This window comes from Glandiceps talaboti, chromosome 8 (assembly GCF_964340395.1).
Source record: "Glandiceps talaboti chromosome 8, keGlaTala1.1, whole genome shotgun sequence".
NCBI lineage: Eukaryota > Metazoa > Hemichordata > Enteropneusta > Spengelidae > Glandiceps > Glandiceps talaboti.
The window spans coordinates 24,880,223-25,132,722 of record NC_135556.1 but is presented as its reverse complement, the minus strand read 5'-3'; the positions used below and the strand labels follow the sequence as shown (position 1 = coordinate 25,132,722).

Sequence of the window (252,500 nt, the reverse complement as noted above, 5' to 3'; positions counted from 1 at the left end):
ATAAAACAAACCTATTTGATGTAATATTTACAGTATATAGACAGGGGCATCTCATGCCATTTTAAATTACTCTTTTGTCATATTGCGACAATTACATAAATGGCACAGATGCCACGCACGCATGCACGCACGCACACACACACACACACACACATACATACACATACAGGACATGCCAATATTAACCTTTCATACTTGTGGGTTGATAGTCAAGCAATTTCAACACCTGTTTTTGAAACACTGGACTTTTAGCCCTACTTATAGCAAACCAGAGTAACTTGACCATAATAGTAGTAGTCTTACACATCTTATCCATGATGTATTTCCATGAAACAAATCACACTGCCTTATCCAAAATCTGAAGACATCAGCCTCCAACAACAGGAAATAGATTTTGACATTCCTTTGGACAACACATGTCTGGTTATCCAAATACACAATTTTGGCAAGGAGAAAACACTGTATTTGACAATCAAACTCTGTTCCTACACACATCCGGTAAACTCTACAATAATCTGTCAAGCAATAGGCATGAACAAATGTTGTTTTTGCAATACTATTTTCACCCTATGTCTGCCTTTAAAACAAAAATGCCAATATCATGACAACCAGATCCCCGCAAGTGATTCATTGTTTTGTTTTCTTTTACATTAAATTAGAAACAATTATGGCTTCAAATTATAACTCCAGCTTTAATTGCAAACAAACGAGATGCAGAGATGTATTCTTTCTTAAAAATTTGTTACAAATTCTGTGGCTTCAAACTTTTCAAGACAAACAAGTTCACAAACTTACACACACACACACACACACACACAGCAAATACATATAACTACCCTAACTCCCAGGTCTATTTAAACCTGTCTACTAACACTTTTGTTGAGATGACTGCTATATATAAATATAGGTACAACCTGACCTTGCTTGACAACACTGTTATGTTCAGTTATAAATAAATACACAAAATATTCATCCAAATAGTCAAAGACAGTGAAATCGACATGAAAACGTAATTTACACTTTGCACAAGATGCATGAAGAATATCCCCATTTCAGCTTATTCTCTGCACAGAAACACCTTTTTAAAAGAATTGTTGGCCACTGCATATTTGTCAGAATCGACACTGAGGGTGCTCTTGAGCAAGCTCTGTATCTCAACCACTAATGAGGGGAGTCATTTAAAGCTTGGTGAGCTAGTACAGCAATTGTTTGTACCCTGCTGCACACCCCTATCATCCCTCAAACAAATGGTATGATCCTCAGTAACCCGCCATTTTAACTATAAGGTGAACTGGGTATAGCCATTCAGCAGAAAGGATAATCAACTTGTTGAAGATACTTGTATCCAATGCTGCTCACAGTACACATCTCCTCATAGCCTTGCCATCGTTGTATACAAGCAACTAAAATTTGCATTTTTTTTCCATCAAAAGATAAAACATTGCAAAACCATAATGGCATAAAGCAGTTATATATGTATATTTAAGTTCCGTTATGTGTATATAAAAATGATCAAGCAGTGAGGGAATTGTCAAGTTTCCATTTGGTCGATACTGTTATATCTCTTGATATTTCATATCTAAGAAGTAACTCAAACTCAAAAAATTGTCAGCCCGTACCAAGTGACATCAGCTGATAAAAAGAATACTAATGCTTGTATACAACCATGGCACACAAAATGTTCTCTTTCATCCCTTCCCTGTACACTTGATCAAGTTGCCATTTTACCTATAACACACTTCCAACTTACAATTTTGTCATGGACATATAACATTTCCAAATGAGTACAATTTTTATAACTGACCATATAATGAAATGTTGGAAGTAATTTGCCATATCACAATCAAACTTGAAAAAAAGTTATAAAGCTATTCCTGTATGATATAAAGTTTTTGAAAATGTATATATATTTTTTTTAAAAAACTCATTATATATAAATAAACATGATACCAAATAAATACTGGTTGAACTTTCAAAAATTGGTGGCTGATCAAGAGACGGGAAAGATGACTGCAAGATAGACCTAAACATCTTATTGTGAGGAGGTGTGCTAGGTTTGGCAGCTGAAAACCAATCTAACTCTACTGTGTCTGCATTGTAAGGTGTTGCATTGACTGTAACACACTGTCTACAGTACATTATGTACTTGTCATCTATCAGAAGAATATTTGCAGCTCTGCACTGACCTCTGACCTTTCCTTGATGACTTGTTACTACACTACTACAATAATTGGCAGAGTTGGAGGAAAGAAACAACAGAGAAGCAAACTGCTTTTCCTTTTTTGTTACATAAACAATGGCTTAAACGAAATTCATCATGACAATACAATAAGTATACAAACTTTAAGAAAAATGTTTTTTTGCGACTTTTTTCTTCTTTCAGAATAAATTTTCACTATAAATTTCCCTGATGTCGGGTATGTCACAAAACAGAAGGGACAAAGCAGAAAGCTTAGCTCTGCAGTAAAAATACCATTAAATAATAGAAAATGAGAAAATTCCCAGAGACTTAGTTTGATGAAAAGGACTGAAATGTTTACCATCAAAAATAACAGTCAGCTGCAAAAATGGACATGACGAACAAACAAACAAACAAATGCTGGGAAACCAACAATTCTCTTTTATACAATTTATAATAATAAAACAAATATAGATATTTGCACTGATAAAGAACTTTTTGCTATGAAATGATATTTTTTCATGAAACAAATATTCCCGGTGTGGAAGTTAACTCTTGAGGTTTTGAAAATTGTGGATGAACTAACTCAACAGTTACGGCTTCATGTTTTACTTCCACTGTTCCCGTTGTACTTATTATTTCCTCAGCTTGCACTTCAGCAATAGGACCTTGTACAATACCATCTGGTTCAACATTTTCTGTATCGCCTTCACTCATGTCGCTGTCGCTATCACAGCAAATTTTATCATTGTCTTCTGGGGTAGGGGTTTCTTTTGCGCCTTCTAAATGCTTGATGGCTTGGACGATGGCGTCAAGATTTTGCCTCGCTGTGTTTGTTGCTGTGATGACTGGGGGAGCTTGCACTACTGTCACAGGGTGAGGCTGGACTAGTTGAATTTGTTTCACTGCTTGAATCTCGCGAAGCCTTTGTGCTTCAAGCAACTTCTGTTGCTCTTGAATCTGTACCTATACACGAAATTATTAGAAAGAGATACTTTAGATCTTAACTAAATACAAAATATATCTAACAAAGTGTTAAATCTCAGTGAATACATTGGAGCCATACACAACTTCAAGCTTTCTATGTATGAAATAACACTCACTTGTTTTGCAATCTCTCGTAACTTTTCTGGATACAACTGGGCTTCCAGGCTGCGGTTCTGTTCTTCCAATAACATTCGTAGTCGCCTTTCACGGTCTAATTGTTGTCGTAGCTCCAACATTTCTTTTTGCATTTCTTCCACCTTTCAAAATAAACAGAAGAAATGGTCAAACAACATTCTATTACATCCATGCCACATTTTTTTAAAAATATTTTCTTTCCTTTCTTTCTAGTACTACCTGGACATTTTATTTCAGTTTTCTTTGTTTTTCCAAAAAGTACAAAATACAGAATTATTCATTGCCAAAATAACAAAAGTACAAAGAAGATTTTTGGAAAAATTCAAAGATGGATTTAGACTATGGAATCTTGATTTGCTTCCAAAGACTAACTTGACAAGCACCACTGTTTCACTACACTAAACTTACATATCTGGGCTACCACACAACACCACTCTGATATATATGTTAACTAAACTAAACTAAACTCACAGACATGTCTTCCACCATATCTGGACTACCAATGCCTTCATCAGATGATATGCTGTCATCATTCTTCCTCCGTTTTGGTGGTGACTCCTTTGGTTCAGTTGGTCTTTTGCTGTTCAGCAGTGTCTTCATTTGTGTGTTTTGTTGCATTAACCTCGTCTTTTCTTGCTCCAGATTATAGATGTAATCTGATGTTTGTTGCAAAATGGCAGCCTGTGTGTCAAGAAAGAAACGTTGGTTTATTTTTGTTAGGATGGGATGGCTTCATTTCCACATTAAGATATTCTCACAATAGGAATCACATTACTTCATGCATACCCAACAAGACATTAGTTCCACTGCTGTAACTTGTACCAAGGTGATAAATTTAGCTCACCCAAAAGAACAAAACTGCTGTAATTGCCACTAGGGGGCAGTAAATATTATTCTTTGAACAGCTGTCTTTCAACTACTAACCCTATCTGCCTTTCAAAACAAACCCTGACATGTCTATTGTTTGGCAAGAACCCTCTCAGAGGTCATTGCTGGTTATTGGCCAGATCATATTATAAACAACAACATAGGGAGGTCAGCAGCCATGGTAGAGGTCACTGACATCTAGGTCATCACATGATGACCTCACTGTTTGGAATACATAAATATAGATAAGTACCCCTATAATGATTACATTTGCATCTGATTAATGTTCTTTCTCACTATTTTTATCACTCAATAGTTACTGTTACAATAACTGAATACAGGTCATAGAAACTATCCATTGAAAGAAACAGGAAGTGCACAGAAAGGTTAATTACATGAAATCAGTTGGCACTCTATTGCATAATATACTACAAAGTTAAATTGGACATTCATAGATGTAGTAACAGTTGCATGAAAACCCATCATGTATGTGCCAAAAACTCTTCCATGTACACATATATCATTAATTCATTATTTCAAATACAGACTGATTGTTATGCAAACACACCCCAACTTTGAATGCAAATGCTAATAATCCTATATATATATATATATATATATATATATATATATATATATATATATATATATTTATGATGTCCATATGTCCCAGATAGCCTTTTGTTTACCATACTTAGACATGACTGGCCAGTCTTTTCCAGGAAATAATGCTTTCCTAATAATAGACTTCCGTATTTACCTTGCTCATTTTCTCTCCATCTGAATGGGGCAGCAGCGTCCTCAAAGACTGGAATCCAGAGTTGATACTCTGCATACGACGGCGCTCGTTGCTATTGGCGATTTCACGACGAATTTTTCGTTCTTGTTCACGCTGGGTATTGGGAGACATCCTCCCTAGACTGTAAGTGAAAACAGATCGAATCTAATCAATGTCTGAATGGTAGCCTCAAAAGAAATCAAAGTAGAGCAGTAAACACAAAGGGCTTTATCCTTCTGGCAGCTGGAACTTAATCATCCTCGCAATCTTGACAATAAATACATCTTTAATGACATTTTTCATGAGCATTTTTTTCCATTTATTTTTTCTTATTTTCATTTCCTTCAACCGAGGTTTAAAATTAAAGCTACCTCTTGTCCATGATAGTACCTTATTGAGAAAGTAACACCCTACCTTTCTAAGAATACCAACAATACAACATATGTATTCATTTTTCTCAAACCAATATGAATACCTCATTTTTTTAAATATCACATTATGTTTTATCATTTATCAACGTCTCCTCATCTCACAGATAAATTGATGAAGAAATATTCACATTACATATTTTTTTTGATTTTCACTTTTGAAAATTAATGTTTTTTAAATTTTCACAAAAAGAGATTCCACCAGGAGAATTCAAAACCATTTCATATCATTTGCCTGACAATTTCAAACAAAAGTTCACACCAAGACGTTATGTAACAACTGTCTGGATTTTATTTCCCTTTTGGTAACAATAGTAATACCACTTGAAAAACAAATTCACTTTAAAAGCCTCTAAATTTAAATGAAACTTTGAAAGGAACATTTTAACATATTCCATGAATTCTATACCAACAACAATACACAATAAATGGATTATCAAACAGCCATTTTCAACCTGTGCAAATCATGAATATTTCATAACTAATTTATGCGATAAAAAAATTCAACCTCTCATTAATCCCTACTGTGATAATTTCTCCCATAATATTTTATCACTTTCTAAATTTATATTTTTGTTTTGCTTTTATTTTATATTTCTTCGAAAAACCTGCAGTATATTTTAAGGACCGTTATTCATGTTGCATAAGTGACAGTATATATCAGTTCACTTGACGTACAATTGTCTAAATCAAGGTAACTGGAAATTGCTTAATTTGTCCTCAGTCTGGGAGACAAAATAAACAATGATATAATTTCCCTTTCATTAAATGTGGTTTAATTTCTCTAAAATTATCGTGTAAAAAATATAAATTTTGTGCAAAATTTAAAAAAAACTGAGCTTAGCGTTTTTAAATTGCCTTATGAAAGGTTGTGGAAAATATATTCACCTGGGAAAAATAATCTAGACTTCACCCACACAATTGGCACACTGCCAAGTCAATGAAACAGCTGCCTCCATGATAAATATTCTCTGCATTTAATATGAATAACATTTGAATGTCTAAGTAGGCAGTGATTATTTTCCTGCCATCTGTATAGCCCATACAAGGTGATGTCATCATAAACATTAAAACTTGGCACTGTGCCAACCCTACACCTGTCATGCATAACCAGCTCTTTTATCATGCAAATTAATCGGTACTCCATTCTTACTACTATCAGAGGGGGTAACAGGTCAAACTGCGTGGAGGGGAGGGCAATGCACTGACCCAATTCTCCCTTGACCCAAAACTGACTCCCATAAACCACACTATATTCAAATGAAGCTGTCTGTTTTGTCTAGTTATGGGATGTGCATACATGGTAATGTTTTACGAACTACAATACAGACTTATTGAAAATAATTTCTTTACCTCTCACATTATATATTCTTAAAATGGATATTTACAGCTATATTTCTGGATTTCAAAATTCCACAGAAATTAACAAAACATTCTTTTCATGTAGACTTTCATATTCAAAGACACTTCTTTGAGATCTTTACTATGTATGACCTACTGTATCTGGCCCTACCCAAGTTTTTGTTTACAAACACAGCTGACAATCTCTGTGCTATCTATTTACTTTTGACACATTTTCACATGACTGAACTCTGTACACTCCATGTAAACATGTCTGAAAAACCCAAACAATGATAGTTGACCTTTGACCAAAACAACAAACCACAACATACACTGGCGATGTTTTTGTATGACTTGCACAAATCAAACATGCCCTGCATTTAATCAGATTGACCCAGTAATCATCGAAGTCACATCAGTAATTAACTAGTCAAAGTTCAACTCCAAATATAGTCAATTTATTTTGGTCTTTCAATCAAGACGGAGAAATGGTTGGTTAGCAAAAAAGAACTCTACTGGGTTTACTTTCATATTTAAAAAAAGAAACAAAATTATATTCTCCTTTTCAAATGTCGTATCTTTTAGTGGCCCCCTATCATGATGCAAGAGTTAGACAGGCCATGTGACTTACATATCTTTATCAAATACCAATCTTTATAAGTACAAATATATGCCACACCTTAAATACACCAAACCAGCACTCTGTCCACATTTTTTTCTTCTCATCTCCCTTGTCAGTCTTTTCAATCATAGCAGTCAGTTTCAAAAATCAAAATATATTTGGTGACTTGAAAGAAAATTCTTCACTTCATATTTTCTTTGTTGGTAAACTTTAATTACAAATTGTGACATATGCCAATATGCAGGTAGTTTCCACAGTACAATGTAATACAATTATTTTTTTCATGTTATAGAGACATGCTTGTGAAAGTTGTCCATTGATCAAACTACTAGGCGGAAACATTTCCTAGAGCATACAAAACATCCAGTTTTGAAGCTCTTATAACTCCCATTGACTGAAATACAAAACCGCAAGTTTCATGACACTACTCCAATGGTGACTCATTAGGAGTAAGTTGGCACAATGCCAATATTTATGATACTCTTGTTAATATTTCCATTCACTTCAGTTGCCTAACAATCAAGGTTATGGGTTACTTTTGTTTTACAAGTTGATTTAATACTGGCCAGCTGGGAGAGAATAGACAGTATTTTTGGAATTCTAAGTATGAATATAACTGTATGCTTCATGAATAATGCATTCATATTTTATTCCATTATCATCACTCAGTTACCTTATTTCAAGACTTTTTATACTTTACTGGCGTGTAACCATTATGAAAATAAATGACTGTATCAAATTTATGTTAATTTGTAAATGTTCTGGAGTAATATGAAGATTTTATCTGGTTACTGAAGCAAGCCCCGCGGAGTGCCCCTCACAGTTTTATCTAACATACCCACCCATCAACCAACGTAGCACGTTCCATCGCATATAGCAATGCGATTTTGGCATGATGCCAACTTTCAGTGAGGTCCGTCGATCTCTTCCGTTTTCGAATACAGAAACATAAAATGAAATTAGACAGCGAAGGGTAATTTATTTACCAATTTTGCACTAACAAAACTATCAACGAAAATATGACGTTTAGAATTAAACACAGGAAGGCATTTTAGCTAACTTTTTCTCGATTTGCGTTCAATGTTTCGTCCCACTTGCAGTGTCAGACACGCATTTCAGCGAGTGTGAAGTGGATCGACTATCTGGCAAAATTTCAAAATCTACAACAAGGTGGGCTACACATACGCAGGTAGCTGTATTTATCTAAATATTTTGCGCACTCAAAATAATCTCCTGCACAAAACAACTGATTTTTCTTTAACTTGCAATATGTCCTATGTATAACAGCACAGCTGATCAACAAAACACTATCTCATTTGCATACGCCTCATATCATTCATAACAAAAGGCTACAGCCGCCTGCCAAAATGATCTGTATTTAAAATATAAAATCTGCAAAAATACACACTTGAATTTTCATATCCGAAATTCGTATGGCTCATATTTTGGACAAATTCAGTTCTCTTTACAAAACACCCCTTTCGAAAAGAATACTTTGCAAAAACATGCTTGTTCTAAATTTTACGGCTATCCAGTCAATGAAGCCATGCGTACGTGAAACGCCCAGGTGGAAAATGTAAATAAAAATTATTAAAAAATAGTAAACGACAATTTTAGGAAATAATATTCTCTACAGTTGATCTTACTATGAAAACACTTCATTGTACATTGGAATAACTCCCTATATGCGTTGTTTGAGTCGATTATGAGGCAAAATTATTGCCATACATAATGTCAACACAGGCCATGTGATCGCGTTTTCAAAACATGCAGTCTGAATTTTCTCATCTTTTTCGCCGGTATTATTCTTCGTCAGATTGAACAAAATTATCAAAACACACGACGAAATTATTTTTTACAAGCGCAAACAAGTATATTCTGCCTTGCAGAATGCTAAGATGACACATAAATATCGCAGAATTAATAAATAAAAAAAATACTAGAAAATACTACGCCTCGAACAGCTGACATGGCTGCTTTTAAAAACCCTTACCTGCACAGACCACCGACAGCATCGTGTTGTACGCGATAATCATGCAAACCTTTGGCCTTTTCCGGATTTCTAACCTGAAATGCCATATTTTTCAAATAACAAGTAACACTGTGACGCAAATACGCAAATTCTCACTAATTCGAATATCCCAAAATTTAGGTCTTCGTTACCGGCTTCAAGAAGGGTGCGTAAATGGTGTGTCTTTCTGGCGGGAAACAGCTGGGCCGGCACTCAGCTGAAAAGACGTTTTACCGCTTTATCACTCCGCATACTACAACGTCTGACAACAATGTCGTGCACAAAATATAACTGAAAATTCAGAGTTATGTATTTTTCGATTAGAATTACGAATGCCATGTGACCATAGCCACTTTTGTCAATACAAGGGAAACAGAAAATATTTTTGACGTTTATCATTTCTAGGACTAGTTTCAGCGGATGAATGTTTTTTATGACTAACATATGCTCGTTGGCTGGATCAGCTGACAGTTGGCATGGCGCGGGAAACAAGCAAATAATGTCAACAGCTGTATAAAATTCCATTCAGTGAAAGGTTGGGAGAATATAGAAACGGTTTGCTCATTACGCTGATTAATATAGTCGATAAGTTGTTTCAAAAATATGATTAAAAACACTACTTTTCCAAATCATGTATCATAACATAGTTATGTACTGATCTAGTGTATTTTTTGTCATTTCAAACAAAAAGTATATCTGCTAATAATCTATATAATATTGTTTACAATACAACTCTCCCCCGCTTTCCAGGTCAATGACATCAATGAATGGAATGCCCTAACAGCCAATCAGAGTGCTGTCATTTGACAACCTTGTAATTATTTCTAAAAATATCCCCGTACATCAATTTCGACCCGAAAGCTGATTGGATATCACAAATTCCGCGGGTTTTCACCACGCGGTCAGCTGTTGTTTATTTACATCAGCTGTTACAACTAAATGACCGCCTTCCCTCTGCTAGTTGTTTCTGTGTTCCTATCGCAGACAAGGCCATGGGAACGCTGCCACTGTAAACACTACATGCCCAGTTGACGTTTCATGTTATTGGTGCCGTCGTCAGCACTGTGGGACTGAATGAAGTTGCAATTTATTCATGATGTGTGACCCTAGAGTTAGTGAATGTGAGGAAGGGGAAACGTTGCACTTAGGAAAACGGTCCGATTCCTTCATTTGGGGTTAAACTAGTGCTAGCGCTTAGTGAGGCGAGGCGCGGCGGCTCGTCAATGAACATAAAACACGTGGTCTCCATGATGAGATTGCAAATGAGTGGCAGTCGGGCTAGGAGTGACTCGCTTCCAAACGATATAATAACATTTACAATAAATCATTGATATTTATATAGTACGGTATATTATGTAAAATGCAATCATATTCTTTCTTACCCACCCCCTTGAAAAAGGGTGGGCCTACACACGTACACATTGGACAGTACAGTAATAGTGCTTTTGAGTAAAGTACAGTGTATTATACCAAGGCAGCCCATAGCCCTAGCATGTAGTATTATACATTTTGATACAATTATTGTATCACATGACCTGGCTGTGTAACACCATGTATATGCAACATTGGCTATAAATCGAACCCGTATACAATGTATTTCGGAACTTCCATGCACAGCATTTTTACACTCTTGTATTACAATTTGAACCTCGAATTGGGCAGAAGGTGCCTGCAAAGGCCAATACTACCGACCCTAGTTTAAATCCCCGACCCCGTAAACATTTTTTGGGGCAAAAAGGTAAAATGGTAACAACTTACTTCTATATTCGTGTACAGCTTCAAGCCTTTGAGTCATCTCTGGTCACTTTAAAAAAAATCATATTCCATAGAGAAACCAAGGTTTTTTTTTTAGACTATAGCACTATAAAGCTTACAATCTGCAGAACGGGTTCGTCTATACTTATTATAGTTGTCTTCATTTTACACCTCTACAACTTTACACAAAGTATCGGGAGTAGTGTGACCGACGAAAATTTTATCTTGGGGTCGAAGCAATTAAAAAAAAAGTAAAATAAAATAAATTAAAATTACGACTTACCTACTCAATTTTCTGAAGTCGTGTTATTGGAAACAAACATATCAATATTTTTTTCTTTGAACGAAAAGTAAATTCTGCACGATCTTGATGGCACTTTAATTCAGATATCTTTGATCTCGCACAATAACAGTGAGAAATGGGCCCTTTCGTTTTTTGTCATTTAATGATTTCCAATTTAAAAAAATAATTTAATGGTAATTTCTGATGGTACACTTGAACTAATTGTAAAATTTATTTCGAATATTAAACAGATAAATGTTACACCTATGTAAGCTTACATACAGTCCATCTCTCTTACTCTAAGCTTATGATACATGTAATTTGAAATGAAAATATTGCTGTTTTGGTTGTTTTCCTTTTCAGCAGAACCATCGCCGTCTTCTTCATCTCACAATTATAATAAAATCAGTTTAGTATTACATGTAAAAGCTTCTTGTGGGGTACATGGTACACGTGTAGGGTACGTATACGGTTCAATGAAGTATTGAAGAGTGAAGGATATGAATGTATGCTGTAGTAATTACATATGGTTTGGAAAGTAGGCTGACCGTTGGCACAGAATATCACTCCTGATAGCACTTCAAGTTCCAATATATCTGTTTCACTAGATACAAAAATAAAATATGTACATCATATGTAAAAAAAGAAGAAGACATTTTAGGCCCTGATCATGATGATAGATCTTGCGATGGCCACAGAAACAGTTTGACCTGAACTAGTCTTGCCTGAGTCTAGTCTAGTCTGTGACCCTGAAACTTGATAAATATATAATTAGAAATAACTACAAGTGTTAAACGTTACCCTATTACAGCAAATAATACCAAGAGTATAGTGACATGATGATATAATATGAGATAATGTATGATACAAGATTTATATTGAATCAATGGGTTACACCTCCGGGTTTTTTACTTTCTTAGCGAATGTGATAAAGCGTTACATCATAATTTTGAAGGTTTGGTTATCTCGTTCAAAACTTACACTTTACATGTGAAAATACTGGAAAATAATAATTGTTATCCAAGGTTTTAGACATGTATTTTTTATCATCAAAATATCAAAAGTGTAAGAAAATAAAAATCCAAATTAGATCAGAAGGTGCTACTTATATAAAGTTGTTTTGAATATTCTTATTTTAATTTTTACGGCACGCTATGATCGTTATAATTAAATCACAATAAGTCACGCACTAGAGCTGGGCTTCCTAAACTTGCAAGCCTCGTCGCATGCGACGAATTGCTTCATGAGTTGCATCGTGTAAAGTTAAGATAACAATAGGTCATGCATAATTATGAGCGTCGTGGAAATGAAACAAAGGACACTATAAACTTGAACTCAGTGAATGACATCTCCAGACATACGATATTAGTGTACCTATTGTCTTGACACCCATGTGAGTTACTGCAATCACAGACAAGAATAGTTGTCTGTGCTGCAATCAAATATATTCATTTCTTTAACTAGGTGTTTGGCGACATGTATAAACAGCCTAGTCTCATGTCTGAACGCAGACAGTAATTACAAATTCATGACAGTATGTTCTATGGATATGTAGCTATATTTCAATGTACTGCAAACACAAGTTGTAAGTTTACTTCACATGAACAACATGTACAAATATATTTCATATTGGCTATCGTCCTTGTGATATCGGAATCCTAATATATGTCACATACATCGATGACCTATTGGCATCACGTGCCAAATCCCATGAAGATCATTCTGGCGGATTGCTTGCATGGATTCCCACGATTTAAAGTATTCGACTTTCGACAGTCACCTTAGCAACTATCAACCTGTTAGTTTTTTTCGCTTTGAAGAGTCGTAGTCGATCGAGACTTTGTGACTACGAGTGGATCTGTTTAAATCAGAAATCAATATCTCTAATTTCGTTATTAAGTAAACCGTCTTTTTCCTCAGACTCACATGCCATGCAAATGTAATATGTCCGGGGTTGAGATTAACTTGTAAAGGACTATAGGTGAAAAGTACGTGGGTACACGCTCATTCATGGTATTGGTGGTTTCGTATGATACAAAGAGAAAATATGACATCGTCGCCACGAACACACTGGTTGTCCAGCTATTATACCTTTCGTCTTATAAGGCGTGACACAAATATCGTTATCGAAATACATTTTATTCTGAATAGGATAACAACGCGCAATCGGAACTTTCGAAATGTTACAAACTACTTTGGAGAGAACCTTTGAAATTATCATAGTGTATGTGATAATTAAGTTTCAGAGAAAAACTATAGGCCCTAAACCTTGTCAGATTGTGTATACTATTTTTAGCATACAGGTAGTCAGACTTCTTGCCTTAAAGATGAACGGGAAAAGAAGCTAGACGCCGCAGGTATATATGGCTTTCAAGTTGTAGTCCGGTATTAAATCTTTAATATACTATATTTATGCACACACGTCAGGTGTCTGCGAATACATGCATTATGTAAAGGACACTGTGATTGGGAATTTAACAACCATATTACTAGTAACACTGAACACGTTACTCTTCAAATACCAAAAGTTTACATATAATAATGATAATAAATAATATTAAATAATAACTAATAATTTATTTATATATATAGCGTCAGTATCCAGACAAACAGGTGATCAAAGATGCTTATCAACAAGTATACATGACACTAAAACATTGCGGAAATTGGTCAAAAGCTACAATAACATATTTTGAAAAAAATGAAAAAAGGCGAGTTTAATAATATGTTCAAGTTGAGACTTAAAAATTGACCGACTTGGCGTAGTGTGTATCGCACTTGAAGTTGATGGTAGGTCTTAAAAAATCGAAGTTTCCGCATACCTTGCTTAGGCTTCTTCCCAGGAGTGGAATGAAGACGTGTCGAGCGCATATCACTGAATTTCAAGAGTTACCCAGCTAAGGATATATCGACATTATGCAATATGTATATTATGCATATAATGTTAATACGTTGATCACAAACGCCTCGTCGACCAGACACAGACCACAGGATCAAAAATGACAAATGTATTGGTTTTACTATTTTTTATTTTTATAATTTCTACGTTTAGCCACTGGACTTCTAAAAACAAAGTGACCATTTGAAAAGCTGATAATTTGTGTGTTTTATAATTTTTCTGTTGGTTTTAATATTGATAACTTTGTCATAAAGCAATCTCAATAAAACATAGCTCTGGATATGCGCTTCTATAATTCCGACACATCTCCGCTCGTTTCGGAGTGGGTTGAAGACGTGTCTGAAACCCGGGCTGAAACCTCGAAGCGTATATTTACAGAGCTGAATTAATAATAGTGTATCATAAATGGAGAGAATGCTCTTGCCGCTGACGTCATGCATATTAATGTATTCTACTGAACACCCTCAAGCACCAAGCATCGTCTGGATGCACCTGTAACATTACTGACATTGCAGTGCATTGGTGTCCATACGTACAAGTAACCATGGACAGTGGAGGGACTCTGTCTGAGGTAACACTGATGACGGATCGCGACACATCCCCAAAGTTCACCGGCTGAGGGCGCAAATATAACGCCTTCAGGTGCACATCAGAATATTGATACTTTGGTTAAAAATACTAGTATATTGACGAGATTGATAGTCACAATGTCTGGAGATCTCATTTAAGGAGATAATTATTTATTATTTGTTGAATAATATTCAACAAAAAATAAATAATTATAAAGGGAAAACATTTACTTCCAGATGTTTACTGTCATCATAAAGTATATAGTACACCTTGTGGTTACGAAAGAAAAAGTATACATAATAATCATAAACAAAAAAATATATAACATTGGGTGTCTTCGTTTTCATTGATAGTGCGCTGTACTTTCGCACCCCTGCAGAGACTTGGTCAAGACTGCAAATGTGGATGACATCCCCATGACACAACAGAGGCCAACCAACCAATCAAAGCTATGTTTGGCATGTTGGGGGTCTTAATTGAACTGCGCAAGCGCTGTATGTGCGGCTCCATGCTGTCATCTTCCGAGACGATTTTTCCTGTGGGTTTTTAGAAAATTTTGGAAAATTCGAACGTTTTGTCTTTTGCAGTGATATTACCGTTAACAAAACAGGAGATAACGTCTTTCGAGACAACATAGAAGAATTTGGGCTCCACGTTTGGAAAGGTTTGTTTTGTTTTCATTCTAATTTTAAGGGTTCCTTTTGTTGGCTAGCAGCAACAACATTCCAATGTCTCTGAACGATCATTGGAGTGATCTAGCGGCAAAGACACTCTCTTTTAGAGGCTTGGCGTGGCTTCAAATATTCCGGCGACAATCGAGTTTACTTCTCAACATTGCTTTACTTCCATCTGACGCTATGATATCTTCTATCCAAATGATTCTTTGCATGTCATATGGTTCACCTTATGCGAACCAGCAATGTTTATACCGACACTAAACAATATTATGAATTTGACCCGAGGAAGAGGGCATGATCAGCCGGTGTGGCTATGGTCAGCCGGAAGCTAACAAATGACGGATGACAGGTGTAGACAGATGTTGGCTTACGTGATTGGTGTCCAATTTCGTATCCCCAGGGTTAATGCTATGTGTCATTACAAACAACATCTTGAAAAGTGCGACAGTAGATATATGGTTATCAAATATCATGACTGTAGTTCAAACAATATAATGAACTACCTGTAATATTGGTAGAGCTGATCAGGATAGAAAACCTATCGTAATACAAAATAAGGTGCCCCCCTCCCCCAGTTAAATTGTCAGGACAGCCATCATTTCTAGACATATGTTTTTATTGTATCAAATTACAAATAACAAATATTAATAACCATAACTATGACATTATTGTTGTTCAATACTTAGTGTCATTTCAACCCTTGGCAAAAAACGGATATTAGAAATTATACAATATAAAATGTTTTTTTTGACATTTCAAACTCTAAACATAATTCACATCAGTGTGAGAAGGTCAGGGGTCAATGCTTTTTAAGTAGTCTGGCACCTCTGACACTACCATGATAGAAATATATGTATTCAGTAGACAAAATTTGTTTACATTAGAGGGTAGGTTGTATTAAAATACCAATTAATCACTTAATGGTAATAGCCCTGAAAAACAATATGAATGGCAGCCAGTATTTCATTTGATAATAATGTGTTTGAAATTAATATATGTAATCTGTACTTTGACCACAAATTACTTTCATATAAACTTACAGACAATAATTCATTCTCTCTCCCTCTCTCTCTCTCTCTCTCTCTCTCTCTCTCTCTCTCTCTCTCTCTCTCTCTCTCTCTCTCTCTCTCTCTCTCTCTCTCTCTCTCTCTCTCTCTCTCTCTCTCTCTCTCTCTCTCTCTCTCTCTCTCTCTCTCTCGCTCTCTCTCTCTCTCTCTCTCTCTCTCTTACTTACTCTCTCTCTCTCTCTCTCTCTCTCTCTCTCTCTCTCTCTCTCTCTCTCTCTCTCTCTCTCTCTTACTCTCTCTCGTTTGACACTTGATGACAGGTGATTGTAACACTTCGATATAATCTCAAAACATATAAATGTTTTTTTCATTTTTAGGGCACTAGAGATTAAGCAGTTATTCTCTTTTCTGCAAACTTGCCATCATGCGAGCCTTTCAAATCATAGCCATTGAAGAGAGCTCCAACATCTATATACAAATGAAAAAATTATAATTGTTAATTTTGAAATTATTTCCCTGCCTGAAAATTCACCAGCATGTCTCTTGAATTTTGTATGTTGAGGTTGTTTTATTTGTTCAAATCAGATGTGTGTTCACAGTTTGATGTTGAATATTGCAATGTTCTTTATCAACTTAAAGTTTGTACTATTTATAATAACCAAGACATGTTACATGGGCCTTGCAAGAAATGAATTTGTAGAGACAGCCTTTCACATCTCATTAACAGTTTTATTGCAGTAAATGTACAAATAACAGTGGTTGCCCACATGGTTTGCACTATTGTACTGCATACATGTCACTCGCAGAGTCTGTGTCAGCTGGGCTTGCCTCCTAAAGCTTATTGTACTGTGTATCTCAGAGTCAGGGCGGGCCTGCTCCCATGGTTTTCTTCACTGCATACCTATTAGGTCACAACAAGAATGTGACCCTCCCACATACAACTTGTATATATCTCAAAGTAGGTAGTGTTACAAGCGGAAGGGTGGGACATTATACTCACCCATGGAAACCTGTACAATATGATAATCAACAATGTTGCCTGCATGGTTTTCATCATAGTCTACAGTTTGGCCTACTTTTGAAGACATGTCTGTAGATTAATTCACAAGCATTAACATACATCATGATCTTGATATCATTCATTTAATTTAACTGCTCTCATATGCTGATAGGAATTGCTTTTTCATTCAGAGCCTTTATTTGTTGAAGTTTATGTGTTAAAATGTGACACCCAACGATCTATTTCTTGCCAAGTTTTGATCTACCAAATAATATGCTATCTGTACAGGGTCATTCCAGGTGACTGATCATCACAACACTTGACTATCATATGTTTACTTATTTCTAAAATCCATGTACATGTACATGCATAGTACTTCTGTTGTAAATCTGTATAGCAGGAAACCAATGGAACTACACTGATAAAAAGATGGTACTGCACTTCACTGTAACAGTTCTGACTCTAATTCATATGTAGTGTGTGTACAGCCAGAATAAGGTGCTAAAATCTTGAAACTTTTAAATTTTTTTTACAAAGAATTGAGAAAATTTTCAAATGGCAACAGAAAAGTGTGTAGTCGCTTATCGCTAACATACCTTAAAATAGCGCAACTAAGTTGAAGGCACTATAACCATACATATTACCATAGCATTCGATATATCAAATAAAATAAATACAAGAATGAGAGTTTCACTAATAGTGAAACTAGTACTAATGGGTTGACTGTTATGTTCAACCCATATCATACAGTGTCTTTGCTAAGGGTTGGGAACGCTGCTAACGGGAATCTGGTAACAGGGGGAATCTGGTAACAGGGGGAATCTGGTAACAGTGACATAGTTATCCATACACTGTACCATAATTTTAGTGGGGAACCCCAATAAACTGACAGGGAAATACAGTTACATGTATATTTTACCTACATACCAATACCACCCTTCTGAAATTACAAGAAGGAAACTTCAACAAAAGTTTAAATGTATACATGTATGTAGTATGCACAGTGGTTTGGTTGAACTTTGTGTTTCACATATTTCCTTGATTTTAAAGATGTGGTATATGTGTGAAATATATACCGGTGTATTGTTTGCCATAGTTTGATACATGTCATCAATGGTAAACCTAAGCTTGTGAAAAGAACTTGAGGGACACAGCAATGGAAAGTGAAACTTACATGTACATATATTCATATTCATTTTATTGACGAATTCTTTCTTTAAAAAGAACATTGCCAAAACAAAGAAACATAAGCACAGTTAAATAAATACATGATTAACTTCACTTTACAAACAACCAACAGAAAGTAATATTACTTACAGCTGAAAGTACTAAAATAAAATACAAAAGAGGAATAGGAATTGAGGGACATAGCAATGGAAAAAGAATGTAGCATTCTCGCAAACGAGAGTTATTATTTCTACCACTACATTTCCTGTGGGAGGCTTGTTAAGAACGTTGTCGTAAAACAGGCCATGGTTTGTGATGATAGAATATAGGAAGTATTGCCATCCTTGTCATAACTGCATACCTGAGTGTCTGCTTGTTTTACTGTAAATGATTTAATTGTTACAAGACTTGGTGTAAGGTTTGAAAGTAATTGACAATTGTTTTAAATGTATGCCTGTATCAGTATACAGACATCATAGAAGTATAAATGTTTGGGGATTGTCAGTGTGTGTGGACAGTGGTCACTAGTAGGCAAGAAACATTGCTGTTGTGGTGGCCAAAATAAAAGTTTAATTTAGGGTCAAAGTCCTAAAGTTCCCACACCCTGAAAATCAAATACTTTACCCCTAACCAGTACAAACCTTGGCCAGCCAAAGCAAGCACCAGGTGACTAGTAAATGAATTATTACTGTATAATCCTTTCTAAACCACAAGTACAGGAAACTGCATTGGAACTTTCCCAGTACAGTCTACATTATACCGTGCTCAAGCCAAGTTGAACAAAAAATATGGAATATTTACTCTGGTCGTTCTACATCACGACAGCACGCGTCTACATGTATGTCGACAACACCTGTCTACATCACAGGTTCTGCTGTGTTCGAAATATGAATCAGAAAGTTCAAAGTTGCTAGAATTTTCCCTGATTTTTCTTTGATATAACTGGTGCTGGTATAATTATGTTACTCTCCAATTTTTTTTCTTCAATCAGTCAGAAAATACTTGTGACCTAAGGGTTGTCAGTACGCATCACTAGAGTAACGTAGTGACATAGGCCCCTCAGGTCACTTGTATTTTCTTTGGCTGAAAAAAGATAAATATTGGGGACTAACATCTAATAGTATATTTTATTTGACACAAAAACAATAAAATACACAATGGTGTTACAGTACACTGTTTTAAAGTCAATACAACAACTGTGAAAACAATGAAAAAAAACCTGTACATTTTATCCCTAATCCTGTCATAGCCACTGTCTTTTATATCACATAGGATTTTCCCTGGCTGCCTGGTAGGTTTGGGAAATATTGAAGGGCAACACACAAAGTGTGTAATTATTCAAAGGAGCCTAAGTTACAAAGATACATAGTAAACAAAGATGTTGACTTCACAAATGAAAAGTGTGAAAAGAAATTGATGTGAGAATTAAGACACACCAACTGATACATACATGTCATTTACATGTCTCGGACATCAAATTTACATTTATTTATGAATCCACAGGGTATCCAGACAAGACTTTGTGATTTACAAAGACGAGTACATATGACCTTCTCATGTCTCTCAGATCATTATACTGCTGCAAAGGTTATTCTCTTCAAACTGATGACACAATGATATCCATGGTAACCAAATGAGATGCCACATTTAGCATCATGATGTTTTGGTTCAAATATATTATGTAACAAGTAAAATGATGTTCTTATTGTCAGTTGTTTTGTTGACAGGATCATCATCATGTGTGAAGAATTGAGTTTTCTGTCTCAAGAAAACAGCTGACAGTGAAAATAATAGTTTATATGTCATCTTACTGTTGCATACGCAGTCAAACAATGATGAACTCATGATTTACCAAACATTATGGCATTCATTCAAATATCAGTAAATACTATGGCATTCATTCAAATATCAGCAAATGTACTATGGCATTCATTCAAATATCAGTAAATACTATGGCATTTCTGCTAAATATCAGCAAATACCAGAGCATTCATGCTAAATATCAGTACATACTATGGCATTCATTCAAATATCAGCAAATATACTATGGCATTCACACTAAATATCAGCAAATATACTATGGCATTCATGCTAAAATACTAGCAAACACTGGCATTCACACTCATGTCAGCAAATATACTATGACATTCACACTAAATATCAGCAAATATACTATGGCATTCACACTAAATATCAGCAAATACTATGACATTTATGCTAAATACTAGTAAATTAATGAATTTCATATTATACCACATTTAATGCATTAAACAAAAATATGATATTTTATACCGTGGTTGTTCTAAACATGACAACATTTTCTGTGTCATTAATTCTGAGGTGCTTGAAATATGAATCAAAATATTAAATCTCACCATTAATATAGTCTTACTTTCACAGATTTGATTATTGTATTTCCCAATATTTGTCTTCATTCAGCTAGAAAGCATTTGTGACCTAAGACACAAACTCTTTTTGTCACAATCCATCGTTGACTCAAAGTGACAAGACCCCTTAAGGTACATGTACTTGTATTAGCCACAACTGAATGAAGGAAAATATTGTGAAATAATATCTTACAGTCATGTAAGTTATCAGTACTAGAGGGTCAGGGATAAAGTATATTTCTTGACAACAAGCCAATGTCAAATAAATGAAGCCATTTTAATTAGTATTATGTCCTTCTTGCAAAGACAACATAGAACACAATGGTCCATTGTATATCTCATTACATTGTTCAGTGCTGCATAAATCAAGCAAGGCAAGAAGAGACAGTAGTTTTCATTGACAAAGAGTAAACAACAATTACTACTACACAGGTGATTACACTTGAAGTTTTGAACATAAAGAGAGTTTGTAATAGTGTAGTGGTAGTTACTTGTGTGTGGTCCTTGGCTGGCCATCTGGTTTGATAGATTTTCTAACTTGTATAGCAAAATTTCTATACCTATCCATAAAATCAGACTACAACACATAGTTGTGTATGTCTCACATTAGAGAATACTGCATCACTAGCATGTGTATTCTTGTAGCTCAGAAGTATAATAAAATAAAATAATCTTTATTTATACTGGATAGTTCTTTAAGCATTTAAACACTTGTCTCCCAAGAAGTCCAGTGAGGGCCATCCCTCATGGGTTCAGTGTTAATGCAGGAGGAAATTAAGTACCTCCATGTCGCCTTTTATGCAATGTTTTGTTGTGTATTGTTGTGGCATTCAATAAAAATTATGTACTATGTTGCTTTTTACTAAATCCTTCTTTTCAGGCTTGTACAGTTTGGAGAATATATTGTGCATGGTTCCAAGAATCAATAATAGGACAGTGAAATACTTTGGAACAGTAAATTTGAAATGAACACAATATGTCAATGTTCCGTCTATCTACTCAGCATTGTGATGACACACTTTAATTTATTTGGTGGTAAACATGTCTTGACATGACATATCTGATAGTTTTCAGTTGGGATTTCCCAATAGATGATGTACTTTGTTTTTTTATATGGGCCAACTTTAGACAATATTTTACCTACTAGTCAATGAATACTCAGTACATAAACACTATCAAGTATAATTCACAGTAGTTGTTTATGTGTGTATTGAAATGAGTATACATCTCGATATGTAACATTAGTAAGTTTATGGTTGCATATTTCTCTACTTCACATCAACAGCAATATTTGGGTGCATCCAAAACTTACAATGTACATCAAAGCTTAGCTTATTTGATTTGTTTCTAAAGGCTAGTAGGCAATTTGGTAAGCAGTGTGTTACATGTAATGAAACTAACAACTACAGCTAAGTGTATTTGGCAATGTGAAAAGCAACTTGTGATAAATTGCAGAAAATATGACATGTTGTATAACTTGTATTCCTTGTGACACACCTGGTGATATACATGTACCAAAGCCCTGCAATTATGTATACAAAGCAATGAGTTTGTGGATCATGGCCACCTTATATCATGGCCTTCTTCTTCTTCCATAACTGGTCACATTCAACATGTTGAAGATTTTTGCCAGTGAGTGCACAACAGAAATGAGGATGAAAATCAGCAAATTAAATCAAATAATTAAATAAAGAAAGAAATGGTATGCCATAGATGTAAGTTCATAATATATTATAATATGTAATTATCTGTACGAAGCAAAAATAAAACTGAAAAACAGTCAAATCTAGTAATGAGTAAATATATTTTATATTTCCTGGACTGTATATATATGTGAGCACAGATGTAACATGTTATTGTATTGACAATCATTTTTACATGACTTACAGATGGAGTCTGAACTCAGAACAACAAAAGATTCAGATGTCCACCAACAGATCAGTAAATTCAAAGAACAACCTTTAGACTGTACTTTAAAACAAGAAGCTGAGAAAGCAGAAGACATTGAAATACAAGCTGGGCCAGAAAACACAGCAGTGATGGAGGGGCAGCAGGTATTAACTGACACAGGTAGGATATAGTTTGCAAGTTATTTTAGATATGAATTTGAACAATTTAGAAACAGCAAAATACGGATTTTAATAAAACTAGATTTTTTTCAGTACGTTGATGTGTATTACCATACTCTGTGGTTTGATGTGTATTACCATACTCTGTGGTTTGAATGCTGACACAGCCATGCTTGAAAACGTCTCTTGTAACTATTACTTCAGGGGCTGTTTCACTGTGTGTATTCGGCAGTTGTTGTGTAGTAGTTACTAGTAGTATACACAGTGTTGTGCTTTAAATACTGACACATGCTAAACAATCATTTGCAATTGACAGAACTCAAAGCTGATGTGAAATATACATTTTGTAACTTATATATGATTTGATGATATCATTTAATATACGTATGGAAACTGTTACGGAAATCCTTACATTGCAACTGTGTTAACAATGCTGTAAGATAATTGTAATGTCATAGAAATGATGTACTGACTTTAACATTTCTACTAGAATAGTTTAAGATTTATGTATTTTCATTTGAGTAAAAACTTGTAAACTCAGCTTGTGCCACTTTAACCAAATCTACATCAGTTTGGCCAATAGAGGGGGCTAGTCAAAGTTATTTGTAGGTATTTTCGCTTGAGTAAAAAACTTGTAAACTTTGCCACTTTTAAAAACTTGTTTATCTTCTCAGGTATCCTTATACAGTGTGATGGTGAGCACGATACTGACGCACATAATTTATTGAGTGGAGAAAATACCATAACAGCATCTGGTTTATCACGGCCTCTTAATCTGTCTACCACTGGTTTGATGGACTCGGCTGTTGTTCCAGCCGTATTAGGACCTCATGGTTTGCTGACCAGTAATTTAACAGATTCTACAGTGAGCGATCACAGTGCTACTGATGGTTTGAATGTAGATGATGCAGTCATGCAGGTGAGGAGAATCTGTATTTTTGTGAAGGGTGTAGGTAAAATCTTCCGAAGTTTTCCCACCAAATTATGGCTCAATATATGGGGAAACTATGCTAGTTTTATCAGGCTTTGAATTCCCCCTCATGTTACTGAAGTTTCCAACACTTAGCTAAAACACTGAGAACAATAGGAGCATAGAGCAGGTGGACAGACATTACAATTTGATATTATACCACCTGCAAGCCCAAGTTGTGTGCATTCTGACAGAAAAACATTATATTCTGTACGTTATACACATCTATGTCAGTGGTAGTGCAGTGTTATAGATATGTTTGACCATTTTGCATTCATGGGAACACTGAAGACCAGCTCCTGAATACACATATCCCTCATTCGACCAGCTTTACGTATGGTGCCCAAGTTCACACTGGGAATAACTTTGTCTCTGTGCAGAGAATATACATGATATAAAGCCCTTTTCCCTAAGTGACGGCTGACGTCTTGCAAATACGCCAAATTCAACAACATGCTGGTTAGACTGTAAGATACATCATGATGTTTCGCCCTCACCAGCCTCCTCTCAGTGTTAGGGGTTGCCTGATGTTTGAGGGTGCCCCGCCATGGCGTACCTTACAGACTACCTGCTGGTTAAATTGGGATAGATATGGGCATACATGAATTGACTATAAAAAGTGTGACCACTAGCACATGATGACCCCTGAACTTTAAAATAGTTCCTGCTAGTAGACCTATGTGAAACGAATAATAAAATATGTGAACAGGCAAATATGCCATGGTCTTCATCATTTAAAGCTATTCTGCATTTTCTATATCTACATTGACTCAGATACCTACTTTCTTTCAAATTTTTGAAAAAAAATATAGGATTGTCATAAAAGGTACAGATATTTGTATAATATTTATTCTGTTTTTTGTGTCTGTATGTTTTTCTATTTTTATGGGACATTTTGATGGCCTGAAATGAAGAAAATGAATTTCTTTTTCTCTATACATGTACTAGTTTCCTACTACTACTCAAGAAGACCAGAGTTCATCTCCCATCACACAGTCACCTCAACCTATTTATGCTAAAACAATATTTCACACTGATGGACATAGTATAGCTTTAGATGACAAATCACCAGATAGTCTAACAATTGATACTCAACAGCAACAACAACAACAGCAGCAGCAGCAGCAGCAACAACAACAACAACTACAACAACAGATGGAACAGCAAGAACTCCCTGAACTACTCGAATGTAAATGGCTGAAATGTTTCCAGAAATTTACTCTTCTTGAAGACCTTGTCAATCATGTAAATGATTACCATATACGACCTGAAAAGGATGTTGAGTATTGTTGTCGTTGGGAAGGTTGTCCAAGGAAGGGTAAAGGATTTAATGCAAGGTGAGACACTATCGTGCGAAATGAGGACAAGAAATATAGGTCTCCATGAATCTTAATTGGCTGATTTGCATATTTTGATATACACTATGAATTCAGAGTATCTAATCTACATATTTGGCATGCCATGTATCTTACAAAGAAATAATGTTCTCTAGGCATCTTAAGTGGCTGATTTGCATATCTTGTATGCACTATAAATATGCAGAGTAGCTAATCTGCATATTTTGTATAGTTCATTTGTCTTCTTGTATTGTTGTATCGCAAATATCATGGTACAAAGGTATCAAGTTTAATAATGAATGAACACAGATATACACTTATTAATGCTTTGCATGTACCTAAAGAGATATACATTTGTTATAGACTTGTTAGATTCCTGAGTGTATTATCAGAGCAGTTACAGTTTTATAATTGTCCAGTGAAATAAAGGACAGGGAGATATCGCAATGTTATAAACACCATGATTACATACATTAAGCATTTATTTTTTACCTCCAGAGTTACAGCATAGGCTTGGTGGAGGGTCTATGGTTACAGATAAAAGTTGAGGTGATGAATATATGTAAAGAGAAACAAAGATAGGACATTTTATTTGATGTATTCTATCATGCCTGTGAGTCTGAGTCAAGACATATTATTAATAACATGTCTATCACTATGTTTTATTTACAGGTATAAAATGTTAATTCATGTACGAACACATACAAACGAAAAACCTCATCGATGTCCAGAGTGTAATAAATGTTTTTCTAGGCTAGAAAATTTGAAAATTCATACCCGCTCACACACAGGTGGGTGCCTTAATGATATTTTAATAATTACTTGGTGCAGCATTATTTAGTATTTACTGAAGCACAGTCATTGCTCAGCAGTTATTTTGATTTCTTTTAAACCTGCACTGGTTGTAACTGGGCTATTATTTTTGATCAGAAAACCACAATATATTCACTGAATATTGTTAAAATACCAATAATTAGACATTGTACATGTCAATTAGTGGTCTGTTTATCTATATAAGTATTGATAAATTGAAATTATGATTCATTGGTACTGATTTTTGGTTGAGGACCCAAAAATTGATTTGATTGGATACATTGCATCATACTATGTGTACTACTACTACTACTACTACTACTACTACTACTACTACTACTACTACTACTACTACTACTACTACACAAAAATGTTTACACACAGGTGATTCAATACTGTTCTGAATGTACAAATTTATTTACAAACAATTCATTCAGCTAACAAACAGTTTATAAAAAATGTTCGAGTTGAAGCTGGTGTAGCTTTGAATAGTGACTTCATATTCTTGTCACTGAAACATACTCTAAGTTTCACTGTAATTTGGAGATCTATAGCATCACATATAGGCAGATTAGAGAGTGTTTAGATGATATGATTTGGGTGCACTGAAATTTAGGAATGTAGAAAAACAACACATACGTAAAAGTGTCATAAATATGATATAATATATACATGCATTACCTTCATTTATTTTCAAAGTAGTTACCTTGAAAATGAAAATCTTAAAATTGTTATTGTTATTTTGTTCAAGAAACCTCAAACCCATTCTCCATTAAAAGTCAGTAAAAAACAATCATTTTAGAATCCAACTTAGCTGCTGAATACAGGTCAAAATTATATCATTTTAGAATCCAACATGGCTGCTGAATACAGGTCAAAATTGTGTCATTTTAGAATCCAACATGGCTGCTGAATACAGGTCAAAATTGTGTCATTTTAGAATCCAATATGGCTGCTGAATACAGGTCAAAATTATATCATTTTAGAATCCAACATGGCTGCTGAATACAGGTCAATGTTATATCATTGTAGAATCCAATATGGCTGCTGAATACAGGTCAAAATTGTGTCATTTTAGAATCCAACATGGCTGCTGAATACAGGTCAAAATTGTGTCATTTTAGAATCCAATATGGCTGCTGAATACAGGTCAAAATTGTGTCATTTTAGAATCCAATATGGCTGCTGAATACAGGTCAAAATTGTGTCATTTTAGAATCCAACATGGCTGCTGAATACAGGTCAAAATTGTGTCATTTTAGAATCCAACATGGCTGCTGAATACAGGTCAAAATTATGTCATTTTAGAATCCAACATGGCTGCTGAATACAGGTCAAAATTGTGTCATTTTAGAATCCAATATGGCTGCTGAATACAGGTCAAAATTGTGTCATTTTAGAATCCAACATGGCTGCTGAATACAGGTCAAAATTGTGTCATTTTAGAATCCAACATGGCTGCTGAATACAGGTCAAAATTGTGTCATTTTAGAATCCAACATGGCTGCTGAATACAGGTCAAAATTATGTCATTTTAGAATCCAACATGGCTGCTGAATACAGGTCAAAATTGTGTCATTTTAGAATCCAATATGGCTGCTGAATACAGGTCAAAATTGTGTCATTTTAGAATCCAACATGGCTGCTGAATACAGGTCAAAATTGTGTCATTTTAGAATCCAACATGGCTGCTGAATACAGGTCAAAATTATATCATTTTAGAATCCAATATGGCTGCTGAATACAGGTCAAAATTGTGTCATTTTAGAATCCAACATGGCTGCTGAATACAGGTCAAAATTGTGTCATTTTAGAATCCAACATGGCTGCTGAATACAGGTCAAAATTGTGTCATTTTAGAATCCAACATGGCTGCTGAATACAGGTCAAAATTATGTCATTTTAGAATCCAACATGGCTGCTGAATACAGGTCAATGTTATATCATTTTAGAATCCAACATGGCTGCTGAATACAGGTCAAAATTATATCATTTTAGAATCCAATATGGCTGCTGAGTACAGGTCAAAGTTATGTTATTTTAGAATCCAATATAAAAGATTGACAATTTCCTTGAAAACAAGATGATGAACACCAAAAGTTCAGAAGGACCAGGAATAAGCTTTCACATGGCAAAGTTTGAAGAAATGTTCATTTTTCAGGAAAAATGATCCCAAGGTGTGTTTCACCTTGAATAGAGCTGTTTATTACTTCTTCCTTATTTGTTCTGATTTGTGACATCTGATTCATTCTTTTCAGGTGAGAAGCCTTATATTTGTCCAGTAGAAGGATGTGGCAAGAGATATTCTAATTCTAGTGATCGTTTTAAACATACAAGGACTCACTTTGTAGAGAAACCGTACTACTGCAAAGTTGTTGGTTGCAATAAAAGGTATACAGATCCTAGCTCTCTCAGAAAACATATAAAAACACATGGACATTATGTGAGTCGAGATCAACAACAACAACAACAACAGCCTCCACAAGAACTCCAACAGCAACTACAACAACAAAGTGAACTGCAACAAAAACCAACATCTGTTGTTACCACACAAGTTGCAAGCTCATCACATGGAGTTATCACTGGTACAAGTACTGCAGCTGTGACTACAAACACTGCAGCACTTACTTTACCCACTACCCTATCAACTGCACTGCAACCAAATGCAGTCACTGCATCATTCACAGATGGCGTGGCAGTGTATCCAGTAATAGGTGCACCAGGTGGAGTGATGATACTTCAAGCTGTGCCAACAAGCCTGCAAGCACCTATTTTGCCAATTCATCTAGCATCAAACCCCCTCCTGTCATCAACAATAGTGACTGCTCCGATTACAACAACAAGTATACCCACATGTACAGATAGCATCATCACGACATCTGCCATCACTAGCAAAGTTATTATTACAGACAATAAATCAGAGAATTCAACAGACCTATCACTGCCAACCATGACAGTCACATCGGATCAAATAGTTTCAGAAACCATGGCAACTGCGGGAGATAGTGGCAGTGTGGCTACACATAGTTGAAGTCATTTTTAAGATTTTCTATAACTATTGATAAAAGATGTACAAATATAATATAATTGTCCACTTATCCTATAAAAATAGAGAAGTGAATTGTATGAGTCACTACATAACTTTGTTTGCTTAGATATGTGGCATTACTAATTGAAATACAGCTAAATATTAAGCTGTATTTTTTGCATATAATTTGCATATTCTTAGCTGATATAAATAAGTAACGCTACAACATGTATTCTTTCTGTGTATGAAGCATGTACGGATTGATGATCAGCACCCAGTGCAGATATTGGAAGGGGGGGGGGGGGTAACCTGTCTACAGACAACTCTGGTATACATATCACTGTATACATGATATCAATTAGTGTTGGGGAACAGTTTTATTGAAGGTAATAAGCACTTAGGAGTCAAAACAAAAAACAGCTTGAATCTTTGACTGCTAAATGGAAAGCCAAGGCAGGAAGTAAACTTTAAGACATTTTTGTAAACTTTGGGTTGTGGAGAGTCATTCCATGATTATACATCGCTTACATTACACAAAACACCGAGTTGAAACTTATTCATTGTTCAGTTCAGGTTCTTTCCATGGACAAGCATTGTATAATTATCCATGAAAGATTTATTTTATTTGGAGTTAATAAGCGCTTACAAGTCATGATTATTTATTGGCAGGTGGTGTTCCCCTTTAATAAAGTTTCCATACAAGTACCGGATTTAATTGAATTCAACAATCTAATATCAAAAACTAAATGTTGAATATTTGCACATGACTAGTATATACATAATTATATTATTTACTTTACAGCTTCCAGCAGCACCAGTGTGTACTTCATAGGAGAATAGATAGCATTCTAAAATATACCTCTAATTTTCATTAAAGCAATCCCTTAATGTTTTCATGTGAACATGCCTCAATATGTCAGTACATGACTTTCCTGTGTTTATTGGGATTTCATACTGGAATAATTGTCAAACAGACCATTCCCCATTTTCTGCCACCACATTTTAGGTGCTAATGTTAAATTATTTGAATACTTATTGATGTAATCATTTGTACAGGAAATTGCCTCAAAACTGTTCGACACATTCTTCAGATATTGGATATAAACTTTTACTTCAGAGACAGGAGAATACGAAAGTTTAGAAATGGTAGATTCTCATTTATTGTCATATGTACCATAACTCTGTTTCTTTCAATAAGACTGTTGAAATACACGAACTTAAAGTGGCACAAGTGTAGTTTTAAACGTTTTGGTCAGTGTGAAAATACATACATACTACCTTGATTGCACTATTCTAGTATTAATGTTAAAGGGACAATAGCTGCAACTAGAGTATTATTTTTTCAGGCAGTTAACATTCACATTCACTAAAAATTTGTTATATGTATAATAAATTACGTCATCGGATCGTTTATAAGTTATATCTTTATATCTGTTTTGTGTTCACTTAATTGCAAGTAGTGGCCAAGTACACTTCATGAAATAGATAGTCTAGTTCCAATACGATCCATGCTACGATTTACTTTATGTTTATCTTCACACATCACGTCTAGTCTAAATGTCATTACTCTAGCACAGAAATCTGTGCTTCCCTGACAGCGTTCATGTAAACATGATGTTTTCGCGTCCCCATGTGATTTTAGAGTATTATTGAGCAATTGTTTGAATTACAACAGCCTGTCAATTTGTAATGGATTGCTACTGACATAACGCTTTACGCTTGACTCAGCATGGGGTCTAGCCACATTTAACAGCTTCGACATTCACTAGATGTGTGAAGATAAATGTAGTGTAAATCATAACGCGGATCATATTGGAACTAGACTATGAAATAGAATACCATTTAGTTGTGCAGCAAACATTACACCCAAGACATACAAACTCAGCTTGTGCCACTTTAACTTTTTCTTTGAGAGACTGATGAAGAGAACAAAATTTTAGAAATGCTATGTTCTCCTTTATTGATACAGTATAGATTCTATATATGGAATAGATTCTACATATTACATAATATACTTATATTGTTAAAAATCGATGTATCATAACTTCACATCTTTCATTAACTTTTACAAAAACTGAAAATGCTCCTTGTCCAATGCAATTTTATGTTGATATAAAAAAGTCCAAGACTGTGCAAAAAGAGAAATAAGTTTATTTAAAAACAGTGTTTTGTTGTTTTGTTCTTTTAGATTTTACTTTGTCAACGATTGCCAATTATATGACTGGATTAAGAAAGATGAAGAGATATTGTTGCCCTTTTGAAGGGAGAACTTATAAATTTTTTGTCAGTGTATATATATTATATTGTATGTTACAGCAAACCATTGCGTACACTAATCAGGTGATCAAAAATCGTGGTTTACTAAGATAGACACAAACTGAAACACATTGTTGTCTGATGTGGTAGATTTCACAAGTGGGTGATAGTAATACCTCAAGATAGTGTAAATATTGGAAGTGCCCCAAAAAATGTACACTGCAAGATCATAACAGAAACACCACCCTCCTGTGAATATAATTATTAAAACTAACATCCATTCAATGGCTTATATCAACTTTAGTTTTAGTGTGTGCCTATCTTAGTAAAACGAAGCTTTGATTGCCAGAGTGGTAATAAATATACCTTTAAACAGTTTGTGCTAAGTGATTATTGATAAAGAAAGCATTATTTTTTAACTCATGTTCACTCCAGAATATTTGATTTCTTTTGTATACAGCAGATTCTGTTATATTCCATAGGAGTACTGTCGTGCTTTATTGTATCAAAAAATTATTTTGATTTCATACAATGAGGAATTATATTTTTACCCAAAAGCAGCCTATGAATATTAACATGTTGTAATTGTGTTGTGCCAAAATATTGAAGTTTTTGTGTTAAATGTTTTATTTTGTTTTTGATTCAAGTGAAGAAAAAATAAGAAAAAAAACTATATTTATCTTAATCATAGTATATATGTATTCGTAGGGTTTTGTCTTCAACAATGTTTTATGTGTGTATGTGTGACTGAGTTTGTTTTAATGAAATTGAAACATTAATTGTCATATTTCAATAACTATATTGATTACAATATGCCTAGATTATATTTACTGTTATGATATTGATATTACTGTACAGTGCAATTTTGTACACTTTTGTTATCCAGCATATTTTCCCTGCAGTCAAGTAGAAATTAATATCTACACCTTTCATAGTCTTTGTATAATCAGACATCTCGCCTGGAAGCCAATATGCCATTTCCAGGGTAGGATTGTATTTTTTTGTACTAGCTTTCATAAACTCTCCAGGATGGAACATGTTATATATGGTTGTACATGGATGCAGGGCACTGAACTTGATAGCAGCATGGTCATGGCCAATTCACAATCATACAATGAGCTATAATCAAAGAGAACTCTTTATGAACCCTGACATGAAATGAAATGAAAGTTAGTTTGAATTTACCACTAATCTAGACATTATGTTTTAGTAGAATTGCAATATAACTCAGCTATACAGTATAGGACTCAGTATTTCAACAGTTGATACTTAGTATCTAGTAAGTAACAATAGTTACTTTTGTAATATCAATATTTATCCTTGCAAACTTTACATCTGCCTGTACTACACCTCAGTGGGCTTTTTCAAAAAGTCTGAACTAAGTATGGGCTGTGTTTCATTGCTCTTTTGCTTGGGTGAAAATATGTTCACAAAACTTTGAGTACGTAACTTTTCTAGTACTGGTAAAATGTTAATGTCAATACCTAATATTATTAATCTTTACGGCTAGGATATGGGTTTTGTGGACTGAGATTATACAGTGGAAGGGCCTATAGGAGGGCCCATAAGCAATACTACTGAGGGCCGCAAACCCCATATCTGGGCCATAAAGGTTTTATCATATACCCTTTGTAGTGGCACGGAAACATCATTTGAAGCCCATAATCACATAAATTGGCAGTGATATATGATTTTATTCACAGAAACGTCATAATAGTGAAGAAATTAACAAAACCAAATCACTGAGTGAATGGATATCAATGAGCATGCCATTTGCCATAATTGGGCAAAGTGTGCCAGGCTGTGATGCAGGAAATTATTGCCAGGGTTCAATGCACGTGCTCTCCATTGAATACATTGGAATACTGGGTATTAAATAAGACCTAGTATGGCACTATAGATTGTCTTCTTGCACTGTAAGGACAGATACTGATATAACAAGGGTTAATCTCATTACCATTTTGATATATATATATATATTCTAATTTGTTTTCATAAAATCATTTGTGTCATGCTTAAATGCTTTCAGTAAATGTGATGTACATGTTACCTCTTAATATGTAACAAAATTTATCCCCTAAAATGTAGAGACACAGCTTATGCCCTAGCTGTTAATAACTAAACTTAATAGTCTATGAGTTGACCAACATGTTAACAAACCTCTGCGGTAAGAAGCGTTATGTTGAACACAGATTTCCAGTTTGAGTGTATTGACAGCATGGACTTCAGGGTAGGGAGGTACATTCTGTATGGACAGCATGGACTTCAGGGTAGGGAGGTACATTCTGTATGGACAGCATGGACTTCAAGGTAGGGAGGTACATTCTGTATGGACAGCATGGACTTCAGGGTAGGGAGGTAAATTCTGTATGGACAGCATGGACTTCAGGGTAGGGAGGTACATTCTGTATGGACAGCATGGACTTCAGGGTGGGGAGGTACATTCTGTATTGACAGCATGGACTTCTGGGTAGGGAGGTACATTCTGTATTGACAGCATGGACTTCAGGGTAGGGAGGTACATTCTGTATGGACAGCGTGGACTTCAGGGTAGGGAGGTACATTCTGTATTGACTATATATTGCTAGGTTAGCCACAGGGCCATGCAAGCATGTTAGTGATAATTTGATTTGACTAATTTGATTTAATTTGATTGTACACCTAATAAATATGTGATTACATGTTTATTTGGTGTGATAATCTCCCAAAATTTGAGGCTGAAGGTAAATTGTTAGTGTGACTGACGCCTTGATGAATTTTTATTATTTAGTCAAATTCTTTCAAAACTAGCAATTTCTTTAGTTTTTGGTTGGACTTTCCAAGAAATGTCTTCATAAGAAATAATACAAGATTTTGTAAAGTAATGTAATTTTGGTCAAAAAGCTCTCCTTTGAAAACTTGTGTGATATTCCATACCAACTATAATATCGGCCATACCAACAATAAAGTAACTTTGACTCAGTAGTCAGTAGTGCCACAGTGTTATTTATGATATTGCGGTGGTGCTAATATCACTAAGCATGTTCTTAGAGATAGTATAGAAATCAATCAAGCAAAGGTCCAAAATTATTATTATTCAATCAGCATTGTTCACAAGTTCAATCCTGGAATGTTTAAGTATGTCTAACTAAGGCTAATTCTTGTCAAGCAGACACAGTAGTTGAACTGTTGTATAGTATCAATTACTGAATTTCAGAAGAAAACTTTGAAATTTGCTGGTTTAATACGTTGTGATTCTTATATTTTCCTTTCCTGTAGGAAATTTATTGGTCAGATAAATGTAGGCCTATTACTGAGACAGTTAAAGCCTTGTAAACTGTTGTAAATGACAACAGAAAACAATTACAAACATTTGTTATGTTTAGACTTCTGAAAAAGTGTAAGAAGTATCATTGACAGTGCTCATTAGTTTGTGTGTGGGGATCATACTCAGTTCTCCAATGAAATGAATTTTGTGTAAATTTTTTGTTGAATGTATGAAAAAAAGAACAAGCCAATAAGTATACATTAATAAATCATTATTTACACTGAACCTTTCTACTTTGTAGTAAGTTGTATGTCAAATGGTAGTAATGAATGAAATATGGTTTGATATAATGAACACGACACACACACACACCCACACACATGACACACACCACACACACACACATACATACATATACATACATACATACATATACATACATACATACACACACACATACATACACACACACATACATACACACACACATACATACATACATACATACATACACCCCCCACCACACACACACACATACATACATACATACACACACATACATACATACATACATACACCCCCCCACCACACATACACACACACATATACATACATACATACACACCCCCCCCCCCCCACCACACACACACACACACACACACACTGGTCTAGATATGAAATCCAGACTTAGTATAAATTGAACATAAACTTTATTGTTTATTTATTCATTTTCTTACTAAAAACACACCTTGTTGTACAATACATGTATATACAACACAAATACCTGTTGTATTATTGACACTGCTTTAACACTGGAGATGGAATGCACTGTAGACAGGCTATACACACCTATAGTGAAAGTTGTTATTCACTTGGGATACGTATTCAAAACATGTATTTTTTCTCTCCTAAATGAAATCCTACTGTAAATGTATATTAAACGATGATATTTCAACTGAATTAGGTCCAATAGAACAGTCTCAGCAGTTTTCAACATATATGAAGTTCCTTGAAGATTTGTCTAAAAGTATTCAAGAATTTATGCATGCTAATTATCCGTGAACACATACACTCTGAATGCTAATTATCCGTGAACAAACACTCTGAATGTTGTAGATATGAACATAACAAATTTCCATATTGCAACTAACAAAAAATGGAAACGACCAATCTGAGAAATTCACTACAACCACACTATTTTATTCTGTAATGTAACATGGTCATTATCTACATTACATATTTATAGGTGGTATTAATATTGTACATGTGCAATAATGTTGTCTGGAGTTGTTCCAATGTTCACAATTTCACACACACACACACACACACACACACACCCCCCCCCCCACCCTGAAATATTCACAAGTATCACACACTTTGATATTATAAATATAGGGAAGGATAGCCATACAGTTTGTTAATGTTATTCATACAATGTGACCTAATAGAAGTAAGAGACTATGAAAATCACATGACCTAATCACATGGCCAAGTCACATGACCCAATCACATGACTTAATGAAATAAGAAACAGGAAATTATTGCTCTTTGGTGTTGAGTCCTATATTCTTGTTCATCAAAGCTGTATTTGTATGCCTAAACTTAGTTTCAATATTTTTTCTTTCATTCCCCTTGCCAATAAGCCATAATTATTTTGCATGACAAAAACATATTCTTAATAAAATATACCCATTGAAATGTACAAATAATATCATATATGTTGTCATGACTTGGATTCTGTCTCTGACTTTTCTTGTTCTCCTTCTTTGATTGCTCTTTTTAACTTGATTTCTTCCCTGTTCTTGAATTCTTCATCAATTCTTTCTTTGGCTCTGACAACCTGGACAACACAAAGACAACATAAAAGTTAAAGGCCGGGTCTTCATTAAGGATTACACTCTCAGTGTGATGTCTAGTAACTCTATAGAAAAAGTTGGTTCACAACAAAGAATGATTCCATGTAATCGTATTGGCTCCACTAATGAGACTATACTAATGTGGGAACCTGGGATTGAAACTCTGGCCTTCAAATGATGTACAATATTCCATACTCTGGAGGTTATGGCACGTTCAGTGAATTTCTCATTGTCTTGAATGACTGCATATACCCACATCATTATACAGCTTCAGTTACAGCTAAATCTTCATGTCAATATTTTCATACTGAAAACTACAAATCATTAATCAAGAAAAAAATTGACAACTTTGATTTGTTAGAGTAATCATTGACTTTAGGCTCTACAAACAGTCAAGAGTTGTGCTAAGATACCTCTCAAGATAGGATAGAAGTGGTGTATACTTGTATGTATAATTATAACATAAACACTGGAGTTGCTGAAGTACTTGTGACTACCTACAAGCTAGACTATATTTAAAGTCTACCAGTGACCAACACCATTACAGATTGGGGTGGGATGGGGGTGGGGGTGGACAGGTATCTTTCAGACAAAAGCTAAAACTCACTTTGGTCAACACCATTACAGATTGTGGGGGTGGACAGGTATGAGACAAAAGCTAAAACTCACTTTGGTCAACACCATTACAGATTGTGGGGGGTGGACAGGTATCATTCAGACAGCTAAAACTCACTTTGGTCAACACCATTACAGATTGGAGGTGGGGTGGGGGTGGACAGGTATCATTCAGACAAAATCTAAAACTCACTTTGGTCAACACCATTACAGATTGTGGGGTGGACAGGTATCATTCAGACAAAAGCTAAAACTCACCTTAGACTGAATATAAAATGACCCTCCTTTAGACTTTTCATTGACTTTAAATAAATGATCATAGTTGCTATTAACTTCCTCCACTTTTAATTCTGGTGATATATTCAAAATTTGTTGTGCTTCCTGTTGGGGCAAAATTTCATTGTTAATGACAACGATAATAATATCTGAAATATTATGACCGTTCTAAATCTACACATAATATGTTGTTACTGATGTCATGTGCATAATTACAGTTACCATAGTAACTGTGCATGTGTGATGATATGGACATCTTGGTTGATATTAATACATGTAATGGTCTATAAATATTTTTCATTTGGCACTTTTCTTGTGAAAAACCAACAATGTGAGGTAGTTTCTATACCTGGACTTTGACAAGCAGTAATTTATCAACTCAAAAGTCATTCTTTGGAAAATATTTCCTCCTTTAGCTCATAGACAGCCTGCTGCATGAAGTGCAAAACAGTCAAATAATCTGTTTGTGAGGCAGTAATGTGTAATACTACACTTTCAGATAAAGTTAATTCTAAGGGATGACATGCACATGTACATCCTGATTTGTAATACATATATGTAAAAATCTCATAAATCTAAGATTAGGCTACTCACCTGTAATGTCATACCCATGATGCTATCTGTTGCAGCAGCTTTTTTACCTTGTTGACCACCCCCTGCTCTCTTAGCAGCTGCTTGACTGGCTGTAATGTTAGATACATATAAATAATGTCAACCATTTCACATCTAATCTTATGTCCAAAATCCATCCCATTATTAAAGGTATAATAGAGATGTTTACGAAGACTTTCAGTATCACTTTAGTCCTGCTTGTAGATGGAGAGTTCATTCTGATTCCAAGTTCTGATTGTTGTCCTGTTAACAGTCAGAATGGAGTCCTGTGATCAATTTGTAAGCTTTATCATTTATGTGTTGTTGTTGTTTTCGCTCAGTGTGATTTCTGTTTGTGTTCTTACCTGCCACTTCTTGTTTGACAGCTCTGGCAAATGCTCTAGCCACAACCTGTCCTCCCAGTACTACTATCTGTGCTATGTACTTTGCCTGCAAACAAATAATAGAAATTAATTTTTCTTTGAAGTTTTTCTATAGAAACCTTGTAAGTTTGTATATAACAGGTACATACAAAGTTACCCCATTCCCTTCCAAAGAAATTTTTGCTGAAATTTTTTTCACGTTTTCAAATCTTAATGATTTGCTTGACAACAAAAATCATTTTATGCAAAAATTATACTAGTAATTTATAACCACTTTCTGCTGAATGTTGTATTGAACTATCAAAGTATTAGAAGGACATTATCCAATGGATTCAATATATATATTAACACACAATAATCATTTATATTTTTCAATTGCAATTATAAATTTATATGCAAACTACAGTACAGTAAGATTAGATCGGTTCTTACTTTGTTACAACATTCCTGGATTGACATTACATTTTTCGATGGAATTTGACTTTCTAGGTTCATTTTTTGGACAAACAACACTACATATGATTAGTAGCATAAAGATCCTTTCATTGAAGAAAGTTTGTACAAATACATTATAAGAAATACGATAATGATATTGAAGTTTGCAGTACAAACTGAACAGTTGTGTGAACTTGTACAAAGACATAGAAGATAGCCAAATTGTTTAGTATTCACAGCTGAGTGAGGATTTTGACTTCAAAATTTACTACTACAAGCAGCATATGTCTCCCCAAATACATCCATGATTATAATATATACAATAACCCCTATGACGATATACATGTGTTATGTTATATACATTGGGGTCATGTATGCACTACTGTAGTGTAGTAATAGTAATGTACAATCGATACGACAAATTGTGATAAAGTTTATCGTGCAGTCCATCGTGAATAAATCGCGATCGCGACACAATAAACATGGTCTACGTTTACCCTGACCATCGGCATGTGTGTACTCTGACTTCTCAAGCCTTACCATGACAAAAGTTTTTTCCCTTTCTTTATCCGTTGACGAAATATATTTAGCCGGCTACGTGAGTGTCGACTGCATGCTCATACACAATATGGCTTCATGATTACATCAGCGTCTGAACACCAATGTACATAAGACACATTTTGATTGGTCAGACAGCTTGACGAACGGCAGTATTTGCAAATATAAACCAATCAGCATTCGTTTTACGATGCAGACCGTACCATTAATTTGGTGCATCTGATTGTGAACTAAAGGGATAAAAGGAAATTAAGTGATAATCTGATTGTGTATAACATTAGCATTTTGGAACTAAAATTAATACCAAACGATAAAGTATACAACTTGTAATATGTAGCCCGTTCACGACCCCCTGCATACCAAATAAAACGATAACCGCACCCGTAACACTTAATCGCTTCGTCTCAAGACCCGTGTCAAGGGTCATACATTGAGAAGGCGGAAGTAAACGACACGTTGTCCACTCATATCGCATATTGAATTTGAAATTTTGGTTCTCGGAGACACTGCACTATACAAGATTCAGCCATCGCGATGCCTTCGAAGGAGCAGTCGTTGAAGGACAGGCTTGATGGAAATGAACTTGACCTTAGCATGAGTAGTCTGACAAAGGTTCCTGTCAAAGATCTGGTAAATCACCGTAGCTGATATCGTGTTCAGTTGTAGCCATATTTTGTGTGAAGCCCTTCAATATATACCACTGTTTCATTTAGATTTTCGTATAGGTCTCGTTATATCAACTGTAAATCATGACCACCTAGCGTCATGTTCGTTTCATGTATCGAAAAGAAGAGAAGGACTTTCTGCTTAATTTTTCACAAAATCACACCATACTGTTGCAAATATATACAGTAGTTATTTGACCAGTCATCAGTTTTGCTACTAAAACCTATCACTTATTAGATATAAACTCCCATTACATGACTTGGTGTCATGTATTTGTGTCACATTTGAGTAGAAATAAGGATGTAAGGACAAGACAGAAACGTGACTATAAGTGCTAAATTTTGGTTTAATTAGAGAAAATCGCAGCCCACAAGACACTGGTTCAGTTACATGTACAAGTTTTAAGTATGCACATATGTATATTACAGTTGATGGTGCAACAGTTACCTAGTCACTGGGAATGATACTTTGACCCAGTGTTATCTTAGAGATTCCTATCTATTCTGTATACTATTCACCAATGAGAATGCAATATGTTTAGTTGCAATTTCAGAGAAATCTAGTTTACTTTACAACTTTGTTACCTTTTACCTTTCACACCTGGGTTAGATCTCACTTCTCCTTTCACTTTGATTTCATTCTCTGACATCCCAGAAAAGATATTGTTAGCTGCTATAATTGTAGTTTTGTTTTTTCTTCTGAGTCTAACTTTTATTGTTCTTGGGAATTGCACTCAACTTTTGTAGTGAAATGCCTGGAATAATGAAAAGTTCAAAAACAAAGAATATTGTGACAATTATTGAAGCTCACCTAGGAGGTTATATGTCTGTGAAAGTTTATACACATTTATCAACAGTTCTAGACCATTTTACTCACACACTGTAAGAGAATGAATGAGTTGCTCATTTAGATGGAGAAAGCGCAAAAATAAATATTGTGTTGGAGTGACTTCAAATATAGTAGGAGAATAGATGATGCAACTCTGAAAGGATGAATAAATAACATATTTTGTTTTTTCCAATAGGCTGCATTACCAAAGGCAACAGTGGTAGATTTATCATGTAATGAACTTACCAGTCTACCTGTAAGTATCATTTTAATATTATACGTGATATGTAAATAGATTGGAAATCATCCATAGGAAAATATTCTTGATTTTCAACCTTGTTGCATGACTTCGAAGTAATTGTAAATTTGTTTGCCAGACTTCATCCTTGACATTTTGTAACAATAAAATCATGAAGTTTTGATGGTGTACGAGTAACTGTTATTCCTGAATGCATCTCATTCTTCAATTCAAAGTATATACATATTTAGACCAATAGATTTATTTTTGCATCAAATGTTCACTGTCACATCGTCTTGTTAGAGACATCTTGAATCTTGTCATGTGACCAGTGTCAGCCAATAGTAATTAATAGACATCTTGAATCTTGTCATGTGACCAGTGTCAGCCAAAAGTAATTAATAGACATCTTGAATCTTGTCATGTGACCAGTGTCAGCCAATAGTAATTAATAGACATCTTGAATCTTGTCATGTGACCAGTGTCAGCCAATAGCAATTAATATTTTTGTTTCATTTCTATAATATACAGGATACTTTCTGTACACTGAAACACCTTGTAAAGATTGATCTCAGCAAGAATAATTTGACAGAACTTCCTCAGAAAATTGGAAATATGGAAAAAATTCAGCACCTGGATCTCCTTGGCAACCAGATTCAAACTCTTCCCATTAGTTTTGCCAGGTTAAAAAACTTGAAATGGCTTGATTTGAAGGATAATCCATTGAACGATCAACTGAAGAAAATTGCTGGAGACTGTCTTGATGATAAGCAATGCAAGGAATGTGCTAAACGGGTACATGTACTTTTTTGTTTTCAAGAATTACAAAGAAAGTGCAAAAGGACAGCAATCAAAGTGTTCAGTGTGTTGCAAGGTTAAGGGAACTATGTGTTGTAGTTTAGACAGAATATATATGATAGCATAATAGCAATATGTCTTTAATACTGTGTCTGTTCTCTGGAGAACTTCATGTACTAACAATTATTGAATTTGAATGATAAATGAATAAGATGACTGATGAAGAAAAAAAATGTTGATTGGACACTATTTGGTGTAAATTAGCAATATTTCAGTGGTTGTAAAATCCATTGTACACTTCATCTGATCTTTTATTGCAGGTTGTAAGTTACATGAAAGCAGTGCAGTCAGAACAGGAACGACAAAAACAGCAACGATTGAAAGTAGAGAGAGGTCAGTAGTGCAGTATCTTGGATAGACCTACCTAATGAACACTGCCCTCTTGTGGTTAACTTTATACAGTGAAATTCTAAAGGATGATGCAACTTGCAACATTTGTATCTCTTGCAGAAACAATACAGTATCTTGAGATGTTTGCTTCATTACAGTTATACACTGAATTACACAACATTAACTTTTCTTAATTACTGTCTTTGTTTAGAAGCACTGACAGGATACTCACTATTAAATCTTGATATTATTTTCAAAGTCACATTCAAGTGTGTGCACAAATTTATTTTATTTGGTCATTCTCACTCAAATGACACTACATTGTGTACAACAAATTACAAGTAGAAAAATGTTATAGTGCGATAATAATTTGAAACATTTTACAATGTAAATTGAATTTTGTTTTATAGAGAAGGAAGCAGCTATAGCAGCAGAAGAGAGTAAACAACGAGAGTTGAAAAAGAAACAAAAACAAGCAGAAAAAGACAGGAAAAGGAAAGAATATGAAGCCAGACAGGCCGCCATACAACAAGAAGACTTAAACGATTCACCAAATACACAAGAAGAGGAAGGTAAGTTGTACTTTCAGAGTTTTCAATCAATACAACGATTTGGTGATTTCAATCAATTCAGTGATTCAGTTCAGAAATTACCAGTCTTTAAAAATCTGTTAAACTTTGTTTAGAATTTCATACTTTGGTTGTCCCATTATTTTTGGTGGGAACCCTGGTAAAACAGCTATGGAACTCACTGACAGGTAGAAGTTACTTACTTACTACCCTGTACAAAAACACCAATATTTGTTTTTAAATCCATAGTTACTGTATTTTTGGAGAACCTGGTATAGGTAGGTAAAATCTACCTGAATTCCCAAGATGTTTTACTGGGTTCCACATTACCAGGTTCCCCATCTAAATGTATGGTACAAAGAAAGTTATGAAAATCTATACAAGACCTTTATATTATCAGGTTCTCATACATAGTAAAATACATAGACATGTCAGACAATCTTAGGCTACCATAAAAATAATTGGACATTACATATTTTAAGTTCCACTCTTAGATACACAATATTGAAACAATGGAGTTGTCAAAACCAATGAAAAAAATCAACAAAAACGTGTAAAATAAGAAGGCTTCTGTCATCACTTTTAATTGACTCCTAAAACTTGACCATGGACATCCTTGAGATACCAGACATTATGTACACATAGGTCAATCAAGGTCATAGGTCAACATAGGTCAGGCTGTTTGATTGAATGTAAAGCTAAAACAGGATGTATTCACCAGAAGACTATACATAAAAATATACATTTAATGATCAAGGCTGGTTTTTTGAAGCTGAGGTTGTTGTTTTTACTTGCTAATACTGAACACAGTGGGAATGTTGTTGAATAATAATAACATAAATAATGTGGATTTATAATGCGCTTTTTCTCATGAGAGCCCAAGGCGCTCACAATTTTTACCACTAGCATGGATTTATAGCAACACAACAGCCCTTTACATTGTCAATTCCCTGGGGAGCATACAAGAATAACTTATGGTTTTGTTCAAATTAATCAACTTTGTACTCTCCCCCTCAATATCAATCATGCTGTCTTCAGCAGTAATACAGTGCTGTTATCTTTCAAGTAAAACACACCCAACAGTCATGCTGTCTTCAGCAGTTATACAGTGCTGTTATCTTTCTAGTAAAACACACTCAACAATCATGCTGTCTTCAGCAGTTATACAGTGCTGTTATCTTTCAAGTAAAACACACTCAACAATCATGCTGTCTTCAGCAGTAATACAGTGCTGTTATCTTTCAAGTAAAACACACCCAACAATCATGCTGTCTTCAGCAGTAATACAGTGCTGTTATCTTTCAAGTAAAACACACTCAACAATCATGCTGTCTTCAGCAGTAATACAGTGATGTTATCTTTCTAGTAAAACACACTCAACAATCATGCTGTCTTCAGCAGTAATACAGTGCTGTTATCTTTCAAGTAAAACACACCCAACAGTCATGCTGTCTTCAGCAGTTATACAGTGCTGTTATCTTTCTAGTAAAACACACTCAACAATCATGCTGTCTTCAGCAGTTATACAGTGCTGTTATCTTTCAAGTAAAACACACTCAACAATCATGCTGTCTTCAGCAGTAATACAGTGCTGTTATCTTTCAAGTAAAACACACCCAACAATCATGCTGTCTTCAGCAGTAATACAGTGCTGTTATCTTTCAAGTAAAACACACTCAACAATCATGCTGTCTTCAGCAGTAATACAGTGATGTTATCTTTCTAGTAAAACACACTCAACAATCATGCTGTCTTCAGCAGTAATACAGTGCTGTTATCTTTCAAGTAAAACACACCCAACAGTCATGCTGTCTTCAGCAGTTATACAGTGCTGTTATCTTTCTAGTAAAACACACTCAACAATCATGCTGTCTTCAGCAGTTATACAGTGCTGTTATCTTTCTAGTAAAACACACTCAACAATCATGCTGTCTTCAGCAGTAATACAGTGCTGTTATCTTTCAAGTAAAACACACCCAACAATCATGCTGTCTTCAGCAGTAATACAGTGCTGTTATCTTTCAAGTAAAACACACTCAACAATCATGCTGTCTTCAGCAGTAATACAGTGATGTTATCTTTCTAGTAAAACACACTCAACAATCATGCTGTCTTCAGCAGTAATACAGTGCTGTTATCTTTCAAGTAAAACACACCCAACAGTCATGCTGTCTTCAGCAGTTATACAGTGCTGTTATCTTTCTAGTAAAACACACTCAACAATCATGCTGTCTTCAGCAGTAATACAGTGCTGTTATCTTTCAAGTAAAACACACTCAACAGTCATGCTGTCTTCAGCAGTAATACAGTGCTGTTATCTTTCTAGTAAAACACACTCAACAATCATGCTGTCTTCAGCAGTTATACAGTGCTGTTATCTTTCTAGTAAAACACACTCAACTTGAAGAATTGACATTGATCATGTTTATAGTTTTCTGGTGAACATTACCTGTTTTGGCTGTAATATGTAAAGCACTGATAACATACTGCATCATGTTTATAGTTTTCTGGTGAACATTACCTGTTTTGGCTGTAATATGTAAAGCACTGATAACATACTGCATCATGTTTATAGTTTTCTGGTGAACATTACCTGTTTTGGTTGTAATATGTAAAGCTCTGAAGCATATTGCACCATCAATTGGGACATCGTTAGTTTTGCTCAGTTACTTCTTGATTTCAATTTTTCTCAAATTGATGCATTTTCAAGGTTTCTGAGTACAAAAACTTACAAAATGTCAGAGGTTAGGAATCTAAAAAGGGCATGTAACTTGCATAGTTGTATGAAATAGCAAGAAAAATGGAGATATTCCTGTTTATGAACCTCCATTGTCTTGTTTGAACACCCATGCTGTACTAGTACTTTAAGAAGAAACCATATCAATAGAATACAGTATATTATAATTCCTTTGTTCTTTTTTACATTCATTATGCTATTTCTCTCTCTCCGTATTTCAGAAGTCCAGAAACTAAATGGTTATCAAACAGAACACATGAAACCTTTATCAGGTAAATAATATTCTGTTTTTTTATATTCGTATTCTACTTACGACACGACTAGGATCATTTTCCAGTTTACCAGCTGTATACAATGCGTTTGTAAAGTTGCTAACAAAGCTATGTTTATTTGATTACAAGAAACTCTTTGTATTGCTTCAACCTTGAAAGAAAACAAAATGGTTTCATGTTCTTTTAAACAGAAAGATATGAAGACATTCTGAATAAACAATAATTTTTGCTGTTTTTGTTGTCAGTGTATCACTAAACTACAGATTATGGCAAGAGTCCATTGTCTATAATGAATTGAATTGTTTGACTGCAAACATTGGGAAGCAGCCAGGATTTACATAATAATATAGAAATTTCATCTGAAAATTTTCATTTTATTTTACTTATGTGCATTGCTTATAGGTATAACAATATGAAATTTCAACAAAGCTTTAAGAACAGACTGATGTATTATCTTTTTTCCACAACACATCTCATCATATACAAAGACTAGACGTGACAGAGTTGTTGTTGCCGTAGTGACCTTGTAGCTATGGGAAAAGAGGCTAAGGTTTTGACAACATGTTTCTTTGTTGCCGTGGCTATTAGACACTTAGTTACGACCTTGTAGTAGTACAATAGGTCCGGTTTCTCTTATGTGAATATTTTCAAGGATGTTTAGTGTTGTATATATGGCCTTGTCTGGCAGGCACTGCCAAAATTTAGCTGGGCTCCAGTGGTGATGCAAGATTTTTTGACATCTTGATTTTTGCAATTTAAGTTAATAACAAATTAGGAATCATCGAAAGACAAATTTGATTCATTTCAATAAACTAATTTATATCGACTCAAAAATGCTAGTGTACTGCAGCAATTTCTTTCACCATAGTGTGTTTATCCTAAAAATGAAATTTCTATTCTTTAAAATTGTATTTGCTGTGAGCCATTTGCATGATGGGAGTCATCAAAAATAATATATTCAAGGTTGTGTAATGAATATTCATGACTCCTGAGAGCTTATCCCCTTCACTGGAAAATCTGAATATTCATTGTGCAACTATGAATATATTATATCTGCCATCAAGGACTACCATGGTAGACATTACAACTAATTACAATGACCTACTGTCTCTTTTATTGCAGCAACCTGTGCTGTATTTGATATTTTCAAACACATAAAAAGCACACAAAAAAAGTATCTGAAAATGACAAGTACTTTGCTTTGGACCGATATCAGTAGTGTGTACTATTAGATGATAATGTTAGTTTATAGTAAATTATAGGAGATTGTAGGGTTTCATAGTATACCTTCTATTAGACTACTACTAATACTATCAAAATTGATAGCAGAGAAACCTTGCAAAACTCTTTTATGCAATATATTTTCTGTCTTGTTTTATCCACAGTGTCACCTTGCTACATCATGTTTCTGTTTACCTTCATGGTTGGCATAGTAGCAGTGTTGTTTGGCGTATTTTTCTACTGTCAACACCATGGCAACAATCCAGCATGTCGAGATATCGTCTTCAGAGTGCAACAAATGACAAGAACTGTCACCAGTCTCTTTCCAAAGTAACCAATTTGTGCAATGTGTTCAAGATATCATGTATGAAGTCTATGATTTCGTATTCAAGTATTCTATCTTTAACAAAACAGATGGGATGTGGGTATTTGCAACACCACATTAATTAATCAAAATGTTGAAATGTTTGTCTTTGTTCTTGCCTTTCACATTGATATTTTAATTTCCTAGATTGACTAAGATAGCATAGATGTATAGATGATGAAGTCAGCTAACAACCTTGATTTTAAAAGCCTTACTTCTGAAGGCATAGAGAGTTCATTTGTTGTGTTGTGTTGTGTTTATGAAAGCATTTCACAGTTGTAAGTTGTCAGAGTAAAAAAATTAAATAACAGGAAGTGATGTCACAATCAGCATACATCTATCTACAGGAAGTGACATCACAACCAGCATGCATCTATCTGTCCCAAGTTCCTATGCAGGGCTACTGTATAAAAGCCCCACTCACTGAATGCAGCAATGTACTGTAAACCTGGAAATTTTCACTGAGATTTATTTTCACTTATTTCACTGAAAACAAAAATAAGTAGTGACTATAACATGCCTCCTTGTATAAATACAATGTACCAGCCTGGTAATTAGTAAAATTTAGTCTTTGTTGAAGACTGTGAAATTGCAAGATTTTCTCGTAGTGAATATATTTAGGTACGCAGTATAGTATTGATGCGTCAGAGAGTGTGCTATCTGTCCCTCACAACTGTTTGTACAGATACCAATTTATGGCAGTAGTGTCTCACCACAAGCTATACTAATGTATCTAATGTCATCCTCCGTGAGAACACGGTAATGTCATTGCATAGAAACCATGTTGTTTTATATGATGGTATATTTCTATAGATTCTGTTATAGGTGTGAAAATAAACAAGCTCAAGTTTCTGAAAAATCTTTTCCAATTCCCTTAAGTCTTGTTTCCGTGTACAACAACAGGTGATTGTTTTGATATTGTAGCTAGACTGATACTTGTTTGTTTTACAAACTCTTCTTCTATAGTCTAGATCAATGGAAACTGTCAGATACATCATATGCCATTGTGCCTTTGGATTAACCCTTTCTGCAAGTAAAGTGGTACCTGATAGGATGACACAATACGTTGCATCGTAGTCTAAATTCAATGCTTCCAGATACATTTGCATTTGATGTCAAAATCTAGATACTAGATAGGCTGTGATATGATATTGGGTTCAATCCTGTTGTACTCTGGTAACTTCCTAAACATTACTTTTGAACAAAATGAAATGAAACAAGCGTATATCCTCTTTATCAACATGTACAGATTTAACTTTTGTTGATTCCATTTATTCTTTTTTGAGAATTGTCACACAGTATTGTTTCCATGGTAACACAGGGTCAAAGGTTGAAAAACAAGCTGACTCGATACTTGAAGTATGTTTTCATAGATATTGGCCGTTATGACTTTTTAATCCCAATTTACAATGGAATCTTCGTCCTTAATTCAAACATATCATATGAAGTTAATTAAGAAAGTTTGACTAAATACTGATGCTTATTTCAATGTTTTAATAATTTGAATAGTACTAAGTGTTATGTTTTCATCAACTTTGTTTTGATTAGAATTAGAAAATAATGGTAAGAAAACTAAATATTTAAAATTTTTAGATCAATAAGTATGGAAGAAATACTAGCGCCATAATGAATAGTTTTAACATCAACCTCTTCATCTACTTGTTACTGTCAAGGTTATAATATCTCACAAACAAGATGTTTTCCTCATACGGTATATTTTTACTTTCTTTTAAAGTACCTTGCTTTGTATTTATAGAATAGTGTATTTACTTTCCTGAACTTTGATCGCTTCAACAAATTTTAGAAATTAGGCTTTTGCCAGTACATTCTAGTGGCGTAGGGAAATAAAACAAAAGAACTTGATCGGCATGGTCTCACCTAAAGAGGGCGGTATATAGAAATTGTGCGTGACAGTCAGATGGACACTTATGTTTGAACATAGACCTTTAACCCAGTTCATTTCAGGATCTGTGGTTTGAATAAATATCTTTAAAAGTTTAAAAAGTCAGTCTTAAAAGTACTGCAAATTCATAAATATAAGACCTTCTAAATAATGGATTGAATGGAATATTTCATTGATCTTTGTACTTGTATTTTTCAATGAACTTTTTACTGTGATTTGAGGAAAGCAATAAATTGTCAACAAAAATCATACTAGAAATGTTGTACTTTATTCTGAAAGCATTTTTTGTCATTCCACGCTAAATCCAATGCCCAATCCCACCCCATCAACACACACACACACACACACACACACACACACATAGACACGCACATACATACACACACACACACGCACACACACATGCACGCACACACACCAAGACACGCACACACACACACACACACACACACACACAGTATGTACAATTACTTTTAATGTTCAAGGTGACTTATAAGCCCGATGGGCTGGGAGGTATTTTATTACCTCATGTCACTATAATAAAATTACTCTAATTATTTCACAGAAGCTAAGTATACGACCTGAAGAACTCGCATTGAATACTAGCCCACCACACCTGGAACAAAATAACTTGTACAATAACATATATTTATGATAAAACAATTGATTTATTGATATTGTCTACAGATATAAAGCTGGTTTACAATTATCTCATGAGGTAAAAGGTAAGGAAGGTGTGTACATATAATTGCTAGGTTTAGATATACATACCAGTAAATAAACCAATTAAAACAAGCAATCTCCTTTTTGTAAATCTGTTCACCTCAATAGAACCAATCAATGTCAAAGTCACTGAAACTATCAAAAACAAATTCATAATCCTACAATTATTTCTAATTATTATAAATATAATTACTTCATATTTTGCTATCAATTTCGTGAAATAATAAATTCAAAATAAATCATGACAGCATATAATAATTTAGTCATACATCTATAATTAATATAGTTTTGGTATGTCTCAAAAACTTGAACAAAATTTCATTGGAGACACATCCTGAAAAAACAGTAAACTTATAAATTTTTACCCATGACAGTTTGCCCTCAACTGTCTATACTTCAAGTAACTATTCTTGTTCCAGTTAAACATTTACTATTAAAGTGGCTCCCGAATAAAACATTTTAGTTTGTGGCATTCAAAAAAAAGAGAGTGAAATTGACATCAAAAAATCTACCAGCGTCAAATGCTTAACTTCATAACATTTGAATTTTCTAGACACTTAATTATTTAGAATACAGAAATGATTTGTACCTGAATGACAGTTATTTCATGAATTTGTTTACATTTGAAGTCATTTAATGGGGAGTTTGTGCTGTGTTTCAGTGACATGTAGATTTATTGTGGAATGGAAGAGAGTAAAAAATAAATCAAATGTTTGTCTCAGTCTATTATATAAACATATTACAACTTTCTGTCATAGTTTGTCTGAATGATAATTTATGCTGTATTTGTCACAACTCATTTACCATTCCTACAATATGAAACATATATTTAAATATCCAATCTTGAGTACTCAGTCAAACCATTCCCTGATATCCTGATAATGTAAATATGTATAATTCTATCAACTTGATATTGCACCAATGTTAACATGTGGAAGGAATGTGGCAGCAAGGTAAGGATAATCTTGGAATGGATTTGACAAAAATGTTCTATGTAAACTACTGTTTTCTATACTAATGAGCACATGTGGTGAGATGAGATATATAGTCAAGTATAAGTCTTTGTGGCTAGTCAACAAACTTCTTTTCATAGTTTAGTTTTTACATCTATTTGAGACTTTAACTGGAGATACATATCACATATATCACTAATGTATGTGCATCAGTGAAGAGGTTGGACTAGGATTCAGCTTTGAAAGCTTTTAACACACATTGAATAGCAAGTATGGGAGTTGGGGTTAGGCAAATCTAACTCTGCTGTAGTTAGGGATTTAAGTCCAATATCATACTATGTAGTCAGGTAAGTCCACCATTGTACTGTATAGTTAGGCAAGTCCAACATTGTACTGTATAGTTAGGCAAGTCTAACATTGGACTGTACGGTTTAGTTTGATAATCCTGTATAGTTAGGCAAGTCTAACATTGGACTGTACAGTATACTGTAGTTTGGTAGTCCAATATTGACTGTATAGTTAGGCAAGTCCAACATTGGACTGTACAGTATAGTTAGGTAGTCCAATATTGCACTGTGTAGTTAGGCAAGTCCAACATTGGACTGTACAGTATAGTTAGATAGTCCAATATTGCACTGTGTAGTTAGGCAAGTCCAACATTGGACTGTACAGTATAGTTAGGTAGTCCAATATTGCACTGTGTAGTTAGGCAAGTCCAACATTGGACTGTACAGCATAGTTAGGTAGTCCAATATTGCACTGTATAGTTAAGGAAGTCCAATATTGTACTTTGTTGCACCAACTTGAATTGGACTGCAGGGCTATAGACAAAATATGAACATGCAATGTAAGCAGGGAGGGACTTATACTCAGAAATAACGTAACAAAGGTATACAACGACAATTTTTGAAACAATATTATTTTTGTTATTCATAGAATATGTGATGTGTGATATACTGCCATCCCTATCAACTATCTTGACTATGTGGTACAAATGATAATTAAGATACATTTATAGTAAGTGAGAAATGAACATATCATAATAGTTTAAAAATTGCAAGATATAACAAGGTATATATCATAGCATATAGAAAAGAATATTTAATATGGTAATATTTACAATTTTAACAAATTTGTAAAAAAATACCTCCAAGATATAATGTAGCAAAAGCAGAATATTTATTGATAATGAAACCAAAACAAACAATAAAACACAGATACAAATTTACTATCACAAGGCAGTCTGATTGACTTGAACTCAAATACTGGACTACAAAATTAATTTACCATAAATATTGTCAAGTTGAGCTATCCAATTCTATGAGTTTATTTGGACAAGCAAAATTCATTTTTATCTACAAATTTGGTTTCCAATTCATGAGTAAACCAACAATCATTTGACTTTTTACATAATTTAATGACATAATGTATTAATAAGAACATTTTGCACCAGGTCCATCAATCAAATGTTCATTTTCATTAATTTTTTTTTCATCATTTTGTTATGTACAAACCCTGGCATTAGTTACTGTTTTGTTCAGTGTGGTAATTAACATCAAACACCCAAAACAAAACTATGGCATAATCATAGAAAACTGGAAATTTTGCTACAAACAGGTCTCCTTATCTTTGTTTGAAAACCTTACCAAAATATACTAAGATGTTATTGTGTGATTGATTGCCCACTCAGCTTCATCTTCAAATATCATAGAACTAAACAGCTTAAATAGTGAAACTTTACTTCCAAACATTGCACACAAGTACTTAGTATACAAACTGTATGGCTCATTTCAAATGTTGTCATTGCCATGTATGTAAATAGTGTGCCCTCTAAGCCAATTGAAGCACCACTGACGCACACAATTTCTAGTGACACACCAAAATTTGATGTTCCCTTATCTCTTACTATGTGGTGACTCACAAGAAATGACAGTTTCTATCATTTTGACCCAGAACAACAAAATATGGCTATCATTAGAGGGCATATGATGTAAATGTATGTCTAAAAGACCAGATGTAAAATCCTGTCACATCATTGAGACAAGATATGATGAAGGCAAACGAGTTGACAGGAACATTAGCAGACAATATTTGATGTCAAATTATCCAAACACACCTGACAGCACAAACTGCAGATTTGCTTAGATATAATTATAAACACTGACAATTATGAAGAATCAGAGATATATCATCTGATAGTACATCTACAATATCACATGACAGTAACCATGACAACATCAATCTTGTTTTGGCAGACTGCAATTTTATCATACACATCATTTTAGTGAAATATTCATGATTGGCATTTTCCCAACTCACAAACTGACACATTACATTCAGACACAATCAAATATTTTGATATGAACACCAACATGTCTTCATTTCTAGTCTCATCTATAGAGGTCTTTCAGTATGTAACCCATAGATATCCTGTGTTAGTAACGGAAGATGACGTTGTCCTGGTCCCCACGTATCTAGATCTGACTGGTATGACATTCTGTGGCTGATACGATGAACAATTTTGAATCCACTGCCTTCAAGCTGAGTCAGCACATTGAGAACTTGTCTGTAAAATAACAGTACTAAAATTCAGTTTCCTAAAAATGACAATGAAACAGCACTTGACATATCTGAAGTTCTCACATGACTTGTTTTCAAGATCTGACAAGATCTGACCCTTGACTGTGCCTTAGTCAACCCAGCTGTATAATTGGGGACCTGGTAGGATATAGGTTGCAATGTGAATGCTGTAATCCTGGGTACTTATGGAGGCTACCATGTACAGTATTTTCCCCAGGGAGTTGAGAAAGTATAAAAGGCCAATGAGCCATTACAGATCAATGCCATGGGTATTAAATGTAAAGTGCTTGGAGCACAGTGTGGGAAAGCAATATATAAAACGCTACCATTACTATTTTGTGCTGATTGATATGACAATCATGTGCCAAATGAAAAGACTATCAAGTCCTGATCATAAGATAGTCAGGTGCTAGTCATATTCTCATCATGAGCTATATGTCCTGATCATGTGATTGTCATGTGACTAACCTGCGCAATGGTGGCACACTGTCTGTTGTGACCAGACATCCCCTGGTAGAGACCACATTAAAGCTATTGGTGCAATCACATTTGATATGTAAGTATCTGTCAGGATAACGGTTTTCTACCACCACAATCAGACCAGCCCAACCATGGTCTAAGTAGTAACATGTAACGCCTTCACGACCCTGTAAGACAATCAAATTAAAATATGAACACATCACATACTTTGTATTCATAGTGATATTTTGTGGTGTACTTCATAGTTATGCTTAATATACATCATTACTCTGATGACGTCTGAGTCATTCGGACGAAAGCTACGTAGATGCTCAAAAACTAGATTCCAATAAGGTAACTTTATTATTACTAATACTTTATGCTGTTCAAAATTTCATGGGTTCTAGTAATGTTATCATATTTTCCCTACTCTTTCTTCTTCAGTTCTCCATTTTTCTGTTTACACAGTTGTTAGAAAAACTTTGAAAACATTTTAAAGCATTTAAAGACATCTTTATTTCAATTGTTTCCTAAAGTCTAGCTGTACTTACCTCATGTTGTTTGCCTTGATGTATAGCTAACTGTATAACAGCATCAGCTAAGAAAGTCATAGAGGGCGCTATTTGTTCTACAATTACAGCTTTAGAACTATGCATGGTCAGGGTGTACATGGGTAAGCTGTCTTTCCGCACAGGACTTCTTACTCCTGTTAAAAAACAGATATCATTTATTCAATCTTTTCTTGGGAATTGTTCTCAAATACTCAATCTGTTCTACAATCACAAGATTTATTTCACTTTTTAGTACTCTGATATATATAGTCAATAGAAAGACTTTCATACCTACATTACAATTGTTTTCATTGAAATCTCTTGTTACGGCATACTTCATGACAAACATGACATTGAACAATGTACAGCTATAGTACATGCTTCAAATTACAATGATACAACAATGTTTTTTTTAAATTCTTGTGACAATGAAAGCTCTGACAACTAAAAATTACAGCTTCTTTACAATGTATTGTGTGCTATTTATAACTTGTGCACTTACCTGTCATGTACATGTTTACACCAGTTGTCCAATGATTAAATGCTGTACAAGCCACCACATATAGACCAGGTTCTAACATCTCTCTACACTTACCTGTCATGTCCACACCAGTTGTCCAATGATTAAACGCCGTACATGCCACCACATATAGACCAGATTCTAACATCTCTCTACACTTACCTGTCATGTCTACACCAGTTGTCCAATGATTAAATGCTGTACAAGCCACCACATATAGACCAGGTTCTAACATCTCTCTACACTTACCTGTCATGTCTACACCAGTTGTCCAATGATTAAATGCCATACATACCACCACATAGTTCTAACATCTCTCTACACTTACCTGTCATGTCCACACCAGTTGTCCAATGATTAAATGCTGTACATGCCACCACATATAGACCAGGTTCTAACATCTCTCTACACTTACCTGTCATGTCTACACCAGTTGTCCAATGATTAAATGTTGTACAAGCCACCACATATAGACCAGGTTCTAACATCTCTCTACACTTACCTGTCATGTCTACACCAGTTGTCCAATGATTAAATGTTGTACAAGCCACCACATATAGACCAGGTTCTAACATCTCTCTACACTTACCTGTCATGTTTACACCAGTTGTCCAATGATTAAATGTTGTACAAGCCACCACATATAGACCAGGTTCTAACATCTCTCTACACTTACCTGTCATGTTTACACCAGTTGTCCAATGATTAAATGTTGTACAAGCCACCACATATAGACCAGGTTCTAACATCTCTCTACACTTACCTGTCATGTCTACACCAGTTGTCCAATGATTAAATGTTGTACAAGCCACTACATATAGACCAGGTTCTAACATCTCTCTACACTTACCTGTCATGTCTACACCAGTTGTCCAATGATTAAATGTTGTACAAGCCACCACATATAGACCAGGTTCTAACATCTCTCTACACTTACCTGTCATGTTTACACCAGTTGTCCAATGATTAAATGTTGTACAAGCCACCACATATAGACCAGGTTCTAACATCTCTCTACACTTACCTGTCATGTTTACACCAGTTGTCCAATGATTAAATGTTGTACAAGCCACCACATATAGACCAGGTTCTAACATCTCTCTACACTTACCTGTCATGTCTACACCAGTTGTCCAATGATTAAATGTTGTACATGCCACCACATATAGACCAGGTTCTAACATCTCTCTACACTTACCTGTCATGTCTACACCAGTTGTCCAATGATTAAACGCCGTACATGCCACCACATATAGACCAGGTTCTAACATCTCTCTACAACCAACAAATGCCTTGACTTGTCTTCTACAGAATGTTCCCAACTTGTACATACCAGTTGTACTCATACCACTTGTCCTCAAAACAACAATACCTAAATCTAGAAGACTTCGTTTACTTTTCTGTTCATTTCTGTAAATTAGGGAATATAAGAAATCATATAATTTGTATGTATCACAATCTGGGGGTCATGCAAAACCAGAATCTGTTTTGCCTTTCATTGCTACAACTGATTCTATCAAATGATGTATATAAAGTAAAGAAATGAAACAGGTGCTTCAACATGGCTATACAGACACAAACACGCGCATGCATGCATGCACAAATGCACGCATGTACACACACACACACACACACACACACACACACACACACACACACACACACACACACACACACACACACACACAGACACACACAAACTGCATATTAGTTTGATAATTTCATCTAGGCATACCGATCAGCTTCCTGAAACAGTCCAAATTCCACTTCTGTTGGTTCTGTGACTGTTAACATGGTGACTTGCATTGATTGGCCTGCATGATTTGGAAACACCCCACTTAGTCTGGCTTCTGACCAATCAGAGTTAACCTTACATACATCAACAGTATCAAAGTACCTATAACAGAATAGAGATTGGTATGTTTTAATTAATCCTATCCTATGCAACATCCTGAACAGACACACAAGAAAGTACTCACGGATTGAGGACAGAATTAGCGATAGGACGAAAGTACTAAGTACTAGTTTACTGAGTTCTCACACCATTAATTGATAATTATACTAACTGATCAAATGTGTATTCCATGAAATAGATAATTACATAGAATAAATTGACTTCTGTCATCATAATTACTAAATTATTCTCCATACCACTGCATATTAATCCTGTGTTGCTCAACTTGAAGTAGAAATTATGATGCACTGTGTCACTGTGTGAAAGAGGTTGACCAATGTGTGAGGGCACCCCATCATGTCGCACCTTACAGACTAAACTTGAAGCAATTTGTTGTGTACAAACAAATACCACCCCACCTCACCCCTAACCCCAAGAGAGAGGATTCAGCAATGTGTAATATATGGTTTTGTATATGATAGAATAATAATAGTCACTTGGCCACACTACAAATATTCTCTAATCCAAGGTTCAGTCAGTCTTCGCAAGTTCTTTAAGTGTTACTTACTGGAGCATATCATCTAATGACATCCAGAAGACACCTTCAGATGCACCATGTACCATTAATACTTCCCTAAGATCACTGGTCCATAGTGGAGACTCGTCAGACCAATCACCTTTCCAGGAATATGTACCCCATGGATTACGTAAACGTATTAATCTAAATAGAACAACAGAGATATGTATTATTGCCATAGCAATATGACCAGGAAACAGGAACTGACTGGTTGGCATAGCAATATATGTTGTTGTCATGGTTACTTGGCTCCAAAAGTTGTCATGGTAACATTAGTATGGTTGACAGGAACAGGGTGATTGCCTAGATAATACATCCTGTTGGTAGCGTCTAGATGGATGTCATGTTAACACAGGTCCATATGCTGTCATGGTAACGTGGGTACGGTTGACAGGTCAAGGTGTGAGGTGTGGTCTTGCAATACCCTCACACCATTTCCTGTCCCCATACCAACATCACAGTACACAGTACACAGTATCACAGTATCACAGTATCACAGTATCACTCACTGTTTGTAAGGAATATTGTACAATATTTTCATCATTGGAATCTTTACAACAAACGAGAATGGAATGACTACAATCCAAACCTTTTGCATCAAAAATCTAAATCTACTCTTACATGAAAACTCTAAATACTTATCTCATAACTCTAAAATCAATTTGCATCAAAAGTCTAAATACTCCTTATTTCACATCTTCACAGCAAGTAACTGCAGAGTAGACATACACTGTATATAGATGACTTACTTACACCTCACTATGTTTAGCAGAGAATACGCATGTCTTGGTTGGAGTATACAGTGTGTGTATAGATGACTTACCTATGCCCACATATGTCTTGTACATCTAGCACAGAGTATGCATGTCTTGGTCTGAGTCCAATGGTATGATAATCGGTATCATTCACCTTCATGTTACCGCCACCACATGACGCCCCCATTAAAAACCTGTATCAGTTGATAAAATAGAGATCAGATTTAATCCATAGAATGTATCTGGCAATGGGAGTCATATGACAGAACTTCATGATGTCGGTGCGTGTACAGGTGTAGTATACTCTGGGTATTTGCATGAGTGCTTCCAGTGTTGTCTGTGATCAGAGAAAGTAAAAGTGCAGCCAAAAGCAATCCAAACACAAGTTCAAATATACCATTCCCACAATACCGACACTGGCATTCTCACATCATAGCCAAGGTTCTATTATTATTAGCTACAGCAAATTTCACAATAAATATACCATCATGCTTGTATATGATTTCACATGTGCACTGATATAAAGATACCTATTTGGAACCTGTGAATTAAGCGAGTACAGAGTTTTCATCCAAATCACTCGGATGTCATCAGTGTAATATAGTCGGGTGTATTACACTGATGATGTCCGAGTGAAAACTCCGTATTCGCTTAATTCACAGATTCAAAAATAGGTTTCTTTTATTTCATGATCTAAAACAATTAACAATGACATCTGTTGAATTTAGACAACTGAAATTGAGTAATATACTGGCTGATTTTTACTTTTGAAAATGCTAAATTCCAAAGTAGCTAAACATACTCGTTTGCAATTTAACTTACCCAGCTTCTTTAGAACTTAACAGTTTAACCCATATAAGATCTTTATCTAGGGGTGGATCATTCGGACCTAAACCACTCTCTGAAATGAAACATGTGTTATATAATTCATTTCATTTATTCTCTGAAATAAAATGTACGTTACAGAATTTATTTCATTCACTCTGTGAAATTAAACATAGGTTATAAACTTTATTTCATATAGTAACATATAATGTAAGGGTATCTTTAGCTTTCATTTCCTTGTTTTGTTTCATATTTTGGTTTTGTTTCAGTACGTTTATAACAAAGCCAACAGGTTTCTCTCAGGCACTCTCTCTACCCACAGTTATTTCTGCAGACTACACTATAAAATTCTAAATATATCCTACATGATAACATACACTGTATATGTGATAGGACCAGCCATCAAAACATACACAAGCCTGTGTAAGTGGCATAGTGAATGTGACTCATCTGTACACAGTGTATTCACATACATGACACCTATTGACAGACTCAGAATGGATTGAAATCAATAAATAAGTACTATATGAGGTGACACTTACTTTGTAAAGGTATACTTTCACATGGAGCACCAGTCAACGTAGCCAACCCTTCTATACATCTACCAGACACTAATGCTTGATAACAACCATGCATCTTAGCTAAGGCTTTCTCTATTAATGGCACCCATAATTGTCTTCTTTTGGCCTGGAAAAAGATATCAGAACTTTCTTGGATCTTATCTCAATCATATTATGATAAATATATATATACGTAGTTGCACAGGTTGTTGTCATGGTGTTACAATATCCATGTTTTAAACTATTCACTTAGTCGGTACGACAGAGTGTTCAGGCGCCCTCACACATCAACAAAAAGAGAAAGCTGATGAGGGTGCATGGAGGGACACACTGTATTACAGTATTATACTCACCTCGAAGATAACAGGAATGACTTACAAAATGCACTTTTTATGTATCATAGTATGTAATTTCTAAAAACCCAAAAGTTCACTTATGTATAGCGAGTGACTTAAAATAATTTCCCATATTTACACGATGGACAATAAAGTTTTCTATTCTATTCTATTCTATTCTATTCTATTTATAAATAGGCAGCCTCTCTGAGTCATTAATTTCCCAGCAAGAAACCAACTCATACAAGCCTGAAACACAAAAACTACAGTACTTTTCACTCACCTGAGAGTAAAACAGTACACCCCTATGATTTCACTCACCTGAGAGTAAACCAGTACACCCCTATGATCACATGGTAATAAGCTATCAATCACTACAGTGGTCCAGATACCATCTTTACACAGTCTAACTTGGTATACACCTTCTGGGTTATATTCCCTTGTTATCATAATCTTTTCTACTAAATCTGGTCTCTCTGCTAAAACAGCTAGTGCACTTAAAAACCTGCATATATGAAAAAATACAAACAATGAATTATATAATATCTATAGTTTTTTTTATTATTATTATTCTTACTATTCTACTAGTAGAATAAAAGTATGAAAAATACTAGTATCACATCAAAAGTGTTAGATCTATTGCACAGTTTGTCAAATATTAGTACCAAGAAAGAGGAAATCAGGCAAAAGTTTACAAAATTGTCACTTTATTAAGTTTTAATTTGAAATATACATGAACCTCTTGATCAACCTAAACCAAATTAAAGTAAGAAATCTGACTGATCTAGCTCCAGAACTTACCAACAATTTCCAAGAATACCCTGTGATATGTCGGATGGCATTGGGGTTCTGAACACAGCCCAGGGAATTTGCAGTTCATCACGTGATGTACACTGAATTTGATCAGGTCTCAACCAATCACATACACGAGAATCAAATTGTTCTTTGTCATTATAATAGAGAGATTTGGATGATGGGCGAAAGGAATCATCAATAAATTGACTATGATCCTATATAGTAAGAAAACACAATAGAAATATTAATCACACAACAATTTTTTATGTCACTGAAAAAAAATTCACAATGGAAATAAGTACAATAAATATATTATTTTAATAACTATAAGTCACATATTTTCATGACATAAAATTGTAATTTATGGCTGACAACATTTTGACAATTTTACAATTTTATTATTCATCATCACAAATCCTTCTTTTTCTTGGCCTAATACTTAGTATCAAAAGTACAGATTATAAGTTTGTATTGTGTACAGAAAATAAACAACCTGATACAATATTTTACTATACCTGTTTGCAGAATTCTACAATCTTTTCAAACTGCTGCTTAGCACTATCTTCGTCTTTCTTCCTCTTGGATTCAATGACAATACTTCGTTGTCTGCCTATTTTACCACCACTGTTTGCTTTAGCTGTGTGTTCTTCACTTTGTTCTGTACTCTTATCATAGCCACACACAAAACACCTTGTATGTCTACTGTTATTTTCTAGGGTACACTTGGGACAATTCCATGTCTCTGGAAAATCAAACGCTAACCCAGAAGAAGTAAATGGTTTAACAGCACCACAAACACAGCACACATTGACTAGGTTAGTGTTATTGTAAGTACATTGTTGGCACGCCCACTCATTATCACCTGGTATCATTGGTGTTGTTGGTTTGGTAGCAACCGAAACTTTCTGACTTCCACAAGCAGAACATTCCATGATATCTTCCATATTCAGACATGTACACTGTGTGCATTCCCACATTTTTTTCCTGACAGCATTCGTTCTGGACAGTGGTCCACCTGGAGATTTAGGAACAAAGGTGACAGTTGCCTTGGTAAGGTCAATGGTTGCCATCTCCACTGCTCCATCTCTATGCTGTTCACACACAGTGCAAATATCTACATTACTTGGATTTTCACCAGCAGTGCAATTAGTGCATGCCCATGTAGCTGATGATGATTCTGAGGCCGATTCTGCAGCTGGCTCTAAAACTGATTCTGATGCTGATTTTGATTTTGGCTCTCCACAATCAGATATATCAACATCTTGTGAGTTCTGGTTTTCAGTATCACTATCATCTTGTTTTTCAGAACTTGTATTTCTAGATTTACCATTATCACTATCACTATTCTCCACTTGAGTAGAACTGATATTATTATCTGATTTAGCACCACTACTGTCAGCATTACTGTCACTGCTTCTGTCTTCACTACACTCACTACTTTCTTCATCATCAATGACAATAACACTATTGTTGAGTTTATCATTTTCTGTACTTGCACACACTTCAGTGTCATTACTAGTTTTCTTAACCTTTGCACGACGTATCCTAACACTCATTTTCTTTGTCATATTGCAGTTTTGACAAGCTTTATCAGTATTTCTGCAGGTGCATTTAGCACATATCCACACCTGTGAGCTTGCCACTTTATTGTTGGCATCTAAATTGTCTCTCTCACTCTTGTCTGTTTCAACCTTATTCCCATCTGTTTCACCTTTATTCCTATCATCAGGGTAAATATCAGGTATAGATTTTTGTTCTGGCACCAAGGTTGGTTTTTGGTTATTCAAATGAGCTATTAAAGCAGTAGCAAGCTCCAACCCTGGTGACTTCTGTGGAGATTTAATCTTACTCCTTGAGGCTCCTACATCTTCACAAGGTTTGACAATAATTTCTTTGGGTCTTTTAGGAGATTTAGAAACAGGTGACTTCAATTTTTTCTCAGTGCTTATATCTACAAAATTCTCCACTAGAGGTTCTTTTAGACCTTTCAAAGGCTGAATTGTTGGTAAAGAGAGTTTTCTTGGCGCTTCACACACAGCACAAGACATAGAATTACTGGGGTTTTCCAGGGTACACCGCTGGCATTTCCAGGTGTCAGCTTTCATACAGGAATTAGTGGAAGTTGCACCAACATTGTCAGTAGTAGTATTTTTAGCCTTACCTTCATCAGAAGTCAGATCTATTATAGGCACTAAATCTACTTCCATGTCCTCTGGTAATGAAGGGTCACCATTCTCAGTTACATTGCTTTCTCTGCAATAATCACACATTGAACAGGAAGTTGACTCTGCCTTGTTGGTGTAGGTACATTTTATACAATTCCAGCTTATATCCATATCTTCTTCAATACTTGGTTCTTGTTTTTGTCCTTCAGTTTCTTTCTCCTTTACCTCGCACTCACTGTCTTTCCTATTCCTATAGAAATGGGAATGAAATAGATATCACTGAGAATTTCTAGGTTAGTATAGGCATAGTTTTGAGTAAATCAACCCTAGAAAGACCTGAGAGAAGTCAACACTTGATACATTACATGTGTGTACACCCTCTAGTAACAGGAAACGTGGAGGACACTTCCTACAGTGTGACCACCTTTTTCTCATTATCAACTCCAAACAGACCCATGTACAACAGGATACCCACATACTTTCCATGGTTGAAACCTCACTATATAATGAATATCACACAAAAGTATCAGGGTTTAGTGAAAGCAGTATCATTGTAGTCTTAATGCTTGTAACATGATCCAAAGGTCATCCACGCATGACCTCATAGGTCGTGACTGAATAGACTCTAAGAGGACATGCATGATATGATGACAACTTTCATTTTGTTATCAATCGTACACAGATGAACAATTTGCATGATTGTTAGTTCATTTTATCAAAAAAGGTATTCTTTCAATATACATAATATATATACACATAATAAAAAATTGTGTGGTTCCGATTACACTCAATTTTAGAATAGGTGGGTATGTAGATTTTTTATTTCATTTTTTTTCATGTCTGAGTGTCTAGTTCAGGTTTTCCATTGTTTTCCAAATGGTCTCTATGTTATTTCTTTCTTTCTATCAGATGTACAGCCATTACAGATTGGAAGAACAGCTTTAGAATGTCTTTTTAAGATGATGTCAGTTTCCGCACCCACTATTTCTTGGGAGACATTATTATTATTATTATTATTATTATTTTAATTTCTTAGAAAACGCACTACACATACGTCACAGTGCGATGTACAGAAACTCTAAAAAGAATATGCAAAATTTTAAAAAAACATCACAATTTTTGCGATTTTATTATCTTTTTCTCAAGTACATACATGTAAAAAAAAAGTTTAGGGTTGGCAGTGTAAAACTAGGTGGGGTCAGGTAACTGGAACCAAACAATTATTATTTTTTTTTTTGGGGGGGGGGGGGGCAAGTAATGACAATGCCATATACAGAAAGGTAATTTCTTCTGAGTAACAAGCGTGGGTGTATGTATGATTTGTTTTTGTCAGTCAATGACCCAAAACAATGAGGAAATGCCATACCTACAAAAAACACCTACACTTGACATTGTTATCATTCATACTTCACCATACACATTTACCATTTACACATGTAATGTTATGTCATACTATGAACCCATATACAGTCTCTCCACTGTCTACATGGAGTACCTGACAGGCATAACTATACACATACTACGGAAATCTCAAGTCTAAAATGAATACTTACTGTTTAAGTCATGTCATATGATGGCTAAAAACAGTTACAAGTTAATTATTCATTGGTTGATTACATATTATTCAACTTAAAAACATTAACTCATCAACAATTGTAACAATAATTTCAATAAGTAATGTATATTCACAACATCAATGTGTCAGAGAAACAAACCAGAATGTTTATACCAAAATATGAAGACCTCTGTCACTATCACTGTCACTGTCACTGTCACTGTCACTGTCACTGTCACTGTCACTGTCACTGTCACTGTACAAATATCACACTTATATCTCAATATTATTCTTGTGGACATCAGCATCACTATAATAATTCCCTGACAGGGGTAATGTTTTAATTTGACTGACCAAAAAAAATTATCAGTCATTTTATCAATTAAATTAAAACATTACCATTGTCAAGAACACTTTTAACGGTTTAATGGTTTGAGTAAGTAAATTACAGTGCACAAAATGTATACTTACCAGAATGTGTCAGTGAAATCATCAATCAAATTCGATCAAATACTAGTATTACTAACACTATTGTCATTGTAGAATTATCACATCTACCTACGTTTTTGTTCTTGTGTATATCACTAAGAAGTCACTATGATGACTGTGTACTTTGTGACTTATCTGTTCTGGTAGATATCATAATATCATCAGTTCATTTGTAAAACATAAGTTGAAAGACAGTAAGACTCCACTGTTACAGTTAATCTTACATGTATCGTTAGCTTTGTGAATGTGATTAATAAGCAAAACAGTCATGTTACTTTTAATGATGAATCATGGCTGACTGACAAATACAGTATGCTGATTTATTCTCCGTATTGTCATCCAGTTGGAGTTACCAGGTTGGAATTGAGTCATGTACTTTATACCCAACGTTCATGGTGGTGGTGTTGGTGGGAGTGCATTTTATTTAAGCATGTTTGTATCATCCATACATTTGTATATTGAGATTTGTTGGAAGGCATGATTTGTCCTTCATAAATTGTGGGCTACTTTAATATATATCTATTTTTTTAATTTTATTTTGTTCCTCACCGTCGTCGTGTAAAACTTTTTTTTATACTGGTGTAAGGTTGTAAAAGTGTGTGTCTATGTGTCTGCGATGGAAGCTAAAGTTATCACTCAAATTACTGGCTGATATTTCCGGGGATTAACTTGACACTCACTTTCACTATCGACGTATCGTGATTAAATTTTGTAAGCCGTAGAGTATAATCATAGTTTTGAAAACAAACCACGACGATCTACTCACTGTTTTGTTTCTTCCATTCCCACATGATCACGACGTCGCCCACATCTTCCACACGATTTGACACTGTCCCCGTTCTCCAGTAAACAAACATCACACTTCCACGGTTTCTCTTCGTCGTCGGTCGTGATAACAGACTTTGATTGCAGTCGAGGGGCACCACAACTCTCGCAGTGTTGCTGCCCAACCGCGTTCGAGCACTTTTCACAAACCAAGGGCTGGGAAGGGGTACTTCCCATATTACGACACAATGTATGCCATGGTGACAGTTTCAGTATTTAGTGAGAAGGGGAAAAAATCACTTGAGCTATTTCCTTTCCGGTACATTATTTGGTACACTTAGTATTTTGATGTTGACTTCCTGTAAAGTGTCCCTTTACAAGTTCACAACAGGACATTTGATTGGCCGTTCGTTGAGAGGGCCAAGGTGGACATTTCATATCAGGGATAAAAAGTAATCCGAAAAGAAGCCAAAGCGTAACTAAAAATCCACCCACATATTGCATTCGAAAATAGATTGCGATAAATATAAACTGGGCAAAATAAATCTGTAGTTGAGCGTGCAATCAGAATACTCGTGGGCTAATCATCCAATCAAAATGACTGTAAGAAAACATATCACGAAATAAGGATTTACTGAAAAACTTCTTATTTTGAGCTCCTTATTCGATATAATGTAATATTTTGACGCTAATATTTTTCTCTCATTAAGATTTTTTATAAAATTAAATTTAGAAGTTATATTAATTTTCAAATAGTTTTATTTATTTAAAAATATAATGTTGGTTCCTTACACTTAGTTGTAATACGAACTTTGTGTAACCATTAACGCGGGAATTATTCATAACTCATTACATTTTATCCCACGCAAATGTACTTCTAAGTTTAGGACTTCGTCGAAGATACAACACTTCCGTCGGCGAGGAAAGCTCGCTGAATTTAAATCACTGTCATCCATGATTCCTGAGGATAACATCGTAAGATAGTCAACGTCGTAATGGAAGAAGTTGTGTGTACGGGATGGCTTAAAAAATCGCCTCCCGCAGGTAAAATGTCCTTTGGGGTAAGTGTACATGGGGCGAGTCTTTTCTTCGTTCCTCTGTGTGTGTGATGGCGTGTCTCGCTGTACATGTCTATGATTCGCTGTAACTTATGTCATTGTTGTCGACGTGCTAGTTTTTGAAGTAATATGGTATTCTTTTTAGAAGAGATAAAACATTGCCATAATTCAACAGAACTTTGAAATGCTGCACTCCTTGTACAAAATCATCAGCTGTGGGCGTTGTTGTTCCCACTCGATGCTCAGATGTTCAGTGCACGCCTTACTTTTCATAATGTTGCTGAATGTGTAGCATAGTACATGTCCTGGGTCCGTGTCTAGTAGTACTCTACTGTTATTGTTATCGATACACACTGTGTTTGTGACAATGTCGTACACTATGCTATCTCCTAACTGGTTCTCTTTTCGTTGCTTTTCCTTCGTACTATCCCACTTTTCCATTTCACTAGTTCCTTGTCCTGTCTATATTATTGTTGTCTATTCTGGGGTCAGTCTCATTTTGATTCCGTGAAACGCACTCCTCTGACGTGTCGTGTTTTCCTGGTACTTCAAAATTGTTTTTGTATATGACGTGTGATGGCACGGCCCAATATCCTACAGCAGGCGAGCTTCAGTTGTTTCAAGCAGCGATGATTCATCATTTTATAGACTATGACCCCAAGCACATAAAAATAAAGATAATTTCCCCTGTCTTTCCTTGCTGTACAATGTGTTCCCCGATCGCCTGTTGTAAATTTGTGGTCGTAAGTTCTTTACACACAGATGCACACAAACCAATTCTCTTATTACTTTTCTTTTTTCACATGGTCTACATTTGGGTTTGGCTTACTTATATGATCTGCGCATATCCCATCTCTGACATTGGGTTCCATGACAATGCGTTCTGCTGCAACTTGTTTTCAAACAGGGAGCTCCTCTCGCTTCATGTACTGCTTGGGGTCAGGTTAGTCTGATAAGCTGCCCTTCATTCATTGCTAAATGTTTGTTCAAAACAAAATGTAACTTTTAATTAACAAGCATTTGTTGTGAGTTTGCCAATGGTGTTGTGTAACTGTACTTGTTTGGTGCTGCACTGTTCACAATAGCTGCTTTGCAATACACCTAAATTTAAAGGTACTTCTTTCCTTCATCTTCCTGTACTTCTGGGACAGGATATTTTAACATCACATTGCACTGGAACACCAAAACCTGATTTCTGTTTGAAGTTCCAATTCTTTTCTCTGCTCATACTATATCATATCATTTTGAAGCATTTTGGATATGCTACCTGTAGTTGCAACATTTATTTTATTCAGAAACCAAAAATCTTGGGTATAATTATTGAGGACAATTGTAAAAAGTGTATAAGTTGTTATTTTTAGCTTAATAGCTTGCTGTAATTATCCTGGCTATTCTAGTAGACAGTAGGCTTAGTTACAGTAGCATAAATTGATAATATATTAGAGGAGAAAAATAAACTTTGCTGTTTGACAGCTTTGAATATGTTACAAATGTTAATTAAATTTTTGGCAATTTGAAATTTTTAAAACATTCCATAAAAAAGGTAATTCTTATTATTCTGTCCATATGTGTACATATTTTTCTTCTCTGGTGGAATAAATTTCAATTCAATATTTTATGTTAGCATTTGGCAGGCTAATTAACTTACGTCAAGAGGTGAAAATGATTGTCGCCATAATTCAACCATATGTCAGTTGTATGTTGGTAGTTGTTAAAAGTTGCTTTAGGGGTGACATCTACAAAATGTAGTGAAAGTAAGCAGAAAATAACTGGATGTATAAGTCTAGGGTGTGGTTTGTCGTATGGCAACTTATTGCTGTAAAGAGTAGTATTTAGTTTGCACATTTTGGCTGCTTTTTCATGAATTAACATGTATGTGAAGCAAGATGTAACTGTAATGCCTGTGCAAGATTGTTAATTCTTAACTGGCCTGTTACAATTTCACAGCTGCAAAACTAATACTTTAGGGTGACTCCTCTTCCATATATTATTAGCATGTCTATGAATGCTAAATTTCATCAAGTTTTCATTTAGTATATAAGGAAGTAAAGAGTATGAACCTTGTAAACCATTGATGAAGGTGGAATAATGAATATTACTAACATTTAATAGGAATAATGTAGATAATTGTTGGACATAAAATTATGGGAACTGTCTGAAATGTTGTGAAAGATAGTATCAGAGACACTGAGTAGCCGTTCCAGACAGATCAGTGCTGAACTTTGAACCCTTTGGTTAAATCACATGGAATAGTGGAGACTTCCTAGAGAAATAACATGGTATGCTAGAAGGTGGTCCCTACCCCCTGTGTTTTTTGCTGTGTTTTTAAGAAATAAATACATTAGGAAAATAGCACCCAGGGCTTATTCATTATGTATACCTTCAAGTAATTACTGTCAGATTCATTGAATATACACCACAGAATTGATCTCTCAAAAAATTTGAAATTGTAATTGTAATACCTTTGAAAGCACACTTTATATTAAAGTATGGTGTTCAATCTCAGTGGTGATATTAAAAGTGGATATTTCATTTTCATCAACAGACATTCTGGAAAGATCGATGGTGTGTTTTGAAGAAACGTGATCAACAATACTTCTTAGAATATTACAAAAATGAATGGGCAACAAAGCCCAGGGGGAAAATAGACTTAAGTAAATGTCAGCAAGTAATGGAAGGATTGGAATTTGAAAATAGAAGGAACTTAGAGAGCTCACATATATTTAACATTGTGACTCAAAAACGGACTTATTTTCTGGTGACAACATCAGAGGACGACATGCGCCGATGGGTGCAGAATCTGTGTCGTGTCTGTGGATTTAAAACAGATGAGAATGAACACTCACATTCACAAGGTAAGCATGACAATTTTATTTGTTAAATTACATGTATAATCAAATCAACCATACCTGTTAAAATGAACAAACATGCTTGTTTGAATCATATTTTGCTGTCTTTTTGAATTGTTAGTTTTGTCAAGGAATGTCACATTTTAAACCATAGAAATATATGTATTCACATTGTTTGTTGACACAAGTATATTATTATTATTAGTATTATATGTTATGATATGTTATTCTGAGTGGAAAAAAGGACATCAGCTTACCAAGATAATAGAGGGAAATAACCTAAATAAAATGAGTGCTCTTCAATGTATAAAGAAGAAATATATATTATTTTTAAAGTGTGATGTTTTTCAAAGGTCTTGTAGTTCTTGTTTAGTTGATGTGGTGTAATTTATCACTGTGGCTACTACACTATGAGTTTATTATTTGGTTTTGAATACAACTTTTGTTACTGAAAGAAATCTATTGATGAATAGCATGATTTGCTACATTAATTTGTACATGTTGATATACAGTAACTGTGATGTATCAAAATGTAGATCCTGGGACAAATCTTTTGTGTTTTTATTTGTCTGGAAGCATAATTGTATTCATGTTTACACAGTCATCAGAGATCTAGACAGTCTGAAGTCCATACTATGGACTAATAAAAACAAAAGCATTGATTCAATCCATTTAGTATATATATGGATGTTGAAATCAGGTCAGTAGGCATGGCAACTCATTTTACAATGGTGAGGAGTTATCAAGACATCACAACAGGCCTTTTGAGGCACACTTTACCAGTATGCAATTGAAAACATTGTGGTGTTGGCCATACACTATCCCTGAATGTTCAAATTCATACATGTTTGTGTATGTATGTATGTATGTATGTGTGTGTGTGTGTGTGTGTGTGTGTGTGTGTGTATGTATGACGTTACTCTGGACAGATTTGAGATATATAGTTTTGTACTATTGTAGTAAACATTCCTTTGAATATGTCAAGTTACAGTCAGCCTATCATTTCTACTCTGTTCTTGTACTGAGATGTTATGACAAAACAATGCCTCATACAAAAAATACACTACATTATGTTGAAAACTAATCACAAGTTGTCAGTCTTGAAACTGATAGCAACAAGGAAATAAGAGGCTAAACAAAAAAACACATTAATTATCATATGTTGAAGTTGTGGTCTTTTGTGTCCAAGATGGCAAATGTGTGGACAAGGAACAAAATGGGGATGGATAAAAACAAATTTATTTATTTATTTATTAAGAATTTTGGCAAAATTAGAGTTTGATGTATGAGTTACAAGACTTTTGATATAGTGTTGGGTTGCTGCTGTTGGGGTATATCTTCAGGCTGATAATCTGGTACCTGGGAATTGCACAAGGTCAATTGATACACTAAGATGCTTCCTGATTTCAAAGTATAATTGCTGCACTGTGTCTCTTCCATAACATTAGTTTTACCAGCAAACCACTATGCAAGCAGTGAAATAGATAACCATACACATATTGCATTATGTAGGCATATTTTAAACCATGTGTTCCCAAATTAAAATGTAGGCACAACTAGTTTTTCAGTTGATCAATTCATGTAGTAAGTATACATATACTAAAATCAATGTATTTAATGTCTAATGTCATGCATTTATATACTGTGTTAGGGAATGATTTTAAAGACCAGGGTTTCAATCCCAGGTTCTCACATTAGTGTTACATTGTATCTTATCACAGGAGACTATTACATATGATTATATTTTTGTTCTGGGCCACTTGTTTCTATAGCTTTATCAGACAACTGTTTAACTTTTTCACAGCTAATGTTTACAAATTTTCATCGGGGATTTAAACAATATGGTGAAGGAATGAACATTTTTTCACTAAATTTGTATTCCTAAATGGTCTGTCACCATATCTGATGTAATGATGGAGATAATGAGACCATTTATGCAAACTTATTTTCTTTTTATATCAATTACCTAGGATTACCTTTGAAATATTATAATTGGAAAATGAAAGTGTTTCTTGCAATTATACAAACAATGTACTAACTACCCTGTCGTGGCCAGTGTGCCTTCTAATGGTGGCCAAATTTTGTTGTTGTGGGCAAAATGATAGAAACTGGCATTTCTTGTGAATCATCACCTAGAGATAGGGAACATCAAATTTTGGTGCATCACTAGTGCGTCAATGTTGCGTCAAATTAGCTTAGAGGCACACTGGTCATAGCATTATCACATATTAATTGGCAAAACATGCACACTAGGCTAACATACCCTTTACAGTGATTGTATAAATATGGAACAAATTACTCAAGTTTTTGACCTTATCAGGAATATCTGCAAAACGAATAATTAATGTTTGTAGCAATATGTTAATGTTTACTTCATATTATAACATTATATCATAACAAATTAAGTTGTCATTTCAGTGGATTTTAATTTTGTTTAGGTCCATGAAAATATATTATATTATATAATGATGTTTGATGGTATGAGAATGGAATCTGTGATATGAGTTAATAACCAACATGTCTGGTGTCAAAAAAAATGACTTATTTCCTCTATTCAGAATAATCACATACTACCTGTTTTTGAGCCAGACATTACCAGAATATTGTGGATTGAGCAAGACAACGTTTCTTGCTTTTGTTCATACAAATGTAATGAATTTGTTTTGATGGTATTTCCTGTGGCAAATGGTGCATCATTTCCATACTTATTGTACACACAGACTCCAGAACATTCTTGAGTTATGCAATCATACTATTGTTGAAGTGGGTGTTACACAAAAGAAGGGAATTCTAATGATATGGGGTGACCATTTAGCTTGTCAAGGGTCTGGTCCATATTGAAACCCTTGGCATGAAGACACTCTTGGAGAATTTACCGATCTCTTAGAAAAGAAGCTTGATAGGAGTTCATAGATATTTACACATTTAAAAAAAAATCATATTGTTTTGGGGGTGTCTGTGATTTCATGTTTGGCAATAAAGTGAGTCATGGAAGGTATTACTGTACGTACAACAAAATACTAGTGTATTGTGGTTTTAAGGTTGGGCCCATACACTACAGTGTGTCATAACCTGGCTGACCTCATTCACCTGTGTGGAAATCACCAACTATCACTAGTAAATCATTCAAGTCAGTTTTTTTTTATCAATCTCTATTATATATTTGTATTAGTCAGTATACTGTATCTGTTTAATTCAGCTTTGATTGATAGACCCTGACCATATGGGCTGTAAAGTAAGGTACATCTATGTCTTCTCTCACCCACGCAATTGTTCCTATTCAAAGCCACTTCATTCCCTTCCCTTCCCTTATACTACTATGTATGGATGTACATGGAGTCCATACAGATTAGATGTTTTTCACTGAAATTTTGACATTATCCTTGATCATGTGACTGTCAGTAGTTTATTGTTATTGCATACCAGTGATTTCAATCTTGTAAATCAGTATTTTTTGTAGTTACATGTATATCAAAACAGATGAAGACATATGACATATACATACAAATACACATCGACTGTTTCTTTTTAGTAACTTTTTGTGGGAAATAAATAAAGACGTGGGGGGGGGGGGTTCTAAGCTGACAGAAATTTATCAAAGATTTATGGGAGAAAAGAAAGAAATATGTACAGGAGATTTAGTTACATCTTTTTGTTTTTAGTGTTCTAGTTTCTTTTGTAGCTTAGGTTGTGTTTCTTGTCAATTCAAAGGGTAATAAATATTATAGGCCACTAAATAATAATAATAGTATTATTACTGAGAAAATGTATTGATATACAATGTATCAGTCTCATGACACAAAATTGACCTTTGAACTGTATACTTTTAGCCTTGAATCTCAGTCAGATGACACTAAATTGACCTTTGAACTCCATACATTACTTTTAGCCTTGAATCACATGAATCTGGTCTATTTCATAATTATTCCAGATGATACACAATGTATGTAGGTGCACATATTCCAGACTTAATTCCTGTTGTTTTTCCGACAATTTCAAAGTCAAATAATAGAGATGAATGGAGAAGCTGATATACTTGCATCAGTCTGTAATTTCATGGTTTGTATTTGGTGGTTGTTATTTTTATGGAAAATTAAATATGAAAATAAATTAGTGATAATTGAGGCAAGAAAAGTGACATGTGTCAGAAGTTAAATTATATTGAATTTAAAGAAAATTAATATATCACAGAAAGCATACATATATATTTGTTATATGCACCTAGTCATTTTTTGTTTGTTTTTTGTTGACTTGACTTTGCTGGTCCCTTTTTTATTGCAAAAAAACAACAACACAATTTTGCCTAAATTTCTGATTAGAATAATACTTTGAGTTTGTGAAAGAGACAAATTTGTAATAAGAAGGTGTATTATAAAAGTAACAGAGGTCAATATTTGATTCTGATGTCATGATAAAATGGATAAGTCTCATAAAATATCATACATGTTGTAGAATGAAATTAGGACAGTTTTTTAGGTACCAATAAAGTACAAAAACATCACTATTTTCATGCCACTTTGTGCATACTTGTGTCAACTCACTTAAACTTGTCAATAAGTTTTATTGGCTATTGTACCAGGCAGGTGTATTGTTAGCCTGGAATGCATGTCAATGTAGGTTTTGAATTCCTTGTTGAGATAGGAAAATCAAATTCAAAATTGCCATTCACTTGGATTCTAGACTATTGTATTCAATGTGTACACCAGTCAAAAATGGTACCTCAGTTACAGACCACGCGGCTAGAAGTTTTCATAAAAGTTACATGTGACTTGAATTGTGAGGCAAAATTACCTGCAGGTAGTGTTGAACTTCTATAAAATTGGGTCTTTGCATTTTTATTGATGAGGTGCAGAATAAAAACAAAAATTTCTTTCATGTAAAGAGATCAAGAAAAATAGTACCACTTAATAATCATCCAGGAGTCTTTTTTGTTAAATAAAGTGGCCATATGGATGACAAATGGGTATTTATTTTGGATTTTTTAATTTATAAAACAATTCTATGTTTCTATACGTAAAAAAACGATGTGAAACAACGTATACTAAATCATTGCTTGTAACACAATTAATTGCAAAACATTAAAAACAGTTTAAAATATTTATTATTGTACATACAATAACAAACGTTTTTATACTGTTTAGCTTTTTATAATTTATCAAGATATGGACTTATGCTGTTTCACATTGTTTTTTCAAATAGGAAAACAGTATAGTACCTTGAAAACTAAAAAATCCAAAATACATGAATTCCCATTTGTCGTCCATATGGCCACTTTACCAACTTAGCTTTATGAGGTTTCTAGCCCTTCGGTATTGTTAAAATAAAATACTGAATGCTATCATAATTTGTGTGTGAGAGTACACATCTAATAATGTGTACATGAATGCAGCACATGTTGGCATTGGTTTACTTTTGTTCCTCTTGCTTCTGGGCTTAATTAAGAATGCTAGAAACAGCTCAGAATATGGACGGTTTAATACTTTAAGCAAAATATAACAGCTAACAAATCAAAACTCTATATTAGTATAACTGTATTATTAGAGACGAACAAACTAAGACTCAAAACCAGATTTAAAATACTTTGATAAAAGGTTTCAGTTTTAGTTTCTGTTCTGTGTTGATGTTTTCTTTTGATGTCAACAAACAGTGGTTATGTTCAATGAATACTATCAAGCAGATTTTCTGCCCACACTATTTACATTTTTTTTAATGTTTGTATAATCACTGTTTTCAGCAAGGTAAAAAGAGAGGAAAATGATAAAACAATGACAGTGTTTACAGGTTTGCATAATGTTTTTTGAAAATCCAATCCAATCCAAAGGAAACAAATCCACAATCCAAAGCAAGTTTTTCATGAATACAAAGAATGTACTGTAGTTAAAAAATGAGTAAGTCTTTGTATGGATAATACTGTTCACTTTGATGCGAAAAAAATCACTCATTTGGTCTTTTTGAGATTACATGTACAATATCCACCAATTGGCAATATAGTTGATTAGAAACTGCTACATTGTTACATATTTGTGTTTATATTTATTGTTACTGCTCTATACATCTGCCAATTAAAGGAACTTCTCAATGTTACCTTGTGTCAGTTTCAGTTGTGATTTGCATAAAAAAACATTTATTATGTGTGTGGGAGTGTGCCATCTGACATTGATATAGTGTTGTACTAAATACTTGTACAATTTGTATGTATCTCTCCCACAGTCAAAAAGTCAAGGTAAGGCCAAAAAAAAAATATCTGGTTCTGGTCAGGGTAAACTTTCTAAAGTGGTGCGATGACGCAAATTTTTTTTTTCTAATTTTTTTTTTTCTAATTTTTTTTTTGCAAATTAGTAAATACACATTTTTTTTGACACTTTACATACTCTGTTCTATCATATTTATCTCTTGAAAAACTTCCTTTTTCTTTGAAGCAGTTTAGGCTTTGTATTTAAGCATTCTTGGCATGTAGAGTAGATTTCAGCTGCTTGTTCTCCTGATATCAGGAATAAATAAGGAACGGGAAAGCAAAAATTATCGAGAAAAAAAGGATCGACACAAGGGTATTCAGGTCACACACGCGCTAAAAGAATAGCATAACGCAGACACATGTACACATGTACGTACATACGTATACACACAGACATACATTGATACATACAAAAAATGTACATACATACATACATACATACATACATGTACATACATTTGTACACACTATGATACATGCATACGGCGATACGCATGCACACACATAATACAGCATGTATGATGTACAGAATAGAGTTGAATTTCCTGCTTTGGTTAAGACTTTAATATTATATATGGAAACCCACATGTACAGTCATGTATAGGACTTTGTGTGCCACTCCTTAGTTTTTATCACAACACAAGTGGTAAGCCAGTAAAAAGCACCAAACATTGACACCAAACAGCTTAAAGCCATGTAAGGAATGTTTAATACTAGTATTCAGATATGTGCAACGATATGGCAGACACTTATCTTGGAAAAATGTATACATGTAAACACATGCATCTTGAAATTTGTTTGCAGAAACAGTAGCAGACATGTTGTGTTCAGTTTTGTTGGAAAAAGAACTGCTATATTCATGTATGCAAATATGTTAGTTTGTCATAAAATGACACAAACTTGCCTTGACCTTATGGTTTATGTGTTGAGGATAAACTGCCAATACTAGTTGGAATGCAGACACACATGATTGGCCTTGTCAGCCAGGGACAAGTCAGAAGCCATACATTATTACAAATTTACTGAGTTGTCAGCAATAAAATATACACAGACTGTGCAGTATTGTCAAAGGGGAACATACAGAATGTCACTTTTGAGATGTAATATCACATGTTTTCAAAAGCAAGACTGTTATTAGTGGTGTACTTCTTGTGTGTGATACAAGACTGGAATTTAACTTCTATGCTTAGTTGTCAGTTTTAGCTCATTGAACTTTTCAACTACAGGTTTCTATTGGTTCCATTGGTCTATCAGACTACCACATCATAAATTTGGTATTCTAGCAAGGTGCAGTGTTTAGTAGTCGGTGCATTGCTCTGGACTACTAGCTGTTCTTGGCAAGGTACAAGGTTTTGTAGTCTACATGCATGTGTCCTGAACTACTGCTGATTTGGTTGTCTAGCTAAGTACAGTGTTAAGTAGTCTGTATGCTGTGGACTACTACTCATTTGGTTGTCTAGCTAAGTACAGTGTAAAATAGTCTATGTGCCCAGGACTACTGCTAATTTGATTGTCTAGTAGCTAAGTACAGTGTTTAGTAGTCTATGTGCAAAGGACTACTGCTAATTTGGTTGTCTATAGCTAAGTACAGTGTTTAGTAGTCTATGTGCCCAGGACTACTGCTAATTTGGTTGTCTAGTAGCTTAGTACAGTGTTTAGTAGTCTATGTGCCCAGGACTACTGTTAATTTGGTTGTCTATAGCTAAGTACAGTGTTTAGTAGTCTATGTGCCCAGGACTACTGCTACTTTTGAGGTAGTGAGATGTAAAAACTAGTCACTGTGACGTTTATATACATGTATCTTCAGTAGCAAGAGTTGTTTGGAAAGTGAAACAGCTGTTGATATGTCACATCATTTCCAAACTAGTCTAGAAATTAGGTACATATGCTACCTCTAGTATCTGGTATTTTATTATGTAATAAATAATTGATTCAGATAGGAGATGATCTTTTACTGATTACATGCATACTTTATAAGTGCATCAGAAATGAAATAATTATCATTTGATATTAGATAGAAGCAGTGTGGTCACATTTTGAAAACTACATGGATATTAGTAGTGAAGGAGTGTGTTTAACCCAAGAAGTTGTCTGTTAAATGTGGCAATAGTTGCATGTTTTTATCAAAGTTATTAAAAATCCCAAGACATTGGAATCACACAGTATTTGATGATTATGTACAGCCAAGATAACTACACATGTAGTATGACCACCATTGAAGTGTACATTGATGGTAATACATGGAATGTCTATTTATAAATTAGAATTTGAACAAGGTCACAATGTGCACATCAAATATTCTGCAAATATTCAGGGTGGATGATGTGAATATCGTCTGCTTAATTTACTGTGCTGTTGAAAATAAACTACGAGGTAGAATGTTTTGCATAAACATTACAGATTTATGTGTGTTGCATCTTAAAATCACAGAAAAAAATGTTAAATTTTGGTAAACTTGACAATATGTAGATGGCTGGATGTTGCTAAATTGACACTTTCCATAATGTCAGCCATTCACCATGGTACCTAGTATTGGTACAAAAAACATGAAATGTTTACATAGTTTAATTCAACATGAAGTAATAAAATAGTTGGATTAAACATGAAAATGATAACTGTTGCATTCAACATGAAATGATAACATGGTTGCATTCAAAATGAAATGATAACATGGTTGCATTCAAAATGAAATGATAACCGATAACTGTTGCATTCAAAATGAAATGATAACATGGTTGCATTCAAAATGAAATGATAACCGATAACTGTTGCATTCAAAATGAAATGATAACATGGTTGCATTCAAAATGAAATGATAACATGGTTGCATTCAAAATGAAATGATAACATGGTTGCATTCAAAATGAAATGATAACATGGTTGCTTTCAAAATGAAATGATAACCGATAACTGTTGCATTCAAAATGAAATGATAACATGGTTGCATCCAAAATGAAATGATAACCGATAACTGTTGCATTCAAAATGAAATGATAACATGGTTGCATTCAACGTGATTCAACATGAAATGATAACATGGTTGCATTCAACATGAAATGATAACTTGCATTCAACATGAAATGGATTCAACATTAAATTGTAACCTAGTTGCATTCAACAAGAAAGGGTAACATAGTTGGATAGTTACCACCTGGTAACTACACCCCAACCCCTTTACATAAATGTATCTGACCTGACTTTCCTAAACCACCTACATGTACCTGCCTAACCACTTGGTAACCACACCCCAACCCTTCAACCAGACTTTCCTAAACAAACTACATGTACATACTATTGTGATATTAGACATGTTATCAAAACTACATGTTATATAGGGCTTTCTATTCAGTATAATAGATGTACAACTTTTAGTTCTATCAATAACAACTACATTTACTGTAGGCAGTGAAACTTGAGTGATGATAATTATCGTTTCAATTACATGTGTGTGTATTATATCTCAGATACAAATTGAATACATATACATGATGATAATACCAGAATTCTAAACTTGCATATACATGTAGCTACATGTAATTCAAGCAGAGTTAATCTCTTTTTATAGTACATATACTATTAATGTGTAAAGTCACACTCTACATCCTATATCAAGTTTTGTACAGTACATGTAGTAAACTTGATTTGAGACAGTCCCTCAAATTATTTGGGTAATCTTTCAGTTTTTTTTGCTAAAAGTTATCCCGGTATTAACAGAGGGTAAAAGAGGTAAAAATTGCATAGTTTCCCATACAATCTACCATAAATTTGCTTGGGAACCATGGTAAAATTTATACTTGGAACCCCAATAGATTTTACCTGCTTATGATGCACCGTTAATAAAAACACAGTCTTTGTGTATTGCTGTATTTTGCAAGATATTTGTTGATGTGATGACATTTCAAACTTTCAGACATGTCAGTTGTAGTTTCACCATTTCTTTGTTTTGTGGGTCTTGATTCTGTTGACATTATTTTGTGAGCAGGGTTAAAAAAATCTACTGAAAGTCAGTTGAAATTATTTGAAGTACATGTAAATGCATTTTAATTTTATTCCTTTGAACACAAAAAATGACAAATCCAGGACTCCTGAAGAAAAGACTAATCCTACATAATTCGTATATGGTGCCACTGATAAAATTATACACTAATGTAAGAACCTGGGATTATAACCCTGGCATTTGGATATGAATATGCATTCAAAAATAGATTGTACTGTAGTTTGTTTGAAATGTGACATTGTGTAGTTGCTACATTGTGTCAATTAACATACAATGTATCAAAAAAACAACTTGTGACAGGATGTTGTGTTTCTGGATATTTGTAACAAAATATTGATGTAATGCCATTGAAACTAGACTTTTACAATTTACAGGACAATTCATGAATAGCCACAGGATAAGTTTTCTTTTTATATACTTAGTAATTTCTTGTCTGGGGTATGAAATACTAGATCTATAACTAGCTGCCAGATCGATATAAGAACAGTTTCAATAGTTATTGTGGGGTGTTTAAGTTTGCTAAATGGAAAAAGTGTGTTTTCTTTCAGATAAATATCTTGCAATCTTCACAAATACTAGTTAGTTGAAATATTTATATCTAGTATATATATAGTTTTGTAGCTTGGTAATTTCCTAAAATGCAGGAGTAAAAATATGATCACTGCCTGATTTTTTTTAAAAAGCCGAAGTAGCCAAAACAAATGTTTGAGGTGTGGGTGAGGATGAGGACAAGGGTGAGGGTGAGGTTGAGGGGGTCACTTGGCCGCTGTTCTCTAGATTTATAAAACTGTTTAAAGTCCTATGTCCAGCCCTAGAATTGTATTTTGATAATGAAACATTACAATACTTCACTTTGTTTACTTTTTACTTGAGGAAAGTACTACTGTCATTTTGCTAATAATTATGTACAACATATGTATGATATTATTATGGATAAAAATATTATTATTACATTTATAGTATTTATTATAAATTTTATTTTGATACCAGAATGGTGCTTCAACCAATTTTAATTAAATTGTTGAAATTTCTAGTGAATTTCATCAATACATCTTAATTTTGCATCAGAAGGGTGCTGCAAGATATATCATATTGAAATGTTTTGTAATTTGTGCTAATGCACTTTTTTGTGAGCCAGTGAACCTACTAATAAATTGTAAGAATATTAGCAATTTGGTGTCAAAATTAATTTTCCACAGATATTAGTAATTTGGTGTCAAAATTAATTTACCACAGCAGTGTTGTTGTGACAAACATACTAATTAAGATGATTAAATGGCTTTTAAGGTGTTATTCATAATTGGTAATTTTTCATTTCATGTAGGAATTTGTTCATCTATCTAATGCCTCTCAGTTCTTTCCTAGTCTCCTTACTCAATTTAATGATGAACACTTTCATCGCTGTATATCCTGACATTTACCGCTGACCTTTACCCCATCACTGCAGTAATTTACTAGTGATGTATGTTAAGATTAAATTCATTGGCCTGTGTTGTCCTTCACAGTGTTCAGAAATTCAGTGGAATTTGTCACCATAGCTGAGACAAAATAAACAGATAATTTGTGTCCAGGTTAAGATAACAGTTCAATTTGACACTATTTTATGTATTTTGGTGGCTAATAAACAGCGATAAGAAGGGGTGGTAGTACAAGCCAAGGTTTAAATCTATACAAACGTCATGCTGCATACTTGCAAGCCATGATATATAGGTATTACGGGTCAATATTTAACTAATTGCCAGGGTTATTATTATTCTCTATAAATTTCACAATACTGTGAAGCAGCACCATCAAGATGAAAAAGACGGGAAAAAAGGGTAATGCAAGCAGATTTTTGTTGTTAAAACTGGATGCCAAGATGGCAATATATGTATTGATTGATGTTGATATATCGTTGTATGTGACGTAGTGTCAATGCTTTCTCTACGTGAACAGCATATGCTGGGGTGGTGTTACACAAATATCCAAAGTTCACATCGTATAACATTGGAAATTACAGTTCTTTTGTTCATAAACAGGGCTAAAACAGGTGCTTTTTCAACATTTTTGTTCAGAAAAGTGAAGTAGGTAAAATCTACTTAAGTCTTACGTTCACCTTGTTGGGGTTTTACAGGGGTTTCCATCAAAACAATGGTTGGTATTCCTATATGTGTTATGATCACGATGATATTAAATGGAGAAAAAAGTGATCATAGAGAACATCAACTGGTGTAGGATAGTAGACATATCAAAATCTATGCCAGTTTTATCAGCTTTCCATTCTCTGTTTAATACTTTGGGTTCCCAAACCTTTTTAGTAGACTTGTAGAGAATTCTCCACGTACCACATTATACATGATGGCCAAAAAAAAACCAACAACCTGTACCACAACTGACCTAGCTGTTGTGTTTTGTTTGACATATTGCCCTTAGAATAAGGGTCATGGCAGGGCATTGTGTTGTGTTTAGGGTTGATATTATAGACTATTGCTGTACATGTATTCACTGTAGTTTTCTCACCCTAGTGGAACTACTGTGACCCCCAGTGATCTGTTTACATGACAAAACCCCACAGGAATGTTTTATTGTGGACAGGGTTCAACAAACACTGATTTGACAAGTCCAAGGTTCTGTATTCATCCAAAGACATGACACTATATGATAGAGTGGTAACTTTGCCTTGTACTAACCATTCCCCCTCCTTTGTGTGATATCCTTGTTAAATCTATCTAACACTTGATATTACTAGTATATTCATTTGTAAAACATAAGCTTTTTGCCAATTTAATACAGTTTGCAGTTAAGAAGTCGCACACAAATTAATATTTCCAGGATTGCTAGAGTACTTTTAATTTATCACAACAAAAGTAAGGAGAAAATTTTAGTAGTACTAGAGGCATGGGGAAGTATCTGTCTGTCTGTCTGTCTGTCTGTCTGTCTGTACTACAGATACATGTAGATGTATGTTGATTGCATGGAGAGTTGCTGGATCAATTTCATTAGATCAAATTGTGCTACCATGTCAGTGGCACAGTTTTTAGGCAGTGTCTACGTAGTTTAACCCTCTTTCTCCTAACTAAAAATTACTTGTTTACAAATAATACCCCCTTCGGAGTAAGAGAATTAATAATATATAGTAATTTATTGGTTGAAAGTTCTATATCTAATGGCCATATGTGAAATTTTAATTGGATGAGACTTACAGCTTAATATGTCATGAATTTAGTTATAGTTCACCATGTCATAGCATGTTATACTGTGCACATCATTTGGTGTTGTTTGATGCACTGTTTATATGCCTGGAGACAAGCCTTCTTCCCAAATATTAGGAATATTGCATTACCAATTTGCATACAAATGAAAAGTCATGAATTCAAAGTGACAGACAAAATTGTAATTAGGCCAATATGTTTTAATTTGACAAGAAAATTAAAGTTTGCTGATACTGTCCCTTATTTGAACTCATCACGGAGGCATGTAGTGTTTGATTTGGGAAAAATCCATCCTGAAAAGTTATTACTCTCTGTCCTCTCATTGGCATAGAAAATATTGGTCTGTTTTGAACATTGTTAATAGCATGAACATGGTGTCAATAACACTGAAAGATTACCTTGTTGTTCAGTTCTTTGAGAATCATGTGATGGTGACTATGTCTACATGTATTTATAAGCCAACTGATATTTTGCAGGAAATGGTGAAGGCAAAAGATAATAGAAACTAGTTATTATAAACAAGCTGTTACAAGATCTACATTTAGAACCCTGGACATAGTAAGGAGCAGTCCCAGTGCTGTCCCTTTGTATGTGACTAAATTTATTCTAACCATCCCATGACCTCATATTTTATGTGCCAGACTGCATGTATATATGTCGTGTATTTCACTTGGATCATATCCAACTTTTCAGTTCCATGTACACTATGTAAACAAGTTAGCTCTCATCAAAACAAGCCAGACACACCAACTTGGTTCCTGAATGAAAACAAAACACTAATCCTTGTCAAAACCAATTCTAGTTTTAACAAGAATACTTGAGGTTGAAACTAGGATTTAACTTAGGATTGAAGGACATCAAAGAGGTACTGCTATAAATGCCATTGCGCAGTAAATGAGTCACTAAGTATAACGCTGACATTACTAACTTCATTATGTACTTATTGTTGAAGAGCTGTCTAAATTTTAGACTGCGTAAATTTTTTATTGCAACTATAATTATAATGTCAGCACTTATGTATCTGTTAATGTTGAATCAATTACAGAAGACATCACTTCCATGGTCCCTACATACATATACATGTAATTCAGAGTTTTGAATTCAGAATAGCACTGTTTCCATTGTGGAAAAAAATATTGCAATATTTAAAAAAAGTGTTGATACTCAAGCTTGCAGAAATGGTGTGATACTTTTGAAGCCATGATGATTTTATCTTAGCACTTCCGTACATGTATACTAGGACAAATTTAATTTCTGTCTTGTCCCAGATAATATAAAAGTTGACCCAATTTGTGGGTACCACACACTTGTAGCATTAAGGAATGCTATATCTACATGCTAGGGGTATCAGGAAGAATTCATTAAAAATGAGTCTGCTTGATTTTACAGTACTTATCGGTTGTGCCCAGGGCTATGCAGACATGATGTTGTCATTGTGTGTCTGAATGTAGTATGTATGAGGCAGACATCTCCACAATGTTGTATTGTGTGTGAAGATCAAATGTCCAGAACAGACATGTCTAAAATGTTGGTACATACATGATTAGATGAATCTATTAGTTAATGAGAATTATTTGATGTGACTCATTCCTCACAAAGAAAATTGAGCTGATGAACAAAACAAATACATGTACTTAATACTGTAACATGATTTACCCAAATGTAATTGTATATAGGGGACATAATAATAAACATAGCTGTGTGATTTAAAATAAATTATTGATTATAGTGTTGCAATAACAGAAATACAATACTTTAATGATGTATTGAGGTGTGTTTATAATCTTGGCATAGTGATGAAAGACTCTGTTTCCTTGTTATTGCTAGGAGTTTAGCATCTAATAATAGCTATACTTGTTCTAGAGTTCGTGATAGATTAAGGTAAGTGTATGTCAAAGTGTCTACAGAAACATTTCCTGCATTGTCTGATAAAGTACCTTAGTGAGTAGGTCCTGGGTAGTAACCTTGTATTTGTTGATCTACTCTGTTGTTTTTCCATGTCCAATTTTTTGTCAATATTTGTTAGTTTTTTGAAGAATGGTCTAGTTGAAAACAGATAATGGAAGGATTCGTGAGATCTTTACATTATGTTATCAATATTATTTGATATATCAAATATCATGTGTCATCATTCTATTTTTAATAATATTTGTAAAGGCTGACGTCTGTCAAACTTATTATGATGTACAACAGACATTTAGTCTGTCCAATCTTCTTTTCCTGTATGATTAAAATAAACATGACATAGTAAAGTTCTCTCGTGTACTATTTGGGGGAGTATTATTCATCTGTGATGTTCTGAATCTGTCCATGGTATTATCACCATACAACCTTGATTTGGATTTTAAGAAAATAGTCATGAATATACATAATCCCTCAAACAAACACATATCTTAGATATTTGAGAAAAACAGTTTAACGGTTTCGGCATTTTTGCTATTACGGACTGGGAAACCTGCTAATAGGAAGGGACAAATCTGGTGGCATAGATTCCCATACTGTACCATGATTGTGGTGGGAAACCCTGGTAAAATGACAGGGGAACTCAGGTAGATTTTTACCTACTTCAGCCCCCTAACAAAAACATTTTTTATGAGTAAATTGATTCTGGTCCCCCGGAATAGGAACATGAATATAGTAGTAGTTTTACCTGTATTAGTTATCATACATATTCTTGTAGCATTACTTTAACTTTTAAAAAATTGGATGATAAACAGATAATTCTAATACATTGGGTGAAATATTCAGATGTACTGTTGGTAAATTGGATGATAAACAGATAATTCTAATACATTGCGTGAAATATTCAGATGTACTGTTGGTAACGGAACACACCAGCAGGTCCTTGACACTGACAGGAAAAAAAAGTGTAAAAAATGGTATGCATGCGGAAATGAAATGAATTTGATCTTTACTCCATATAATTTAATACTGACAGGATACAGATGTGACATGCATGTAATAGATGAATACATGTATTGAATAATCAATTTCAAACCATATCAGTCAGTCGGTCGGTCAAATTGTCGTCAGCCGTGACCTTGTTAATTAAGGTCATCGGACACTATAACTGACTCACAGATTAAGAATTGCGTCACTTTAAAAAAATAATAACAATTTTATGTAACAGAGTTATTGTAGATTTAGGACTTTCAATGAATAATAGAATATTGATTCACTTTTGAATCAGCAAGAACTGAATTACTGTGAAATAATACAATGTACAGTAGTATAGAGTATGTAACCGTGATTAATTGAATTAATTTAGTCTAGATTATATCACCTTTACAATGAAGTATCTCTTGTTATCACTGTTTGGCATTTTCATGTTGTTAGTTTTCTATGTAGAGGTGTCATTTCATTTCATTTGGAAATAATATCCATAACCAATATAATCAATTTTTAGCACAACTGAACTGATAAGGTTCAGTAGTGTATAGGCATGGTGTGGTGTCTGTCTGTCCGTCTGTCTGTCTGTCTGTCTGTCTGTGTGTGTATGTATGTGTGGTGTGTGTGTGTGTGTGTGTGTGTGTGTGTGTGTGTGTGTGTGTATGTGTGTGTGTGTGTGTGGTGTATGTGTGTGTGTGTGTGTGTACGACTTAAACTCAAAATTGCCAGACCGATTACCTTGGTATTTGGTGGGGACATTACTTTTGGTGTCTAGTTGGGAGATTGCTCAAAGCAAAATGATTGCATCACAGGTATGTGATTTGGGTCAAAAAATGTCATTTTTGGTCAAAAAACTTAAACTCAAAAACTACCGGACAGATTGGTCTGAAATTCGGTGGGAATGTTTGTCAGGTGTGTAAATTAAGATTTGTTCATGACATGATTCCAGCAGTAAAATGCAAATTAAGGCTTAAAATGTTTCTTTTTGGTCAAAAATCTTTCATTCCAAAAATATGAAGCAGATTGGGCTGAAATTTAATGGGGATGCATCTGGGGGTGTATAGATGAAGAAATATTAAGCATATAATGATCTCACCAGCAATATGCAAATTAGGTGTAAAAAATGTGAATTTTGGTCAAAAAGTACTTGGTTAATGAGAGATGTTTCTAGAAGTGTTATTCTACAGATTTTCTGCTAAATATTTTGACACAATTGTCCCTAGCAACCATGACCATGTCCTTAGCAACAACCAAATGTCAGTATATTTTGCTAAAATAACATCTGGGAGGCAAGTGAGTAAACATTCAAAAAATATATGCAAATATCCCTAGCAACCATGAACACGCCCATAGCAACAGTGGAATGATCATGTACATGGCAAAGAAAACAACAGGGATTAATAGGCAACTGGATTATCATTCAACAAATGAACACCTATACCTATCATGGATCAGCATGTGGATAAACATTTTAAAACTGTACATTAGTAGTGCTACAGTGCCATTGGCGCTATTTTTTATTTATGTATTTGTCATATTTAATTTCCCCGGTTGTTGAAAATATTGTAGTATTGTTACTTGTGAAGGCATGGCCTGAGGAATAGATCACACAATTGCCAATTTTGGTTATAACAAAATTAGTAATTTAAAGTTCTGGAAATACATGTATAGAGAAACTGTATAGAGTTCCCGAGGTGATTGAGGGACTTCCCTACCAAAGTTATAATATATGTTATTGAAATCTGTATAAGATTAACCAGATTACTCCCTCTGTTACTAGGGTTCCTAAACTGAAATCACTGTTGATAGCACCGATGAAAACTTTGCTTGAAACAAGAAACTGTCATATTAGGAAACATAATATGTGTATTCTATTTCTTGATTATAAAAAAGATGTCAGTCCTTAGTTATTATGTGTATATATACTATATGTTGTGTACTCAAATAACTCAGAAGTATTCTGTACCTTTGTACACAGATCTTACCCTTCTAACGCTTGTCTGTTTTTCATCTACACCGGAACAATCTAATACATCGGAACTTCTTCTACCTTGTGTTTTTTTCTTTCACACCATAACAATCTAGTAGATCAGAACCTCTTCTAACTCTTGCCTGTTTTTCTTTCACAGCAGCAACCATGGCTCCTAGTAGATCAGAACCTATCTCAATACCAAGCAGTGGTTCCATAAATGCTTATACATCATCGGCAGACAGCAATCGATCATCGACAGCTAGCAATGAGTTTCGGAGACGTTCACCATCAAAAGCTGTCAGTCCCCTTCCAACTCCCGATCCTGGTGAGAGCTATATACACTTGAATGACTGTATAACAGGTACAAAGAGCCCAGACCAGAGTCTTGAGGAAACTCCTGGCTCAGAGAGTCATTACAAGAAAGCACCTGCTCCAAGACCAATGGAAAGACAAGTCAGTACCCATAGTACCAGCAGTATACCGGAATGTCCACCCCCACCACCACCACCCATGAAAAATTATGACCGCCCTCCTCCACCCATTGCAGCTGACGAAACATATGATGTACCCCCACTACATAGTCCTCTTGGGCTGGCACCCATTGATGATTCAGATGGTATCTATAAGTATGTACCTCCACCTAAGCCAAAGTTCGATGGCGAGGACATTAATACTGATGTGCTTAGTACAAACTTTGAACGACAGCTCTCCAAATTAAGTAACGCAACTGTGTCACCCGGTTCTGAGGCTTTATCAAGTTCATTGGGTCCCAATGATTCATACGATACTGTTCCCCCTCCAAGGATGTCATTATCTGGACAGGGTTTACCACAAATTGATGATGAGACTAATGGTAATGCAATTTATGATGTTCCGCCATCACATAATGAGGATGTGTATGACGTACCACCGTCACACATGGTGACACAAGAAGACGTGTACGATGTACCACCATCACACACAGAGGATGTGTATGATGTTCCGCCATGTCATGCACATCGTAACGAAAGTCCAGATTTGTATGACGTGCCACCAAGTCACCAAGACATGAAACTATTGAATTCAAGTCAGTTGTCGTCATCTACTAATGCCTTGGCACAGGAATTCACCAAGATTTCTAAGATGAATCAACAACAGAAAGACGATATGACAAATGAATCTGGCAATCTTCCACCTCCAACACCGCCAAGGCCCCCTAAAACTAAACAGGATGTTGATGATGAATATGTGTACCTAGTAGAAGGAACAGCTAACCAAAGTAATTATGACATTGTGCCCACACCACGTCCAGCAGTCACATCCCCGAAAACTCCCAATGCGATAGACATACCAGTTCCACCCCCCAGACCACCTAAACCACCAACAATTATGAACGAAGTGTCACATAGTCCAAATGTACCCAGCACACCACCGCCAAGTTTTGATGACAGATTCAGATTCACTGATTCAACCCTCCATCAAGGGGTACCAGAAGCAGAGCTTACACACAGATTAGATGTGTTACAAACCCAGGAGGGTACATCAGCAGACAGTAGTGCAACTGAAGATGACTATGATATACCACCAAGCCGACAAAACCAGGTTACGAATCAAGTCAATGGTCGGACCTATCTTGATACAAAAATTCCGCCACCACCTACAACGGAGTATCAGAACTTATTTGTCCAACGGCCAGGGTATGTAGAAATGAGGGGAGCAGGTTCAGGTTCTGGTGAGCCAGTAGACCCCCCTGACACCTACGTACCCATGTCAAATGAATTAGAGGAGGATGTGAATTATACACCGATGGGTGGTGCATTGAGTCACCCGACACCACCACCAGCATCGCAACTGAAAGAAAGCAGACGATCTGTTCAGCCAACGCTTCCGCCACCAGTTAATCGAAAACTAAAACCCAAGAAATACCAGTCAATGGGCGACCTTCCAAAAGGTAAGAATCATTAAATGTTGTAGTAATTGGTAAGATAGCTAGGCCTTGAAATGTGAAGGTGAGATTTTTTTGAAAACTGAGCAATAAATTGTTATTGTCAACAAGTTTCTTGTTTCACTAACATCAAATTAGTTGCATGTCTTTTAAAGTCAAAATTGCATGCTGGGAGATTACAAATCTTTTTAAATGCTGTAAGGTAAGCAGTATGTTCTGTTGTTATGAAATCTGTTACAAAGTAACACATTTGATGCGCCTCTAGCAGTAATACCCTAGCATGTTTACTGCATTGTCGAGATACGTTGTTAGTTGGTTGTATCTCCTTGCCCTCATATTCTCCACTTGTTTTGAGAAAAATTTCAAATGATCCACGTAGCCACACCCCAAAAAGTCATTATCATGGTTATCCAGCAAATTTACATAAAAGACATGTAAATAACATGTAAATTACCACATCACATGTGCATATTTACATACTGATTCATTTGAATAACAGTCTAACTAGTTGTCATGGGTGAAGGGACTGTGTGGTCATCGACTATTGAGCAAAATTTTCCAATTCGTTATTATCAATTTTTAGGGCTTTGAGGTACAACCAGCTAATAATGTACCTCGACAGTGCAGTAAACAGGCTAACAATACTATATGTGATGTGAAATCAGCTGGTCACACAGCTCTCTGTTTAATTGCAAAGAAAACAGTTCTTGAAGAAATCTAAAAGAACAGTAGTGCTGGTTAGTACAGGTGAAAGCTTACCTGTGCAAGCTCTGTTCATAAATTTACCTACATAATGCAACAAGAAGTACTATAACCTACCAAAGCACTCACCAGGTATCCACCATGGCTTCATCACTCTCAAAGCTGTGATGAATTCCTGACAAAAGCTTTGGTGAGCTATTAGTATTCTGGTTGTTGCTGTTCTCTACTGTTGAGGCAATCATATGTACAAACATATGCTAGAGTTTTTAGATCATGGTTTAGTCGTCAGACTATTGGGAGGTATGGGGGTGGGGGGGTTATCGCCACTATTTGAAGTGGAGGGGTATTCTTATGTCTTAATATATACATAAATCTATTATATCTGTGTATACATGTGCATATTATTGGATGTATTTAGGGGTCAAATTATAGCAATTGATGGTATATGTACTGGTAGCCATGCTGGAAATGTGCAGATTGTGTTGGTAATGTTACCACTACACTAATATCACTGCTAATTCTTTGCAATCTTAATACTGTCTGTGGCTGATGCACTATATGCAGAATTACAACTGTCGCTATTTCCTCTGCAAAGTAATATATATATATATATATATATATATATATGTTAATGGTCCTACCCAGTTTTAATAATCTCTCTTTGGTGTCTCTCAAAGACATCCTCATAAATATCAAAAGTCAATAAATCTAATTCCGATCTCTAGCTGAAGCAAAGAACATAATTTTTTTTTTTGATTCTAGAACTGAAGTAATAACTATTATTGATTTGATATGACTACTATGCATGTGTAATATTTCGTCCAAAATTAAATGTCGTAAATTTTGTCCAACATGACATGTCATAAATTTTGTCCAACATGACGTGTCATAAATGTCAACCTATATGATATGTTGTATATTTCATCCTAAATGAAATGTTATGTATTTCACTGCACATGAAATATCAACACATAGATATATGGAAAGGCTTATAACTTGTATCCCACAAATTCATCACTTGTCATTGTCAATCATCAAACATAGTGTACATGCCATAGAAAGAAAATATATTGACTGTATTGATACTGTATGATGTGATATGATATCGTACTCATAGTCATACTGGACTACTGGACAGTCTGGTTTGTATGTATATATACTGTTACAGGACACTGAACCAAAGGGCTGTATATATACTTATCAAATCATGTTAATACTGTTAACAGTACTACAATCCACACAAAAAAAACACCAGTGTCTTTGCTTGAATGAAGTGAGCCAAGGAAAGACTTCACATAAAGACAAAATTTGTTAAAAACAACAATACTTCTGGTACAAAAAAAACATGGGGTGCCTCTGATGTAGTACATCACAAGAATTGATACACGTAACAAGGACATTATCTGAACTTATAAATACACATACTATTACTTCATCCAAGCTAAATAATAACAATTGCGAGAAACCAGACTGAGAGAGGGTGTAAGGAAATATGATCTGTATTGTTTTTATAAGTCTCTGTACAGTACGGATGTCATTCATAGTACAGTGTATATGTACTATACCGGATCACATTCTAGTGTTTACCATATAGTATAGTCTGTATGTATATCTTTTCTATGGCATATATTGTAATATTTACGGTTATGTTCTGAGTCATCCATTATGATTTTTTTATGACTGTTTTTAATAATTACCAAAATCAAAACTTTCTAATTATGCATCTTGTTAACATTTGTTTTATTTTGTTTTGATTAATACCTAGTGATATTACTGAGACCGTGAAATAATTGAATATTAATCCAGCTAATATATTATAATGCTTATGCATTAAAATGACTGCTTTATGGTGGATGAAGGGCACTCTTCTCATTTTCAATAATGTAGACTATGAAAAGTCAACTTTTAGCATGTATGTTTCTTTCAATTTGAGACGCAAAACTGGTGAGAACAGACAAATTTGAATTGACCAAAACAACATGCGGGATATGACATCAATGATATTTTGATAAAGTGTTGGTTTTGTTCTTTTCTAGACAACAGTTTGGTGAAAATCACTTTGCATGAAACAAAATTTGACTATGTTTGCACATTTAGAACCTGATAGCCCTCCTTAGCATATGTACAAAAATTGTCCACACTTATTCCATCTGACCTCACTGCCTAGACTGTACATGTAAGACTCAATGTGTTATGTTGTCCTCTCAGCCACTACTCATCGTAAAGTGAAGACTAACATGGACATAACAACATGGCGTATCTTACAGTCTACTCATTGCCTTAATCCAGTCAAAAGGGATATAAAAAAAGACTAACTACCGCACTAACACTTAATTGGTTGCTATGGCACTGCTGCTAGCATACCCACTTCTTGTTTTAAACTAAAACCCTCACTATCATAGTGTTAGCAGTATTCCCAACATTTTCATTTCTGACAGTTCCAGCATTGCCCACTGGAAATTTCTATGCTACAAGGGATGATCCGTATTCATTTGCGGGTACGCCAATACAGTCACCAAGAACAAGAAGTTTTGGAAAGAAAAGCTTTCAGTAAGTAGTTTTGTGTCTGTTTTCTCTCTTTCTGTAGACTATCCAAGATCTAGTCATCACAGGGCAGACTGTATGTAAGTACAGTGTGTACATTCATTTCTATACTCTTGTCTTGGTGTATTGTCTCATGTTTATTCATTCCTTTCCTGTATTCCTTCTCTATCTTCACTATCTACTACTATCTTATGTATGTACATCTTGCAAGTAAGTCTATCATTCTTCTCTCTTAACTCTGGGTGAGTATGTCTTTGCTGGAGTGTATGAAGTGAATGCTGCTCTTTACTGTAACAGCTTACCTGCACTATAGCACATGGTACACAATATCAACAGCCTGAATTTTATGTTACATGAAATTTGAATTTTGAAAGAACGCTGATTTTGCATCAAGATATTTACAGCACAGTGGTGTTGATCAGCAAATTTACACCATAAACATGTGTAGTGTAGTGTAGTGTAGTGTAGTGTAGTGTAGTGTAGTGTAGTGTAGTGTAGTGTAGTGTAGTGCAGTGCAGTGCAGTGTAGTGTAGTGTAATGTAGTGTAGCATGTAGTGTAGTGTAGCATGTAGTGTAGTATAGTGTAGTGTACTGTAGTGTAGTGTAGCATGTACTGTAGTGTAGTGTACTGTAGTTTAGCTTAGCGTGTAGTGTAGTGTAGTGTAGCGTACTGTAGTGTAGTGTACAGTAGTTTAGCTTAGCGTGTAGTGTAGTGTAGTATAGCGTGTAGTGTAGTGTACTGTACTTTAGCTTAGCGTATACGTGTAGTGTACTGTAGTGTATTGCAGCTTAGCATGGTGTAGTGTAGTGTAGTGTAGTAATTTAGTGTAGCGTAGCATGTAGTGTAGTGTAGTGTAGTGTAGTGTAGTGTAGTGTAGTGTAGTGTAGTGTAGTGTAGTATAGTGTAGTGTAGTGTAGTGTAGTGTAGAAATAGAAAACTTGTAATATGTTTATAAGAAAAATGCTATCAAAGGTGATATTGTAAGGTGTTGCCTTCCTGTTGAAATAAGACTATTAGTCCTTGTAATCAGTTAACGTAATGAGAAGACAGTGGTAACTTTAACAAATATGACTTCCAGGAAATGAAGTTAATATTCAAATATTACATCTATTGTTCTCTTTTCAAAGTCATTGTCAATGATTCTGTATTCCAGAGTGTAGACTTTAAGATATGATGTGTTGGTGCGCCCTCAGTGATGTGCTAGCAGATAGTGGCACAACACACCTTATTTTACTGACTAAATGACAGGATGCTTCATCATGCAATGATTGATTAGTGAAAATAGGCCTAGGCTGTTATTTATGCCAATAGGAACAAACAGAATTTATTCCAGTTTGAAACTAATATGGAATGTAGATCAGGTGGTGATAGACTCTCATTGCACGTTAATTTCTTATATTATTTAACTGTTGAGTTGTTGTGAGGGCAGTCTGGGAAACACTCTAAAACAGCACAAATAAATGCACAAGCAATGCTAATGTCAATAGACCCTTACAATAAACATTGCACTCATAAAAAAGTGATGAAAGAATGATTCTTTAACAATTTATGCTAGTATCAATAGACCTTTACAGTAAACAGTGCCCTCTTGGGATAAAGTGATGCAAGAATGATTCTTTAACAATCTATGCTAGTATCAATAGACCTTTACAGTAAACAGTGCCCTCTTGGGATAAAGTGATGCAAGAATGATTCTTTAACAATCCTGATTATGTCAATAGACCTTTACAGTAAACAGTACCATCTAGTGACAGTGTGATATGGACAAGTAAAAGATGAGTTCCTTCTCAAGGCTGCAAACTATTAGTATCTTGTATGTTAAAATTCTTCTGATATGAAAATGATGGTTTCAGCAACATAGAGCTAACTTGCTAGGCAACAAAACTGAGGGGGAAGGGAGAAAGAGAGGTTAAGTCAAAAAAATTCTCTAGGTTCACCTTTCACATTCTTTGATATCACATCACAGTCTTAGAAGACATTATACCATCCCTAATACACTGTGCATGACAGTACACTCTAAACTAAACCACTGTGGACTGAATTGAAATGTTTCCGTTACAGATTGCCACCTGTTGATGATGAAGACCGAGATCGCAGTGACACAATGGACAGTAGCAGTAGCTCATCTGACGGTGATAAAGATGCCTATGAAACTATGCAACCCAAAGGTAGAGCTCCGGTATTGGACAATCTTGACCTGTATATGAGACATGATCCAAGACATCAAATATACCAGGTATGTACATGTGTCTTTGTCTTCAGTTACAGCTACAGCTGTCATCTGATATTAACACTCGGCTAGCCTGGTTTGTAAGCCCAGTATCAGCCCTGATATTAACACTCGGCTAGCCTGGTTTGTAAGCCCAGTATCAGCCCTGATATTAACACTCGGCTAGCCTGGTTTGTAAGCCCAGTATCAGCCCTGATATTAACACTCGGCTAGCCTGGTTTGTAAGCCCAGTATCAGCCCTGATATTAACACTCGGCTAGCCTGGTTTGTAAGCCCAGTATCAGCCCTGATATTAACACTCGGCTAGCCTGGTTTGTAAGCCCAGTATCAGCCCTGATATTAACACTCGGCTAGCCTGGTTTATAAGCCCAATGTCAGCCCTGATATTAACACTCGGCTAGCCTGGTTTGTAAGCCCAATATCAGCCCTGATATTAACACTCGGCTAGCCTGGTTTGTAAACCCAATGACAGTCGTAATGAGTTTCATACATCATTTTGTAATTATTTGTTTCAACAGAATTCTGATGATTTGAGGCCACCACCAACATCTCCACCTCCTCCACCTCCAGCAGCTAGGAAAAATAATGGTAAAAAGGATCTCCCCAAGAAGTCTGGAGAAGTGCAATACATTGATCTTGACTTGGATGAACCGACAGATCAGGCACCACCAAGACCTCCAAGAATTACCAACTCATCAGAGATTGAATACACCAGTTTAGATATGGAGAGAACAAAGGGACTGGAGAAAACCATGCGAGTACGACAAGATGAAATCAGCAAAGAATCGTAATTCGTGGCCTACGCAGAATGCTTATGTGTGTTACAATACATACATGTTGAACATTCATGTTGCATAAAATCTAGAGACGAGAAAAAAAGACTTCATGCATTGACTCTAGTTACTATGAAGTTCATACTCAAATTGTCTGTGAAGGTCATCGCATGTACAATATGTGCCAATGTCAAGTTTAAGCACAGGCTTCATAAACAAGATTACAGCCATCAGCTTCGATGTACAATTTTGTAAGGATTGAGAGTTCGTGGATCTGTTGCTAACAACATGATAGTGCTTTCAATGTGTCAAAAATGCATGATTGTAGGTCATATATATATTATATGTAGAGAGAGAACAAAGTCAATATATTAGATGAAACAGTAACTGAGATGTTTAGTTTATTGTGTGACTCTAATAATGGAATGAAATATAGTCATGTATGCAGTATCAGCTGTGTATGTATTGCAAAGTATTGTCAATTCAAAACTTAATTAGTTACATTATCAACATACGTTACATTATCTACATAATCTACATTAGTTACATTATCAACAAGCAAGTAACCTCACTGAACAAGAAAGCTGGGTATTGTCATAGACAGTGGAATGGTGGGGAGGAATTCCCCCTCCCCTTGCCACTCTTAATTAGTCTTCAACCGAAATCAGACAAAATATGTTCTAGTGAGATTTATAACAGTTAATGTGGTATGCGCCTTGGAAGTATAAGTCCTAACACTTTCACTGTTACTTTGTTCAAAACAAAACCCTGCCCATTCTCAGTTAAAGACAAGATCAAAATCAATGTCACCATAGTAGTGAACATTATATGAGAATGAATGTATTTTTACAAATGTAAATAGACTCCCAAATGACCGCTAAATAATGTCTTAACACTGGTAAAATAAAAGATTGTGCATGTGCTTGGAAACCAGATGGTTGTTCCCGGTATTATTTCAACTGGACCTGGATATGAAGTGTTCTTATGGCAAAGATTGCACAACTTTGATTGACAGGGAACTGGTTCCCAAGGCGTATAGTACTTTGATATATCTGTTATATATGCTAAGACTTGATCATAGTATCAAATTTATGTCTATCTTTTTACTGCAGTCAATATGTCTTATTTTTACACAGCATACAGGAGCACTCAAACATAGTCATTTTACTGAGGTGCTCATCCTAAATCGAAAATGTTCAGTTGAGCTGCTAAACAACATGTATTTTTGTAGCCCCCTCCCAAAAAAATATTGACTTCTATGGCAACTGTGTTAACCTTGAACTAGAGTGCATGATTTTTTACAAGTTCATGTGTGCATGGTTTACAATGTTGATTTTTAACATCTTTGTGAGTTTTATCTCTTTCTTGATTTCAAACAAAATCTGCAAAACTGATGCTATCATATTGTGATTTAACCAGATCATGTTTTTAATTAGTTGTACAGAATTATTTTCTCATTGGAAGCTAAAGTTTAAGTTTCCATTTAGTCACAGTTACATCCTAAATGTTTTTAATCCGAATAAGATAATGCAATTTGTGGCACCGTCAAGCAATTTTATGATATTTTTGGTCGATATCACTTTACAAGAATAATCTTTCACTTACATGTTGCCAACACTGCTGTAAGAATTTAATCAGTGGTAGCAGATTAAGGAAATGACATTTAACAATTAATCCTTACGGTTAGTGATCATATTACATGTATTGACTTAGCCATTCTATCAAATGTTACTACATGTCAAAAACTTGATAACTTTCTATGGTGCAACATAACAAACAGGGTCAAATTGGCTTTCCAAGCATAGACATTTAAAACATTGATAGTTTATATGGAAAACACACTAATGTATCCAAGTATGGAAGTTAATATGGAAAACACACTAATGTATCCAAGTACGGCAGCTTTCTAATACAGATTTTAAATTTTTGTGATTTACACTTGCCATGTTTTTTTCAAAGGAAAGATGGAACTCATTTGCCCCTCATTTCTGGTGTACCCAGGAGAACTTCGGCTATTCTTAAGTGGAGAATCAAATGTGTTACTATTCTGATACTACCACATCACCACCCTCAGCCATGGATCATAGGAAGGAAGGGGGAGGCTAATAAAGGGGTAGTAGGAGGGGAAGACTAAAAAAGTGATAGTAAGCAGGGAGGTGAAGACTAATAAAGGGGTGTGGCCACGCGGTGGGGGGGGGGCTATAAAAATGATAAGTAGATGTATCCATTATTACAGTTATATGATTCATATTTGTTGATAAATAGGGTAGGATTGATATAATTATTAAAACATTGATGATAGAAAAGTGTTATCATTTGTCTCTTATATGGAGGTGGTCATTATATCAAATTGTACGGATTATCAAATTGTACGGATTATCAGATATTAATGTGTACAGTGTGGTTATACCAACAAGCCTAAATCATCTATGTTCCATTTGAAGCTGTACCCATATACATGTAATATCATGTTTTTGTGATGTAACCCAGATTAGTAGGATGATGTATCCAGTATTGTGTGTTATGTTGGTTACCATATATAGCTGTTTAGAGGGCCAAGTTCAGCAATGAAATGGATTTCAAACCATAATGTACCAACTACATGCTATATGTCAGTTTAGTGGCAAGTAAAAACCATAATGTACCAACTACATGCTATATGTCAGTTTAGTGGCAAGTAAATACCATAATGTACCAACTACATGCTATGTGTCAGTTAAGTGGCAAGTAAAAACCATAATGTACCAACTGCATGCTATGTCAGTTAAGTGGCAAGTAAAAACCATAATGTACCAACTGCATGCTATGTCAGTTATAGTGGCAAGTAAAAACCATAATGTTGTAATGCTAATTTTTGAAACATTTCAATACTGTGTAAGTTGTTCGTTCGAATTTTCCAACATCTCATACATCTTATTGTTTGGTTAAAAGATAGCCAACTAGGGCCAAGAAAAATTTCTTTTATCTTAGAATATCTGCCCTAGTCCATTACTGGATAGTGTGAAGTTAGGCCCAATAGAGGTTCACATCCATGACTTCATGTAGTTCTCAGTAGCTTGTCTTTCAAGAGAGTTCTGCATTGCAGCCCAAAGATGTGTTCATAGAAGTATTTGAGAGATGTGTCATCAACAAATTTTTGTCATGAAGTTCTTTTAAATGCCCACATATTGATGTAGGTGTTAGTTTTGAATTTTATCTAAAACCAGTTTGACAGTAGTTTACGTGATTATATTTGGTATTATCAGATAAAACCAGCCTGACATCAAAATTGTTGATTAGCAGGAATTCCACAAATTAGAAACATTTTCTCACATATGAGCACACACAAAACCCCTCCACTAATAGTATAACACACACATAATGTACATACATACATACATACATTGATAAATTGATACATACATACATACATACATACATACATATATACATACATACATACATACATACATACATACACACACACTCATACATACATTCATACATACATACATACATACATACATACATACATACATACATACATACATACATACATACATACATACATACATACATACATACATACATACATACACACATACATGTTCAGACACAAACACATTATTGATGATTTTTGAAGTTTATGTAGGCTATACAGACCTACAAACCTTTAGGAGGGATGATGTTGCATCCCCTCAGACAACTAAATTTACAATGCTGCAAGAGGGCGCTCTGTCCAAAAACTTCCAACCTTTCTATTGACGAGGTCACTACACTATTACATTAAACAAATCACATATGATCGTACCAAACTCATTTATGGCCACTTTTAATTTTTAGAATAACTAAAATTTCAGCCAAGTAGATGAGAAACATGTCCCATGATAAATTAACATAATTCTTGACTACTGAGACTGCCCAAACTTTGTTTTTTTGTCGTTGTTTTTTTCTAATACTTGTAAATAATAATGATGATAAAGATATTTTTGATTACAATATATAAGCTTTTACAGAAAAAAAGTGTGCATGGAAGTTAGAGCATTTAAGAAAGAGTTTGTAGGTTATAAATTGTTAACAGTCTGCTACACCTTATCTTTTGAAGAATGGGAATATTTGATGTTATTTTAGTCATCTGAGTGTCATCTCTACCCTGACTCTGTATTTTTATCTTTTGCTTGTATAAAGAAATAACCTCTGCATTTCCAACCAATAGTCTGTAGCCTTGAATGGTGGGTACTAATCTTGGATGGTTTGTGTTCTGGCCCCTCATTGGTCCATTACCATGTCAGAGATTAGCTATCATTGGTCCATGTCAGAGGTTATCTATCATTGGTCCATTCCAGATCAAATGCTCTCCATGAAAGTGTTGGGTTCAAAGTTCAAAGTTCAAAGTTGAATACATGCAGGTATAAATGCTCAAACATTCAAGATGAACAGATATATCGGTATATTCACTTTAATATTGCTACAAATAGAATTGAAAATGAATGTTTTCAAATGTACTTGTGAACAAATAATTTTGGTAAATTTTAGCACAAAACTGAGTGCTTATCCTTTTTCAGTGAACTTTCTTCTGCAGGAAAGGATTTTTTGTAGGTTTCTTTTTTTTATTGGGGGTGGGGGTGGGGGGTTGTCAATTTTCCTAGTCTGCTACTCATTTGACATGTACATAAAAATAAGTCATAAAGCAAACTTTTAAGAAATGTTGAACATTGATAAACTTCAAATTAAGACATAGCTTTATTTGGTGGCCAAAGTGTTTGATGCAGTGCCTTTGATACTAGTCTATGTAGTGTAAAAAATAACAAAATTGTTCTTTCTTTGAATGGACTTGTGACCAAAGTGTGTTTTGTGGCAGGATCAGTGGCACTGCATTCCACCTGTGTTTTCATCATGATGGTGTAGTCTGTGATTACTTTTAGTTAGAATGGAGTAGTCCATTTTGCATGACAGGGAAGTAAGGATACTGTCAAGAGGGGTTGTGATTGTAAAGCGATGAGAGTATTTCATTGTGTGATTAGTACACAACTGCCATGTACATGTATATAATAATAGTCCATACAATTTGTCACCTATCAGTTTGTCATTTGCTGCTCCATATTTCTGCATGTCTTATTCATGTGATTTTAGATTGATTACTTTCCCCCCCCCAAAATGGATTATTCTTTTAGCATTTTTGGAAGACATGTAAGTGTACTTCGTAGTTTGGAAAGTAAGCTAGTGTAATTTAATCATGAAAGGTAATAACAACATATAATAAAACAAACAGCTACCAATGTACTTGATTGTGTGTTTGTGTTTGTGTTTGTGTCTGTGTGTCTGTGTGTTTACATGCTTGTTTGTGTGTTTGTGTGTGTTGACATGCTTGTTTGTGTATGTGTATATGTTTGTAATTGTGTTTGTTTGTTTGTTTGTTTGTGTGTATGTGTGTTTGTGTATGTGTTTGTGTGTACACCATCATTTGTCTCCAATCAACATTGTCTTTGTACACCAGTTTGAATGAGTAAGGTGAAATTATAAATAACAAGAATTGCAACATTAACCATTAATTGGAAACCTTGCAATTTAGATACTTGGAAGTTGGATCTAGCAACAAGACCACGCCCATAGCAACAGCCAAATGATCATGTGTATTGCAAAGATAATATCAGGAATTCATACACAAGTGAACAAAAACATACAAAAATGTATGCAAATATATCTAACAACATGACCACGCCCATAGCAACAGCCAAATGATAGCATATAAAGATAGCAACATGGTTGGATAGGCAACTGGATAGTCATTCAGCATTCACTTATTGTTAGCATGGACTACCATATGGATAAACATTTTTAAACACTGTACAGTTGTGCTACAACACCATTGGTGGTATTTTTTGTGTATAATATACCGTTCATACAAACAGCGCCCTCTAACGACATGATTGTATAGCAGTGTGCAGTAAATGAAATATTCTGAAACGTATAATCATGTGATCAAAAGAGAAAAAATTTCTTCGAGTTGGATCACTGACTAAAACAGTCTGAAATAGATGCCGAAAACTGCTGCTCCCATACTTTTGATGTCGCAAGAGGGCGTCCATTTCTGTAGAGGTCTTCACAACATGTCACAATTTGCAAGCAACTTAAAGTAGGACTGACATTGTATTTATGTATAATTCCAAATGAAAATCTTTAAGAAAAACACCATTGGCATTCTTTATTCCACCTTGGTCACAACATGACCATTTGATAGTACAAAACTACATGTAATATCTAGTATTAAAATGATCTCACCACAAAAATAGATTGACTGTTCTCCGCTACTCTTCTAACTCTAAAGTCTAATCTAATCTAATCTAATATAATATAATATAATCTGCTCCATTTTTTTTCAGACAGCTTGAACACAACTTTTGTTGTTTGTCCGAGACGCTACTGATCTATTACAGCGAAAATTACAATCACTTTCACTTTCAGTTTCAATCATCAAAGATATTGTAAAGAGCCGTATATAACACCCAAATAACATCTACAAAAACCTAACATCTGTCCAATGAATTCGTGCAGGGATAAACTACATTGGGTGGGCCTCAGACAACTAAGAGATTCCTGTCTGTGGGTGGGCACAACTAAATCTATATAAATTTGAGCTTGATCATTTAAATTTCGCGCTCACTTAAATTATAACATTGATCTGGTTGTACCCACCTATCATGTTTTATTAATTGCACTAACTGGCCAGATGTTACTTATCTCAGTTAATTGTCAAACATGCTCGTTGAAACACCATTGGCATTCTTTATTCCACCTTGGTCACAACATGACCATTTGATAGACTACATGTAATTGTAAATTTGTCTGTTTCATAATTATTATTATAATTAATGCCAATGGTGTTTTTCTTAACGATTTTCAATGCCAGGTTGAAACTGAACGCAATTATGATTTCCGCCGTATATCCACTGTTGTGCTGCACTGTACTGTGGTCTAAAGTTGGGCTTTTGTTTGTTGTAATTAAAGTGGTCATATCGATGAGGATTGGCTACTTATTTTGAATTTTAAATTTATAAAACAATTTTGTCATGGCTTCCTACTTGAAGAGTTAATGTGAAACAAAAGTCTGTATTCGTAACTCAGTATATTGCAAATAACTAACAAGTATCTAAAAAGGTTTGTTATCGTATGGACAATAACTAACATTTTACACATGCAGTAATCTTTTGCGATTGATTGAGTTACAAACAAGGACTTGATGTATGTTGTTTCACATTTATTTGTTTCAAGTAGTAAGCCATATGATAAAGCCATTGTTTTACCGGTATAGATTTAAAATCCAAAATAAATACCAATCCTCATCCATATGGCCACTTTAAATCAGGTTATACAATATTGTAGTCTTAGTATTTTGTCATCTCCTATGCCTACATTACTTTCCTGCATACTTGAACACACTACTGGATTTCATTCAAGCAAATTGAACTGTCAACAACGTTTATATCGAATCTTTGCAAGAAATTATATCTAAAGAGATAATTGTTTTGAGAAGAGAATAATGTGTTATTCAGAAATCGTACATTCACAGAACCTAGCTAAATCTTTTTTTTTGTATATAAAACTATATATTCTATGCTAAAGACGTGTCAACATAGAAGACAAGACAAGACAAGACAAGACAAGACAAGACAAGACAAGACAAGACAAGACAATACAAGACAAGACAAGACAAGACAAGACAAGACAAGACAATAGGTCAAATTATGTCAAGTAAATCTTACTCTGTAAAAACAAGCAATTAAATGAAACTTTACATTATCAGCTGTGTACTAACACACACATATACACACACCCACACATACACACACATACACACACATACACACACACATACACACATACACACACACACACACACACACACACACACACACACACACACACACACACGTTTATACAAAACATTTTTAGTCGAAACATTTTTTATAGCAATGTTGTGATAATGTTTGTAGTGTTTTGCTGTATTGTACTTTAACTGCTTAAACACCACATCAGGGTTTTTTGTAAAGGGAGGCTTCAGAAATTACAGGGAGCTATTTCGTAAAATATGCCCCTCCCCAATATTCCAAATACTTAAAAGTGGCCCTGCCTTTAATGTTTAATCTAGTTGGCAGAGTTGAAGGCCAGACTTATGGCTGGTCTACCAATGGAATGCCAGATCACAAAACAATACAAAATTAGATTATAAAATTAAACGTGACCCTCCCCTTAATTCCATTTTCTTAAATGTGGCCCTCCCCTAAGAATCGATTTGTAAAATCTGACCCAGCCCCTAACTCCCCCCCCCACACACACACACCTGTACTTTTTAAAGGTTCCCTAACTATAAACGCTACCAAGTTGGTATAGGTTGTCATGACAGGTATCATGAAACTGGTAGAACAAGTGCTATAATTGTAATCGTAGAACAATTGCTATTGTAATCATAGAATAAATAAAGTGTCCCTAAATTCAGACCACTAAAAGTGGTCCGAGCTCTAACCTACTTTTTTGGCCTACCGTGGATTCGTAGGTTAAATCCACAAGTCATTTCTTGAAATGTTACATTTTACATACTAGTAATGGATTCAATGTGTTCACATTTATACATACAGAGAACATACTTGTAACTGACGGCTAAAATATAACGAAGTGCGACTACTAAAAGTTCACTTTGTAAATATCACAAAATGTCAACCAGTTTGGCATTAAACAGCGACTTGTGAGAATCGAAATCGAAGCCTCCGTGTTTGTTCTGAATTCAATCAACACATACATCACTGACGATGTCTCGTTTTTCAGCTCATCGATGTTGACAATAGAGATAATATAATCATCTATTTATAGCATGGTCTGTTATGACTTCGTGATGTCTAAATATAGAACACTTTAATACTTAGTGACGTCATCACAGTTTTATAAAGCAAGTGTATTAGAAACCCAAGAGATGTAAAGTGAAATCGACAAGGTTGTTAAGTACACTGTAACCATGGTAGCAGACGATGATAGTGCCGAGGGCTTCTGGCAGTTGTGATTGCCACCATCCTCTAGATAATAGGAAAGAAGAGAGACTGAAATGTGATAAAGATCGATGCAAATAAAACTCATGGTGTCGGTAGTTTTAGTACAAATGTCCAGGTAGTGGCTTACAAATGCCATAATAGATTATATCAATACTTTGTGAAATACTAGTTGTGAAATAGTAGTTGGGCAGAAGAATGTAACTTGAACAGTTCAAAATACGTACACACACACACACACACACACACACACACACACACACGCACGCACGCACGCACGCACGCACGCACGCACGCACGCACGCACACACACACACACACATACATACATACATACATACATACATACATACATACATACATACATACATACATACATACAAATTCCGTCAAAACTTTGATATATTTGTGCTCGATTGACAAATTCTCCCATTAAACAATATTCTATAAAAAATATGTCTAAAGGGTGAAGTCTATTCTATCAGTTTGATCACTTTCGTTACCGGTAGATTTATTATTTATGAGATATTAACGACTGAGTTAAATACTTACTTCCTTTAAGTAGCAATGCTTCACCTTGGTTTTCTTCTGTGAAATGATTTGGAAATAATCCAGTAGGCCTGATATCAGGAGGACACATGATAGGTACTCCTGACATGAACGTAATACGTTCAACTTCAGCATCTGGGTCACTGTCGTTGCCATAGGTAACCCAATTATGTACCAATACCTGGAAATAGAGAACAAACGTGTCTGTGTGTCTCCAATGCCATGCCGTGAAAGATAATATATGGCAAAAAATGCTACTTCTGGCGTGCTGATTAAAATTCATACAGTATCCATTGATTGTTAGGTTCGTAACTCATTCTTTCAATGATGTCAACGCTGTTTGTGTTATGAAGTCTCTGTTGTTGATATATACATCAATGTTCTGAATGTATACCCCTGTCAAAATATGAAAACCACTAGTTTTCATCTGGACAATTTGTTTGTAACACGATGTACTTACTTTAGATCAGATTAGATTAGATTAGATTAGATTAGATTAGATTAGAATGGATTAGATTAGATTAAATTAGATTAGATTTGATTAGATACATTGGTCAAGTTATCGCAACTACGAGTTGCAATACGATGTACTTTAGATTAGAATAGATTAGATTAGATTAGATTAGAATGGATTTTATCACATTAGATTAGATTATATCAGATTAGATTAGATTAGATTAGATTAGATTAGATTAGATTAGATTAGATTAGATTAGATTAGATTAGATTAGATTAGATTGGATTAAAGTAATAAATACACTGGTCAAGTTATGACAACTGTACTAGTGTTAGTGGACAATGATGTAATACTTACGTAACAGAAATACTTTCGAACACTAGTGTCGGCAACATGGGTGTCCTCGTTCCGTAACATTACATATTGGAGCTCTTTCTCTTCCAATTTATAATTATGTTGTTTTAAGTTATAACGGAATGTAAAGTTTGCACTCCATGTAGCCAGACAAGAGAACCTCCCGCCATCTGTCGAAGACAAAAAATAAATACTATAGGTAACTTTAAATAGGTTTCCTTATAATGTGAAATTATGTATCATAACTATACTAGGTGGATTACATTTAAAGTGCTTACGTCATCTGATTAACACAACGCACCTTGGGTTCCATTTAATCTATACCAAACACTGAGCATGAAATTCAAACGATCAAACAACATAAATCAATGCCATATCATTATCACACGTCGACAGATCTATTGGACTCACTGTATCATCACAATACTACGAAAGCCGTCAGGGGACTTCCGACTTCCAACTTCCAACTAAATTTGTATTATATTTAGCCAAATCTAACATTAATATTGTACGATTGATTAACTAAGTGAAATGCCGCGTCGTGTGAAAGTTTCACGGTTGTTTTTGTTTCGATTTGCTTCATTTTGTTTCGGTGTACAAGTAATCGAAAACATGTCACATTCTGGACATACGTGAAACGTCTATATACGTTCTTGAAATATTTTCAGATGTGAAATATTAAAATATCAGAAGCTAGTATGAGAATAATTCACTCCCCATGCACTTTAACTATTACAAAGTAAGCCACTACATTCCAGAGACATACCAGAATTGCCTTGTCGGTGTTTACATTTACTGTAGTCAAATTTGAAAGTATCGACTTCGGTGCAACCGGCGTCGAGTTCAGAGTTGAGTTGATTACAGGAGTCGAGTGGTGCCGCTCTATCTGTATTGATGGGATCGGTGTGTGTAAAGGCGTAATGGTATAGACTGTTGAGTGGGCACACGACTGGTTTTGGACTCTTAGCTGGGGAAATAGAAAAATAATCACAACATATACGAGTAGGAATTGTATGGTTTGATAAAGATACATAGATGTAATTAATTTTGAATTAAAACCCCGGTACCTGTCGAAACCTGCACTGTAAACGAGGTCGAGATGGTACGACACGTCATATCTGACAGACTAAAACTGGAACTATTTGATTTGATAAATTTATTCTTATTTTCGATTAATTTCTTTGGTTGTGCATGTATAATTGCCTATTGTTCAATCCTTACCAGCATCCTGATTTATAATTTGTTGGGTTCGAATTGTTTACACATGGACATCAAGGCAGTGTACAATTTGTAAACAGGTACTTCGGCTTTTTAAAAGGTTTATCATTCCCAATAAAGGTTGGATATTTTCAAAAAAATTACCGTTTCTGGGGTTTTAAGAGGTTGGTGACAACCAGATTCCGTATGAATAACAGACACATATAAATTTGGACACACGTAATATTACAATGACGCCATCAATCATATACCACGTATGCAAATGACTTACCATATAAGGGTGTCCATCTACCATATTTAGATATATCAGGTGTACCACCCTGTCTAATGACGTCAACTTGACATGATGATCGCACGTGGTAGTTACCGAGGCGGTTTGGAGAAGCGTAGTCTTTCAGACAGAAATATGTAACAGAAAGATGTAAAAATAGAATGCATTTATTGAGACAGTGCAGAACTGAATGAACTGAAAATACTAACTATTATAGTGACATTGCTCAAGGATACAATTTACTTTGGTTCATTCATTCATTCATTCATTTATTCATTCATTCATTCATTCATTCATTCATTCATTCATTCATTCATTCATTCATTCATTCATTCATTCATTAATTCATTCGTTCATTCATTCATTCATTCATTCATTCATTCATTCATTAATTCATTAATTCATTCATTCATTCATTCGTTCATTCATTCATTCATTCAAGACGTACATCCTACATACTTTGTTATAACTATATACAGACACAGACACACACACAGTCAGACACAGACACACACAGACACACATACACACAGACTCAGACTCAGACAGACACACAGACTGACAGACACACACAGACACAGACACAGACACACACACAGACACACACACACAGAGACACACACACACACACACACACACACACACACACACACACACACACACACACACACACACACACACACACACACACACACACAAAGATAACCACGCAGTGACTTACAAACATCCAGAAAGTGTGTCGATAGATAAAAGACTTGTTATTCTTGGTTTATTTTTTGAATTTGTTTTTGTTTTTTATTTAGTTAGATTTCTTCAGAATTATTGAATTTCAATTTTTGTTTGCATGAATTGATTGATTGGTTGACTGACTGATGGATCGATCACACTGATAACCACTGATGGGTCTCATTTATAGAATAACACAAATATATTCCCATCTCTACACAGTCATCCATTGTATAATCCGATCCTACCCCAGCAGGACTATATTTAATGGCGATCTTTGATATGAATTTTACTGTATTAACAGTATAAAGTTATACATTTGTAGTTTACTTACAGTGCATCCATTCTATAAAGTTAGCACTTCGTCTCGTAAATAAGCTACAGAAATACTCGTCTTCGTTGTCTTGGCTATACATATATTTGGTGGGGGGGAAAGAAACAACAAGGTGTGGATTAATGTGAGCCACACGATAGTTACTAATGAAACAAAACACAAAGTATAAAACGTATAGAATAGAAGGTGTCTTTGTTTTGTTAAACGTTGCCTGGTTACCAAATATCATAGTCTCTTCTCCAGCTTGAGACGATGACAGCTATGGAAATCAAACTCAGTACAGTAAACGGGTTAGAAATACTGATTCGTTGTATTGCTTGCTCTTAAAATTCACAGAATTACGAATAAGTAATGTAGGTTTTAGCGGAAGAATTGTTGACGTCATTAGAACGGTCACAGATAAAGAATTCCTAGAATCCAAATATATCGAGGGAGCTGTTGTTGTTGTCACGTATCTCATTCAAATGTAAGCCTACAAAGACTCAAAATTCCTGGAAAACTTCCTTTAATTTTTGTTTAGGGAAATGGGGTTTGTTCATGGAAATGTTACAGAGCAAGGATCAAAATGTCGTGAAATCAATACTTTTTCATCGCTTTTTGGAATTCACCGTCATTACTCAATTGTCGCCGCGGAGTGTTCAGAAAATACAAAGAATTCCAGGAACAGAAATTATATATACTATATATAATTTCTGCTCCTGGAATTCTTTGTATTTTCTGAACACTTTAGTATTACTGTACAGGAAACAACGATCTTTTTGTAAACATAGCTACTAATGTGATGTAATAACATTTAAATTCAGAATCAAATTTCAAGACTGGCTAATCATATGCAAACAATTCGTCCAAATGTTGTTAAAGAAAGAGTATTTGAACTTTTTGCTATTTTCGTTACGTTATTAGTTTATTTCCGCCCTCAGCGGAGAAAGAGGTAAAGCCGATGAGGCGCCCCCACACGTCGTATCTTACAGACTACAGCATTCTACTAATGTTTGCCCTTTGAAAAACAAAATATTCACTAGAAACTGTTCAATACTTTTAATGAGTCATGTATACTGACTTGATGTCCATGTGTAAACAGTGTAAATAAACGGTATGTTCTATTTAATTATTTATCAGGTCATTTATTTAGACGTTGTAGAGACCTATGTCTATGACTGTAGTACCAACAAGTAATAGGATTCTAACTATTGAACAATTTAGATTATTATTTTCCAATATGTTGGTTCGTTCAGCTAGGAAAATGCAAATCACAGAGGGGCCTTGTCACTACGAGTCTATGACGAGGCAATGGCGAATAGTGACAAAACTTCATTTTTCAGATGTTGAATGGAGAATAATATGATTATATATGTGCTAGAAGAAATTGGGAAAATAAAGGCGATTTTGAACGATTTGACTGACAACTTTCTAGTACCGAAGAACCAATGACGTAAACACACATTGCCATGATGTAGACCCACATTGTCATGACGTAGAATGAACAGGGGTTATATTTTTGTTCGAACAAGTATAGCTTGGCTTTATGTGTCGTATAAGTGGAGGATATAGAACGAGGAGCCTGAGCTCTTATTTTATATGCATCCACATTCACACTCAAATCAGGACAAACCAAGTCAGGTAATTTTATACTTTTTATATTTTACGGTACGCTTACCTATCAAGAGCGGTTTTCGCTATTCTATTGACAAGTAGGTATATATTGTCAAATTTCTCCACGCAATGTATTTGTCCAATCGACTTCTCTTGTTGTAAAGCCAATGGTGGATAAATCGTACCGTTCGCGATTCTGTATTCTCCGCTAAGCTGATGTTGACTGTCAAAAAGAATCCATTCTCCAACAAAAGATTTGTCATACGTACAAAAACCATCAACGCCAAAACCTGCAAGTATAAAGGGCGCCACCATAAGGTGAATAATGACAAGAATCTGGTGTGTGGTTGAGACAGTTGATACTGGAATTTCGTGGGTGGTTTGAAATATTTTCTAGTTTCATTTTTAAAATGGATAATCTGTCTAAAATCTGACTAGGATATGTGACAAATGCAAAGAATGTGCAATGAAAGAGTGTAGTTTTCTGAAATACAAAAATCAACAACTTCTTGATGCATAGAAAGTTAGCTGATTAGAAGTAAAGCCAGGAGGTAAAGTGATTTTGTGGCACAAAGCCTTGAACTTAACCATTAGTTTCAAGAGAAAAGTAGTAACCATAGTAACACGAAGGGAGGGCTATGTATTCACATGTATAGACACACGTATGCCACATCAAGTAATCAGTTGTGTATATATACAATAGTTCAAATTTGCCATATGCAAAAACTCTGTTTTTCTCTTAAACACGAAATCTTGGGTGTAACCCCTCCCGGGTATCACTTGATCGAAAGTGAACACAGCGACCTGCACCACATTTAACCTAGCAAGGCGACCTTCACACGCACCCCGACAGCGTCTATCACCGCTCGTACTCTGACAACGGAGCGTTGAAACGAAAAGTTCCCACGACCCAAGACTAGCTTTCAATTTCAAACTGGCGCAGTTTCTATTTACATATGCCTGTGAGATGTATTTCTGTAGCCTCATTTACAAGGAAAATAATCTTATAATGCTTTTATGCAACTTGTACTAAACTAATGTAAGTCCTTGAGTGACCTCGGCAATTACATGCAAGCATCACAGTATGGCCCGGGATAATGGTGAGGATATAATTTCACTAGCGTATGTATATAATAACAACTATTTTTCCTAAAAATAACCATGACGCACGTTACAGTATAACTTGTTAAAAGATATAAAACAATGCAATTATTAACGTTCATACTAGTTTCGCACTACTCTCAGTAAAAGATATTCACCAGATATTGTTAGTGAGTCCTAGTCACTTCAAATGAATGCCCAGCTTAACGATAAGTAACGTGGAGATTAGCAAATAGATACACAGAGATGTAAACAACGGAGCTGACAAACTGATCCGTCCTTGACAGCAGAAATATGTACATGTCAGTGTTTTATGTTGGGAAGCACTTACCACATATTAAAAGCACGAACTGCAGGCAGCAGAAGAGTCGGTGAAACTGACTACAATTGTCCATGTTCGTTGCAATAGATCTACACACTCGCACACACGACTTGTTGGTTTCAGTCTTCCCCTCGAAGCGGTCAATCATAACGTTGGATATCCAATTGCATTGAATACCAGGTCTGTTACAAACGTAGGAGGTATGCACAGTCATCAACTCTAGGGAGAAAATAGCCATTGCACACATACTTCCCTTCGTAATCCTATTACATACCCCTCAACTTTTACATTGTTCTCTGGAGTTCACATCTTTGATTAATTTTTTTTTGCATGAAAACTCTCCGTTTCATTTTTTTACCGCACACATTAAATTGACGTGTTTTTTAAATCGCACCACTAAGTATTTATAGAATTTCGGACAATGGATTGTTTTTGACTTTTTTAGCCTTTGGTGATAAGATATTTGTGCTGGGACTGTCATATATGGTGATGTAATCGTTATTAGATGAGTCATTTCTAAGTTGTCATTTAGAAATTCTTAAAGGGAAAGTTTTAGAACAGCTGGTATTGTTTTTACCTGTGTTATGTGTAGTATGATTACAATGTACCGTGTTGGTGTTAGTGTGGTATCTGGTGAAGTAAACTACAAACACCAACTGGTGACTCCGTTCTATTTACTAAATAGTACAGGTTGATAGTCTACCATCATCATCATACACCAAAACGAACGATAATTTGCGTGACTGACTATGAGCATAGTACTAATCTATGACGTAATTATTGTAACCATGGTTACAGAAATCTGTTTACCAGATACCATACCATAACAAATGCAATAAAGGTATTGTTAGCGATTATGGGTACAACAATTTATAAAAAGACAACAAAATACAAGTTTTTTCGCCTTCCCCCTTTCAGTTTAAATTCATGGACATTCTGGAACTTGGAAATGGAGCAAAGAAGTATAGGAGGTTCGTTTTTAACGGTAAACTATTATTTAAGAATGCGAGCATGGTACGAAGATCAGTTTAGTTGGCATCAATCTAGTATGATCGATGTCAAAAGAATTAGCAGTACCGCAAGTGTAGAAAAACTTAATACCCATAAAAACAACAATATGCTGTCTCGCAGTCAGGTGAAAGTTCACTGCATTCTGGGAGGTGACAAATCAGCATTTTGTAACCCAAGAATCATCAATCAAATGTCGTCAACGAGGAGTTATTTCGGGTCCAAGAAGTAGTCGCCAAACAAAGTTTAAATTGTATAGAGCGCCATCTATCAACATGTGAATATTTGCCTTTGTCTTTTGTTGTCTACATTTGTTTACTTGGGCATCTGTTGTTTGGTTATACAAAATATGTCATTTCTCGGTCGTATTTCTATAAAGAAAACTTTGCTGTTAAATGTTTGATATGAGTTTCAATGTTTTAGGTTTTTTTTGCTGTTCTGTTGAATGTACGAACTCTGATCAATAATTCACCACAAGGAGTGAATACTATAAATTCTTATTTAAATAGTAAACCCTATATTTATGATACTTACGATCCCATGTGTTCAGAGACAAGTATCAAACACGAGCTTCTTGCCCCTACAAACATGTCAAATGTCCCCCCCCCCCTCCGATACATACAATATTTACTCAAAGGCGTACGTCTTCGACAGGGCCATCTACGACAAGTCGTGATCTATGAATCATCCGTGACGTGTCTATGTGATCAAACGGATAGACATCAACTGAATTCGCAGTTCTTGTACCCACGTGTAATATTCAAGGCGACACCTTGACACATTACCATTTTCTTACATGTTTTTTGAAAGATTTGATCGAAGATCACGCAGTGAGGCGAAAAATGAATGGTTAGTTCGAAATCACTGTCAACAGCAGGTGAATTGAACCTTGGAGACTTTAATACACTGAGCGAGTGTATGTCGTACATTTACCATCTAGCAAGTTCTCTTAAGAAGGTAAGTTGACAGAGTTTACTTTAAATCTATGGAGTTGTTGAACGAGTACTATCAAATTCGAACTATGCATAGTAAAAAGGGACGTGCACAAGGTTTCATAAGAAGATCTCTCAGTAAATTTTGATTTGTACCGTACAAAGATCTGTGAAAACACCCAGTTTGTATTTTTAAAAATTACGTCATATCGTTTTTCATTTTGGACAGTGAAATATAATCTCTTTGGAATGATACATTTTAAACGATTGCGACGTTTGCCGTCAAATTTACCCTTTCAAAGTGACTATATATTTCACTGTTCAGTTTAACTGTTGAAACCAGAACGACATTTCATACTTTTTCACATGTTTTGATGCTGAACCACAGAACAATATCATGGATATGGAAGTAAGTCTCTTCTTTTAAAATCTGAACAATGTACTACCTAAGGACTTGAAAACAAATATATATTCAATAAAAAGGAAATTCTCCAGCCACATAGCTATCATTGCTCCGCGCCCACCTTTATATGCTTGGGAATGTTTCCTTTCGCTTTTTGGAGATCATGGATTTCACCAATTTAGCCTTGATAACAAATAACTTTTGTTCATAAAAGCAAACCCATGTTATCTTTCTCATACATCTGGTACAGTTGGTCTGGTGTCGGACCGTGATGTTGATCATGATGTCAATTAGTTCTGTGTATAAAATGCAACGAGAGTATTCCACTAGTACTACACGACTTGGGCGTTTGCCCTTGAACTCTGCATACGTCATACACACCCACCCGCCTGTATCAATATCAAGTACTCGAAAGTTGTTTCAATAACTTTCCCATATAGTACAGGTATATCATGACAAACAACATGTATATCAGTGAAACTGAATAGCTACATTTCCGACTGGCTTACTACCTTACAATAATTGTTTGTTAGTGTTACTAAAGACTTTTGTCATTATCTGAGTAGGCAAGCTATTATGGGATAGTGAAATGTATCAACAGGTGTTTCCGGTTTTTATTTCACCTGAGTGGGGATCAGACTCAGTAGAGTTGGCACTGTCCAGTATCATGTGTGCGTAGGTATGCCCGCCCGGCCCCCCTTAATGTTTTGCAGTAAATTTCGTCATCCTTTGATGAATATGTATAAATTGTTGCTATATTGAGGAACCTGCCCCCCTCTCTTCAAGGGGACTCTAATCAAATTTAGTTTCATAGCCTACCTACTTATATTAACTTCTGACCATGCAATTAAAAACTTCTGGCCCTGACTGATACCCTCAAGTTCAATATTAACTTAATTTATCTTTAACCTTTAGAATGTAATCTTAAGGTCATTACCATGATTACCTCGTGACTGATAAGAGTTAACAGAACAAGAAACGAGAGACGTCCTAATATATATTCCCATCTAATAGGTATATGAAGTAAACTCACATGCGTTACTATGTTTAGGGGAAGAAAGTAAATCTTGGAGAATACAAGATTTTTTTCTTCAGTTTTGGGTTTTCTCTAAAATTTGAAGTCTTATTTTATTTTGAATGGAAAAGTGACTCCGGACAACTTTTGTTGTTAATTTTTTCTTGTCGTATTTTGTTATTCTCAAAAAATGACGACCCAGAACTGTAGCCTTCGGTAAAAAGTGTGGATCGACTTATCATCATAAGTGATCAGTACAGACAAATATCGAATCCAATACAAATGTTGTACTGTGTTGTTTTGATTTCAATCTCTGTGTAACTTGTGATGGATTGGCGCACTTTGTAAATGCAATAAAGAGAAAGCCTTTATTCATTCCATGGTCTTTACTTTACGACAGGCCTACTAATAATAGTAGCATCGATATCAGTTCTCCAGATCTCATTACAACATTCCAGCATTAGCGCGGAGTGTTGTGTTGTGAGTGGCAAGTCCTGGCATTCTTCGCATTACGTCAGGCCATGTCAAATTCTTCGGAGTCTCATGCGATGTCGCCGCTGTTGTTGTCGTCTAGCGGTAAGTTTTTCCCCGTTCGTTTCGTTAATACGACTTACGACTTTTTGGGCCTTATGTCGATGGCGATGACTAAAATCGACCCGATTCTGTAATTGAAACCTTCAATTCTTGTCGGTCCTCTCCACACAGGCGTAAAGTTATTCAATATTTCATTGAGGCTTCATAATATTTTATTATTTACGCTCAGTTGGTTTGGTTCAATATGCATATATATATATATGATTATATTTCGGTTTTTTAATAATCGATAAAATTAAAGTCATGAAGCGATTTACAAGACATTTATCATGACCGTAGAAGAAGTGATAGAGGTATACATGTTACAGATATGATATGCCTATACTACGTGTAGTTAACATTTCACCATCATATATTATCTCGGTTCAGAGTGACGTAGAAGTCTGGGTATGTGAAGACTTATGTCGTCTTCATAATGGTGTCCTAAAAACTGTCATGTCTTATAATTGACGTATTCAATTACTCTGACGAGATGTATCTGATATGACACATACTTTTAATGAGGACATGTTCTCATCAATTTAACATGTCTCGTAAATTCATGTAAATGGTCTAAATTTCTAGAGATTTCGTTTCAATAGATATCCATGCGTGTGGTTGAAATGTTGATGTGGAGCAAGTATAACAGATTAAAATGAGTTATAACGGATCGCCAGATCAAGGAATGTTCCTAATCTGCATGCTCTGTAGTACGTGTAAATTACTCTTTGGAGTGTTTAGGGCTGAGGTTGAAGTTCGGTATTTACTAAGTGTCATCTCACTAAGGAGAAAAATGCCATCATGTACGCCTATTACCAAGTATTAGAAAAGGAAAGTAAGTTGAAACTATATGTGTTAGGGTATTTTAACTATATATGCAGTATGTGTTTGAGTATTTTCACCCAAATCTTGACATCTGGAGATTTCATCATTCCTAATACCATATTTGCACAAATGTGTTCATATAATGACTTATTCTCAAAACCTTGGGTCTAACACATAAACAATATGAAAGTTTGTGTTGATCTATAATCAAAAGAGTATTGATTTTGACATATGTTATGAAAACATTTCATGCAACGTTTCCCAGGATGTGTCAGATATCTTAATTAGGTATATAACATTGGTTACTTCATTGACTAATAAACAAGGGCTTGGCATATGTTGTTTCACATTGATTTTTCAAGTAGGAAGCCATGATAAAAATGTTTTATAAAAAACAAAAAATCCAAAATAAATACCCAATCATCATTCATATGGCCACTTTTAAATTAGAACAAATGATTCTACACGTGCCTGCCAATAAGGGGTGACATGAAACAGATAATTACTGTCGAATAGATATATCTATTAGTAATCATAATAAACATAATAGCCTAGACTGAGGCTGTTTCATAACCAATCAGTGTTAATCTAACATCTATTTTTGTCCACAATAACCAATTTGTCCATCATGACGACCTTCACGCTATCATATCAATTACTTCAGAATTCCTGGGAAAAAGAAAAGCAAGTACTTCACTAGTCTGAGATATTTTTAAATGCCCTCTGGATTGATATGCACAATTATCTCCTAAATGCTTGAATTGAGAATCGTAAATTGGTCTTCAAACTTGACAATTAACAAATCTAATGGTACAATTGATTGGTCATGGTACAATTGATTGGTCATGGTATAATTGATTAGTCATTGTATAACAACTAAACTCATAACCAGTATGGTGACAAATACATAATTACATAGCTTTCGAAATTAAACACAAAGTAAAGACAAGGAAATAATGGCGGGGGGGGGGGGGCGGTTGAATGTTTTCTTGATTACCATCCAAGCAATTCTTCGGTATATATTGTATCGCCCATTACCGTATAACATAGTGTATATTGTATATTTTGAATATACCATCAATTAAATCCGATCAGGGTGAATACATGCAATAGGGGTGTACTAAGAAGGACGATAATCACCATAATTACCATTTTGGTGTCCTCTAAATACAATGAATATCACACACAGTCAGTTCTTGTAGATGACATCTAACAATCCATAAGGACATAACAAGATGTAAGATATTTTGCAGCAACAGCTGTTCTTTAGTTTTGACACCTTATAACACATAACACCATCATATCTACTTACAAATAAAAAATCATAAACAACAATCGTCTAGGAGGCCATGATGCGATTGTTAGACAATATCGAGACACATTTTTTTGTCATCAAAACTCGAACAAAGGTTTTTAGTAGTATATTTCAATAATTTTCGAACTATTCCTTCTCTCCCCCCCCCCTCTCTCTCTCTCTCTCTCTCTCTCTCTCTCTCTCTCTCTCTCTCTCTCTCTCTCTCTCTCTCTCTCTCTCTAATCCGATATTGTCTGCAATGGCTTTCAATTGAAATACTGACTTCATAGTCACAATTACGTACTGCTCGTTCTACGCATGCGCAAAGCTGTAAACTCGTTTCTTTTTGTTGACTTTCAATGAAGATTTAGTACGTACATTATCAATCGTTACGATATGCACTGACACAAAATGAATTTCAACACTTAAGGGAAAATTTACATATTAGAATAAAGCAATTCGGTAAATAAATGAATCAGAGTAAATTTTGATGTAATTTTAATGCAAAACGGAGAAGACAAGAGGTACCAGTGACGGATTCCGGATACGCGCTAGCTTGGAGACCAATCTGATTAAAATCCGATGTAGATGTCGGCTAATCGTTCATTGCTATTTTACCTTCGTTATTTTGCCTGAATTGACCTTCGTAGTACATGTTTACGTTTTTAGCCTGGTCGTAGAGGAGGCGATCAGGCTAAAAACGTAAACATGTACTACGAAGGTCAATTCAGGCAAAATAACGAAGGTAAAATAGCAAAGCCGACATCTACATCGGATTTTAATCAGATTGGCTTGGAGACTAGCTTCCCCTTTACACCAGAAAGACTGCAGTGGCTTTGAAAAATATATGTATCGCACACAATTAGAACTAAGCACATTTGCTTCTTTCAAATTCAACGCTATAATTATTTATCTTTCTGATTCTTTAAATATAATGAGATTTTAACTATATTTCAAATATGGAAACCTCAAAATCAAGACGTGAAAAACGAGACCACAATGCAACGCGTCTCGTAGAGTGCATCTGCAATATGTAGAACAAGTGTTGAAATGGTACGGTCTTATAACACCACAGGGCACAATTCATTTCTAGCCAGACACGTGACGTAAACAAAAAAAACCGTGCGTAGTGTATATACATAGAGACGTATGACGTATATGAGAACGTGAATCTTTTAAAGAGGGTATCTATATATACAGGTTTAGTCAGAAAGTTAAGTCTCGTTATTATGTAGTATGTAAATGAGCTTTAGGAAAAGAAGAAGGCGTAATCGCGAGTTGAATGTGTACGGTGTTTGCTGCTATAATATAATAATGATGAATGGACAGATGTAGACTTCGTCTAGCATCTGAGTCAGCCTCTCTGGCAGAAACGGTTCTTATTGTTTTTAGAAGTATAAAAACTTACATTGTGATAACGCGTCACAGATAAGCTAGACTCTGTGAATTGAATGATATGGGGACATTTTTGTCAGATTTACTAGATAACCAGGTTCAGTTCATATCAAACTGGAGGTCGAAGGCCTACAGAGAAAGGTGGCCCAGAACAAAATAATACACCTAGATAATCATATGTAATCCTTATGCCCCACCGATAAGATACCACTTATGAAAGAACCTGGCATTGAAACCCGACCTTTCAATGTTATGCTGTTCATATGCTATGACGGATGACGTTAATGTTTCTGTAAAAAAAAATCTCACCGCGTTTAAATTGAGTTTCTCCGATCAAGATACTGAAATCATAGACGTCTCTCTCCAACGATAGATGCTGAAATCAATCCGTGCTTATTCATATAGTTAATAAGACTTGAAATCAAAGGATAAATAACTAATTAGGAAATAGAACCCGTGACACAGTGAGAAACACTCTGTGGACTCCAGATTACTGGATGCTGTATTAAATTGGAATACATTGATATTAGCCGAATACATGTATTAGTATCAAGATACGTCAACGTGATACGAATACGTACAGGAATACACAAACCATATACAGTCATCAGTTTGACATTACTTAATGTTCAACAGAAGAAACTGTCTGAGTGCAGTAAAAGTTCAATACCGTAACAGACAAACAGATTGAAGACGGTGTTATTCGAAGCATGGAGGTGGGAACGTTCTTCCTAGCTCTATGTTCGTAGACAACATATATATAATGTATGTATGTATATATGTATGTATGTATGTATGTATGTATGTATGTATGTATGTATGTATGTATGTATGTATGTATGTATGTATGTATGTATACAATAGACACCGGTGGAAAGATAAATATATAAATATATAATGTATGTGTCAATCGACATACTAGTACAGCAGACTTAGTGACTGACACATTCTGTGAAACTGTCTACATTTTATGCAATACCGTGCGGAACTCATATAACACGTCTTTGCATGTCGATGTCAGAAACTCCTAAAATATCACAATTGAAATTCATCATAAATCGTACACTATTGTGTCGAGTATTCGAGAATAGACGCTATTTGACGCTATTGGAACAAAATGTTCCATTGAAGTATTTAAAACACAATACAAGAACTCCCGTGTTGTTATGGTAACATGAACAGCACGTGGGCTCTCATGATACAGCATAATTATAGTAAATGATTTATGAACACATAATCCGTAAGTTTTGAAACGACATGTCACTATTGTAAATCCATGTATTAAGGAACCATATTGGTAATTTCTTATATATTTTATTGGATGCATAATACATTTTATATCCATGTCAGGTTTTATTCATCGAAATTCAGCTAGGCTTATACCCTCAGATAATATGACAACCCTCAAATTCTGCTAATCGGGTCAGAGTTTTAAATTTTTGTTCAGGGCTTGGAGAATAAAGGAGTGTGATTTCCTTTATCTTGATGTCTTTTGTTCGGATGTGCGACAAACAGCTATTGATGTTTGCACATGCGTGAAAGGCTATGAGCAGGCCTGTCTACTTTAGAATGCTAGTTTAATAGTGTAGAGTAGACAGCGAGGAGGTAGCTAGCATTAGCAGTGTATATCTCTGCAAGTCATCGTCTTCGTCGTCGTCGAGGATGTTGATCTGAACTTGAAAACATAACAACACCAGATTTATTTACAAAAATCGTCTTCTTCTCGCAGTTTGAGCATTTGAGGCGAACGTTTGGGTGCTGTGGAAAAGCGAAAGTTTGAACACCAAAAGTGATGGAGTGGCAAAGCTCAACCAGGGTTTGTCTATGGATGTTTGTGTTTGTGACGTTCGTACTCAGATTGGGTTTAGTTGAAGCCTGGTGTTCTAATCTCCCTGATGGCTGTACATGTGATACGTCATTGACCGTATATTGTCGAGGTTCCTTTACATCGCCACCGGGACTTCCTTACCAAATTCATGAACTGTAAGTATTTTCCAATGTTTAATTCTATTATTACAAATAGTGTTCGATCTAAGTCTACAAATTATTCAATCTAGTTTTCTCGTCTTCGATCTTCGACAGTTTTCGAGAGTGAACAAAAATAAAAGTTCAGGTGTTAGTACTCAAACATCAAAATGGGTTTTAAAATAATTCTCATTGGTGGCTAAACCTATACAGAGTTTGAGTGTGTGTAATTTGACACCTCACTCATTGAATTCAAAACTTGTCATCCTGACCATAAACATTGTCTATGCCCTGACATACTGTTCTTAACTTTCTTGAGAAACAAACATGTTTTGGAAACCATGACAACCCCTGTCTTCGTCTATGGCACGAGGCTGATCGACAACCAGCACGCTGGTATGCCTCTCGGATTGGCATGTATGTCACAGGTCGATTTACGATGAAAATAGAAACTTCTTTGTGACACTTATTTAAACGTATTTGCCACCCACAGCACTCAGTTGTGTAGGCCAGTGACAATAACATAATTATGGCTTCGTGTTGTGCTTTTCTGTCAAGAAACTTGTAAAAATTCTGACCTCGGAAAAGTTATGAATCAAAGATGAAACGTGTCATGTTGTTGAACGCCATACGTGACCATTACATATACATATATGAATCTAAATTGTTGCATGATAAAGTGAAGAACGTCACTTTACTCTAAATTGAGGACAACTCTTTTTCCCCGGTGTTCTAGTATATGTTTTTCCGTGGCTTGTAAGACATACAGTGATAGGAATTTACTTCAATAGTCGTTTGTTTTGTCAAACCACACAACTAAATACGACACATTTGAAAAGACGTCTTTTGTCAGCGACAGTGCGTGTTTAGGCGAGACAGATGACCATATAAGTGTCTGAAGAACAAAATCAATAAAGTTTGGCTTTCTGGTGCAGTTTGGCGAGAGACCTTTTAGTGTATGTAAATAGATAAATTATATTAGCACACTTAAGTAATTGCTGAGTAAAAAGTTTAGTTCAAGCACAACAGAAAATAGACTGAGAACGGTACCTTATGTTGCATGTTTTCTACAGACGTTAACGTTCTCTCTCTCTCTCTCTCTCTCTCTCTCTCTCTCTCTCTCTCTCTCTCTCTCTCTCTCTCTCTCTCTCTCTCTCTCTCTCTCTCTCCTTCCTATATAGAATTCTTGAAGGAAACGTCATTGAAGAGATTGCCGCAGGAGAATTGGACGGACTTAGTCAGCTAAAACTTTTGTAAGTATTAAGTATTTTTGTTATTCGACTCGGCCGTTCACCTAAAGTGGTGCACGAATATCTATTAGCACTAGCTTTGAGGCCATTCTTTCAGAAAAGGAGGTGAAGAAACATCTTTTGTGATAAAGGTTGGCGTACAGGGTGCTTTACTTCCTTAAATAGCCGGGAGTAAAGGAGTGGAAACAATCGTCTGACAAAGTCCTATACAATACAGAAATTTGACACTCTAGTCGATCCAATGAAAAACAGACACAATTTCTGCGTCAGCGACTAAGAATATACTCAGTACTTAGATTTACACCAAGGCGTCTCTGCTCTGAAAAACTTGCAAATAAAATGTTTCTCGGTCGACGTGAAGTGAATATCAAATTACGTTATTATCCAAGTTGGACTCTGTATGTGCAACTATAACAATCCATACAAGATGTTGACACGACATTTAGTAGTCGTTTCATGCTAGAGGTGAGCTTACAGAAGCCAGGACATTTATGTGTAAACCTAGCCTTCTTATGCACACACAGTAATGCGATATGGAAAGCAGATGATATATATGTGTGCATAGATATACACGTAGTCAGGTAGTAAACACAAACGTGGATAAATAGTCTAAACAGTGCACACATTGATAAAAAAGTAAAAGTTACTAATAAGTGAACAAGTAAATAAACTAGCCAACCCAGATATGTCACAAATAGGGATAGCAGACTAGCGGCATATTTGAACTCCAAGGGTTCTAAGGATATTCCGAGCTTGTAGCCTAATGCCATGTTCTGACAACTTACAATGAAAGGAGATTTACGAGAACTTTTGATATTTTATGAACAGAAAATATGGCCGTATCAGTTGAACAATACATGCCGGATTTTCAAATAAAGTATTTTTACACTGTGAGTGGTTTATAACCATGCAATATGTTTGGATGCGGGTATCGCCACCATTGTTCAACACTTCCATTGACTAGCTAGTAATGACATACGCTGAGACATTGGTATGCACTGGATATGCCAGTGGGAACGGTTTGTTGTGATTGACACAAGGAAAGGTGATACGTGTATAAACCTGACAGACTTTTGTTTTCATAACTGGTAGAACCTAAAGAGTACCTAGCTCTATGATTTAGAATGTTACTAGTCTATGCAAATATCTGAATAACAATAACAAAGACAATAGCGGGAGAATATAGAATTTAATCCTGGTCCAACACTGACCTTTAAGAATGGTAAAACACCACGCAGAGCTCAGAAAGTGAAAGTTTGCTTTATCCTTGTTTTTATCATTAAATGATACCCGGTTGTAAACGTATGTGTATGTGTATGTGTATGTGTATGTGTATGTGTATGTGTGGGGGTGGGGGGTGGGTGCACCCTTTCCCATCCCACTACCCTGTTAAAAGCCCAGTTATGTCACGGCTACATATTACATAGTGCTGTATGGATTGTTAAGCATCTCCCTTCCATCTCTCGTTCTGATTACCTCTCATCTTAGTGATGTCGACACCATGGTACAGATGATTAGATCTAGGGTCGTCGGTCAGTGTAGCACGTGCTCCGTTGAATATAATTAAAGCTAAGGATTGGACATCTTTTGTGCACATTTTCTGAAAACTTTATATTGCCACTAAAGTTGCAGATGTGAGAATTTTGAAAAACGAGTCCATAAGACGACAACGAAGGTCGGACGTGCGGAGTCGACGTGTACTGTGACTGCGCTCGATTGTGTTACGGATACGATGGGATCGATGAACACGCGAGCAGGAGCGAGCCTGTCATTCGTTAACGTCGTCCAACACAGTCGTATAGATGCTAGTATTGCCATAATAGATAATATGTTATACAATTCCCATCAAATGCAACTGAAAGAACAGAGCACGTGTCTGCTTTTGTTTGACGACTTTCTCAACAGCATTGGACGACACATTGTCGCGTGTCGCCATCTTCGTACGTACTAAAACCAGTTCGATTCTTTCCCACGGGATACCACGTAGAAGTGCTTTATTACCGAACGGATCGATTATGGAAATCATCAAATCAATTTCAGTTTCACATCAGAGAGGTTTTTTATCGACGAAAGTGAGCTTTTTTTCTCTCAAATTATTCTGTCGGCCACGTGTTGCCGTCTCTTGTACGAATTAACCTCTAGGCACTGTACATTTCCTGAATACACTGACAGCAGGACAATGCGGAGTCATTGAAGTAAAACGTCAACTCTCTGTCAAGACAATGGAATCAAGCAGATGGAGTGAGTTTCAGTGGATACTTACCGGGAAATGAAAGGAAAATACTAGTGAACGAGATTTTCTTCCTTTGGTGTGGCCTTCAGTTACATTTTATGATATCAAACAGAAATGTCTCAATTGTTAACCCTCTTATCCATTCTGTGATCGTGCAGGACGGTTTTCGAATTTCTTCTCTATTTTTTTTTCAAACACGTTCGTACAGGAGAAATCACATGACACACTGTGTATTCTTTGGTCCATATTATCAAGTACTAAGTACCTCGAGGCAGTTTTGTTCGCTTTCTAAGTTTCAACAGTATTTTACCACAATGCCCCCAAAAATATGCAAAAAAAAGAGAGAGAAAACGCAGCAAAACCTTATACTTAATATCAATAAAACTACATTTATTTTGTATCAATATTAGGAAAGGTTCGAAAGAGAAAGCTGTCACCGACTATCGATGGAAGAAAACAACACATCTCTCCCGCCAATTTAGAAATTAAATACATCACGTCACTCTTTCTCGTGGTTGTGTCATTCATATTTAAAGCAGTCATCCGACTTTCGCTTAAAAACCAAAACATTTTTTCTGCCAATTTTAGAAGTGAAATACACACCATTTCCTTTATATATCGTTCATAATGAAAAAACAAAAACCTCCCTTTTATAAATTCGTCACGTCTTGTACATTTTATCCATACAAATGACAAACTTTGCGATGTATCGAGACCTATGCGTCACACCTAGACAGATGTGACTCAAAGAGGGGTGACTGTTTACGACAGATGGAGTGAATTTTAGTATGTCGTAGCACAGTAATTAGATTGGCGTCCGATACGTCTCATTGCCTGCTGCACGTGCCTGGAGTAATATGATTATTCAAATCACAATCCAAATAAGCAAGGAGTGATATCATCGTTAAACTTCAACAAAAAGTTATGACAATTGCTCATATTCTATAAAAGTCACATTTCAAAAGAACACGTCACACAAAGGACTCGAGTCGAAAGACGGAACGACACCACTTGCACCGCAGAACCAAACGTACAAAACTGTCAAAAATGACAATTTTTCTTTTTTGAGAAATTTTTCTGATGAAATAAAGAAATTATTTATGAAATGCTATTCTGTAAATTCGGTAATTGTGTACATCATTTTCGGGTTATCCTTGATTTGGTAGATATGCTTTAACATAATATATATATTCACACACACACACACACACACACACACACACACACACACACACACACACACACACACACACACAAACACACACAGATACAGATACAGACAACAACATCTACCTGAACCTGAACAAGGACTGAGGACGGAGCAGACGACACTGTCATGATCAGTCCCGCGCACTCAGAACTGCCGACTCAAATCAACCAATAATAAAACTCAGATTTAGACACAAAGAAGACAAAGGCACACAGCCTTATTCATGATTGAGAAAAAAGCAACTTAGACACGTCTCAGAAACTTAGATTGAAATATAAACGTCATTCTTGAAGATCACGTGACATGGAAGAAATTGAATTTTCTTAATCATTGACACACTTTAAGCTACGCGTGATTTATCCGCTTTCAAAGATATTTCAAATTATCTCAGCGCTATTTTTGTTAGTCGGATTTTAATCACTAACTACCCGGGACTAACTACGTTCTCTAACAATAACTACTCCCGAAACGAAATTATTGGAACATATTTGTGAACGTCAAGTGAACACTGATTGCTCATTATTGAGTAAGACTTATGAGTACAGTAAGCAGGAGATATTATAGACAATCTTGAAAATTAAAATACATTATGAAACCTTTCGTCACCTTAAAAGAAAACATTTGAATGAGCTACAGAAATCTCTTGTACACTACATTTTATCTCGAGAGTTTCAGTACATTCAAGTGAATGTAGCTAAATGCACATTTTGTGTTTTTCACTTTGGTAATTACGTATCCAGATGGCTCTTCACAAGCCTTTTCATGAATTAATATCCCGCATTTAACCGCGTTATGTGAGCATTAATATTACTCCGGAATTTCACTCATGATTTACTTTGTACTTTTTTCCACAGAGATCTGAGTAACAATAAGATTGAAAGAATACAGAACGGTGCCTTTGCCGCTTTACAAAATCTAGAACGCCTGTAAGTATATCGCCACTGAATCTATTATTAGATTTCCGATATTTTATTCGATTAACCCTTTCGATTTCCTTTAGTTACTATTCGAATCAGCAGCCTGAAAATGAAAGGTTGATGATGTCACCCACCCACCTTTCTTTTATATTTTACGTTTATATTTTATCCCCTCCCCTAAACGTAACTTTGTGTGTGTGTTACTTTGATCAACTGTAACATGCTGATCTTGTTATTTTTTTTTTCAAAAATCACAACTAATATATGATCTCTCTGAATTTTGACTAAATAACCCAAGAAACATTACATGATGGGTGTCGTTCACAATGAAAGCGGGAAATTGTTACCACATTCGCCAGCTGTTCGGGGGTATCCCATGGAGCTGTCGATAGACCACAATCAATGGTGTTTGATTAAAATATAATTACTCCGTTCTATCAACAAGACACTAATCATAATATAATTATGCACCCAGAATGGAGGATCATTACCGTTTCTACTTCACATTATTATTATTATGGTAGCCCTTTGTTAAGGGATTTGTGACTCATTAGTACATTTACCACATCAACACCTTGTTGTCATTTCTGAGTAACTTTTTGGATGCCATGACCACTGTCACGTTTTACGCACTAATGACTTATACAATACGTATGCACAGTTTAAAATACTGTACGCAGAGATGGCAAACCTTTTGTACGGAATCAGGCACAGTTTAATAGGGAACTTGCAATCCAGACTGAGCATGCTCAGACGCAAAGGACTATGGGATTGTCTGATGTTATCGTATTACCTAATCTGGAGCTACCGATAAAATAAACCTCCCACAATGGCCAGGGTGACTATGAATTGATCAATTGTGGTTACAAACAATATAACAATATTTTTAATAATACTAATTGATTAGTATTTATTATCACATTTCTCATGATGCAACATTCAACATGGCGGGTTTGCAAGTTCCCTATTGTGAAATGTTTGGTCTTTTCAGTTCATTGGTCTTACTTGTATTGACACGACAAAGTTCAGGGCCAATGCTAATTAAGAATAGTGTATTCCTTATATTCCGTTGCAGAGTACTTTGAATTGGAAAGTAAGGTCATATTTTTTAGTTTTTGTCCATATCCCTATTTATTCTTCTTCTCCCGATAATCATTTCAGTTATCTAGAAAGAAATCAGATCAATTGGTTGGACAAAGATGTTTTAAAAGGTCTTCCAAGATTGCGGCATCTGTAAGTATCGTAACTTCTCTTTAAATTGAACAATAGATGGCGTTATTGCTCTCACGAGGAACTTGTGACAACTTAGAAGTTGATCACACAATTCAACGATGATTCATTTTTCCATCACACAATTTCGACAACTAGCAAGGAATATATAGTAACTCTAAATGTATGCGAGAGACGGTGATATTTTGAAATGAAATTTCTGGCTGATAAAGTCATGCGACATGCCGTGAACAATATCATGTGGCAATTACATGTTCAAAACGGAATGTTCGCACTGAAACTGAGAAATTCTTGCTCGCTTTATTTCAGCTACTTGGACCACAACAAAATATCCTTCCTCCCGAGTGGTTTATTTTCTGGACTTCCATATCTACAGGAACTGTAAGTGAACGTTTCTTGTCTGATGAATTCACAAATTCAGACTTCGCTCGCCTTTCACAACTCCCCTCCCCCATTCTAAAATTGCTCCACCATGACTTGTTTCAGCCGGTACAGATAAAGATTTAGTTTGAAGATATTTTAAGATTGTACTCTTTCCTAGAGACGACACTCTCTGCTTATCTCATCTTGAAATCTCGTCGACACCGAAACGTGAGAAGAAGAACTATCATTAAACCAAACAGTGCTATCTCAGACTGATCATGATGAAAGATCAACTAAAATTATATTAAAATCTGTCTTCTCGATCCGTACACATCATTTCTACCATCTCATCCTATCTTTAAGGCCCAGCTACATAGTCATGTTACAATCCACCCCCACCCAGTTGGCGTATTTCCCTAAAAAGTAGCCAAATATAACACATTTCAGTTGATTTCTATGTCTATTTCTACCCAATGTTAATCATTATTAGTAAGTTTTCATTCACTGTGTTGAATTATGACAACTCTCATCGAAAACCACTTCCCTCATAAACGAAATTTGAATGAACTACGTTGGGTATGCCTAAAACTCACCATGTTTTTGTTCAATTAAAGCGTAACTGTCTTCCTTGTTCAACATCTTTTTGTCTTCAGGAGACTCGATGGTAATGAACTTCGTGACCTTCCAAAACACACTGCTGATGAACTCTCAACAACCGCCCTGAGACTTATGTGAGTAATTCAACCCAAAACGAATTTTGAGAGTTGTTTGTTGCTCATAACTCACCTTTCATCATAACTGTAAGATACGTCATGTAGTTCCGTCCTCATTGCATGCTTTGGTCATCTTTTGGAGTTGTGGGTGATAGGGTACAATACATTTCCTCAAAATGAATTATTATACCAAGAACTAGTATACAGTACCATTTGTGTTGATCACCAAATCTACTCAGATAACCCATCATTAAAGTGACAACACGGTGTAAATATAGACAATCACTAATCATGTCCAGTATGTGCATGCATCTGTCGCTTCCTAATATTTATCACAGTGCAGAAATGGTTTGCTAAATTGTGTTTACTTGCGTTTAAAAATGGTTTATTTGTGTTTACCAATATTGTTTACAAATAATACACGTACAATAACATACTTTGTCCATATTTAAAAGTGTTTTATTTTTGCGATTAACGAGTTATAAACACGGATTTGGTCTATGTTGTTTCATATTGTTGTCCAAGTTAAAATAATAATAATAATTAATAATTAATAATCATGTTCTCTTCAATAGCACTCTGGACCATAATCCATTGCAATGCAGCTGTGATCTGCTACTGTTCTCCCATTGGTTGAGAGAGGCCGATGACGTGTTATTACTAAAACAAGATTCTGTTAAGTGTACACCAGATGGCGAGACACAGACTTTTAGATTCACTGACCTCACCCATGATGACGTCACGTGTGGTAAGTGACATCACATTCAATGGCATAATATTACTGAAATTAATTTAGTCTAAGTAAGAATTGACTTGCATATTACTTTTAAAAAAGATGTTACACAGTAGTAGATTAGTGCGTTTAGCTGGTGAACGTTGATCTTGATTATGTGCGTTGAGACCCAGGCCACGAAACCAGTTTGATGGCCTGTGATTGAGAGGACAAATGTCAAGCCAAGATACTAAGTTATATGTTTTAGAGTAAAATTACTCTTTAAAGAGAATGCTTCTGTTTGAATTTCAACCTCAATACCATCTTGCAGTGCTTGCAAGTTGTTCATTTTTATCATAATTTGGATTCAAATTCAAAGTCTAGAGAGAAAACATGGCGTCTATAAAGCAATCGTAACAAATAAAATAGTCCTTATAATCATGTATTCTTTCACTTTTAGCTCCTGCCATCAAGCCGAAAATAGTACGAGTAGATACTCTCACATGTGACAGTGTACGTATTAAATGGTCTTACCCTGCAAACCAAGTCACAGTTTCTACAGATACCAGCCAGAAGTCACCGCCATCTTCAGTCGAGTATTTAACTTCTGGTCAAATCTCACCACAATTTAATATTTTGGTGAAAACTACAGACAGTCACGAATCAACACCGTTCCCACAAATTACCATAGTAACGGACACAACAGCAATAATCAGTGGTTTGAGAGCATTTTCCGAGCACCAATTTATGATTCAAGCTATGAACAAGGTCGGAAGAGGACCATTTAGTGACGTCATACGGCATAAAATTTCGTCTTACAAAATGGGTAAGTAGCTAGCTCAAGATTGTCGTGAAAATTTCATAGACGAGGTTGAATGAGAGAGAGAGATGACAGAGAGAGAGAGGGGAGAAAGAGTGAGACAGATAGACATGGAGATAGAGACAGTAGGGAGGGTGAGACAGACAAACAGACAGACAGACAAATAGATAGACAGGTGGGCGCTGGTTATGGATAAAATTCGCATGTGTATTTTACCACTACAAATGATGCCGTGAACATGTGGGTACAACATCTGAGGGGACCTTGAACTATAAAGAATATCTATCCCTTGATTAAAAACATCGTGAATAAAATATTGTGTCTTGCAGGAGAGAAAATCATTTCTTGCGTTACGGGTGAAGAAACTAATCCCAGCATCGACTCGCCACCGATTCACTTCCCAGTGATTGGTAAACATGTTAGTAACGATAGGAAGTACGGACAAAGTAGTACAACTATTATTATTATATCGTCTGTAGCTGGAGCTATCGTCATGGTCTTCAGCATTGTTATTTTGCTCTGTAAAATATATCGTCCAAAGAGAGACATTCTGTCACCTTTCAAAACTGTGAAATTTTCTAAAATTTACTCTAAGCCTCCAAATAAGGAAGGCGCTTCACCCTCCACCGAGAGCGTCGACAGCTACATGAGTTACACAAAACTGAATGAGTGCGCTCCCACCGTTAGGATTTTGAACGAAGTTCCTCGCAAGACTATCGTATTTGTTAAGGATGTGCACCATGGGCGGTTTGGTCGTCTGTATCAAGCTGACGTCATTGACCTGTTGCCTGGCCAACCTATAGTCCGTGCGATGGTGAAAGAATTGAAACAAAATGCCACAGAGCGTGCCAGGAAGTTGTTTGATGGGCAGGTATCATCAATGTGCGAATTCGAACATCCAAACGTACTCGAAATACTTGGCGTCGTTACCATGGGAACACCACTGTCAATCATCTATGAGTATGCAGAGTTTGGTGACCTTAAAGCATTCTTGAACAATTACACTTCAATTCATAGAGAGATAGATGCCGCCCAATGGCAATCACTCATGCTGCATCACAGCAAGTTGGTTGACATGGCAACTCAGATAGCATGCGCCATGTCTTATTTGGCGACAAACGGTTTCGTACATCGTGATTTAGCTGCAAGGAATTGTCTGTTGGCCAGTGACTTTTCTGTCAAAGTATCGGATCTTGGTATAGCCAGGGAGTTGTATCCACAAGACTACATAAAGGTGAGATTGATCATTGAAATGGCGACACTGGGTCATGAATATTTTGTTTGTTATATCATACATGTCAAATAACTTCAACTACACACTAATTTCCATTAATTATTTTCAAATGTACAAAAGCATGAACTAAAGAGCGTCTCTCACAACAAATGTTCTATAGTATAGTTCAATCTCGGAGTATCATGAGACCAATCATGGTATTTACAATGTAATATATTATAACAGTAAACTTCTATACTTGTAATGCATAAGAGAAATAATCGCATCCATAGTAGAAAACGTACTTAATTTTGTTTCATCAATAAATATTTCAAACTTTCTGTTTTGTTTTCTATTTGTAGGTCGGTCGTAAACTTCTACCAGTTCGCTGGATGGCACCCGAATCGCTACGGAAAACTACATTCACAACGGAATCTGATGTTTGGTCGTATGGCGTCACTCTATGGGAAATCTTCTCGTACGGCATATTGCCATATTGTTATATTGACAATGAAGGAGTGGCTGGTTGCATCAAGAAGGGAAATTGTTTACCAACTCCAGATGACTGCCCAATAAACGTTATTAACATTATGACGAGCTGCTGGCAAACAAACCCACACGAGAGGGCGTCCTTTCAAATGATTCATAGTAGACTATCAAACTATCGCTTGTCTGCGTGTGGACCCATGGTGGACTGAGTGGAATAAATTGAATTGTGTTGACGCACATTTCTTCCTCAGTTGTCTGTGGTTGACGGTATTAAAACGAATATGCCGGTATCATTATCGGTTGTCATACCCATTCTTGCAAGCTGGAACACGTGTGTCCGCTGATGCAACCACTTTCGACATGGCCAGTTGCGGTATTAAAAGAGAACTGATTTTACCACGATGCCGGGTCGAACCAAGTAGTCTCAATTTGTTTATTCATGGAAAAAATGAAAACAATGCCACAGGAATTTCTTACTGCCAGAAATAACTCGAAGATGAGCTCAACATCTCTTATTCGAAAGATGAACATTACATTTTAGCATAAAAATTATATGTATGTAGAGTTTGTAACATTCCATTCCATTCCATTGTAATATTATTTCAACTTTATTTGTGTTGTGTTTTCCATGGTAACCATTTGTGTTCAGTCAATTAATAAATGAAATAAATATTATTGATAGCTGACTGGGAAAGTTTTTTTAAAATTTGTTTTACTTGTTTAGAAAACGCTTTCATTTTTACTTTTTCAATCCTGACGAATCGATGGTCACCATTTAAATCATAATAACAACACTTGCATTGAACATTAGTTTAATTAAATTGCATTTTAATCAAGTCGACGTTTTTAAAAAGAACAAATTGTTGGTGGAACACCGAGTAATTTTAATGAATAGCTCCGGGAGAACGGCATATCCCCCAAACCTACTGGATGGGGCCATCCCTAGCTTTGTAGCATTAACACAGATATGAAACTACCTGTATGGTGAATCATGCAAAGATATGTTGATTCGTCGTCGTCATTATCATCATTATCATCATCATCATCATCATCATCATCATCATCATCATCATCATCATCATCATCATCATCATCATCATCATCATCATCATCATCATCATCATCATCATCATCATCATCATCATCATCATCATCATCATCATCATCATCATCATCATCATCATCATCATCATCATCATCATCATCATCATCATCATCATCATCATCATCATCATCAAGGAAACATTAGATCTTTATTAGTAACCTACAATATCATGTCAAAGATAAAACATAATTGTACATGTTCCTATAGGTTAGGGACGGTTTACGTAAAGGGCTATCATGAATAGGACTCATTTTTCCATAACATTCTCACTACACTAAAATAATCATTAGGACTGGTCTTGTCACTCACTTTTCCTAAATTGTACGAGATATTTATAATACTTTAATTTTAACAAATCAACATCACGTTTTAAACATTATCTATGACCCTTTGAGGTGTAAGTCTGGAATACAATGTAATGTACTTCATTACATATGAACAATTCATCAATAAACGATGTCACGGATGCAAACATTAGAAATCGAGTATAGATTTATTAGGTCGCCCTCTACAGTTAGCAAGGTGAAAGTGATGACGGAATTCACAATTTTCTGAAATTTGTATTTGGTGGCATATGTTCTCGCATGTCAGGTTCTTCTATGGGATCAAACTGATCACACAAATTGCAAATGCAACCATAAAACTTCATTAAAAAATCTTTCTACGCACACACAACGTATGGAAAAATTCTTATTTACAGACACGACAGCTTCAAAATATTGATAGCTACTAGTGGTCAACACCTTTACAAATAATAATAAGTTCGGTGAAAAAGTATGTTTTTAACTTTCTTTCACATTCCAAGCCAAGACTTTTTACAGTAATAGTGCCTGGTACTCGATTTGGCATATGTCGATTTAATCTTCACAAATATTAACTCACAATTATGACGCAAATTGTTGACAATTTACAACAAACCTTGTCACGTGACTGACGTGTAGTTGATTACAATCAAGTCATAAATCAAATATTCATGTGTTGTCAATAGTTACAGGGAAAATATTTCGTCACAAACTGTAATAACTTACTTATAGTTTACTTCGTTACACTCAAATATTCGTCTTTGTGTTCACTTGTATACGTTAGGTTCAAATGAAAATTCATCTGTGTTGGTAAACCATGGATTGTATCGAACTATACTTTTGTTCTTGAAAATTGCTACCTGAAATATTCGACTGCATACTACAGTCTTTGTAAATTAGTTCACTATTCAGAACAAACAACCTTACGGACGTGTGAGTCTAAAATAAGGGGTCCTTGGTGCATGCAGCATGGTAGTTTGTTTCAGTTCTAGTTTGCTCAGCGAATCCTCCATCCAACACAGAGACCATTTGGAAAACAATGGAATACCTGATCTAGACACTCACACAGAAAAAAATATATAATAAAATAAAATAAAATAAAAAATCTACCTACCCCACCTAATCTAAAATTAAGCGTAATTGGAACCACAGAATTTTTTTATTAGGATTGGGTAACGTGAGTGATATAATGGGACACTTCCACTATCACAAGAGTTCAACGACAGTAACATTATGTATTCTGAAATACAAAATTATATATACTATCAAAACTAACTTTGTCTAGGTGCATCATAACATTGCATTGTGGTATATATATGAATCGCATTATATTGAATTCGAATTTATCAACACAACTGAAGACAACAATGCATATCCAAGGAAACACAGACACCTGATGTTGGAATATAGATATCCACTTTGGTCGTCACACCACTTCTATCATATACTGTCAATCTACTAATGGAATATTTGGCAGTTCTGTTTCCATTATGCTTTGTGAAGCGGTAGAACCTGGTGAATTGTTTCCCTGTGGTGAAAACAAAAGTAGATTTTTAACATTTCTCTTAGACTTCTCGTCTCGTTCGAGTTCCACTGAGCACGTGAAGTAACATAGAGTAGAAACGGGATTTAACACTGGATAACTCTTGAGTCAATATTCAAATTTGCTGAACTTTGTGTGATGAAATATGGCCTTTTGTATAAATTTCGCATAAAGGAATTGTCACAACAAATTATTGGAGGGAAGCGAGAAGCATTAGTCCAAATCTAGAAATGGTTTACATTCTTAGATTTGTGGTGTTACAAATATCTCAGACTAATGATAAGTTTAAAAGTATAAATATCTGAAGCCGATTTTGTCAAACATCAAATGAGTGTCATGCATTGTTTTACGTAATAATTTGTCTGGATTACTAGACAGACAGCAAATGGTTGGTGATGAATACTGATCTCATGGTATCCATGGTTTCACGTTTTTATAAGCACGCTTTATCATCACCTAGTCTGTAAGGTACGCCGTGACGGGGCGCCCTCACACATCGGCCAACCCGAGAGGAGGCAGATACCGGTGAAGGTGGAACGTCACGACGTATCTTACAGTCTATAGCTATATCATCATCATGTTATGATTTCATTTTCCGGGAAAATACGAGTTGATTGGTGTAGTGAGAAAGCTGACACATGTTGCCTTGATTCTTCATGATTAGAATTAGAAACTATACTTGCATATGTTAGTCAATCAGTGAAACGCTTTTCTAGAGCTTCACAACTGCCCTCAGATTGTACAATGTATACAACTTACTTTAGCGATTTGTAGCGACTCTGGTCTGGCAATTATACTGAGGTCTTTCACTTCCGGATCGATTTCATCCGTTTTAACAATTTGTGTTGATTTGGTGACTTTTGACATTGAATAATTGGCCGTTCTTGAACGTTCCTGAAATACAGTGTTAAGATCTGAAGTGTTTAATTGAAACTACGAGAAAAGAATATTTAATCGATGAAGAGAGCAAAAAGGTTATAATAATAAAATTATACGTGTTAAATAAGGGACTGGTAGATACAAATAGGATACAGCCAAGTGATCCAGCCACGTGAATTGGATAGAGACGAGGAACAGATTGTTAATTCGTTCAGTATGCCTTTAAGCGGTACTCACAAAATTGCTATACCAACAGCGAATATTGATAGTTGTTTGACACTTTGAAAACCCCACATTTATGTGATTGATTGGGGAATACAGGGGTCCTAGATTCAACGCATATCGATAAACAACCAACGCATTCTTCAACAATGAATTCATGCTAAAAATGTTTGCTTGCAAACTTGATTAGATTTTAACACTGTTCATGACTGAATCCACAGACGTTGACGGAATTTGACATAAGATATATTAATAAATAGAAACATTCTAGACTTATCTTACCGTCGTCGAAAGACCAATAGACAGTGATCCTCTCTCCGCTGCTCGTTTCTCCAGCTTACGCCTGAACACCGCTTTGACCTGCAGCAGTTTGATTTTAAATTGTAGTATTTAAATTCACGACAAGCAATGTCTTTTGGAAGTTGTCTGCCTACTTGTCTGTCTGCCCATATGTTTGTTTGTTTGTTTGTTTGTTTGTTTGTTTGTTTGTCTGTCTGTCCGACCGTCCATTTCTCTGCCTACCTCTCTACCTCTATACCTACCTACCTGCCTGCCTGCTTGTCCATGCATATGTGAGTATGTGCGTGTCTGTCTGTCTGTCTGTCTGTCTCTGCCTCTTTCTCTCTCTCTCTCTCTCTCTCTCTGTCTCTCTGTCTCTCTCTCTCTCTCTCTCTCTCTCTCTCTCTCTCTCTCCCTCTCTCTCTCCGTCCATCAACCTAAACTCATTTTCGAAGAGTGGGACAAAACGTCCGGCTGATTGATGTTATTTCTATATGAATGTATATGGACACTTACCTCTGAATTCAGAATAAAATGGAAGAGAACCACGAAGAAACCCTGGAATGAAAATTTAAAAATGACAATGAAATATGGTCATTTCATGATGATTGCATATATAAAATATTAATTTAGAAAATGTGAAATTTTACATTAAAACTATTTTGAACTATTTAGTATGGTATTAGCATTCACCACACTGTTAACACGTTAAACGAAACTTACTTGCAGAGAATTCAGAATCGCAAATAAATAGAGAAATACTAAGGTTTCCTCGTTAACAGCGAATAGTCCTAGTAACCACGTAGTCCCAAGTAAAGGTAGTAACATCACTGCACTTTTAACACCAGCCCTAAGTGCACAATAATAATACCAACTAGTTTAAAACGAGATCTATCTATCTATATACTGTATATATCTATCTATATACTGTATATATATATATATATATATATATATATATATATATATATATATATATATATATATATATATATATATATATATATATATATATATATATATATATCCACTGACACACATACACATATAATAGTATATATCGGATTTACCAGTTTGATTTTGTCACTTATAAAATTGATGACTAGATAAACCAAGTCAAATCTCCATCATTTACTTTTTGAAAGGTTGTAATATAATGCCTTCATTATCGAGAGAGAGAGAGAGAGAGAGAGCGAGACAGACAGACAGACAGACAGACAGACAGACAGACAGATAGAGATAGACAGACAGACAGACAGGCAGGCAGAGAGTCAGACAGACAGACAGACAGACAGAGACAGAAAGACAGATACAGACAGACAGACAGACAGACAGAGAGGCAGGCAGAGAGGCAGACAGACAGACAGACAGACAGACAGACAGACAGACAGACAGACAGACAGACAGACAGACAGAAATACTCACTTTGCATGATCAAATTCTTTGCTCTGATTCATTTTGGCGGCAGTTATAACGACCTTTACGACCAATACTAGCACGATAACATTAGCCTGTAATGAGGGAAACTTATAATTAGGTTTATAATGTCTCATTTTATCACTCCTAGCATGACTCCGAGTTGTAAGTGTCTGGCAATAATATTTAATTTGGATTTTTGAACTTAATTCTTGAACGTGGTCACCTTCAAGTCACAGATTCGGTTAAAATACTTTACTAAACACGTCATCACTTTGTTACAACACAATTTTATAATAAACACACAATGTATTGAGTAAACCATGTAGATGTCAAATAAAATATGCAATGGATAATATTGTTGTCTGTCTACAGTTCATACTTACCAGAATAATGACAATAGCTATTCCAGCAAAGGCCCATATTAAACCATTCTTCACTGACAACCAACACCTTGTAATATCATATGTAGGATAAAACAATTGAAATAGAAGAGTTTTAGATATATTCAATCTTAGAGGAGACTGGGTGAGGCAATGATAATGTCTACGAAAACCGTCACCTGACTCGATTTATATACGTTATGTCTTCCTATTTCAAATGTTCGATTAACTCAAGGAGTCATGATTGCAATAGTGGATTTCAAGAGTCATTGAATGTTGAAGTAAACCATAGATCCTACACGTGTAGGATATATGACTAAAACTAAACTTTCCTAAAGTTCTGGTGTAAACTATCATTGAGTGAGCAATGAATAAATGAATGAACAATGATGAACGTGAATCAAGTCACGAATATCTGAATGAATGTAAACTCATCAACATAGAACACAATATAGCAAACATAAATACAAAACTAAAGGCTGACTTTGAAAAGATGGTCTCGAATACCCCTTGGACGATATCGACTATATGTGACACGGACATGCATACAAAATTGCTACGGTGAACGTATATATTTTGGCGCTTAAACATTTGTCAGGAGCTGAATACAATTTTTCACTAGTACCCTTTTTGGTTCCACTGCACTTTGACAGTCAATTTATTTAATTTTGATTCACACATAATTAAATAAAGGTACCTTTATTACCTACAGTTACTTCAGAATTTACCAGTGGAAATATTCCATTTTCAAACTAATTTGTTTACGCAATGTTTCAGCTACATGTAAATGAGCTAAAATAGGTTTTGTCCCAAAATACATACATTCACAGAATACTATTACAATGACATGACACAAGTGATCACGTGATTGCAAGTATGCATCGCGTGATGACTGCATGTAAGCTGATGTGATAATGTGACGAAGCTTTGGTCATGGTGATGGTCGTCAATCAACCGATGGAATATTGAAAGCAACACTATGATCAAATGAGAATGACGTACATCTTGTGATAACTTCATTGAGACGACGTTTTCATTTTCTTTCCCAGTCGGGTGTTTATAGGACATTGCGCTGTTTGCATTGGCAATAACAATATCCCACCAATTCCCGAAAAGAACAGAAAACGAAAATAACCAAAAAAGTGAAACAATTGTATCGGGCATTCTTATGACTTTGACTCTTACCAGCCGATATATGGATCATCTGAACAGTCGTTATCTTCGTGCATACTGTAAAACAATCATTTAAGCTTAATATTGTCTTTTTCTTGACCACTACTATTTAATACCAACTTTACTGAGTGGAAAGTTGTCGCAATTGTGTGTGCAATATATGTTCCCCCTATGTTCTACTTATTGCATGGTATTACATATTTATCGAGATTTGATAGTACACGTACTATAGTGGAATAATCACCATTTATTGTTATTTAACATTTAGTGGTGAATATTGTGATGTGGTACTTTGTAGAGATTAACAACTAACATATCAAAACTGCATAAGCTGTAACACTGGAGTAGTATTTTTTCGATCAGATAACCAACAAAATATTCACTGAACAATATCGATATTTAGACACTGCACATGTTGTAATAGAGGTCGATTTTATCCAATGCAGTAACAGACTGAAATCCTGATTGTAAGGGGGGTGGGGGGTTGGGTGGCTGTGGGACTGAGTTTTGGATGCAGAAACCCCAACTGAAAGTAGGCGATATTTCTTTTGGTACACTTTTAAACCATTATCCCCAAAAGGACAATCTACGGTTGCAAATCAAAGAAGGTTATTCCCTCTTTCAATCTTGTAAAAGTATATGTCATTGTTGCCAAACAGATTGAGTTTTGAGTCGCAAAAAGAAAAGATAGCCTACAGCATACTATGCCGAAATGGGAAAACTTTGATGTTTAATTATCAATTGTAATACGTTACTTCCTTTTTGTGTTTTTTGTTGTAATCTTTTGTTTCTCCTTGAATAATTTTTTTGAAATACAAAATGTTGTTCACATGTTTGTATAACATATCAGATAATATCAAGTTCTCTCTCACAATGGTGCAATTTTGTTGAGTGCTCAAAATTGGTAATTAGAATAGAAGTGCACCCCCGTGTCTGTCAACTTGACATTCTTGTTAACGTCATCATCATATGTAATATCATTTGTGCTGTAATATGTGTTTATAATTACCTAGTGTCGCTTCCATAATCGTCCCAGCGAACTCCGAGGCAAATTCCAACAATTAATACTGGTATGCCTGAACAGACAAGGAGAAATGACTTTATGTTAATCTTGCAAGCTTTAGGTGTATGTTCATTCATTGGTTCATAACCCCTACATAGCATTGTCGTCTAAAGCAACATTAAAAATAAGTTTCTGTAATCTATAATTTGGAAATTCTGTCATATTTGATTTTCATATGTTTTGTAGTTACTAGTAAGAGATTGAAATTGATATTTTTTTTCAGTGTAGGTGATGAAAGAACCTTTCTACTAAAGCTTTTCTGTGTTTCAAATTGCAAGATTCTAAGTTTGTAAAGTTCTGGGCTGAAGAAGAGTTGACAACTGTTGTCATGGAGACTTGTAATGTCTTACCCCAGCACACTATATAGTAATATTTCATCCATGTTCTTTCACTGCCGTACACCGTAACAACTTGTCTGTATAAATGAATACCCTCCACCAACATCCATAGAAACAGTGCTGTACACGTGTAGTGTAAGACAATGGCCACGATCTTACATGTCACCTGTGGTGAAAAACAAGAAAACACAGGCTTGTTAAAACCATAGACCCTCCACCCACGTGGAGGGTCTATGTTAAAACTTAATTACATTGTAAATTTACATCCGCTCTAATATCCAAATTTCAATCCATCTCTACACGTTTAGCCAGATTTTATAGATTCCAAACAAATAACTCTAACCCCTGTTTTCTTTTAATTTCATAAAAAAACAGACACTATCGATAATTTATTATAAACCTTTAAGTTAAATTCACAAGTCGTCAAACAAAACTAAAAATTATAGTAGACCTTCAAAATTGTCAACAAATTGAAACATACATTCTCTTGCTGATGTATATTTCGTTGGATTTGAACATTAATTTATAAATAATTTATTTACAAAGGAATGGCTTGAATAAGGTTTAACGGTTTTTTTATGTAAATGACCCAAAATTTACGATTTATACAATCTCGTTACTTACGACGTGCAGACTGGCTACTTCTGAGCAAAGAACAAGAATCTGTACGATGAATATTGATACCATTAGATTCTTATGTATTACCATTCTCTCAGAAGACAATGAAGACCTAGAGAGATAACAAAACATATTATTGCGATAAATCTATATATGACATCTACAGTAGAAATCCAGCGAAAGTTCACAAACTCCATTTTGAATGATTAAAAGCACTGATCTATATACTTTTCCTTAAGGTGAAGCTTTCATCGCAAGGGATTTTATTCGACAAACTGTGATCAATCATTTGATTATCTTTGGGAATATCTTCATCCAATGAACCCAGACTAAGTAAACAAAATGTGCCTAGAAATCAAAACTGGCAGATCATTTAGAATAGAACATTTGAATGAGAGACAATGATTAAAGAGATCCTGTCTTACCCAAGGTAAATATACATCATAAATGTGATCAAAATTGCACCAATGGAAATACTGGACCCAATGTACACGATCAAATCAAGTATCTTCTGATGGACGAATGAGATCTGAAAATCAACATGTACAACATATATCATTCAATATGCAGTGTGTACTTAGACGTTATTCCCCATCCTTTTTCTTAGTTCAGTCAAGGAAAATATGAGTGACCTAAGGGGTCTTTGTCACTACTCGTCTAGCAACTCGTAGTGACAACCCTTAGCTCACGAGTATTTTCCAGCTGAATGAAGAAAAATATTGGAGAATAACATAAATTATACAATTACGTGACATAGTCATACGTTGTAGTGACGTAGAACGACCAGAGTATATATTCCATATTTTTTGTTTAACTTGGTTTGTGCATGGTACAATCAATGTTACATTGTAATAAATCCATGTTAGACACGAATTCTTGTCAAATTACTTTTGCAATCAGACCTAATGTCGATTCCTATAGTGTGTTAAGTCAAATTTCATGATGTATGATATGAAAGTGACAAGATAAATGTTTAATAAAAAATTGCACCATCGTGTTTGTGACGTCATCAATTCAATCACATTCACTGTACCCCTTGAAGAGAGGTTGTCAACTGACATTGTCTATTGAGATTATAGAATATCAAAGATAAACTTCCTTGTGGCATTATCTTGACGTATCGAGTGAAATTTTGTGTTTTTATTATTTTCACAGTATTCTTGAAGACCCTATAGGAATTTTACTTATTACTTTATTCAAAACATCTCTGAGTACCAAAATGTTTACATTAGTGAGTATAGCGTACATACATAACTTTATCATTTATCAATATTGAGCTCTCAATCATTTACATGTAGTTCGACATTTGATATTCATATACCCCCAAGCTCACCTCAATAGGAACGACTGTCATCAGTACAGCAAAGTTTGTGGTATGGCTACACTGACATTGAACTAGTTCATGGGACGTATTGATTGCTGTACACCCTGTGCTTCTCCATATCGCCAATGAATAGACATATTCACTGTTATTTCTATAGAGGCATATCGAGAATATATAATAGATGAGTCTGGTTTATGTTAGAACAGATAATGTATACCATGTGAAGCAGTATATTGTAACAAAAGCCTCACATAGAGAGACAGAGACAGAGAGAGAGACAGACTGAGAGACAGACAGAGAGACAGAGACAGACAGACAGACAGACAGACAGACAGACAGACAGACAGACAGACAGACAGAGATACAGACAGAGAGACAGACAGACAGACAGAGAGACAGACAGAGAGACAGACAGACAGACAGACAGACAGAGAGACAGAGAGACGGACGGACGGACAGACAGACAGACAGACAGACAGACAGATATATATATATATAGATAGATAGATAGCTAGATAGATAGATAGATTATATTAGATAGATAGTTATAGCAAACTAGGACAATATTAATAGGGCACAGGTAGAGTTGATATGTATTTGAGGGGTAATTGTCACTAAGATGTATATGTAACATTAAAATTACTAAAACATGGTCAAATAGCTTATACAAACTTAGTTTATGCCACTTTAATGTGACCAACTTACGTCATGAAGTCCAAGTAAGCACAAGATTCTTTGAACTGATCACACTCGCCAAATTCGGACCCGTTCTACAAGTGAATGAAAATAAATTTGTAATCCACAACAATGTATATAAACAATAAAAATGTGGATCTCAGTATATATAAACAATAAACAAAATTTGAAACCAAAATCACTAATCACGAGGTTGGAAACTTGTACGGTGTAAATACAAACAATTATTTACAATATTGTAAAATGACTGCTTACGGTTGTTTGTAGTTGATACGTCACAGGAACGCTAACAGAGTGGTTATTCAGTACTACCGATAACGATAATATGTCTGTTGTCAAGAAAGTTTTACCACGGTCAGCGTCAGCGTACGCCACGCTACCACCAATTATGTCGATCATGTTCTTATACAGAGTTCCAATCAACACTAACGAATCGTTCTCTGTGAATAACAAGGGTCAAGGCATGGAATTAGAGGGCGAGAGAGGGGAAGGGGGGGGGGTATGTATGTATGTATGTATGTATGTATGTATGTATGTATGTATGTATGTATGTATGTGTGTGTGTGTGCGTGCGTGCGTGCGTGCATGTATGTATGTATGTATGTATGTATGTATGTATGTATGTATGTATGTATGTATGTATGTATGTATGTATGTATGTGTGTGTATATGTGTGTATGTGTGTGTATGTATGTATGTATGTATGTATGTATGTATGTATGTATGTATGTATGTATGTATGTATGTATTTATGTATGTATGTATGTATGTATGTATGAATCAGCCATTGCAATTAATCGACAGTTGTACTGTGTAATGGCATATAGGAACAAGAACATCTCAACCAATTGATGAAAAAACACATGTAGCATTGTTAAGTTTTTACATGCTACTACGTACCTCCCGTTCCATATGTGTTGATGAGAGCAAGTAAATCATTGCCAGCTACAAATATGTAATGTTCACCACCACCACCACCACCACCACCACCACCACCACCACCACCACCACCACCACCACCACCGCCGCCGCCGCCATTCTCGCTGAAACGCCATCCTTCTACAGTAGTATTACTTTTTGCAGAAACAACCTCCAGAACTATATTGTCATGAAAAGAGAGAAGAATTAGTCACATTAAGACAACTAAGTGTTATTAGGGATTAACCATGGGAATAATCACAGGTTGAGTTTCATTTTGCATAATTCTAATCAGTTTTTGACATGAATTTGTTGTGCTACACACTGATAATATGATCTTCACGACTTCAGCTGTGAGTTTGGCCACTCAATATCTTTGAATACTTTCGGGTCATGGGTCACGTCGGTTTAATATATACAAAATGGACATACAAACATTGATGAATGTCACATTTATTTGGAAATGATAGATAGACACATTTTTTTTATAACGATGACTACTGTATGTATGATTGTGGTTTTCTTACCTATGTTAGCCGTTGTTTTTCGCATCGATTCGCCTTGTGGTAAGACCATGGCTACCCGTTCGGAGAAATCATCAATAGCTTTGATAACAGAGTGTGTCGTCTTTGTATCTATAACACCGGGCTGTGGTTGATATGCAAATAGGGTTTAGTTTGTTATTTTACGTTAATATTTTACGGTATACTAATATACCGAACGGAACATGGTAAATAGATGGTATATATACAACATCTAGTAAAACATTTTTTTAGTTTGTACATACAAAAGTTACTGTTCTTTCAGTTGTTTTCTTAGTGTTGGATAACTTTATTCTTTAAGTAGTAGACGTAATAAGAAAAGACAACTACGATATAAGGAAGATTGTAAGATTTCATTGGTGTCTCTCATCTCCGAAATTGTAGAGATTTCACAGAGAAAAGATATCAATAAACTAAATTTAAAGGAAAACATGAAATTCAGGATGAGTTAGTTAGGTTGTGTGGCTTGGTAAATAAAATGTGTCTTTATAGCAATTTGGGTGTCACGATGAACAACAGACGAACCAAAAGGAAAATCTTTCCTAAAAGACTGGAAAAGTTACTATCTTAGAGTAACTTTCATCGAGTTATTCATCCTCTGCTATCTCTTTAACAGTTGTCAAGGGATACAGTTCTATATACATGTATCATTTTATCTGAAATGTTTTGTGACAAACCTGTACAAGTATGTCTTCGAGTACATCATTAGAGATCTGTACAACAGCCTACAGTATACACAAAATAGATATAATAGAGAATCAAAATATAAAAATGTCACCATGTCCAAATAACTACTAATCAGAAGATCAATAAATGATAAATAATCAGAATATGAACTAAGATAAACAAATTTATACAAAATAATATCTCTTTGATTCCTGTTTAATATGTGGTGTAATTTTTTGTTTTAATGTCACTAGTTTGTGGCACCTTTAGAAATGAATTTACATATCTTTGAATAAGATGACAAAAGAGTCTGTCTATATTTTCGACACAATTGTACATGTATATGCCACTCCTGGTCATGTGACCTATTGTTTATACTTGACAACCAACACATTTTATGCAAATGTTAATACACAGCATTCAATAGATATGCTAATTAGTAAACCCTACACTATTTAGCAAAAGAAGTCTGGGTTTACAATTCAACATATCAATACAAGTCTATGGTGTGCATGTAGCCAGCGTATATCTAGGTGGGTCCCGATAGCCCGTGTATATCAACTTAGGGTACGTAAATGTTCATTTTCTCGGTGATGAACTCAAGAAACTTATCATCGTCCCAAAATCAAACAAATTTACATAAAACGTTGAAACTTCTTACATCTGTGACGTAATTGAGATAGTCAATGTCAGGCAGCAATGTTAGATTATCTAACTCCTGTAAGAACCCGTCAACATCAACTTCCGTATCGGCCGCAGTCATCTACAAATAAATTTAGAACTCTCAATATTGCATGGTGTGGAGATGTTTATCAACATTAATTTGATAAACTTTACTATTTATAACATTTCTTGAAATCATTTTAAACACAATACTACTTTAAAGACAATTAAGTTTATATTCTTAATAACATAACAGTATATGCATATTTTAATGAATCAATCAGATTGTCAGTTGAAATAAACAAGGAAAGTATTGAAACAAGTCATACATCGTGTACGATATACAGATTTAAGTAGACTGAATACTCACGTGGGGTATATCAGTTACATTTAAGTCACGTGTTGAATTAGTGCTCGTGTAGCTGGCCAATGATGTGAGATCTTAGGAATGAAAATGAAACGAGTGTATATATTATCAGTACGTATTTAGATGTATAAAACTTAGATGAACTAGTATACCCGCTATTTTTATAGCAAAACATAGTTTGGAATTACTTTTACGAATTTGTTAGAAATGATAACAAATAAACAAATAAGTGATGATTTCAAAAGAATGCTCATTGCTGTGGAAGGGAAGGACTTATGACTGTTTTGGATCAGTTGTTATTGTTTCTTTATTTGATTCACATAGTGAACCCACCTCCGACGTTTGCCAACAACGACATGGCCCCCCAAAACATCATGGATCACGACCTTCTAGCTCAGATCGACAATATGGTTATACACTATACACGCATCTTGTATCAAGACAGATTTCCCTTCATTAAAATCCCTTTAATGCACCAGGTTAGTTTGCTGTATGTGCATGTAGCACGCCCCCAAATGGCCAAATAATTTCATTTCCTGCAAATTATTGACCAATCGGAAATGTTCTTTTATACCAGTTCCTTTGGACGTTTGGGGATGTTGTAGCTCCGTTTACACAGCAACTGGACACCGTCATCATTGAATTGTAGCAACGTAACGAATCAAAGTTTTGGGGGGCAATGCATCGATTGCCTAATTGAAATGGTAAAGCAATCCCCACAATCTTCTTGTCTTTTATGAATACAAGGAAAATTGAATTAAAGACATTCATATATCCAAAAGGGTAGCCTAAGACATTGTGTTGTTATCTGAGGGTGATAGTACATTCGATAATGTTAAGGGCGCAGGGCACTTAGAAAAGGCTCAGGCAAAGAAAGTAATTTTACTAAGATTTTTGAGCCAAATCATGAATGTAACTGTTAGTAAGATTTGTTTAGAGTCAAACGACGCCCTGTTTCTGGTTAACTAGATTCTATTGGAACTATCAATTCACCTTCTTCATACAAATTATCAGAAACGTTGTTTGTGAGTATTGTACCAGGTTGTTTACGTACACCATGTCGTATTGTACATGGCTGTTCACCGAGTACATATATTACTATGACACGTGTCGACCTGCCAATCGAAAGATAATCTGAACAACATAAGAATTCACCTTTGACACAAAAAAACATCAAGATATACTCAGATAAATTAACGGGATAATATAACATGACATAGTCAATCCGTTCGATAAATTCTCGTCACCTCCTAATCTGTACAGAGTATGTGGACAGGATGCCACTTGAAACAACAACGCTACTGTTACATCTTTATAAATTGTACTCGACAGTAGAACATCTCTTGTTCTCCTTTTGCCTTGAACATAGTACAGGCACTTTGATCTTCATGGTTTTATTATTTAACCGTGACAACTGTTGTCTGAGATAACATTTACAACTGTAATGATGGAATTAGGTCACCCAATTATATTGCATTAATATCGACAATTCAACTAAACGACAACTATTCTTGTCCTTATTGTCGTGTTTTCATTCAAATTATTGTTTTTCGCAAATTGAAAGAGAAAACTTTCACTGTTCAGTATGAACCAACAAATTTAATACATTTGACTGTGTACATTAAGCCGGCTGTTAAATTATTGATCAATCTGCCTGAATTTTGATCAGATTGAGAATTATAACGGTTGTCAGTAAAAGTCATCAAAACATACACTTAACTGTTGCGTTCTTAGCTGAAATCGAGAGCCATGATCTTAAATGTTCACGGTATTTAAAGAGTTGACGATGTCACGATATGTCATATCCAGCCGTGTGTGCTAGACCCCTGAAGACAATATGAAATCACCTCCAGATTTAGACAATATGAAATCACCTCCAGATTTAGACAATATGAAATCACCTCCAGATTTAGATTGTAAGATACGTCGTCGTGATGTTCAGCCCTATCCGTGAACGATAGCTGACAGCGTGGCTCGAATGTCGTATTTTACAGAATACTCTAGATTCATCAGATGGCAAAAGTTCACTATTCAGCAGAGTAGGGTAGCTATACATTTTCCAATGTACTGCCATATTTTGCAGAATACGAGTACACTGCCGCTGTTGTATTTCATTAATAATTTATCGCTGTAGTTTACTCATATGTTAATATAAGTATAACTACTCATATCCATATCCATATTCATATTCATATTCATATTCATATTCACATTCATATTCATATTCATATTCATATTCATATTCATATTCATATTCATATTCATATTTACTAGTAACAAAAGCATACATGAGAACTGGGTGGGTTAAAAATTTCAAAAGGTTTCCAAAAAAAAGTTCTAACATAGAATTCATAGCATACATACTCAATGCAAACTGTACACAGGTAACACAGTCACACAGTTCTGACACACACCAGCCGTTAGCTGTAAAGTCCCTGCAACATGTTACATCAGATCCGAACGATTTGCACCACCCAGGACCTCCATCAATAGCGGTTGAATCATCGAACGAAGTCCCGAGGTATTCGCCAGGACCACAACGATTTGTTTGCACGGCATGGCGATTTTCTAGTGAGTAAACAACACCACAAAATACATGAGATGTGGAAGATGTATGATATGTGAAATGCGTTTAATAGTTGGAAACATGGACAGTTTACAGTTGGGAGGGGGCTGGGGAGCAAATAGTCCCGAAAGTCGAAAGTCTCATCGTGTTATTAAGCCTATCCAAGTTGGGGATTCGTTTTTAACACAGATACATTTGTATATCGATTTCTGGTTTTTTAAAGTTAGAATTTTATGAAAAAATCCAATACGGTAACCCTCTTTACATCCAGTGGTTTGTTTCACAGAATTAAATGTATTGCAATGTTTTAAATCTCGTATTTCTATAATTTCTATCTTTAACATACTGCGTTGCGGCTCTCTCATCCAGTACCAAATTTTTCCAGGGCTTGGTAATCGGTCCGCGATCCAAGGTGATGGGTCATACGATATAGCTCCGTTTCTAGTTTCCATAGCTACCGTTCCCCATAATGAATCAAATAATAGATCGGAGGTCGTCAAAACACGATTTTTGTCGTCGATCCATGGCATTCGATTTTGTATGGATTTGAATCCTATTGTCCAATCGTTATCAAATGTCTCAACTAAAATAGACGTCTGGTCTGGAGTCGTGGCAGTAAAACTATAGCTACACGGTACTTCCCATATTCCACCATAACGACCTGGGTTGGTCGAATATGACTGCAAACGATACTACAAAAAGAGAAAGACCAACACTGAATTGAAATAGTCATTAGATAAGACGGTGTTAACAAGAAAAGATAGGATAACTGACGTCACAAGAAAACCTATGTCAATAATCGAGCTTTCATAATAATAATAATAAGGCCACGAAATAAAATGGTGAATCTGAAGTAAAACATAAATAAATTATTATTACTCACAGGTTCAAATTTATATTTTATGTGTTTAGAATATACAGCGGCCTGTTTTCTTGGAGTCACTTTAGCTCATATAAATAACTAACTTTTCGTGTACTAAATTGTTCGGTGTGCAGAAAAAGTAAAAACATTTGGTAGAATGTGAGATTAGTTTATAGGGCAACTGATATAAAGCTGTGTGCCTAACACACATAATCTGAGAAATTTTTCATTTATTATCTGAAGCTCTCCCAAGAGAAATCTTTGTTCAATTGCAATTGTGTGATCACAAACAGCAATACATTTCCAACACAGCAACAAAACTTGATAAGCATACAAACCTTCTGTGTTTCTGAAAAACTCAAATTTCTTTAGCGTATATCAAAAAATCTAATTTTAGCTGCCATCGAATTATAACTAAGGGAAAGAATAACCAGTGTGCACAAATATAGATACTTGTTTGCAAAGAAAACGTCAACAAAACGAGCAATAATTAAACCCCCCCCCAAAAAAAAAAAATAAATAAAAAAATAAATAAAAAATAAATAAATATATACTGACATGAAGTGATGAACCAACAAACCTGTGCATTGGTATCATTGAGTCCAGTTGATTTGATGGAATCTGCCCAGCCAAGGATGGAATAGTCCATATCAATGGATGGATCGTCAGTATTAGTTTCCAATAGTCCACCATTTTCAAAGCCAGAAGAATTTGCAGCTGTTACAAGCAATGTCCACCCTCCCCCATTAGACAACATGTCACAGTAGACCAACCTTTCCACACCATCCACTTCAATAGTATACACACCATCGTATAAGATGACGTCACTATGTGATTTCGCAATTTCTAGCCAATCATTGCAGGATTTGGGCAAAACTGAAATGGAAGTATGCTTTTGAGTGTGATATAGATCATTTGTCTGTGAGTGTATGTGTGTGTGTGAGTGACAGGGGAGTGTTTGTGCGCATATCTGTCTGCCTTTCTGTATCTATCTATCTATCTATCTATCTATCTATCTATCTATCTATCTATCTATCTATCTATCTGTCTGTCTGTCTGTCTGTCTGTCTGTCTGTCTGTCTGTCTGTCTGTCTGTCTGTCTGTCTGTCTGTCTATCTATCTATCTATCTATCTCTCTGTATGTATGTATGTATGTATGTATGTATGTATGTATGTATGTATGTATGTATGTATGTATGTATGTATGTATGTATGTATGTATGTATGTATGTATGTATGAATGTATGTATGTATGTATGCCTGTCTGTCTGTATTTGTGACGGTAAAACACTTACTTTGTGATGCAGAATTGACGATATTGCTGTTTACAATAACCAACAGGACTGGTATAACCTGCAGGGGAAAAACAAAATGTTGGGTGTAAACAAAGACTTCACTGTGAATAAAATTTAAAGCCGAGATAAATTGACTTGTTTTACATAAGTATAAACATATATATCCCATGCAAACGCACATATCTAAGTATAGAAGCAACTCTAAAGAATGACGATTTGCCCCCCCCCCCCCAGCCATCAGGTCATTTACCGCTACAAAGCTGACTGTCAAAGTAAAGTACTCACATCTAAATAGTGCAATTTGTAGATAATGTGTGTAGCATTACAATGCAGGTTAGTCAGATTTTCTCATGGATTTTCAATGGCAGAATGACTAATATTGAATGCATACTACTATCAGGATAATCTTGACTAGATTACTAAGAGATGAGAAAGGTAATAACCCCATGTCTTGACATTTAACTCAATTATGGAGTCTATAACATTCATTGTTTGGCAGATTATTTCTGTCTGAGTCGTAAACTTTATAAACAGATATTAATGTGGGAGAGATACTTGATATCAAATCAATATAATTTCACCAAATGATATATGATTTAGAGAAACTTATCAAAAATCTAGGACGTAAATATTGTGATTCGTTTATCCTGGTTGTATTTTGCAATTAAAGAGAAATGTGGTAGGGAAATGAACATGAATTTTGAGGGCTTGGTCTTTGATGAAAAAGGACTGAATAATACAGCCGTTTATTGGTATTTTGCCGTTATGGAATAATCTGTCCCCGGGATACTATTTTGCGGGTCCATTTGATGCCAGCGACGAACCCCACTTAGACGAATCTAGAACGGCTATCGAGGAATTGATTGCTTTATCAACATTGCCCTAGGTGTATTAAAGACGATACAGCCAATAAACTTAGCAGTGGGGTGGCAATAAATTAGAACATATAAGACTACATTTGCGGATTTTGAGTACATCAAAATTTTGAGTAAAAACTATTATCTTGTGCTTACATCATAGTTTAGGATTTATGATGATAATAAAGTGAAAAACGTTTGAAGTTTGTTTTATTATCGTTTCGCTAATACAGCACAATTAAATAAGCCTCAAGCACTAACAAAATGAAGGAGAAACCAATCTAGAGGCGGAAATTATTTTTTCATCTATTTGCCAGGAGATATATTTGATCTTGGACTAAATGATTGAACATAGTAACAATAACTAAGCGTTCGTTTAACAGATGTTGTACTTCTAACAACATGGCCGTTTGATCCGTGTATTATGTGGAGGGTTGGTTGGTGTCACTATAGACAAGGAGGAATTCTTGTCTGGTGTCACTTAGCAACAGTTTATACTGTTGAGGACACGAGCAAAACAGTTACAAGTATTGAAGGATGGCTCAAAAAAGAGAAAGAAAACAAGAAACGGTAATGAATAATTAATGAACCAAGTACAAGAAATGCCGAATCAAATAGAGAAGAACAGCTTTAATTGTATTTTAGGCCAATTTGGTCTTTTCATGTACTGGCGAAAGGAAAGGTCTTTTCGCTGACATTTACGTCCCTATGGACACGTCCCGTGGATTGTGATGTACAATTTGAACATTACCTACTAGTAACAATAATGTGATAAATACCATAACAACTTAGACGAGATAACCGTGTATTTTCTCAAACTCAATTATCTGCATCGCATGACATCTTAGCTCTGTATATTAGTAATTTATAACCAAGTACACTGTCATTTGTTTTCAAAAAGATGCTGCTAACTGCCGCTGACTAGTCCATTAATTAAAATAGCGTTCTTTTAATCCAACGTTTGATCGAGGAGCCTTATGTGGCAGATCTCTGAGGTTCACTTTTGATTTGCATAGACACACTCTAATCAACGCCAACATACCGAAAACAAGCTATATGTATATTTTCACTTCACTTGCATAGTATAGCGATGTACATGTATGCATAATATTCTTTATCATTAACTGTTTAATGCCTATCCAAGGAAAACGTATTTGTAACAATTATATCCTGTTATCATGAAGGGTTTACGGCTACAGCGATCGAAAGAAATGAGTAATTGAAATACTATATACAGCTTACACATAATGCGATGCTTAGCATCAATGTTAGGCGCGAAAAAAAGTAACGCAAAATGGATATATTTCATGGTAAATAGCTCGTAACGGTTTCACAGGCTTACGTTGTTTAAGTTTAAAGGTGAGAGGCTATCTAATGCGCATGTGCGGATTATATGTCTTTTCTTGCCAAAACACGATGTCTTTGCGTCATGATCACTATGTATAGTATAGTATAGTATAGTATAGTATAGTATAGTATAGTATAGTATAGTATAGTATAGTATAGTATAGTATATTTTATTTGACATGAAATAATGTAAAAAATACATTATTTAGAGTCAAAAACAACATACAGAAACAACAAAAACAAAAATAATAGATTATTATAAATATATGTCAAACACTAAACTACAGTATTGAATACAATGATAATAATGAATTAGAGAATTTTCCAAAGCATTAGAGATAAAATCATCATTTGAACTCATTATTCTTTTGAAATATTCTTTTTGAGATAATTTTGAAAAACTTCGATCATAAATGTCTATTGTTGAGATCCTGAATTTAGTTAATATGCTGATTCTATGCCAACATTATTTACTTGTTCTAGATATGGTTCAAATTCATAATTTGTGTTAAATTTGTTATAGGAAGTACATATTAGTTGTTGTCAGTTTTTTTCAATCGTTGGTATGCATGTTTGGACAAGTTCCGACTACCACGTTGCATTTCTCTTACTTACATGGTGTCGGGATTCACTGGGTGGGGATCTTTCATAATTCATGTAAATATCTGCTCCAAAGTTTTCTTTGAGTAGCTAGGTTTTCGTTGAAGCTTGGGACCCCGAGACATGGATGTATTTGAAACGGACGACTACTGCATTTTAACAAAATCTAGGTAATACATTATTGAAATTAGCGAAGCTTGGATGCATCGATTAGTATAAGAAACCACTGAGGTGGATGCGGAATCCCTCAAGCCTCACAAAACATGGTGCAAGTAAGAAGTACAATAATCCAATATTGCTGATAATACTTTAATGGCAAGACGGACATGAGTATTAAAGCTATACAGAAAAACAATAAGTCTCACATCTACAAATGCCAACGTCTTTTCTTCAAAGAAAGAGCGATATAATCAAGTTAACAATAATACATAATCGTCTTATCTCTAAGACTGAGAATATCCTAAGTCGTCTTCTATTGTACAACTTTCACAGGCCATTTTTCATGTTTTGAAGTCACGCAATTACTGAGCTAATTCAAAAATAGCTTTAGGCATCAAATTACATTAATTTTGAAACCTGAATGGAGGGATTTTAATAGTGTCTGTCTTTATTCGATTACTGGGGTCATATTCGATGAAGGAACCGATATATTCATCTCGATAAAGTTCACAGTGACAGCCATTTTAAGATAATTGCAGTAAAATCACAATCTTGTGTGAAGAAATTGAAAGCGGCAAAAGAAATGCAAAGCGCTGATATTTATGAGTTAACTCAAGTACTGTATATCAATATATTTATGGTTTATCGCTTCGTCAGACTCTGAAACTCGTGTAGTCTATCCAAACGACACTACAAAAGTACATTTACGGTCATTAAACACTATAATGTCACTTTGTGAAAATCGAAAATGGGGGGGGGGAATTGCACTGACAATAGTATACTTTCTACAATATATATGTATAGTTCAACAGTCTGCAAACGAAAAATAGACGTCGCCGAGATACTAGGACTCGAAGGTAGAGAGTTAAACTTGATGTAGGTTTACATGGAAATATTAAAAATTTATTATTATATAGTTTAAGAGGAAAATAAACTATATTTACATTAACCTGTTTTTAATAGAGTAGGACAAAGAGAATGAACTAATATTTTATTCTGAGCTACCAGTCGCTTTTGAAGATATCGAGTTCTCGCTTTGAATACTTTTTTCTAAAAACGTGATAATAAGCTATTTTTTTGTAAGTTGTTGCAGAAAAATAAAGAATGTACACGGTCATCGAGTAACTAACGGTTTGGATGGAAAGTAGGGCATTTGACACGGTCGGTCATCAAGTATAACGCATTGGTCGGGTGAAGTGCAGAATTTGATAAGCCACATTACATGTAATGCTTTGGCGGGAAACTAAAGATTTGACACTGTCTTCGAGTACTAATTCTTTTGAACCTGGTTTTACGCTTACATGGTATTGACAGTGAATCAAATGCTGTCATAAAAAAGTGAGTCACATCCGAGGAAGTGAATGCCACAATTGGTATTGACAGTGAATCAAATGCTGTCATAAAAAAGTGAGTCACATCCGAGGAAGTGAATGCCACAATTGGTTTTCAAAGAAATATTTCTTTCCCAAAATAGCGTCATAATGAACTCACTCGTAAGGCTATTTCCTTCCTCTGTCGACGCCTATCACATCGTCCAGCGTAACTCGCCATTTCAGCCTTGACAAGGCGGTATACAGTGAAATTCATTATTGGTGACTAATATAACCAACAGCAAGATCCCATTTCCTCTTTGTTAACTCATTGTATTAAAGCCCATAGTGGCATCACCACTATCAGATTTTAGTAGCCATCAGTGTAACAAAAGTAGGTAATAATTTATAGTCAGATATTGTCATTTTCAAAGTAATACTTAAAGTGGTATTGTAAAGCAGTGTTCATAAAAAAAGACTATTACAGCTTTTAGAGAGAAAGCCATCTCTTTAACACTTGAGATACCAAATGTCGTATCGAAATATTCGGAATCGATTCAAATACTTGTTGTCACAGAATGCTTCGTACGCAGATACTGTGACTCTCGAAATATCTATTTATAAAAAATCTGTAAAAATACTATGTTGCGTACCATTTGCATGGAGCCTGCATGAACGCGGTAAACAATTAGTTTCCCGATAATACCTGAAAGAGTAAGTTACTTTTTCACATATCATTTTCTCAAACTAAATTATACTCAAAAGCTTTATAATAATTGTTACCGCTGGCACGGACCTACAGCGCCACAATGGCTCATTTTACTTTCCCAGCTCCATGAGAAGCATACAATCCACTGCGGCTTCTGTTAGCGCATATAATTAAAACATTCACATTGCAGCCTTCTATTCTACCAGGTCCCCAATTATACAGTTGGGTAGACTTTGGCACAATCATGGTTCAATTCTTGCCCAGGGACTTACGCCATTCAGAAACAAACGACAGCTGCAGATTCCAAGCCATCCACTCTAACCATTCGACCATTATTGAAAAGCAAGTTGTAACATAAAAATGTCGATGGGTGTGAAAGTAATGTTAGTGATGTAGCAAGAATGACAGCTGCTGCACCATTTGTAATTATAACCGTAGTAGAAGTAGATGGTTGGTGTTGACTTTGACCTTTAATTCTATCAACTATGAACATATACATCCAACATACACATACATACAATTCAGCAACAGCCATATTCATGAAATGTTTCAAAACATTGACGAATTCGAAAGTATGGCAAAGTATGATTCTGCTGATATAGATGTACATGTTGATTATTTAAACCTGCACTAGCTGCAACTGGGACATTTTTTCATAAAAATCCCAAAAGACATTCACTAAAAATGGCCAATTACTTATAAAAAGACATTACATGTACTAATGATCAGTATTAATATTATATGTCGGTAGTGTAGTGGCAAGTTTATATCTTGAGCTAAAGCTTGGATTTGAATCTATCATCATATTTAAACTGCACTAACTTATACCGTTACATCGGTAGTATTATTTTTTCGATCAGACAACTACTATATATTCACCGAAAATTGTTACAATACCAATAATGATACAGTGTACATGTTAATCAGAGGTCAATATTATCCATACGTAGTAAAAAACGGGTTTAAATCGTGATCCCCGTTGAAGACGCTGATTTTGGGTGCGGACCCAAAAAATTATTTGATTTGTTTTATCGTGTATACAACTACAAAAAATACGTTATGCAATACTATTCACGGTGTATGATATTACGAGTAAGTTATTGTATCTTAGACTATTGCTAACAAACATTTTTTTAAAAACATTCCAGTTGCATCAAATGACTTGTCAATTTCGGAAAAAAACATCTCTGAAAGGAATATACATGTAAATCATATATATTGCTGAACATCATTCACTGCTGAGTGTAATAGGTTTCCATTAAGTAACATTGTCAGCGAGGTAAACTTTGATTACTTGAACTGATAAAATCTGTGGTTCAATTTCACCAAGATCAAACTTGCCTTAGGGCGATTTCCTTCCAGCGACACATGTTACGATAGTAGGAAACTTTAGATGACATGTCTTTTAACTAAACAACCTATGTATTAAGATGGTACGACCGATACTGTAAATTGTCTAGATTTCCACCACATTTCAATCAAAGGGGTCGTAAATATCGTATTTTATACGATTCTAGGTCCGTTGCCCCCCACCCGACCTTTTGCCCCCCCCCCCCGGCCCGTTGCCCCTTGACATTTTACACACCCGGCCTTTTGCCCCCCCCCCCAATAATATATTCACATATTCCACATCTTCAAGTTGGATTGATCATGAACGTACATAAGAGTGACTTATAGTCCATGGATTGATCTCGCATGCATACTAACTATCACATCGGTTCATTCAAAGGAATTATATTTTGTGATTCTTCGAGGTTATTGAATCTAGCCCTTGTCTGTGCCCCAAGTTAACACCAATGCCATGGCAGTTCATATTGCTACGAGAGGTCATTGTATTGCCGACATGTCTCAGTCCTTTCATACTGATAAAATGCTCTATTCTTATCAATCAAAACCGATTGGATAGAATGCTTCTTTGTTTTAAAGGAACTTATCACTGTCAACGGCAATTCCTTTAGCCAAGGGACAAGGCGCAGACTGATTTTTGTTATGCTCTTTATTTGTGAACACATCACTTCCTTCATGTAATGACACTCCAAATAAGCACTATGGTCTTTTACACGATTTGCTGTAAAGTATCCAAGGCGTCGAATATACAATCATAAAATTTCCTTAAATTATGCGATAACTATTATCATTTACTGTTGTCATGTCGAGTAAAACTAAAATTATTTTTTTTAAAGTACTTTCGATTCAGGTGAGTCTTGTATATAAGGTTATTTGCCCCTTTTTACCCCTATCATATGTTTTAATCTATTTAATGTACATTGCGCTAAGGGCCGATGGCTTAGAATTACATCAAATAGAGACCACGACATAAGAATATTGTCAAATATTGTCAATTACTATTGTAATCCTTACGTATGCTGTACTATTCCTACGGAATTCTACTTTTTGGAATATAACAAAATATGCAAAGAAAATCTACTACTGCTAAGGAGAGCAATCAACAGTAAAGATTTACAAAGAACGCGGGACATTTACGATGACGTCACGATAGGTAACACTGCTGTTTGTGTAGAATAACGGTAGCGTACATATTGCCTACTTCTATTGGATATTTCTGTAGGTCTCAAAAACATCGTACTGTGCTGTAATTCACTACATGACAAGATCGTGGTTATCTTATTACAGTATCCGTTGGAGAGATGGTGAACATTGAATGAGTTAATCAGAGAAATCTTCGAAATCTGTAATTACAAAATACACAAAACATGGTCAAATAGGATTGGACGTTCTTTATAGATTTCGAGGCACGCAGAAAGGAAATAGAGAGGGTTCCCCATTGGGATGCACACAGCAATATCACAATATCAGATTATACATATAGTTGGTTGTGTAATTCAAATACGGCTTGTGTTTGAAGTTCTCGTGTTACCCTTTTTCTTCTTTGACTTGAGAAGAAAAAATGAGGGGATGGGGTGGGTAGAGTAATGTGATTCTTCTAGATATATATTTTAATACGTGTATGAAGTTATCAGAAAAGGCGTTACAGTTTATGAAAGACATGGGGAAATTCACTTGGTCAAACAATATTATACATTATGTATTTTCCGATGTGTTGATCTTTCAAATAGTATTTCAAATCTGTAAGACTTCAAAACTTCAAATTTCTAATTAATTCTGGCCAAACGTAAAAGCTGTAATATTAATTTTGATTTCAAGATTCGACGTGGACAGGCTTGGATGCGAAGGTCAAATATTTGAATGCAACAGTCTAGAGACTAAATATAAGTATGTCGGGTTTTATTTATCATTACTAGACATTTTCTATGACGATATAGCTCAGTTAACATCAGATTTATTAGAAAATGGGATCGGGTGTCATTCTTTATGCTAGATTTCTTTAATGATGTCGCGAACCACATAGCCTATTTGTCACCTTTTACGGGAAGCCTCACATTGTGCTCAGATGACAATATTACGTATTAGATTGTTTTGAAAGGTTCTTTGTTCGACTCGCCATGGATGATAGTATAGTTACACAGTGTAATACACTCATGAGATATTTTGATGTAATATGAGTCGCCTTCTTCAAGGAACATTTTTGTTCTCAAAACTTACTCTGACGAATCAGACAACATGGCACCCGAAAACGAAGGTAGTGTTACATTTTTTGCTGAAAATATCCACGGTGATTAGAATTGCATCTAAAGTGATGCATGATGGGGGATATTTTCATGGCGTTTCCGGTATTACTTTGCACTTATATTTGATATTTCAATCCAACTGTTATCAACTTGATCTTAGGAATTACTACATAAAATCGATAACTACTTGTTGACTATCAAAACTTGATATCTTGTATAGAAAAAAGGTCTTCCATAAAATTATGATATAATAATTAAAATCGTTACATACAAAAAATAAAATATGCTTTTGATCTATTAATTGTGAATAGCAGATGATTATTTTGACAAGCGGTTGTGTTAAAATATATTATATTAGTTATATATCGCCGTGTTTGTACTTTGGTTGAATACATCAGAGACATTTGAAACATAAATTTAGTCTACAAACAAAGACAAAATTCCTGCCTATTTGGCTGTGTAGAAATCACGTAGAATAGTAAAACCGCCACCTATCAAACATGTGAATAGCTTGATTGCCTAAGGTTAAGTAATAGGCTCAAGATCTTTAAAACTGATTAACCGTCTACCTTATGGGAAGAAAAATAATACCTGAACCCAAATTTCAAGTCGAAAGTTACAATTTATTTCGTTATTTCACTTTACATTGATGTGAAGCCTCCATGACGGTGAAACTGTCTTATATTTGTCATGGTGGCTTTCAATAAAAAATTCATTTTACTCGACAAGTTGATGTAATAACTTAAAAGTACTTGGCGATACATGTCTCAACCTTGTCATGACATAAAAAGAAACTTAAGTACTCCGGGTTTTCTTTTCTTATTTGTAGATGCCAGGGAAACTGTCGTCTGACGTTTTTCACGCTGGCTTCCAATCGACAAGTTGATGTTATAACTTAATAGAGTAGGCGATGTGTGTAACCTGTCAGACTCTACTTAATGAAACTCAAGCGCTTCATTTTTTTCTTCCAAATGCTTTCAATAAAAGACACTATTAAAAGGGCAGTTACTGTCAGAATTAGGTACATTAACATTTATGGCCGAAATCAAAGAAGCTATTCCTTGACTACTCAATAATGTTTGTTAACGCAGATTTCTTAAAGTGACAAGCAATCGCAAATGTCGTCTCCTATAATTGCTACGTATAACAGAGCAAGACAGATGCCACAGAAGGCGGGAGGAGCCCATCAATTTCAAAATCTGATATCCAAATTAACTGACAAGTAGACTAATACTGTATACACTCTCAATGCTAAATGCCAGATTTCATTATTCATTGGTCCGTAAAACGTCAACAGGTCGTCTTGAGGGTCATTAAATCTGTTAACTGGCATCGTAGGAACTAAGAGATCCATGACACTTTTTACTACTGTGGCATTTACATGTGAATCAACAAGTAATGGAAGAACTGACATGCAACTCTGAGTCTCTACTACAACTGAAGGGGAATGTATTGATGTGCCATGCATATGCGATGGTATTTGTCTTCTACTGTGGCCGACCAGTATAGATGAGTGAATGTTTTATTCTCTCTTAGTCTGTGTTACCCAGGCTCCCACCACTGCGTCACTACTATGAGACCACTCAGATGAGAGTCTGGGGGAAGTGTAATCCAAATTTATAGTTACCCACACCCGGATCGCTCTTCCAGAGCAGTGCATTCTGGGGAATACTTCATGTCCAGCTTTTCACACTGAATGATCCACGTTCCTTCAGGAAAGGTTTGCATGTCTCTAAATGCAACTGATGCATCTTAATTACAAAGAATGGCCCTCGTAAGACCATTTTTCATAACTTGGAAGAAAAGTACTGCATGACTTCCTGTACGGGTGACTTTGAATTACGTTACAGATTACGAATCGGACTCTCATCTGAATCATCTCATAGTAAGACCCCAGCGGTGAGACTCCGAGGAACAAAGACTTATCCCAAGTCATGATTTGGTATCGTGCAGTGTGACCACAGCAACACACTTGTACTGGTCGGCTACAGTAGTCTACTGTACGACTGTCATTGAAACAATACACAACCCTTAAAGCTATAACATAATATTTGAAAAGAGACTTGGCCAACTATGGAAGGATCAACTCTTTAAATTTAACATGTATGAAGATAAACCCACTCCTAGACAAAATCAAACAGAGCTGACATTAGAGGCCCAGTAAGGCCAACAGTCAGAAGATGACCTGTAAGTACCTGACCTGTAAGTCTTATCGGAATAACATCCTATAGATCACACCGTTATCACGTAGTCATTCACATCATGTTAATACATAACTGCAAGAGGTAGTTAACAACAAAATTCTATAAATTCACCCACTAGATATCTCCTTTTCTCTACTTTTACCTCTCATCCCTACTGAAATAAAATGGTTTGGTCTACTATAGCTACTAGACAGCGATGACACACGCAGTAAATAAGACTGCTGTATGCACCACTTTAGGATATCTATTTGTCACTTCGTTAAAAGACATGATTTGGTGCTTTCAAATATTTGCCAGTCCCTCTAAAGCAAATAACATCTATCCCAATCCCCACCCCACCTAACATCAAATTTTAAATAAATATGTAGAAAGTTTAAAATATCCTTAAACAGTACATTCTAAAACATATTCAGTCACTTCTTTGTCGCTACTTTCAATTTGAAATGACTTTATTGAATTATGGCATTCCCCGTTTTGGTGTGCGTGCTTGTCTTTAGACCGAATTGTAACCATGGCGACTACCGGTTGTCTTTAGACCGAATTGGAACCATATTACTTGGCGACTGCCGGTTGTCTTTAGATCTTAAATATTAATTGTACTCTTGTCACTTTGCGGACTCTGGATGAAAATTCTTCTATAAAAGTGTCAAAAGCTTAGAGGTAAAAGTGAGATTAAGTGAATCGTTGTTACATGTAATCCGGACGATGGTGAGGAGGTATGAAAAGGTCATCTCTAGGTCACAGACGTGACGTCATCATAACGTTATAAACACTAAACAACAATAACAAGAGATATTGGTAGAAAGTGTGGTTGATTCGACCATAACACACTAACACATCGACTGTGTGCTCGGAACAACTTCAAGGCCAAGTCAAGTCGAGGCCACATGAATAGAAAAAAAATAGTAAGCTTATATAGTACCATTCGAGGGGATATCCTAGAATTCATTTGTGCTAATACTTTCATACTTGATGCACGCCTTATAATGTTGGGGAGGGGGGGGGGGTTGAATGCCCTCTCTTCCGAAAAGGGTAATGTCGAATTTAGAAATAAACAATTAATTTGTGTTTACTGTCATTCTTGACGCTATCCCCTCTCCCTGAAAAGGTTACATCAAATTCAGAAATGTAGAATGTAACTACGGTAATAATCTTGTTGTTGTGCAATAATCGAATTCTGTTCAGCTTACAATTTAAGTTTGTTTTTGTATGTGAACAAAAATCAGCCGTGCAATAAACTGAAAGAATGCTGTAGTTTATCCCTGTATTTTCTTTAACGAACCTTATTGAAAACTAACAAGTCACAATATTATCAAACACACATGTTGTGCACATAATTTTATTTAAATTTGTATAAACTCATTCACCCTCTACAAACACATTACTTGATCTAAAATGTTGTCAAAAAGAGTCGATCAAATCAACCACGTCATTATCATCTCTGGGAATGTATGTGATTTTGTAAGACTAACTACATACATTCAGCATTAGATGTCATTTTACCCTCTATGCATTGAAATGAAGGACATTGAATAATCTGTTATCTTGGTCTGATCAATCAGTCAATTTAACTCTGCGGTAGACATCATAGCTATAAACTGTCGTAGTTTTGAAGGAAAGCTATCTGTGTTCATTTCCATCTGTTAACGTGCTTTTAAGAAAATTGAGGTGAATGTGAAAGCGAGTTAAACACGATGTACAGCTATCAAATTCATCATGTCAGTTGCGTTGATGATTATAGCCAGAATAGTCACCAACAAAATTCGTTATTTTGCCTCCATTACAGTGGAACTACTCATCGCAAGAAAATTGGATTTCCAAGACAATGTCCATTTTATTATCGTCGTGGGAATATATCACAATAATCATGACAATATGATTGCAACTTTACTGATTACTCCTACGACACTGTTTGACGCACTACGTTTTTCTCATCTTTTCCCCGGAAGTAGCTAGTGTACTGTAACTTTTCAGTTGAAAAATTCCAATGTAGAATTTACTAATCATAGTCACTGTGGGACATTCTGGTGAAAAATGAATCTTAATGCAAAGTCACTTTTTGTGACAATATCAATACAAATATGAAATGAAAGGGATTGATTTATCATCAGCTTTATCATCATTTTAATAACAGTAATTTCAATGAGTGTACGCAACTCTGGAGATTGGCTGATTGATCAAATAATTACTTTGTACAGCAACGAAATACGCCTTATTCCGAAAACTGTGCATTAAAGTCATCCAATAAAAATGTTGAATTAAGTCTGAAACATGTAACTTCAAATCGAGTCAACTAATTCACATTATTAAAGGGACTGTTGGACCCTAAAGTCAGAATATCCGGTGTAAAAATCATGAGGCAATTTACTACTAAATGTCTTTAGATGAAAATACACAATCACAACATACAAAATCTGCCATATTAATTCAGAATACAATTTTACATACTCACTAATGATGCAGACTTTTTAGATTCGTCCTGAGGCTATTTAATTCAATAAAGTATTTCTCCTTGATCATCCATTGCTACAAATCTGTCAAAATTATATCACAAATATTTCCAGTACAAAATTCGTATGGTCTACTACTTGAAACTTGCTGAAGTTGATTTGATTCTCGAAAGAAACTCACACTGCTACAGGAGTTTTAAATTGTTAATATTTCATTTGCCTGGATTGATTGACCAATTGGACTCAATTTAAAAATCAATTTTCAGATGTTTAAATTCAGTTACGCTATTACTTATAAACATGTAACATGGTCAGGTAGTGATCAAATCTCGATTAGTTTGTCAAAATACTGGAAAAAAAAGATAAAAAAAAGAAGAAAAACAATCTGCGGGGAGACCAATTAATGGAATGTTGAGATTTGGCACTATATGTGTATACCAAACCTTACGCTCGACTGGTTTAGAAATTTGTACGTAATAGGTCTATTTACTATTAGTTATTAGAAATTTGCGTGAACATCCCACTTCCATCAATATACCATATATTTGTATTTAAAGTAATAGTTGTCTTTTCTTCGCAATCTCTAAGTTGCAAAGGCCAATGATGTGATGAGTCCATACATGAAGACAACAGCTATCTACACTCTTGTTAGTATCTAGCATTTTCCAAACTTCAATGGAATGAGTCAAAAATAGCTCAAAAGTAAGTTCAAAATTCTGATCTTAGATTGTACCTGTCATCATAGATAGAAGTGAACTGTCTGATTTCTACGACTAAATCATGACAAACGTAAACGGTTAAATTCTATTTTTTGAATAGATTCATGGGGTAGGATACGTTAGTCAATCTGATAGTAACATACTAACAGATATAAATGTCTTAGATAATACATTAGGTATAGCGAGTACTCTCTCGACTGTAAAAACTGCTATCACTGTCGAAACAGCTGTATGAAAACCGTAACTTCAACGTTACGTTGGTTTGAATTTTTTATGATAGTTGTTTGTCCTATGTATGCAAGTGTTCAGAAAGAAGTACAGATTAGAGTCTTCTGAGTTATAGACGACATAATTTCATTACATTTTTTACACATTCCAACTGCAAAGTCAACTTTTTTGTCGAGTCTTGTACACGGGAAAGCTTAGTGTATTACTTACCGTTTTAAGAAACCGTTTCAGCACTGGACAAGTCATTCTTATACATTGACATCTATAGCAATTCCAGTATTTACATTCAAACTAGTCGCTCGAAGTTGCTTATTGATCAAATCTCAGCAATTAGAAGTTGATAATACGACCATCGTTGTGTTGTTGAGGCGTAAAGCCTGGTTCTGACGTTTTCCACACGACTTAGTAAGGCATGTAATCAAGCAGTCACCTGGCCAACTACGTGTTGTTGCTGAGGCTTCATCTCTGTGTGTCAGAGAAGGTAAAGTCGTCCATCACTTCATTTTTACCTATGTCACGTGATTAACACTGTTGCCGGGATACCAACACTGTAATTGTGTGAGCGCATCAGTATTCCGATAGTGTGATAATTAGCAACCTCAAAGCTGTGACGAACTGATACCACTAGACCAGGGTTAGATTTCTAGTGATTCGTGAAGCCACTCCATGTACATAATGGTCAATGTCAAAACTGTTGAATAATATAACCTGGAAATTCCGAGCACTAATTGAAATGTGTGTTTGATATATACTTTAACATGGGGTCACAAGTGTGAAATCGCTGCATTTGTAGTAGGTCCAACAATTTGATGTTTGACAGACAAATCAACAATATCTTCACCATAACATTGTTTCCACCCTCACAGCCGACATCGAACGACCGTCAATTTTTTGCCATCACACAGACCGTGCCATGGTTTCAATTCATTCCGTGGCCCGTCGACTTCTTTGAGAACAGGAGAAGGGTGTGTGTGTGTGGGGGGGGGGGGAGGGGGTCATACAATGATGCACCTTTTCAAAAGTGCAATGGATGTCACCCAGTATGTGACAAATGATGACAGGACACGAAAGATAACTGAAATAATCATAACACTCTTTATTTAGCGATCGGGTTTTATGGCCTATACAAAGATTGATGTGTTCGTGGGAAGGTAATTCATAATATAATGATTTCTAGCTGAGATCACTATGTTGCCTTGCAAATAGGGAATTAACAACAGACTGACTGAATGACTTCTAACTTTCAAACATAATGAAAAGATCAATTGAAAATCTTGTTCACAAACATGAATAGTGCCCCAGTCTCGTATCTCACATTATCTCCATCATCAAAATCAAATTATAAAAACAAAATCAGATCAGAATCGATAATAAAATTGGGTTCACTTGACATGTTCGTCTCAGATACAAGGGTCTCGATCTGAGCTCACTCAGAGTCGATGATTGACATGCTATTTCTGGATATGAGAGCTAATCAAAATTTCTCTACCTTATCGACATATTTGTCATATTCTGTAGATGCTAAAATATCACGTGACAGGAATTATACAGTGATCGAAACACAGTAGAAATTGATATTGTGTGAATAGTCTTATACACAAAGTTTGTCTTCTTATCTCTCTCGAATCAAGATTCAAAAAAGCTAAAAATAATCTTTAGTTTATAATTTGGTTTGATAACGCATGAAGAGGGAAATTTGCACTGCACTGCCTTGTTCTGTAATTGCCCCCAAACAGTCCACAACAATGTCCCAAACTAGCTACTGACAAGTGAAAAAGCTCCCGCGTCTTTCTACGAAAATGATCACCTTCGAAAACAGGTCATAGGTCACAGGTCACAGGTCGTTTGCCCTTTGGTTCAATTATACTTGTCATCTGTAAATATTCACATCATCTGTACGTATACAGTACGTCCAGACCTGTCTTGTTATCAGTAACAAGCCTTTCAAACTAATATATAATATTCCTCGATATTTTTTTGTGTCGATGGCGCCATTTTGTTCTAAATCATAACTTGGCACCATATATATCAGTTCTATCCTAGGTTTTGTCAAAGCGCAAGTCAAAATCCAAATAAAATATTTGATATAATTATGCTTGCAAATACTTGACAAATGAATATAGTAAATTCCTGTAGGCCACATTTGACCACATGGGATCTAATCGAGTCAATTCACAAACGATGAAAGACCGACAATCAACACGAGATAATAGTGCAATCTTTTATCAATGAATGTGGCTATCATTTTATATCTCTACGTACATGTATATACCCCCGAAGGCGTAAAACGTAATGTGAAAAAATAATTCGACATTGGTTTGACGTAAATGGGTAGAATTGTTCAACCGTGACACAATAGTTGCCAATAAACCCGTGATCTTTCATAGTACGATACTATGATTTGCAGTTATTTCCCAGGAGTGTGAATTTTTGACGTTTTACGGCTTATTTGTGTTTCGGAATAGCATGTAATTGCCGCAGCAATCATCAAATCATAATGTCAGTTGTGTAAAGCGGCAAAGGAAACTGTCGTCAAAATCACCGAATGTCTTTTATTGAGTTGGCGTCTGCCGATAGTTTGTAAAGTTTTTGCCGCCTACTTATTTATCTGTGTAATATGTTTGCCAATATTAGTCAGACTATTATCCACAAAGTTACATAGCGAGTATAAAATCAAATATTGTGTCGATTCTTGAGTAATGATTTATTTCCTATCTTAGAACTATATGTGTTATGTTCTAATGCCATTGTCAGTGCATTTGGAGTTATCAATGCTCTATGCCTTTCAATGTTACCTACGTATAATGTTTTGAAATGGCAATAGTCATTCTCTTGCTCTCCCTGCCTCTCTCTCATCATCATCATCGTCGTTGTCGTCGTCGTCGTCGTCGTCATCATCATCATCATCAGCATCATCATCATCATCATCATCATCATCATCATCATCATCATCATCATCATCATCATCATCATCATCATCATCATCATCATCATCTCTTCCCATGCAGTTAGGGACATTCGTAGTATTAATACTCAATAAATCCAATACTTCACGGGTTGCCATGGTTGAGGTGTACTGTTTATTTAGTTTTGAAATGGAAAAGATTTAGGATTCAAATAAGTTTTGTTGAAATGCAGTGATGTAATGTAAACACAATGATAGCAAAGACATCGTATATTATTAAAGTTTAAAACACATTGTTAAACCAATGCGCTACAGAATAATCAATTTTCCGCCATTTGTCTGTGACTAATTATAGGGGGGGGGGTGTTCATTAATATGGATATCAATGCTGCTAGAGATATTCTTCGATCAAACTTGTAACCTTAGACATATATTTGTCGTAATTGGGTTCTTCATACTTTCGGCAATACATTAAATAGCATCCATGTATGTTTATTAGCATCATGTCGCATCAGTTGTACAAAATCCATATTGAGTTTTTCTCACGACCATTATTACAAGGTAAGCGTAGGTGAATGGCCTCATTCGTACGTATATTGTAGATATATACAAGACTGTATGACTCAACATCTAAAAACGCATATTTAGGATGCGATTTGTCAATTTAAAGTAAAAACTGACAGTGTCCCAAGTTGCTCTTTTTTTGTTATATTAGATTTCTCTGTGGTGACATAATGTTATTTGTGTATCTAGCTACTAGCTCTGCCTTAAAAAATCGTGATCAACCTTCTATACATGCAACGTGCTCGATAACAATAATACATAGAATACGGTCTATCATGGATAAAGACGGCCAATCCCACTAGTACCATTGGCGGTGTTAATGAGCACTATTTTCACCACTTAAGGCGTCATTTGTAACTGCCATAAAATTACCCGAATCTAATTCGAAACATTCTGTTTGTTTTCGTAAGGACAGCTCTTCATTCTGCATAGTTGAGTTATTACCCTCATTCTAGTGCCTGTCATATACCTTTGCGTACTCGTTGTATAAATGTAATATAACCCAAACTGCTACTTGAACAAACCAATTTGTTTCCCAATAAAGTCTCCCTCGTAATTCAAATGGAAGTAAGTATGATGGCATAAGTTTGATTAGACAACTTATTTATATACATACGGTTTGCACAGTATGAATTTGATCATGCTGTTAATAAACAAGTACTTTACTTAGTTAATATCAAAATGTGTGCGTGTCAGTAAAACAATCCAGCAACTTGTCCTGTGATCCTTAGCCTACTAGTAGATGTAGTCTTAACTTCTTGACAGGCCATACTTTAGTGTAAGAAACCATTTTGGGGAAATAACGGAGTTCGACTGAGAATGTAACATTTGAATATTGATATGAATGTTCAATTGGCAACGAAAGTTAAATGTCTTCATGAAATCATTTATCAAGGAGGAAATACAAATCTAGTATTATAGCGGGTTTTATTGTAATTAAGACTGATACGTTTCTAACTGATAAAGTTGATACATGTCCCTTGGGATCATGTATGGAGTTGAGTATTTTTAAGAATTAATGTTGTGATTGCGTCCACTGATAAAGATCAAGTAGATAGCTCGGAGTCATAAGTAAATAGATCGGAGGATATCTTCGTCAATCATATGCGGTTATTGTATTTTTTATGAATATGAATCATTTTCAATAACAGGACACGCGAACGTCAAATAATTGAGGGTGTTGATAGCGTCGATCATGAGCAGATATACTACCTCTAAAAAAAAAACAAATCAAAATTTAAAAAAAAAACTAAAAAAAAACCTGAAAAGTTAGACTGATGGACATGTAGATTTTATTGACTCATCTGGCTACTGACTTCAATGAATGGGTGCCATGGAAACAAATGATAATAATCGATTCAAGTTTTAACAAAAATATAAATTAAATGAGAGAATTCTAATTTCAAGATCAACCATGTCAACTTGGATGTAGGTGAGGAAAATCAAACTTATTGCAATTTGGGAACAGTATATGTCGCAGAGTACATTTAGTAGGCATATGGCTTGTGAAAACTTAGATTAGAGTTAAAAAGTACGGTTTCAAATATCAACTTATATGTGTCTTGGCTCCTCTTAAAATGGTGGGTGAATATCTAATATAATGGTTTTTTTTTGTTTCTTGATGGTATAGTGACATGTCTACTTGGGTAGACGGTTAAAAAACAACCAATCAAATAAATTATACATCAAAAATGATTCAACGTATAATACAAAAATGCAGCTCTGCTTTGTGTAATACGTCATGCCGTGAACATCGACCCAATGCCATGATAATCAAAATATATGAAAAAACGACGATTGACGTCATTGCTCCTTCACTGAATCAATTTAATATTGTGACGTCACAATCAACAATATTTCTGTAACCTTTATGAAGAAATCGTCTAAAACAAGCTTAAATGCACAACTACGTCACACGACGCACGAGATCAAACTGAATATATGTTAGAGGGAAAAGTGAAACTTATCCAGGATTTGTTTTCAATGAAAAAACTTAAACTAATTTCTTCAATCGTCAGAGCAAGGTTTTGAATTTCTCTAGAATACAATAAATACGGCTTAATCATACCCAGTTAACGCCATCGATGACTCACGACGAGCCATATATATCATATGTTACATATTTTACAATGTTAGCTTCGCGGCTGTCGGCGCGCGACTGCCTAGCTGAAGGCAGAATGTCCTTCGTCGTCCCACATCCGTCCTAAACCTATTTCAATTGTCAACTTCTTTTCTGAAACTGGTTATCAGATTACTTTGATATTTAGTGTATGTGACCATATATGCTATTCAAATTTGTTCATTGGAAGATTCTCTAGTTCATTTGGTGATGAATGTTTAGGTATACTTTCGTTGGTAAAAAAAACTAAGTTTAGTATTTTCTACTTCTTCTCTGAAACCGCTCACCAGTTAGTTGGCTTTGATAACTGATGTGTATAAATTTGGTTTGAATGTTTCATTTCTGAACTTGTAAGAGGTTAAACACAAAAAAATGGAAAATCTATAGCAACACATATGAAACCTTCCGACCAGAGGTGAATCACCGCTTGAAAATCGCATTTTACCTGAGATCTATAAATACACTAATTATTCAGAAAAATGTACGGGGGGTTGACAATCCCGCACGGGGTTATGTTTGCTAATAACATGATCGATAACAAGTGTGCGTATTTAAAGGTATAATAAAATAGAGTACGGTCAAGGCAATAATTTGAATGTCTTATGACAGGAATAACTGTAGACACTTATCATACACAGGAAGTAAAGTAATTATATTGTGTATTACGTCATAAATTGTGCCGGTAATGACACTTTTCTTTTAACAAAACGTTCACAGATGACAAACATACATGGTTGTATTGTTCCTTTCGTAATTGATACTGGAAAAATGTTATGATGAAGTTTGGGTTACTCCGGAGATTATTATTACATGAATTATACAATCTTGCATCACTTGCGTACAGGTATTGAATTAACTGACGCCCTCAGTCGGTGAAACTCGTCAATTTACAATGTCATGTTTGTCTTTGACAGCTATAGTTCGACGAATTTATCTCTAGAATATATCGTTTGTTTATCACGTGACATTACTTTTCGTCTTAAATAGTATTAATTGATAGCAAAGAAAATCCCATGTTTATCCGTTGGTGATACTGTCATTGGGGTTTTGTACAAGTTGCTACGTCATAGGAAGAGGTGAGTTCATTTAGCAGTTAATATTCATTTCTTCCCAGAAATATGAATGTGTAAGCTACAGTGTACTCAAAATTACAATGTGATACCAGGGAAATGGGACTTGGGGTAGTTGACTATGAACTAATCGAGCCAAACCCCAAATACATCATTTTCAAATTTAGGCAAAATACAATATTTGGGCATTCGAAACAATCGTAAACATTACAATACAAAGTAACCTTAGTCTGTACTTGGTTTTCTATTTTTGATTTAAATTTTAATATTTGGGCATTCGAAACAATCGTAAACATCACAATACAAAGTAACCTTAGTCTGTACTTGGTTTTCTATTTTTGATTTAAATTTTAATATTTAATTAATTAATAATTCTTCAAAAGCGAAAAATATCCAAAATCTATCATTTTGATCCTAAAATTAGTACACTCTCTCATAAAAAATAATAACTTAATACCATTATGTTTTCAGTTTAAACAGTCCTAATATTGATTTATAGATGTTGTAAAGCTTACACAGAGAAGTTTAATCTTGATAGCAAACATCATCGCATGTTATATAATGTCATTTTATATGTTACATCTGAATGCCCATTGCCAGTCACGTACAGGACACGATTCCATATACTTTAAGCAATTCACATCCCCATCAAATATCAAAACGATCGGCCCAGCGGTTTTTCACTTTACGTTGTTCACACACACACACACACACACACACACACACACACACACACACACATACACACATACACACACACACACACACATACACACACATTCTATGCACATACTGACACTGACAAAAACACCGTCAGACAGACAGACAGACAGACAGACAGACAGACAGACAGACAGACAGACAGACAGACAGACAGACAGACAGACAGACGGACGGACACCGCATCATTCCATAAGCACTACTGAACCTTATAGTTCAGTTGTGCTAAAAACTATAAAGTTGCAAACTGTGATCCTTTAAATAAACATGGTGGAGTTTGTTTTTCTGTATAGAAATGCAAGAGCATACAATAGTTGATGCTGAAGTGCAAAGTAAAAAATTCCTCTATGATTCAGTTTGAAGATCTCTTCGAAATTTAAACCATAGTGTGTATATTTCCAAAACCCAATGAATAAATGATGTATCCACGTCAGAACCATTTGGATAATTGTTATGCTTGCTAGGAGCGTGTAAAGGTAAACTCGCTAATATATTTATAGTATGTACTGATAAAGAGCTTATTGCGACACAGCTGTATGTAGGCCTAACTACGCACGCTTGGCAGACAATAACCAAATAATGTATTTTCGACTTCTACCAATAAGTATATTAGCAATTACTATACTGCATATTTACAGTTGAATTGTTATTGTAATCTAAATGGTTATGCTTAATATCATCCGCAACTCGCAGGTGAGCAAAACTTTGTAATTGATTTTTGCGCATTAACTCCTGATATTAGAATATGATAAACACCACCGTGTAGCAGTGACATGCTTAACATTGTATAAGTGGAATAAATTTTATATATATTTATATATATTCATATATATTTATATTCCATCTGCTTTGTGACATCACAGATGCATGTGTCCATATAAATGCATAACTGTTTACCATAATTTTGCTTTGTATTTCAGTCCATGTTGTCTGATATCATCGAGCTGAGACTAATGGCAAATAGTGTGAGTTTGACTTAGTGACTACTATAAGACTTGGTTATCGACTGCCTCACAATTATATATATATGGTAGGTAAATGATAAGCGAACAATTTTGCAAATGTGCAAAGTACAGAGAGAGAGAGAGAGAGAGAGAGAGAGAGAGAGAGAGAGAGAGAGAGAGAGAGAGAGAGAGAGAGAGAGAGAGAGAGAGGGGGGGAGGGGGAGACAGACAGATGGACAGAGACAGAGAGAGACAGAGACCGAGAGAGACATAGAGAGACAGATAGGCAGAGAGAGAGACAGACAGACAGAGGCGATGTATATGACATTTCAACGTAGGTCCCATATGTGTAACCCCCCCCCCCCTACGCAACACTTTTTGACGTTCATGTGTAAATGATACAGTATTTGTCAACTGGAAACGTGCCACGCGATGATTTAATTGATTTTTCTGCATTATTTATAGGCTTTAGTAATGAAAACAGTACACGATGTAGACTGGTGAACTGTTATTTTGAGGAAAACTTCCAGACTTCATATACCAATGTACACACTGTTAACACACATCGTTGATTAATTCAACTATTCGTGCAATTAGTATAAATATTTCAAGACACGTTTGGAGTAGTAAAGCGCCATGTATCATAATTCAAAGAAACTAGTAGTTTGCATTGGTGTTATAATAATGATCACAGTCTTCAGATTCGTCCAAGTTTTTCCTGAGCAGCAGAGTTTTCATCGGAAATCTGAGCATGCACACGAATTAGATGATCTGCAGAGAAGCATTGACGCATATAACAATGAATATGAAATGTTGAGAACATGGAACGATTCTTGCGATATTACCATTGATTGTGTACGGACCCTGAAAGAATATATTTACAAAGGTAAACAAACAATGCTCGAAAAAGATGAAAGTGGGTTCATAGTATGTAAGAGTGAGAATGGCTCTAAGAGAGCACAGAGTGGACCACGAGAATATAGTCAGCCTGTCATTCCTAACATCGCCCACTATATTTGGTTTGGTTGCAACGTGTTCCGTTTTGATCATCTCATTGTGGTACTGAGTGCTTACAGAGTAATGAAGGCTGATGAAATTATGTTCCACACAGACTGTGAGCCGAATGGAGTGTATTGGGAAGAAGCTAAGCATACCATACCAGTTTTGGCAGTGAAAGAGAGGAAAGTGCCATCGGTTGTGTTTAATAACTCTTTGAAAAAATCAGAAATATATCATAAATCAGATATCATTAGGCTTCAAGTACTTATGCAATATGGCGGAGTGTATATGGACAATGACGTCATCGTAGTCAATTCCTTGGAACCATTACGTCACTTCGATAGTGTGCTTGGACGAGAAGACCCAACTCGCTTAAATAATGGCATCATCCTTGCACGGAAGAACTCGCTTTTCATTAAATTATACCACGATGCTTATCAAATTTACAACAGATTTTGTTGGAATTGTGATTCTATTCAATTTCCTAACACCCTTGCAGCGCAGTGTCCACACTTGATCCACATAGACAGAGACCATCTGGTCAAACCTGGCGTTATGGCTACGGAGGTCATCTTTGAAAATCAATTTCCGTGGTGGAGAAACCACTTCACTATACATACCTGGATTCGATGGTATTTCGATCTCCCAAAAAACGAAAACAAAACTATTGACTTCAATTCGGAGAATATCAAGACCCTGAACACATCATACGGAGAAATGTGCAGGTTTGTGTATTATGGTAGTAAAGATATAATCAAATAATAATGGCGAATACACATTTATAACATCTTTCTCTGACAGCGATAAGTTGACATGCTGAGTCGCAGTTTTTAGCTCCAATGGCCGAAGTCGGAAGATGCTTTTAAAATGGTTTCCACCCACCCACCCACCCATCCATCCATCCATCCATCGTCCGTGTATCTGTTGATGGCCAACGACATAAATGAGTAAATGAGTACTGACATGGTATTATGGCTTTGTTGTTGTTTATTTAGAACAAATACACGGTGAAAGGAGGGTAGCTTAAATAGCAATTAAAAATGTAACAAAAATGTTCTTAAAATGACGAGCAAAATCTATACTAAAGCTACTATGTAAATAATGTAACTATACAGTTGTAAGACCTGAACCCCAAATAGAATGTAGTCAAATTTAGAATAGCGCTGGGTTCAGTGATCAAATATGTTTATATTAACAGCAACATCCAACAGAGTCACCAGCGCCAAGAAACTGGGTGTAAATGGTAAAAAAATTTCAGTAAGTTGTAAAATTTTATGGGTGGACAAAACCCAGGGTATGCCATGACAGGGCACCCTCACACACATCGGCCAGTCACTTTCACGGGGGCAAGACCAATGAGGGCTGAGTAACACCACGCATCTACAATCTAGGATGGAAGTTACTTGCTGTGATTTTACTCGTTTGGGTGTTAGATATAGTCTACAACATGTTTAGTCATTAAACCTCGACGCTATTTTGAATGTGGCTGTAATTTACAGGAAGCGCTATCATTCTAACAGTTGACGTGTGGAGCAGGTATTTGGATAAAGCGCCATATTTCATTTTTTTTCCTTCTAAAATTCTGCAATGGTAAATAGTATATTAATATTTATACTTTTTAATTTAGAATAACTTCTATAGTTTATAAAATGTGATAAGAAAATGTCTGCAAATACTATAAATCAGAGAGTTAGAGTAACAAAAAAAATGCATTGTGAAAATATTATTCGACGGTGTACATTGTTTATAAGTGGCTGATGTGAAAACTGTCAGATAATAAAATTTAGGTGCTAAAGAACCCGTTTTATAGAAAGTTGAACTCCTCGTCGTCTCCACTGCCCTCACGAGGAACACATGTCGGCTGTGAACCACTCCATTCACCACACAAGTGACATATACGCTGAGAACTGCCGACGATTTCAAAACCAGCGTTGCATGTAAACGTCACGTTAGCACCGAATGAGTAGACGTTACCGAGTTTCATCGATTCGGATGGAGTACCCGGATCACCACAGTTAACAATATCAGACTCTGTGTGGAAAGAGAGAATTGAGAAATTAAAGATTCGATCGCTGTAACTGTTTTCCGTTAATTTTTGACCCTTGAAAATTATAGCAAACTGTTTTTTTCCCGATAATTAGTTAAATTATCTCGCTAGCAATCATGGATGTGTACTGTTGGCACAGACTTGACATCCACACTGGTGAAAACGGGTTCATTCACTCCATTTGTAACGTGGATGCACACATTTGAGAGGTTGCTCTCGGTATAAAATTCCAAAGTTTGAAACTGAAACTGAAGGTCAAGGACAAGAGTTTAGTATCCAACATTCTTAGGTCTCTACATTTGTCTCTTTCTTATCCAATCATTAATTTGTTCAAAAATTGTAGGTTTTTTCAATTATTCTATTATAACCACATGCTACTTGAAGTTAGACTTATAGCCGGCTGTTACAGTGCAAATCAATAAATACAACTACTCGACTGTCAAAAGTGAATCCTGAGCTCAGAATACTATAATTTATTGTGCTTTGGGCTCTGAGTACATAGCAGCATGCGGACGCACGTACATCAGTCGTAAGCTTAACGATTACATAATACTTGTAATGTCTAAACAATTGATATGTATTCATGTGACAATATTACATTTTTGGTAAAGACAAGTAGTAGCCATGTCCTCTTCACGTTCACGACGGGTGCACATTAACATTTTCCGATGAAAACACAATGAGCTTAAAAAGTGTGGAATGGGCTTACAGTATCTAACATTATATTGTTACGGGTTAGGTTGATATACCTGCTTAGTTAATTTATATTTGCATGTTGTTTCAATCAGTATGTTCAATAGCGCCCCTAACAGCGTATCTTAATTACTTGTTATTGTGTCGGACAGGAGTATAATTTAATGAGATGGCGAGCATCGAGCACAAGCAATATGTATCCGCCTGGGTATATGTCATATAATTTGTAGGCTAGATTTTCAACTGAAGCATTTTTCTGTTTTGTATGATTTAACTTGGGAGTGTTAAATTATACATATTGTATGGATATATTGTCACCATGCCAATTTTCAGGTGCAGCTCTTTCATATTTTAATATATTCAATTAGATACATGCGCACTGAACATATGTTAACATTTCAAAATAGGACAATATGTTATGTACCATTTCCAAGGCAACGGGTCTATAAAAACCTATTGAAATAATGATTGCATTATTTTTTATAAATAAAGTTTTCATCGTGATGATTGTTCATTAAAAGTGGAAATTAAAAAGCAAAACAACAGCACAAGACAATAAACAACAACAAACATACCCCGATGGAGAATGGTTACAACTTGACATATTCCTTGACCGGCACCATCCAAGTCCTGCCATTGACCTTCTGCTGTACACGACGACGGGTCTCCACTACCCGTTACTGTAATTTCACTACTACCAAAACAAGACTGTATTCGCACTATTCCACCTTCTTCTAAATTATAACAAATTTTACCCTCAGTGCTAGTTCGACGGAATGTCGAATACTCGAAGTCAATACCAGTCAGCCTAGTAAACAAACCCAAAGAATGTTTCGATACCATTACTCTAGTCGGATTTCGACACCGATCTTATCTAGTATAAAAACTACTGTTTTCAGTAGGGGGACAATCATGGCGTCTGTATGAATGAATATTTATGTATTCGATTGTTCTTGTTGTGTCTACTAATAGTAATTCATGTTATACATGAAATTGCAACAGAAAAGTACATATTATCAATGACTCGTGGTACTTTGCTTGAATAACTCTAATAATAATAATTGAATAAATCAACACGTATTTTGCTATTTAATCACCCGAACGTCAACTTCACTGTAGACAGATAAACTCACTTACCAGACGGCGGCATTTGGTACTGGCTGAGCACAATTTTCATCACGGCATACCCGAACTTCAACACAATGAGTATTGGGCCACAAAGTTGCTGCAGCTAGCCACGTGAGCCGTTTTGTCCGATAAGACCATACTTTGGAGTTGTCTTGACCAGAAATGATCTCCCCTTCGCCATCTTCCAAATATACTCCTATGTGGTAAAATAAATCTATTCGTAGTCACCCAAATATAGCACTCCAAAGAGCAGACCCCACAAATTGTTACATTGGTCCTGATTTCTAAACCTGATTTCTAAATTTTAACAAACATGTCATAATTATATCATTTCTATTGCACCAGTATGTAGCCATCGTACAATATTTGATAATCTCGTTATATCTACTACATTAATCAATAACCTGAAAGCAAGTTCGAACAAACAAGTTTCCAAGATGGTAGCTGTATGATGGCTACATACTGGTGCAATAGAAATGATATAATTATGACAAACAATCGTATACATGCTTTAGGATGTAATGAAACACGGACAAGTGAGAAAATAGATGAAAACAATTCAACTATATGCTATCTAGCTAAAACAGACAAAAACTAAACCTCTAATAATCTGATATATTGATATAATGTATCGTGCACTGATGTAATCTACCACATAACGTAACAACAATAGTTTTAGTTTGTGGCTATCTTAGTTTGTTGATAGCGTGGCTTTCCCTAGCAACAGCATTTTGACAGTTTGATTGCATGATGCAAATACTTCGAATTCACCGTCTTATTTAGTCAGCTGGTTAAACCATCGAGCTGCCGACAATGCAAATTAACCAGCACAATGGTGTGAGATCGATTGAAAAACAAACCTAGCCACGAACTAACTATAACCGATGAGAAGTAGCAATCAACAGGTTGTCTAATTACAACAGATTTTGAAAAAGATTACACGCCTTTACTGGGATCGATAACCTTAGAATAATTTGGATATAAGATCCTTATCAGTTCTTGACTTGTACCTATAAACATGACAATGAAGTGTATGGAATCCTTTGTGTAACAAGTCAGATTAACTTGATTGTATCAAATGCACTTTACTCATCAAATTTGGCTTGGTGTAATCAAAACTAATGACCATGTTATCGTAAGATCAGTTGGGTTGTTTGTTTAGCTTTGGTGTATCAAAGTACGAAGTAAGTCCGAAAGTCATCTAAGCTAACATCTAAAGTTTCACCCAAATTAATAAACAAATCGACCAACCAACCAAGCAATACATCCATCCATCGACCAACTGCATGATCAGACAAAACTAAGAATCAAAATAAAATGATCACGATTACAATGTTATAATGCAAATCTTTCTACCTGCAACACCTAATTGCAGCACCTAAAGTTTACCTTCAATGTTGTTGTAAAACCATGCTGATAAACCATTTTTACCATCCGATGAACGTGTGGTAGGGAGGGGTAGTTTAACTGTTATGGGCATTGTTAGGGATACGACTGTCTGTGTTATCACATTTTCCATACGCAGTGCAACTATGGTATGAGCTTCCAAGTTCCGCTTCTTAAGCTCTGTAAGACAAGGAGAATGAGACTATTAGCAATTTCAGTTCGTGATTATAGGAGGCAAGATTTATTATGAACTAGTAGTCCTTGATCGTTTGCAAACATTACACTATTACTTCAATTAATTATTTTAACATTAAGTGTTGGAAACGATGATAGATACATAAATAGATTAATGAGTACATGTATATAAATAGATACCTAGATAAGTCATATCCAAAGATTGATAAAACAATGCATACACAAAATACAAAATTTACTTCACAAGAAGACTACCATAGTATTCATTTACAATGCGATATAAACCTTTATCACTACTTTTAATGGTTAAATACTTACACTGCTAAACTTTTCTTCTGAAATAAAATGATATTACTATAAATGTACTTTTTAGCACGATAATAACTTTGGTCCATGTATTTTGCCGATGTTATCAGATCACGTGATATGCCATATAAGACAGTTGACAAACGATACTCTTCATGCTGAGCTGAGGATACTCAATTGGTACACCTAGGTACGTTTTGATTGACAATATTTCAGGCGGATTTGAATTAAAATGTGTACATGGTGTTGGGAATTCTGGTAATGTGACCGGCTTGTGGTTTTCAAAGCGACCGTGTGACATCTAGGCCAGGAATTCCCTCTCAGCAAGAGGCCAGGGGGAGGAACTCCCTTCACGCATGAACCCCACGTGTCGAACATAATCAAGTTTGGAAGACTTGAATTTGATGGAGTATCAAATTTCAGTATTCAGTAATCTAGGAACGTGCACATTTTTTGCGAAAATAATACAGCAGTTAATGCAAGTGAGCAATACCAGTACAAAAAGAGTACTAGACCTTTCCATGCGATGGGCTCAGTATTGAGGTCTACAAATCACAGAATTATGCATCAACATCAAATGATAGTGCGCTTGGCATTATTTTAAAAATGACATCAAAATTCATAACATCATACCTGGTAAAAAGGCATCATTACTAGTTTCTCTTGCTAAAGCAATGAGTTCAGGAACTCCTCTCAAGCCCTTTGATATGTCTACTGATATGAAGGACGCCCTCACCGGTTGCCCGACGCCTGCATTCAAACTGCCTGTGGTATAAAATGTGAACAGCTTTCGATAGATTATACAAAACTACGTTCATTGAAATAAATGATTTTATTAATTAATGATTTTATTTTAAACTCGGACTAGACCAACAAAGAAAAAAACTCTGAAACATCTATTTTCTTGACCGGTTGTATCGAATCGATAAATTCGATGGTTCTTTACATAATTATTCATTTTATTGTCAACTTGCGATAGGTGACACGGAAGCTTTCACTGATAAGTACTACTCAGATATTGTACTGTTAATTAATAGTTGATTTTGACCCGCTCTAGAAAGAAGTTTAGTGAGAGGTTGAAATCTGGCGATAAGGCTAGATTTTTAATTTCTAGTGTGTACAACCACACCGTGACACACACATACATACTAGTACATACATACATACATACATACATACATACATACATACATACATACATACATACATACATACATACATACACACACACACACACACACATACATACATACATACATACATACATACATACATACATACATAATACACACACACACACACACACACACACACACACACACACACACACACACACACAGACAGACATCCCCCAACCAAATCTCCGGCTACATCTTGTCTCCTTAATTTGAAAAAATGGAATTCAGTACGATGTTACAAAGTTAAAATGAATTAAAAATCCAACATAATAAATCATTCGAGTAATATCCATATATCCATACCTTCAGGGAGAATGAATTCATATGTCAATCCATTGACGTTGAACTCCAGTGTTTTTGAGACTGTGTCGTCATAAATAAACTCACTCGTCAAATCGTTGCTAGGCGATGTCATATACAGTGTCAGTACGTTCTCTGAAAATAAAAGTGAAATAAATCGAAATATAACGAACATCTACGAAAAGATACATGTCGACCTACTGATTCAGAAGTAAGGGTATATGCAAAATTTTTGAAATTTGTCATTCGTCTGAGAAAAATTACTTGAATCGAGAAAATAGATATTATAGCAGAAATACTATGTCAAGTTGCACAGAACTACTTTCGACTTCATTTCAAATTAATATTTCGGGTTGCTTTGAATTCAGCATGTGTACGCTTATAGCGTGCATACTCACTTAGGCCGTCCTGTGCATTATACGTCATCGTTGCGTCGAAATACCCAGCTTTACTGGCTGTAACAATGATTAGAGAACCGAAGGGCGCCGCCAACGTCACAAAGCCGTCGACTCCAGTAATTCCCACGGAGACGATTTCTGCTCCGTTAAGAACTTGAACATTGACACCAGGGATGGGGATGGTTGGTTGTGTGTTTTCAAGGACTACCACAACGATATCTTCAGTTGATTCTGAGGAATTAATATAGCGAGAAATAATTGAAAAATGAAATATGGTGAAGGTTAAATTGTTCTTGACATATTCCGCGATAAATGACTTGTAATTCTTAATAGTCAGACGTCAGTTTGTCAATAAAAGGTCTGCATAGAATCATACATCTATTTTAATACTGTTTTCTCATACTTTAGAAAAATGACAATTTGACTTCGTATAACAAGTTCAAGGATGATGTCATGTTTTCAAACAGCGGAAAGGGCTGTAGAATATAAAATTGGCCAAGTGGAATGATGACCACAATTCGATGACAACCATAAACTAATCTATTTACGTAATTCATAACTTTCTAAACAGCCGTTACGTATACCATTCAGGTAATATCAACGGTAGTACAACTGACTTCAAGCTGTTGATAATATGCTATCGACCCACAATAATTTCAAGTTTTCCGTGCTCATGAAACAGTTCTCGCGGGAATAAATGTAACTTATTGTTCTGTAGAGAATTCTCATGGTTTACAATGGTAATGGAGGTACATCACATAGCGAGAACTAACTTGTTTCCAAAACATATGTTCTTCCAGACAGTGTGTTTTAACTAAAACGAATCCCTGAAAATTGACCCAACTGTGTTTGATTAGACGTCACGTGATTTAGAGCTAAATATAAACGGGGACATTTCTAAAGTTAACAGAGACATATCGTAATTTCTGTAATGCACTGTTAGGAAACCATTTTCTCACTGTTGCAAGTTTCTCCGTCCCCAGTATATCCATCGGGACATGGACCACACTCAAATAGCTTGACTATTCCATTATTGATAACAGTGTCGACACTATTAGCTTGGAAATCTACATCCTTGCAAAAGGTCAAAGGTGAACATGGATCATCGTAGCATCGACGTGGATCTATGGTGAGAAACAAAAAAAGAATGTTATACACATCTTGTGTCTATATTTTATTGTAATCCTGTAAAATTACTAAGCACATCGAAAACACCAAATTTTCATGTTAAGAACATCTGAAGAATATTTGCGTTGCCTGCAATTACCCGAGGAATCGAACGCAATAGTGTTCGAGATGTTTTCCATAGAAAAAGTGGCGAAAAGCTATGAATCAAAACGGGATAAAGTCAAGATAGTGACGAAAAAGAACGCATTCCACTAGAAAAAAAAGACATTTTTGTAAACTTTGGGTTCTTTAGTCATGTAATGATTTTACATCACTTACATTACACGCGATTGACAAGAAAACTGCTGAAACTTGTTTCTCAGTCTCTGAGTGTATGTTCTCGATGTGGACACATATTACCGTGCCCCTTAATATCACCTTCAACCAATACGATCATTCCTTAAATTTAGAAATTTTCAGATAAAAATGTCTTACCTATTTCGTAACACAGTTTGCCATCTCCAAAGAAGCCGTCACCACAGAAACAATTATACGAGCCTTCCGTGTTAAAACAGGTGGCATCCTCACTGCAGTCATGGGCACCAGATTCGCATTCATCTTCGTCTGAAGAAAAAAATGTAATATACAGCCGCAAGAAGTAAATATCGTGAGCTTAGCTGCAATGGTAATTTAGGGTGAGCATCACAAATTGAAGATCTTTTATTTACGTTTCACTCAGTATTGAAAAAATCTTTCTTTCCACAAAAAAGAAAGAGTTTTTATTTTTCGCTTTAGCTAATAAGTTGATTTAGTGAGCTTATTCGATTAAGGTTACTACATGTAGCTACAGGTATTTGTTAACTCGATATTACAGTTTGAAAAAAATAATATCTGATCATTGACGCAAGTCTTTGGCGCAAAGAAAATTACGTCATCATTTGTGTACACATTGTTGAAGGTTTTTTCTTATGTATGTATGTATGTATATATGTATGTATGTATGTATGTATGTATGTATGTATGTATGTATGTATGTATGTATGTATGTATGTATGTATGTATGTCTGTCTTTGAACGCGATATCTCAAAACTAAAAACTGCTGCTGCATCAATTCCAATGAGAATTGCTATAGATCGTAATGGCAAGAATTAATATATTCACACGGTAGGCCGTTCTTTATACCCTCCAACAGATCTATATAAGTCCAACCTATGTGTTATTTATTGAATATGCTGGGTTGATAATTTCATTTACAATTCAGACCAAAACGCATCATGCACCTCTATACTTCGTTTCATCTCTTGAAAAATAATAATTAAGTAGCTATACCTCGACACCTTAAGCGTCCCTCGACATATTGGAATGAATATCCTATGTCACACATACACATATAGTTGCCGAATGTATTTTGACATCGACGTCTTCGTGGACAGACATTGGGTATAGTAGCACACTCGTCGATATCTGAAATGGGGAAAATGCACAATTATGACTGGAACAGCATTTGGCACGGGATGTGGCACATAATTTGGCTCTGTAAATGTCAAGCTGATATAATGCACGTTTTAAAAGCAAAATCTTGAAAAACATGTGGCATCTCTCTCAAAAAGAGTGTTAACTAGATACAGTGTTATTATATTTGCGAAATGGTAACGGTTCTTGGTCGAGATGTGTAAATTGCACATGCGCTTTTGGGCGCTTTATAGGATTGCTTTGAAGAAATGTTCCATAGATGAAGCAATGACATAAACGTGCATTGTATCGTGACGAACGTATGCCATTACTAAACATATATTTTGTTTGACACTTTGCCTGCGCATGCGTAATAGTCCGGGACATTTAAGTTTTCACAAATTACTTAAACTTACCAATGCACGTTCTTTTGTCGCTTCCCAGTTTTAAACCATCAGGGCAATTACAGCGGAAACCCACTTTATCATTGATACAGCCGTAGTGGCAACGGTCAACTCGACAGCGGTTGTCTCCTACAGAAAATAGTAGAAAATCTTACTTTTAGACTGACACTGATGATAATAGTATTCGTCAGTAAACAAAGCAACAAATATCACCAAATTTACAGACTAGTAGCCACCAATTTCGCTATAGTGCGCCCTCTTTCAGTCAAAAGTATGATACTTGGTTGGGTCATCTTTTTGCGAATGCTGACCAACTTGTTTACCTAAAGGTCAGCTGAATATCAAATTGACATGTATGGTTGTGCAATGGAATCACCTAAGTGACCATAACAGGCAGTATTATAACAATCAACAATACGCCACACTAACGACTTGCAGTCTTGAACACACAACAACCCGATTCATTACTGTAACATGCTAATTTATAGATACTTGTAATAGAATTAGACAGGCTTCTTTCTGACAAACTCCATCTTCATTACTACTTTAAGGAAGCAAGTCAAACTTACACTATTCTATGGTGGGCCACACACAACGATTTAAACAACAGCCAGGGTGGTATTCTCCAATTATGCTAATTCATGATGTAATTTTTAATTTTCTTTCTAGACAGTCAACATTACTTTCATTTATGGCGCAATACAGATCGGGTGGTTAAGGTGTTAAATTGTCCAGGACTCTGAGAACACTACATACATTGACCACTCGCCGTTTCTAAGTATGCCATGACAACAGGATGTTGACATTTAGGTATGCTGATCATATCGTTTGTCTGACCCTGAAAATCGAGCTAAATTACACCACAGTACTTTCATTTTAGCATGGTACTGGTGATACCAATCTAATGGTCACACGTATGGTGGCCATATCTGACTATACCAGGTTGCAAAACACATGTTGGAAATTAAAAAGGCAAAAAACATATAACGCAAGTAGCATACAGTAAGGAAGAAGAAATCAACCACAATGAACTAGAACCAATCAACCGACCAGCGAATATAACTAACTGATCAAGTAATTCGATTGATCAGCAACAAATTAATCAACTTGTCAATCCTGCTCTTATGTTCCCGCAATACTTACGATAACATGTACGCCCGTCTTCTGATAGTACGTAACCATGACGACAGTAACAGCGATAACTACCCTTTGTGTTCATACACCTATGTTGACACACGTTATCTCTACATTCGTTGTAATCTGCATGGTAACAACACGATAAGGAACAATACTAGTATCACGTTAGATAAACACACATCTATCTTGGATAGACTACCTGAGAAGAGGATGGTATCATGATAAGAAACAATCACATATACATTCCATTCTTATCGACCAGTGTTGACTGCCTTGGGTAGCCTTTTTATTTGTGAATTGTTGGTCTTATCATGGTGTACAAATTGTAATGAATAAATGTAGCCATTCCACTAATCCAATGAAATTGAAGATTGAAGCTGTCATGAGGGTACGGGGTTCGATGAAGTATAAACTTAAGAAAGATTCATCATAATATTAGAGTGTGTCGTGCCACGTCGTCTTATATATATATATATATATATATATATATATATATATATATATATATATATATATATATATATATATATATATATATATATATATACAATGTATATATATGTGTATATATATATATATATATATATATATATATATATATATATATATATATATATATGCATCCATCCATCCATTTATCCATCCATCCATCCATCCACCCACCCACACACACATACATACATACATACATACATACATACATACATACATACATACATACATACATACATGCATACATACATACATACATACATACATACATACGTACGTACGTACACACATACATACATACATACATACATACATACATACATACATACATACGTACACACAGACATACATACATACATACATACATACATACATACATACATACACACACACATACATACATACATACAAAATGTACATACATACATACATACATACATACATACATACATACATACATACATACATACATACATACGTACACACAGACACACATACATACATACACACACATACATACATACATACATACATACATACATACATACATACATACATACATACATACATACATACATACATACATACATACATACACACATACATACATACACACATACATACACACATATATGTATGTCTTGTGTCTGTTTGTATTTCTGTATTTCTGCGAGTCAATGAGTTACATGTCTGTGTGCTATGTATGTGTAAGTAAATGGCTAGAAGAGACACGCTGATGTAGCCTGTGGGTAATACTACAGACATGGAAACCAGCTTATCTCTTCCATCTCGTCCATTACGGTCAAACCATAGACCCTCCACCAACAAACTAAATACGATAATTACTTAACATTTAATTGATCAATTATCAGCTCAGACTTAAAGTAAATATCCTTTCTTATCATGCACAACAGTAGCATAACAAACTAATCCAAAGATAAACCCTCCAGGTTCAAGAACGGACTTCTTTGTCTGTTGTGGTTCAAGGCAATTTCAACTTTGATGAACAGGTTGTGCTTCTAACAAATTAATGACGAACCTAAAGCTATAGTAGTAGTAGTAGTTCTAATGAATGTCTCTAATTCTGCATACAATATAACCCACTTCTCACAAAAGGAGGTCACGGCCGACGAAAAGTGCATTGTGCTACGTGTCAGATCTAGATGAATTGAAATCTGGAAAGCTGTGGGAAGTCACACAGTAGTGGTGGGAAACTTGAAATGTTAACTCGATGGTTGTGGAAGAGTTCAAAAATACATGTACAATTCTCACTAAGTATATCGTATTATGTGGGAAAGTAGAGAAGTTCCCAATTGAATTATTTCGGAAAGTTGACGTTTAGGTTTAAACCTGAGAGTTAAACTTGTTCATTGGAAATTCAACGTGGTACATCCCATGTTATCAGAATGTAACCATCAATAAGCTTATATCGTTGAGAAGTATTACTGTATCATCAGTGTATGACCTTGTCAGGAATATAATACCTGTCACACCCAAACTTTGATTAGGCGCCAACGAAAGTGTCTGGATAGATTATGGCCTAGACAAAATTTGGAGTATCTAAATAAATTTTGTCTGTGGTCAGTTTCTACGTCATTGGAGCATTTATGTACATTTTTATGGTACTGCTGAAACCACAAATGTGTTACCAGCTGTACATACTAACATAGTCAAACAAAAGTGTTTTGTCTTCAAATTGGTTGCAATCTTTGATAGTGCCAACGGCAAACATTTAAAGACGGTGCATGTAATGAGTTCACACAAGTCAGAAATGATGAAATCATCAAGATGAATGATCTACTTTAAAACGTCTAAATACAGTTTGGTGTTGGTGGTACCAGTCACAACTTTTGCCGTATTGCTTATAAGGGTTTTGGTGAACTGCAATACAAACTGATTGTTTACGTGTCTCGTAACGGTAGGCCTAGACGTGCTAGTCATATACCGACATACTAATGACCCCCAAAAAAACGTCTATGCATTTTACATATATACATAAATGACGTGTTGCTTTCAGGAAATAGTTAGATTCACATGAATACAAGAACTTAGACAGTGGGTGACTTCTATATTAGATAGATACATAGATACGATAATTGACAGAAAAAAGATTATGGTATATATACTAGATCAGTTGTACCAAATACCTTTCATGAAAGCAACAGGGACAAGAACAAAGGTGTGTATACATACACACACACACACACACACACACACACACACACACACACACACATACACATACACACACATATATATATATATATATATATTACATACATACATATATATACCTGTTATGTATGTATGTATGTATGTATGTATGTATGTATGTATGTATATGTATGTATGTATGTATGTATGTATGTATGTATGTATGTATGTATGTATGTATGTATGTAGGTAGGTAGGTAGGTAGGTAGGTAGGTCGGGATCTTTTAGGTATGTCATAAGGCGATATCAAACCCCGAAGAATGTGACCAATGTTCTTGTGTTTACCCGTTATGTGTCGTTGTTACTATCATGTCGGTATGTCATTATGTAATTATGTAAAGCGACATTTTGTACATCGAAGCTGTCAAGGTTTTATAAATAAACTAACGTTATCTCGACACATACCGTCACTACAGGTTTTCCCCATATAGCCAGGGTCACATGTACACTTATCCGGTCCCGTGCAGCTTCCATACTCGCAGGGTTCCTTGCATACAGCTGTTGAAAGAAACACAATAAAGTAAAGACATAATTTATGTATAATCACAACATATATATATGTTCATTGCAAGGTCCAAAGTCTTACTCTATAAGCTGTGAGGAAAATTGAGAAACAAGATGGTGTCGGGGAAATCCATCAAATTAAATACAAGCTTGGAACATAATCACATCTAAGTATATTTTAGTTAAGTAGGCTTTATCTTTTATATAAGTTATATATTTATGGCTTAAAACATAGCGTAACTAAGAGAGATCAGCTGATCCGACCTGAAGGAGTTCTCAGTCAGGGGTAAAAAAGAACTGCACTAACTGTAACTTGAGTACCAGACAACCAACAATATATTCACTGATAATTTTTAAAATACCAATAATTAGATACTGTATATGTCACTCAGAAGTCTATTTATCTACAAGTAGTAGAACAGTAGCATGTTGAAATTGGGTTGCTGATTTTGGGTAGCGGACCCCAAAACCAATTTGATTAGATTTATTGTACCATAGTATAGGTTAATTATGTTCACCCACAGACGATTCAATACTTTTCGGGGTGTGTGATATTACGAGTATGTCATTCTATCTAACAAAAAACATTCCAGTTGCAATCAAGAGCATAATATTCCAACAATGGCGAAGGGAACTATTGTGTTTAAACGTCATTAATAAATAGAGGAAAAGTATTGAAAGTAGGAAATAAGAATAAAAGGCAGTGTAATGTAATCTCGTAAATTTATACAAAATATGAGTTGACATAGATTAGATATAATTGCTGTATAAACATAGACAATCAAATAACCATTTATTTTTCTAGAATTAACATCTTTCACCATTGGCACTTAATTTTTGCACTACATGACATAGCGATTCCAAAGAACAGACTACTTTGACTTTCATCACCTGTGGTTCTGAAAGTTAAAACAGATGTATATTTGTGTTAGTGATATACAAGGACGGTTTCTGGTTACACTTTTAAATAAATCAAACTAGTATCGTTCATACAGCAGTAACACCATGGCAGATTTAATTTCTTACTGTGGCTGTAGTGATATATTGCTCTATTTTTACAAAATATATCTTATACAGATGTAAGGGTTACTAAGACAGGCCGAACCAAAATCGGTGACATGGTCTTATGATACTAAATTATGATTCGTGTCACTATATTTTCTAATGGCTTTTAACCCAGGGTTCCCACACAAGGAGGAACACTCGCCCCTAAACTATAATAAAGGACTATATTATAAAGTTTACTGACGTTTTACTATTATACTAGTATATGAAGTTTACAGTCATTGTGGGCTGTGAATGAACAGTCTACGTTGACATCATCGTGAACAGCCGAGTGAATTTTATGAGTATTAAAGTCAAATCAATTATAAAATGCCACAGACGACTGTGCTTTGGTTCATCGAATGTTTTAAGTGGTAGAACCTATTGTCCATTCAAACTAACCAGAGATGTTACGGGTACATAGTATTTCTTCCGCGACACCGTCCTGCGAAATAACCTCTTGGCCGTGCGTCGTGGACGGTGCCGAAAAAGAGGCTGTGGTTTACGACGATACGATTGTCAATCTCATGGTCTGATATCTAGGAACACGTGTACAATAAACGACTCAGATACATGTAGCTTTACCCTTGGTTGACATATGATAGTCTGGGTTATTGACTGAACTTTTGACCAAATAATTGTTATTACGCAATGGTACGTTTGTTTCAGTTCATGCATGGACGAACTAGATCTACCGACTGCAACATGATGCTAGAAACGATACCACACAAGGTCAGTAATGTCAAAGGGGTCATGTCCACATGCTTGTTTCATTATCTACACTGCAATTGCATTCCTAACTTAATAAAAGTCAGTACCATATTTATTCAGTTTTCACGAGTATTCTGTGTCGTATCCACAGCAACACAAGTAAACAAACTTCGTCTTTTACGACATGTATAAAGGTATGTTTGGAATATGAATAAGGAAACAATCGGCTGTACGGTTGTACACGTATCTACGATATCTTTACGACGGTAAGAAGTCAAGGATAGTCAATGCAATATCGGTTTATATATTAAACGGAAGAGAAAATGAAGAAAATGGTGAACAATGTGACTTTACTGGATTAAAATTACTAAACGGTCAGAAAGAATTCGAAAGTACTTTTTCAATTGCATTGAAAACGAACTGCAGAAAGTCAAGTTAAACCAAATCGAAATTGGTAAAGCCGGGAAGACGAAGAAAAAGGGTGGAAAACATTTTAATATCTAGAGGAAGCGAGAGTGTTTGTTCTGTTGTGTGATTCCTTGCGACCGGGTTTGATTGGTAGCATATTAGTTCATTGTGTTTTGAAGTTCGATAGAACGGTAAAGTAAACATGTGCAAGTAACAGCTAATGTCTAATAAGCCAAATCTAAATAAAAGTTATGGATAAAAAAGAAGTTAAGGGAGAGGAGGGAGGAGAGAGTGAGATAATTTCGGTTATACCATCTATAATAAAGAATCACAAGCTATTAAAGATAAACCAATTACCGCATCAAATAATTGAGTTTTACATTATGTATAATTGACGATTGACTGCTCTTGGATTTCCCATGGTAATGGGGTGAAGTGTCCTTATAATCTGTATTGGTCAGTACTATACCAGATGGCAAACAAGGTCAGCTGCGGCTAATATTACATGTTGGCTCTATAGTTAACATGTACATCCACATGATCACAATATTACACGCCTTTGATGTTCCGTATACCAAAATAAACTTAAAATGTGTTCCCACACCATGTACGTGACGTATTCAATATCATAATTAATCCATCGCTATTATATTAACAAATATCCCCGAATTCGCAATTTACAATTTGTTTAATAATATACCTCGATAAACCATTAGCAATAGAGGAAAGTCTGCCTTTTATATTTTATCAGATTATGTGGATGAAGGTACTTTCGATTCTTTGCTGTTCTAATGTACGTTTTCTTTAGGATAGACTACAACGTAAATATAAACAGAAATAGCTGAGATGTGATATTTTCTCTCAAAATGACACCTGATTGCTATCATCTCATCAATCATTTCTCGAGAGGCACAACAACATTTCCGCTTTCGCAAAGAACCAGGCGTGGGTGAGGTGGGGTGGGGGTAGTATCGTTACTATCGTTACTATGCCTGGCAAAATAGTTTCTTTCTTCCCCCCTCCCCCCCACATGAACTCAGTTCGATTTTGTTGACAAATGTGACCAACTGTTGGAAAATCGACAATGTGAAACTTGAAAGCAACCTAGTGGCGTTCAAAGATTCCTTACACGTATCCGTTCTCAGCTGCTACATTCTAGGTGTGTATTACTTGTTAGCCTGAGGAGTCAAGAGTTGACTTAGGAGTCATTAACTGACACAAGGAAATGATAAAATCGTCTGCTTGGAAAACTGATTTCATTTCTGGGCCATGTAAAAATAAAATAAAAACTAAGAGCAAAGTAAATGAATACACATATAGACAAACAAACAAACAAGCACACGCACACACACACGCACACCCTACCCATCCACCCATCCACCCATCCGCACATACATACATACATACATACATACATACATACATACATACATACATACATACATACATACATACATACATACATACACACACACACATACACACACACATACATACATACATACATACATACATACATACATACATACATACATACATACATACATACATACATACATACATACATACATACATACATACATACATACATACATACATACATACATACATACATACATACATACATACATATATTTCAAAAATCCACCATGGCGGAATACTGTCAATATCCAGTCAGTGCCCGGGTAGAAAGCATACTGCTGTGTATATTTTCATAGAACCGCAAAAGTTCACAAGACCTAAAGGAGGTAACTGTCAATGTTTTCTATATACGTTTACATATGGAAACAATACTTCGCACTCATTAGTTTTGACATCCACAGGACGTTTTCCTGAAAACAAGCAGATCTAGTTTTCCACCAGTATTGAAATCTAGGGATTACTATTATCCATACTCCAATCTCGTAACTCTAACCTAAAGGTCAAACAAAACCATAATCCACACCCCTTATACGAAACTTAAGCTCCTAAAAAGCCAGTCGAAAGCTCTCGATAGAAACTTTGCTTTGGTTCTATCAACTACATGCGGAGGAAGGTGACCAGTTTATAATTGGGTGGTCTAGCCTCAGCCAGTCAGCCTTGTCAGTCGGTCTGTATTGTTAATTTCAACTGAGGTCATTCAGGGGTGACACAATGGACAGAATCAGAAGTGGACACCTGGAGGGGGTTACAGCTCGGCCCTTTAATCAATATGGTCAAGCAAGCCAATGAAAAGACAAACAGACAATGTTGAAGGTAAAATCATCAAACCCGCAAACTGAACAAAACAGTTGATGGAAAGGTCAAATGGATTATTGAAATGTACCTTACAGTAATCTAAGGATTTGTACATTAAAACGGAAATGATCCTGATACATTTCATGGGTCACCGCCTATCATTGTGGGAGGTCAATCAATTTCAATAGGGGCTTCACCAAATGCTAAAGTGATGAAGTAAGCAACGTAATTAGACTGACTTTTCTTTTGAAATACCTTAATAGAGTGTGTGGAATTATCCATGACAGCAGCGCATTCAGGTAGAAATAATGGATAAACAGAACATAGGTCATCATAGTACTAGCTGAACACTGTCTTTCATTGACAGTTCTATCGCTTGATTTACAGGCAATCGTTGAAGTATGTCAACTACTGACATTTTCTTCAGAGACAAATCTATACGCAGTCCAAAAGTCTAAAGAATGTGTCCCTCGGTGTTCCCGGTCATTAATATCTCTTGTTCTGATTAGCACAACTCTAAACTTTGAGTGGAAAGATCACACAACGCAACCTCACAGGATTTATTTTCTTGATACGTCAATCTTAGCGCTCATATCAGAAGGGTAAGCTGAACAGTTTTCCGCCGAGTCTACAACTATGGAGTCGATGGAAACCAAAATGCTCACCCTGGTGTACTAGCTCAAGCTATGGTAAAACTACAATTCTTCGAAATATGGGAGGGGGCGGGGTCAAAGTTCAAAGTTCAGTAGTCACCAACATCACATCGTCAAACAATATTATTAGCTTAAGAGTTGGAATGATGCTTCAAATTCATGTTACTTTTCATTCTTTGAGTAAGGATCTCTCATCCGGGTCACGCATCACTATGTCAATAAAAGTATCACATACTATGATACATATGGAGTATATTCAGGGGTGTATGTAGTACTTGACCACATTGAGATCACTCACAACTCACTACACTATTCTGACTACAAACATCGTTTTAGAATATTGTCGTTTTAATGTCTCCGGTTTCCAAGTTTGTCATCATACTCGGAAACCATACTAACCGTGGGGCCAATGAAAGAAAGGCGACAACATGGAGATAAATACGACTTGGGGTGGAATATTACATGACTTGTCAATAACACTAACGCCTGTACTATCTCACATTCTTTAATGGATCACTTACTCCATCAGTCATGTTCGTCATTCCATTGACCTTCACCTGGTCTCATAATGGTTACATTTTACACCTGACTGGACAATTGATCTTTTTAAACTTGGCCATGTTTCCCACGGTTTAAATGCTCCTAATTTTTTTTCCCACAGACTCTAAACGATATAATTGTTATAGAATGTGATATATTGGTGTCGAGTGTAACTACATGACAACGTGCTTACAGAAAGATAGTTCCGACAATGGAAAGTATGGGCTCAGTAAAACATTTTTCAGTAAAAATTTGGCATTGTTTCTGACCCGTAGACTGAAACTAGTGCTATAGCTTAACACGAAAAGTATAAATTATCAAACCTCTACCAAACCTTTACCCTACCTGTGACCCACCTAACCACCATCTCTGTCCAGGGGTAGTACAAGACGCAGTACCACTTTTGACTGTCTACAGCCCTCAGGGGAGAGATCACCGGGGGTAAGTCAAAGGTGGAACTTCGTCTCATACTCACCACATTTACAAATCCTCTGCTTAAGATTTACCCCGGTGGAAAGACAAATATGACTTTTCGTATTAAGCAAGGACCAAGACCCGTCAATAATAAATATACGAGTAAAGACAAGGAAGACAAACATAGTCCGACTTCTGAGGATCTGGGATATTTTCGTGTATGAAATAAAACCAAATTTTGCAATCAGATTCGTAACCAGTCTTTACGGAATTATATTAAACATAGTATTTTACTAATATCATGTACAATATTGGTGAAAAGCGTAAAGGAACTTATATATGTATACACAGAGCCACTACCACAAGGACGTGCACCACCACTGTGACCTTGAATAACCACTTGGTCAGACAGACTTCCACTCTATTCGCTATTCCCAGTTTGTTTGGCGTGAGCTCTGTGTTCTCAGTGTTTTGTTTGAATGACAATTCTTAAGGCATGTGAGTGGAATGTAACGAATCTTATATGTAATTAGATGTGTATATAATACATGGTAATCGCCACAGCATGGACTAAGCGTTAAAGATATAGGAAACTGACACAACATGGACAAACATGGCACACAAAAGTTCTCGAAAGGGCACGGACTGAGTTTATATGCTGTTTTGGAAGTGATTGTTGTTGTCTATTAAAATGTACAGACGATATAAATATTCTCCTTACCATCACATATTTTTTCCAGAATTCAAAACCTGGCATTTGATTATAATATATAAACAATCCAATGAAGTAATTCAATATACGCATACTAAAATGTCTAGGAAACGCCCCTTATACTATTCATCAACTGTGTTACCAACGCCAGAAGACAATTTTCATTGCCTTCGATTTTAAAAAGGCCATATTGACTACAAATTGGTATTTGTTTGGATTTTTAGTTTATAAAAAAACTTGTTTTTCTACTTGAAAAAAAGTGAAACAGCATCGACAAATTCTATGTTTGTAATTCAGTAAATTGCAAAAAAGATTTTTTTTAAATCCTGTAAAAATGGTGTTATTTTACGTACAATAATAAACATTTCACACATTTCTTCAATTTTAATATTGAGTTACAAACAAGAGCTTGGTATATATTGTTTCGCATAGTTTTTTTTTGATTATTAAGTAACTGTTCTATCAATTATAAGTAAAAAAGAAATACCAAATTCACATCCATATGACCACTTTAACATTAAACTTGAGCAGGATTTATGTAAGTATTTTCACCCTTAGGAACAAAATCATAAATTCAGCTTGTGACACTGCAAAGCAACAGTCACAGAATGGCTCAAATGTTACATTAGGAATGGACGTACAGAATGGGCCAAATATTACATTAGGAATGGACGTACAGAATGAGCTAAATATTACATTAGGAATACAATATTGCATATGGAATTCAAAACACGATTGAAAAGTCTTTACGAATGTGATACATCTGTAAAGAGTACTAGTGGGAAACAGACACAGTTTGACCCAGCATGACCCCAAATATTGTAAATAGAGTAAGCGGTAGTTATTCATTGAAGAATGCGATGCAAGAAATAACCAATATGCATAGCGGCTTGGCTGTAATTAACCACTGAGATAAATGACCCGACGTACAATTTGTCGATATAATTTATAACAGAGAAAGATAAACAGAGACATCTTTTTATTGGGCGGTAATTTGCAAAATATACTTAGGAAGCCAAAATAAATATATGTAAATATATAGTCTCACAAAAAGCTAAAGGCTTCCGACTTGTCATTTGTACGTACTGTATACTGAGTCTGATGTTTACCTTATACATACTTTGAACACTATCCTCTAGTATAACTGTAAGGTTAGGCGTCACCCCAGATTCTTAGAAGAAATTTAACGGGTCGCTGGGTTGACATTACACCATAGACCCTAGGGTCTAGGATTACACATTGAATAGTACTTATCATTTTCGCGCCAAAAGTAAAGAATGGGTAGTTGTTCAATCGCTGTGTTAGGTGGTAGCTCTTATAATCTATAAATAAACCGTAAACTTTAAGGAATTTTCAGTACATTAGAACTGCTGATTCTGAACACTATTTCGCGGTCTTTTAAAGTATTTTTCATAAACATTATGAATGTAGTAAGTGGTATATAGTACCGATGTCAAGCATGTCGTCCAAGTGTTATTCATGCATATAGGTACATATTAATTAGCTAATTTGCATAGCAATAACATTCGGAAAGTTTGAACATTACCTCATTATAAAGAAATAATACGAATGTAAAATTTGATATCAGACAATAGCACAATCTACGTGCAACCATGGGGGTATAAGCTAGTAATACCTCCACGATGGGCCTGACATATATTTTTTTTGCACTGTCCGTAGTGTCAGTTCCTACATACCTACATACATACATTAATGACGGACTGACTGAGTAGCAATGAATGTTCCAGTATCTTATGATTGACGAATAATTTAGATAAAAGCAACAAATTTTCGCTAAATTAAAAAACAACTTTTCCATATGGAACGAATTCATAATGCCAATAGGTCAGTATATACTGCATACACCATTATTAGTTCATGGTACGAAAGGGTTGACGGCAATGTACAGCCATAGACACAAGACCCGGAGGAATCCCAAGGAAATTTACAAAGTGATTTCAGTGGCTGCACATGTCAATCAAATACATAGGTTACTAGTAAGATTAGCTTTACGTCTGGGAATCGTGTAACAAGGACAGGGTGGGGAACCCCATGGATGGGAATGGAGGACCGTCGAAGTAGATTTAATTTATGATGCAATACTTGACTTCAATTTGTTATATTCGAAATGTTCTCGTAAAAAGTATACACGTGTACATTGTACTGTTATTAGATCTAGCATTCAACGCTTCTAGAGCAAATAATCTCCTATGTTTATACGTTACTTGCCTTGAAGCGAATTTAAAGCGTTTTCAGCAGTTTCTTTAATGAACTTGGACCACTTTATACATACTAGGGCCTTTTATTGCATTAAAATATCAAACCTATGTGTGAGTATAGTTCTAGAGTGTAACATACCATAGTTCAAACTAGAGCTGTTAAAGAATATATACATGTATGATAGATCGTATACGCGTAGATAGTTTAAGAAATGGCCATCCCAGAAGTATCATCGTCGCAAACCACGACCTGTTTTACGGCAACGTTCTTAAAGAGCCTCCCTCGAAATGTAGTGGTATATATAATAACTCTGGTTTGCGAGATTAAGAAGTGTGGTAAAACATTGGTCTCATTTCGAAAGATAAGACGCACTTCAAATGCATATTAATTAATTAATTAATTGATTGATTGATTGATTGATTGATTCTCGAAGATTCTCGAAGTTTATGTGCTGATAAGAAATATTCAGCCTACACGAAATGGAAACGTACAGTGTATCTGAATCTTCGACAGAGGCATTTGTACACAAGTCTTGTGGTGTTGTGTTCAACAATTGTCTGGATCATTTCTGGTTTTGAAAAAATAAACGTTGACTTCAACTCATCGTACGTTTTAGCATATAATCGAAACTAATGGACATTTGGAAAACGTGCTTTAGATTACCTTTTGCTGGGAATAAACGTGCGTATGGCATGCAGGGTCAAATTCGTGATTGAGGGGCATTGTTGAACAATACAGGAAGGTTACAATTAATTGAAAGCCTTCAGACGAGATACATGACTGTTCTTGTGACACATCGGATCTAAATAAACAATCTCCCACAGTTTGAATGTTGAAATAACATCTTAACCTTAATATCATCTTAAAGAAACCTTTCAATTTCAAGGTTGGGAAATTTGAGCATGGCGAGTAAAAAAAAGCAAGATATATATAAAAACCCATTCATTTATCAAGAAGTCGACACATTCGTGAATTCAATTCAAGCTAGCATAATCTTGCCAACAATTGTGCTTGAAGTGAGTTCCAACTAAGACTAAAGTCTGAGTGTGGTTTGAGCTTGCTGTCAGGCCGTATCTAAATCTCGGCCATGGCAAATATGACAAGAAGATTTTGGTCCATTCAAGTAGGATTGATTGTACTTCAAACTATAAGCAGCTTTCGATCAAATTGTTTACAGCAATGTACAGCTAAGAATGATACTTAACTACAATTGATAGGGTTTATGTGATTATGTGGTTTTCCTAAGGCATTGAAACACAGACAATAATCGAAAGTGTTACATTGGAAAGTTACCATTGCGGTTTATCGAAAACATCAGTTATTTATCTAGATCTTCCGACTCGCAAAGTTTGGATTTTCTGTTATTTTCTAGTAAACACGATTTAAGGTTTGAATGTGTATACACATTTTAGTTTCATCTGATGAACTTAGTAATAATTTTCGAGACAGTAAACATCTCCTGAGGTACTTGTCTTTATCAAATGATTTTAAGTAACATGCTAATGACGTGTTTTACAAAGAGATGAGTATCTATAGTTTTCCTCCGGATAAGAGCCTTTGCACAGTTAAAGCCCATATCATCCTCCCCCCTTCGGAGATGGATCTACCATTCAAATTGCAAGCACATTGTATACTTTATGAAGTAGTACACATGTAAGACTTCTTGTTAGGTTCTACTATTACAAAAGGGGGTGTTTTCTGTGTGCAACTTTCATCCATTCTCGCAAACCAGAGCTGTTATTTCTTCAGCGAACTTCGAAATAACGAGACGGCGCGTTTTGCACGGTGCCGTAAAAGAGGCCGTGGTTTGCGACGATGCTTTCATCCGGTACATGTATTTGTTTGTATTTCTGAAAGCGTATTTCTGTTAATGGTTCTACAATGTATAATTATATATATATATATATCACATTCAAAGTTGTCGCCAAATCCTGGAGTAGAATGATACACTTGACAGTGTAGGGTTATCGTGATCACGTGACTACACAAAGTGTTTCATCATACCCTACTTGTACAGGAAATTTGACATCCAAGTGAGACAAACCAGAAGTTTTTGTACGACACAGTCACTCTTTTCTCTTCAATTATCACCCTCTACCAGCTGTTGTCACTATATTTTACACACGTGTGGATAATGCATGAGATAGATCCATGGTAGTCAGCACTAAACCTCTTCCATTGATGCCATAATATAATTCATTAGTGTAGTTCATGTAAAGTATAAAATACATCTTGAGTATGTTTGCAGTAAGAAGGGTTCTCTTTTGCGTATTAAAACTCAGACCACTAGAAATAGTTAGTTGTCTGAGGTTAAAAGCATTTCAAAGCTCATTGACAAACATGTCACCGGATGTATCAAAAAGTGAGAATAATTTTCAAATTAGTAGAATGAACAAAATAGGTTGTTTCTTTGCCTTCAGATTTTTGGAAATTGATTGATAGTTTTTTATTTGTCATTCATGAATTTAAGTGCTTTTTGAAATGTATGTATACATGGAAAGTAATTTAATGGTAATGAAATGAAGAAGTAACTTTCACACAAAGTACGATATTGTCCATTGTCGAAAGTAGACGAGTTGACCAGACGAACGGAAGTTACTGTCTGGAGTCTATGCTTTTTTTGTTGGGCAAATTCTATGAGCTAAGAAACTATTAAAGTTTGCAGGGTGGTTTGTTGTCCATACACATCCGATGTGTATGGTTTATTCAATAAAGTCGCATGAAGTTAAAGAAAACAACATACCACCAACATCTAGCAAGGGGGTTGAAACATTTCTTTAAGACATTTGAACGCTATGCGTTGTGTGTGGTGACCTTATACTGGTAGCCCTCAGAGGTTGATAACATTTAAAGTTTTCCGTGCTTGCCGAGAGCGTTCTACTAACTGCTACGGAAGCTATACCTAGGGAAAATTAAATGTACACTCCAGGGTGCGATTTAAAGGATGCGACTAAAAGTAAATAAACAATACATTGCAATGAAATCCAAGAAGGTAGAAAGAGACAAAGAAATAACATTCGAGGTCTCCATGTGAAAAAAGCCATAAGCAAATTCCTTACAAAATCAATGCTGGCAAAATCTAGCGTAAGAAACCCGGTCGAGGCGATGAATAGTAACATCATGTACATATATATCAAAATTCAGCGAAAAAATACATTTCCTCGAGATCTGTTCCAATATTTCGACCCCAAATCGCTCGCTAGGTTCCAGCATGGACCCTCTGGTTCCAGCAGCTGTCACCTGTCAGTGAAATCTGAAGAATTCATAATCCGTTTAGTGTATAAGGGAGCGTTCAGTCAATTACGTGGGGGGGGGGTCTAGTCCGGTCTGTTGCGTTAAAAGTATCCCTCCCTATATTCCATTTCTAAATAGTGGTCCTCCCTCAATTTCCTTTCTCTAAAACGTGACAGTTTCCCTGTTCAAATATTTCAAAAACATGGGTCAAATCATAGACAATGGAAGTCCCCTCCATTGTCTATGGTTAAATGCTGCCAGATGTATGTCAGGGATAAACGGGTCCCCGGAAGGACTCGATTCCATCGCTGCCACTATATTAATAACTTTATGGGTTTTGGTTTTTCACAGTAATAACTATAAAGGCATGGGGGGGGGGGGGTTGTACTACTACCGCAACAGTGAATTGTGTGAACATACTCTAATATTTAACACCCGTGTTTAGATCTAATTGGTAGGCATGGAGGCCAGAACTCCCTTAGAATAGATGTGCTCACTACCACCATTGTCGGGACTGAGGTCAACATTTCCACTCCACCACATTATCCCCAATATCCTACCCCCTTGACAACTGTGATATCCACTCCTCTCCCAGCACCAAAGCTAACAATCGATTCACTGCATGGCTGTCAGCAATAAGACTGATGTGTGCTATTATTACGATACGACGGTGACAGCGATGTGATGCCAAGTGCACACAATAGTGCAAAGTAAGATAACACAGTTAGTAAAAGTTAAATATGACCCTCCTCTAATTCTATTTTTAAGAATTGGTCCTTGCCGATTTGTAAAAGTGACCCTCATTATCTCCCAGCCCTTCCCTTGTAATTTTCGAAGGCTCCCTAATCACAGTAGCAGTGTTACAATCGTATTACGTGTACCTGTAGCGAGTGACATTTTGGCAATAAAACTACATTGCCGATAGATACGTGACAAATATTTGTGCAGTGAGCGTCAAATACCAACAACTACGTAATGATTGGTGCAGATAATACGAATTCCTGTACAGTAGTAATACAGGTTATGTCAATAACATTGCCATACACAGGATAGAGACCTGGAGTCAATGTCAAAGGTCGCAGATTGTTGCGTTAAGTTCATAGCATAGGTGAGTCAGATAGCGTGGGAACTGAACAAATTAAGTCTAACTAGCGATGGAAACGTTTGATTACTTACAGTTGAATAACTACGCAAAAATTATAATCTTAATTTTGGGGGTTTCAAAGTTTTATACATTTACTGGTTTATGCAATCTGGGTGAATGTTAATCATCACTTTTACTGAAAACACCTAAACTTTGAAAGTTTCTTGTCAAGGTTTATTCTAAACTGTTAGTAAATACTGAAATAAACTGAAATAACCATAAAATGGAATGCACGAAAAAAATATACACTTTGAGAATCTTTCTAGGATTAGTTTTCTGAATTTGCTGTACTATAACTGTTCTCGAAAAAAAATTGCTGTCATGGGAGTTGAAAAAACATTGTTGTTAGGTCCACCCCCCCGAAATTAAATGGTTTACCCCTAACTTCCGCTCTGAATGTCTCCGAAACAATGCCCATTTCGACTGAGAATAATTCGACTTTAATTACGTATAATCTATCTAAGTTCCCCAATCTGTTTAATAGTAGAAGCACCGCAATATGTCTAAACAGCACAGTACTTGCTGATCAAACACAGTGTATATGATACATTTGTCTACGTATACCAGACTAGCCGTTTAACAACAGGACAGTGGCATGTGCTCGCATAGTTTTATGTCAGAGTACTGGCTTGTACACGAGCATTGTTTTTGAATGGCCAGTTGTCTGAACCAAACTGAACATACCAACAATCAATTCTAGTAGTTAACACATTCACATGCCGTCTACAACACTATAAATTACTCCAAGGATAAGTAATGGACACAATGACACTTTTCATTCATAATACCAGGAATAAAGCTGCAATTGTATACTTGACAGAGTCTTTTCCATTCATACTAAACCCAAGAGACTATCTCTTTAAAAGATATCTTTGGTAAACACTCAGGTCCATTTTTTTAGGAGACGACCTGATCTAATTCACTCCTGGAGTATACCACTATAACGCGGAAACGTTCCCCGATTCATTAGGGTGTATTGTATTGCAACTTAGACTACTAGTGACTGTCCAGTGGTTTGAATGGAGCTGTCCTGTTTTTTCATGAATCTTGCTAAGTAGTTAGCGCTAATTACCCACTGAGCAAACTTGTTATGCATTGGCACACTTACAATACAGTGTAGCGAGTAATAAAAAGAGTCTTCTGTATATGCCCTGTTTAACGAGCAGGTTTAGATTATGCATAGGGCACAAGGGATTACAAACTGTGTATTCTTTCATACCCTCTTACCCCTCGATGGATATATACTATTAGAGACTCACGTTCACACTGGAAAGCTTGATTTCTTTTCCATCCGTAACAGCAGCCGATTGAATTCCCAAAGCGACAAAGACCCTTTTGATTCGACGAAAATGGTGAAACGAATCGTGAATTCACCAATTGGTTTCTGAAAAGAAATTCACAATTGAATTAACGCCAGAGCTAAGAAAATAAATGTTTGAATTATACAAACAGGCAGACGAACCCGTCAAAACACTTTTTAATTCAAATGAATAGAAATGAAAACCATCGACCGTGGCGTGCTATTGTCTGAGTAAAAACTGACCACTTAGTTAGACGTAGAATAAGGATAAAATTTGACAACTCACCTAGATATTATAATGCACATACATATTAAAAGAGAATTGACACTCTGTAGATTGTGTAACATCATTGGATCAGTCCTGTCACGGCGTAGGTGAACCCCTTAGAACTTAACTTGTTGATTTAGAGACAGCTTCTTGTCCAATCCTAGGAAAGCAAAAATCAAGTTTAAGAGCCAGGACCCAGTGTGCCAAACTGTATGCAAGCAGGTGAAATAAATGCTGACAGCGTTAAAGACACATATATTCAACGAACAGCTGGGACGTGCGCTCCGGTATACTCCATGTACTCCGTGAATATATCTCTCTCAAGGCGCTTCACATCATTTGCATACATTAAATATTAACAGCATTCAACTTGTGAAACTTCACCGGTATACAGGGTCAACCTAGTAATCCGCTGTTTGGCTTTTGAAGTAAAACAGTTCACGACTGGGTCAACTCCAGGCCGTCAGCCGGCATCAATCCTGAAATTTGATCACAAACGTAACTTCGAATTACGCTAAGGCAGAGCTGTACATCATAGATTAATACAATAAGGCTGTAACACTTGTACTGGTAAATTTTCATGGAAACAAAGTCTTCTCTAACACCAGACACAGGGGGCGTATGTGATTGACAGGTTTCATCGATAGCCTGAATGACTCCCCTACATAATAGACACGAGTTCTACAAATACTCCTTGTTCTATTTTATCTGCCTTGATGTGTGGGATGAAGATGTTAACCATCTGACAATAACAGCCATTGCTCATTTACCAATTTCTTTGTTTCTCGCTACCACCCCTCCATATTCTTAGATATAAATACTAATATTTATGTTTTTTTCATGCACACGCATTGAAAGGAACAAAAAGGCTAAATATAGACGCATGGATAATGATGACGATAATGATGATGATGATGATGATGATGATGATGATGATGATGATGATGATGATGATGATGATGATGGTGGTGGTGGTGGTGGTGGTGGTGGTGGTGGTGGTGGTGGTGGTGGTGGTGGTGGTGGTGATGGTGATGATGGTGATGATGATGATGATGATGATGATGATGATGATGGTGATGGAATAGTGGTGATGTGGTGTTGTCTATGAAATTATCAAAGCGTGTAAGACAGTCATTGCTACTGTACTTTTAAAAAGGGAAAAATAAATGACAGATAACTTAAACTATTCAAGAAGAAATTTCAAGAAATCGTTTGATTCGTTTGAAAGAGAAGGAGTGATAGCTCATGATTAATGTTTGGAGAGAAAACTAAAACTTGCCGCTCAGACGATAATAGACCAATTGCAAAGTACAGCAGGTGTAGGTCGGGTCTATGCTTGGGTTTCTATCCCAACACTAACTACTATTACGATAAAGTACAGCAGGTGTGGGTCAGGTCTATGCTTGGGTTTCTATCCCAACACTAACTACTATTACTATAAAGTACAGCAGGTGTGGGTCAGGTCTATGCTTGGGTTTTCATCCCAACACTAACTACCATTACGATAAGTCTCGGAAAGTTGGCTGTACTTACGAAGCTATACAGATAAATCAATTTAGGTTTTTTCTCTTCTTCAGGAAAGGTTCATCTTCAAAACGAGTAAAGAAACACCTGCCAACAACAATGTGTATTACCTGTGTATCGAAGGCAGTGGGACATATCTTCCTTGAGGAAGGGAGTCGGGGCGGCTCTATAGGGGCTCAGACCCCTATTATAGTGGTCTTAGATTGGGGTGAGTGGGAAGGACATTTTTACATACATCAGTGTTAAGGGGCTATATGACTTGCTAGAACTTACACTCTGCCAACCGTGATATAAATAAAAAATTATAATATTATATGCATGTATACATGTAAACATGAAGTCTAATTGTAAGAAAATCCTACTGACTGTATATATATATATATATATATATATATATATATATATATATATATATATATATATATATATATATATATATATATATATATGGGAGGGAGTGTATGTGTGTGTATGTATGTATGTATGTATGTATGTATGTATGTATGTATGTATGTATGTATGTATGTGTATGTGTGTGTGTGATTGTGTGGGGGGGGGGGGGGTTGTTATAGCACTATACGCTGTTGTTATTAATTGATATTTAATACCATGACAATTTAATTGACTGTTTTTCAATTTATTTGTACAACGGTAACTTACAAGTCTTAGAGTAAATAGCGGAATATAGAAGTATCATGATTGTCATACATTGCTAATAAAACCAAAATCTGTACATATATACATATATATATATAGAATCACTTTATAATATACCTTTTCAGAAGAGGAAAGGTCGGTGGTAGTCAGAGCTCATTGCATCTTCTGCTTTAGTGTATCATTTATTTACATATACTATTTACAATTTGTCAAAAAAACTCTATTCAATACTTTCCCAAACATTGACATCGTAACCAACTTCCATGAGTACTGGAAAAATATCCCGAAATAGTTTATTTTTCACAAGACGACCACGGTTTGACGAACTCTCGCAATCGATGTTTGTTTCTAAATCCGTAATATAATTAAATAAATCACGGAATTTCTCGTGTAACACGTGATACGCGTGAACGTTCCTTTCAGTTTCATTATGTCGGCCGTCTGGTGTGAATTCTGGTTTTCGGAATTTGTCTTTTACCGAGATTACGTCATCAGTTGGAATACAGAAAGGCTCCTCACTGATAATTCCGAGTACATCGATGGTGGTATTCTCTGACAGCATTTCAAAAATCACTCGAGCAACTTCATCTTTTATTTTCCCCGTCAATACCAACAAATAACGTAACGATTTGTTGTGTTGAATTGCCGTAAAGCATGACGTCAGATCATTGTCATCCCCGATGTGATCAATAATGGCATGTCTGAGCGTTTTGCTGTTTTTGATAGCTTTGTAGACTTCGTCGCTTTTTGATATTCTATGTTCAATTTCATCGTTAGATAATTCATTATTCCAAGCGCATTTTAAGTACGAACACGTCTGTCTACTGCCCTCATCGACCGAATTGTCAAACGCTTCAGTGTTTAGAAACAGAGTAGTCACATTGACATTCTCTGTGAGAACCCTTGCTAATATCGCCCGTCTTTCTGCTAATAAACTGTTCGCTCGAAATCCGTACGCCAGTGTTTTGAGGGAAGGATGACGTATAAGTTGGTTTCCCAGGGCAACGAAGACTATTTCAGCGCTGTGATGACCTGACAGCGAAAAGTAATACAACGAATCTTGGAGATGTATTATTGAACTAAAAGATTCATCATATACCAGATTATCAGTATTTGAAAAGCCACTTATGCCAAATACACCAAGTGTGAGAACTTTAAGACGTTTCGATTTCGATACAGCTTTGCTAAGGAGGGAGAGAACATCGTCAATGCCTTGGTCACATCTTATACCCAAACCCAAATTCACTATGTTCGGATCTTCTTCAAGAATCTTTAACAATTTGTCCCCCGACGAACTCAAAATAGTTAAATCAATTTTCTCTAAGTACTGCGACCCCCGTAAGGCATACAATAATTGTGAAGACGGTGCATTCGAACCTACTGTAAATTCTTTCAATTGTAGAGTGCTATCCGACTCATGGTTTTGATTGCAATGTTCTATCACGTGTGTAACCCCTGAGAAACCAGAAGACGTAACAATTGGGGCAGATCCCAGATTTAATGTGTTGTCACGTATTAATGCAGAAACAAGTGTCGGTACAAAAAGGGTGGGATTTCCTGATTCATTTAAACAGCTCACCGCCACAATACTACAGTCAGCGAACGTTTGCCCGGTTTTTGAAGCGAGAACTTCGCGAAGAATGTTGAAGAAGACGTTCCCATTGTCGCCGAGCATTCCGGCCAAAAACGTGCAGATGTTACGGAGTCTACTATCTTCAACAATAGTACGAAATACCTGTGCTTGGTCAGCTTCACGCGATTCATAAACATAGTATGCTGCCATATACTCCTGGAATGTTTTATGAATAAACACCCAGAATTTGTTTTGTTGTAGTCTTGCAGTACTATATTCCTGAGTGAGTAAACCTACAGATAAGAAAGGACGTTTATCTAATAAGCCGAACTCGTTCAGGTCAAGTTCATCGAACCTGACCTTGTCTCGTCTGAGACCACTGTACGCCATTTTACCCAAATTTAACATTTCATCTTTGTACTCCCGGGGAAAGCACCCATACACAGGCGCTGGTAAGCCGTGTTTCTCGCAGAAACGTTTGAATATGCTTATAACGAGCTGACCGTATAGCTCGCTCATTTTGTGTGGAAGCGTGCCTTTACTTTCTTCCCAGAGAACACATAACAAAACAGCATTTAGTGGATTTACTGCAAGTTCCAGCATTTTATCATCAATCTCCAACTTTTTGATCAGCTGACTTGAAATTTCTGTCTTCGGATAAAAGTATTTCTCGATATATTCAAAGATGTTTTCTTTTGAAAACCCCTTTATGATAAAATGCTGATGTACATGTTTTACCAAAGTATGCCTCTCTGTACTCCGAGATGATATGATCACGACTGCCTTCGGAAGGACTTTTCGTGTTATTACATTCATTACTTTTGCTTTAATTGACTGCTTAACTTCGTCAGCCCCGTCTAAAACAATCAAAACTTTCTCTTGATTATTCAAAATATATTGCTTGAGATCTTGACTATTCACTCCAGAGTCTTGTGGAAGTAACTGATCACGAATAGCTTCAAAAATGTCCCCATCTTTAGTCATTTGTCTCAACTCTAAAGCAATCAATAATGCGAATTTCTCAAGCATCGGTTCTGATTTCAAAGCCCAATCTAAAGCTAGCTTTCTACAAAATGTGCTCTTTCCAATTCCAGGCTCTCCTTCAACTAAAATTCTACGCTTTGGTTTATCTGATAGAAATGCCTTTCTAAAATCTACTCCCGTGTACTCTACGCCCCTCAGACTTCGTTCTATTAATTGTAACTGAGTGTATACATCGAGCAAACCTAAACGAAATCCTCCTTCATACCAAGGCACTGGTTCTATATAACTCATCTTATCTTCATAGTAATCTCTTAGCCACTCTTCACACTTATTTACTGCTGTGGATAGTTTATCTGAAATTCAAGAGAAACACATACAGCATCGACTCAGTGAACAAACTATTGTGATAAATAACGCCCTCCATCGGTGGTTATCCAACTTGAGAAGTTAGATGTACAGTTCTCAGGTAACTGATACAAATATTAAACGCGTAAAGAAGGACTACTGTGTACATCAGAAGCATTGCCCTTTTAGAATATCATTCGAAAAACAAAATATTCTTTTTAGCAAATTTGTTGAGTTGTCCCTTCTGCTGTAATCATAGAAATGTTACGAGTACTGACGATTGGAACAGCAGAACGAATGAGTACTTCCCCCCGTTTGAACATTACAAATATCGATAAACTGCACAGTGAGCTGGTCAACAACGTTTCAGTAATATACACAAGTCAAAGGTCTCCTTTCACGGTTGAAGTATGCCTAATGCTAGCCAGGCCAGATAAAAATCTCTACCCTTTTAAGATATGAACAATGACAAATTGCCTATCACTTTTTTTTTTTTTTTACAGCACATGAATATTTGATACATAATTTTAAGACATATCGATAGTTATGTATAATCATCGCTTTCTACGTATACCGATCTGATTATCAGTTGTATCAAACACTTTATCCCTGCACTATGCACATACACGTAAGTTCTCTCGATGTTAAAAACTGATTCAAGCAATATAAAAATTGCCTACCACTTTGTACTCCTCCACTAAAGGCTTCTTCAGTTTGGAGACGAGGTCTTTTACAAGGTGATTGGTCAGTCGGTTCTGGAAAGATACATATGTGCAGAAAGTAAGCATATTTCCATAGATAGAATATCGACATTATTGAAATTTGGCTTGATAGATTATTTTATCAACAATGTATACACGTGTAAACAAGTTCAGTAGATAGGTCAATGCAAATCTCCGCGAGACACTTGCCAAGTTCTCGTGTCGAAGACAATTTTCTGTGTTTGTAACAGACAAGGGTTTTTAAAACGTGAACTGAATCGGATTGAATAGTGCTGTACACAGGGAACCTTGTACATCCTAGGCACTAGGATGTGCACATTTAAATATGTGTTGTTCTTCCTAGCACTAGCATGTGCACATCCTATATATATATAGTGCTAGGATGAGACTCATATCCTAGTGCTAGGAAGAAGTGCACTGCTATGTGTACCAGCTGTGGGGGCCTCACAGCCCCGTTTCAGGGTATATTTTTTCCACAGCCTTACAGTGTGTTGGCCAGAGCGGTTACAGGGATATTGTACACATAGCTGATACAGCCCCCGTGGCACCGCTGAGCTGGTACAGCTATGTACACAACCCTGTCCTAGGTATGTGAAATGTTACAGGTTACACTCTCTCACAGTCCTCGGAGCTTCGCTCGGGCTTCCCATGAACACGGAGCGTCACACTAAAACATCAACGAAAGGTTAGCCGAATGTGACGGATGAGGGCGCACACTACAGGGATATTGGAGTACAATTATGCAGTAGATATCGGTACATACAAAACAACCCAAGTTTTAGCAATGTGATGCGCAGAGGACTGTAAGAGAGTCTAGTTACAGGTGTGCAAGGTTCCCTGTGTATTATGTTTGATTTTAAAATAAAGTCAGAGATATGACACACACGGAAGTTAATTAAGTGGCCATATGGATGAGGATTGGGTATTTATTGTGGAGTTTTAATTTATAAAACAATTTTATCATGGCGTCCTACTTGAAAAAAAAATGAAACAACATAAGCTAAGTCTGTGTTTGTAACTCGATACATTGCAAAAAGCTAACAAATATGTAAAACAGTTTGATTTTTGTACGTAAAATAACAAACGTTTTACACATTTATCAGTCTTTTGCAATGTATTGAGTTACAAACAAGAGCTTGGCATAAGCTTATGTTGTTTCACATTGATTTTTTTCAAGTAGAACGTCATGATAAAATTGTGTTATAAATTAAAAATCCAAAATAAATACCCAATCCTCATTCCATATGGCCTCTTTAATAAATGATTGTAACATAACTACTACATGTAGTATGGGTATGCTTTATTTGGGATGAACGTCAATGGGATAGACAAATCAATTCATGAACATTTCTGACTAGAGTAACATATTTCAGTAACCTTCTGGTCTCATTGATAACAATTTATTGCCTACAACATACCTGTGTATCTCCTGACATCGCTATCGTGAGTTTGCCTAGGGTGAGGCCCTGCAGACAAAGTTTCCAGAATGTTTTGTTGAATTTCATTGCTGACAACAATATGTTTTTTCATTGCTGTAACTTCATTTGATAGCTTCGCTTGATCTTCACGTTGTTGATCGATTTTTTGCTCTATCCTGACTAAATATTCCCTCTGTTCAGTGTCTGACTGTTCCCATTCATCCAACAGTTCCATGTACTTCACCGTCTCCTCGTTATCCATACTTGTCTCTAACATCAAACGATCGATATCATTTTGATTTGCACCAAGTCGAATCAAAACAACGCTGATATCATTCCAAAAGTCACGAAAATCATCATTTGTAATCGATGCATTACTAAAATGTTGTAATCTATTGCGAAAGATCTTCATTCTTACCAAATCAGCTTCAAGTTCAAGTTCTCCTGAATCTGGTGGTCTATCCCATCCAGTTGTCGGAGGTGAAAGATTGCAAATGTTTCTGAGTAATATCATAAGTAACGAAATATCAAACTTGGTTGATGTAACCGTCACTCGTGGCATTGGATACAACACGTCCCATTGGTGTTGTTTGATGATTCTAGGTCTCAACTTTTGTAGCGTTGAGAACTGATTCGACAGACACTGAGCCAGTGTATCCGGTGGGTGAATTGTATCTAGAATACCTCTAAGCACCTTTGTTCCACCTTCGATGAGTAGTCGACATATCTTTGCATGGTTCACTTTCTCTGCTGTTGTTTGTAGCTCGGTCGAGAGGTCGAAGTTGGCGGTCGCCATATTTGTTTTTGAAATTACAACGACATTCAGAACTTCACCACTTACAACCGTTTGCTGTCTTACCTTAGACACACACCTTGTTCTTTAGGATTCATTTCGATTAGATTACATGTAATGGATTCAGATAGTTCACGTCAGACTGTGTATGGTTGCCCTGACAACTAGAACGCGTCCATTCTAGACAGATTATATTAACAAGGAAGTAGTAATAAATAGAGAGCTAGGGATGCCATCAAGATAATTTTTTGGAGATAGACTGCCCTATGATTTTCAACATAGCTAGTAGCAGACTTTTTCAAAAGAAATTTATTAGCAACATACGGACGAATTTTAACACAGTCAACTACCAAATTTGCACGATTCCCGTGTTTGTATTTATTTATATATGTATGTACACCTCTGTTACAATTTGATAGAATATGTTTGACACCCCCAGTTGATCTGTTCTACAATTATGAATAGCCCCTGCGTGCATTCATTTCAGTTCCACCACATAACACTTAACAGAATGCAAAGTAGAGTATAAATTCTTGCCTCACAAGCCTTTGGATAAGTGCCATTTCGGGGTCAAAGGTTAAAAGAACGAATTGTTATAAATTGTAAATACCATAGCACGAGGCCTAATACAAAATGGTGTGGTTCCGGTTACACTCGATTTTAGAATAGGTGGGGTAGGTAGATTTTTTATTTTATTTTATTACATATTTGTCTAGTTCAGGTGTTCCATTGTTTTCCAAATGGTCTCTTTGTTGTTTATTTCTTTCTATCAGATGTACAGCCATTGCAGAGTGAAAGAACAGTTTTAGAGGGTCTTTTTAAGTTGATGTCAGTTTCCGCATCCAATATTTCTTCACATTTAGTGATCAGTGTTCTGGTTGCTGTCGGTGTTTGATATACCTGTATATGACGCTTATAAACCTCCTTTATAAAACTCTGAGATGGCGACAGTTAGAACTTTGAAATCACAGAGTTATAGTCCTTCAGTAATTACGAGGGGGGATTTAGGGTGTGTCTGAGCTGTAAAAATTTGTAAAATGAGCTGTAAAATTATGTGGACAGATACATGAATTGTAAACACTATACTTGATTAGTTTAGCCATGGTTTTATGTAAAGTATTTTGTATTACTAACCAAAGTAAAAACCGTCTAAACTCAGTCTGTGCTCCTTTAATGTTTTATTGTTGTAATTTATATTCGAGAAAGTGTTTTTTTAGAAAATGTTACCCTGTGTTTTAAAAGTATCACATAATCAATATTTTATTGTTGTTCCTCTACTGGGTGTTTAATCATTATGTTCTGTAGTAAAAACTGTCTAGTGAAATATGAAACTTTATTGTATTTGACTTTTCTTGCTGGAATTGACTGTAGTGTAGAATATTTACATCAGATTAGCTATGTTTGGAAAACACTATTTATCTGAAACTTCATTTCACGTCAAAACTCTTTTTTCCCTTCACTTTTCATGCAACTAAGTAAGACAGAGTACAACATAAATTACCTTTGAAATTCTAAAATATGTGTATTACCGTTCATTACGGTATTCAACGGTAATTCCAAAGAGAATAAAATATTCTACACTATTTATGCTCGATGGACATTCTCATGAGACAAGATATTGAAGCCAGTGACTGGTTTCAGCATGTATGTGATACAGGTCAATCTTTGCATGGAAATCGCGTATATGGCTCATATGCACATGTTGCGCTTGTATGGCAATGTATATGCATTTTAAAACAATTGGCAATGTACAGCTTGTCCTCTGTCACATGATATATTCCCAAACAGCCAAGCTACACAAGATGTCATTCAGACTTGTTTGGCATGTGGAAAACAGTAAATTGTAACTATATGCAGTTTAGCTAAATATAAGCCTTAGTTTGAAGTGATGTGTGTTGTTTCTGTCAGAATTGTACACTTTGTTTGTGATAGTGCAGAGTGCATTTTGCAAGAATTTTATCTTCTCACTGTATATGGTAACAAGTACAATCCAGGTAGGTCATAAAATGAGTCAACGTAAAATGTGACACCCCCCCCCCCCCGGACGGGTTTCCAAAATATGACCCTCCCTTTTGGACATGTTTCTAAAACATGACCCTCTCCCAATCCCCCCGGCCTACCCCGCGTAATTACTGAAGGCTCGGGAGAACGGTTTATCCCCAAACCTACTGGATGGTATCCCTAGCTCTTTGCTGAGAGAGCTATTTATATAATGGTGATCATGCAAATATATACTGACTTAATCAAAGTTCCCTATTCATGCAATTCCCGAGAACGGAAGTGATGTAGTTGTTATGACTACCGTACAGTCTGGAGTGAAATAACCAAGTCCATTAATCGACATGAAACCTAAAGAGCACGGAGAGTCAGCTGAGGGTAAGATAGGCTGTGAACGGGTGTAAATAAAAGAACTGAACTCTGTGTGTACTTTTAACTTTGACCTCTCAACCGAACTACAGACAACAACCGAGAAATTGAAACATGCAAACCATACACGGAGAACTACTTTCTTTTTAATATAATCTATCTAGAATGGAAGTGTTCTAGTTGCTAGGGCAACCACACACAGTCTGGCGTGAAATATCCGATGTAATCGAAGTGAATCCTAAAGAACAGGTGTATCTCCAGGGCAAGACCGACTGCGAACGTGTTTTAAGTGGTGAAGATCTGAATGCCGTAATTTCAAAAGCAAATATGGCGACTGTCGACCTCTCAACCGAGCTACAAACAACAACAGAGAAAGTGAACCATGCAAAGATATGTCGACTACTCATCGAAGGTGGAACAAAGGTGCTTAGAGGTATTCTAGATACAATTCATCCACCGGATACACTGGCTCAGTGTCTGTCAAATCAGTTCTCAACGCTACAAAAGTTGAGACCTAGAATCATCAAACAACACCAATGGGACGTGTTGTATCCAATGCCACGAGTGACGGTTACATCAACCAAGTTTGATATTTCGTTACTTGTGATATTACTCAGAAACGTTTGTAATCTTTTACCTCCGACAGCTGGGTGGGATAAACCACCAGATTCAGGAGAACTTGAACTTGAAGCTGATTTGGTAAGAATGAAGATCTTTCGCAATAGATTACAACATTTTAGTAATGCATCGATTACAAATGATGATTTTCGTGACTTTTGGAATGACATCAGCGTTGTTTTGATTCGACTTGGTGCAAATCAAAATGATATCGATCGTTTGATGTTAGAAACAAGTATGGATAACGATGAGACGGTGAAGTACATGGAAATGTTGGAAGAATGGGAACAGTCAGATACTGAACAGAGGGAATATTTAGTCAGGATAGAGCAAAAAATTGATCAACAACGTGAAGATCAGGCGAAGCTATCAAGTGAAGTTACAGCAATGAAAGATATTCAACAAAATATTCTGGAAACTTTGTCTGCTGGACATGTGCCTAAACAAACTTACGATAGCAATGCCGGGGAATATACAGGTATGTTGTTTGCACCATCCCATTATCTGTGTGACTGAGTGGTTACAAACTAGGTCAGTGTTGTAATTTATCAAAGGCAGTAATATACTTAGTGGGATGGATGAGCGCACGTAGTGGAACACACAGAATGGGACCATGCACTCACTAGCTATGGGACCATGAACTCACTAGCTAAAGTAACTTCGGAACGCATTTGTTGGAACTATAATTTTATCAACTTATGTTATCTACTGACATTATTATTATAAAATATTATTATTTATTATTATTATTTAATTCTTAAAGAAACACGCTACACTACATCTCAGCGCATTGTACAATAAAATGTCACAGAAGAAAGGGCACAAATGACTTTAAAAAATTGTTTGCTGGTTAAAAAAGACTTTCAAAAAAAGGATAAAAATTTCAGAAGACAGCCAGTGGATTAAAACAAACAAACATCTATTGATAAATCATTGATCTCCCCCATCAAAGGCTATATTTATTGTAAAATGTTTTAGACAGTGTATACCTACGTCACAAATTAGTTATGTGATTGGAAATGATTAAGGTAACACACCATCCATAATGGCTGCTGTACGATAAGGGTATTAATAAATTAGAATCAGCAATGTGATAAGAGTGTATTCATACGAGTCATCACTATTATCTGTTCCTTTCATATTTGTATTTTGAAATTTGACTTTTTTCCATATCCATAATTTAATATCAAATACTAGTATACTATCACTGTTCATTGGAATAACAAGTAAACGTAACCTTAACCTCCTGCAATTCTTGATCAACCATCTTTTTCTGATCTAGTTACACATGCCTGCATTAATTACTGTGATACAACCCCAGACAATGAACATATATGTGATGATCTGTGATAATTGACTTACATTTTTTTTAAAAATCAGGTCAGGCTTCTTGAAACATCCGTGGTTCTTTTTTTCAGAAACAACGGACCATTCACCTTGCAAAATACCTCGTCTCCAACGTGATGAAGCCCATAGGGAAAAAGCTGAAAGCGGTAGGTATTTTATTATTGACATGTATCAATATTTGTAGGTGTCGCAGGTACAATCATACACTAATACGTATATAGATTTGAACTAGGAGTAAACATCAGCACAGTTGATACAGCATTGGATGGTTAAAGTCCCTAAACCACAACCAGTCAAACCAGCACTACATCTCAAATGCATTCATGGCATATCAGAAAACCTTAGCAAGATCTTAAAATGATATAATATGAACATATATTACAAATTATACAACACCGTCAGAAATCAGCTAATACGCCCAAAAGACAAAACGCCACAAGAAATGCGAAACCTGACTCACCATACCAACGGAGCACTCAAAAGTCCCGTGCAGGGATGACTAATACTGGTCTAGGGAAGTACGGGAATCCATCGGATTTAGAGAACACCAGCCACCCCTCAACCGTGACTGTGGATATACTATCTTCCACCTATTTACAATAGTCTAGTGTCAGGTGAATCCATTAGGAGGTCACCAGACCAAACGGCATAACATCATTACTCTGATGACGTCTGAATGATTCGGATGAAAGATGTGTAGTCTCTTCATAAAACTCGATTCCCATAAAAGGAACTTTACTGCTACTGTTACTGTATGTGTTTCTCTTGAATTTCAGATAAACTATCCACAGCAGTAAATAAGTGTGAAAAGTGGCTAAGAGATTACTATGAAGATAAGATGAGTTATATAGAACCAGTGCCTTGGTATGAAGGAGGATTTCGTTTAGGTTTGCTCGATGTATACACTCAGTTACAATTAATAGAACGAAGTCTGAGGGGCGTAGAGTACACAGGAGTAGATTTTAGAAAGGCATTTCTATCAGATAAACCAAAGCGTAGAATTTTAGTTGAGGGAGAGCCTGGAATTGGAAAGAGCACATTTTGTAGAAAGCTAGCTTTAGATTGGGCTTTGAAATCAGAACCGATGCTTGAGAAATTCACATTATTGATTGCTTTAGAGTTGAGACAAATGACTGAAGATGGGGACATTTTTGAAGCTATGCGTGATCAGTTACTTCCAGAAGACTCTGGAGTGAATAGTCAAGATCTCAAGCAATATATTTTGAATAATCAAGAGAAAGTTTTGATTGTTTTAGACGGGGCTGACGAAGTTAAGCAGACAGTTAAAGCAAAAGTAATGAATGTAATAACACGAAAAGTCCTTCCGAAGGCAGTCGTGATCATATCATCTCGGAGTACAGAGAGGCATACTTTGGTAAAACATGTACATCAGCATTTTATCATAAAAGGGTTTTCAACAGAAAACATCTTTGGCTATATCAAGAAATACTTTTATCCGAAGACAGAAATTTCAAGTCAGCTGATCAAAAAGTTGGAGTTTGATGATAAAATGCTGGCACTAGCAGTAAATCCACTGAATGCTGTTTTGTTATGTGTTCTCTGGGAAGAAAGTAAAGGCAAGCTTCCACACAAAATGAGCGAGCTATACCGTCAGCTCGTAATAAGCATATTCAAACGTTTCTGTGAGAAACACGGCTTACCAGCACCTGTGTATGGGTGCTTTCCCCGGGAGTATAAAGATGAAATGTTAAATTTGGGTAAAATGGCGTACAGTGGTCTCAGACGCGACAAAGTCAGGTTCGATGAACTTGACCTGAACGAGTTCGGCTTATTAGATAAACGTCCTTTCTTATCTGTAGGTTTACTCACTCAGGAATATAGTACTGCCAGACTACAACAAAGCAAATTCTGGGTGTTTATTCATAAAACATTCCAGGAGTATATGGCAGCATACTATGTTTATGAATCGCGTGAAGCTGACCAAGCACAGGTATTTCGTACTATTGTTGAAGACAGTAGGCTCCGGAGCATGTGCATGTTTTTAGCGGGAATGCTCGGCGACAATGGGAATGTCTTCTTCAACACTCTTCGCGAAGTTCTCGCTTCAAAAACCGGCCCAGCGTTCGCTGACTGTAGTATTGTGGCGGTGAGCTGTTTAAATGAATCAGGAAATCCCACCCTTTTTGTACCGACACTTGTTTCTGCATTAGTACGTGACAACACAGTCAATCTAGGGTCTTCCCCAATTGTTACGTCTTCTGGTTTCTCAGGGGTTACACACGTGATAGAACATTGCAATCAAAACCATGAGTCGGATAGCACTCTACAATTGAAAGAATTTACGATAGGATCAAACTTGACACCTTCACACTTTTTGCATGTCTTACGCGGGTCGCGATACTTACAGAAAATTCAGATAACTATTTTGAATTCTTCGGGCGACAAATTGTTGAAGATTCTAGATGGAAATTCACGAATAGTGGAATTGTGTTTGCAAATAAGATGTGACCAAGGCATGATCGATGTTCTGTCCCTCCTCAACAAAGCTTCAGTGAAATCAGAACGTCTAAAGATCCTCGTTCTTGGTGTGATTGACATGCCATATCCTTCAGATACCGATAATCTGGTATACAATCAGTCTTTCAGTTCAATAATACATCTCCAAGATTCGTTGTGTTACTTTTCGCTGACAGGTCATCACAGCGCTGAAATCGTCTTCGTTGCCCTGGGAGACCAACTTATACGCCATCCTTCCCTGAAAACATTGGCGTACGGATTTCGATCGAACAGTTTATTGGCAGAAAGACGGGAAATATTAGCAAGGGTTCTCACAGAGAATGTCAATGTGACTACTCTGTTCCTAAACACTGAGGCGTTTGACAATTCGGTCGATGAGGGCAGTAGACAGACGTGTTCTTACTTAAAATTCGCTTGGAATAATGAATTATCAAACGATGAAATTGAACATAGAAAATCAAAAAGCGACGAAGTCTACAAAGCTATCAAAAACAGTAAAACGCTCAGACATGCCATCATTGATCACATCGGGGATGACAATGATCTGACGTCATGCTTTACGGCAATTCAACACAACAAATCGTTACGTTATTTGTTGGTATTGACGGGGAAAATAAAAGATGAAGTTGCTCGAGTGATTTTTGAAATGCTGTCAGAGAATACCACAATTGATGTACTCGGAATTATCAGTGAGGAGCCTTTCTGTACTCCAACTGATGACGTAATCACGGTGGATGATAAATTTCGAAAACCAGAATTCACACCAGACAGTCGACATGATGACGAAAGTGAAAAGAACCTTCATGCGTATTATGTAGTCCATGAAAAGTTCCGTGATTTATTTAACTATATCACAAGTTTAGAAACTAATTCGGATCTAGAGAGTTCGTCAAATCGTGAGAGTCTAGTGAAAAACAAACTATTTCGTGATATCTTTCCGGTACTCAGGGAAGTTGGTTACAGTGTAAATGTGTGGGAACGCATTGCCTAGAGGGTTCGTAAATAGTGTATTCATCAATACACAAGACAAACGATAAACAAGCAACTTTAACTGCCAAGTTTTCATATTAACGAATTACTGTATGACCAGTATTTGTAAATAATTAAAATTGACAATTAATATTTTGATATTTTTCATATTCTGTTGTAAATTATTGTTGTTCTAATAAATCTAATAGCAAAAGCCTTGAATATGAACTAAATGGCAACAGGAGAGAGAGAGAGAGAGAGAGAGAGAGAGAGAGAGAGAGAGAGAGAGAGAGAGAGAGAGAGAGAGAGAGAGAGAGAAAGAGAGAGAGAGAGAGAGAGAGAAAGAGAGAGAGAGAGAGAGGGAGAGAGAGAGAATCAGAGAAAGAGGGGGAGAGAGAGAGAGAGAGAGAGAGAGAGAGAGAGAGAGAGAGAGAGAGAGGGGGGGGAGATAGATTGTATTAACTACATTACTAATAAATCTGACTAGCAAATAAAGAATTCCATTGATAGGAGTATTAAATTGTGTACATAGAATCGGTTGTAAATGCTAAATTCAGGTTACAAGATTGTTCAAAAATAATCTTACCCTCCTGCAGTAGCTCCATGCAGCAGATGGAAGTGTACTTGTATATATACTTTTTCATGCAATTGCGAGCCTTACATTTTCATTTCGTTTTTACATGAATTGTACAACACTATACTACACTCGCTGCTAGTGTGTGTTCAGTTTAATAAAGATTGAATATTGAATGCAATTAGTGTGTAATCCCAGTTCATGGATTTTTGTATCATCATCGAATTGAAACACCTATGTAGGCCTAAATTAGCGCTCCTGGTGTTCAGAGTCAATGATTCGTCGACATGAGCGATGTTCATGTCAGTTTCCTGTCACTGTACAATAATATGAAATGTGATCACCTGACATGACAACTGTCAACAGTGATATTGTGTCACCAGCTTCTTATAATGCACGTACTAGCAGAGCTAGAGATATGTGTATCGTAAGTATGAGTAGTGAATGGAAGAATGTAAGGCAAAGGTCAAAGGTCGTTAATTGTTATGTAAATTGTTACCAAGGTGAGTCTTATGGCTAACAATGGATAGTGTGTCGTAAAAGGGGAAGGGATACCGTACCCAGAAGCAGCTATACCAGATATCCATTAAGGCGACCTGTTGCTCCAGCAACCTTTTACCTCAATATGGGTTGCGGACCAAGTCAAGATGTTAGCAACAATGGAAATATGCCGATTGGTAGAAGTGGCAAGCCAACGGCGGGCAGGTGAGACTTAGGTGTATATATAGCATGTAAAGGAATAGCCATGTTGTTTTCAATCTGAAACGTGAATTGTCATTCAAATATGTACACCACGCTGTGTCATGAAATGGAATCTGTCGATGTATAGATGTTATTGCGAGGCTGAGCACCCGGCCTACATAATCGCAAATAACCATCAGATTGAGAGATAGGAGACGTTTTTGTTTTCTCAGAATGTCTTGGCAGGGCCAACGTTGCCAGTCACGTCGCGGAATGGGCCAAGTAATACTATATTACAATAAAGCATAGAGCTTATGAGTAACATGATGTGACAGTCACACTTCGGTTGACAGCATCATTATATACAAATGTATTACCAACAAATACAAGTTGACGTACACGCATCAACAATGGCGTGCTTTTTAATGGGAACAGAATTACTAGACCTGACCTGAAGACAGATGTAAAGCCATATATGCCAGGCGTGTACGGGTTATCAAGCTTGATCACCGGGAACCATAGACGAGGAAAGTGGTTGAATCTAGCAAACCTCCATATAGCCTAGTCTAGTGTTATCCTCTATCGATGATTCGATACCACGTTGGCACCAGACTACACATAGCCTGAAAGACCCAGTCGTTGTTTCAATTTATGTAATAATAGCTCCCCAATGTTGGGTAGCTACGTAAACAAACCATGGAGGGAGGAAAGACCACGAGCAGACCAACGACTGGACCTTTTAGACTAACCTACACCTCAGACCACTAAAAGAATTTAGTGACGGTCTGAACCTCCACATTGATCATTCTTGTTGTTTATTCTGTACTGTAATCGTGCACTGTTAAACATAGGCTTAATATACCCGGCCTAACCTATCATATTCTTTTATACATGTAACTTCAGGTCAAGTTGTAAGATCGTCACAAACAGAAACAATTACAGTCAACCACGTTGAACAAAAAACTGCTGGGCTTAGACAATCTTAACTGAAACTGCCTTTTGCATAAGTTCGTCAGAGCAATCAAAACTGGGACTATCACTTCCCCCGTAAAATTGACTTTGTCCACTTTTTTATTGATGCAAAGTAGTACGACACACCTGTTCATTATTGGAATTTGAAACTCAAAGAAGAAAGTCAAGCCTGTCATTATGGTTCCATTGTTACCTTGATTTATACTTCTTGTCATTGCATATGCTTAACATAGCGTGGTTGAAGTCCAAAGAGGATATCCTAGACTATAATATTCCCCTTTTTCATCTGTGTAATTTACAGGAAGCAGCGAATCACTGTTGAACAGACACATCAATCAACCTATCAGAGTGCGGAGGATGCTAACAATTTAGTGTCTGAAATTATACGAGGCAATGTAGAAATTGAGTGTCCTCCAAATACGAAAATAGTAAGGATATTCACAAGCTCAACTTTTACGGGTGAGTTGACAAACAAGATACTTATGTAATTATCTACACAGTACACACACACATACATACATACACACATACATACATACATACATACATACATACATACATACATACATACATACACACACACACACCTACCTACCTACCTGCCTGCCTGCCTACCTACCTACCTACCTACCTACATACACACACACACACATACATACATACATACATACATACATACATACATACATACATACACTATCGATTGACAAGAAATCTAAACATTTCAATTTATTTTGTTGATTATTTAATTCAACAGATACTGAACACGAGAGAAATGCCTTAATGGAACGAGTTTATCCGAAATTGAAGAAGTTTTGCCAGGAACGAGGCTATGAATTTCAAGTGGTTGATATGCGATGGGGAATCCGAGACGAGGCTACAGATGATCATATGGGAACTGAACTTTGCTTAAGAGAGATTGAAGCCTGTCAGAAACTTTCAAGTGGACCGAACTTTGTGGTAATTGACCAAATGTTTTTTTTCCGTTTTTCTTTCGTTTTTTTTTCCAATTTGTTTCTGCCACGATAGTTTGAAATTGAGCCTGACTCTAACTACATTACTATTATTTTATCCATATGCAATCTATGCAGACATTTCTCAGTCAACGCTATGGTACTAGGCTTCTGCCGAGAAAGATTGATGCTGACGAGTTTGAGTCTATTGTGTCTCACATGCCGTCTGAAGATGGCCAAACTTTGCTGAATAGGTAAGTCTTATTAGGATGACATCATTACATGCAATTGAGAGAAAGAAAATAGTCACTTCAGATCACCATACATTGTTTTTACATTTGGTCACCGTGTATACTAACAACGGTTATAATTAACCAATTGTAAGGTATACTTAGCCATTGTGTAGTCAAAATTCCACAAAGAAGTGTCAAGTTTTAACACTTCCACACATCATAAGTAATACTTTTCGGACTTGACACTTAATATTCTTCCTCTGTGTTCACAGTTGGTACAAGAAAGATGAAAATGAAATTCCCACAGTGTACGTACTACAGAAAATTTCAACAAACCTACCCGAGTACAAATCCAGCAGTGATGATACAAAAAGACAGGCCAAAGCCACGTGGTGGTCAGTGTCAGAAAGATTACGACGGTTTCTTAGCCAGGCTGCAGAGAAAGTTTTCAGAAGTGATTCAAGGGCAAATAAATACAAATATTCAGGTATGTTGAGAAAATCGACATTTTTTTCTAAGAATTGACACTTTGGAGTCGTTAAAGTTCATGTCACTTGCATAGGCTTTAAATATGTGTTCACTCTTCGGATTCTAACATTGCCTTCTCACAGGTACGTCATCATACCACCCTATTCTCAATCATATCAATCTTAAAATAGATCATTTGTTAGCATCATCAATACTATCATGTCATTACTTTTATTGGGAGAATATCGCAACTGGTATAGTGAATGTCACAGGTCATCATATCAGATTACATGTAGTAATTGTTATGACTTTCACTGTTGTTGTTATTCTTGTTATTGTTATTGTTGTTGTTGCTGTTGAGAAGGATGGTGATGATGGTGGTGATGATGATGATGATGATGGTGGTGGTGGTGGTGGTGGTGGTGGTGGTGGTGATGGTGGTGATCTTTTATCAATATTTAGGGGGTGAGAAGTTCGTAAATTTGCACAATTAAAAGTTGATGTTTTTTAGTGTTTGTCCACATGTTAGTCAATTTCCATGACCAGCCTTCATTGTCATTATTATTTGTTTGTTTTTTATAGTGACGGAGCATGAGTTAAACAAAGGAATCATGGAAGTGGGAAATCCAGACAAGAAATGTCTTTGGTTTCATAGAATCTTAACAGACGTCGATGACAACGAAAGTGAAGACCAGCGTCTATTAGCTAGATATGTAGAAAGTGGCGATTCTGAAGACGATGCCAAGGAATTATTGGATTCCTTGAAAACTGACAAAATTGTCTTAAAGTTACCAAAAGACAGTATACTGACTTATAATGTTAATTGGACAGAAAAAGGTACATATTAATATTATTGTGTGTGTGTGTGTGTGTGTGTAAGGTACATACTAATATTATTGTCACGTGTACTGTGTGTTACTGCATGAAATGGCGGTCACATGGCTTTTACTTCAGTTAATGAAGTGATTTCTCTTTATTATGACGTCAACGGCGACTATATACTATTTGCGCAATGAAACTTTGGCGCTGCAATTTGATTTGGTGCGTCCAAAATATCCATAAACTGATTACTGTCATAATTAGCAAGATACGCACATATTAGTACTAAGATTGAGTCCTACATCTATATTACACATACAAACATTTTTATTTGGCAAAGAAACATCGAGTTATCGGTCAGTTCCCATCGACTTCCCTTCAAAAACATCTTACTAGGTCACAGTTCTCCATATTGTTAATATGAGAATTTGGTATCCACCTTCCATATTCACTTATCAAAGACACGTGCCGAAACAAAACCACATTTTTGGCTATCTTTACACATATTATGTACACATAATGTTGTTTGTAGTGTATGCCTCTTGTAAGTATTTGTTGAAACTGAAACGTTTCCTAATATAGAGTCAAATGGTATTTTTTTAAATCAGGTATTGATCCCCGCAGTGTAGCTGAACATGAGCAATACATCAATCAACTGTGCCAAGACTTTGAAACTAAAATGAAGGAACGAATATCAGACGGTATGGCTGGACGAGTTCAAAGTGCAATCACGGATCCCCTGTATGAAGAAATATCACAACACGTGACATTTTGTCAGGATAAATGCGAAGCATTCCAGGGAAGAGAAAATGTTCTAAAGGTACGTTTGAAATGTCAACCGATCACGAGCTCCAACAACTGTTCAATTCGTATACTCAGTTATTTCGTATTAAACGCCATCCTTGTTTGTAGTTTTGGATTCACTTTTCGGGTTCTAGCTTTAAAAAGTTAAAAATCAGTCCCACTGATGTAAGATATAAGGCTGCAGTTTTCGCTTTATGACAAGTATAAACAAAAAGGACATTACCCATGGTGCAACTGTATGAAGGAATTATATTGTTTACCATTCATTTACACAAGGAAATTCACATTACAGAATAACATTATTGAAAAAATATTGTTTGACACTTTTTCCAGCCGATAGAAAGTTATTTGACAAGTAATAACAGCAATATACTTGTACTTCATGGGATGTCTGGATGTGGGAAAACATCGATTGTTGCTATGGCAGCCAAGATGGTGCGCAGATTGGTTTCCAAAGACGCTGTGGTGATCTTACGATTTCTGGGTACAACGCCGGATAGCTGCAATATTAGACGTTTACTATACAGTGTGTGCAGACAAATAAGTAAAGCATATGACGACGAAGAAGATACTCCTGATGTAAGTAAAGTCCACGAACGACAAGGATTTCAGCTGATTTCATTATATTTTGTCTATCAGTTTATATAAAATTCGTATACTTGTACGTATAATAGTGTGCATAGATGATAACCACTTTGTAAGTTGTCCTCGGTGAAAGTAATAAGAAGGGCGAGAAGTGTTAAATACACACCGCAATTATTTCGTGTCGTCATTTACACATATCAAGAATTACATATGTCACTGATCTTGTGAAACATGATTCATCGTGAGATCTGTGACATCGCATTTTGTCAACCTGTTCAATGACATGATTTTTTGATGTACCCTTGGTATGGACATTAAGATTGTAGATAAAATACACATACTTAAACCTGTCAGTGTTATGTTTGAGGTTGTATATCCATTTCAAGTCACGCATCTACATAACACAATACATGATTAGTTTCAAGCATGTATCTAGTCCGGAAGTTGACCAATGTCCTTTTAAAATATCCAGAATCAATACAATTTTAGTGGTTTGTTAGCCCTCATTGTTAATAGAGTACCTCTGTTTCGTCTTTACACCTCGTTATAACGAAATACACACATAACGTATTGTTTAAAACACTAACTTTCCCATCACCGTTTTACGTTTGCTAACAGGCATTAAAAATGCTCATACGAACACTACCCGAACGATTGGACAAGGCAACAAAAGAGCGTCCTCTAGTAATACTCCTCGATTCACTTGACCAATTCGATGCGGAAGGAGAAGCGCGCAAGTTGTCATGGTTACCATTGGAGTTGCCGGATCATGTCAAATTAATCGTATCAACGTTGCCAGAAAAAGAATACGAATGCTTTCCTATACTACAGGTAAGATTGATATCTAAACTGTTTAGATGTTATATATTCTGAATACGTTTTGAAAGTACGGACATGGTGTTCTCGTATATATAAACGTGACAATTTCATTTAACCAAATATTATATATAGATATCTGAGTTTTAAAGGATCAGCCTTGGTTAAAGTTGATGTCATAGATTGACAGTCAAAGCTAAGTTTAGACGAATTACGTCAAAAAACTATCCCTATTAATGATAAACTGGATATATATTACCTTATAAAAGTTTTTTGTCTCTTTTGTCAGTCAATGTTAGACCAAGAAAACTTCCTTGAAATACCGAAGCTGGAAGAAAGTGACTCTGAAACCATCCTTCAGAATTGGTTGGAACTGCAGAACAGACGATTGACAAATAATCAAATGGACGCCATTGTACAAGCCTGCCACCACTGTCCATTGCCTTTGTTTCTGAAAATTTCATTCGACGAAGCTTGTCGTTGGAGTTCGTACAGTAATCCAGAAGAAACTCGACTCAAGAGTACTGTTCGTGACGTCATTGTTAGTCTGTTTGAAAGGGTTGAAATGCAGTATGGGGATATGTTAGTCAGTCGAGCCCTGGGTTATCTCACTGCAGGCAAGTATTAGTTAAAAGAAGTCATTGTAGTCTGAGAGGTTTGAATTGTTGTATAGGAACATATTAGTCAGTCTAGCACTGGGTTATATGACTGCAGGTAATAGTAGGGCAATAGAGAGAAACAAACAAACAAACAAACACACTGATTTACAGACAGTCTACCAGAAAACACCTCCTAAGAATAACAAACAGATGAATAGTTAGTCTAGACAGACAGACAGACAGACAGACAGACAGACAGACAGACAGACAGACAGACAGACAGACAAACAAACAAACCAAACAGGACTAGAGCTAGAGAGAGGACACGCGTGAGTCTTGGAGAAAATGCCAAAGGAAAAGTTTGTGTATCAGTACCAAATAGTGTGCGAATCGGCTCTTACTTACGAGGAACAAAATGGTGTCCGTTCAACTTCTTCATCAAACTAATACTTCATTTCGTTTTCAAATTGTAATCCTAGGAAAGAATGGTCTTACCGAGAACGAACTTGAAGATATCCTATCCTTAGATGACGACGTATTAAATGATGTTTATCAATACTGGACCCCACCCATTCGTCGCCTTCCACCGTTGCTATGGGTACGCATCCGGGCTGAGTTATCTTCTTACCTAGTAGACAGAGGTGCAGATGGCGTACGTGTTATATCCTGGTATCACCGACAGTTTAAGGAAGCAGCGCAACAAAGATATTTACCCGACCAAAAGACAAGACAATTGTTACATGCAAACATTGCAGATTTCTTCTTAGGTATATGGTCGGATGGTAAGTGTTTACTCCACAACCATTATAATTATCGTACATTACTTTGTACTGAAAGAGATTCATGATCATTAGATAGAGCCAAGTCTGAACGCAATGGCTGCCATTACCTTCCATATTATGTATTATGTGTATATATCGTACAAAAAACTTATTTGAGTCGATGCATATTAATTCCACTATGCCTCTGAATGAATTTAGATGTGATCATAAGTTAACTAATAAAGAAGTCTTCGAATCCTCCCTTCCAGGGAAAAAGAAACCCTACACAACTAGGGGAGGAAAGAAAGGAGAAAGTGATCGCTTAGTTGCGTCTCAGCCTCTCGTGTTTGGCGAAGCTTCATACAATCTACGAAAGCTCAGTGAATTACCATTCCATTTAATGCAAAGTGAACAGCTGCAAAGTTTGAAAGACAACGTGATTTTATATCTGGATTGGTTGTACATCAAGATGAAGGCAACGTCTTTAAGGTGAGCTAGTCGAGTGTGTTGTTAATGTGGGTTTTTATTTGTACCCAGGTATTAAAGTGAAAGTTCTGTTTGCTTAGAACCTTCGCTCACAGCAGCTGATCTAGAAAGAGAGAGAGAGAGAGAGAGAGAGAGAGAGAGAGAGAGAGAGAGAGAGAGAGAGAGAGAGAGAGAGAGAGAGAGAGAGAGAGAGAGAGAGAGAGAGAGAGAGAGAGCGAACATGTACACAATTTTCATGAAAGAATGGTCAAAAGCACCTTTCTTGTTTCTTGCAGGCATGTTTTTGATGATTTTCGGGCTGCCACTGCGAAATATCCAGATGATAGTGATATTCGTCTTGTATTTGAGGTGTTGCAATTATCACAAGAAGCATTGCTAATAGATCCAAATCAACTAGCCTCACAGATACTTGCCAGAGTAGTTCAGGTAAGTGATATTCGTGCATGAGGCGCGCATGTGCAGATATGTTTAATCACTGTAGATGATCCATATCAGGTTTATGCTATATGAAGAGTCTAATCCGAGTTGTTTTCCTAGCCTGACCCCTACTCTAAACACCTCGCTTGAATCTGTATATCTTGTTCACAGATCGACATAGATTCTTGCCTAATCCATTAGTGAAAATAGATATGATCTGATTGAGGTTTCTAAAGCACGTGGCTATAACTTCGATTTCCTTTAATTCAATGAGGTGACTGCTGTCATGATGAGTGGTCAGAGAATTCTAGTTATATGCAATTCAATGAATTACCTTGATTTATATCGTACCTCTGTTTGCAGATGACACAACTTCCATATAATAAAGTAGCGGAGTGTTGTTTGCACTAGAATTCAGTGTATGTGCAGGACGTGTACGATTGGTAATACATGCCTCAAGTTTCACATGCTATCAATCGATTGTATATGATTGAAGACCGATGAATATGTTTGCTGTATGATAGCCTGCATACGGATAGTTCTGAGCCAACTTTGCCAAACGTTTACCCTAATTTAACAACATTCACGTACTCTTCATTTATTTCTACAGACTGCAAAGTTACGTCCTCTAGTGTCTCAAGCCCAGAATCCAAAATTCACAAGTCTGCTTCCTTCATTTCCATTCCTGACTCCACCGGGTGGCCCGCTTCTCAGAACAGTTACTGGACACAAAGACAACATGATAGGCCTGGATATCAGTTGGGACGGCAAACTAGCCATCACAGGTAAACTTAGTCTAGAACTCTCTAATACCAATCAAGGCAAGGAATACACTTTATCATTGACCACTTTCTATAAGCCATACAAATAACCAAACACTGTCAGGCCAACGATCACTAAATTCACCATAACATTCAACAACAGCACCAAAACTAGCGATGATAGAAGTTGTTACTCATGATAAGCTGCAAATAACCTATAGCTAGACGAATATCCACTATAATACGAAATGCTGAACATATGATAATGTTGGTCATTTGATCATTTGTTTCAGCTGGAGCTGACAATTCTGTCAAACTTTGGGACGTGGAAAGTGGATTTGAACTAAAAACTTTAGAGGATGTTGGTGATGAAGTACACAATCTTAAGTTTTGTTATGAAGATAAATTCTTTGCTGTGTCCTTCAAGGGTGCAATCAAAGTCTACCAATCATCAAATGGTTCTCAAGTGATGCTGCTTTATCCTGATGGCAAGTCATCAACAGTCTCAGTGCCGTTTGCAGTAGGTGGGGAAAGTAGTGAGAAACTCTTCGTTCCATGTCAGGGAGTGCTGAAGGTGATTGATCTCAAAACAGAATCAATTGTAAAGGAAGTTTCTGATGAGTTCCTGCAAGAGAAACATTGGAGCTGTTATATTCAAGCAAATGGGTATGTTGTTGCTTACTACAATACCTTACTGGGGCGGAAGATGAATCTCCTACAAGTTGTCGATATGTCAACAGAGCCTTTACTCGTGAGAACTGTTGAACCCTACCCCAAAACTAAGACACCGGGAGGAGTCTTTCAAACCCACCCAATAAATGCCCTTGTGATTACAGACGATAAGATCGTTGTTTCCAACATGATAGAGAATGGTTTGAAGATTTATGATATCAAAAGTCTGGAGTTACTGAAATTCATCGAAGGGAGTAGGAGGGATATGAGTGCCCGCTTCCACTTGACAAGAGACATGCGTTATATTACCTTTCCAAACAGAGGGTATGTTTGTACGTGGGATCTCATCACAGAAAAGAGATCAAATAATCTAGAGCACCCCTTTCCAATTTACAATACAGCGACTGTTGACGGTCACCGAATCGTAACCATAGGTATGGATAATCTTATGCGAATTTGGGATGCTAGCCGAGATGATCCTGATGCCAGGTTATCTCGCCGAGACTGGGATAGCCATAGATCTTCCCAAGTATCCACTCTTGCCGCTGACGAGGAGAAAGAACGCGAATTGTTTGCCGATTTATGGACCATACCTGGTGACGAACGTCATATCATTGCATACAGCAAACAAAGAACAGGGGACGATTGTGCAGTGACTGTGTGGGATACCGTGACATGTAAGCCAATGACAAGGACAGCTGTCAAGTCTGCAGAAGGTCTCAGATGGAGTATTCTTGATCAGAATCACGCTATTGGAGTTGTGGGACAAAGGATCAAAATTATTAACTATGTCAAGGGCAATATCACCAAGGTGTTTCATGGTAAGACTGGGGGAGAATGGGTCTGTCTTGTCAAGAACAGAACCGAAATTGTTGCAGTCACCCAAGGTGGAAGAAACTTGAAGATCATGGATGTCGAAACCGGGAAGCCACTCGCTATTCTTAGGCATGGAAAGACAGAAAGCAGAAACTCAAACCCAGTGTTGTATTTCAGTTCTAACTCTGACGGTTGTGGAATGGCTGTATGTTCTATTTTAGAAGATGAACCCCTCACATGGTACATCTGGGATATACAAACACGTGCCTTGAAGTGCACTCTGAACGCACCTGGAACACCAAACAAATCATCAATGGTTATCAGAGATTCAACATTCACATCAAATAGTGCATATTTCTGTTGCAAATACAGAGAGAGCCCTGACGTCATCAACACAGAGGTTAATGTATGGAATACACACACAGGTAAATGGAGTTCGACTTTATTGAAATATTACAACCAATGCATACCAGTAATGATAAGACATAACTGTTACAGTTAAAGTTCATCCACATCAGCGAGATGATTTGTATACTTATATGTCACCTGTCACCAATCTCGCATTCTGATTGGCCGAGAGCCCTGCAGATACACAGGCGTAGTTTTCACCAACAGCCGTATTTTTGCTCGAGGTAATTTTTCTGGTATAACGGCTCGCCTCCGGCTCTCCGTTATACCAGAAAAATTACCTCTCGCAGCAAGATATGGAACGGTGTTTGGCAAATAACATACAATTATCTGTAAAAAGTATCCTCATAAACTGTAGGACACAGATGTGAGATTTCCATGCAATAGCTCTCAGCCCACTGTACTGCTGTTAAACATACCAAGAAGTAAATATAAATGCCTCTCCTATCTCTCATTGTGGTGTTTCAGGTGAACTCACTCGCAGACTGAAAAACGAGAAAGGAGGGAGTGTAGTCAGTGTTGTTGCCATGGGGAATGATAAGTTGATTGTCAGTTATTGCGAGAGGAGTATCGACATTATTGTGTGGAATCTTACAAACGGTAAGTCAATTTCTAACTAGGACGGGAATTAAGCACCTAGACATGGATTAAGTTAGATATCATTCCAGCCAAGGAAAATACGAGTGACATGAGGGGGGGGGGGGTATAATTTCACGTGTATTTTTGTACTGAATAAAGAATAATATTTAAGCATAGCATAATTATTATACCGGCACAATCTTTGCATCAAATGTAAAAATATTGTATGGGACTTGGTTTGTGTTTAGTATTGTGTTTGCATGTGTTAATGTAATAAGCTAGCCATAGCAATATGTAACAGGATCTAATTCGTCATCATCTTGACTTGTCAAATACTGTTAGTCCGTGCCAGTGTGGATAAAGAATGTCCATCGAAGCGCGCCCCCTTGCGGTTGGAAGATGATTCGTCATGGATGAAACTCATATTTTACATATTTTATCACAATCGTTTCGAAACCCAGAGCGGTTTCTCTTCACCATTCTTGCAAACCAGAGCCCACATTTCTGCTGTTTTGGAAAGTGCCTGGACAGTGCCGTGTAAAGATACCTGTGGTATACAATGACGTTTCTTCATCAGTTGCTTGAAATGTCTTGCTTTGGCTATTTGATGTGTAGAGCCACTTTCCTGTCTATACTGGAAATATTGGCTATTGTGAACGTTTTGACGCACATTGCAAGCATCGCAGAATTAACGATGTAGACTCGCATTGTCATGACATATAACAACTAGGGTATAAATCCTCTATACTCTGTTCGAACACTTATAACTTGACGTGCCCATGGTATAATAAACGATAATATGAATAACTTTCCTTACAGGGGAACAATTACAAAGATTGCCAGGTCATAGTTTTCGTCATGTTAACCAAATTCTTCCTACTGAAAACCATCGCCATTTACTTTCTTACCAATCACTATCTGCCAAGGAAAGGGAGTTTATTCTCTGGAATCTAGAGAAGGGTACTAAAATAGCTGGATTCACAGTTGAAGAGGTATGTTTGTTCCATTGTTGATAACAGATAAACATTCTATTACCATGATATTATTGATTATTAGGCATCACATTAGCAAAACTTTATAATTTCAATACGAAAGACGTTTTCTCCAAGGGAAATCTGCCGTCATGCCAATAAGTAAGCTTCTGCTGTCATGTCAGTATTAAAGCAAGCCAAATTCAAAGTAGTTGTCAAAACTTGGGATTGGAAAGCGTCTAGACAATAACCTCGACACGACACATCGTGTTTGTCAACAAACAAAATACACTTCATCTAGACAAAGTCACATGTATTGCACGACCACTGTACATTAAAATTGTCATCATAGGTAATATATTAGTTTTGAGTTAGATTTAATTGTACAACAGGTGACAGTAAATAGAGTATACTATACATGTAGTATAACATTCTCTGCAGCCTTCAAATCTTCTCACACTGTCACTAGTGTCATCTCTGTCTTACAGGTATTATTTAACATAGAATTCATGAACCAAACTATCCTGAGTAACTAAGACATTCTTACTAAAATGTAATCATCCATTGAAACCTTTTCTTTCAAAGTTGTATACTTACATATTAGTACGGTTAAAATGATTGGCTTACAATCAAGAGTAAATGCCCAATTAGGTTCCTTGTTGTGTTCACTAGTTTTAAGAATGATAAGGCCCATACCTTGTTAACATGGATAGTACAAAAGGAACTGTATGATTGGCCAATTTGTTGGTGGATAATACTGAAAATTTTCAAAATTGGGGCAATGATGATAAGAATTGAAAGAGTGGTAAGAAAAGACATTACAGTAAGCTTAGTCCCTTGATTATTCCAGATGGCAGCAAACAACCAATGCATGTACATTGTATGTACAAATCGTATTTGTTATGTCAGATTTTTACTTTTCATGTAAGGTAGTTATTTTTTTTATCTTCGTAGAATTCTGTTATTGAACTGGTTCAAAATGGAAACGTTGTAGTGCTTGCTGCTAACAGTATCGGGTCTATTGTTACTTTCACTTTACACGGTGATGACGTCACCAAATTTGAAATGCCACGTGAAGAACTTTCTACTTACAAAGAAGCAGGTGAGTTTGACCAGAGTTGGGAGGGAATACCTCCTCAAGCACAATCGATTAAAAATGAAGAAAAATAATTCCGATTTGGAACGTTTTGACTCATATTTCGGACACTGCAAAAAGTGACGTAGAAACGGGTTGTCGTGACGGAGAACGATCTGCCTAATTATATAATCCATACTTTCTGTTCGAGGACAATAACTTGGCTTGAGTAGGGTATAACTGATTATTCTGTAATCACGAAAGTCCGCAAATCAAGACACAAATGGAAATTATAAAACATGTTAGTTGGTTTCCGTGTACACGTGTGTCGTCCTTTTACCAATGCGTTGTATCTCATACTTTTTAGGTGAAGAGAATGTCCTTGAACTGGTTGACCAAGAAAATGATGACAAAGATGATTCAGACGACTTGGATAGCGACTTCGATTTAGAAGAAGACGAATCGTAGGAACCTGATATGATCATAGACGGTACACCCTGAGTTGACGACATACCTAGGCCTCATCATCGTGTGCAACTCGATGAGACATTACCATAACTCAATATGTTCATCGTCACTTCTACTTCATCGACTTCTGTTTATTTCATGACCCAAACCCTTTTGAATACAACCAACTTCTTTGCCATTGTGTGATATATCACTCTGGGATGAAAAAGGATCCCGCCAAATACAAAGTAAAGTTCTAGTGTCCACTCTTTGCAATGACACGTGAGCTCATTCATTTATGTTAGCTTTATTTTCATTATTTCATATTTGTATCCAATATATGTTCATGTATGTACAATTTACAATACGATTTGTGTAACTTTTGAACATATGATAAGAAGACGAGTCATAAACTGATAATATAATAAATTATCATTCTACAGATTATATAAACTGTTAATATACATTGTTATATCCAACCCCAGAAGACAATATATACTTGTAAATAAAGCATGGAGTATGCATATGCAGGTTATTTCGGTTTCACAATTTCACAACTTTCGGTAAAATCAGTCAGTGTCATCAAGTAGATAATAATTGACAGATTGCCAACCGTTTCTACACAACGATATATATAAGATATCCTTATCCCTTGCGTTAAACCTTAGATTTAGCCTTTGATATATTTCATGAAAACTCACCAAAACTATCACCAAGGGTTGGTAGAATCAATACTGACAAAGTTTACCCAAGATGACCCATTGTTACTATAATGGACATGTCTTTTACTTTTTTTAAATAGTATTTTGGTTATATTAAAAATAACCGCCCGGCAAAGTTTACACCACAACGGTGACAAACAAAACATATCCCTTATTTCTTAGACTCCAGATTAATCAGTTAGCGAAAAGTTAATTGTATTAATTAAGACTAGTACAATTGGTATCCGTATATATATCATCGTTACTTTAAAATGCTCGGTCATTCTTCCTTGTCTGTAGTTATGTATATCCCAACATTAGATGTGGAGGGCTTAAACACCAGCTGCTGTAGTGTTCAAAGTTTCTGGTGTTGTCATGTTAATTGTAGTCCTCGGAGCCCAATCAGGATATGTGTAGATATCAAAGATCCAGACACAGAGAGTATGAGTGCATACATTTACTATGAATATGCAAATTACATTCATCAGAAAACCCGCTTTCACCTGAAATCAAAAGAAACGAAAACTTGAAAATTAGTTTCAGATGGGAAATGGTGATAGGGATATATGTGTGTGGACAGTTTGGTACATGGAATGGCAACCTAAATGTTTACTTTTAAATTCAGCATGGTATTCATACATTTTACAGTTATTATTTCTTTAGTTGAATATATATCTTGTTTTATGAAAGCTGACATATATGCACCTTGTTTGTACTATTAGACTTTAAATCAGTGATTATGGAACAACTGACTACCGAGTCTGTTGTCAGCATTAACATGTCAAAGATCTCTACCTACCATATCCATAACTCGTAGATTACCATAGGAGTAGGCGACGATATTTGGTCCCGATGCTATGGGTAACATAAAGGCAAACGAAGCGGCAAGAGTTGATGGAATTATGAAATACAATGGGTTGACTTCCATACTGTGAGCCTTAAAACAGATAATGAAACCAACCGGTCTGTTACTTGCGAGTGTACTATGTTTTGATTGTGAATCATTCGGATATTTCAAATATAAGCTCATTGGTGCATCGTCTCGAATGTCTAATTAATGTGAATATTTTAATATGCTTTGTTCTTATCGGAGCTGTCTAGACTATTGTAATACTTTCACCAAGGTTTGATAATCAGCACTCAGTCGTTCATAGGAATTTGATAGCAATCATCAGAAACGTTTAATAAACTCACCATTTCCGCTAAGATTGGTAAGAAGACAACAACAACACTGACATTACCAAGTGCCTCACATAAAAGAGCAATAGAGGTTGTCATAATCAAAACAATAAGCCATGGCTCCAATGTGCTTATACCTGACAGTTGGTCAGCTATCCACAAAGACAGACCAGATACCTACAAAATACATAGTTGGAATCGTGAAGTTGCAAAGTATAATGATTGATTGATTGATTGGTTGGTTGGTTGGTTGGTTGGTTGGTTGGTTGATTGATTGATTGATTGATTGATTGATTGATTGATTGATTGACAACAAATCATTTGTTTTTGGAAGTCAACATATTGATTCACTTGATTTTATTGGACTGTGGTAGATATGCATCAAATGCATCATTTTGTAGTCAGCCTGTTTGTGCTGTTAAGCACAGTGTGGAATAACGTACTATAATTTTTTTTATAGACCAAGAACTTCTACTGGAATATACACTGGAAGTCAGTTGACTTGAAACAAAACATCGGGTGATTCATAAAAAAAACTTACTGACCACTGCTACATATTTTGTCTGGCTTTCATTGTAGTTCAGTTCGAATGATTTTTTATTCAATGGATTTACTGTCACTAAGCACTACAAACCGTAATTATCGTATTCAAAAGAATACAAATAAGAGAGTACCTGACAGCCTTTTCCCAATGCAAGCAGACAACCAAAAATTAAAAAGACGAGCATCCAGGGATACTTGGTTTGCATTGTATTCATGTCCATCAATGTTTCCCACTCAAAGGTCTTTGAAACATCTAAAGTTTGACACACAGTCACCAACAAATGTTATAACTAGTGCATGTAATCTTTTATAATTGTATACTTTGTTACGGTGTTACGGTGGTTTACAAAAGCATGCTCAATATGTAATCTGCCATCCGAAATATTGGACGCCGCGCATTTAGCTTACATTAAATCTAAAATGTCAAAATCCACCATTGCTATAATGCGATTGATGGCCCTTGCACAAAAATATACAACACGCTGAATAGAGTGTTCTTTGGATGTATTTGTCAATTATCATTGTCAGTGTGTCGAAATAAATATTTTGTGGTGATCTAAATATATAGACAGGAGAGGTGTATATACGTCCATCGCATTTTGTTAATTTTAGCAAGAAAAATTCATGTCTATATGCACAAACTACTTAACTGTCCCGTATCATCCTCCTTAATATCTGTTATACGTTGTCTATTCCAATAGCAAATCATGAGTCATGTGTAATTCATTTATTGATACTGACTATAAACTTTTGAATTTGGTTTGATAAGTCAAGGCACATAACTACACCTACTGTTGTGATGAATAGCCACACTGACCCTCATATTGCCACCCACCTTTCTTAAACCGTATGTACGCCCCTCTAGGATCGGCTGGCAAGATGAAGAGTAAAATGGGTATTATATTGGATGATGTAGTGATACTGACAAACCTAAAACAAGAATTGAATTTACAATTTCAGCGACTTACGACAACAACAATGTTAGTGGTGTACATACATACATACATACATACATACATACATACATACATACATACATACATACATGCATGCATGCATGCATGCATACATACATACATACATACATACATACATACATACATACATACATACATACATACATACATACATACATACATACATCCATCCATCCATCCATCCATCCATACATACATACATACATACATACATACATACATACAGTGTACATTACATACATACATACATACATACATACATACATACATACATACATACATACATACATACATACATACATACATACATACATACATACATACATACAAAAACACATATAAAAAGACATACAATGTGACACACACTATTTAAAACGTAAGATATTACCCTCGTTTGTCAAGCGATATCCAACCAGGGAACATGACTGGGTCGGCAAAAAACCATGCCAGAATTGCGAGTATAAAGATAGCAAGTACTGAACCTTCTGCCCAACTGTAAAAAAATGATTAAGTTATATCTTATTTTTACTGATACATACGAAACCATATAATTTGCATATCATCAATTATCTCTTTTATTTCATAATATGTAGTTGTGCTATTTTTTACTATCATCTTCAATTGTCAACCAACTGTCTGATAAATGAATGACTGTTTAAACCGGAAGGGTTGTATAGAAGGCTTCCTAACTTCGTGGGTGTTACATTATTGTCAAAATTTAATGCATCAGTGTGCGAAAACGATAATTCTAAGTTTGCACTTATATACTGTGAATGACAAATACAATGTATCTCAGCGAGGTATGTTGCTCCGTATAAACATAAACTACATTAACCTCACATGTCCTAATACCTTTAACATAAACTGTACTAACCTCACAGGTCCTAATACCTTTAACTCACGGCGAATGTAATCTTTTATAGTATATTTTCGTCCCTCTCGTTCAGTTGCCTTCTTTCTGCAACATTTGGAGGCGCCAAATAGATTTCTAAAACTAAGTATAAATGACAGTAAAATTATTGGTCTATCAATACCTTAGTGCAGACAATTTATTAAAAGAATTTTTAACATTTTCTTTGCAGAAAATACTGACATCTATTCGTGTAGACCTAATATCCAAACAGTTCGTTCGTAACCACATTATGTATTTCCATCAATTCGCGTTTCTCCTAACATTACTATACAGGGCCACTATTTCAATCGCAACACATGTTTGGCATTCTCGCAAACCAGAACGTATTTTCCTCTGACACAACAAAGCATCATCTTCGGGGAACATAGGTGATAAGGCATTGCCATAAAGGGGGCTGTGGTCACAGGGCATTGCCATAAAGGGGGCTGTGGTCACAGGGCATTGCCATAAAGGGGGCTGTGGTCACAGGGCATTGCCATAAAGGGGGTTGTGGTCACAGGGCATTGCCATAAAGGGGCTGTGGTCACAGGGCTTTGCCATAAAGGGGGTTGTGGTTTTGCGACATGGTGTTAATCAGATATCTATCATTATAAACCACATTGTAGCAAATTAATAAAGTAGCCGAAGCCAGGCAGACACTATCCATACTGTAATCTGAATGTTACTAACAACAAGTGATATGATTGGTTAATCTTAAAACTGGAATAGAACGGTTAATATGATTGGTTACCTTAAATCCAGGAACAGCCACTGTAGCCAAATCCACCCGATTAGGATACTGACCACCTGACATGACACGGCAACAGCTAGCCATGATGAAAATGGCATCACTTGAGAACCATAATTACTGTGATATTAAATAGACCACAAACACATCACCTATAATTTCAAATTCAAGCATTTATTATCTTGGTATGCGAATCAGTATAGGGTTAGAAACGTTTGCTATAGCCTTGTTCAAGTGTTCAAGAAAGGTGAAACCCATTGTCAGTGAAAATCAGGAAAAAAAGGTCCCATGCAATTTTTTTAAATAGAGTTTTAAAATAAATTATCTCTTTTAGAATCCAATATGTCCGTCGAATACTGTGGGGAAATATGAACTTGTCGATTTCCTTGAAAACAAAAATTTGATTTTTATTGAACTTGGTCATCGAGGCGCTTCTACCTTAATATTCAGTTACCTATCAATGAAGCTCTTCATATACACGGTTTGAGTACTCCCTACCAATGATGCTGTTCCACCCATTAACGAACAGTACGCAATCCCAAGTAGAAAAGCCTTGTTAATGTTGTCATTTGTTCCATGGTTTGTCACTGAACGGGTTTCTGGTTTCTTTTCAATATCTTCGCCGACTCTGTCGATATAAATAATGATTGCTTGACTATACTGGTATGATGAGACTCATACCACTAACTGATATGTGGCTTTATTTTCAACGATCATAAAGTTACTACGACTTCCATGTTTAGCCATGGGTGTCTCGCATGGCTAGGGGTTGATTGACAACAGTCAGAATCGAAGCATGGGCCTACACATGCTATGCAAGTAAGGTAAGGGGAGGGGGTCGAGTGACAACTGTCAGAATCAGGTCACGGATCGGACCCTCACACGCCGTGCAAGCAGAGGCTACTTGAAAGTATGACATTCTTTACTTGAAGCGATTTCGTTTGACTGAAATTTGACAGTATATGACATCGTATCTCGTGGTCAGATCATGGTCTCCAGTGCTAATCCCAACTTCAAGTCAAACAGGGGCCATCCTAACTGAGTACAATGGAAATCGCTGCGTTGCATATCAGATTCTGTTTTCTATATATATATAGTGATCTGAAGATGAGATTATTGTCTTCTTATTGGCGTTATTTCTTTGATAGCTCAAAGAGTTGTCTTGGTGTTACTATCCCAAGGATCTATTCACATCAAAGTGTAATGTGGCGAGCTTCTTGAGATAGTAACACTAAGCCAAGTCTTTGGACTATTAAAGAAATAACACAAATAAGAAAAATAGAGTTAGGAATCAACTGTATGTACTAATCTTATAGTTTGATGGAGCACGCCCCTATTCATTTACCAGTGGCAATAGACAGCATATTGCCAATGTCAGTGAATGCGGTGATTCGTTTTATGGTTTTATCTCGTTTTATGGACCAATTCAAGATTGCTGTGTTCACTTGTCATGTTTATGCGAAGCTACAACTTTCTCTAGTCAGTTAACAAAACACTTTAAATACATTTTACTCACTGTTCCTTTTCAGCGTCATTTGTACTTTTCCCTCCAGTCACCAGGTTTTCAATATTATCAACCGTTACTTTCAACAGTAATTCATTTGGTCCAGATACGTTGTTTGAATCCTTTTTCTGCAAAGGTAGACACGGGTAGAATATCACAAATCAAATCAATCAAGTCAATATTAAATTCAAAATCCTAGAGTTTTGTTTTCGCCATAAAAACACAAACGAACATCAATAATTTCCAACATAATCGGTATGGTTGCATGTCGTGTTCCTTTGTGGCTATGGGGGGGGGGGGGAAGCTGAGTTTATACGAGTTTGGTGATAATTTGTGGCTTTACAATGGTATGATGATCAATTAAAGTAGAAGTCATCAAGCAAACTACCTTAGTTTTCATTTCTTCAGCTACAGCCTGTGCTATTGGTATAATTAAACTTGCTGTAGCCGTGTTCACCATCCACATCGATAGGAAAAACGACACCAGCATGAAGCCAAGGAGGATACTGTTGGAGAAAGACACCAATGAATTTGCTACTTTAGAAAACTTATTGTAAGTAAACTAACATGAGCGCAAATGAAAGTTAATTTTGAGAGAGAGAGAGAGAGAGAGAGAGAGAGAGAGAGAGAGAGAGAGAGAGAGAGAGAGAGAGAGAGAGAGAAAGAGAAAGAGAGATACATACATGCAGACAGACAGACAGACAGACAGACAGACAGACAGACAGACAGACAGAGACAGACAGGGAGAGAGCGAGCGAGCGAGCGAGAGAGAGAGAGAGAGAGAGAGAGAGAGAGAGAGAGAGCGACTGTCGGAAAGATGTTTATAATGAATTTGGTGTCATCAGTAATATTAATTATAGTGACAGCTTCTGTTAACTGACTTCCTTTCTAAAACATGTAAGAATATAATCACATTACATGTACATAACAATAAGTTTATTCTGTGCAATGTTGTACCTTCTGTACAGAAAGATCCGCATGACAGAGTTACGAAGCCGCAAATATATAAATTGTTGTTAAATCATAAAAATATCGAAATTAACAGGTTTGTCGAGGAGGAATGTTGTAGAAACGGTGATACACTCAAAGGTTATGATCTGTATATTTAGTGATCGGGTCTTATAAATTGAAATATTCAAAATTCAAAACATATATATTAAAATTACTCTTAGATTGAGTTACAAAGGTTATAACACACAAGCAGTTATAAACTTTGTAACCTTTGTTTTTTATCATTGGGTTTTCGATCTGTCTCGGTCGACGATCCTCATCAGAATGACAAATGCTAAAAGAAAATTTGAATTGCTTGTGTCGTATAACCTTTGTAGTTTCATCGACCGAATTGATGTACATTTTTGGTCATTTATTCTCAACATTTCTAATAGTTCAAATTGGAGTCCAAATGATAATTCAAACACGGACTGATGGTTATAAAATCGTGTTCATTTTTTACCAATACTTTTGTTTGGGTACGTCTTTACTCTCTTCCCGTCCCATGATTCTGAAGTACCTCTGTCCAAAATACAGCAGTTGAAAATCTCTAAATTTACGTGTAACTTTTAATACGGTCCTTCAGAGATTACCTTGCTGGTTTTGATCCCGCCAAGAGTAGCGACAACAAAGCAATTCGTTTGTGTAAATTCCACTTTTCTATAGCTATCGCAACGCAGAAGCTTCCGAATATAAAGTATACAGCATCTTTCGTATAGGCACTTGCGGTGTCAGATGCATTCATTATTCCAAGGATCGGGAATAAAAAGAGTGGAATTATTCCAGTCATCGTCAGTGGTAATATCTCAAATATCCAATAGACAGACACAAGGATAAGAACATAGCCACACGCCGCATCCTACCAAGAAACCAAAGAACGTACTAATAATGCGTCACAAAGATCAATAATCCTAAAAATCAACTAGTAGTACTTACATGTAATATCTCTAAGGTTTACCATACGGTATTGCCAGTCTTTTATTTTCAGCGGCCATATTGGATGCTCAACTGGTTTAATTTTGATATTATTTTGATCTCTATTAGAAAATTCATTTGATAAAAAATCCCTATTTTCTCATGTTCAAATTGATACATGTAATGGGTTTGAGTTTTCTTGACCATAGTAACAGCAAAAGTGTAAGATATTCCCCCCGATACATATATGTATGATGTTAAACCATAAATTACGGTAAAGTAATGTTTATTTATTTTCTAAAGTGCCTTTTCTACTTATTGATATTCGAAGGCGCTGTACATACAATAGATTTAAAAGCATAGTAAAACAATCAAACAAATAAAGCTGAAAACAACAAACTGGTTACAATACAAAAAGGCTAAAATGACAATGCACATGGAATGGTTTATAATATTGTTTAAAGAGATGAGTTTTTAGTTTATCTTTAAATTCGTTCAACATCAGCGATCCGCTTTAGTAATAACTAAGCGTAGTAGGAGTACTTTCTACATCACCCTACCAATCAACAAAGCATGTAACAGCGATGACAGCGAATTAGAATTTTGAAAAATTAAGGCGGGCGGGGATGGGGTGTCGACAAATATCCCATGTACATGTAGGTTCGAAATAGTTAACCTCGTATATACATACCTAGAGAAGCAAACATATTCCACTCGAAAGATTCAACCTGGATTCCAAGTGCTTTGCTATTGCAACAAAATTTTCGAACTATTATGTAGTCTGACGACGTTTTACCCCTATTGACCTTTGACCTTCGACCTTACTCAGTGTAAAAGTTGATAAATATGTAATAGTTGTCACCAGATCATTGCAATGTGATACATTTATGAAACTTTACAGGCCAGTGTTTGTCTTTCAACCCAAATCAAGCAAATATAAGATGTAATCCATCTAGTAAGTTTTATTTAATTATTTACCAGCATAACTATTGTCATTTCTTACTGTTGCATGACACTAAACGACTTTGTTGTCGCTCACTAACTCGAATCGAAGCTGAGAATGTACAGTATCAAACCGGTTACGGTAGGGGTGGCATTATTTGTTCAAAATGAATTACACCTCAAATGCTAAACGTCAATGTATGCCAGTTGCTTAGGTGACTGCTTAAAATGTATAAACCACTTCATTTGTTGATACATGCTTTGCGATTGCATGTCGTTCTTGCAAAACGAACATTTGCTATCGGAAAAAAATCTCTCTTCGAAGTATAAAAAAAGTAAAACTGATGCTAGGTTGGAAGTTAGTTGTTACCATTCTATCTTCTATTTGAGTGACAGTTAATGTTTGGCATAACAAATTAAGAACAGACCGTCCATTGTTAAAGTTCGTGTCCTTCACCAGGTAACCCAGGTTGACCTACGTATTGTTAAAGGAGGAGTCAATCCTTCCATTCGACCCCTTTTGGATATACTACCCTTGTAAAACGAAAAGTTGTGAATACTCGTTTGGTTACACGCCTGTGCAGTATGTTTAGATGTTAATATTGCGCTAAATGTGTTATTTATATAAAGAAAATGTGATTCTGCAGAAAATTTTTTCCGCTTTTATTTCACTTCTGACATGTAACCTACCGATCTCCCATTCATCAGCAGTGGGCAGAACACGACAGGGGTCAAAATTAGTATGAATATATTACGAAGAGACCACAGTGCTAAACAGCACTTCTTCAGACCAACCATTTTCAACTAGGACAAAAAAAGGTTAAAAAGAATGAAGAATAAATCGTCTGTCATATTGGGCGTCGATCACCAATTGTGTCATGATCCCTCAAACAATTGTACCAAATTGAACTGTCTTGGCAATTTTTTTCTAGCCTACCTTTATCGTGACATGTGATATTCCCATCTCAGCTGATAATACCGAAGTGTGAAAGGCTGCATTGTAAAATATGGCCGCAAATTGTATGAATTAGGAAACTTGTCGTAGTTTACAGATATCGAAAAAAAACACTAAAAGTGGCGGCAAAATACAAGTCGTTGCGTGATTTAACGAACTATGAAGGTAGCGACAAGGTCAAACCATTCAATGTTTAGTATTAACCTCTAAGTTCCTTACCTAACATCAATTTTGGCCCCAAAGAAGACAAATACCTTGCAGGTGCTTGTGTAAAGTATGATATGGCAAAGCAATAGGTCACCTAGATATACATTTGTCGGAAGATGAACAAACTATTGTATAGAAAATACACTTTGAAACCGAGTTTAACTTTAAGTGGGTCGCACCATTGTGAAACTGGGAGACCGACAAGACATGTGAACAGAATTATGAAGGCACTGTCTTTAATAGAGAGTAAGTTTTTGTAATTGTCATTATCCTGTTAGTTTATCAAACTGTATTGTATTTACAAAGCCCTCACTATGTACGAATACCTTTAAATAGAACTATTTGATTCCATATTTGTCTTCTCACCCGTCATGATTAATGAATGATTCCAACAGACACTTGCGGAAGGTCATTTGCGGCCAAACGTTATAAAAAATATATGACAAATTTACCTACCTACTACACTACTACTACTACTACTACTACTACTACTACTACTACTACTACTACTACTACTACTACTACTACTACTACTACTACTACTACCACTACTACTACTACTACTACTACTACTACTACTACTACTACTACTACTACTACTACTACTACTACCACCACTGCTACTACTGCAACGTTACTACCAAGTAAACAACCAGTGGAAGGTCTTCTCTAGATTCTATCGAAAATAATTTTGAAACACAGAGAAATCGGTAACTAAACATTCTAAAAATCTGGCAAAATTCTCAACCAAGTCTTTATTTACTCTCCAAGGTTACAGAACTATAATGTTAAACCACTTTTCATAGCACTTGGGCAATTGGCTCACAGGTTGTTACACATAACTTACATACATGTAAGTAGTTCAGTTAATATAAACACAGAGTTTTACAATTCTAGAGTTCACCCATTATTTAAACAAATGTTGAGTTGGGCAGTCAAACAAGGATACTTCTACAAACTGATCGAATGTCGTCGGAAAGTGTACTGTTGTGCCCTCATGTGAGACCGTGTATGATCTACGTGTATTGATATATCTATGCGACTTCAAACATACAAAACATAACCGTTCAATATTTACCACGTTTTACTTGGATGGGAAGGAAAGGGGTCAACAGAAATGCAGTTTCATTGATTGTCCAATGTCTTATGTCTTGTGTTTAGTACATTTCAAAGGTAGTTAATGATAGCGAGGCGTATAACAGGTAATCTACGCACCCATTCCTATACTGAATACCGAGTAAAATCAAATTTAAATCTCTATCAGACTGAGTATAATTTAGATATATTTTACTTTGATATACTTATACCGCCATCAACAGTTGTCATCAGCACATAATTATAAACACACACACACACACACTCACACACACACACACACACACACACTCACACACACACACAAACAAACACAAACACAAACACAAACACAAACACAAACACAAACACAAACACAAACACAAACACAAACACAAACAAACATAGATTAAATCTAATCGGTCTAGCTGGAGTACTTTTATTATAAAACTGTGATGTAAACTTGATGAAATCTTATGAAATCGTATATTGCGATTCAAATTCTAATCACACATAAAGAATATTATTGTTGTTATTATTATTATTATTATTATTATTATTATTATTATTATTATTATTATTATTATTATTATTATTATAAATATCTTTATTCAGGGTAAAACTCAATAACCGTTACAAACAACGCAGAGCGTTGCAGGGTCGGCTTCTTTCCATTGAGGCCCACATACATCAAATCGACAATCACGCAAAAGTCCACTTACAGATTCTAAAACACATTGGGACATAAAATACACACATTGTGACAATATAGCTCCAGATAAATAAAATAACTGCTAGGCAGAAGAAATGTCTCTGTAATTGTCTTTGAAGTGTTTAAAAGTTTTAGCCTGCTTTACATGTTCAGGTAACGAATTCCATAGATTTCCTCCCTTGTGAGTGAATTTGCGGAGAGCATAGTTATTTTGAGCTGGTTTGATATAGACACTGCTAGCTTTACTAAAGTGGGTATTATAATCATGAATTTTGGAAACAGGTGTGAAGCATCTTGACAAATGGGGGGGGGCTACTGTGTCATGGTAACATTTGTACATCATGGAACAAATGTGAAATTGATGTCTTTCCTATCAAGGAGTGCCATTCTAAAGTTTGTCTGACTTTAACTGAAGGGGTTTGTGGGTTGCAAATTAGGACTACCTTCCCTGCCCTGTTTTGCAGAGTTTGTAGTTTAGAAATTAGCTTATTTGTACAGTTAGACCAGATGATATCCCCGTAATCAAATATTGGCAATACCATGGAAGTGACCAGCATTTTGGCAGTTTTTTTAGGTATAGCAGACCTAATTCTACGGATAATACCTAACCGCTGTGAGATTTTGGCACTTATATGGGTAATGTGTGATTCCTACGTGAGAAGTGGGTCAAACCATATACCAAGGTATTTAAATGTGCAGACCTGTTGTAATATTTCATTGTTGATCTTGATATTAAAATTATTTGAAGTATTGTACATTTTTCTCCTCGGACCGAATACCATACACTTTGACTTTTTTACATTCAGTGTCAATTTATTAGCGTTTAATCAATCATGGATTGACCTCATGTCTTCTTGTAACTTGTTTTCAATTTCTTTTGATGCATAGAAGAGGGCGGTATCATCTGCATATAACACAACTTTCGAATTACTGACCTGACAGTGGAGGTCATTTATGTAAATGATAAATAGTAACGGACCAAGAACGGACCCCTGTGGAACTCCGTAGTCAATTGGAAGAAGCTCTGAGGTTACACCATTGATTGATACGCATTGCTTTCTATTGGACAAGTAATTTTTAAACCAGATGTATTCGTTATCATGTAAACCCATGTCTGAAAGCTTTATCAAAAGGAGTGAAACATCGACGGTGTCAAAAGCCTTCTTGAGATCAAGAAAAACGACACCTGTATTAATGGTGTCATCTAGAGATACATTATGAAATGTGCAATAGTGAACAAAAGTCAAATCTTTAAATATTTCTACAATGTAGTACATGTATTTAGGGCAAAGTAGTGGCATCATAGTCGTAACCGATAGATCTACAATAATAGTACATGTATTCGAAAATCAGGGCAAATTAGTGACATTATAGTCGTAATCGATAGTTCCCGGCGGCGTCGTGGTAACTGAAGTCCTCGGTGCCCAGTCGGGGTAGGTATAGATATCAAAGATCCAAACACATAGGGTATGGATGCATACATTGTTGATGAATATGCAAATTATATTCATCAGAAATCCCGCCTTCATCTAAAATGAAATAAATTGAATGTGGGAAAGCTGTGAGCAGACAGTGTCAATGATTATACGGTCATATATGAAAACAAATTTGAACATTAGCAATGAATTGTTTAATACCCTGATTTGGCGTTTGTAATTCTTTCTTTTTTATGTATGCGAATATTTAAATATTTATTTCGACGTTTGTATAGTGCATATATTGGTGAGCATACCTCTATATCAAAAATTACTGTATGCAACTCGAAAATAAACAGATTAAACTTTTGTGGTTACTTTGTACAGAAAAATACCCATTCTCCTATTTAAAATCAAGGGGTAATGTGTCCACTGTTCTGACAGAAATCAACATGATATCAAAAGTAAGCCATTTTAGAATCCAATATGGCCGCCGAATACTTTGTTCACTGCACGAGAGAAAATATAAGATTGTTGATTTTCTTGAAAAGAAGACAGTGAACCGACAAGTTTCTAAAAGAACTAGGAACAATCTTTCATATGGCAAAGTATGGAGAGATTTTGACGACTTGAATTTTCAGTGAATAACGATTACAGTTTTTATAAAAATGGTGTCAGGACTCAGGAGACGACTTTTTAAAATCTCAACATGTCTCTACAGTATGAGACAATCTTTTTAGTCATTACTGTGTGTGGGAAGGGGGTCACAAATAAAAGACAGCGCTCTGAAGAAGATTACTCCACCCCACCCCCGGAAATTAAAAATGGACATCCCCTTAGACAAGTATGTTTGGAAGTACAATGAATGCCCAGGATAATTCCGTTATTACCGTAATATGATAAATGACATTTGACAAGACACCTACGTATGCTAAGAAAACTTACTGAAATTATCAGAATCTGGACTACGTCTCATTTATTTCAAACTAGGATGTTTAAAAAAAATTCTGAATAACATCTTTATAACCCTTACCATGTCCACAATACGTAGATTGCCATAGGCGTATGCAACTATACTTGGTCCCGATGATATTGGTAGCATAAAGGCGAATGTTGCAGCAAGAGTTGATGGAATTATGAAATACAGTGGGTTGACTTCCATACTGTGAGCCTTGTAAGCAAAACAAAAACAATATAGAGAGAATAACATGTATGTACGTATGTACATATGTACGTATATATATATATATATATATATATATATATATATATATATATATATATATATATATATATATATATATATATATATGTGTGTGTGTGTGTATGTATGTATGTATGTATGTATGTATGTATGTATGTATGTATGTATGTATGTATGTGTGTATGTATGTATGTGTGTGTATGTATGTATGTGTGTATGTATGTATGTGTGTGTGTGTATGTATGTATATATGTATGTATGTATGTATGTATGTATGTATGTATGTATGTATGTATGTATGTATGTATGTATGTATGTATGTGCTTTAATGTATTTATTAATTATCTATCTTTGTATCATTGTTTTAATTTAAGGAGTGTCAATAATCAAAAGTCTGTTGAACACTTTGGTACTAGTCGATGTTTATAATGTAAGTAGAATAACTACAACCCTTGCACCAGTAACCTAGAAATACATGCTGCTAATCAGAACCTTCAAAATCAGTTTTAATTGTCCACACTGACAAAACGACGTTGTGATCAGCAACAGCAGCTGTAATATGGTAAAGAAAATATGTATATTCACTTACCAACTCTGATATGATTGGTAAGGCAACGATAATAACCATGACGTTACCTAGACCCTCACAAGCGAGAGAAACGCCCACTATTAAGATCAAAGCCACAATCCATGGATCCAAATGATTTAGATTTATCAATTTTTCAGCTATCCAGGCCGAGAGACCAGATACCTGCAACGATATAAAATTACACTTCAACAACCCACGAGCCACTCTCAACAACTAATTGCAATGAAAGACATACAAAGTACACTAATATTCACAATCCAGGATAGACACTCACAATAACCAATGAAAGACCCTCAAGTCATGTATAAGAACCCAGTGCACAAAGACCCATATTCCACCCACAACAAACGATGAAAACACATAACCCAGGTACAATGACCAATGATAGACCCACAACCCACACATGATTCAAAACCGAGAAAAGAACGTTAACCTTACAGCATCCCTTCCTATCACCCGCACACAAAACCCAAGAAAACCACAGACAAGTAAGAAACCTTCCTACTTGTCTGTGAGAAAACACATAACCCATGACCAGGTACAACAGCCAACACAACCCACAAACGACTCACAACAAGCACACATCAACCCATGAAAGATAGATCTACAACAAACATGCAACAACGAACAAAGACGCACAATCCATCCACCACAACCCAAAAGAACACTTAACCTAGGTACAACGACCAAGTGAAATACCCACAGCCCACACATTATTCACAACCCATAACATACCCACAACCCAATACAGCAACCCAAGAAAGACCCGCAAAGGACTCGCAACCAAAACAAGGCAACCCATGAAAGACCCACAGCCCGCACATGATTCAAAAACCCCAAAAAGACACACAACCCA

At 35.7% G+C, this 252,500-nt stretch overlaps 13 protein-coding genes across 22 annotated transcripts in view; 6 read left to right on the top strand and 7 right to left on the bottom strand.

Annotated features, from left to right (window-relative positions):
- Positions 1-9,548, bottom strand: part of LOC144438739 (transcription factor AP-4-like) — a 10,307-nt gene extending 759 nt beyond the window's left edge. The window contains exons 1-5 of the mRNA XM_078127893.1: positions 9,331-9,548; positions 4,929-5,088; positions 3,773-3,982; positions 3,283-3,423; positions 1-3,145 (exon numbers count right to left, since the gene is read on the bottom strand). The exon at positions 1-3,145 is cut by the window's left edge and continues 759 nt beyond it. Of these exons, the coding sequence (XP_077984019.1) occupies positions 2,699-3,145; positions 3,283-3,423; positions 3,773-3,982; positions 4,929-5,088; positions 9,331-9,416 (1,044 nt within the window). The 5' untranslated portion in view covers positions 9,417-9,548 and the 3' untranslated portion in view covers positions 1-2,698. The remainder of the gene's footprint in view (positions 3,146-3,282; positions 3,424-3,772; positions 3,983-4,928; positions 5,089-9,330) is intronic.
- Positions 9,549-23,955: 14,407 nt separating this feature from the next.
- On the top strand, positions 23,956-29,346 carry LOC144439423 (uncharacterized). The gene is made up of 4 exons (XM_078128711.1): positions 23,956-24,081; positions 25,081-25,469; positions 26,142-26,260; positions 28,541-29,346. The coding sequence occupies exons 1-4, from the start codon at positions 23,956-23,958 to the stop codon at positions 29,311-29,313; spliced, it is 1,407 nt and encodes a 468-aa protein (XP_077984837.1). The 3' UTR covers positions 29,314-29,346.
- Positions 29,347-36,190: 6,844 nt separating this feature from the next.
- Positions 36,191-39,625, bottom strand: LOC144439058 (mitochondrial import inner membrane translocase subunit Tim16-like). The gene is made up of 5 exons (XM_078128306.1): positions 39,510-39,625; positions 38,517-38,601; positions 38,155-38,243; positions 37,543-37,665; positions 36,191-36,653 (listed from the first exon to the last, which is right to left on the bottom strand). Exons 1-5 carry the CDS (start codon positions 39,510-39,512, stop codon positions 36,537-36,539), a joined length of 417 nt encoding a protein of 138 aa, XP_077984432.1. The 5' UTR covers positions 39,513-39,625; the 3' UTR covers positions 36,191-36,536.
- A 357-nt stretch (positions 39,626-39,982) lies between these two features.
- LOC144439464 (leucine-rich repeat-containing protein 59-like) lies at positions 39,983-47,632 on the top strand. The gene is made up of 7 exons (XM_078128750.1): positions 39,983-40,157; positions 41,218-41,277; positions 41,791-42,054; positions 42,378-42,450; positions 42,858-43,019; positions 45,975-46,025; positions 47,411-47,632. Exons 1-7 carry the CDS (start codon positions 40,062-40,064, stop codon positions 47,578-47,580), a joined length of 876 nt encoding a protein of 291 aa, XP_077984876.1. The 5' UTR covers positions 39,983-40,061; the 3' UTR covers positions 47,581-47,632.
- A 4,714-nt stretch (positions 47,633-52,346) lies between these two features.
- LOC144438758 (calpain-D-like) lies at positions 52,347-66,375 on the bottom strand. 2 transcript variants are annotated; one of them, XM_078127918.1, is made up of 14 exons: positions 66,016-66,368; positions 63,202-63,455; positions 61,556-62,055; positions 61,047-61,255; positions 60,567-60,750; positions 59,893-60,037; positions 59,348-59,426; positions 58,594-58,719; positions 57,762-57,914; positions 57,035-57,196; positions 56,498-56,709; positions 54,780-54,934; positions 54,238-54,416; positions 52,347-53,755 (listed from the first exon to the last, which is right to left on the bottom strand). In XM_078127918.1, the coding sequence occupies exons 1-14, from the start codon at positions 66,249-66,251 to the stop codon at positions 53,584-53,586; spliced, it is 2,766 nt and encodes a 921-aa protein (XP_077984044.1). In that variant the 5' UTR covers positions 66,252-66,368; the 3' UTR covers positions 52,347-53,583. The 2 variants fall into 2 exon arrangements, with proteins under 2 accessions (XP_077984044.1, XP_077984043.1); XM_078127917.1 differs by having other exon boundaries at positions 61,556-63,455; positions 66,016-66,375.
- Positions 66,376-66,890: 515 nt separating this feature from the next.
- Positions 66,891-99,778, top strand: LOC144439042 (uncharacterized). 4 transcript variants are annotated; one of them, XM_078128290.1, is made up of 8 exons: positions 66,891-67,075; positions 67,980-68,015; positions 69,618-69,931; positions 88,382-89,124; positions 89,206-90,135; positions 93,243-93,381; positions 95,438-95,612; positions 96,125-99,778. In XM_078128290.1, exons 1-8 carry the CDS (start codon positions 67,010-67,012, stop codon positions 96,395-96,397), a joined length of 2,676 nt encoding a protein of 891 aa, XP_077984416.1. In that variant the 5' UTR covers positions 66,891-67,009; the 3' UTR covers positions 96,398-99,778. The 4 variants fall into 4 exon arrangements, with proteins under 4 accessions (XP_077984416.1, XP_077984415.1, XP_077984414.1 ...); XM_078128288.1 differs by lacking the exons at positions 66,891-67,075; positions 93,243-93,381 and adding exons at positions 67,425-67,559; positions 93,419-93,455 and having other exon boundaries at positions 69,618-69,927; positions 88,363-90,135; XM_078128287.1 differs by lacking the exon at positions 66,891-67,075 and adding an exon at positions 67,425-67,559 and having other exon boundaries at positions 69,618-69,927; positions 88,363-90,135; positions 93,270-93,381.
- A 4,845-nt stretch (positions 99,779-104,623) lies between these two features.
- On the bottom strand, positions 104,624-118,266 carry LOC144438488 (uncharacterized). The gene is made up of 9 exons (XM_078127527.1): positions 118,230-118,266; positions 112,334-112,506; positions 110,966-111,191; positions 109,309-109,382; positions 108,249-108,368; positions 107,526-107,726; positions 106,763-106,929; positions 105,952-106,129; positions 104,624-105,426 (listed from the first exon to the last, which is right to left on the bottom strand). Exons 2-9 carry the CDS (start codon positions 112,470-112,472, stop codon positions 105,296-105,298), a joined length of 1,236 nt encoding a protein of 411 aa, XP_077983653.1. The 5' UTR covers positions 112,473-112,506; positions 118,230-118,266; the 3' UTR covers positions 104,624-105,295.
- On the top strand, positions 114,228-133,570 carry LOC144438487 (uncharacterized). 3 transcript variants are annotated; one of them, XM_078127526.1, is made up of 11 exons: positions 114,228-114,289; positions 121,499-121,752; positions 122,916-122,987; positions 127,282-127,353; positions 128,506-128,577; positions 128,884-128,955; positions 129,591-129,668; positions 130,226-130,398; positions 130,823-131,188; positions 131,512-132,416; positions 132,758-133,570. In XM_078127526.1, the coding sequence occupies exons 2-11, from the start codon at positions 121,562-121,564 to the stop codon at positions 133,091-133,093; spliced, it is 2,337 nt and encodes a 778-aa protein (XP_077983652.1). In that variant the 5' UTR covers positions 114,228-114,289; positions 121,499-121,561; the 3' UTR covers positions 133,094-133,570. The 3 variants fall into 3 exon arrangements, with proteins under 3 accessions (XP_077983652.1, XP_077983651.1, XP_077983650.1); XM_078127525.1 differs by lacking the exon at positions 114,228-114,289 and adding an exon at positions 116,130-116,258; XM_078127524.1 differs by lacking the exon at positions 114,228-114,289 and having other exon boundaries at positions 121,354-121,752.
- Positions 133,571-175,283: 41,713 nt separating this feature from the next.
- LOC144439422 (uncharacterized) lies at positions 175,284-176,360 on the top strand. Its single transcript, XM_078128709.1, has one exon. It carries the CDS (start codon positions 175,284-175,286, stop codon positions 176,358-176,360), a length of 1,077 nt encoding a protein of 358 aa, XP_077984835.1.
- Positions 176,361-176,734: 374 nt separating this feature from the next.
- LOC144439421 (uncharacterized) lies at positions 176,735-183,257 on the bottom strand. The gene is made up of 7 exons (XM_078128708.1): positions 183,230-183,257; positions 182,835-182,966; positions 181,987-182,118; positions 180,856-181,032; positions 179,476-179,662; positions 178,914-179,146; positions 176,735-177,629 (listed from the first exon to the last, which is right to left on the bottom strand). The coding sequence occupies exons 1-7, from the start codon at positions 183,255-183,257 to the stop codon at positions 177,403-177,405; spliced, it is 1,116 nt and encodes a 371-aa protein (XP_077984834.1). The 3' UTR covers positions 176,735-177,402.
- A 4,038-nt stretch (positions 183,258-187,295) lies between these two features.
- Positions 187,296-205,485, bottom strand: LOC144439420 (epidermal growth factor-like protein 6). The gene is made up of 4 exons (XM_078128707.1): positions 205,424-205,485; positions 205,097-205,221; positions 190,442-190,534; positions 187,296-187,453 (listed from the first exon to the last, which is right to left on the bottom strand). Exons 1-4 carry the CDS (start codon positions 205,483-205,485, stop codon positions 187,296-187,298), a joined length of 438 nt encoding a protein of 145 aa, XP_077984833.1.
- Positions 205,486-222,399: 16,914 nt separating this feature from the next.
- On the top strand, positions 222,400-236,118 carry LOC144439419 (NACHT domain- and WD repeat-containing protein 1-like). The gene is made up of 19 exons (XM_078128706.1): positions 222,400-222,479; positions 223,729-223,886; positions 224,185-224,387; positions 224,519-224,634; positions 224,886-225,100; positions 225,664-225,918; positions 226,509-226,720; positions 227,038-227,283; positions 227,908-228,120; positions 228,395-228,722; positions 229,184-229,486; positions 229,735-229,954; positions 230,227-230,377; positions 230,979-231,153; positions 231,423-233,042; positions 233,494-233,625; positions 234,424-234,596; positions 235,530-235,677; positions 236,018-236,118. The coding sequence occupies exons 1-19, from the start codon at positions 222,400-222,402 to the stop codon at positions 236,116-236,118; spliced, it is 5,049 nt and encodes a 1,682-aa protein (XP_077984832.1).
- A 426-nt stretch (positions 236,119-236,544) lies between these two features.
- Positions 236,545-252,500, bottom strand: part of LOC144438594 (solute carrier family 13 member 2-like) — a 25,696-nt gene continuing 9,740 nt past the window's right edge. For 2 of the 4 annotated variants that reach the window (XM_078127688.1, XM_078127691.1), the window contains 3 exons: positions 251,645-251,806; positions 250,885-251,022; positions 248,341-249,965 (listed from right to left, as the gene is read on the bottom strand). In XM_078127688.1, coding sequence (XP_077983814.1) covers positions 249,786-249,965; positions 250,885-251,022; positions 251,645-251,806 — 480 coding nt within the window. In that variant the 3' untranslated portion in view covers positions 248,341-249,785. Of the gene's footprint in view, positions 237,302-237,597; positions 237,736-237,992; positions 238,155-238,651; positions 238,774-239,355; positions 239,451-239,885; positions 239,991-240,371; positions 240,492-241,140; positions 241,258-241,591; positions 241,766-242,653; positions 242,770-243,029; positions 243,148-244,224; positions 244,491-246,178; positions 246,293-246,662; positions 246,745-248,340; positions 249,966-250,884; positions 251,023-251,644; positions 251,807-252,500 lie in introns of those variants that run through there. The other 2 variants (XM_078127690.1, XM_078127689.1) reach the window with 2 other exon arrangements.

Bases quoted from the DNA above. Each gene is read 5' to 3' on its own strand.
- LOC144439423 (XM_078128711.1), top strand. From the start codon at position 23,956: ATGGACTCGGCTGTTGTTCCAGCCGTATTAGGACCTCATGGTTTGCTG. The intron at 24,082-25,080 runs GTGAGGAGAATC...TACATGTACTAG, and splicing joins TAGATGATGCAGTCATGCAG to TTTCCTACTACTACTCAAGA. The intron at 26,261-28,540 runs GTGGGTGCCTTA...CATTCTTTTCAG, and splicing joins TCATACCCGCTCACACACAG to GTGAGAAGCCTTATATTTGT.
- LOC144439058 (XM_078128306.1), bottom strand. The intron at 38,244-38,516 runs GTAAGAACACAA...CTAACATTACAG, and splicing joins TGTCAAACAAGAAGTGGCAG to CCAGTCAAGCAGCTGCTAAG. The intron at 36,654-37,542 runs GTGAGTTTTAGC...TGTGTTGTCCAG, and splicing joins CATTTTATATTCAGTCTAAG to GTTGTCAGAGCCAAAGAAAG.
- LOC144439464 (XM_078128750.1), top strand. From the start codon at position 40,062: ATGCCTTCGAAGGAGCAGTCGTTGAAGGACAGGCTTGATGGAAATGAA. The intron at 40,158-41,217 runs GTAAATCACCGT...TTTTTCCAATAG, and splicing joins AGGTTCCTGTCAAAGATCTG to GCTGCATTACCAAAGGCAAC. The intron at 46,026-47,410 runs GTAAATAATATT...TTTTATCCACAG, and splicing joins ACACATGAAACCTTTATCAG to TGTCACCTTGCTACATCATG.
- LOC144438758 (XM_078127917.1), bottom strand. From the start codon at position 66,251: ATGGGAAGTACCCCTTCCCAGCCCTTGGTTTGTGAAAAGTGCTCGAAC. The intron at 54,935-56,497 runs GTAAGTGTAGAG...GTTTTTTAACAG, and splicing joins AACTGGTGTAGACATGACAG to GAGTAAGAAGTCCTGTGCGG. The intron at 53,756-54,237 runs GTTAGTCACATG...GTTATTTTACAG, and splicing joins AGTGTGCCACCATTGCGCAG to ACAAGTTCTCAATGTGCTGA.
- LOC144439042 (XM_078128287.1), top strand. From the start codon at position 67,440: ATGTCGTACACTATGCTATCTCCTAACTGGTTCTCTTTTCGTTGCTTT. The intron at 67,560-67,979 runs GTCAGTCTCATT...GTTTTCAAACAG, and splicing joins TTATTGTTGTCTATTCTGGG to GGAGCTCCTCTCGCTTCATG. The intron at 95,613-96,124 runs GTATGTACATGT...TTGTTTCAACAG, and splicing joins CAAGACATCAAATATACCAG to AATTCTGATGATTTGAGGCC.
- LOC144438488 (XM_078127527.1), bottom strand. From the start codon at position 112,472: ATGATTGACCGCTTCGAGGGGAAGACTGAAACCAACAAGTCGTGTGTG. The intron at 108,369-109,308 runs GTAAGTAAACTA...TCTGTCTGAAAG, and splicing joins CTTTATAGAATGGATGCACT to ACTACGCTTCTCCAAACCGC. The intron at 106,930-107,525 runs GTATGTCTCTGG...TGTCTTCGACAG, and splicing joins ACACCGACAAGGCAATTCTG to ATGGCGGGAGGTTCTCTTGT.
- LOC144438487 (XM_078127526.1), top strand. From the start codon at position 121,562: ATGGAGTGGCAAAGCTCAACCAGGGTTTGTCTATGGATGTTTGTGTTT. The intron at 122,988-127,281 runs GTAAGTATTAAG...TTTTTTCCACAG, and splicing joins CTTAGTCAGCTAAAACTTTT to AGATCTGAGTAACAATAAGA. The intron at 127,354-128,505 runs GTAAGTATATCG...TAATCATTTCAG, and splicing joins TTACAAAATCTAGAACGCCT to TTATCTAGAAAGAAATCAGA.
- LOC144439422 (XM_078128709.1), top strand. From the start codon at position 175,284: ATGATCACAGTCTTCAGATTCGTCCAAGTTTTTCCTGAGCAGCAGAGT.
- LOC144439421 (XM_078128708.1), bottom strand. From the start codon at position 183,257: ATGACGTATAATGCACAGGACGGCCTAA. The intron at 182,119-182,834 runs GTATGGATATAT...TTTATACCACAG, and splicing joins TGAATTCATTCTCCCTGAAG to GCAGTTTGAATGCAGGCGTC. The intron at 181,033-181,986 runs GTATGATGTTAT...CTTGTCTTACAG, and splicing joins TAATGATGCCTTTTTACCAG to AGCTTAAGAAGCGGAACTTG.
- LOC144439420 (XM_078128707.1), bottom strand. From the start codon at position 205,485: ATGTTACACAATCTACAGAGTGTCAATTCTCTTTTAATATGTATGTGC. The intron at 205,222-205,423 runs GTGAGTTGTCAA...ATTTCTTTTCAG, and splicing joins ATGTGCATTATAATATCTAG to AAACCAATTGGTGAATTCAC. The intron at 190,535-205,096 runs GTGAGTCTCTAA...TTCTTTCAACAG, and splicing joins TCAAGCTTTCCAGTGTGAAC to CTGTATGCAAGGAACCCTGC.
- LOC144439419 (XM_078128706.1), top strand. From the start codon at position 222,400: ATGGGTTGCGGACCAAGTCAAGATGTTAGCAACAATGGAAATATGCCG. The intron at 228,723-229,183 runs GCAAGTATTAGT...TTGTAATCCTAG, and splicing joins CCTGGGTTATCTCACTGCAG to GAAAGAATGGTCTTACCGAG. The intron at 233,043-233,493 runs GTAAATGGAGTT...GTGGTGTTTCAG, and splicing joins TGTATGGAATACACACACAG to GTGAACTCACTCGCAGACTG.